Source organism: Oryctolagus cuniculus, chromosome 1 (genome assembly GCF_964237555.1).
Source record: "Oryctolagus cuniculus chromosome 1, mOryCun1.1, whole genome shotgun sequence".
NCBI lineage: Eukaryota > Metazoa > Chordata > Mammalia > Lagomorpha > Leporidae > Oryctolagus > Oryctolagus cuniculus.
The window spans coordinates 110,509,068-110,766,647 of NC_091432.1; the positions used below are offsets into that span (position 1 = coordinate 110,509,068).

At 43.7% G+C, this 257,580-nt stretch overlaps 3 protein-coding genes, 2 long non-coding RNA genes and 1 pseudogene across 13 annotated transcripts; 3 read left to right on the forward strand and 3 right to left on the reverse strand.

Moving 5' to 3' along the window:
• The first annotated feature begins 7,152 nt into the window (after positions 1-7,152).
• Positions 7,153-9,412, forward strand: LOC138850722 (steroidogenic acute regulatory protein, mitochondrial-like). The gene is made up of 3 exons (XM_070079225.1): positions 7,153-7,682; positions 8,593-8,686; positions 9,391-9,412. Exons 1-2 carry the CDS (start codon positions 7,153-7,155, stop codon positions 8,663-8,665), a joined length of 603 nt encoding a protein of 200 aa, XP_069935326.1. The 3' UTR covers positions 8,666-8,686; positions 9,391-9,412.
• Positions 9,413-10,973: 1,561 nt separating this feature from the next.
• On the reverse strand, positions 10,974-23,214 carry LOC103345405 (set1/Ash2 histone methyltransferase complex subunit ASH2). 4 transcript variants are annotated; one of them, XM_070079249.1, is made up of 5 exons: positions 22,993-23,214; positions 22,170-22,311; positions 16,174-16,266; positions 13,101-13,160; positions 10,974-13,006 (listed from the first exon to the last, which is right to left on the reverse strand). In XM_070079249.1, exons 2-5 carry the CDS (start codon positions 22,203-22,205, stop codon positions 12,899-12,901), a joined length of 297 nt encoding a protein of 98 aa, XP_069935350.1. In that variant the 5' UTR covers positions 22,206-22,311; positions 22,993-23,214; the 3' UTR covers positions 10,974-12,898. The 4 variants fall into 4 exon arrangements, with proteins under 4 accessions (XP_069935350.1, XP_069935345.1, XP_069935341.1 ...); XM_070079244.1 differs by having other exon boundaries at positions 22,170-22,396; XM_070079240.1 differs by having other exon boundaries at positions 22,170-22,401.
• A 144-nt stretch (positions 23,215-23,358) lies between these two features.
• Positions 23,359-235,580, forward strand: LOC103345403 (potassium channel subfamily U member 1). 6 transcript variants are annotated; one of them, XR_011390870.1, is made up of 28 exons: positions 23,360-23,581; positions 65,522-65,824; positions 71,226-71,345; positions 101,286-101,347; positions 102,305-102,395; positions 104,575-104,686; positions 105,636-105,711; positions 107,292-107,367; positions 109,379-109,549; positions 110,772-110,863; positions 113,162-113,272; positions 129,075-129,180; positions 130,624-130,706; positions 131,826-131,895; positions 132,332-132,484; positions 132,708-132,820; positions 133,145-133,216; positions 136,761-136,850; positions 136,989-137,086; positions 160,671-160,788; positions 199,916-200,012; positions 203,481-203,705; positions 205,437-205,617; positions 215,132-215,206; positions 218,962-219,101; positions 228,364-228,558; positions 230,089-230,904; positions 233,164-233,301. XR_011390870.1 is itself a non-coding variant. In XM_070079202.1 (28 exons), the coding sequence occupies exons 2-28, from the start codon at positions 65,630-65,632 to the stop codon at positions 233,360-233,362; spliced, it is 3,234 nt and encodes a 1,077-aa protein (XP_069935303.1). In that variant the 5' UTR covers positions 23,360-23,581; positions 65,522-65,629; the 3' UTR covers positions 233,363-235,580. The 6 variants fall into 6 exon arrangements, 4 of the variants coding, with proteins under 4 accessions (XP_069935317.1, XP_069935303.1, XP_069935311.1 ...); XR_011390871.1 differs by having other exon boundaries at positions 230,089-230,888; XM_070079202.1 differs by having other exon boundaries at positions 230,089-230,199; positions 233,162-235,580.
• LOC100357698 (10 kDa heat shock protein, mitochondrial pseudogene) lies at positions 124,514-125,260 on the forward strand (annotated as a pseudogene).
• On the reverse strand, positions 193,337-213,893 carry LOC138850729 (uncharacterized). Its single transcript, XR_011390880.1, has 2 exons — positions 213,530-213,893; positions 193,337-193,986 (listed from the first exon to the last, which is right to left on the reverse strand). It is a non-coding gene; the product is annotated as an uncharacterized lncRNA (long non-coding RNA).
• LOC138850726 (uncharacterized) lies at positions 221,013-240,822 on the reverse strand. The gene is made up of 4 exons (XR_011390879.1): positions 240,724-240,822; positions 235,009-235,139; positions 225,011-225,157; positions 221,013-221,601 (listed from the first exon to the last, which is right to left on the reverse strand). It is a non-coding gene; the product is annotated as an uncharacterized lncRNA (long non-coding RNA).
• Positions 240,823-257,580: the final 16,758 nt, after the last annotated feature.

The following is a 257,580-nucleotide window of genomic DNA, read 5'->3' on the forward strand; positions in this document are numbered from 1 at the left end:
AGCGCTGGTGTGTTGAGTCTGCCGCTGGTGTCCCGAACTGTGGGCTCCCATGCTCTCCACCCAGGTCTGTGAATCACTCATTCCGGAAGAGTTTCTTCTGCTGTTTCTTCCCCTACTCTTCCTTGAACCTGCAGTATCTCCACTTTTATTAAACTGTCTCTCCCCGGACTATCAGTGTGCTCCCTTCCTATTCTGCCATCTTGCCTCCTCCATTTTTAAAATTTTTTTAATATGACAGGCGGAGTTAAATAGAGAGAAAGGTCTTCCTTCCGTTGGCTCACCCCCAATGGCCACCATGGCCAGCACACTGCGCCGATCCAAAGCCAGGAGCCAGGTACCTCTTCCTGGTCTCCCATGTGGGTGCAGGGCCCAAGCACGTGGGCCATCCTCTACTGCACTCCTGGGCCACAGCAGAGAGCTGGACTGTAAGAGGAGCAACCAGGACTAGAACCCGGTGCCCATGTGGGATGCCGTCACCGCAGGCAGAGGATTAACCTAGTGAGCCATGTCGTCAGCCCCCATCAGCCCCAAGTTCTAACAGCTGCATGTGGTTATGTAACCACCATCACAATCCTGATAGAGAATCTTGTGTTTAAAAAAAAATGTATTTGCTTATTTGAAAGGCAATTACAGAGAGAGTTACAGAGAGAAAGAGAGACCCAGACAGAGACAGAGAGATTGTCCATCCACTTGCTCACTCCCCAGATGACCTCAGTGGCCAGGCATGGGCCAGGCTGAAGCTGCTCTCCCAGGGACTGCAGGTGGCAGTTTAGTCCCTATGCCACAGTGCCAGCCCTGAGAATAATTTTATCACCTCTACCCTTTGACATGGAATTCCTCCCTTCTAGATCCTCAGTCCTTTGAAGCCACTATTAAGTGTTCTTCACCTAGTTAGGTTGACAACCAACTCAAAATTTTCTTAAAATGGTGTGGAGGGGCTGGTGCTCTGGTGCAGTAGGAAAAAGCCACCACCTGCGGTGCCAGCATCCCATCTGGATGCCGGTTCAAGTCCCGGTTGCTCCACTTCTGATCCAGCTCCCTTGCTAATGCACCTGGGATAGCAGCAGAATATGGACCCAAGTGCTTGGGGCCCTGCACCCACATAGGAGACCCGGAAGAAGCTCCTGGCTCCTGACTTTGGATCAGCCCAGTTCCAGCCATTGCAGCCATTTGGGGAGTGAACCAGCAGATGAAAGACACCTCTCTCTCTAACTCTTTCATGTAAATAAATAAAATAAATCTTTAAAAAAAAAAAAAAAACAGTGTGAAGACTGCATAGAAGATCTGAAAGGTTAAGTTCGGCTTACTCGCCCCATCCGCTCTTCCGGTTCAGGCGATCACAAAAGACCAAAAGCTTCTGCACTCCCTGCGAAAGTCCCTGGGCAAGGAGATCTGAAGTCCGGCTTGCCTGTCTGAAGTGGGGGAGAAAGAGGAAAGCAAGGGCCTCCAGCGCAGCAGAGGAGTAGCTCACCCACTGCCCTGAAGTCTGGTGCAGGACTTCAGATGACAGGAGAGGCGACGGCAGCCCCAGGTTTCACAGGTTAAGCAACAATGCTAAGAGCCCGACTCTGCTGCCAGACGTATGTGTCCTGCTTCCTTCACTTGGCGCTCTCTCTCGCTCTCTCTCTCTCTCTCTCTCTCATATTTGAAAGGCAGAGTTACAGAGAGGCAGAGGCAGAGAGATAGAAGTTTCCATCCACTGGTTCACTCCCCATATGGCCACAACAGCTGGAGCTGGGCTGATCTGAAGCCATGAGCCAGGAGCTTTTTCCCAGTCTCCCAGCTCTGGCTGTTGCAGACACTTGGGGAGTGAACCACTGGAGAGAAGATCTGTGTGTGTGTGTGTGTGTGCGCGCGTCTATAGCTTTTTTTTTTTTAAAGATAGACATTTCCACTAGATTGCCTCTTTTTTTTAAAAGATTTTTATTTATTTATTTATTTGAAAGTCAGAGTCACACACACACACACACACACACACACACAGAGGTCTTCCATCCGATGGTTCACTCTCCAACTGGCCGCAATGGCCAGAGCAGTGCCGATCCAAAGCCAAGAGCCAGGAGCTTCTTCTGAGTCTCCCACGCAGGTGCAGGGGCCCAAGGACTGGAGCCATCTTCTACTGCTTTCCCAGGCTATAGCAGAGAGCTGGATCAGAAGTGGAGCAGCTGGGACTTGAATTGGCGACCATATGGGATGCCGGTGCTTCAGGCCAGGGCATTAACCCGCTGTGCCACAGCACTGGCACCTGTCTATAACTTTTTCAAATAAATAAATACATCATTAAAAAAAAAAAAAAGGCAGAGCCACATACAGAAAACTTGCAGAACCAGAGGAAGTCCCCCTGCTTACTGCTCAGAGGGACAGCAAGAGTTAATGTGCAGCCTGGATAGGATGAAGAGGAAGAAAGCCTTGGCCCTTGGGGAGGTCACCGTGCACCCCTCCTTGAGTCAGTGACAGCCTGTGACATCAGCAGCCGTGTTAGGCCTCAGCGCCCGTCTCCTGCACCGCCTCCTCCCTTCTCAGAATGGCTGTAATTCTTCACGGGAGGCAACAGCAGGGCCTTGAATGTTATCTGTGCGGCCCGTGGTGTAGTCCCGGCCCCCTCCCCTGAGCAGGCACGGAGGGCACACGTGTGCAGCCCAGAACACGTGGACTGCGCAGACAGGTAGGGGAGCCCCCCCCCGGGCAGCTGGCACCATGTCTGCCCACGCGGTCTCTGCACAGGGCCTGGGCGCAGGCTGGGAACCAGCGGCGGGCACTGAGGCCTGTCTTCCCTGGGCTGCACGGCTGCCTCCCTGGTTGATCCAACCGAGAAGGGGCGAGAGTCCCCATGGGGGTGGGTTGGAGGGGAAGTGGAAACAGGGCTGCCTCACCAGAGACAGGCAGATGGGGACAGGTGTTGCAGGGCAGCATGTTAAGCAGCTGCTTGGGTCCCACCTGCTCTGCCTCCAATTCAGCTCCCTGCGGATGCACCTGGGAGGCAGCGGAAGCTGGCCCAAACATCTGGGCCGCCTACATGGGAGACCTGGATGAAGCTCCGGACTCCTGGCTTTGGCCTGGTCTAGCCCTGGCTGTTGCAGCCATTTGGGAAGTGACCAGCAGATGGAACCCCACCTGCACCCCAAGAGAGACGTGGAGGAACTCAAGCTGTGGTATCCTCCAAGTACTGCGGGTGGCAGTCAGGAGAACAAGCTGTTCCTAAAGATGCGGGTGGCCAAGGAGAAGCAGGGCCTGCAGCGGGCCTGAGTAGCAGCCAGGGGAGACCCTGCGCCTGCTCTGCTCTGTGCACCTGGCTCTAGGGAGACCCTTGCCCCTTTCACATTTAGGGCAGGGAGATAGGAGCACCAGGCCCTGCTATTGCCCCCAGGAGTGGTGACAGGAGACAGCCATGTGTCACCCAGGAGCAAATCTGGGTGATCTTTTAGGTTTCCAATCTTCTTGCCAGGTGAGTCTGACTTAAGAACAGCCTCTAGGTCACCCTTGAGGAGAAAAGATTTTTATCGAAGACCAGAACATCACAGGCTTAGTGACCGTCTCCCTCTCTCTGCCTGGAACAGCCACGCTGCCTCAGTGGCCTCACTGAGACCTGGCACAGGTCCCCCGTAGTACACAGCCGGGGGTGAGCACCCTCTCTGCCCTGCTTTCTGCACGTGCCAAGCCCCCACAGCACAGCTTGGTCCAGCACAAAACCCCTCAGAGGAGAACTAACGTGAGCACGGCTTTGGTGCCCGCTGTCCGTATCACTGAATCAAGTAAATGAATGAACCACTGAGCACACATGGTGACCAAGGGGCTGCAGGGGGAACCACAGAGGGACCCAAGGCCAGAGGACTTGTGTTAGCGTCCTGCCAGTTGTGCGACCTTGAACAGTCATTTCTGCTCCGTGGACTTGAGGTTCGTCGTTTGTAAGAACAGGAGCCAGAGAGCTCCTCCCAGCTCGGCTCACGGGGCTTTCCTGCAGGCCCCCTGGCTCACTGTCGGGGCAGCGTTTCTCACCTGCACTGCAATCACCTGGCAGTTTTTCTTTTCAATGCAAGTTTCTCAGAGCCTCAATGCTAGACCTGTGACAGCTGCAGTTTCTAAAACGCACACTGCAAATTTCTGGGGGCCGCATGCTGGCTCCACGGCAGCCGCGGCCAGTTTGCTGCGCTGGGTCTGGCGGGCCTTGCTCCGCTCCTTTCTACCCTCCCCTAACCCACAAGCAGCCCGAGCAGCGAGCAGCGGCATGTGGCAATCGCTCATCTCCTTGACCCCTTCCTCTGCTTGCTGAGTGATGGCTTTGTTATCTCCTTGTGATGAAGCATAGCCTTCAGCTGGGGGCATTTAAGATGCAGCGCACACAGCCCAGGCCACAGCTGCAGGACCTGGGGGTGGACCTTGAAGAGTTCATAAGGATGAAGCAGCCGCCCTCGAGAGAGCAGAGGCAGTGGCGGCGGCGGCGGCGGCGGCACGGTCACACGGTCACACAGTCACACCTGCCAGCAAACAATGCTGCTAGTGACGTTCAAGCTGTGTGCTGGGAGCTCCTACAGACACATGCGCAACATGAAGGGTGAGATCCCTGGGGTGGGGACCCAGCTCCCCAACTGTACAGCTTAGTCGGGGAAGGGATGGATAGGGTGTCAGGCCAGCCAGGTTCTCATCCCAGGTGGGTGGAACCTAGGCAACTCTCTTCCCTTCAGACCGTCTTCGGTAGAAGGAGAAGTTAGTCTTGACTTTTTTTTCCCCCTTAAGATTTATTTACTTATTTACTTGAAAGGCAGAGTTACAGAAAGAGGGAGAGAGATCAATGTTCCATCTGCTGGTTCACCCCCCAGGTGGCTGCAATGACCAGGGTTGGGCCAAACCGAAGCTGGGACTCCTTCCAGATTTCCCTCATGGGTGTGGGGGGCCTGAGCACTCGAGTCACTTTCTGCTGCCTTTCAGGACCATTAGCAGGGAGCGGGATCAGAAACAGAGCAAGTGGGCTTTGAACCGGCGCTCATGGGATGCCTGCATCACAGGCAGTGGCTGCACTGGCTGCGCCCCAATGCTGGCCCCAGGGGAGACTTACCCTTGTGCAGTCAGGAAGAGACAGAAACCAGGCACTCCACACCCAGCTTAGTTCTGCTGCTGCCATGGAAGGGTGCACAGAGCAACCTGGATGAGTCTGTCCCAGGGGTGCTGGGTTGAACCAGCCACCGCTGAGCCAGAAGCCACGCTTGAAGACCCACAGGTGGCAGCAGGCACTACAATGCTGGCCCCATCTTTCTTAAGACTTCTTTATTCGAAAGGCAGAGTGACACAGATCTTCTGTCTGCTGGTTCAATCCCCAAATGGTCTCAACAGCTGGGGCTGTGTCTGCCCAAAGCCAGGAGCCCAGAAGTCCACCCGGGTCTCCCACATTAGTGTTAGGGACTCAAATACTGGAGCCATCATCTGCTCCCTCCCAGGTGCATTAGCAGGGAGCAGGATGGGAAGCTGAGTAGCCACAACTTGAACTGCGCTCCGATATGGGATGAGGGCAATGGCTCAACCCACAGCCCCACCATGCCAGCCCGCGGGGATGGGTTTCTTTTACTCGCTTTTTGCAGCAGGCTCTGTCTGGTTGCTGGAATGACACTGCCACGCCCTCCAGGGACAGAAACTCCAGCAGGGTCTGGCACAGACGCTGCGGGCAGGATCAGGCTTGATCGCCCCAGACAAAGGCTGTGCACCACTAGGGCCCTGCAGGCAGCCTGCTGAAGCCTAACAGGCCCTGAATTGGGAGCCGGGGACCTGGCATTCCTAGGTCTCCTAGGAATCTGTGTCCCTAGGCAATTGGTGATTCCAGGCCGGTTCTCTCTCTGTAACCCTCGGTGGCAATAATGGCTTCTCTGCCTCCCCGCAGGGCTGAGGCAACAGGCAGTGCTGGCCATTGGTCAGGAGCTGAACTGGAGGGCACTGGGGGGCCCCACCTCCAACACACAGATCAGCCAGGTGCGGCGTCGGAGCTCTCTGCTTGGTAAGTGCTTGGGGCCATTGGAGGGGGTGGACACTCTGGCTCTCCTGCCCTTTGTCATTTAATTTTGCAAGTCCCTTCCCATCTGGGAGTCCCTGCCCTGTCTACCTTCACCGGCAGGCTCAGCCCTATGGCTTTGGTCTTGGCTCTCCAGAGTCATGATCAGGTTCAGAGATCAGAGCGGTGACAATTGGGGGCAGGCCAGGGGCGTGGGAGGACGCTGTAGCTCTCCTTGGCTGTACATCCAGGTTCTTGGCTGGTAGAGACTCTACAGTGACCAGGAGCTGGCCTACATCCAGCAGGGTGAGGAGGCCCTGCAGAAGGCCCTGGGCATCCTCGGCAACCAGGGCTGGAAGGAGGAGAACCGGCAGGTAGGGAAGGCGTGGGCAGAAAGCTGCCGGTCCCCAGTGTGCCCTCGCTGTGCACAGGGCCAGTGGGGCTGCTGTGCTCCTGGGACTGCCGGCCTTGCTCGGCCTCCACTGGGCAGCAGGTGGCTTAGAGGACTCCCCTTGTCCACAGAGGCCCTTGGTTACTCCACCCCACCCCCACGAGACATCTTGGCAACTCTTCAAGAAATCCTGTTTGCATCCTTTGCTAACATACCAAGGATGAGGAGCCTTCAAAGTGAATGGAAAAACGCCCCTTATGAAAAAGCCACAGGTGGATTGCAAAATTCTTTGCACCAACACATACATCTTTTGATTCCATTTCCCCACAAGCTTGCTGAAGTCTCCTCTCACACGGCATACATTCGGCAGGTGGCGCGAGGGGGACTCTGTGAGTCAGAGCCCTCATCACGCTACGTTAGAACACGCACAGAGCTGCGCGCTTGGTCTGTGCTGTTGTGCCGGCCTCGCGGCTGAGCTTGTGGGACTGGACGGGAACACACAGGCGGCCCAGCGCCCTCCTGGGCTCTCTGCTCCTGGGAGCTGCAGCCTCACCAGACGCAGTGGTTCTGCCACCACAGACCTTAGTGGCTTTATCCTCAGCCAAAAGCTCAAGTGCTCCATTGCCCCAAAGTTCAGGTAAAATTTCTCTTAAGTTTGCAGAGCAGAGGAGTTAACAGACTACAGTTTGGGAGTCAAGAGACCTGGGATGTGGGCCCAGCACTGCTCTCAGCCTGGGATCCTCACTGACCTCTTCTGGCCTCATGTCCTGGTGTGAAGTGAGGCATGGAACAAAATCAAACCTCTACCATCTCAAAGAAATACCTGGTTGTAGACCAGCTGTCTCTCCCTCTCTTCATCCTGAAGTCAGGGCAGGGTCCTCTCAGGTGGTCCAGCGCGGGCCACCAACATTCACCCAGAAAAAAGGGTCTGAGGCGGGTGGGCAGGTTCCCCTCACTGGTCCTGTGCAGCCACGGCTACCTGCCTATCGTCATCAGCTGGAGCTCCTGTGTCCTCTTCCCTTCCCTCTGGTGCCTGGTCCTGCCCGTGAGACCTTGGCTAGCAGTGTCGTTGTCCCTGACAGGCGAACGGGGACAAGGTGCTGAGCAAAGTGGTGCTTGTGGCTCCCAGGTCCTGCAGAAGATTGGGAAGGACACGGTCATCACACACGTGCTGGCCGCAGAGGCAGCAGGGAACCTCGTGGGGCCCCGTGACTTTGTGAGCGTGTGCTGTGCCAGGCGCCGGGGCTCCATCTGCATGCTGGCTGGCACGGCCACACACTTCGGGGAGATGCCCGAGCAGAAAGGCGTCACCAGGTAATGCTGGCAGCAGGTTTTAAACCCCACCCCACCCACCTGTAACTCTAACACGGGCTGGTGGGCACGCACCAAGTGTGCAACAGTCTCCACCCTCAGCTGCTGCTACTGCTGCTGCTTTTTAAGACTTATTTATTTGAAAGGCAGAGTTACAGAGAGGCAGAGGCAGAGAGAGAGAGACAGAGAGCGAAGTCTTCCACCCACTGGTTCACTCCCACAATGGCTGGAGCTGTGCTGATCCAGAGCCAGGAGCCAGGAGCCTCCTCCTGGTCTCCTACACGGGTGTAGGGTCCCAAGGACTTGGGCCATCTTCCACTGCTTTCCTAGGCCACAGCAGCTGGATTGGAAGTGGAGCAGGCAGGACTTGTACTGGCGCCCATATGGGATGACGGCACTGCAAGCAGCAGCTTTACCTGCTAGGCCAGCGCCAGCTCCTGCCCTGTTTCTTAAGAGAATCTCATTTTCCAAAGTCAGAGCGTGCCAGACAAGATGACCTCACTTTGATAACCAACCAGTTTGTCCTGAGCCTCCCAGAAAGTTCAAGAACCTTAAGCATTTCCTGAAGCAAAGGGCAGGGCTGATGTTCAGGCCGCATGCTGAGGGCAGTGGTACTGATGATCAAAATGTTAAATAATCTTCGCCACCGAGAAGGGGCCTGGGTACCACCCTGGATCCATCCATCCCCAACCTCCCTGTGACCCAGCAACCGAAGGGCCCGAGGGGACTCCAGGCTCCACTCCTGGCTGCAGCCACATTTATTCTGAGCTGGTCACCATGACAACTGTGAAATACTTCCCTTACCTGATGTAACTTAGGGAGTGGACAAGGTGTGCCAAGAATGTGGGTAACTTGATTCCTGGTGAGGCATCTCTGAGCTGCCCTCCTGACCTGCCTTCTCTTCGTTTGCCAGAGCCGAGCAGGGTCCCACTTGCATGGTGTTTCATCCCCTGGCCGGAAGTCCCTCCAAGACCAAACTCACTTGACTGCTCAGTATGGACCTCAAGGTGAGGGGCATGGGAAGTGGCTCAGGGGTCGGTCTGGTGAGAAAAAATAGGCTCTTCCCCCACTCACAGGGAACACCACCACAGGCCGTTGGGTGGGAAAGGAACGTGAGTGATGGCCTAGTTGCTGTTCTACAAATGGCTTGCAATGGTTCCCTCTTACCTCTCAAATCAAATTTCAACTCTGTAGCTACCATTTTAGAAAGAAAGAAACTTGGTGTGAGAAAGGTCATGTGACCTGCTCAAGGTCTTGGTGCTGGGAAGACAGGGCTGGACTGTGTCTTGAAAGCAAATCCTTGGCTGGCGCGCCGTGGCTCACTAGGCTAATCCTCCGCCTGCGGCACTGGCACCTTGGTTTCTAGTCCCGGTCGGGGCACTGGTTCTGTCCCAGTTGCTCTTCTTCCTGGGAGTGCAGTGGAGGATGGCCCAAGTGCTTGGGCCCTGTATCCGAATGGGAGACCAGGAGAGGCACCTGGCTCCTGGCTTCGGATCGGTGCAGCGCGCCAGCCGCAACGCACCGGCCGTAGCAGCCATTTGGGAGGTAAACCAATGGAAAAAGGAAGACCTTTCTGTCTCTCTAACTCTGCCTGTAAAAAAAAAAAAAAGGGCAGCCAATCCTGTCGTGACATGCAGTCAGTCCTCTGGCCAGGCAGTCCATGTTTGTGATAGGGCACGGTGTTAAGAGTGCCAACTTCTATCTTCTGCAGGGGTGGCTGCCAAAGACCATCATCAACCAGGTCCTATCTCAGACCCAGGTGGACTTTGCCAACCACCTGCGCAAGCACCTGGAGTCCAGCTCTGCCTCTAAAGCCAGGTGTTGAAGACCAGCTCACTGCTCCCAGCTGTGCCACACCTCATGGCTTGCGCACGCACCAGAGACCCCTGCTGCCAGGCAGCAGGCCCGTCCAGGATCTCAGCTGATGGCAGTGGGACGATAGTGTGTAGAGATGACAGAGGGATTCAGACTGGTCCAAGTTTAGTAGCAAGAAAAATCAGGGATGGGCCTCTGAGGTGGAGGAAGCCTTATGATTTCATTCAACCACAAGCTGTGAATGAGGGCCAAGGTTACTAAAATATTTGTAAAACTTTTTTCCCCTGGGTACTTACCTGATAGTATCTTAAAAATGCTAGTGGCTGATATGGGTGTGGTGATGCTAGGGACAGGGGCTGAGCACTCCTGCTTTATGGGCTCATGAGTTCCCATTCCCTGGCAGGGAGCAGCAACCCTCTACTCTCCCATCACACGCATATAGCCAACCCCTAAGAACGAGCAACTACCCAGTTCTGTGTATTTCAGGTGTTTCCCACAGAAAAACACAAAACTATTTACCAAGCTGGTTTCTCCTTCTCCACAAGCACTTAGAATAAAGAATCAACTAACACAAAGCTTCAGTCTGCACCTGTTCTAAAACTTTTTGTAAGAGAAAACTCTGAGATTTCAATTTCATGTCAGAGAAGTCCTGGGCAAAGATTTCTAAATAGTTAAACTAAATCCCCCCCACCCCGGTTCATTAAAAGAAGAGAAACTACTGGGGATTTATATCATTCAATAAATTAGAACCTGTTATCAGACTTTCCATTAAAAACTTAAGTTCTTACAGAACTCTGTAATGAGCTAAATAATTGGCTTTGAAAGATGCAGATTATCACTGAGGATTTTCATGTACCTAATTAGAAAGCATAGGGGGTGCGTGGCACAGTGGTCACACTGCCCCTTCAGAAGCCCACGTCTGTCCTGGCTGGGACTCGAGTCCTGGTTACCGGCTTCCTGATGTGCACCCTGGGAGACAGCAGTCGACGGCTCCAGTACTTGGTCCCTGCCACTCGCATGGGAGATCTGGAGCTCTGGCTCCGGGCTTGGTCTGGCCTAACCACAGCTATTGTGGGCATTCGGGGACTGAAAAACAGATGGAAGATCTGTCTGCCTTTCAAACAAAATGAAAATACATAAACCTTTTATTTTTTTAAAGGTAGTACCAAATATGGGAGTAGAATTCCATAGCTGCCAACTTGGCTTAGGACTTCTTTGCTTGCAAAGGCTCAGATATTTCTATTTTGAGAGGAAGTGGCTGGTTGGAGGGGCAAAGGGAGACAGCAAATTCCCCGGTCCAGGACTCGGGGACATCATGCTTGAAGTAGGTAAACTGGAACGGGATTACTTTGTTGAAATACATAAACAAGATGGGAATCATTGTTACCACCTAAAGCTTTTCCAGCTTTGTTTTGTTAGCAGTGGCTTCTGTACTCTTTGGACAGAGAGCTCTAGCTTATTTATTGAACGAAATAGCAGTGGTGGAAACACTGGTATTTATTGAGGTACTACAATTTTACAAGTGATAGAAGTATTTATCATAACTTATTCTTGTTTATTAGTTTCCTTTTGGTATGGACAGAATTGTTTATTCAAAAGTTTCAGGGGGAGACAGGTTGGCTACAAAGAAGTTTTTAAAATGACTGTCCACTACCAACTGAGAGAAAATGGCTACTTGTTTACCGCGATGTGAAAGCAGCAGATACTCTCATTTCAAGAGAAAAACAGGATAATAAATAAAGAGGCTTCCAACAAACACGAAGGTTTTGAGTTGGATTCTCATTGGCTGCCTTCAAACCACGTATTATGTCTCTGTGGTGTCTGGGGAGAGATTTTCCCAGCTGCTATTTTTCACTGGAATAAAACAAGGTGTCACTGATGACCAGACTATGTCGAGAGTAGGTATTCTTTGAACCCTTCGGATAAACCTGCTTAGCAAACGCTCACACTCTTTTCAAGTATTAACCAGAAAATCTTTTCTGTGACCTCCAAGTTATGAAGGCCAGCTATGCTGAGACGGAGTGGGTACGGAAAGGAACGCCATTTTCCTGGGAGTCCCTCCTGCTGCGATGACCTAAAAGCCTCCCACTGAGGTGGGCCCTGTAGGACGGGCTCCCAAGTCAACAGGTGTCTAGGGAGTGACAGGCTGACTCCAGCCTACAGCTCCACCGGTCCCGTGCCCGCTTTCCTGGTAGGAGACACGGAATGGGCAAATCCGAGTCTAAGGAACTCAGCAGGGGACAAATGTATCAAGTCAGCATGACCAGAAGATACCAACACTCACTTGAAATTTGGGTAACTTTTTAGACTGGGAACTCAGACATCCATCAGTCACGTGGGTAACACACGCGGACACTGCAGGAACCCAGCGCTGACTTGCGTCAGTCACGAGCAGCAGTGTCGCTGAGGCAGGCCTGGGGGGGCCACATTTTGCCATGAGATGGGCGTGTTTAAAAGGGGAGCTGGCGAAGCTCCAAAGGGACCCAAGTGGGGGATCATTCTCACATCCCAGCATTTAGTGGTCTGAACGCTGCCCTTCAGTCGTGGGCTATTAGAAAGGAAGACAGGCAGGCGGGGAGACACCCTGCACGCAGCAATGCCTTGGCTGGGAGAGGGGCGGGGCGAGAGCGTTGGTCCTTTAAACCCTCCTGAGGCCGCAGCTTTGGCTGGAGAAGAGGCTAAGGGGGAGGGCCTGAGATTCCGGCCCGAGACGCGTCTCTCCCTTCCAGTGCCGCTCCCCTTCCTCACACCGCCTCGAGCTCCAAGGAATCCGAGGGCTGCACAAACTCGAGAACAAGTTTGTTGGGGAAGGGTTTCTGTTAAAGTGGAAGCGAGTCCCTGTCACAATTACAGCTCTGGAGACCTAGTCGTGTCAGAGGTCCCAGTGTTCACAATTAATAGCAAAACCAAACTCGCGCAGAGAGGTGACAGTCCTCAGACTGCTCCGGAAGGTACAGCCACCGATTTCAGCTGTCCTCGGAAGCAGGCCCTCCCCCGAGGAGAAGTCAGGTGGGGTGGAGTGGAGTCAATGCCCATGGAAGACGCGTCTTCAGATAACTTAGCTACTCGGACGAGATTGTGCACGCCTTGGAAAATCCAGTGAGGGAACGAGTCCCTGCGGGCGGGGGATGTGGCACAGCACCAGTCCCACAGGGAGCGTACGGGGTCCTGGGGTCAGCGGCTGTCGGTGTATGGCACACAGAGGAAGAGCAGTCACTGGAAGCGGGGGACGGGATGCGTGAGGGCAGGGGGTGTCCCGCAGGCCCACCCAGCCTTCCGCCTTGCTGAAGGGTGAGGCCGTGTTCGGCGGCAGCTTGCGGGAACACTGGGCACAGGTAAAAAGCAAAAACCAAAGCCCCAGTCTTCTCCCCAAGAAAGTCCACGTCCGAAAACAGAGGGGCCGGTCAGGGTTCCCACGGGGGACTCCGCCTGCCGTCCACTTGTGTCTCCACGTGATACAAGACGTCGGCCAGGGTGTGCTCTACCACAGCGCCCCAGCCCATGTCACTCATCTGTAGGAGGAACGGGAAACGGGGTCAGCAAAACCACAGCGAGAACCCAAGACACGGAGGGTGCAGTGCAGGCGGGCATGGCAACGCTACTCACGGGGCGGCAAGCGAGGTCTTTGGGAGGATACTTGAAGCACAGCCCGAAGTTACTGGAGACCTGGGATAAATTCAATCCAAGGAGACATGAAAAAAAAAAAAAACAGATATGGAAAAAGTTAAGCTGACACTGAATCTTCATTTGCAGTGACACTCAAGACATAACTAGAACGAAGTATACACCACTGCTAACAGTGGTCCACGTCCTCGGGTCCAGTGGGAACTGGGCAAATAAAACATGCCTGTGCTGATCTCCTTCTGGAAGCCAAAGATTTCCTGACATTGCCTTCCTCAGTGGCGGCTGCTGACTAAAACCACTAAGAAATCCTCAGGCATTGACTTTTCTTTTATTTATTTATTTATTTATTTGACAGGCAGAGTGGACAGTGAGAGAAAGAGACAGAAAGGTTTTCCTTTGCCATTGGTTCACCCTCCAATGGCCGCTGTGGCCGGCATGCTGTGGCCGGCACGCTGTGGCCGGCGTACCGCGCTGATCCGATGGCAGGAGCCAGGTGCTTCTCCTGGTCTCCCATGGGGTGCAGGGCCCAAGGACTTGGGCCATCCTCCACTGCACTCCCTGGCCACAGCAGAGAGCTGGCCTAGAAGAGGGGCAACCGGGACAGGATCCAGCGCCCCGACCGGGACTAGAACCCGGTGTGCCGGTGCTGCAAGGCGGAGGATTAGCCTAGTGAGCCGCGGCGCTGGCCAGCATTGACTTTTCAATCAGCTTTAGAAACAAATGAACAAAGAAACCCAAATAGGCCCTCATGAGAATCTTCTTCTTCAATCTGGATGATACTAAAAAAAAGAAAGATCAGTGTAAGCAACAGTTAGGTTACAGTGACACACAGCCCCATACTGATGAATGTGGGGTCTTCAAAAAGTTCATGGAAAAAGTATATTATGAAATAGTTATACATGGAGCTCAAATTTTTAACAAAAATTAAATTTTGTCCTTTCCTTTTTTTTTTTTTTTTTTTTTTAAGATTTGAAAGTCAAAGTTACAGAGAGGTAGAGACAGAGACCTCTTTCATTTGCTGGTTCATTCCCTAGATGGCCAAAATGGCCAGGACTGGGCCAGGCAGAAGTCAGGAGCCAGGAGCTTCTTTCAGGTCTCCTACAGGGGTGGCAGAGGCCCAAGCACTTGGGCCATCTTCTGCTGGTCTTCCTAGGGCATCAGCAGGGAGCTGGATGGAAGTAGAGCAGCCGGGACAGGAACTGCTGCCCGTATGGGCTCTGTATTCTTCATACAGAATACTACCCCCCAGTGAATTCAAAGGAAAGCTGTGGTGCATACTAACCGCATGAACTCTGCCCATGCAAACACCTTGCTCAAAGCCCTATGTGTTCTCAGGCCAAACCGAAACATGTGCCCACGTCTCTCTGGGGCTCTTCCAACGCTCTCAGCCAGCCTCTCCTGCAACCCCACCCCTTCCTTCTGCGTGATGCCCGAGTCACAGGATGAACACAGGATACGTACCATGCAGCTCTTGTACAGTGAGATGGCTGGGAAGTAAACCCCCTCAAAAATATCTTTGTAAGCCACACCTTGATTGGCACCATTTTTATAAAATATTATTTGAAACAAAAACCATGGTTCTACTTCAGAATTTAAAAAACAGAACAAACAAGACAGAGACCTCACTTGGAGAACACTGCACACTGCCCCCACGACACTGGGAATAATGCATTCAAAGAACAACACAGTGGAGATCTTATGGCCAATGATATCTCAAATGTACAGTAACACTTTAGATTTTTCAAAGTAATTCCACATGTGCTATTCCAGTTAGCTTTGGGTTTCTACTTGCTTTCTGGCTTCCTGTACCACATACGCTAACGAGTTCTACGTTCTCGTAGTTCATAAACGGTAGCTGGCCTTCCATGAACCCCTTGGAACTACACTTGTTTAAGTTTTCTCATTTATTCCTTCCTCTTGCATTGGGTTTGTTTGTTTGTTTGTTTATTTATTTATTTATTATTTGAAAGGCAGAGAAACAGATTTTTTCATCTGCTGGTTCACTCCCTAAATGCCTGTAACAGCTGGGCTGGACCACGAGCCAAGAACCCCATCCAAGGTGGCAGGGACCCAAGTGAGGGAGCTGACCGCTAGGGTGCTCATTAGCAGGAAGCTGGATTGGAAACGGAACCGTGACTCAAACCAGGCACTGATATGGCATGCAGGTGTCCCAAGTGGTGACTTACGTGCTGTGCCAAATGCCCACCACAGTTCTTAAAAACAACACATTTATTTATTTGAGTGGCAGAGGGAGAGAGATCAATCCCAACCAAATGTGGCTGGGCTGAAGCCATGAGATGGGAACTCAGTCCAAGTCCCCCCAGTTATTTGCGCCATCATCACTGCTGCCTCCCGGGGTCTGCCTTAGCTGGAATTTGAGTGAGGAGCTAGAGCAGGTTACCGAACCCAGATATCCTGACACGGGTGCAGGCATCTAAGCCAGAAGGCTGAACCTGCCCCAGGGTCCGACGCCTGCTTTTCTACTTTCAAGTTCTCTCAATCTCATAAATATCTACTTGTAGGGGCTTCAGAAAGGCCCCTTTCCCTTCCCAACAGAAGCTATCTTCTCCCTGGTTTTACTTCTTGGCCATGTCATCCCTTCAGCATATTTTTTCCTAAAAACAACTGGAATTCCAGTTTACTTCCACACTCTCCTCCATTCCGGTCCCAGGGGGCTTTATGGTATTTTCAAGGACAAATGTTTTCAGCTCAGGACTTTCTTCCTCCTCCCCACTCCCTTTTCACTTTAGGCGCTGTGCCTGGAGCAGATGGACTGGCCCATCTCTTCTTGTGTAAGACCCCGTGCACACAAGCTCCCAGTGACCCTACGAGGGGGAGCAAAGTGCTGATGGGAGCTGGGTAGCCCCTGGGTACCCCAGCAGCTCCCCCACCTCCTGGAGACGTCCTTCTCAGGTGGTCTGTAGCCTTTTTCTAAGTGCCGCCCCGTAACTGTGGTGTGACAGAGACCCCTCCACTCGCACGGGGTCTCACTTCCCTCTCTTTATACCCAGGGAGTGGACCCCAGCCTGCTGCAGTTTTCATGACCATGACTTACCTCACTATGGCGAGTCTGCTTTAGGCTCTTCTCTGCTTTATCCATGAAGTCCTTCTCCTCAAAATACAGATAACTCTTGAACTTGATCAAAGCCTTGAAAATCAAGAAGGGGGCAGGGGAAAGGCACACTGAGAAACCAGTTCATCTTCACGGAGAAGGGGCAAGCTGGCCCCAAAAGCACTGAGCCTCGGGCTGTGTGACACACATCAAACTGGTTTGCAGTCTATGCTGCTGGATTCTGAACTATTACGTGCTTCTTAAAACACCACGCTCATTAAACACTTTCAAAAAAGGTCCTTAGAGAGAAAATACACATGCCCTCTCATCATGACAAAGATTCTCACAAAAGTGGCTAGATTAATTGAATTTTCAGTATCTGCAGTGAAAGAAATGACAAGCCTATGGAGCTGGGCCAATCCAAAGCCAGGAGCCTGGGACTTCTGGGTCTCCCACGCCGGTGCAGGGGCCCAAGGACTTACGCCATCTTCTACTGCTTTCCCAGACCAAGCAGAGAGCTGGATCAGAAGAGGAGCATCCAGGACATGAACTGGCACCCACATGGGATGCCAGCAGAGGCTTAGCCCACTACGCCACAGTGCTAGCCCCTAAAATCCCTTATTCTACAAAAACATTTTGAGGCTTTTCTTTCCTCCTAGTTTCTAGTAGTCTCTGATTCAACACTTTCATACTGATGGGCCCCCGAGAGTCTAACTATTCACTCCCAGATAAATACACTGCATTTATTCTTTAAAATTTAATTTCTTATCATATACATTAAGCATGGAAATAAAATATACAAGTATATATAGAAATATTTATATACACATTTATGTAATATATAAAAATGCATAATATAATATATATATAAAATATATATTTACAATGAAGAGTATCTCCCTCCCTCTCCCACCATCTCACCCAAGTTTCCCTTGCAAAAAATAATCAAAAAGTATCTTGGAATCCTTCCAAAGAACCTAAACATATATTAATATCTTAAAAATTAGGGGCTGGCATTGTGGTGTAGTGGGTTGAGCTACTGCCTGCGGGCACCGGCATCCCATATGGGTGCAGGTAGTGTCCCGGCTGCTGCTCTTCCAATCCAGCTTCCTGCAAATTGCCTGGGAAACAGCAGAAGATGGCCCAAGTGCTTGGCCCCCTGCACCCATATGTGGGAGACCCAGAAGAAGCTCCTGGATTTGGTCTGGCCCAGCCCAGGCTTTGTGGCCATTTGGAGTAAACCAGTGGATGGAAAAACTCTCTCTCTAACTCTGCCTTTCAAGTACATGAAATAAATCTCAAAAAATAAATAAATAGATAAAAAAATTAGGGGCTCGCATCATGGCACAGCAAGTTAAGCTGCTGCTGTGATGCCAGCTTTCCACATGGGAACACTAGTTCAAGTCTTGGCTGCTCCACTTCTGATCCGGCTTTCTGATGGCCCACGTGCTTGGGCCCCTGTTATCCATGTGGGAGACTTGGATGGAGTTCTCGGCTCCTGGCTTAGGTCTGGTGCAGCCCCAACTGAGGCAGCCATTTGGAGAGTGAACCAGCAGGTGGAAAATCTCTCTTTGTTGTCACTCTGCCTTTCAAATGAATAAATGAATCTTAAACCACATACACAAAAACATACCAGTTAAACACATAAACAAGCCACATAAACAGCAACATACAGAAACTTTGTTTAGCACCTTTAAGGTTTATTTTTATTTATTTGAAAGGCAGAGAGAAAGAGAGAGGGAGAGAGAAATGGACAGGGATAATGGAGGGATCTTCCATCCAACGGTTCACTTCCCAAGCAGAGGCAATGGCTGGGGCTGGGCCAGGCTGAAACCTGGAGCCTGGAACTCCATCCACATCTCCCATGTGGGTAGCAGAAGCCCAAGTACTTTACCCTTCACTTGCTGCCTCCCAGGTGTGATGGCAGGAAGCTGGATCAGCAGCAGAGCAGTGGGAACTGGAACAGGCGCTACCTGCGCCACAGGTGTGAACACGTGTGGCAGGCATGGAAGGGCTCCAAGTGGCAGGTGGTGAGATGAGAGTCAACTGTGTGGTGCATGCACTGAAGTGAGATCTCAGTCTGCCTGTTATCAGAATAAACGCAGAGGACCTCCACTATCCAAAACTTGCTCTAGAGCTACAATGATCAAGACACTGTGGTACTGGCATAAAGGACACACACATCAATGGAACCAGGAGCCCAGAATAAATCTCTACTTAAGACAGTTATTTGCTTTTCACTTAAAGGCACCAAAGAAATCCAGCAGAGAAAGGAGAGTTTAACAAATGGCACTGGAATAATTGGATATTCATATGGAAAAAATTAACTTGGAACTCCACATTGACACAGAAAATTAAATCAAGGTGGAACAGAGACCTAACTGTAAAAGCTACAACCACGATGTCTTCAAAATAAACCATAAAATATGGGAGAATATGGCTTGAGGGTACCCAAAGGTTTTTTAATTCACAGAAAGAAATATATCTATAAAAGAAAAATCTGCTAAGTTAGACTCCATAAAAATTAAAGCTTCAGTTTATCAGAAGATACTACTAATAAAACAGACAAGTCAGAGACTAGGAGAAAAATACCATATCTAATTACCCCATGGTCTACTGACTTCATTTCTGTATATTGACTCAAAAGAAATGAAAACATGTTTACATTTAATTCTCAGCCTTGTAAACAGAATGAAAATAAATGAAAAATAAAAAAAGAGACTTGTACAAGAATGCTTATAGCATCTCTATGTTTTTTAAAAAAGATTTATTTACCTATCTGAGAGGCAGAGTTACAGAAAGGGAGAGCCAGAGAAGTCCTCTACTGGCCCACTCCCCAAATGGCTGCAACAGTCAGAGCTGAGCCGATCTGAAGCCAGGAGCCAGGTGACTCTTCCCAGTCTCCCATGTGGGTGCAGGGGCCCAAGCACCTGGGCCATCCTCCACTGCTTTCCCAGATCATAGCAGAGAGCTGATCAGAAGAGGAACAGCTGGGACTTGAACCTGTTGCCCAAATAGGATACTAGCACTGCAGGCAGCGGCTTCTAAGCCACAGCACCGGGCCTGATGAATGGGTTTTCTAGATAACTAAGCTGTGTGTAGAGATGAGAAAACAAGTAAGGGATGAGGGAGACAAACCTGCATAGGCAACTTTGTCTGGAACAGAGGATTTGTCCAGAAAAGGATAAAAATAAAGCTTGAAAAGCAGCAATCACAAGAGGACCTTACATGCTAGACAGAACTGGACATTTTCTGTAGGAGCTAAAGGGATAAATATCTGGTGGGATGGGTCTGATGGGAGAAGAGATAAGAAAAAGTGAATATGTAAAGAGGCTTTTGAAGCTCCAGGGGACCTCAGAGTGACAGCACTAAAAATGCAAAGAAGGGAAGTGGTAAATCTTGTTCAGGGATATGAGAGCCAAGAGGTGCAGGAGTGAAAGGTGTTCCAACCCCTCACCACTGGCTGTAGCCTCAGGAGGGAATCTACCAGGCAAGTCTGGAGACAAAGACCTGCCTGTCTTAAGGCAGAGAGGAAGAAGCCAGTGGAGGAGGGGGCACTGAGTAAGGCAGCAATGGCCAACTCAATGCACGAGAACAGCCACTGTGGCAACCATGCCAGGGCCGGGGAAGCGCAAGGAGAGCTTTGCAAAAGAGAAAGGAACAGGGAAAAGACCTTCAGGATAAACAGGCCCAGCAGGGAGAGAAGAAATAAATAAATAAAGGCAGGCTGGGGGCCGGTGCTGTGGCACAGCAGGTTAAAGTCCCATCCTGCAGTACCGGCATCCCATATGGGCACAGGTTGGAGTCCCAGCTGTACCACTTTTCTGATCCAGCTCCCTGCTGATGTACCTAGGAAAGCAGTAGAAGATGGCCCAAGTCCTTGGGCCCCTGCACCCACGAGGGAGACCCAGAAGAAGCTTTGGCTCCTGGCTTTAGACTGGCCCAGCTCCGGCCCATTGTGGCAATTTGGGGAGTGAACCAGTGGATGGAAGACCTCTCTCTCGCTCTGTCTCTACTTCTATTTGTAACTCTGTCAAATAAAATAAATAAATCCCCCCCCTTTTTTTTTTGACAGGCAGAGTGGACAGTGAGAGAGAGAGAGATGGAGAGAAAGGTCTTCCTTTTTGCCGTTGGTTCACCCTCCAATGGCCGCCACAGCCGGCGCACCGTGCTGATCCGGTGGCAGGAGCCAGGTGCTTCTCCTGGTCTCCCATGGGGTGCAGGGCCCAAGGACTTGGGCCATCCTCCACTGCACTCCCTGGCCACAGGAGAGATGGCCTGGAAGAGGGGCAACCGGGACAGAATCTGGTGCCCCGACCGGGACTAGCACCCGGTGTGCCGGCACAGCAAGGCGGAGGATTAGCCTAGTGAGCTGCGGTGCAGGCTTAAAATAAATCTTAAAAAAAAAAAAAAAAAAAAGACAGGTTAATCTCAGACTCAACTGAAACGAGCTTAGGGAATCCTCGAAGAGAAGTTTCCCAAGTAAGTGCTTTCAGCCCATGGCCACCACACAAGGAAGCAAGAAGCATCCAACGCATCGTTAACACTAAGTTCCCTTACCTTTGCCTCTGCTAGAACCTCTGGAGTTACACAGCTGGGATAAACTCACTCAGAGAGGGCAAAGCCTTGTGGGGAAGACAGGTAGATGCGCAGAATTCAACTACAACTGGGTGTGCAGAACAAGCAGCTCCTGTCGTCTACCTCAGCCCTAAAAGACAATCAGCCCCTCCCACCTGGCTGGGCTTCAGGTGTCACTTCTCAAGTTAAGGGACACATGGGTCTCCCCAAAGCTACCAAAACTCTTGAGCTGAGTTGGACTCTTCCCCGAATTCCTCCCAGTTCTCTCCAGTCAAGTCTCTCTCCTAGGCTCCATCCAAGCAAATTCCTGCACATCTTTTTACCAAGACCAATTCTTTCTTCTCCATTTCTCAGTATTCTCTTTCTTTAAAAACAAATCCTCTATCTAGCGTGACCAGACACATGCTAATTGGGATATCAGCATTTCTAAGACCCACTTCAACTTTTAAAAGGGAGGTATTTCTTCATTGCCCTGCTGAGGGACCCTCTTATTTGTTAGTTTAATCAGACCCTGAAGAACACTGCAGGCCTTTCCAGCTAGCTGTGGACCACGTCCCCAGGACAAGGAACAAGGCCTTTGTTTTCAGGATCTTAATTCACTGGAAGAGGTACCTGAGGGAAACAGTCTTTGCCGAGACAGCTAAAGCAAACCTTTTCTCCTGCGAGATCTATGGAGGGAACGGAAACAGCTCCTGACCCAGCGCCCCACTCACCGAACGCGGGTTAGGACACGGTTAATACTGTGCGTGTGAAGAGTTAAAATTGTATATGTACAGGTGTCAAAAGTTAAGCTTAAGCTTACAGGTTTAAATCTTCTTAGTGCAGCTGTAAAAATAGAACAGTGAAGTAGCACCTTGACAGTAGGGACTCCATTTTGGAGCACTTGAGACTGCATTCTGGGAAAGCAACCCCCCCACCGTGAGACTCTGGTCCGAAACTATGATCTCAAATAGTCGGACAATAGCAGTGCACTACATCACCCTTGGCAACGCACAAAAACCCCCTAGCATGATTGCTCAAGCTTAAAAGTAGAAAGGTTGCACCTGGGTTACCTGGGCTAATAATGAAGATGTGATTTGTCTATGTCTTAAGATCATAATTGCGGATTGTAAGACTTTAGCAACCGCTTAGCAACCGTGTATTCTCTTCCCCTTCCCGGTTTTGCGGTTTTTGCCTTTATAAACCCTAACCTTTGGTTATTCGGGGCTGTTCTGCTCATGATGATCAGACAGCCCCAGCATGCTGGATAATCAATAAAGCTTCCCCTTGCTGTTTGCATAAGAGATGTCTCTTGGTGACGTTTTTCGGGCGGTCGACTCTAACACGTGTATTTTGCCTGCACGCTCTTCGACGGGTGCACACGCTGAGATTCACTCTACGGAGATTCTTACAAGACGACAAAATAAAAAGAGAGCACTCACGAAGCGTCGATGCCGGAGGTCTCCGCCGTGAGCCATTTCGTACAGATGCCACACTGCAGCTCCACGTCCCCCAGCTGCCGGCGTTCTCGTCCACCGAGCCCGCCTGCATGTCCATCACCTCCGACGTGTCCCCGGCGCCGTCCTGTGCCCACAGAGCAAGCCGAGAACCAAAGTGGCGCACTTGGCTGTGCTGCTGCTGCCTCCCTTAACATTCTTGAAGACAAATCCTACTCTGCCGGCAGACATCCAAAAGAGAAACACTTACTAGTGTATCCTTCCCATTCGCGGACTCCGTCTCTAAACCGCCGCTTATACCCGCCAAGCTGGCATCCCGAGACAACGAAGACACACAAGCAAGGCTTGTCAGGGCAGACAGACCTCACACAAAATAACCAATGCACGGAGCGCCGCAACAGCTTTTTCTGCCGGGCTACGGTCTGGGCACCATGGACCGGGTGTCCAAGGAGATCGCGAGCCCGCGGCAGCGGGGACGCCTCCGGGCTCCGGCGCTCAGGTCTGCACGAGCTAGCGCCGGACCTGGAAGAGGTGCACAGGACGCAGCGCCCCGGGTCTCAGAGGGGCCGCTCCTTCTCCCAGGGTGGCGCCCGAGACTCCTGCTACCGAGAGCGACGTGCAAGCCTCCTCCCGAGGCGCCAGCACCTTGGCTCTCGCGCGGCCTCGGACGCGGTCGGAGGAGGCAGGACGAGCCGGGGCGTAGGCCGCAGGCCTAGGTTCGGTTCGGAGGGGCGGGCGGGAGCCGCGGGATTCCAAGGGGGGCGGGCGTCCCCTCGCGCGTCCTCCTCGGGGCCGCGGGACGCCTTACCCACTCTCAGCTTCTCCCGAGCTGGGCTCCGCCGCGGGAGCAGCCGACGTCCCCTCTCCAGCCGGAGCGGCTGCTACTGGTGCCGCCGGCTTCGTCTCTCCGTCTTCTGCAGCTGCTGCATTTGCAGCCGCTCCCGGGCCGGGCCCGGCACCTGCTCCCGGGCTGGGTCCAGTTCCCGCCGCCGCCATGCCTGCGGCCTTCCGGACTTCTCGCGAGAACACACCCTCCGTCTCGCGCAAGTTGCGGCCCGGCGCCGTAGTCTTCAAACGGCCAAGGCCCGGGGTGGGGGCCTCCGCCTGTCTGAGGAGTACGCGCTCGGGGCCCGCCCGCTTTAAGGCCGGGAGGGCGGGGCTGCGGTGACCGCCGGTTGCGCCCGTTGAGGGCGGAGCGGGCTTGACTGTCAGTTACTTCTCCGCGTCGGGAACAGACGCTGCGAGTTTCTGTGGCTAAGAGTGGCAGTCACGGCGCGGACGAAGGGCCGTGGCCCCGGTCCCCTCCCTGACCTGTAGGGAACGTCTTCCAGAGAGACCGGTGCTCGCTGTGTCCGTTTGGTCGGCTGCCAACGAGCGCGTTTACACGGTCCGCAGAGGTGAAGACACGCCGCGCAGATGAGGGCGGGCCGGGGCGTGGCCAAGAAAAAGCCGGGGAGGGGAAGGGGGAGAGGAGGAAGGAAAAGGATGTGGAAGGGGAGGAGTGGGGGGAGAGTTGGAGGAGGGGTGGGAGGGGAGAGGAGGAGGAGGGGTGGTAAGGGGAAGGAGGAGGGGGAGGAGGGGGAGTAAGAGGAGGAGGAGGAGGGGTGGGAGGGGGAGGGAGAGGGAGGGTAAGCTTGGGAAAGGGATGCCAAGGGCAAGGGCTGACAGCGAGCTCAGGTGCACAGTAGCTGGTCACTGCGTAGCTATGAGCTCAGGACTCCGGAATCCACACCCGTGGGACCGCTGGGCCAGGACGGGTCCCCCGGAGATCGAGCCCGTTTCCTCAAGAGTGGCCCACGGATGCACCCACAGGTCTGCTCCAGCCCTCGTCCGCGGTCACGTGGAATGTGAGTCTCCAGGGCTGCGGACACAACCCTTGGAAAGGCCCGGCTATTTTGATTTTTCTTTTCTTTTCTTTGATTTATGTATTTGAAAGGCTGTGTGAGAGAGGGGAGTCGGTGCATCTTCTCTCCGCTGGGTCACTCCCCCAGTGGCTGTAACAAGCTGGGAGCCTGCGGCGGCACCAGGGTCTCCTCCTGAGGTGGTGCTTGGCTGCTCTCCCAGGCGGATCAGCCAGGATCCAGCCAGTGCCCCGGTGAAGGCTGCGGCTTAACCTGCTGTGCCACGACGCCGCCCCAGTCCCGGGTCCTTTGACAGACTTAAAGGAAAGCTCAGTGAATTACCAGCTGGTGATTTGAAGCCTGGTAGTGATGAATGTTGATGCCTGAAGAAGAGACAGGATGCTTGCACAGGCCAGCTCCCCCCGAGTATTAACTGCACTGGTGGTTTTAACTTGCTCATCAGGGAGTCTGGGCTACACTTACTGGTTTGCTTCTGGTAAACAAGGTTTTGTAGCAGGTCGTGGACTAGGACTGGGCCCCTGCTACTGGGCCCGGCCGATTAGTAGGTTGCTGGATTCCCTCTAGCTCTGACCAATTAAGTAGTTAAATTATAACCGATTGGGCCAGCGCTGTGGCGCATTGGGTTAAAACCCTGGCCTGAAGTGCCGGCATCCCATATGGATGCAGGTTTGAGTCCTGGCTGCTCCTCTTCCAGTCCAGCTCTCTGCTATGGCCTAGGATAGCAATAGAAATGGCCCAGTTCTTGGGCCCCTGCACCTGCGTGGGAGACTCCGAAGATGCTCCTGGCTCCTGGCTTCAGATCAGCACAACTCTGGCCATTGCGGTCATCTGGGGAGTGCACTAGTGGATGGAAGACCTCTCTCTCTGTTTCTACCTCTCTTTCTGTCTTTCAAATAAATAAAATAAATCTTTTAAAAAATTATAATCGATTGATTGACTAGGCTGAAGCCAGCTAAGGTGTTTTTTATGCCTCACTTCCATCTTGAATGAGTGCTGTCATCACATTGTGGGTTGGAGGTCTCAGAACCAGCTCTCATTCTGCACATAAAGTCTGTAAACTCTGTGTGACATAATTCCCTGAAGAATTTCACTTTCTAACTTGTGTATTCAAGAGGCCTGGCAAAGATCTTCCCATCCTGTTGGAAGCCGCCACTCGCCTGGCTCCTAGCTTTCTTCTGCTTTCCTACCTGCTGCACTGCCCACCTGCTCCGCCTCACGTCCATATCCGTTACATCAGAGCCCACGTAAAGTCACTGTCTCTCCTGCAAAAGCTTTTTTCACGCAGTTTTCGTGCCAGCACGTGGGATCCGGCGGTCCTCAGTTACTAACTAAAATGGTTTCTTGTGGACCCATGGGGCGCACAATCCCATTTGGCCATTCAGGGAGTGGACTGTGGGGTCGATCTCTTTCTCTTCCTCTCTTTTATGCTGCCTTTCAAATCAATCTTTTTAAAGACTTATTTATTTGAAAGGTAGACTTAGATACGGAGATCTTCCGTCCACTGTTTCACTCCCACAGATGGCTGCAATGGCCAGAGCTGGGCCACGCTGAAGCCAGGAACCAGGAGCTTCATCTGGGTCTCTATGTGGGTGCAGGGTCCCCAGCACGCAGGCCATCTTCTGCTGCCAGGCAGGCACCTTAGCAGGGAGCCAGGTCAGACGTGGAGCAGCCAGGACTCCGAATCAGAGCCCATTTGGGATCTGGCATCTCAGATACAGACTTAATCTGCTGCACCACATCGACCCTAATAAAGTAAATCTTCTAAAAAACATGTTCAAAAGCAAACCAATGCCCCACTTCTTGGTCAGTTTGTTTTTTGCCTATCTACTTATTTTTTTAGGATTTATTTATTTATTTGAAAGGCAGATTTACAGAGATGCAAAAGAGAGAGAGAGAGAGAGAAGCCTTCTAGGGGCCAGTGCTGTGGTGCAGTGGGTTAATGCCCTGGCCTGAAGCGCCGGCATCCCATATGGGCACAGGTTCAAGACCTGGCTGCTCCACTTCCGATCCAGCTCTCTGCTATGGTCTGGGAAAGCAGTAGAAGATGGCCCAAGTCCTTGGGCCCCTGCACCCACGTGGGAGACCCAGAAGAAGCTCTTGGCTCCTGGCTTTGGATTGGCACAGCTCCGGTTGTTGCGGCCGTCTGGAGAGTGAACCATAGGATGAAAGGCCTCTCTCTCTCTCTCTGCCTCTCATCTCTTTGTGTAACTCTGACTTTCAAATAAATAAATATAAATAAATATTTAAATAAAAACCATCACTCTCATTTAAAAAAAGAAAGAGGAGCCTTCCATCTGCTGATTCACTCCCCAAATGGCCGCAACAGCAAGAGTTGCACCGATCTGAAGCCAGGATCCAGGAGGTCCTTCTGGGTTTCCCATGCAGGTGCAGGGGCCCAAGGAGCTGGGCCATCTTCTACTGCTTTCCCAGGCCACAGCAGAGAGCTGGATTGGAAGAGGAGCAGCCGGGACTTGAACTGGTGCCCTTATGGGATGCTGGCACTTCTGGCAGCAGCTTTACCCACTACACCACAGCACTGTCCTGCCTCTATTTCTTTTCTTGAGCTATCTTCTCTGTCTTGAACAACACATGTTTTTTTTTTTTTTTTTTTTTAAAAAAAAAAAAAAAAAAGAAGAAGGCAAAAACAGTATTATAGCTGCTGTCTCATCCCATAGGATTTAATTATTTTGGATGAAGTTAATAAATATAAGAAACAATTTTTTTTTAGCTGATGGATCTACTTGAGAAGAATAAAAGGAACATTAAAAACACCCCCGCAGCAGGTGTTTAGGCCAGCATGGTCCCACCGTGGAGTGCTGGCCAGCCGACAAGTTGGGATCAGCAACACTGTTGTGCTGATCCTGTGCCTCTGCCTGGGATGGCTCATCCTCAACCTCGGAGGACAGGAAGGAAGCTGCCGCGCTCCAGGTGAAGAATCAAGATCTAGAGTGCACAGGAGGCAGAAGAGTTGTGGGTCGAAGGCCCTAGTGGAGATGAATGGGACATCCTGTTAACAGACAGTCGCTCGTGATTGAATGGCATTGCCAGCTGGCTCTCAGCCATAGCAGAGTGGTGATGCCATGCAGTTCCTCTGGGGTTTGAGGTCCCCCAGCCTCGGGCTGGAGGAGTGGAGGTGCCAGAGCACACGCTGCAAAGTACTCCCACAGAAAACTCTCCCCTACCAGTGGGATGCAATGGCCCCTCCCACTGCCGAAGGTTGATCTGCTTCAGCTGCCATCTTGGAGAAAAGGGGGAAGAAGTCGTGCTGCGTCCCCCCTCCCAGTCAGATTAGTGTAATCGGTGAGTGAATCAGAGTGTGGCAAAGTTCATCAGGCCTGAAGGGCATTTGATTAAGGAGCTGACCTTGGGGATCACCTTTTTTTTTTTTTTTTTTTTTTTTTTTTTTGGACAGGCAGAGTTAGGCAGTGAGAGAGAGAGACAGAGAGAAAGGTCTTCCTTCTGTTGGTTCACCACAAAAATGGCTACTATGGCCGGCACACTGCGCCAATTCGAAGCCAGGTGCTTCTCCTGGTCTCCCATGCGGGTGCAGGGCGCAAGGACTTGGGCCATCCTCCACTGCCTTCCCGGGCCACAGCAGAAAGCTGGACTGGAAGAGGAGCAACCGGGACAGAATACGGTGCCCTGACTGAGACTAGAACCTGGGGTGCCCATGCCACAGGCAGAGGGTTAGCCAGGTGAGCCGCGGTGCTGGCCAGGGATCACCTTTGTGATGCTGTGGGTAAAGAAAGCCACTAATAGGGCACATGTGGGCACCTGTTCATGCCCTAGTTGCTCCACTTCCCATCTAGCTCCCTGCTAAGGGCCTAGAAAAGCAGTGGAAAGTGGCCAGAGTGCTTGGGCTCCTGCTACCTGCGTGGGAGACCTGGATGGAGATCCTGGCTCCTGGCTTTGGCCTGGCTCAGCCCTGTCTGCTACGGACATCTGGGCGAGTGAGCCAGCAGTAACCATATACTTTTTCCAAATCGCCAAGAATAAATTTCAAATGTTCTCACTGGGGGTCATTGTATTCTGTTTTCTTTCAAGAATTTTTCCATCCTCTCTCTCTTTCTACCTACCTAGCTATCTCTCTACCTCACATGCTTATATCTATGTGTATTTTTTTAAGATTTATTTATTTTATTTGAAAGGCAGAATTACAGAGAGGCAGAAAGAGGTCTTCCATCCACTGGTTCACTCCCTAGATGGCCTCAAAGGCCAGAGCTGCACCAGTCTGAAGCTAGGAGCCACGAGCTTCCTCTAGGTCTCCCATGTGGGTGCAGGGGCCCAAGGACTTGGACCATCCTCCACTGCTTCCCCAGACCACAGCAGAGAGCAGGATCAGAAATGGGGCAGCCAGGACTCGAACCAGCACCCATATGGGATGCCGGTGCTTCAGGTGAGGACTTTAACCTGCTGCGCCATATCTCAGGTATTATGAGTTGAGATGCACTAACCATGAGAGTACAGATAACTCTTTCATATGCTGATTTCATTCCCTTTGGGTAAATGTCCAGGAATGGATGGCTGGATCATATAATATATCTATTTTCTGCTTTATGAGGTATCTCCATACTGTGTTCAACAATGGCTGTACTAGTTTACATTCCCACCAACAGTTGATTAGGGTACCTTTTTCCCCATATCCTAGCCAGCATTTATTGTTTGTTGATTTCTGAATGAGAGCTATTCTAACTGGAATTAGGTGAAACCTCATTGTGGCTTTGATTTGCATTTCCCTGATGGTTGGTGATCCTGAGCATTTCCTCATGTGTCTTTTGGCCATTTGAATTTCCTCTTTCGAAAATGCCTGTTCAAGTCCTTTGCCCATTTCTTAACTGGATTGTTTATTTTGTTTTGTTGAGTTTCTTGAGCTCTTTAAAGATTCTGGGGAGAATGATGTGGATATATTAGGAAATAGCTACTTTCTGGCTTCACCAAGCCAAAAGCATGAGATTTTCTTGGTTCTTCACTGGTGGCAATCCTGCAGGTAGAAACTACTAAATCTTGGGGGTCCCTAAGACTATGGCTCTGGATTTTTCTTATTCTTTGCTAGTCCATTCTTGGTTTCCACCATCTTGTCAAAATAACCTTTTAAGTATTTCTACCACTTTATTGCTACAGCAGCTACTGCTTCAAGTGAGTAGATCTCGGTTGTGCCTCTCTGGACTTGTGGATATTTCTAAATTTCAGGTGAAAATTTTTGTGAAACCTGAACTCTTTGATAGGTTCAAAAATAATTAATTATAAGGAATTTTCCCTCCTTTTCCCCCTTTGTGATAAGAACAAAAGCCCAAACTTTACATGTTAGGGCTGAACATAAAGTCTTGTCTCTGTGGAAAAGTTAATGTGTTTTCACTCATTTGTGGAAACTAAGATGCTTATCCTACAGAAGAGATTGGAATAGTGGTCACCTGAGATTGGAAAAGGGTCAGGGGATGGAAACAGGATAGATAAGGGGCTCCAGAACCCAGTTAGACAAGAGGAATTAATTCTATTGTTCTGTAACCTAGGAAGATAACCACAGTCTACAGCAACCTGTGACTGTGAGAAGTGAGAAGTTTGCCAGTGCATACAAATGGTTACTATTTGAGGAGCTGGAAATGCTAATTACCCTGACTTGATTACTACATATAACAATCTATGATACTGTGCCCCACAAATATGTGCAAAGAGTATGCATATTTATAATGTGGCAATAAAAACAGCTGATGTCATAAAAAGGTGAATAGAAGACTGTGTTTGAAGAAAAGAGCAATAACATAAATGCTCTCAAATGGAATTTCTGTTATTTATTGGATATTTATCTGAACACATATTTATAGAGATACCATATATTTAGTATACAAAGTGAAAATGCTTTACTATGAACTTGTAATTAGATGATATTAAGGAAATTAAGTGTTGCTCCCCCTCTTCGTGGAGGAACGACACAGGACCCTGCGCTGTTCTTTTGCCTGCTCGGCCCTCCCCGGGTTTGCTGCTGGTTCTTCCCGGGTTGGCTACCGTCCCTTCCACCTCCATGGAAGGGCGGTTCCCCCTGCCACTTTCCCCACTTCTGCGGGGGAGCGGCACACTGCCGGCCGGCTCTCTCGGGGGCTGCACAGGTGTTATTCGGATAGATGTTCCCCTTAGATGTTCCTGGTGCATGTTGTCTCTCTCCTCCTTTATAGTCCTCTTCCACCAATCCCAACTCTGCTACCCACACGCCGAGTACGCTGCTCTCCTCCAATCAGGAGCAGGTCCTACAGTTTATTGGTTGAATTGGAGGCAGCTGTGTAGAAGCTGTTTCCTCCTCTCCCAGCGCCATATTGTGGGAGAGCAGATGCACAGAATAAGTCTTAATTCCAGTAACTTAGTCTAGTCCGAGTTGCTCCCAGTTGCTCCCCACAATTAAGGATAGTAAGGAAATACTGTTGTATTTTTATACTGTAATAGTTTCAGTTGTTGTATTTGAGACTGCTAATATTGTTAGAAATGCATACTGAGAAGGACAAAATATCATGGCACCTATAATTTACTTTAGAAACCTAGAACTAAAGAAAGTAGATATGGAGAAATATAAATTAAATTATCAAATCCAAATAATATATATAAATGCATGAGCATTAGACCAGAGTACCTAATTTTCTAAATTTTAAAACTTTTTCATAATAAAACTTGAAAATAAATAAAAATGAACTTAACATGCAATGTTACTGGGTATTTACAGGTGCATATGGGACCATTTAAGGTACAATGCATGACACATGAAAGGTGCTCTGTAAGTGCTGCACAGTATTATCTCCAAACTGAGAATGCTGTATTCTAGGGCGAGGATTGTGTATTCACTTAGAATAAATAATGTAGTCCTCTGGAATTAGTTTCACTTCACCTACTACTCATCAGTTTAGAGTAATGAAGGGTAAATCAATGTTGCTTGTCAAATGCATGCTATTAGCATGAATGCAGCATATGTTAATGCTGTTACAGGTCAGTGATGACACCTAGAACACCATCCCAGCTGTGACTTTCCTTGCATTTGGTGGACATCCACTTGGTGATTGATGTTTTTTGAGGGATTGGCAAATCAGCAAAATTTCTATTTTCCGTGCTTCAGAGAAAGTTTCAGTCCATGAAGATATGTACTAAGTAGGCTAACATGTCTTCAGTATATAAATAATTTGCAAATATGTCTTCTTCACACTCCATTAAACTATTTGAAAATTCTGCATCCTGTGGCCATGCATTACTTTCAGAATCAATGAGAATCTAAAAATCATCTCACATAAATCCCTTCTTTCAAAGACGATGAAACTGAAGCTCACAGAAATAAAAGGACTGTCCAGACCAGAAAATAGGACTCATAGCTTTCACTTCCATGTCTGCATAGGTAACATCTACCAAGGATGCTTCATGTAAATTTTTAAATGGACGTCAACTCATCACTTCAAAATTACTTTGTACTTTCTCTCAGATAATTTGGGCTCAAACATAAATTTATGAATTACTTACCATATACCAAGCCATAAAGATGTTACGAGAAATGAATAGTTTCTTGCCCTTAGCCAGCTTACAGGATTCAATGATAAACATGTATACTGCAGGATGCGGAGACTTCAAAAAAGAAAAGAAGACCATAGGTGTCATAGACAAAATGGAATTGATCTGAATCATGAAGGTAACAAGTCTGAATTTACTGGAAGACTTTGGAGTGGCAGGAAATAGCACGAGCAGTGGAACTGAAATATGAAAGGGCTTGATACCCTTATGGCCGTGTGTCAGGATCGTCAGACAACTTCAAAAAAGTACTGATGTCCAGCTCACACTTGCAGACCAAATTATATCTGGTATCTGAGGGTGGCTGCCAGCTTGGGAATGTCAGGAGCACTTGGCTGATCCCTACATGCAAAGGCAAGCACCAGTGAATTCAGATGGGGTTACCATGACAAGTAATGAATTAGGCCAATAGTCACCTGCATCACGCTAATCAGGTGCAGGATAAGATCTTGAAGATTAAATGACTTTCTTATTTCTAGTCAAGTAGTTCCAATCAGAAGACAACAATTTTATCTGATGACTCAAGAACATAGGTTTTGCTGAAACTATTAAGTATAGTTATTAAGACCATTCGTAACTCTAGGTGATAAAGTAAACACCAGAATCAGGGTAAGAAACTCAGACTTAAAATAATGAATTTCTCCATGATTATCTTCCACTGGAAGATGAGCATATTTCAAAACATCCATGGAAAATAGAACAAAAGACTATTTTGCTGTGAAATGTTGAACCCCAAATTTTAGAAGACAATAGGTCATGTAAAATGGGTATTAAGCAAAAGCAATGAATGGATTTCAAGATTTTTACACCAAAATATACTTGTCTTTTAATTCTGCTTTTTGCATGAACTCTTTGTAATACTTTCACGTTTACTGATACCCATGTTAAAGAAAACCCAACGTGAGACATTTTCAACTTACCTGGATTTACCAAATTCTCACATTACAATTCTAACCTAAGAGTTTCCAGCATTGTTTTAATTAGATCATTGCCTTCCTCATTCATTCAGTAAACATTTATTTCCCATCTGCTGTGTTCCAGGCACTGTCCTGGGCTCTGAGTGGGAAGACTGCTCAAGTTTCTGCACTCCCAGTGTCCAGATGATTTCTTTCTTTCAGTTCAGCTCTGCATTCTAACTCCAACTTCTAATTCTTTAAATAATCCGAACAATAGCAGATTTTGAGTTTGATTAAAATATGCAGTCCTTTTTCTGCTCCAACTCTTTGGTAAGAATTACCCCAATTCTATGCCACTCCCAGTTCAAAGATCTCCAACACTTCCCTCAGTGTTTATAGCAGGGAAGCTCCTGTCATTTTTGAATCCTCCTGTCCATTCCTGCCTTTCTGAAGAGCTCTCCTGTGCAGCCCCTGTTGCATATATAAAGATGCCCTTGTTGTATTACGATGGAAACTAAACTCCCTTACACTCACTGCGGCCGTGCCTGCTGCCGTCTGTCTGCCTCTGAGGCAGGAACATTGGTGCACCTGGTTGTTGATGAATCTTCCACATACCTGGTTCAATGTCTTTGCTCATCCTGTTACCCCCACCTGAGGGCCCCCATACTTTTTGTCTCTTCCAATCTTCAGCAGTGAGTTTTCTTGGAATGTCTCTCATCTCATAGTTTTCATCTCAACTTCAAAAGTAAATGGTTTTCTGAGGGATGGAGGCTTTATGCCAATAAAGGTGTTGTGTTATCTGTGGCTGTGGAAGTAATGAGCACACATAGGCAGCATAGAATGAAAGCAAGACCTCTGGATGTAGTAGTTCATAGACCTTGGTTTAAATCCAACAGCAAACATCATCAAAATTATGTGTCTTTTCTCTTTTTTTTTTTTTTTTTTATTTGACAGGTAGAGATATAGACAGAGAGAGAAACAGAGAAAAAGGTCTTCCTTCCATTGGTTCACTCCTCAAATGGCCACCACGACCAGCGCTACACCGATCTGAAGCCAGGAGCCAGGTGCTTCTTCCTGGTCACCCATGTGGGGTGCAGGGGCCCAAGCATCTGGGTCATCCTCCACTGCCCTCGTGGGCCACAGCAGAGAGATGGAAGAGGAGCAATCGGGACTAGAACCAGCATCCATATGGGATGCCGGCACCGCAGGCGGAGGTTGAGCCAAGTGAGCCACAGCGCCTGTCTGCTTCTTTGCTCTAAAATCAGAGCTCTAGATCTCATCTTTCAGTCACCTAAGAATAAAACTAAACTACGAGCCCTCTAACAAAAATCTCTGAGGCTGTTAACTTGACAACAGTGGAACACATTAGTGAGGAGATTCACTAAATAATTCAGTAGGTAGAGAAAAAGAAATAAATGGATTTTAAGTGCTAGAAAGGAGGAGTTGAGGTGGTTATTCTTGTTAAGCATGGATAATTGGCATCATGCATAGAACAGAATGGGCTGTGTCTAACACAATTAGTAGAAAAAATCCAGTTTTTTATGTTAGAACAATGTCTCATTTAAGTTCAGTACAGGTATAGAATATTGGTGTGATTCAAAGTTCATGTCTTCTTTCTGCTTCAGATTGGTAGAGTCAGTTACTACTGAAATACTGGTATTTTCTGGAAATGCACTGCCTTAAGTGAAAAAGTTCCTTATAAAGAGTTGTTTTGTGTTCAGAAATGTAAATATACACATGTTCTAACATATAATAATCACTTAATAGTAATATATGTATCATCCTTATTAAGTGAGAAGTATTTGCTCATTGATTAATTCTTAGATTCCAAAAGTCATTTCTTGGATTTTGATTATTTTGGGAAAATTTCAAGAGTAGGGAGAATTAATCTAACAAATATTATATTAGGGAACTGCTTGACTGATTTGCAACCCTCAAATATATTTAACTGTTAATTCCCACTACCTCAGATTATGATAATATTTGGATATTAGATCTTTAAAGAAATAATTAAGACAAAATGGGAGGATAGGGGTAACATGATACAAATAGTTTTCCTATGAGAAGAGAGGATTAAGACACAGATACACAAAGGGGAAGGACCACATGAAGACAGCAGAATGGTGACCATCTCTAAACCATGCACAAGGATATCAGAAATAATCAAACTTCCCAACACCTCGATACTGACTTCTGACCTTAGAATTTTGAGAATATAAATTTCTGTCGCAACTGTATAGTCTATTATTACTTTCTTAATTAGCCCTTGGAAACAGATATGCAGGGACTATTGCATACTGTATGTATGTATATACAGTTCTTTAATTATGTCCTATAGCTAATATCCCATACTACAGATTAGGAAACTGGGCTTAGAACAATTAAGTAAATTGACTTCCTTGTTTATAGCATTGTAAATCCTGGAAATGTCATTGATTCTTTTGGATATGTCATTGAATCTTTAGGATCAGGGTCCAGACCAAGATGAGGTCAGTTATGCTCTTGCCTCATACTCAGAATTGAAGAAGAATGAATTTATTCAGCAATAAAGATTAATGACTTATGGAAATATTATTTGAATTCAACTTATGTTGAGATAATTGTAGATTGCCCCACATTTCTAAGAAATAATGCATAGCAATTACATGCAACCTATTCATTTTCCCCTAAGAATGACACCTCCCCAAATCACCACACACTGTTATTCCAGAATATTGACACTGATAGAGTCAAGATGTATAACATTTGCATCAACACAAGGGTGAGTTCTGACTCCTTTTTATAGCCATACTCATTTCTACTCCCTTACCCCTACTCCAACTATTTAGCCATGGAAACCAATAATAATTATACAGAGACTCATGCAGCTTGCTTGCCTGTTAATAGGATTTTTACCATTATATTCTTTAGGAAGATCCTGTGATGTGGACATACCAATTTGCTTACCAATTTTTTTTTCATTAAAGGATTTGTAGATAATTCAGATTGAGGCTTTTAGAATAAAGTTTTTATAAACTAAGTATTGTTGCTAAGAACATATACTGGTGGAAGGATAATCTTTTCAATAAGAGATGCTTAACTTCACATATATTTATGCAAAACTTCACATATATATTTAAAACACTGAAATTAGATCCCTACCTCTATATATACAAAAAGCAACTCAAGATGGGTTTAGTACATAACTGTAACACCTGAAACTATGAAATTTCTAAAAGAAAACATAGGAGAAACACTTCAAAACACTGGTGTAAGCAGTGGCTTCTTAGATAAGACTTCAAAAGCACAGACAGCAAAAACAAAACCAGACAAATGGAATTGCATCAAACTCCAAAGCTTCTGCAAAGCAAAGAAAATAATAGAATGAAGAGACATTTGACAGAGTGGAAGAAAATATCTGCAAGCTACTTATCTGACAAAAGGTTAATATCAATAATATATCAGGAACTCAAAAACTCAGTACCAAAAAGCAATCAATCCAGTGAACAAATGAACAAAGACCTCAAAAGAGGAAATATAAATGTCCAGCAAATATATGAAAAGACAATATCACTAGTCACCGGGGAAAAGCAAATCAAACTAGACTGGAAATATCACACCACCCCTGTTAGAAAGACTAGTATCAAAAGTTACAAATGCTAGCACAGATATGGGAAAAGGGGAACTCTACACTGCTGGTGGAATGTAAAATAGTAAGCCTCTCTGGAAAACAGTATGAAAATTTCTTTAAAAACTAGAAACAGAACTGCCACGTGATCAAGCATTACTGGATATCTATCCAAAAGGCACGAACTCATGTAATCAAAAGGGATGCCTGCTGCACCATGTTTGTCACAGCACCATTCACAATAGCAAGGAATCAACCGAGCTGGGAGCTGGATTAGAAGTGACCCTGTGAATTGCTTTTGGTAGTATGAACATTTGATGATATTAATCTTTCCAATCCACGAGTAAGGAAGACTTTCTCCACTTTTTGTGTCTTCTATTTCTTTCTTTAATGCTTTATAATTTTCGTTGTAGAGGTCTTTCAGCTCCTTGGTTAAACTTATCCCAAAATATTCAAATTTTTTGTAACTATTCTGAATGGGACTGATCATGTAAGTTCTTCATTAGTCTTGGCATTGTCTTTGTATACAAATGCTATTTGTTTTTGTGTGTTGATTTTATACCCTTCAGCTTTACCAAACTCTCATGAGTTCCAAAACACTATGAATGGAATCTTTCTCCTATATCTAGGATCATGTCATCTGCAATCAGGGATAATTTAACTCCCTGCTTTCCAATTTGCATCCCTTTAATTTATTTATTTTTATTTATTTATTTATTTATTTATTGACAGGCAGAGTGGACAGTGAGAGGGAGAGACAGAGAGAAAGGTCTTCCTTTACCTTTGGTTCACCCCCCAGTGGCCGCTGCAGCCGGCGCACCACACTGATCCGATGGCAGGAGCCAGGTGCTTCTCCTGGTCTCCCATGGGTGCAGGGCCCAAGGACTTGAGCCATCCTCCACTGCACTCCCTGGCCATAGCAGAGAGCTGGCCTGGAAGAGGGGCAACCGGGACTAGAACCTGGTGTGCTGGCGCCGCAAGGCGGAGGATTAGCCTATTGAGCCACGGTGCCGGCTTGATTTATTTTTCTTGACTAATGGCTCTGGCTAACTCTTTCAGAACTATAGTAAATATCAATGGTGAGAGTGGGAATCCTTGTCTGGTTCTGGATCTTATTCAATATGCTGCCAACTTTTCCCCATTCAATATGATGCTGTCTCTGTATTTGTCATAAATTGCCTTGATTGTGTTGAGGAATGTTCTTTCTATACCCAATTTGATTAAGGTTTTTGTCATGAAAGGATACTGTGCTTTATCAAATGCTTTCTCTGCATCTATTGATAATCATATGGCTTTTGGTCTTCTGCTTGTTAAGGTGGTTAATCACATTTATTGATTTTCAGATGTTGAACCATGCCTGCAGGCCAGGGATAAATCCCAGTTGGTCCCGGTGAATAATCTTTCTGATGTGTTGCTAAGTTCATGGTATTTTATTGAGGATTTTGGCATCTATGCTCATCAAGAATATTATCCTGTAATTCTCTGTTATACCTCTTTCTGGTTTTGAAACTAAGGTGACACTGGTCTTATAGAAGGAGTTTGGGAGGATTCTCTCCCTTTCAATTGTTTTGAATAGTTGGAGAAGGATCAGAATTAGTTCTAAAAGTCTGGTAGAATTTAGCACTGAAGCTATCCAGACCTGGGCTTTTTACAAAGGTCTTTAATATTCATTATCCATTTGATTATTGGTATGTTTAGGTTTTCAGTGTCATTGTGCCTCAATTTTGGTTCACTGTAAATGTCCAGAAATCTATCCATTTCTTCTAGATTTTGCAGTTTGTTGGCATATAGCTATTTGTGGTACTTCCTGATGAATCTTGCTATGGCTGTGGTATCTGTTGTTACATCTTCTTTTTCATCTCTGATTTTATTTATTTGGTTCTTCTCCCTGTTTTGTTTGTTAGTTTTGGTTAGTTGGGCTCATGGTATATCAATTTTGTTTATTTTTTAAAAAACAGCTCTTCATTTCACTGATCTTTTGTATTTTTGTTTCAATTTTATTTATTCTCTAATTTTAATTCTTTCCTCCTACTAATTAGAGGTTTGGTTTGCTTTGGATTTCTAGGTCCTTGACATGCATTGTTAGATAATTTATTTGAAGTTTTTGCTATATCCCATAAGTTTTTATATGTTGTATTGTTTTCTTCATTCATTTCTAGCAATTTTTTTTTTGACAGGCAGAGTGGACAGTGAGAGAGAGAGACAGAGAGAAAGGTTTTGCCGTCGGTTCACTCTCCAATGGCCGCTGTGGCCAGCACGCTGCTGCCAGCACACCACGCCGATCCAAAGCCAGGAGCCAGGTGCTTCTCCTGGTCTCCCATGGGGTGCAGGGCCCAAGCACTTGGGCCATCCTCCACTGCAGTCCCTGGCCACAGCAGAGGGCTGGCCTGGAAGAGGGGCAACCAGGACAGAATCCGGTGCCCCGACCGGGACTAGAACCCGGTGTGCCGGCGCCGCAGGTGGAGGATTAGCCTATTGAGCCACGGCACTGGCCTTCTAGCAATTTTTTAATTTCACTTTTGATTTTTTTTCATTAAAGAGCACTGTTCATTCAAGTTCATTCATGTCAGTTACATATCATTTTAGTTACAATAGTTCTAGTTATCTTGAAATCTGGTATTGTGATGCCTCTAGTTTTGTTCTTTTTGTTTAGGATTTCCTTAACCATTTGAGGTCTCTTATGTTTTCAAACGAATTTTATGATTTTTTTTCTAGTTCTGTGAATACTGGCAATGGTATTTGGATTGGGATTTCATTACACCTGTAAATTACATTAGATAGTCTCCATGTGTTTGCATATTTTCCGGACTTTCTTAAGTTGCTAATTTCCAGCTTCATTTTGTTTGTCAGAAAAGGAACACGTATGATTTGAATTTTTTTTAATTTGTTGAGACTTGCTTTATAGCCTAGTATATAGTCTATCTTAGAGAAAGTTCCATGTACTGATGAAAAGAATGTGTATTCTGAAGCTGTGGGATGAAATGTTCTGTAAACGCCAATTAGAGCCATTTGCTCCACAATGTAGTTAAGCTCTGTTGTTTCTTTGTTGATTTTTTTTTTGTTTACTTCATATGTCCATTAATGAATCTGGGATGTTGAAGCCCCCATTATTATTGTCTTGGAGCCTGTCTCCCTTTAAATTCATTAACATTTGTTTGACATAGCCAGGCACCCTGGCATTAGGTGCCTATACATTTGCTATAGTCATTGCTTCCTGTTGAATTGACACTTTAATCATTATATAATGCCTTTTTGAGTCTTTTGACAGTTTTCTTTATAAACGTAATTTTTTATTTATTTGAAAGGCAGAGTTACAGAAAGAGTTAGTATGAAAGAGAGAGTGAGATCTTCCTTCTCTGCTGGTTCACTCCCCAAATGGCTACAGTGGCCAGGGCTGAGCCAGACTAAAGCCAGGAGCAAAGAGCCAGGAGCTTCTTCCAGGTTTCCCATGTGGGTGCAGGAACCCAAGGACTTGGCCATCTCCCTCTGCTTTCCCAGGCACATTAGCAGGACGCTGGATCAGAAGTGGAGCATTCAGGACTTAAATCAGCACCCATATGAGATGCTGGTGTCACAGGCAGCAGTAGCGTTACCTACTACATTACAGTGCCTTGCCCTCTTTTAAAGAGTTTATTTATTTATTTATTTATTGGTTAGAGTCTTATTTTGTCTGATGTTAGGAGGTCTACTCCTGTTCATTTTTGCTTTGTGTTAGCATGGGATATCTTTTCTATTCTTCCACATTTAGTCTATGTGTATCTTTGTTGGTGAGGTGTGTCTCTTCTATACAACACATAGATGAGTCTTGGTTTTTAATCCATTCAGCCAATATGTATCTTTTAATTGGAGAATTTAGGGATTTACATTCAAGGTTCTTATTGATAAGTGATGACTTGGTCCTGCCATTTTTCTATACATATTCCTAGTGTCTGTTTTGGATTTCCTTTGTACTTTTACAGATTTTCTACCTTCATATTCTCTTATGAGGATGAATGCCTTTCTCTGTTTCTGGGTGTATCACTTCCTTAATCTTTGATTCATTTGGAGTTCATTTTTAAATACATGATGGGGGGTTTTAATCTTATGCATATGGATATCTAATTTTCCTAGTGCCATTTATTGAAATGGATTTCCTTAGTCTACTGTATGATTTAGCACCTTTGTCAAAAATCAGTTATCTATAGACATGTGGTTTCATTTTTGAGGTATCTATTGTGTTCCACTAGTCTGTATGTTTGTTTTCATGTCAGTTATTTATCATTTTAGTTACAATAGTTCTATAGTGTAACTTGAAATCTGGTATTGTGATGCCTCCAGTTTTGTTCTTTTTGTTATGGATTGCCTTAACTATTTGAGGTCACTTGTGTTTTCAAATGAATTTTATGATTGTTTTTTCTGTGAATACTGGCATTGATATTTGGATTGGGATTTCATTACATCTGTAAATTACATTAGATAGTCTGTATATTTAATATTAAGTTTCTCAATCCAGAATCATGAGAAGTCTTTCTAATTTTTTTTGTTAGGCCCTTTAATTAGCATTTTGTAATTTTTATTGTAAAAGTCTTCCACATCTTTGCTTAAATTTATTTCAAGTTACTTTATTTTTCTTGTAGATATTGTGACTGGGATTCCTGTTATAATTATTCCTCAGCAAGTTCATTAATGATGTGTAAAATATTGTGATTTTTGTGTGTTTATTTTGTATCCTGCTACTTTGTTGAATTTATCAGTTCTAATAGCCTCTTGGTGGAATATGTCGGTTTCTCTATAGATATAATCATATCATCTGCAAACAGTAATAGCTTGACTTCTTCCTTCCCTACTTACATACCTTTTCTTTCTTTTTATTGCTGAATTGCTCCAGCTAAAACTTCCTACACTACATTGAGTAAGAGCAGTGACAGTGGACATACTTGGCTGGTTCCAGATCTCAGAATAAATATTTTCAACTTTTTCCCATTCAATATGATGCTGTCTGTAGGTCTGTCATATGCAGTCTATTATATTGAGCTATGTTCTTTCTATACCTAATTTTTTCAAGGTTTTAGTCATAGATGAATGTTGGATTTTATCAAATACTTTTTCTGCATCTATTAAGATGATCATATGATTTTTATCCTGATGTGATGCTTATATTTATTGGTTTCATATCTTGAACCATCACTGCACACCTGGGATAAATACTACTTGATTATAATGTATGATTTGTCATATGCTGTCAGATTTGATTTGCCAGTATTTTTGCTGAGAATTTTAGCAATTATGATCATGAGTGATATTGATCTATAGTTTTGTTACTTTTGTTGTTCTTTTATATGGGAATTTAGGTAATGTAGGCCTCAAAGAATAAGTTTAGAGGAGTTGTCATTTTGAATTTTTTTAATGGTTTGGAAAAATCGGTGTTAGTTCTCCCTACTAGACCTAGAATTCTCTTTGTTGGGAGATTTTAAAATTGTATTGGTTATTTATTTTTATTTGTATAAAAGGCAGAGACAGAGACAGAAAGAGAAAATCTTCTAGTCACTGGGCCACTCCCCATGTATATCCAACAGCCAGTGCTGGATAGGGCTGAAGCCAGGAGCCCAAACTCAATCCAGGTCTCTCATGTGACTCACAGGTACTCAACTACTTAAGCCACTACCTGATGCCTCCAGGGCATTAATAGGAAGTTACACTGAAAGCCAAGTCAGGGCTCAAATCCAGCCACCCCAATATGCTTGGGCATCCCAAGCAACATCTTAATCACTGTAAGCACCCATTCTATTGAGACTTAATTACGCATTCAGTATCGGTATCAATTACTAATCTCTTCAGATTCTCTGTGCCCCCTCAGTTCAATTTTGGTAGGTGCCCCAAAATTTACCCATTTCTCTTAGGTTTTCCAATTTTTTGGTGAGCCATTGTTCATAGTGGTCCCTAATGATTACTTATTTTTCTGTGCTCTGTTTTCATCTCTGGTTTTACTTATTTAAGTCTTCTCTATATTTTTCTTGTTTAGCTAAAGGTTTATTGATTTTATTTCTTTTCAAAGAACCAATTGTTCAAGTCCTTGATCCTTTATATTATTTGCTTAGTTTCTATTCATTTATTTCTATCCTGGCACTTGGTATTTATTTCCTTCTACTAACTTTGGGTTTGCTTTGTTCTTGCTTTCCAAGGTCCTTCAGATGCATTGTTAAGTAGTATATTTCATTCTATTTTTATATGTACACTTAGCTATAAACTCCCCTCTTGGTTCTTTTGCTATATCCCATACATTTGAGTATATTGTAGTTCCAGTTCCATTTATTTCAAATAATTTTTTTAAATTTCCTTTTAATTTTTTCAATTATCCATTGTTCATTCAGGAGCACATTGTTCAATCTCCATGTATTTCTGTAACTTTTAGCATTTCTTTTCTTGTTGATTTCTAGCTTTATCATATTGTGGTCACAAAAGAAACATATCATTTTGATATTTTTTAATTTGCTAAAATTTACTAACGTGGTCCAGCAAGTTAAGTCACAGGTATCTTATGTGGGCACCAGTTCAAGTCCCAGCTGCTCCCCTTCCAATCCAGCTCCCTGCTGATGCACCTGAGAGTAACAGGTGTTGGCCCAAATGATTGGGCCCCTGCCACTCACATAGGAGACCTAGATGAAGTTCTTGGCTCTTGGCTTTCACCTGCCCCAGCTCCAACCATTGCAGCCATTTGGGGAGTAAACCAGTAGATGGAAGGTGTCTCTTTCTCTCTCTCTCTTTCCCTTTCACCCTCTCTCTCTCTCTCTTCCTCTGTCTCTGAAACTCTGTCTTCTAAATAAATAAATATTTTTTTAAAAATCTAAAAGAATTGCTGTGTGGCCAAATGCATGATTTATCTTAGAGAATATTCCGTGTGCATATGAAAAGAATGTACATTCTTCAGTTGTTGGATGGAGTGTTTGGTGAATTTCTGTCCAATCTGTTTGGGCTGCAATGTAGTTTAAATCTGGTGTCTCTTTGTTGGTTTCATTGTATTCAAGAGTGACATAGGGGCAGGGGAGTGAGGGTTTCTATCCATTGGTTCACTGTCAAAATGTGTGTACAGTGGCCAGAACTGGGCGGAGCCAAAGCCAGGAGCAGGGAACTCATTTCAGACCTCCCATGTGGATGTCAGGAACACAACTGCATGAGCCATCATCATAAGATTCTGCACTGATAGCAAACTGGAGTCAGTCATTAGAGCCAGAAATTGAGTCCAAGTGATCTGCTACAGACACAGGCATCTTGATTGGCTTCTATCAATTAGACCAAACTATCTTTATTGATTTCTTGGTCTGGATAATCTGTCCATTCATGAAAATAAGGTATTAAATTATTGTGTTAAGATCTATCTCGCCTTTTAGATCAAATACTGTTTGTTTTAACAAAATTGGGTATACTGGCACTGTGTGCATATATATTTACTGCTGTCATATTTATTGTTATATTGATTCTCTGAAACTTCTTATAATTTTTGTGAAAACATATTTAGTCTGATATAATGTAGCTAATCCTTGATTCTGATTTCTGTTAATGTAGAATATCTTTATCGATCATTTTAAGTTCAGCCCATATCTTCCTTGATGAAGCAAATTTATTTGTGGGCTTCATATTAAGTGTTTAGCTGTTCAGCTAAGCTGTATGTTTAAATAGGGAATTTAGTTCATTTTCATTATATTATTATTTATTAACAGTGACCTAAATCTGTCATCATTTTTAAAAAGTGTATTTTTTTTTATTTTAGATATCTTCTGTTCCTTTTTGGATTATTTCCATAATTTCACATTTTAATGATAGTAGTTATCTTTCAAAATTTGTATCTGTAGGACTCCCTTAAGCATCTTTGAAAAGCTTCCCTGGTGGTGAAAAATTCCTTCAATATTTTTGTTATTTTTAGAATGTATTTCTCCTTTGTTTATGAAACATAGCTTTGCTGGGTAACATATTCTTTTTTTTAACTTTTATTTAATGAATATAAATTTCCAAAGTACAGCTTATGGATTACAATGGCTTCCCCCCCATAACATCCCTCCCACCCGCAACCCTCACCTTTCCCACTCCCTCTCCCCTTCCATTCACATCAAGATTCATTTTCGATGCTCTTTATATTACAGAAGATCAGTTTAGCATACATTAAGTAAAGATTTCAACAGTTTGCTCCCACACAGCAACATAAAGTGAAAAATAATAGATGATTTTTTAAATGATGATGAAATCAGATCAGACCTATTGTCATGTTTAATCCCAGTGAGAGTCAAGTTGGGAATTGATAATTTTTTTTTTTACAGAAGATCAGTTTAGTATACATTAAGTAAAGATTTCAACCGTTTGCACCCCCATAGAAACACAAAGTGAAATATACTGTTTGAGTACTCGTTATAGCATTAAGCCTCAATGTACAGCACATTAAGGACAGAGATCCTACATGAGGAGTAAGTGCACAGTGACTCCTGTTGTTGACTTTATCAATTGACACTCCTGTCTATGGCATCAGTAATCTCCCTATGCACCAGTCATGAGTTTCCAAGGCTATGGAAGCCCCTTGAGTTCTCCGACTCTTATCTTGTTTAGACAAGGTCATAGTCAAAGTGGAGGTTCTCTCCTCCCTTCAGAGAAAGGTACCTCCTTCTTTGAAGACTTGTTCTTTTCACTGGGATCTCACTCACAGAGATCTTTTTGCCAGAGTGTCTTGGCTTTCCATGCCTGAAATACTCTCATGGGCTTTTCAGCCAGATCCGAATGCCTTTAGGGCTGATTCTGAGGCCACAGTGCTGTTTAGGACATCTGCCATTCTATGAGCCTGCTGTGTATCTCGTTTCCCATGTTGGATCACTCTCCCCTTTATTCTATCGGTTAGTATTAGCAGGCACTAGACTTGTTTATGTGATCCCTTTGACTCTTAGTCCTTTCATTATGATCAATTGTGAACTGAAATTGATCACTTGGACTAGTGAGATGGCATTGGTACATGCCACCTTGATGGGATTGAATTGGAGTCCCCTGGTATGTTTCTAACTCTACCATTTGGGGCAAGTCAGCTTGAGCATGTCCCAATTGCACATCTCTTCCCTCTCTTATTCCCACTCTTATATTTAACAGGGATCACATTTCAGTTAAATTTCAACACTTAAGAATAACTGTGTATTAATTACAGAATTAAACCAGTAGTATTAAGTAGAACAGACAAAAAAACTACTAAGAGGGATAATGTATTAAGTTGTTCATTAACAGTCAGGGCTATGCTGATCAAGTCACCGTTTTTCATAGTGTCCATTTCACTTCAACAGGTTTCCTTTTTGGTGTTCAGTCAGTTGTCACCGATCAGGGAGAACATATGGTATTTGTCCCTTTGGGACTGGCTTATTTCACTCAGCATGATGTGTTCCAGATTCCTCCATTTTGTTGCAAATAACTGGATTTCATTTTTTTTACTGCAGTATAGTATTCTAAAGAGTACATATCCCATAATTTCTTTATCCAGGCTACCGTTGATGGGCATTTAGGTTGGTTCCAGATCTTGGCTATTGTGAATTGTGCTGCAATAAACATTAATGTGCAGACTGCTTTTTTGTTTGCCAATTTAAATTCCTTTGGGTACATTCCAAGGAGTGGGATGGCTGGGTCGAACGGTAGGGTTATCTTCAGGTTTCTGAGGAATCTCCAGACTGACTTCCACAGTGGCTTGACCAGTTTGCATTCCCACCAACAGTGGGTTAGTGTCCCCTTTTCCTCACATCCTCGCCAGCATCTGTTGTTGGTAGATTTCTGAATGTGAGCCATTCTAACCGGAGTGAGGTGAAACCTCATTGTGGTTTTGATTTGCATTTCCCTGATTGCTAGTGACCTTGAACATTTTTTCATGTGTCTGTTGGCCATTTGGATTTCCGTTTTTGAAAAATGTCTATTGAGGTCCTTGGCCCATCTCTTAAGTGGGTTGTTTGTTTTGTTTTTGTGGAGTTTCTTGATCTCTTTGTAGATTCTGGTTATTAACCCTTTATCTGTTGCATAGTTTGCAAATATTTTTTCCCATTCTGTCGGTTGTCTCTTCACTCTCCTGACTGTTTCTTTTGCAGTACAGAAACTTCTCAATTTGATGCAATCCCAATAGTTGATTTTGGCTTTGACTGCCTGTTCCTCCCGGGTCTTTTCCAGAAACTCTTTGCCTGTGCCAATATCTTGAAGGGTTTCCCCAATGTTCTCTAATAACTTGATGGTGTCAGGTCGTAGATTTAGGTCTTTAATCCACGTTGAGTGGATTTTTGTGTAAGGTGTAAGGTAGGGGTCTTGCTTCATGCTTCTGCATGTGGAAATCCAGTTTTCCCAGCACCATTTATTGAATAGACTGTCCTTGCTGCAGGAATTGGTTTTAGATCCTTGATCAAATATAAGTTGGCTGTAGATGTCTGGGTTGATTTCTGGTGGGGTAACATATTCTTAATGGGAGTTTATCTTCTTTCAGAGCTTGGAATATATCATTTTATTCCTTTCTGGTTTGTAAGATTTCTCTTGAAAAGTCTGGTGTTATTCTTTCTTTAAAAAAAGATATTTATTTATTTGAGAGGTAGATTTACAGACAGTGAGAAGGAGACACGAGAGAGAGAGGTGTCTTCTATCCATTGGTTCACTCCCCAACTGGCTGCAATGCCCAGAACTGCACCCATCTGAAGCCAGGAGCCAGGAGCTTTATCCAGGTCTCCCACAGAAGTACAGAGGCCCATGCACTTAGACCATCTTCTGCTGCTTTCCCAGGCCGTAGCAGAGAGCTGGATTGGAAAAGGAGCAGCTGGGACTCAAACTGGTGCCCGTATAGAATTCACAAAATGAAAGATTCATGACAGTGATTATAACGTGGGGAAGGAAGAGTATATTGTTATGTGCATGACATACATCAATAAAGCAGCATTTATAACGATACACTACATCTCACTGAGATATTTCAAATGGATCTTCAAGTTTGGATATTCTTGAATCTGCATGATCCAATCTGCTGTGAAGGCTTTCCAATGCATTTTTGATGGAACTTGCTGAGTTGTCCATTTCTTCTTTTTTTAACTTTTATTTAATGAATATAAATTTCCAAAGTACAGAATATTGATTAGAATGGCTTCCCCCCCCATAACGTCCCTCCAACCCACAACCCTCCCCTTATTCACTCCCTCTCCCCTTCCATTCACATCAAGATTCATTTTCGATTCTCTTTATATACAGAAGATCAGTTTAGCATACATTAAGTAAAGATTTCAACAGTTTGCTCCCACACAGAAACATAAAGTGAAAAATACTGTTTGAGTACTAGTTATAGCATTAAATCTCAATGTACAGCACACTAAGGACAAAGATCCTACATGAGGAGTAAGTGCACAGTGATTCCTGTTGTTGACTTAACAAATTGACACTCTTGTTTATGGCATCAGTAATCACCCTAGGCTCTTGTCATGAGCTGCCAAGGCTATGGAAGCCCCCTGAGTTCACTGACTCTGATCATTTTTAGACAAGGCCATGGTCAAAGTGGAAGTTGTCTCCTCCCTTCAGAGAAAGGTACCTCCTTCTTTGATGACCCATTCTTTCCACTGGGATCTCACTCGTGGAGATCTTTCATTTAGGTTTTTTTTCCCCCAGAGTGTCTAGGCTTTCCATGCCTCAAATACTCTCATGGGCATTTCAGCCGGATCCGCATGCCTTAAGGGCTGATTATGAGGCCAGAGTGCTCTTAGGACATTTGCCATTCTATGGGTCTGCTGTGTATCTCACTTCCCATGTTGGATCATTCTCTCCCTTTTTGATTCTATCAGCTAGTATTTGCAGACACTATTCTTGTTTATGTGATCCCTTTGGTTCTTAGTCCTATCATTACGATCAATTGTGAATAGAAATTGATCACTGGGACTAGTGAGATGGCATTGGTACATGCCACCTCGATGGGATTGAATTCGAATCCCCTGGTATGTTTCTAACTCTACCATTTGAGGTAAGTCAGCTTGAGCATGTCCCGAATTGCACATCTCTTCCCTCTCTTATTCCCACTCATATTTAACAGCAAACACTTTTCAGTTAAGCTTCAGCACTTAAGAAGAATTGTGTATTGATTACAGTATTCAACCAAAAGTATTAAGTAGAACAAACAAAAAAAATACTAAGAGGGATAACATATTAAGCTGCTCATCAACAGTCAGGGTGAGGGCTGATCAAGTCACCGTTTCTCATAGTGTTCATTTCACTTTAACAGGTTTCCTTTTTGGTGCTCAGTTAGTTGTCACCTATCAAGGAGAACAAGTGGTATTTGTCCCTTTGGGATTGGCTTATTTCACTCAGCATAAGGTTTTCCAAATTCCTAACAGGGATCACTTTTCAGTTGAAATTTAAACACCTAAGAATAATTGTGTGTTAATTACAGAGTCCAACCAATGGTACTAGAACCAAAAAAAATACTAAAATGAGTTGTCCATTTCTAATGCTTCTGCTTGGTTTTCTATCAGGATCTCAGCATCTTTGCAAAATTTCTCATTCAGATCATGCATGACTTTTGGATCTTTTAAGCTGTTCTTCTCTGGTCTTTTTATCTCTGAGATCATTATTGTTCTTTTGAATCCTCTAGCGGGCATTTCATCAGTCTCTTTTTTTGGAATCTCTCACCAGAAAGTCCTTGAGTTCCTTTGGAGGCATTGTGTTACCTTGTTTTTCCATATTTCTTATAATCCTATGTTGACATCTGCATATATAGTGGATCATTTGTCTTTCTGCTCTTTTATAGGCTTGCTTTTGTGGTACTCTGCTTTCTTTTTTTTTTTTTTTAATTTTTGACAGGCAGAGTGGACAGTGAGAGAGAGAGACAGAGAGAAAGGTCTTCCTTTGCCGTTGGTTCACCCTCCAATGGCCGCCGCTGCAGCCGGCGCACCGCGCTGATCCGATGGCAGGAGCCAGGATCCAGGTGCTTTTCCTGGTCTCCCATGGGGTGCAGGGCCCAAGCACCTGGGCCATCCTCCACTGCACTCCCTGGCCACAGCAGAGGGCTGGCCTGGAAGAGGGGCAACCGGGACAGAATCCGGCGCCCCAACCGGGACTAGAACCCGGTGTGCCGGCGCCGCAAGGTGGAGGATTAGCCTATTGAGCCACGGCGCCGGCTTGTACTCTGCTTTCTTTGAGCCATGATTTGAGATGTCAGTTTGGTGGGCAAGGTTGGCTTTGGTTTCACTTTGGACTTTTTTTGCAGTCTATCAGTTCTTTGACTTCATCAATGCCTGAATTAGTGAAGTTGGAGAAACATGCTATTTCCAGTGCTCACACAGAAGTGGAGACATTCTAGTGGCCCCAATGATCGTGGTGCACATATGGATGTCCATTGTGAGGCCACTCGAGTCATGGAAGGGGTCACACCTGGACAAGAATGGCTCTTTCTTCTGGCACAGCTGGGATGTGCTATCCTGTTAGAGGCATCCACCTAGACTGGAAAGCCCATTAGAAGGGGGGTTCTTATAGCAGGAGCAGGGTGGGCACAGAAGCAGTTTTCCTGATGGGGAGAGGGCTTTAAGGAATCTCAGTTTCTATTCTTAGTCTCAGCAGAAATACAGGCTCACAAGCAGCTGGTTGCAGGGGTGGTAGAAGGTGAGAGCAGAGCACTCACCTGCTGCTCACCCTCAGTCCTCAGTAGGTCAGTGGAAAAGCAGTTAACCAATGGGAAAGTGGTAAGCACAGTCGCCACACTAGTAGTCAGAACGTGTTTCCAGTTCTCTGTAGAAGCAGCTGAAAAGCCATCAGCCATGGTGGAATGACTATACAAGATTGCAGCTCTCCCTCTCAGCACTGATATGGGGGAGACTAGACAGGGAGATTAGATAAGAATAAATGAGCCAGAAGACGCTTCTAATTTCTGCCTCCCGTCCTGCACTGTAACTCCACCCCTTCCTGTCAATCCAGGATACTGACTTTGCTATAATGCACCTGTGTCTCATCTGGGACCAGAAAGGAGAATAGCCATGATGGCCATGAGGAAGTCAAGCTCCACGTGGGGCAGGCATGAAACTCCCAGAAAGCCTCATGCACACCTTATCTCTGTGGGGGCAGGGACATGGAATAAGTTGAGATATACATGCCCCTAACAGCACCATTTCTCAGCCTCTCACAGAGACTGTGAAAAAGTGAGCAGCCAGAAAAACATGGGTGAGCGAGGCTGGCACTCTGGAGGCACCAGCTCTTGGTTCCCAACATATGCAAGCAGAAAGCAACAAGCCAAGGAGGAAGTGGGGTGCTAGATTGTAGTTCATTGACTGAGCACCTGCTCCCAAACGTCAGCAGATGCGGCCAAAAAACCGAAAGCCTAGGAGAAAGAGTCTGTGAGGTTGCAATTCTCTCTCTAGGCTTTCTCCTCCAGCAGAGGCTGGGGGTGGTCTCTCCCTTCACAGGATGACCCAGAGTGAAGGCAGCCTGGGCTCTGGAGTTGGGTGAGAAAATAGGGGTCCCTTTTTGGAGCAAAGCTACTGTGCAGACTCCAGGAAGCTCTCACAAGGAAGGTGCACCCCTATGACAACCACAGAACACTGATGGCAGGCATCCACCGTGATGGAGTCGGTTGGGACTTCCCTGTCATCCCCTCCTGTATGCTGAAGGGTCTCCCTGGCTACTGAGTAGGGGCTGCAGGTGCTGATGCACTTTCCTCCTCTTTCCATGCTGCCGGCCCAGAGTGCCAGTCTCTCCCTTGCTGCGTTCCACGACTCTCCCGCGGGCATTCACCTCAAAATGCAGCTGCCCACCTGCTTCTTTTCTGTGTAGGAGAAACATGAGTGTAGGACGGCTCCATCTTTGCTCTCTGTCTCATGTCCCAGGGCTTTCACTGTATTCTTAGGAGAAATGATGAAAAGTATTTGTAATCTAATCTTCCCAGGGGCAGGCGTCCCTAAACTAATGCAAAACAAACTCTATGGTGAACAAAATATCAAAACTTTAAATAAAGAAGGGACCTCAAGCCACAATAGCATAGATATGTAATCAACCCAGATGTCGACCATCTGATAACGGAACAAAGAAAATGTGACATATACATACACGATGGACTACTACTCAGCCATAAAAAGGAATGAATTCTTGTCTTTCGCAATAAAATGAATGCAATTGGAGACCATTATGCTTAGTGAAAAAAAAACAGCCCCAGAAAGACAAATAATATATTTTTCTGATTTGTAGTAGCTAATATATAGAGTAAAACATGTAATATATATAATGAGTGAAATAGACATCTTCAGATTTGCTTGAGACTTTGGATTTCACCCTCCTCGTTGGCCTCCTGATTCTCAGGGGCAAAACAAGGGATAATGAAGACCAAAGGACAGTTGGCGTTTCACATCAGCTGGGGTCTCTGGTTTGTACAGGATTCTGCCATACCCAGCAGAAACCACATTCCCAGCAGAGCAACCTGGGATCCAGTCTGGGGTTTCCGGTCACCTTCCCTTCTGAGTTTGCCTTTCGTCTGGAATCCAAGCCCATTGCTATGTGGTCAAAGCTACAGATGTCAAGCAGGCAGGCTCCACAGAGCCAACGCACATAGATTTTCAGTTCCCCAGAACACAAGTCTCCTCCTATTAGTAAGAAATAGGAGCCTCTCTCTATGGCCAAAACAACTTTCTGAAAAGCACACACATCTGTCCAGAGGAAGAGGGCGTTTTACTTAAGATATTCTCTGCTGATCACATAAAATATCAAATATGTGTATTTTTAATGTAAAATAGATTCTTGAAAGCCAACAACCCTACTTTTTTTGGAATCCTATAGTTTGTTAGCATACTGAACACATCTTTCTCTTTTTTAAGTTTTATTTATTTGAAAGAAACAATTCTATATAGAGAGAATGAGAGCAAGAGAGAAAGAGAGGCCGGCGCCATGGCTTAATAGGCTAATCCTCCACCTGTGGCGCCAGTACCCGAGTTCTAGTCCCGCTTGGGAGGCCGGATTCTGTCCCGGTGGCTCCTCTTTCAGTCCAGCTCTCTGCTGTGGCCTGGGAAGGCAGTGGAGAATGGCCCAAGTGCTTGGGCCCCTGCACCCGCATGGGAGACCATGAGGAAGCACCTGGCTCCTGGCTTCGGATCAGCGCAGCGCGCCAGCCTTAGCAGCCATGTGGGGGGTGAACCAACAGAAGGAAGACCTTTCTCTCTGTCTCTTTCTCTCTCTCTCACTAACTCTGCCTGTCCAAAAAAAAAAAAAAAAAAAAAAAGAGAGAGAGAGAGAGAGAAGGAAAGAGAGAGAGGAAAGAGAATCTTCTATCCACTTGTTCACACCCTAAATGGTCACAAGAGACCAGACTGGGCCTGGCTGAAGCCAGGAGCCTGGAACTCTATCCAGGTCTCCCAGGTAGGTGGCAGGGTCCAAGTACATGGAATCATCTTCTGTTGCTGTCTCAGGAGCATTAACAGAAAGTTGGTTTGGAAGTACAGAGCTGAGACTTGAACCAGCGCTCATGTGGGACACAGTACAGCGGGCAGCAAGCTGAACCCTCTGTGCCACACTGCCAGCCCCAGGTTACTATAATTTTGCAATGAGTTTTGAAATCTGTGTGAGACCTACTATATTTTCTTCTTTTTCAAGATTGCTTTGTCTATTCAACTTCCCTTAAAATTCTTTATGAATTTTAGGTGGATTTTTTGCATATTTTCAAAAATATCTTTATGATTTTGACTGAAATTATACTGAAACTGTAGAACACTTTGGATAATATTGACATGTTCCTGATATTAAGTCTTTTGCTCTGTAAACAGATTGTCTTTATATGTGCACTTTAAATTTCTTTTGGCAATGTTTGTTGTTTCCTGCATACAAGTATTTCACTGCACTGGTTAAATTCATTCTTAAATATTTTATTCTTTTGGATGTCACTGTGAGTGTAATTGTTTTCTAATTTCCTTTTGTGAGTTGTTCCTTATTAGTATAGAAATGCAACCGACTTTGTATCCTATAACTTTGCTGAATTTATTAGGTCTATTTTTTTTATCTCGTGCTCTCTAGGTATAGGATCATATCATTTTAGTCAAGACAATTTTGTTTCTTCTTCTCCACCTCTGATGACCTATCTTTCTTTCTTTTTATTATCTTTTTCTTAATCTGATTTTTTTTTTTTTGGCTAGGATTCCAGGACTATGTTAAATGGAAGTGGCAGAAGTGAGCATTTTGTCTTATTGTCAACAAAAGAGGCAAATTTTTCAAATGTTCACCATTAAAATATGATGTTATCTGTGGGATTTTCAGATATTGATTTTTTATATTGAGGTGGTTTTCTTCTATTGCTAGTTTGTTGAATGTTCTTATTATGGAAAGGTGTTGGATTTTGTCAGATGCTTTTTCTGCATCATTGATATCATGCAGAGCTTTTCTTCTTTCTGTTAATGTGGTATATCACATTCATTGATTTTGCATTGGCCCAATCTTGCATTAAAGGTATAAATCTCTCATGGCCACCAGCATATACTTTTGTATGCTATTGAATTTAAATGGTTAGCTCAAGTTATTCAGGTCGATATTCATAAATGATATTGCCATATATTTTTTTCATATAGTATCTGCCTGGTTTTGGTGTCAGGACAATACTGCCTCTGAAGGAGCTAGGAGTTGTTCACATCTCTTAAATTTTTTGGAAGAACTTGAGAAGGAGTTTATTCATTATTTTAGGGGTGGTAACCTTTTTTCTGCCAAGGGTCATTTGGATATTTATAATATTATCTGTGAGACAAAAACACTGATCAACTTAAAAGTTAGCGTGCTATGGGTGTATTGAATATCAAGTCCTGCCTGTAGTTGCCTTGGCAGAGCCAGACCAAATGACTGTTGGCCTCATTGGTCCCTTGGGCCGGGTGTCCTCTGCCCAGCTAAATGTTTGGTGGCGTTCACCAGCGAAGCATCTGGTCCTCGACAATCCTGATGGTGAAGCTTCCGAACAGTGACTGAATGTATTCACCAGCCATCACTCTATTCCGATTGCGCATTCATGTTTCAGTCTCGGTAGGTTGTGTGCTTCCAGGAAGTTGTCTGTTTTATTTAGATTGCCAAATTTGTTGGTGGACAATCATCTCTGTATCTTTCCTGTAATTAATTATTATTCTGTAAAAGCCAGTAGTAAAGACCCACCTTCGATTTCTGACTCTAGTCATTTGACTAGATCAAGACTTATGAATTGTGTGGTCTGTTCCAAGGAGGACCTTTAAGAAAAACAAACCAAGCCTCATGATTCATGGATCTTTCTCTGTTGTTCTACTGTACTCTATGTTATTCATCTGTATTCTGGGCTTCATCATGTCCTTCCTTCTGTTGGCTTTCTGTTTAATTCTTCTTTTCCTATTTCTTTAAGTTACAAAGGTGAGCTATTAATTTGATACATTTGTTCAGTACATGTTTATAGTTATAAGTTTGGTTTTATTTTCCTTTTCAAAAATATTATTTGAGACACAAAGAAACAGAGATGGGGAGAGAGACACACACAGAGAAACAGAGGGAGCAGACCTTCTATCCATTAGTTCACTCCCCAGATGGCCACAACAGCAGCCAGGACTGGGCCAGGCTGCCACATGAGTGTCAGGAACCCGAGAACTTGGGCTATCTTCTGGTGCATTAGCAGAAAGCTGGACCGGAAGTGGAGCAGCCAGGACTAGAATTAGCACACTGAAGTGGGATGCCAGCAACATAAGCAGTAGCTTAAGCTGTTGAGACACAACACTAGCCCCAGAATTCCACTGTTAACCTTGACTTTGCTGCCTACTGCAAATTTTAATACATTGCATTTTTATTCTCACATATTTCAAAATATTCTCTAATTTCCTTGCCATTTCTTCTTTTACCTACTCATTGTCTAATTTTCCAGCTTTTCTCTTCCTATTGATCTCTACTTTCATTCTGTTGTGATTAGAAAGGACACATTTTATGATTTCAATCTTTTTAGCTATGTTAAGACTTGTTTTGTGGCCTAAAATACAGTCTGCCCTGGAAAATATTCCATGTGCCTTTGAGGAAAAAATTGTGTAGTTTGGGGCAGTAAGTTTAGCCTCCACTAGTAGTGCTGGTATTCCATATGGTCACCAGTTTGTTCCAATCCAGCTCTCTGCTGTGGCCTGGGAAAGCAGTAGAAGATGGCCCAAGTCCTTGGGCCTCTGCACCCATGTAGGAGTCCCGGAGGAAACTCCTGGCTCCTGGCTTCGGATCGGTTCAGCTCCAGCCATTGCAGCCATTTGTGGAGTATACCAGAGGATGGAAGACCTTTCTCTCTGGCTCTCCCTCTCTATCTGCAAGTCTACCTCTCAAATTAATAGACAAATATTTTTTAAAATGTGTATTTTGCCTTTGTAAGAGTAGGGTCGACTGCAATATATGTTAGATCCAATTGGTCTACAGTGCTGTGCAGGGTCCTTACTTCCTTTGCAATATTTTGTGTAGTCATTTTGTGATACTTTTGCTTCCTTTACTACCTTTGACATATTTGCCTTGAGTTTTCAACTGCAGTTGAGAAACAGTAAATGGAAAATTCCAGAAATAAGCAATTCATATATTTTAAATTGTGTGTTTCTGTGAGTAGCAAGATGTAATCTTGTGTCGTCCAACTCATTCCACACAGACATGAATCATTCCATTGTGCAGCATATCAACACCGTATACAGCACCCTCCCATTAGTCATTAGCTGCCTCAGTTATTAGATCAACTACCATGGTTTTGCAGTGTTTGTTTCTAAGAAATATTTATCTTGCAGCCAGTGCTGTGGCATAATGGGCTAAGCCTCCACCCATGGCTCTGGCATCCCATGTGAGCTCTGGTTCAAGTTCCAGCTCCTCCACTTCAAATCCAGCTCTCTGCTGTGGCCTGGGAAAGCAGTAGAAGATGGCCCAAGGCCTTGGGCCCTCTGCACCTGCATAGGAGACCAGGAAGAAGCACCTGGCTCCTGGCTTTGGATCAGCCTAGCTCTAGCCATTGTGGTCATTTCAAGAGTGAATCGGAGGATGGAAGACTCTCTCTCTCTCTCTCTCCCTCCCTCCCTCCCTCCCCCTCTCTCTCTCTCTTCTCTCCTTCTGTCCCTCTCTCCCTCTCTCCCTCTTTGTAACCCTGCCTCTCAAATAAATAAATAAATCTTTTTTTTAAAAGAAATACTTATCTGACTTACTAATGGCTCCAAATAGAAATAGTAGCGTTGCTAGAAATGTGAATATACCAAAAAAAAGCTGTAAAGTGCTTCCTGCAATTAAGTGAAAAGGTGAAATTTCTTAATAAGAAAAAAATACATTTTTTAAGGCTGCTAAGATCTGTACTTTTGCCAAATAATTATAACCCATAGGCTGGCTTACAAACATCTTTACCACTCTCCAGCAAAAATAACACCTTGGAGGTGAAAAGTCTCACCTCCTTCTGTTGAGACAATCCCTTCTGGGACCTGTGGTATCAGTGTGCATATCACTGTGTTATGAAACCATTTCTATATATCTGATTGGCCATCACGGTAAAAAGCAATTAAGAAGTAGCTAGTAAAATATGGACAGCTTGCCTCTCTTTCAGTCCTATACCCAGTCAAGATATTAAACAAACATCATTGAAACTTCAGAGAAAGTAGTCACTTCATATCAGTTACTCAGTTTCTTGGGTCTGCGCTTTTAACTAACTGATCATCTTCCTCCAGATTCACAGACTTAATCCCACGATGCCTTGTACCCTGCTTATCTTGGTACCACTTGCCCTCTCACCCCTTACTGCTCAGGAGTCATCACCATCTGGTGCATTGCCCTGCCTCTCTGCCCTTGCAAAGATTCAGCTCTGCCCTTTGGACCTCCTCACTTAGAAACAGCAAATCCTACTCCAGTTCTTTGTGACTGGCCTTTATTGTGACGTTCCCCTGCCCAAAGGACTCTATTTCTCCAAAATCCTCCTGTTCAGAGGCCTCCTTCCTCCTTCTGTCACTCCCCCACACTGCAAAGCCAGGAGGCAGTGTGAGTAAGAGTGCTCTCCTTGTCTCTCTCGCCTCTTTCATGTTCCTCCTGCTACAATACCCCGGCTCTGCGGGTACCCAGGCCACACCACAGGCGCCACATCTGTTCATCGCTGCCATCCACAGATGGCTTCCTTTTCCCACTTCTTAACTAACGAGGTGATTCCTGCAGCCTCTGCTCAACCTCTGTTACTAGAATAGTGACTGACATTTTTAAGAAAATTGCCTGCCTGAAGCTGGGTTAAAATAAGTATGTGGCTACTTCATACTTGATAAAGTTATACCCTGATAGTTCATTCAGATTCCCAACTTCCCTACTATTACTTATGGAGTAATATGTCCCCGCCTCAGTAACATGCAATGCTTTCTTATTACATATTACATACTTACATAAGCTCTGTTTTATGATTTTCTACTCTCTAACTGGGATGCATTTGCCTGGTCTTTTGGCCTACCCCAACCTGTCTTCAGTTATATGACTTCATAACCTTGTCATAACTGGTAGGGCCACTTCCTTTTCCCCTTTTGTGCTTTTCATAGGAAGTCTGTTGTGAGGAACACTCCAGTTCAAATTGTTGGGGCACTTGCAATGGAGCATAACATTGGAATATATTGTGAATGAAAAAGAAACCCACATTTCACTACATAAAAATGGGAACGTCTGTATGTTAGACAACATCAGAAAGAAACTAGGGCACTAGGTTTGCACAGTGTTTAGCAGTATTGAGGAGGGCGATTAAGACATTGCAAGTCTCTCATGACATTGGGTCATATCCCAGGACCAGTGCCCAACTGCCTAACTGTCACAGAATGCTCAGGGGGAGGGAAGGGGTGCTCAGCTCCATCTTGCATTTCGAATGTCTAGGAGCCAGCCTGGATGGGAGAACCTGAGCCTTGAGTACAGTCAGGATTCAAATGTGTCCATTGACGCAGTGGAGAGAAAACAGAAAACAGAGGAGCATGGGTGGAAGAGAGTGTCAGAGCCTAGAGCCTGCTGGGAAGGCTGCCATCAAGACAGGAATGAAGCTGCCCCTGCCCTCACCTGCCACAGCGTCCCTCTACTCTGCCGTCTGAGAAGAGACCACTGGCAGGAAGCTAGAGAAGGAACTCTCGTCCCTAAGAACCTGATGACCTGGTGTGCAAAGCCATTTCTAAAAGGTTTCCAAAGGCCCCAAGGCATCCACTGGCAAAGCAGGTGGTGAGAAGAGCTGTGCGTTGGTTCAGGAATGTGGAGCGCGGCTCAGGAATGTGGAGAACAGCATCAAAGTGGTCAAGGTCAATGAGTCGGAGGCATGGCCATCAGGGAAAGGTGTCTGATCTTGCGAGTTCATTCTTTCCCCTACTAAGTTCCTAGACAATAGCAGGGCAACGGGGGCCCCAGAAATGCCTAATCAAGGAGGGAGAGACTTTGCATGTTGTGGAAGTACTGAACATGTGTAATTGAGGGCAGGTAAGATCAGGACACTTGTGGGTTACAAAGAAAGAGCTAATATCCTTATACAAAAGATGTTCTTAACACTGAAACCAAGAAAGGATTGGCTTTCCAAAAGAATATCAATAGATAGTTTGTGAGTTTTGACTTATAAATGTTCATGTACAAACATTCAATTTTTAAATGAAAGAAGAAATAAAAATGATATAGTACATTAAAATAACAGCTAAGCCAATATACAAAATAAGATAAACATGATAAGGTAGGTTAAATGGAGTAGGCCTGAAAATCCCAGTGGGAATGAAAACAACATGAGCTTTCTAAAAAGATACTTGGCAATAAAAATGGAACATTTAAAAATGCTCCTTTTTTTTTTTTTTTTTGACAGGCAGAGTGGACAGTGAGAGAGAGAGACAGAGAGAAAGGTCTTCCTTTGCCGTTGTTCACCCTCCAATGGCTGCCGCGGCCGGCGCGCTGCGGCCGGCGCACCGCGCTGATCCGATGGCAGGAGCCAGGAGCCAGGTGCTTTTCCTGGTCTCCCATGGGGTGCAGGGCCCAAGCACCTGGGCCATCCTCCACTGCACTCCCTGGCCACAGCAGAGAGCTGGCCTGGAAGAGGGGCAACCGGGACAGAATCCGGCGCCCCAACCGGGACTAGAACCCGGTGTGCCGGCGCCGCTAGGCAGAGGATTAGCCTAGTGAGCCGCGGCGCCGGCCCAAAATGCTCCTTTTTTTGACATAGTTATTTCACTTTTAGGAATCGGCCCAAGGAAGTCACTAGAGATAGAAACGTATTTACCAAGAGGCGTATTGCAGCATCTCCGTAATAAAAACATTGAAAACAACCTAAATACATAGGAAGTGGCTAAATAATTAAGATAATATAATAAGCATTACACAGTCATTAAAGCAATGTTCTAAAGAATCTTAGTGACATGGAAACTATTCAGTGTCTAATGTTCAATGGAAAGAAAAAGAACAGATGCAACCCTGTAAAGTATGATTACCTACAAGACATAAAATCACTGAACTGTACCTCAGGCACTGCTCTGGCTTCTCACAATCATTTTATGGATGAAGAAATTAAGGTTCAGAAAAGAAATTAAGGATTGAAGAGGATAAACGGCTTCCCTAAAGTCACAGAGTTAGTTAAGAGCAGAACAAGGACTGGGACTCCAGCGGCTCAGCTCCCTGCCCAGTGTGCATGGACCGGGCACGTCTCTTTACAGCACACATTTGCAGGGGCTGCTAGGATCCTACCTGTGTCACAGCTTCTCCTCTCCTTGCTGCTCCCCTCTCTTCCCCTCCCTTCTACCCCCACCTCAGTACCACCCTTCTCAACTCATTATGATTCAAGGTCAAACTGCCTTATCTCTACGTCCTCATCTGACTGACAGGTACAGGAAATTCTTTATTTAACCACTTTGCATCCTCTCTTCTTCATCTACTTTTGCTCTTCTTATCTGCACCATGTCATTAACACTGTAAGAAATATATTCAGGAGGGAACTGTCCCTAGGGCTTCTCAGATTTGCAAATTCAAAAATACTGCTGTTGCATATCCCTTTCTCCATAAAATGCCATAAAGTATAGCTTAAAATTTAAGTGACCTCCTTAGACAATATTAATGATTCTATAAATTCAGCACTAAAGGCTCTAACACAGCTATTAAAATAAATTCTGGCAGAAGCAATTGCCGCAATAGTCCCGCGGATTGCTTACTCTTGTGTTTCTGTGCAGTGCCTGACAATTCGGGATGGAAGTCACCATTGGACTCCTTGTTTTCTTTTCTGAGAAATACACCTTGAGGAGCCACTTAACTTTTCTTCCAGACTTAGGTGTCCAGTTTGCTTTTCAGGCTACAGTAACAAAACGTGTGCTTTGATGTGTGTTTTTTTTTTGTTTGTTTGTTTTTTGTTTTTAAATTCTGCCATGAGCAGTGCTGAGCAGGAAATGGAATGGAGGTACAGAGGCAGGTGCTGAGAAGCCAGGTAGATCCACCTCCTAAGACACATGACATCTAAGCCCGTAACGGGACCCTAAATGTGGATTCATGAGCTCTGAAAAGCTACCAGTTATGAGCTATCACCAGATAACTGACATTTGAAATTTTCCCACAAATGCCATTGTTTTTGTTTTCTTATGGATTTGATTCTCAGTAAAACACTTCATTATCTAGAGATATTTCTAAAAAGTCTGCCTCCTCTCCCTCCAGTTAGCTTGGGGAGATATTTTGTATTCCTGATCCCATCACTCGCACAGTGTCCAACATATAACAACCACTCAGAAAAAGCCACAGATTCAGTGGCATGAAGAGACTCTAGTCTCTGTGTGGTATGAGGGCACCTTAAGGTCCTGTGGAACCAAACCTCCAGCTTCCTGCACTGCCCTGAAGCAAATGGTTTGCTCTATTATAGAAGATGGAAGCATGCCATGATCTATCAGGCCTCTTCGTCAGTGAAAATAGATTAAGTCGTTTAGACGCACTGAGTACAGTGAATGAAAGGGAGCTATTTCATTATAAGGGTAAAGCAATGGAATGCAATTCCACTGCCCCTTAAATCAAATACAACACCCCCACTACTTGCATTCTCTTCTTCCCTAGCAAATCCTTGTTCACTTTAGACCTGATAGCATATGTACACGTACGTGTTCTGGTCTTACCGTGCTCAGACCCTGAAAAGATCTGGGATGTGATCCTGTGTGCTGAAAACCTAGATTCTTATCTGGTGACTAGGGATGAATTCCCTTCGAATTGTTACATATATATCTATCCGAGACTTTGAGCCAATCGATTGGTTTTTATTTGATCTTGAATATCTTTCTGCTGTAAATGAACTTTGATTAAAGGGAGATTTTTAAAGCTGTTTTTCCTAGGACTGTGATAGAGCTCCCCAGCTGTTAAGGACTCTTTGAGTCTATTAGATAAATCTCAATTAGATTTTCACATGATATAGACCAGAGTGCCTTTCCACCATTCCCACAGGCAACCACAAACAAGTCCGTGCCATTTTACCTCCTAAGTATCTCCCAGATACATCCACACTCCTTCAATTTCCATGCCACCATATTTCCTGTGTGGGGCTTTGACTACTGTTTCCATTCTGGTCCTCCCCCAACCTCAAATCTCTTCTGCCCACTGCAGAAATCTAGAAAATGTGAATCTGGTGTCAAGTCTTGACACAAAATGCTTCCAAGACTCCCCGGTGTTGTTAAGAGAAGAATCAAATGCATAGGATAAAATCCCATGACCCATAGGACATGTAAGGTCCACTCCTGCACATGTGCTAAGATCACAGCTCTGCCCTCTTCCACTGTCTGCTTCTTGCCCTCGTTGAATCCAGGGTCAGAAAGTCAGCACCGTGTGTAATTCCCCCGACTCTCAACTAGAAAGGACTCCTGCAATGAAGACTGAAAGAAGCAAGCTCCATGTAAGAATAAGTTTATTGCCGTGACCTACATACAGGATTCCAGAATGGGGTGGACAGACAGAGAATCTGGGCAGAAGTTGTAGGAAGACTTTTGCTGGCAGGGTGGCACAAGGCAAGATTTCACACACTGATGAAGCAGTGGAGAGCAGAGGCAGGTGCTTGTGTTGCAGCTCTCCTTAGGAGTTAGCCCCACAGGTGTCCCGCTGGTCTTTCTGACTCTACCAGTAAGGCTTGTGATAGTGCTTCAACTTTGTGGTGGTGCCAGCTAGGCTGGCAGGTGGTCAGTGTCCCATTGAGAGAGGGAAAGGAGAGAGAGAGAGAGAAGGGAGGGAGAACCTGGTCAAAATATAGATGTGAAACTTGAAGTATTACTATGGTTTGCTGTCACACATTGCGTTGCATTCAAACCCTCCAGGTTGAATTTTCTATGACCTATGGGGTGTGGGGCAGGGTTGTATTTTTTTGTGTCCTGGGTGATTGTAATATGCAGAGTTGAGAACAATTTCTCTGAGGTAGTTTGGGTCAGGTTACCTTGTCTTGAATTTTTATTGTGATTTCATTTTAAAGCAATACAAAATTACGTATTTTGGAGGTACAACATGTGGTTTTGATGCATTTAAACATATCTTGATGATCATATAAGGGAAATCAGTATATTTTTTACACTTTACACATTTATCATCTCTCAGTCATGAGAATATTCAGCACCCATCCTGAACTGTACAGTGCATTATTGTGCAGTAGAACCCCAGAATCCAACTGTTACACTGCACCTACTGACCAGTCCTCCTCCCTGCCCCTCCCCTGGCTAGCCATCATTCTGCTCTCCAATTGTGGGAGGGTCAACCTTAGGTTTGCATTTTCAGTTCTCATTGAAATATCTGATTTCCCAACCCTTGGGGCATTCAGATCTGGCTAAAAGGCCCATGAGAGTCGCACAGGCATGGAAAGCCAAGACACTGTGGCAAAAACAACCTGAATGAAAGATCTCGATGAACAGACCCCAGCAGAAAAAACAGGCCATCAAAGAAGGTGGCACCTTTCTCTGAAGGCAGGAAGGAAGCTCCACTGTGATATGGCCTTGACTAAACAAGTTCAGAGTTGGTGAACTCAAGGGGTTTCCATAACCTCGACAGCTCATGGCAAGAGCCCCGGATGGTTACTGACATCATAAATAAGAGTGTCAATTGTTAAATCAACAATGGGAGTCACTGTGGACCTGCTCCCCATGTAGGATCTCTGTCCTTAATGTGTTTTACTATGAGAGTTAACGATAACACTACTAGTCGAACAGTACTCTATACCTTGTGCGGTTGTGTGGGTGCAGTCTGTTGAAATCTTTGCTTAGTATATACTAAGTTGATCTTCTGTATATAAAGATAATTGAAAATGAATCTTGATGAAGAGTAGGATGGGAGAGGGAGTGGGAGATGGGAGGGCTGCGGGAGGGAGGGAAGTTGACGGGGGAAAGCCACAACAATGCAAAAGTTGCACTTTGTAAATTCACATTTATTAAATAAAAAAAGAAATATCTGATTTCCATTCCCAGCACTTGTATGCATTTGCAGTTTCACACTTGATCATTTGCTTGCAAGCTCTTTGGGAGCAATGACTCTGTCCCAGAAGGTAAGGGCCTGGCACAGCAGAGTAGCTTCTCAGGAGTCATAAGTAAATGAAGGAAGAAAAAGCCAGACTTGCAGATGGCTTATTTAAAGCATTTACTATCAAATGTGCATATTTATTAAAAGATGGTAAAATCTATTTTTTAAAATTTCTATAATTGTACCACTATAGGGTAACAGGTAATTTTGAATCATAACTTCTTGCAGTTTTCATTTCCTAAGAATGTATTTTTTTAAATATTATGAAGGTAATATTGTCCATTTAACATTGCTGCCTTTAACAAAAAATAAACTTAATTCTATTTTCCATACTGTGAATGTCAGGTTAATAATCCACCAATGAATGACTTCACACTTTTTTTTTTTTCATTAAATAAAGAATCAATCTTGTTGAAATACTTTCTTCCAAGTTCTGACCAATCTCTAAGGATAGATTTATTTATTTACTCACTTAAGAGACAGAAGGAGAGCTAAATAGAGATCAGAGACAGAGACACAGAGAGAGAAAGAGAGCGAGCTCCCATCTACCAATTAACTCTCGGAATGCCCAAAACAGCCAGGGCTGGGCCAGATCAAGACTGGAGTAGGAACCCAATCCAGGTCTCCCATGTAGGTACAGAGAAACCAACTCCTTGAGCTGTCACCTGTTGCCTTCCAGGGTGTGTATTTTGCAGGAAGCTAGAATCAGGAGCAAAGCGAGGACTGGATGGCACTTGGATATGGGATGTGGGCCTTTCAGTCAGCATCTTAACCACTAGACCAAGTATCTGTCCTCCACCCATGCCTTTTAATTTCTTAAATTTACTTGAGAGACAGGGACAGAACTCCCACCCACCAGTTCACCCCCCAAATGGCCCAGACTGGGTCAGGAGCCAGGAATGCAACCCAAGTCTCCAGTGTGGGTGGCAAGAACACAATTACTTGAGCCATCACTGCTGTCTCTCCAGGTCCACATTAGCAGGAAGCTTGAATCAGGAGCAGGATCCAGGAACTCAACGCAGATACTCGGGTATTTAACATGTTGATGCTGGGCTATGTGCTTGCTCTCATAGTTTCCAAGAAGAGCTACCTAAATGTGAATTATTGAGTCAAGAGAATGAATATTTTGATCCTTTTGCAACACTTACATTTGCAAAAGCAGATATGAATTTTCGCACTGCTTTTAAATATTGACTTTTTTCTTTATGATGAATGGTCACGTGGGTCTGCAGTTGTCTAGTACAAATTAGTACCTCTTATCACTTTTGTGAGTTATGAATAAGGGGTATCAAAGTCTGTATCAATTATAGCAAAATACAGTGCTTAGCTTTATTATGTTCATAGACTCAAAATAATTTAATTTCTGTTTCCCTATCACACGAGATAAATGGTACTGGCTTTTCTCCTGATATTTCGTCTCTTTTCTTTAGACATTTATATGTGAATCTCTATTTCTTATACAGAATCAGACCTTGAAATCAAGAGGAGACGTGGCTTTGAGGAAAGACCCTTTCTTAGGAATCAAAGGGTCAAGACTTGTATTCCTGATTCACTCTGCAATCTAAGACAAGTTTATTCGCATCCTGAGTGCATTAGGCATTAAAATATGTACCACCCAGGACTGTTATTGTAAAGGAGTTGGAAAGTGATTAGATGCCAGAGGAATCACTTCTGCTACCGGCTCCCCTTTGCACATTTTTTTGCTCCTGCATTTCCTGGGCATTTCTCATCTAGGATAACTTTCTCTGTCTCCATCCTGGAAATTCTACCTGGTCTATTCACTGTCTCCTCCTTAAAAGCAGTATCTGGTCTCCTGTCTCTCCTTAGGGCAGACACTCCCAAGGTGTAATTAGGCACTAAATGCCTCTCTAGTTTCTGACTGCTTTCTGTGTGTTTGCCCTCACTGCACAGCCGTCTCCTCCACCACATGCATTGTTTTAAAATGTCAACAGGTTCTGCAAGATGCTGCAGAAGAAACAAGAGCAGATCTGCCACTCCCAGCCAACCGATTTGTTGATTTATCGTTCCTAGGCACCACCCCTGCTTTAAAAGGACCCGGCACTGCCAAGAACTCGAGTTCCTGGACCGGTTGCTGTGGGATGGTGACATCACAGAGCAGGCTGACAATTCCGTCTCACGATGTTTCTCACGAAGCAGCAAGAAGCAAGTGGGGAGCCCTTGGGGAAGATGTCCTGCACCTCTGAGATCCAAGCAGCCTTCATTCTCACCCCCTTCGTTACCTTCTTCACCGGCCTCATCATCTTATTCATCTTCAGGCTCATCTGGAGCATCTTTAGAAAATGGCAAACCATCAATGGAACAGGAATTATCTTGGTCAGTCTCCCTATTCCGGACCCTTCTGTGTGAGACCAGAGGCGGGTTTGGCACATGTTTGTGTTTGGCTGATGACTTAGGCTGCACTGTTTTTATTGGGGGGGGGGGGGGGGAACAGAGCCACCTGTGGCCTGGTACCTTGAAAGGGTGGCCTATAGGACCACCGGCCACCATGCCATCATGTTCTGGTCCAGGGCTGGGCCTCCCCTCCCCGCACTGCTGGAGAAGCAATGTCTCATGATGATGATGCCTGCAAACTGGAAACTGTGTTGGCTGTTCCGAAAAAGTCCATAAACATTATGTTTATGCCGCTCCTTTGCATGTTAAAAAGGATCGCATGGATGCTACCAGGGAGGCAAAAGGGATACAAGATACTGATGTCAACCCCACTTGTGCAAATCAGTCATACATGAAGCTTTTGGGCTGCTGTATGAGTGCACTGACTCCTATGATGTGCGAACACAACAAACCAAGCCACCCAGAACTACAGCCAGGAACTCCCCCATCTCCCACACCCCTGCACAAACCCAGGAACTCCCCCATCTCCCACACCCCTGCACGAGCCCAGGAACTCCCCCATCTCCCACACCCCTGCACGAGCCCAGGAACTCACCCATCTCCCACACCCCCGCACGAGCCCAGGAACTCCCCCATCTCCCACACCCCTGCACGAGCCCAGGAACTCCCCCATCTCCCACACCCCTGCACGAGCCCAGGAACTCACCCATCTCCCACACCCCCGCACGAGCCCAGGAACTCACCCATCTCCCACACCCCCGCACGAGCCCAGGAACTCCCCCATCTCCCACACCCCTGCACTAACCAGGAACTCCCCCATCTCCCACACCCCTGCATTAACCAGGAACTCCCCCATCTCCCACACCCCCGCACAAGCCCAGGAACTCACCCATCTCCCACACCCTGCACGAGCCCAGGAACTCCCCCATCTCCCACACCCTGCACGAGCCCAGGAACTCACCCATCTCCCACACCCCTGCACTAGCCCAGGAACTCCCCCATCTCCCACACCCTGCACGAGCCCAGGAACTCCCCCATCTCCCACACCCATGCACGAGCCCAGGAACTCCCCCATCTCCCACACCCCTGCACTAACCAGGAACTCCCCCATCTCCCACACCCCTGCATTAACCAGGAACTCCCCCATCTCCCACACCCCCGCACAAGCCCAGGAACTCCCCCATCTCCCACACCCCCGCACGAGCCCAGGAACTCCCCCATCTTCCACACCCCCGCACAAGCCCAGGAACTCCCCCATCTCCCACACCCTGTACGAGCCCAGGAACTCCCATCTCCCACACCCCTGCACGAGCCCAGGAACTCACCCATCTCCCACACCCTGCACGAGCCCAGGAACTCCCCCATCTCCCACACCCTGCACTAGCCCAGGAACTCCCCCATCTCCCACACCCCTGCACTAGCCCAGGAACTCCCCCATCTCCCACACCCCCGCACTAACCAGGAACTCCCCCATCTCCCACACCCCTGCACAAACCCAGGAACTCACCCATCTCCCACACCCCTGCATTAACCAGGAACTCCCCCATCTCCCACACCCCCGCACAAGCCCAGGAACTCCCCCATCTCCCACACCCTGCACGAGCCCAGGAACTCCCATCTCCCACACCCCTGCACGAGCCCAGGAACTCACCCATCTCCCACACCCTGCACGAGCCCAGGAACTCAACCATCTTCCACACCCCCGCACGAGCCCAGGAACTCCCCCATCTCCCACACCCTGTACGAGCCCAGGAACTCCCATCTCCCACACCCCTGCACGAGCCCAGGAACTCCCCCATCTCCCACACCCTGCACGAGCCCAGGAACTCACCCATCTCCCACACCCCTGCACTAGCCCAGGAACTCCCCCATCTCCCACACCCTGCACGAGCCCAGGAACTCACCCATCTCCCACACCCCTGCACAAGCCCAGGAACTCACCCATCTCCCACACCCCTGCACGAGCCCAGGAACTCACCCATCTCCCACACCCCTGCATGAGCCCAGGAACTCCCATCTCCCACACCCTGCACTAGCCCAGGAACTCACCCATCTCCCACACCCCTGCACTAGCCCTCCAGCCCCCAAAGCAGACGCCTGAGAGAAAACTCTCGAAGGCTACAGTGACAGTTCTGTCCCCAGGGGTCACAGGCACTGTGACTTACTAGGCCCTGTGCAGTTGGCTTGCATTTCTGTTTCTCAAACTTTGATTTGTTGTCTGATTGAGCACAGTAATTTGCATAATGGAACATATTTTATTCACTCGCTGTAATTAACATTGAGAATTTGCTTAAATCATCCTTCTTAATGCCAAAAATTGAGATTAAAGTACACAATGCATAGTAGCTTGGTAGAATGTTAAGGTTATATGGAATTTAGGTTTCTGTATGGGAAAAGTATCCAGTGTTGAAGCTCATGGCTTTTGTTGCTAAATAAGTTCATTCTATCAATGGTTACTTCTACATTAAAGACTTGTAAAAAAAATTAGAGGACAAATTCTGGGATCTGGATAATGGGTCTGGTGGATCTGCCTCCTGGTTTCTACCTTTTTAGAAAATAATTTTTTTAGTTTTTTTTTAATTTAAGATATACAAATTCCATGCATTTCATTTATACAGATTTAGGAATGTAGTGGGTGTTTTTTTTTTTTAAATTAATTTATTTATTTGAAAGGCAGAGGCAGAGAGAGAGAGAGAGAGAGAGAGAGAGAGAAACAGAGGTCTTCAACAGATGGAGCTGCGTGAATCCAAAGCCAGGAGCTAGGAGCTTCTTCCAGGTCTCCCACGTGGGTGCAGAGGCCCAAGGACTTGAGCCATCTTCCACTGCTGTCCCAGGCCATAGCAGAGAGCTGGATCAGAAGTGGAGCAGCCGGGTCTTGAACTGGCGCCCATACAGAATGTCGATACTGCAGACCAGGGTTTAACCCACTGTGCCACAGTGCCAGCTCCAGGAACCTAGTGTTTTAATGAACAATTAAATTTATAGAAGCTTCACTTCTCTTTATTCCTCTGTTGCAGGAAATGTCCCTTCTTACTATGTTCTCTTATATGATGGCAACAATGTGGGAGCACATTTGTCAATTCACATTTCCTCTGTTCTCCTTTTCTTATGAGTGTAATCATTTCTATGCTCCAGTCCAGATGCACTTTCAATTTCAAATATCAAACAAATGGTACAAAATGTTAAATGGTACCTGAGCAACCAGAACTACACTGTTCTGCCCTTGAACCGGGAGGATTTGATAAAAACCGAGTGGCTTTTCAATAATGCGTTACATTTAATTAAGTTGACAGTGTTCTGTTTTTCTCCAAGTCACAACCCTAGGTACTGTGAAAAGTTCTTTTAAAAATTCTTTGGAGAGTTATGATTTCTCCCTAAGTATGCATTTTATGGAATTTGCTGCATCCAAAAGGGTGATTTTTATTATATCTTTTTTTTTTTTTTTGACAGGCAGAGTGGACAGTGAGAGAGAGAGACAGAGAGAAAGGTCTTCCTTTTGCTGTTGGTTCACCCTCCAATGGCTGCCGCGGCCAGCGTGCTGCAGCCAGCGCACTGCGCTGATCCAATGCAGGAGCCAGGTGCTTCTCCTGGTCTCCCATGGGGTGCAGGGCCCAAGGACTTGGGCCATCCTCCACTGCCCTCCTGGGCCACAGCAGAAAGCTGGCCTGGAAGAGGGGCAACCGGGACAGAATCCGGTGCCCCCACCGGGACTAGAACCCGGGGTGCCGGCGCCGCAAGGCAGAGGATTAGCCTAGTGAGCCGCGGCACCGGCCGATTTTTATTATATCTTAGCGTCAATTTGTTTCTCTGCAGAAGGTACCTCCAATTCTATAATGAAATTTTAAATGTATGCCCCATATTAACGTCATATTGAATTATTATATTTTATTTTTTTAAAAGACAGAGTTACATAGAGAGGTACAGACAGACAGAGAGAGGTCTTCCATCTGCTAATTCACTCCCCAGAAGGCTGCAATGGCCAGAGCTGAAGCAATCTGAAGCCAGGAACCAGGAGCTTCTTCTGGGTCTCCCACATGGGTTCAGGGGCCAAGGATTTGGGCCACCTTCCATTGCTTTTTCAGTAGCATTAGTAGGGAGCTGGAATGGAAGTGGAGCAGCCAGACTCGAACCAGTGCCCATATGGGATGTCAGCGCTGCAGTCCAGGGCTTTAACCTGCTGTCCACAGCTCCAGCTCCTAAAGATTTATTTATATGTTGATTTATTTTTTATTTATTTGAAAGGCAGCGTGGGGGGGTGGGTCTTCCATCTGGTGATTCACTCCCCAAATATGTAACAGCCAGGGGTTGTCTGGCTGAAGCCGGGCATCTGGAACTCTATCTAAGACTCCCACATGGGTGGAAGAGCCCAGGTATTTGGGGCAGCCTCCACTTGCCTTCCTAAACATATTAGCAGGGAGCTGGGCTCAAAGGGGAACAGAGAGGCCTCGCACCAGCATTGCACATGGGACACCAGCGTCCCAGCAGCAGCTTAACCTACTGCACCACCATGGTGGCTCCTGAACACTGTTTGCATCAGTCCTCAGACAATGCAGTTGAGGCATGGCATGTCTCAGAGGACAGGTCATAGGTCAAGATGTGAACTCTGCCACGAGCCTTTTAATGAAACTTCCCTTCCCTCCCTGTAGACTATGTTGAGTAAAACAGGAAGTGATTTTGAAACCCTGGCCCCCCATGAGATGACCTTCTCTGCTAGTCAGAGACTCAAGTGAGCTTGGCATGGCCATTTCTCATTAGCGTCCTTCTTGGTGGCCACGCTGGTGGACTTGGAGAAGGAAGTTCAATCCCAAGCCCTTTCTCATGGCCAGATCCCGCTCTCCACCTTGGTTTCCTTAATAATGTAAAAAATGACTGAATCATTCCCATTTCATCTACTGCACAGGATTATCATAAATTTCAAATGTAGCAGTGTCAGGAAGAATTATAACTTCAGGAGAATCTGATTCCAGATAAGGAAGAGAAATTACTGAAACTTTCCTTCTCCCTCCTTTCTTGGCAAAGCCGATACTCAAATAATCATCTAAAATCAATGTGTGTGTAATCTTGAAGGGAGTGTAGAAACACTCCCAGAGCAGGAAGAAGGGTGCTGCCTCCAGGGTTCACTCAGGTCAGGTTGAAGGGTCTGGGACTGAACAGGGCGAGCATTGCCAAACTCCGGATGCAAAAGCTGTGCCAAAAACAAGCAAAATGCAAGCCCACTACAACTCAGCCCATGAAACACTGAGTAGGCACCTCAGGCTTCCCCGGGCTGGTGAGACAGTGGGATTTCGCCCTGATTCAGAGGTCCCATCAACAGAAATACAAGAGATCGTGTTCTGTGAGATGCGTAGCGCTCACTCTGCCAATTCCTTTCTCTTGCTTGCAGGAACTCTTCTCACCAGGCAGCATGGGCCATAACCCGTTAAGAAGGCTTTATTCTTATGGACTAGTCCGTGATCACATAAAAATGCTGCTTTCGGCACAGACCTTTTTGGGGAAAGTGTTGGTAAGTCCATTCATTGTTTACTAACCAGCTTCAGCCAGGGGCGTGATCACCATCGGTGAGTGTAAAATCGTCCAACCCATAAACGCTGGTGTTCACTGGCAGTCTTCTCGAAGGTGCCACTATCTCACAGCCATGCCTCCTCTTGGCCACTACCGCTGTCTATCCTCCGTTCGCCATGGTTTTCCTCCATAGTAGATACAGTTGCTTGGCATTATTTGCTGTATTTATTGTCAGCCTCTAGGGGCTGGCACTGTGGTGCAGCGGGCTTAGCCTGTAGCCTGTGACTGACACTAGCATCCCATATTGTCAGCCTCTCTGATGGGAGGAACCTTGATGAGAGTAAAAAAGCATAGCTTTTGTAAATGCATACTTTTTGTTAACACAATGATACTAAAAGTATATTGTAGGCCAGCGTTGTGGCTCAATAGGCTAATCCACCACCTGCGGTGCCAGCACCCCAGGTTCTAGTCCCTGTTGGGGCGCCGGATTCTGTCCCGGTTGCCCCTCTTCCAGGCCAGCTCTCTGCTGTGGCCCGGGAGTGCAGTGGAGGATGGCCCAAGTCCTTGGGCCCTGCACTCCATGGGAGACCAGGATAAGTACCTGGCTCCTGCCATCAGATCAGCGCAGTGCGGGAGTTCAGTGGAGGATGGCCCGGGTCCTTGGGCCCTGCACCCGCATGGGAGACCAGGAGGAAGCACCTGGCTCCTGGCTTCAGATCAGCGCCGTGGATGTGACCTGTTGCACAAAGACCTGGTGGCTCTGACTACACCAGGAGTTTCTCTGTTAGGATCACCACAAATGCTCAAATGCTTGGCCCTAAGAGCCATGCTGGGCAGGTCCTAAGGGTCACTGGAGTGAGACTTGTGGCACCACGCTATGGGCATTGCACATCGGGACCCAGTGGGGAAGGAGTGATCACTGATTCCTTACCAACAAAACCTTCTTCAATGAACAAAAATGTGTCCCTGCCACCTGTGAGAGCTGGTAACCATCTGGTCGGAATAGCAGGAGGGTGGAGGAAATTCGAGATTAGAAAAAAAGACTCTGGCATTGAAAGGAGTGGCTGAGATGGGCAGGGATGTCAATCAAGTGTTTAGAAAAGAATGGGCAGGCCAGCGCCGCAGCTCACTAGGCTAATCCTCCACCTGCGTAGCCGGCACACCGGGTTCTAGTCCCGGCCGGGGCGCCGGTTTCTGTCCCGGTTGCCCCTCTTCCAGTCCAGCTCTCTGCTGTGGCCCAGGAGTGCAGTGGAGGATGGCCCAAGTGCTTGGGCCCTGCACCCGCATGGGAGACCAGAAGGAGGCACCTGGCTCCTGGCTTTGGATCAGCATGGCGCGCCGGCTGCAGGGGCCATTGGAGGGTGAATCAATGGAAAAGGAAGACCTTTCTCTCTGTCTCTCTCTCTCACTGTCCACTCTGCCTGTCAAAAAAAAAAAAAAAAAAAAAAAGAACGGGCAGAGAAGGAGATGGCTTACAGATTTCATCTTTTCCTCCATCTTCCCTCCTTCCTTTGTCATTTCCCTGCTTCTCTCAGCCAACCGTTGTCATCAGCCTCACGTCGGGCGGAAGTCAGACAGTGAAAAATACTGGAGGTTCTTGGGCTGGTGGAACTTAATTCCTAGCGGGGCTGGTGGTGGCACACACACACGTGCACCTACACACACATAAACAAGCTAAATTCGGGTGATGGGTCTGCTAGTTTTGGTGGTTTGGGATGTTGAGCCCATTTGACTGGACGATTGTACACGAAAGTTCTGAAACTGCGGAGGATCTGGCACACGGAGTTATTGAAGGGGGAGAGGACAGGGCCCTAGGCAGAGAGAACAGACCAGAGGAGAAGAGAACTCGGGTTGCTGGCGGGTTCAAAAGGAGGCTCCTGGGCTGCAGACCAGGGGCGGGTTGGGAGAGGACGTCTTGGAAGGGACTGGAGAAATGCGCCCGCCTTGGGTTTCACGGAGGGAGCCAGAGGACTCACATGCACTCACATGGGATCCTCCATTGTAATGCAGCCTCTGAGATTCTCCCCACGTGCCTGGCAGGGCCAAACTGTGTTAACATTCAGGAGGCTCGAAAGGCTGAAAATAAAGTGATCCTCAAGGACATATCAAGCAAATGACAATCCAATTTAAATATGTAAGTTTGAACTCAGGGCAAAAAAAACATTAAGCGAAGCCGAGTAACGTGGATGAGTTTTATGTGGCTTCTGTCACCAAGTGCAGCAGCGGGCACAGATCAAACAACAGGCCAGGATCCACCTGGAGGAGAGAGCAGGGTGGGTCCCTTCTGAGGCTCTGGCGCAGAACCCTCTCCATGCCCTCTCCTGGCTTGGTGGGTTTGCTGGGGATCTTTACCACGCCTTGGCTTGGAAATGCAGCCCTCTGATGTCTGCCTTGGTGTCCACCAGTGCTGTCCCTGTGTGTACCTCGTCCCCTGTGAGAGGTCACCTCCAGTCCTACTATGAGTAAACCCACGCTCGTGACCCCATCTGAGCTCAGATCCCTCTGCAAAGACCCGGTTCCCAAGCAAAGTCATATTCTGAGGGACTGCGGGTTAGGACGTCAGCATGTCTTTTTTGGAAGGGAACAGCAATTATTACCTTTGTAATAATAAAGGTAGCAGACTGCAATAAAGACATGACATTGTGAAAAACCACCATACCAAAAATACAGCCCTAAGGCAATTGATAGATGATAAAGGATAAATTTAAAAAACCATGCTGGGAGTAGCAGATTTTAGTTCACCTGTCTGGTATTGGGATATTCTAAATAGAGTATTAGTAATTATTATAAGTATAAAGAAGACCCCAGTAACTTAGTTAATAACAGAGAGTGAATTAAAAGAATCATATTACATATGTTTAAAACAGAAATCAACCTTAGAAAGTGTCTGCTATTTATAAAAATTTGGCAAATATTATTAGGCCACAGTAAATAATCACAATTATAACACATACCTGAAAACTGTAGTAAATAATAAATAAACTTAGAGGGAAAAGAACAAAAATATGGATATAACAGCTTAAAGATGTTTAGATTTCTCTCTCACACATGACTCATGGTCAGAGAGATCAAGATAAATTGCAGAATATTTATAATAAAAATAATGAAAATATCACATATCCCTTAAGAGGGAGGTTTTTCTAACTTAAATGCAAAGCATTAAAAAGTTATTTTCTAAAGCAAAAATTAATAAGTAAATAAATTATATATTAACCTCAAGAAGTTAGACAAAAAGAACAGATGAAATGTAAGTAGAGATTTCCGGCAAGATGGCGGAATAGGAAGGGAGCACACTGATAGTCTGGGGAGAGATAGTTTAATAAAAGTGGAGATACTGCAGGTTCAAGGAAGAGTAGGGGAGGAAACAGCAGAAGAAACTCTTCCGGAACGCGTGACTCACAGCGGACCTGCGTGGAGAGCATGGGAGCCCACAGTTCGGGACATCAGCGGCAGACTCAGCACACCAGCGCTGGAACGCGAGGTGAGCCGAACCTCAATAGCCTGAGACACCGGCAGGCAAGCGGAGAGAGGAGATTAGAGGGAACGACCCCCGGGGGGGAAATGTTCACCAGGCTAACTGGAAGAGAGAGAGAAAAAAAAAAGGTGACTGGTACGGACACGGGTTTCTCTCTCTCCGCTCACCTCTCAAGGGCGAGCAAGACAAAGAGCAGGCGCCATCTTGGACATACATCATAAGCAGAGCGACCTCAGGTCTGCACCGGCCCTGAGCCTAGCAGAAAAACCTGACTCTGGGCGGGGCGAATTAACAGGAGATTAGGACCTAGTAAATTTGTGGTGCTACTGAACTGAGACTGTGAAAGAAGAGACGGTGGGGGAGAGAACTCACGGAATTCACGTGAGCACTCTCCAGAGACGCTACAATTCCGTAACTTTGGCAACCCAGTGGGAGGCTGAAGGAGAATTTGAGCCCACTCTGAGGGCCGAACAGATTCCCTGTGGGGGTCTTGGGAAAGAGCTTCCGATCTCTGGCTCCTGTGGGTATATCATTTGCCTGCTAACTACCTCCAACTTCATTCAGCTGTGCGGAATTACTTCCCTTTTGAATCAAAAAAAAAAAAAAAAAAGAAAGAAAGAGAGAGAGAGAGAGGTTTACCACACCTAACCTGGGAGTGTCACCTTTGGCACACCAAACAGAGCTCTCAGGCCACACCCATCTCAAGCCCTAAGGCTCCATCAAAAACAGATAGTCCACTTAATCTAGAGTCATAGTATAACAAGAAAAAGCACCACAGTGAAGAAACCAAATATCTCCAATATGCCAAATAACAAACGCAAAAACCGAGGTAATAAAAACAAGGAAGTCACCATGACGCCCTCAAATGAAAAAGACACCCCAATTCAAGATTATGAAGATGATGACATAGAAGAAATGCAAGAAGCAGATCTCAAAAAATTGATAAGAACATTAAGAAGTTCTCAAAAACAAATTCTGGAACTACACAAATCCTTAATGGACAAGATAGAAAATCTCTCTCGTGAAAATGAAATATTAAGGAGAAATCAAAATGAAATGAAACAACTAGTACAACAGGAAACTGTGATAGTGACTGAAGTGAAGAATTCAATAGATCAAATGAAAAACACAATAGAGAGCCTTACAAACAGAATGGGTGAAGCAGAAGAGAGAATATCGGACTTATAAGACAGAGAACAGGAAAGGATACAGTCAGACCAAAGAAAAGAAGAGGAAATTAGAAATCTAAAACATATTGTCGGGAATCTTCAGGATACTATTAAAAAACCCAACATTCAGATTCTAGGAGTTCCTGAAGGCATGGAGAGGGAGAAAGGATTAGAAGACCTTTTTAGTGAGATATTAGCAGAAAATTTCCCAGGTTTGGAGAAGGACAGAGAAATCCTAGTACAGGAAGCTCACAGAACCCCTAATAAACGCGACCAAAAGAGATCCTCACCACGACACGTTGTAATTAAACTCTCCACAGTGAATCATAAAGAAAAGATCCTAAAATGTGCAAGAGAGAAACGTCAGATTACTCTCAGAGGATCTCCAATCAGACTCACAGCTGACTTCTCATCAGAAACTCTAAAAGCTAGGAGGGAATGGCGAGATATAGCTCAGGTACTAAGAGAGAACAACTGCCAGCCCAGAATATTATATCCTGCAAAGCTATCATTTGTGAATGAAGGTGAAATAAAGACTTTTCATAACAAACAGAAATTGAAAGAATTTGTTGCCACTCGTCCAGCCCTGCAAAAGATGCTTAAAGATGTGTTACACACAGAAACACAGAAACACGGTCATCAATATGAAAGAAGATAAAGGAAGGAAACCTCACAGCAAAAGATCACAGGGAATTCAAAGCATATATTAGAACTTATCTTTGGCAAATGGCAGGGCAAAGTTACCACTTATCATTAGTCACTTTGAACGTGAATGGCCTGAACTGTCCAGTTAAAAGACACCGATTGGTTGATTGGGTTAAGGAACAAAACCCATCTATTTGCTGCTTACAAGAAACACATCTTTCCAACAAAGATCCATACAGACTGAAAGTGAAAGGCTGGAAAAAGATATACCATGCCAACAGAAATGAAAAAAGAGCAGGCGTAGCCATCTTAATATCGGACAACATAAACTTTACCACAAAAACTGTTAAGAGAGACAAAGAGGGACACTATATCATGATTAAGGGATCAATTCAACAGGAAGATATAACAATTATCAATGTATATGCACCTAACTACAGGGCACCAGTTTATCTAAAAGATTTGTTAAGGGACTCAAAGGGAGACTTAGAACCCAATACAGTAGTACTGGGGGACTTCAATACTCCACTCTCAGAAATAGACAGATCATCCGGTCAGAAGATCAACAAGGATACAGTAGATTTAAATGACACTATAACCCAAATGGATCTAACAGATATATACAGAACTTTCAATCCTACAGCTAAAGATTTTACATTCTTCTCAGCAGTACATGGAAGCTTCTCTAGGATTGACCACATACTAGGCCATAAAGCAAGTCTCAGCAAATTCAAAAGAATTAGAATCATACCATGCAGCTTCTCAGACCATAAAGGAATGAAGTTGGAAATTAGCAACTCAGGAATCCCTAGAGCATACGCAAACACATGGAGATTGAACAACATGCTCCTGAATGAACACTGAGTCATTCAAGAAATCAAAAGAGAAATCAAAAACTTTCTGGAAGTAAATGAGGATAACAGCACAACATACCAAAACTTATGGGACACAGCAAAAGCAGTGTTAAGAGGAAAGTTTATATCAATAGGTGCCTACATCAAGAAATTGGAAAGGCACCAAATAGATGAGCTTTCAATTCACCTCAAGGATCTAGAAAACCTACAGCAAACCAGACCCAAATCTAGTAGAAGAAGAGAAATAATTAAAATCAGAGAAGAAATCAACAGGATTGAATCAAGAAAAACATTACAAAAAATCAGCCAAACGAAGAGCTGGTTTTTTGAAAAAATAAACAAAATTGACACCCCATTGGCCCAACTAACTAAAAAAAGAAGAGAAAAGACCCAAATCAATAAAATCAGAGATGAAAAAGGAAATGTAACAACAGACACCACAGAAATAAAAAGAATCATCAGAAATTACTACAAGGACTTGTATGCCAGCAAACAGGGAAACCTATCAGAAATGGATAGATTCCTGGACACATGCAACCTGCCTAAATTGAACCAGGAAGACATCAAAAACCTAAACAGACCCATAACTGAGACAGAAATTGAAACAGTAATAAAGGCCCTCCCAACAAAGAAAAGCCCAGGACCAGATGGATTCACTGCTGAATTCTATCAGACGTTTAAAGAAGAACTAACTCCAATTCTTCTCAAACTATTCAGAACAATCAAAGAAGAGGGAATCCTCCCAAATTCTTTCTATGAAGCCAGCATCACCTTAATTCCTAAGCCAGAGAAAGATGCAGCACTGAAAGAGAATTACAGACCAATATCCCTGATGAACATAGATGCAAAAATCCTCAATAAAATTCTCGCCAATAGAATGCAACAACACATCAGAAAGATCATCCACCCAGACCAAGTGGGATTTATCCCTGGTATGCAGGGATGTTTTAATGTGCGCAAGACAATCAATGTGATACACCACATTAACAGACTGCAGAAGAAAAACCATATGATTATCTCAATAGATGCCGAGAAAGCATTTGATAAAATACAACACCCGTTCATGATGAAAACTCTAAGCAAACTGGGTTTGGAAGGAACATTCCTCAATACAATCAAAGCAATCTATGAAAAACCCACAGCCAACATCCTATTGAATGGGGAAAAGTTGAAAGCATTTCCACTGAGATCTGTAACCAGACAGGGATGCCCACTCTCACCACTGCTATTCAATATAGTTCTGGAGGTTCTAGCCAGAGCTATTAGGCAAGAAAAAGAAATTAAAGGGATACAAATTGGGAAGGAAGAACTCAAACTATCCCTCTTTGCAGATGACATGATTCTGTATTTAGGGGACCCAAAGAACTCTACTAAGAGACTATTGGAACTCATAGACGAGTTTGGCAAAGTAGCAGGGTATAAAATCAATGCACAAAAATCAACAGCCTTTGTATACACAGACAATGCCATGGCTGAGGAAGAACTTCTAAGATCAATCCCATTCACAATAGCTACAAAAACAATCAAATACCTTGGAATAAACTTAACCAAAGACGTTAAAGATCTCTACGATGAAAATTACAAAACCTTAAAGAAAGAAATAGAAGAGGATACCAAGAAATGGAAAAATCTTCCATGCTCATGGATTGGAAGAATCAATATCATCAAAATGTCCATTCTCCCAAAAGCAATTTACAGATTCAATGCAATACCAATCAAGATACCGAAGACCTTCTTCTCAGATCTGGAAAAAATGGTGCTGAAATTTATATGGAGGCACAAGAGACCTCGAATAGCTAAAGCAATCTTGTACAACAAAAACAAAGCCGGAGGCATCACAATACCAGATTTCAGGACATACTACAGGGCAGTTGTAATTAAAACAGCATGGTACTGGTACAGAAACAGATGGATAGACCAATGGAACAGAATTGAAACACCAGAAATCAACCCAAACATCTACAGCCAACTTATATTTGATCAAGGATCTAAAACTAATTCCTGGAGCAAGGACAGTCTATTCAATAAATGGTGCTGGGAAAATTGGATTACCACATGCAGAATCATGAAGCAAGACCCCTACCTTACACCTTACACAAAAATCCACTCAACATGGATTAAAGACCTAAATCTACGACCTGACACCATCAAGTTATTAGAGAACATTGGAGAAACCCTTCAAGATATTGGCACAGGCAAAGAATTTCTGGAAAAGACCCGGGAGGAACAGGCAGTCAAAGCCAAAATCAACTATTGGGATTGCATCAAATTGAGAAGTTTCTGTATTGCAAAAGAAACAGTCAGGAGAGTGAAAAGACAACCGACAGAATGGGAAAAAATATTTGCAAACTATGCAACAGATAAAGGGTTAATAACCAGAATCTACAAAGAGATCAAGAAACTCCACAAAAACAAAACCAACAACCCACTTAAGAGATGGGCCAAGGACCTCAATAGACATTTTTCAAAAGAGGAAATCCAAATGGCCAACAGGCACATGAAAAAATGTTCAAGGTCATTAGCAATCAGGGAAATGCAAATCAAAACCACAATGAGGTTTCACCTCACCCCGGTTAGAATGGCTCACATGCAGAAATCTACCAACAACAGATGCTGGCGAGGATGTGGGGAAAAAGGGACACTAACCCACTGTTGGTGGGAATGCAAACTGGTCAAGCCACTATGGAAGTCAGTCTGGAGATTCCTCAGAAACCTGAAGATAACCCTACCGTTCGACCCAGCCATCCCACTCCTTGGAATTTACCCAAAGGAATTTAAATTGGCAAACAAAAAAGAGGTCTGCACCCTAATGTTTATTGCAGCTCAATTCACAATAGCTAAGACCTGGAACCAACCTAAATGCCCATCAACGGTAGACTGGATAAAGAAATTATGGGATATGTACTCTTTAGAATACTATACCGCAGTAAGAAACAACGAAATCCAGTCATTTGCAACAAAATGGAGGAATCTGGAACACATCATGCTGAGTGAAATAAGCCAGTCCCAAAGGGACAAATATCATATGTTCTCCCTGATCGGTGACAACTGACTGAACACCAAAAAGGAAACCTGTTGGAGTGAGGTGGACACTATGGGAAACGGTGGCTTGATCAGCATAGCCCTGACTGTTAATGAACAACTTAATACATTATCCCTCTTGGTAGTTTTTTTATCTGTTCTACTTAATATGACTGGTTTAGATCTGTAATTGATGCACAGTTATTCTTAAGTGTTGAAAATTAACTGAAATGTGATCCCTGTTGAACATGGTGGTGGGAATGGGAGAGGGAAGAGATGTATAATTTGGGACATGCTCAGGCTGACTTGCCCCAAGTGGTGGAGTTGGAAGCATACCAGGGGATTCCAATTCAGTCCCATCAAGGTAGCATGTACCCATGCCATCTCACTGTTCCAGGTGATCAGTTTCAGTTCACAGTTGGTCATGGTGGAGGGACTGGGAGTCAAAGGGAGCACATAGACAAGTCTAGTACCTGCTAACGCTAACCGATTGAGTAAATAAAGGGGAGAGTGATCCAACATGGGAAGTGAGATACTCAGCAGACTCATAGAATGGCAGATGTCCTAAATAGCACTCTGGCCTCAGAATCAGCCCTAAAGGCATTCGGATCTGGCTGAAAAGCTCATGAGAGTATTTCAGGCATGGAAAGCCAAGACACTCTGGCAAAAGATCTCTGCGAGTGAGATCCCAGTGGAAAGAACAGGTCTTCAAAGAAGGAGGTACGTTTCTCTGAAGGGAGGAGAGAACCTCCACTTTGACTATGACCTTGTCTAAACAAGATAAGAGTCGGAGAACTCAGAGGGCTTCCATAGCCTTGGAAACTCATGACTGGAGCATAGGGAGATTACTGATGCCATAGACAGGAGTGTCAATTGGTAAAGTCAACAACAGGAGTCACTGTGCACTTACTCCTCATGTAGGATCTCTATCCTTAATGTGCTGTACATTGAGATTTAATGCTATAATGAGTACTCAAACAATATATTTCACTTTGTGTTTCTATGGGGGTGCAAACTGTTGAAATCCTTACTTAATGCATACTAAACTGATCCTCTGTAAAAAAAAAAAAAAAAGAAATGATCAATTCCCAACTTGACTCTCACTGGGATTAAACATGACAATAGGTCTGCTCTGATTTCATCATCATTTAAAAAAAAATCATATATTATTTTTCTCTTTATGTTTCTGTGTGGGAGCAAACTGTTAAAATCCATACTTGATGTATACTAAGGTGATCTTCTGTATATTAAGATAATCGAAAATGAATCTTCATGTGAATGGAAGGGGAGAGGGAGTGGGAAAGGGGAGGGTTGTGGGTGGGAGGGATGGTATGGGGGGGAAGCAATTGTAATCCATTAAAAAAAAAAGAAATGTAAGTAGAATAAATTAAAGGCTAAATGAAAAATCAATGAATTACAAAATGGCTGATTATTTGACACAGACAATGAAAGAACTCAGTAGATAGTCTAAAAAAGGGGAAAAACACAAATACATGAAAAAAGGCATTAAAAATGAGAAAGTAACTGCAGATTAAAAAGGAAATTGAGAAATACATATGCAAGTCTAGGGGCCAAGACTATCCAGAAAAGAAACTTAAGCAGACCAAATGTATAGAAAACATAAAGCTATCGAAGACCTATTATCGGGGCTGGCACTGTGGTGCAGTGGATTAAGGTCCAGACCTACAGCGCTGGCATCCCATTTGGATGCCGGTTCAAGTCCCAGCTGCTCCAATTCCAATCCAGCTCCCTGCTAAGGTGCCTGGGAAAGAAGTAGAAGGTGGCTCAAGTGCTTGGGCCTCTGCACCCACGTGGGAGACCTAGAAGAAGCTCCTGGCTCCTGGCTTCGGATCAGTGCAGCTCCGGCCGTTGCAGCCATTTGGGGAGTGAACAAGCAGATAGAAGACCCCCCACCTCTCTCGTCTCTACTTCTCCCTGTAACTCTGTCTTTCAAATAAATAAATATTTTAAAAAAGAAGACCTATTGGGGCCAGAGCTGTGGTGCTGCAGGTTAAAGCCCTGGCCTGAAGCGCCGGCATCCCATATGGGCGCCGGTTTGAGTCCTGGCTGCTCCTCTTCTGATCCAGCTCTCTGCTATGGTCTGGGAAAGCAGTAGAAGATGGCCCAGGTCCTTGAGCCCCTGCACCCACATGGGAGACCCGGAAGAAGCTCCTGACTCCTGGCTTTGGATCGGCACAGCTCCGGCCATTGCAGCCATCTGGGGAGTGAACCAGTGGATGGAAGACCTCTCTCTCTGGCTCTACCTCTCTCTGTAACTCTGGCTTTCAAATAAATAAAAATAAATCTTAAAAAAAAGACCTATTATCATCCTCCTATCTACCCTTCTTCCCCCACCTTGTGGCAGATTTGTGTTATTTCAAGATGCAGTCTACATAACCTTCAAGAAGTAGATATCTCTAAGTAAACACTTCCAAGGCATAGAAAAATGAAAGAAACAAAGCCTAAGTGCTTCTTTTCAATGAATGTGCTGTGTCTATATTAAAACCTCCAAAGGTAACAAAGAAAAAAAAGAGAGAGATAATCTACAGACTGGTCCTTAACTCTTTGAGGATACACGGTCAACCATTTAGCCTAAGAAGAAAGAGAACGATGTGGCCGGCATCGTGGCTCAACAGGCTAATCCTCTGCCTTGCGGCGCCAGCACACCAGGTCCTAGTCCCGGTCGGGGCACTGGATTCTGTCCTGGTAGCCCCTCTTCCAGGCCAGCTCTCTGCTATGGCCTGGGAGTGCAGTGGAGGATGGCCCAAGTCCTTGGGCCCTGCACCCCATGGGAGACCAGGAGAAGCACCTGGCTCCTGCCTTTGGATCAGCACAGCGCGCCGGCCATGGTGGCCATTGGAGGGTGAACTAACGGCAAAAGGAAGACCTTTCTCTCTGTCTCTCTCTCTCTCTCACTGTCCACTCTGCCTGTCAAAAAAAAAGAAAAAAGAAAAAAAGGAGAACGATGAGGAAGAGGAGGAAGAGGGAGGGAGTGGGGGTGGAAAGCAACGAAAAGAAGAAAGAGAAGAGCAAGAAAATAAGAAAAAGGAGAAGCCCAACAGTTGGGGGGGGGGTTCCCTTCAAAGTAGGGTGGCTTCTAGAAACCTCAGAGCGAACAGGACAAGGTCTGTATCAGCACAGTAGTGTCTGTGGGCTGGTGCTTTGTTGTCTCCCAAGGAATGTTTGCATGCCAACCACTGGTGGGGGACATTTTATTTTGAACTCCCTTCTGAATATGGTGCTGTTCCTAAACAATCGTGCTATTGTCTTTGGGGACCTCTCTGGATATTGTTAACTGTGTAGCTGACCATGTTACTCTGCTGCTTCATGGCCAGAAAAAATCCAGCAACAGACAAGGGCTTCTCTTTAGCACATAGATCTCTTTTTTAGGCATTGTGTGAGGTCCAAATTCTATCTTTCTGTCTTCTCTGGCTTTGGTTTTTCCAGATAATCTAGCATCGTTTGTCTATGGATTGTGCCTTAAATGATTTCTGTAAATACATAACACTTGGTGTATGCTGAATTCTCTGGGCAGATAAACAACATCTCAACTACAACAGTTGCTCATCTTCATAGACAGAGCAGCTGTATGAACAAAGGAACCATCAGAATGCATCTAGAAATGAGAAAAAATATTTCAGAAACAACACTAGGAAAGTTGACCAAATAAAAACTCATTTTTGTGTTTTTGCTCATTTTCCTTAAGTAATGCAGCTTCTAAGGAAAAGAGAATAACATAAAATGTAGTGGCAAAGAGCAGTCTCTTTATATTACATCTATCATGCATATTAAAATCAACTTCTCCTCAATCTTGAGATGAATTTTATCTTCATCTGTGTTTGCTTTCCATTTCTTCCAGTCTTCCAAATTCTTGTTTTCTGAATACATCACCAGTATCAGTAATTTATTTAAGCATATACAAGAGCAATCCAAAAGATGCATGGGAAATGGAATTAGAAGATATGCTCATTTCAATGCAAAGACAATGTCATTCATGCATGTGAAGGGTCATGGAAAATGTGTGCTATGAAAAAGGTGCTCATGGACTTCAAAATTTTTGTACCAGCATAAACTTATTTTTTTAAGATTTATTTATTTGAAAAGCAGAGTATCAGAGAGATAGAGATAGAGATAGATAGAGAGAGAGAGAGGGCTCTTCCATCTGCTGATTCATTCCCCCAAATGTCTGCAACTGCCAGGACTAGTACATTTCAAACTCAGGACCCCAAAGCTCCATTCAGGTCTCCCACTTGTGTGACAAGGATCAAGTACCTGGGCCATCTTCTGCTGCCTTCCCAGGGGGCATTAGCAGGGAAATGGATTGGAATGCCAGAGTCGCATGGCTTAGCCCTCTATACCACAATGCCAGCCTCTAACTTATCTTTTTTTTTACTGTAATGTAATTATTTTTAACTTTAATTTAATGAATATAGATTTCCAAAGTACAGCTTATGGACTACATTGGCTCACCACCCCCCATGACATCCCTCCAACCCACAACCTTCCCCTTTCCCACTCTCTCTCCCCTTCCATTCATATCAAGATTCATTTTCAATTTTCTATATATACAGAAGATGAGTTTAGTATACATTAAGTAAAGATTTCAACAGTTTGCACCCCCATAGAAACACAAAGTGAAATATACTGTTTGAGTACTAGTTATAGCATTAAATCTCAATGTATAGCACATTAAGGACAGAGATCCTACATGAGGAGTAAGTGCACAGTGACTCCTGTTGTTGACTTTACAAATTGACACTCCTGTCTATGGCATCAGTAATCTCCCTATGCTCCAGTCATGAGTTTCCAAGGCTATGGAAGCCCTCTGAGTTCTCCGATTCTTATCTTGTTTAGACAAGGTCATAGTCAAAGTGGAGGTTCTCTCCTCCCTTCAGAGAAAGGTACCTCCCTCTTTGAAGACCTGTTCTTTCCACTGGGATCTCACTCACAGAGATCTTTCATTTAGGTCTGTTTTTTTTTTTTTTTTTTTTTTTGCCAGAGTGTCTTGGCTTTCCATGCCTGAAATACTCTCATGGGCTTTTCAGCTGGATCCGAATGCCTTTAGGGCTGATACTGAGGCCAGAGTGCTGTTTAGGACATCTGCCATTCTATGAGCCTGCTGTGTATCTCGCTTCAAATGTTGGATCGCTCTCCCCTTTATTTGTTCTATCGGTTAGTATTAGCAGGTACTAGACTTGTTTATGTGCTCCCTTTGACTCTTAGTCCTTTCATTATGATCAATTGTGAACTGAAATTGATCACTTGGACTAGTGGGATGGCATTGGTACATGCCACCTTGATGGGATTGAATTGGAGTCCCCTGGTATGTTTCTAACTCTACCAATTGGGGCAAGTCAGCTTGAGCATGTCCCAAATTGCACATCTCTTCCCTCTCTTATTCCCACTCTTATATTTAACAGGGATCACATTTCAGTTAAATTTCAACACTTAAGAATAACTGTGTATTAATTACAGAATTAAACCAATAGTATTAAGTAGAACAGACAAAAAAATACTAAGAGGGATAATGTATTAAGTTGTTCATTAACAGTCAGGGCTATGCTGATCAAGTCACCGTTTTTCATAGTGTCCATTTCACTTCAACAGGTTTCCTTTTTGGTGTTCAGTCAGTTGTCACCAATCAGGGAGAACATATGATATTTGTCCCTTTGGGACTGGCTTATTTCACTCAGCATGATGTGTTCCAGATTCCTCCATTTTGTTGCAAATGAATGGGTTTCATTGTTTCTTACTGCGGTATAATATTCTAAAGAGTACATATCCCATAATTTCTTTATCCAGTCTACCGTTGATGGGCATTTAGGTTGGTTCCAGATCTTGGCTATTGTGAATTGTGCTGCAATAAACATTAGGGTGCAGACCTCTTTTTTGTTTGCCAATTTAAATTCCTTTGGGTAAATTCCAAGGAGTGGGATGGCTGGGTCAAATGGTAGGGTTATCTTCAGGTTTCTGAGGAATCTCCAGACTGACTTCCATAGTGGGTTGACCAGTTTGCATTCCCACCAACAGTGGGTTAGTGTCCCCTTTTCCTCACATCCTCTCCAGCATCTGTTGTTGGTAGATTTCTGAATGTGAGCCATTCTAACCAGGGTAAGGTGAAACCTCATTGTGGTTTTGATTTGCATTTCCCTGATTGCTAGTGATCTTGAACATTTTTTCATGTGCCTGTTGGCCATTTGGATTTCCTCTTTTGAAAAATATCTATTGAGGTCCTTGGCCCATCTCTTAAGTGGGTTGTTTGTTTTGATCTTGTGGAGTTTCTTGATTTCTTTGTAGATTCTGGTTATCAACCCTTTATCAGTTGCATAGTTTGCAAATATTTTTTCCCATTCTGTCGGTTGCCTCTTCACTCTGCTGACTGTTTCTTTTGCAATACAGAAACTTCTCAATTTGATGCAATCCCAATAGTTGATTTTGGCTTTGACTGCCTGTGCCTCCCGGGTCTTTTCCAGAAACTCTTTGCCTGTGCCAATATCTTGAAGGGTTTCTCCAATGTTCTCTAATAACTTGATGGTGTCAGGTCGTAGATTTAGGTCTTTAATCCATGTTGAGTGAATTTTTGTGTAAGGTGTAAGGTAGGGGTCTTGCTTCATGCTTCTGCACGTGGAAATCCAGTTTTCCCAGCACCATTTATTGAATAGACTGTCCTTGCTCCAGGAATTAGTTTTAGATCCTTGATCAAATATAAGTTGGCTGTAGATGTTTGGGTTGATTTCTGGTGTTTCAATTCTGTTCCATTGGTCTATCCATCTGTTTCTGTACCAGTACCATGCTGTTTTGATTACAACTGCCCTGTAGTATGTCCTGAAATCTGGTATTGTGATGCCTCCGGCTTTGTTTTTGTTGTACAAGATTGCTTTAGCTATTCGAGGTCTCTTGTGCCTCCATATGAATTTCAGCATCATTTTTTCTAGATCAGAGAAGAATGTCTTTGGTATCTTGATTGGGATTGCATTGAATCTATAAATTGCTTTTGGGAGAATGGACATTTTGATGATATTGATTCTTCCAATCCATGAGCATGGAAGATTTTTCCATTTCTTGGTATCCTCTTCTATTTCTTTCTTTAAGGTTTTGTAATTTTCATCGTAGAGATCTTTAACGTCCTTGGTTAAGTTTATTCCAAGGCATTTGATTGTTTTTGTAGCTATTGTGAATGGGATTGATCTTAGTAGTTCTTTCTCAGCCGTGGCATTGTCTGTGTATACAAAGGCTGTTGATTTTTGTGCATTGATTTTGTATCCTGCCACTTTGCCAAACTCCTCTATGAGTTCCAGTAGTCTCTTAGTAGAGTTCTTTGGATCCTCTCTGTAAAGAATCATATCGTCTGCAAAGAGGGATAATTTGACTTTTCCTTCTCAATTTGTATTCCTTTAATTTCTTTTTCTTTTCTGATGGCTCTGGCTAAAACTTCCAGAACTATGTTAAATAGCAGTGGTGAGAGTGGGCATCCCTGTCTGGTTCCAGATCTCAGTGGAAATGCTTTCAACTTTTCCCCATTCAATAGGATGCTGGCCGTGGGTTTTTCATAGATTGCTTTGATTATATTGAGGACTGTTCCTTCTATACCCAATTTCATCATGAAAGGGTGTTGAATTTTATCAAATGCTTTCTCTGCATTTATTGAGACAATCATATGGTTTTTCTTCTGCAGTCTGTTAATGTGGTGAATCACATTGATTGATTTGCGAATGTTGAACCATCCCTGCATACCAGGGATAAATCCCACTTGGTCTGGGTGGATGATCTTTCTGATGTGTTGTTGTATTCTATTGGCGAGAATTTTATTGAGGATTTTTGCATCTATGTTCATCAGGGATATTGGTCTATAATTTTCTTTCAGTGCTGCATCTTTCTCTGGCTTAGGAATTAAGGTGATGCTGGCTTCATAGAAAGAATTTGTGAGGGTTCCATCTTTTTCAATTGTTCTGAATAGTTTGAGAAGAAATGGAGTTAGTTTTCCATTAAATGTCTGGTAGAATTCAGCAGTGAATCCATCTGGTCCTGGGCTTTTCTTTGTTGGGAGGGCCTTTATTACTGTTTCAATTTCTGTCTCAGTTATGGGTCTATTTAGGTTTTCGATGTCTTCATGGTTCAATTTTGGTAGATTGCATGTGTCCAGGAATCTATCCATTTCTCATAGGTTTTCCTGTTTGCTGGCATACAGGTCCTTGTAGTAATTTCTGATGATTCTTTTTATTTCTGTGGTGTCTGTTGTTATGTTTCCTTTTTCATCTCTGATTTTATTGATTTGGGTCTTTTCTCTTCTTTTTTAGTTAGTTGGGCCAATGGGGTGTCAATTTTGTTGATTTTTTCAATAAACCAGCTCTTCGCCTGGCTGATTTTTTGTAATTTTTTTTTTTGATTCAATCCTGTTAATTTCTTCTCTGGTTTTAATTATTTCTCTTCTCCTACTAGATTTGGGTTTGGTTTGCTGCAGTTTTTCTAGGTCCTTGAGATGCGCTGAAAGCTCATTTATTTGGTACCTTTCCAATTTCTTGATATAGGCACCTATTGCTATAAACTTGCCTCTCAATACTGCTTTTGTCGTATCCCATAAGTTTTGATATGTTGTGTTGTTATCCTCATTTACTTCCAGAAAATTTTTGATTTCTCTTTTGATTTCTTGAATGACTCAGTGTTCATTCAGGAGCATGTTGTTCAGTCTCCATGTGTTTGCATACTTTCTAGGGTTTCCTGAGTTGCTAATTTCCAGCTTCATTCCACTGTGGTCTGAGAAGCTGCATGGTATGATTCTAATTCTTTTAAATTTGCTGAGACTTGCTTTATGGCCTAGTATGTGATCAATCCTAGAGAAGGTTCCATGTACTGCTGAGAAGAATGTGAAGTCTGTAGATGTAGGGTTGAAAGTTCTGTAGATATCTGTTAGATCCATTTGGGCAATAGTGTCAATTAAATCTGCTGTTTCCTTGTTGATCTTCTGTCCGGATGATCTGTCTATTTCTGAGAGTGGAGTATTGAAGTGCCCCAGTACTATTTTATTGGAATCTAAGTCTCCCTTTAAGTCCCTTAACATATCTTTTAAATAGACCGGTGCCCTGTAATTAGGTGCATATACATTTATAATAGTTACATCTTCCTGCTGAATTGAACCCTAAATCATTATATAGTGCCCCTCTTTGTCTCTCTTAACAGTTTTTGTATTAAAGTTTATTTTGTCTGATATTAATATGGCTACACCTGTTTTTTTTGTTGTTTTTTTTTTTTTTTTGGTTTCTGTTGGCATGGAATATCTTTTTCCAACCTTTCACTTTCAGTCTGCATGCCTCTTTGTTAGAGAGATGTGTTTCTTGTAGGCAGCAAATGGTTGGGTTTTGTTGCTTAAGCCAATCAGCCAATCGGTGTCTTTTAACTAAGAGTTACGTCCATTAACGTTTAATGTGACTATTGATACATAGTGACTTTGCCCTGCCATTTTCCCGGAGATATTTTCTAGTATATGCTTTGAGCTTCCCATGCTCTTTTACTGGTTGTTTTCTTCCTTTACCTTCTTTCATATTGATGGCCGTGTTTCTGTGTTTCTGAGTGTAGCACATCTTTAAGTATCTTTTGCAGGGCCGGACAAGTGGTGGCAAAGTCTTTAGATTTCTGTTTGCTATGAAAGGTCTTTATTTCACATTCATTCACAAATGAGAGCTTGGCAGGATATAATATTCTGGGCTGGCAATTTTTCTCTCTTAGCACTTGTGCTATGTCTCGCCATTCCCTCCTAGCCTATAGTGTTTCTGATGAGAAGTCTGCTATGAGTCTAATTGGAGATCCTCTGAGAGTAATCTGACGTTTCTCTCTTGCACATTTTAGGATCTTTTCTTTATGTTTCACTGTGGTGAGTTTAATTACAACGTGTCATGGTGAGGATCTCTTTTGGTCATGTTTACTGGGGGTTCTATGAGCTTCCTGTACTAGGATGTCTCTGTCCTTCTCCAATCTCAGAAAGTTCTCTGCTAGTATCTCACTAAAAAGTCCTTCTAATCCTTTCTCTCTCTCCATGCCTTCAGGAACTCCTAGAACTCGAATGTTGGTTTTTTTAATGGTATCCTGTAGATTCCCAACAATCCTTTTTAGATTTCTAATTTCCTCTTCTTTTCTTTGGTTTGACTGTATGTTTTCCTGTGCTATGTCTTCTAAGTCCAATATTCTCTCTTCTGTTTCACTGACTCTGTTTTTTAGACTTTCTAATGTGTTTGTCATTTGATTGAAGAACCTTAAAAATCAAACTAAGATGGAGTGACTTAAGCTAACACTATTAAAAACAAGAAGCCACCTTTGCCCCAAATAAAATTAAAGTTTAAAAATTATAGGCCTAAACTTTTTTCCCCAAAGCTAAAATTAGGTGCAGCTATAAAAATAAGGGACCTTATGCTTAGCTAGCTGCGACACTTGTGCCTGGCTGTGCTAAGACCTAACCCAGTTTGTATACCTCCTGATACTCAAATAACGGTGTGGGAAGCGGGACGCTGCTCTCCCTCCAGGGGAACGAAGGGAGCGAGACGTCGTCTCCCTCAGGGTGAACAAGATGACGCTGACAGGGAAAGGAACTGCTAAAGAAGTAAATAACAAAATGGCGACGGGGTGCATGCCTCCCATGTGATCCCGTAGCTGATTGGATAGAGGACGCATGCCTTTCACATGATCAGCTCACGGATTGGACTGCTGTGTGCATGGACACTATAGTGCTTTTGATTGGTTGCTGCGGGCATATAAACCGTGTGGCTCTGTGCTGGGGGTGCTCTCTGGACTCCCAAGTCCAGGAGGCCCATCTGCGCAGACGCCAAATAAATCCTCTTGCTTTTGCATCAGCTAGTCTGGACTCTGAGTCTTTGGGGTGTGACTCTCGACGTGTTAGCATCCTCACTCAGAGGGTCTAACATGATCTATTGAGCTCTTCATTTCATTTTGATTTCTCTTCACTATCACACTTTCCTGTTCTACTAGTTTCTGCGTTTCATTTTGATTCTTCCTTAAAATTTCATTTTCACGAGAGAGATTTTCAATCCTGTCCAATAAGGATTTCTGTAGTTCAAGGATTTGCTTTTGAAAACTTCTAAATGTTCTTATCATAAATTTTTTGAAATCCGTATCTCGCATTTCTTCTATCTCATCATCTTCATAATCTTGGCTTGGGGTGTTTTGTTTATTTGGAGGCATCATAGTGTCATCGTTGATCTTGTTTCCTCGATTTTTGTGTTTGTTGTTTGGCATTGTTAATTCTTCTTCCCTCACTGTGAGTTTTTTTGTTTGTTTTTTATACTATTTCTGTGTTAAGTGGAGCCTTGGGGGCTTGAGATGAGTGTGGCCTGAGAGCTCTGCTTGGTTCTTCTGGGTTACGGGTGTGCAAAGGTGACACCCTCAGGTTATGCGTGGTAAATCTCTCTCTTTTTATTTATTTATTTATTTATTTATTTATTTATTTATTTTTATTTTACTTTATTTTTTATTCAGGAGGTAAGTAATACTGCATGGCTGAGCAGAATTGATGGTATTTAGCTTCTGATCTCTGGCTTCTACCCAAAGAGTCTGTGCTGGCTCAGTTTCTGCTGCGGACTCCCACTGGGTTGCCTAGGCTACTGAATTGTAGCCTTAGCTCTCCCCTTTTGTTATGCATATCCCGAGTGGGGCCTGCTCTTTGTCTCTTGCTCGCCTTTGCAAGGTTGGCGGAGAGAGAAACTTGTTTGTACCAGTACCCCCCACCCTTTTTTTTTCCTTCTCTCCTGTAGTCAGTCTGGTGAACTTTCCCGCCTAAAGCCTGCTTCCCTCTAGATTCTGTCCGCCATTTCCCCGCCAATGTCTCCGGTTACTGAGCTCACCTCCCCTTCCAGCGCTGATGTGTGGACTCGGAGCCCTGGGCGTCCCTGCTCTTCCCGCTGGTGTCTGTGTGACATCCACTCCCCTTCCCTCACTGGCACGCAGACCCTGCAGCCACCCGCGGCTCAGATTCCGCGCAGTGGGCGACCTTGCTCTCCCAGTAGGTCCTCCGAGTCACAGCCACTAGATCCGGAAGAGTTTCCTCTGCAATTTTTTCCTGATCCTTTTTCTGAGGCTACCGTAACTCCACCTTTATTAAACTAAATTTTCCCGGACTATCGGTGCGCGCCCTCACTATCCGGCCATCTTGGCTACGCCCTACTGTAATGTCTAACTTATCTTTTAATCCCTGTTTCCATGAACTTTTGCAGTCAGTCTCCTCGTATATGAGAAGGAACTTTACTTCAGATATCCTTTTCATGCTAATAAAGACTAGACTATAGGAACTAGACTATAGGCACTGTGTTCACACTGACTTTTCCAGATGATTGTGTTGTTTATCTTTTACACATTGATCATTTCTGGATAATTGCACTGTCTTTTAGGCACATGGAATAATATTCAACTACAAGCTCCAAAGGGTGCATGATGAAAATTAAATTTCGCCCTTACCCCATCACCAAAGGCAAACAGAATTCCTTTCTTTAAGACTGTAAGTTCTCTGCAACATTGCCAGATTTCTTTTCCTTAGGTACTTAGGCCTCTTAAAACAGCTCTTCTTCTCCCACAGATGGATCTACAAAACACAGATTTTTGAAATAATATTGTTCATTACCCCTTGTGGCCATTCTTTGTGGGAAGTAAGAAAGTGATGGGCTATTGCAGCCAGTGGGGGTAACTTTGGATCTGAATCCAGGTTAGACCACTTATCCCGGGTGTGTACATGGGGACACACCCCAGAGGAAGGGGAGTGGGATAGAAGTCGAAAGACTTCTGAGGGTTCTGCAGGTGCCAGCAAGTCTCCAACATTCGTAGGTGTTGTTTTCTGAACGTGATCTGCCTGGGGATTCCTCACACCAGTTTATCTGTTTTACACATGGGAGGTATTAGCATCACCTCCTTTCAATAAATGAGAAAACTGAGACACACAGAGGGTAGAATACAGAAATTATAAAATGATAGTGAAAATACAGTATACATTTCAGTGGATAAATAATATACAAGAGAGTTAGCATACTAAATTAATTACATGACTGAAGTATAAAATAAACCTATGCTTAGCATACTTATTGTATATAGGTATCACTATTAAAAACTATAAATAGGACATCTCAGTGCTTACATCCTATAAACATAAACAGGCTAGTATTTATGTTAAACCCTGTGCCATTCTAACAATAAGAGATATATCCATAAAATATACATTTATTGGGGCTGCACTGTGGTGTAGCAGGTGGGGCCGCTGCCTGCAGTGCCGGCATCCATATGGGTGCCGGTTCAAGTCCCAGCTGCTCCACTTCTGATCCAGCTCTCTGCTGAGAAAAGCAGTGGAAAGATGGCCCAAGTCCTTGGGCCCCTGCACCCACTTGGGAGACCTGGAGGAAACTCCTGGCTCCTGGCTTCAGATTGGCACAGCTGCAGTCATTGCAGCCAATTGGGAAGTGAACCAGCAGATGGAAGACCTCTCTCTCTCTCTCTCTGCTTCTCCTTCTCTCTGTATGTAACTCTGACTTTCAAATAAATAAATAAATCTTTAAAATATATATATGTATATTTATTGAAAGCCTTAATCTCATTTGATGAATTACCCATATAATTTTACATATGGCTGAAAATTATCTATTTATAAAAATGTGTTTATGTTGCTTTAATCAATTGCTGCTTAGTAACCATTATAATGGTTATTCAATCTGGGAGAAATTTGTAAAATAATATTTAAAGACAAGTATCAGGAAGTTTAGACTTCCTTTTAGTTTCTTGCACCTGTATTGAGATTTCAAGCCTGTTCCCACGTTTCTCCATTTAATGGCCATTTGTCACAGGTGTGTTCAGCAGTAATTATTAAATCCCTGTGACACTGTATGATGATCACAAAGACAAGTTTTTCTGATTGTCCTAGTGTAATTGTGAATGCATTCTCTTTCATTCTTTGAAGTTTATGTGGTTGGACAATAAATAGCACAAGGGTACTTCAAAAAGTTTGTGGAAAGTTAGAATCAAAACAAGTTTATTTTGCTGCAAAAACTTTTGAAATTCATGCATAATTTTTTTTTCATAATACACATTTTCCATGAACACTTTTGAGGACTCTTCCCGTAGCACTCGTTCTTTGTTTTTCAAAGCCACATGACATTTTCCCAGGGAAAGGAGCCACGGAGAAAACACAGCTTTGGAGTTCTCCTGGACTGACCCCACAACTAAGCCCCACTTTGGTTATTAAGACTTGCTTCTCTCTCAGGTCACATCCTTTTTCCAGACCCTGATCTCCCTTTTCATTTTGCTTAGCCTTTGTATATAATGCATTAGTCTCACAAGAAAACTATATCTATATACCAACTCTAAATAGTCATACGCACATATATGCCTAAATGGGTATGTGCAGAATTTATACATACATATACATATTCACGTATACTTATATGCATGTATAATGTCATCATTTTTAGCATTGATTTCAGTATCCTGGTTTTCTCCACTTGTCACATTTAATTTCTTCTTTTCCCACTCTCCAGTTTTAATGAATGATAGTGCTGTACCACATGCCATACCACCACCAGTTCAGCTTGAGATTTTTCTAACAAATCTTCAATGATATTAAAACCACTTCCTTTCTTATCAAACGGAGGTCCACCCTGAGATAGGGAAGAAGGCTGAATGGGCCCTTCCAGGGTTTTTGGAAGAGAGTCCCAAAGGACACGTTTGCTTTTTGCAAGAGTCAGAGAGTGGAGGGCAAGCTCTACCCCCAAGGAAGAAGGGATGCATGAGCAACACACTCAGTCCTTGTAAAAGCTTGCCCTTGAAAAGAACATCCTTGGGGCCGGCGCCGTGGCTCACTTGGTTAATCCTCCGCCTGCGGTGCCGGCATCCCTTATGGGCACCGAGTTCTAGTCCCGGTTGCTCCTCTTCCAGTCCAGCTCTCTGCTGTGGCCTGGGAGGGTAGTGGAGGATAGGCCGAGCGTTTGGTCCCTGCACCTGCAGGGGAGACCAGGAAGAAGCTCCTGGTTTCTGGCTTTGGATCGGCCCAGCGCCAGCTGTAGCGGCCATTTGGGGGGTGAACCAACAGAAGGAAAACCCTTTCTCTCTCTCACTGTCTAACTCTGTCAAATAAAAAAAAATCCTTAAAGCACAGGTGTTGTCAGCACGGCAGTGTCTCACGTTGATTCTTACAACTTTAGATCCCTCCATACTCCCTGTCCCACAAGCACTGGGCCTGGGCCATCTCCTGCACTCTGTACTTTCTCCTGCTCCAGGGTCCCGGCTGCCAAAAGTCTCCAGCAGCTCGAGTCCCGACAGCCACATCCACGTGGACACTTTCTCCAGGCATCCGTGCTTGTACACTTCAAGGAAGACAGGGCACAGGCACTGTGGAAATGGCCACCCTTGAGAACAGATGCCTGAGACCCCCGGACTCGTCCACATGTGCAGGTCATCAGTGTGTCCCACAGAGTTGTGTCCCACAACTGCCTGTTTCTTCTCGAATGGCCTCCTGTCCATGGCCTTCTGGCCTGGGACGTGGGAGATGCCCCCTTCCTTCATCAGGATGGTGAACTTGCTGATCCCTGCATATTTAACCACAGTGCTTGTTTTCACTGCTCTGCTGGGGCAGCCTTGGTGAGCTGCCTTCCTTGGCTCCAGCTTGTGCTTCTCCTGGGGGTAATAGTCCTTGTCACCCCCCTGGTTCAGGATGACCAAGGCCCCACCTCACCTGACCAGCAAGGAAGCAGTTACTGCGCTGCACCTGCTCCGTGCCTCATCCGCCACCTTCTCACAGACTTCACCTTCAGAACAGCCATCCAGGCTGGCCTAATGTTTCCACCTTCATGAGCTGAAATTGATCTATAAAACTCTTTCTTCAGAGCTTTTCCTTAGCCGTTTCTCACAGCCTCATAGAATTTGACAAGTACCATTCTTATTTTTAATAAGAATGCCTAATTCATCTTCTAAATTGTTTTACATTTTAACATTGATTTCTTGCTTGATTCATGATCTGCATCTTAGAGGAACGTTGAATACTTGTGTGGGTTTTTTTTTTTCTTTCTCTTTGGAGGAGGGCACTTATGTGGGGACAGAATGACCATTCTTTCTCCTTCATTAGGAATTTGTGGTTCAAAAACAGCTCTGCTTTTATGATTTCTACTTTATTGAATTTATGAAGAAATTCTGTGTTGCCTAATATGTGATCAGTGTCTATTACAATTTGATGGCTATGTATTCTGTGTTGATATATAAGCAGTACTAACTGTTATATGTGTGTCCTATGTCTGCATTATTTGATGAATGATTGAAAGGGACATGCCAAAAATCTTCATTTATGATTTTTTTAGCGCATCTTGCATTTCCCCAAGACTTTGAATACTATATTCTTATATAATAGCAATTGCTGCACATAGTTGCTGTAATATCTCCTCTGTTGCTACTTCCTTTTGCAAATAGGAATTATCAGTTCTGTTGCTGTGAGTGCTGCTTTGTGCTGGAATATTTGAGAATATAATATTAGCATAGGGAGCATAGGCTCTCTCACTTCCATTTTATTAGTGCTTGCTTGGGAGGCCTTTGCCCACTCTTTTTCAAGCTGTCACACTTCCTGGTGCTTTCCTTGTGTGTCTCTTGTAAATATCATGTAGCTGAATTCCATCCTTGTATTGATTTAACAATACGTTAATTTGTTACTCACCAAGGGGATTTAATCATTCTTCCCTCTGGTCATCCAGTTTATTGGTATTTATAATATTTAGAGATTGAATTTGCTGAATGATAGCATAGCTAAATATCAGTAGATTAGATAAAGAAATAAATGGGGCATCTGGTAGCAAAGAAACAGAGAATGGTTATTGGCTGCACCACTGAGCTCTATTATGATCTCACTTATTTTACTTTTTTTTTTTTTTGACAGGCAGAGTTAGACAGTGAGAGACAGTGAGAGACAGAGAGAAAGGTCTTCCTTCCATTGGTTCACCCCCCAAATGGCCACTACGGCCGGTGCTGCGCCAATCCAAAGCCAGGAGCCAGGTGCTTCTCCTGGTCTCCCATGTGGATGCAGGGCCCAAGGACTTGGGCCATCCTCCCCTGCCCTCCCAGGCCACAGTAGAGAGCTGGACTGGAAGAGGAGCAACCAGAACAGAATCCAGCGCCCCAACCGGGACTAGAACATGGGGTGCCAGTGCCGCAGGCGGAGGATTAGCCTAGTGAGCCGCGGCGCCAGCCCGTGATCTCCCTTATTTTACTGCAGAGGTAGAATTGTGTGGGATTGTGAAACTTGAGAGATGAGTTCAAAAATTGAATAGTACATAGAATCTTCTCAGGGCACCACAAGCACTTACCATTTACTGATATTTACATTTCTAGTTTATATTACTTTTGTATGCTTTTTTGGCATCTTCTGACATGGATAGTCCTATTTGTAATAGAATACCACAGACATTAGATAAATGACATATAGCCTATATTTCTCTGTGTGTCTCTGAATGCTTATATATATTATAATACATAATAGTTAATGTATTACTTATTAATAATTACTAATTAATATAGTAATATCAATATTACTGATATTATATAAATAATATACAATATGCTGATCTTTAATAATATTATACAAAATATATGACATATTGATTATTAATATTATATAATGTTAAAATTATGATTTATACTATATTATATTGCTTATTATTGATATATTATATTATATATATATATATATCATCCCGAGCTTTAGTATGGTTTTCCTGCATGCCACTCCTCCCTCCCAGAAATTGTTGAACTGATTTGAAAATTCAACTATGGATTGTTATTGTGTGTGTGTGCATGTGTGCGTGTGTGTGTTAATAAGGGTGGAGTGAAGGTTTAGCATTATGCATATTATAAGATTTGCTTTAAAGTTTCAAAATAAACTAAACCTTAATTTTCCCAGTTTCATTATGTACCTCTTGTTCTTATACAAAGTATTTTATCTTTCTGAATTTTTTCTTGTGTGTGGTTTTTTTTTTCTTTTCTTGAGGACTTCTGCTTATTTGCAATGAGAAGCAAGAGTATTGTTCTTTCTGGACCCTTGAAAGCTCAAAAAATTAATTCCTTGCTCTTACAAGAAAATAACACTTTGGTTAGATTTAGAATTCTTGGTTTGCCATCCTTTTTCCTCAAATATTCTGAGAGGTGTTCCAATGTCTTATAGCACGCAAAGTCACAAGTTGCCTACTAAGCTATCACCTAGGTACTTCAGCACCTTCTCTCCTCTGAGTTGTGATGGGGGCCAGGACTCAGGAACTCTCTCCAGTCAGCTCGCCAACAGGGGGAGCAAGAGGAGTCGGGGAAACCAGAGAAGTTCTCTCCTTCCATGCTGTCTCATAGGCCTCACCTGCTTGGGGGCTACTTGTTATAGTAGCTGTGCCTGGTGCCTTACCAGCAGTGAAGGGTCCCCTCCTCCTGGACCCCAGCTCCAAAGGACCCCCTCCCTTTTATGCTGACACATTCTGATCATCCTACCTCTTTCTGTTGGTCCCCAGTTCTCTGTAGGTACAACCTCTGTGTTAATGCCAGTGTCCCCTTCTTGGCTTTCTGGTCTTCCAATCCTACTTACCAAACTTCTATAATTAAATTCTCTCTTACAATAACTGGTGTGGTTTATGCTTTCAGGACTAGATCCTGATTTACGCAGATTAGAAATGAGAATTATGAAATCAGTCTTATTATCTTTAGTTTGTAGATAACCATTTATAAAGTATTTTCCAATACAGAAGAGAGCAGGATGTCTTACTCATTGGTCCTTTTCAACATGGGGGTCCCATCTATCTTTAATTCAAGAAAGTTTTATTGCTTTTTTTGCTATTTTCTTTAGTTATTAAATGTTGTATTGTGAAAATGTTGTTTTATGTTTCCTTAATGAGATGTTCACTTGTTGGTCACTTTCCCTCCAGCCCCAAGACTCTCAACCTTGTTCCCCTCTTGTCCCTCTGATCTTGAGCTGCCTGGATTGGTCATTGTGACCCCTCCCAGATGTCAACAGAAGCACCTGTAGTCATTTGGAAACGAGTGACCTCCTATTCTGTGTTATCTCATTCATGAGAGGTCCTTCCATGCTCTCTGGCTGATCCTCCTTTTTTCTTATGCCTCTCTTATCACTGGCAGTTTTCCAACATCTACTAACATCCACAACCAAGATTTAGACCTGCGGGGGTGGGGAACACCTGTCCCCTGGGCCATATAGGGGTTGTGAGATCACTTGATCTGGCCTTGCTAAAGCAACTGCTGGTGGGACTCAAAATTCAGTACATCTATAGCAATCTAATTCTTAAGTTGATAATTGTGTATGGCCTGGAAAAGATGCTACATGTATCCACACAGCCCTTGGTGGAAAAGGGGTTTCCTATGCCTGCCACAGTGTCCTTTTTAGCTGCATGGGTCATTGTTTTCTGGGGACACACCCAACTATCCACTAACTCAATGGGAATTTTTTAAGTTTGTGGAAATCAAAGTCTGAATTGACTGTGTTTCTCCCCTCAAAGGCAACCACGAGGGATAAAGTTGTGGTCACCAACCCTGCGAACAAGGCTTCCTCTGGGTGGGATCCCAGTCTTCAGCTGATGCGTCTCTGCCTACCTTCCAAGGTGCTTCTGAGAAGCAGAAGTGCTGCTGCTAACGCAGGGGTCCTTCCTCAGGAACTCCAGCCTCGGAGGTGCTCCTCTAAGCTGCTCCTCCAATCCACAGCCTCTACAGCGCTAGGGCAAGAACTTCCACCCCTGCAGCCTAAGGAACCTTTGCAGATCTTCTCCGAATTATCTCCCGCATCTCTCTAACTCCCTAAACTGTGCTCACAGGGGAAGAGCTCTGAACGTCCTCTGTTGATTTATTGTACATTTGCTGTGAGTTCTTACTCCTTGATGATTTTCTATGGGGTTGTGTATGAGGTTGGGACTCTTTTGAGTTTCAATAAAACTAAACTTTTCTTCTTTATTTTTCCTTTGTTCTTCATTTCCTTGGTTTGGAGGGTGAACACCTGGCACACTAGCCCCTTGCCAGAAGTCCACCAATACATGATGTATATTTGAACTTCTTATGGGACTTAGAAAGAGAGAAAAAAACACATTTTGTAAAGAGAAGGAAAAAAGATTTCATGAAAAGCAGTTAATAATTATCAATACAATGGTATTAAACAAAGAAACCAGAAATGACTGACAGGTATTTAATTACCTAAAGGTAACCTCAACAGTCATGGAGACTGCCTGCAAATGCAAGGAGGCTTTGGTTGGACGGTTTTCTGATGACATTCTGCAAGCCCCGCTTATCTTTCAGACCAGATACATGGACGTTTTGAGAGCACTCATTTTCTTCTTCCCACTTGTAGCATTTTCACTCCTGTCCAAATTCTCTCTACCAGGGTGGACCAGTTTGGAGTGTTTCTTCCACAATATCATAGGCATTCAAGTTTAGGGTCTTTATCCAACAGTCCCCATTTTCTTGCATGTTAAACATTCAATAAATGTTGAGAGAGTTCCAAGAGAAGGAAGAAAACCAAATTCTGAAGTTGGAGGGAGTTAAAATTACATAAGCAAAATGGGTACATGTTTCCTTTATAGCATTCTCGTAAGGTCCAGTAGATCTTTCTTGGACAATGACTGAATAAATCTCTACACATACACAGGGGCATGAAAAGAGAAAGCACAATTCCTCTTCCCTGACCTGTGCAGTAACAGTGTACACAGTACATAAAAAAATCTCTTGCATATCAATAAAATGGATTTGTACACCTGTCCATGTTTTTGTGCTTCTAGGTGATCCTCGTCTTTGTACTAAGCATCGGGTCTCTTATAATCTATTTCATCGATTCCACCGAGTGAGTACAAACCCAAATCTCCCCTCCCTACCCTCTCAGTCACTTGCTGAACTAACTTCAAATTTTCTCCTCTGGGGTAATGCTTAATACATGCACACACACACACACATAAACTAAAAAAGAATGGTAAGGGTTCAGCTCCTCCATTAAACACTCAATTCCACTTTGCAATGAAAGCACATGTTTCTCCTGTGTGCTGCCATCTTCCATATCTAAGGGTTGGGGGAGTGGGGCAGTGGGTGCAGATCTGCTCTAGGGCCTCTGGTGGCTCCAAGCCCCCAAAAGTCATCTCTGCACCTGAACTCATTATGAAGCCATTAACATCTTTGGGTTCCTCGGGTATCGAATCAGAAGTTCCATAGTGGCTCCATCTCGTAGGTTCCCAATGATGTGGGATGATTTTTTGAGAAAGCAAATGCTAGCTCACACCTGAGATAAAGAACCAGATCATTGTCTGCTCCGATTGAAGACACTCCCTCCTTAAAGTGCCAGGTTAAGGCAGGTTTTCATTTCGTTTTGTTTTGTTTTGACAATCCTCAATCTAATTAAACTGTACTGTCTGTCCTTTGATAATTATATTGGACTCAGAGTCAAAGTGAAAAAGTGCAGAAGCTAAACCTTCCAGACAGCACAAATCATCTTGTAAACCAAGGAGAGCCACATAATCTCTCTGGCTCCAATTCCTGCTGATAAAATTGAAACAGAACCAATAAATCTTACAAAAGTAATGGTTGGTAATTTTCCTATTATTTTTAGTTCCATAGACTGTTGAATCATTTTGTTCATCTATAATTCTACTCCCAAGGGAAAAGTAATTTCCTTGAGATCTGAACGTGTGTGGATTGACCCTTCATGGAAAATGAATAGAAAATCCCTGCTCTATCCCCTCTGCTTGCTGTTACATGGACATAGCTTTCCCAATATGCATCTTTACAAGTGCCCTTGTCTCTTTTCCAGCCCTGTTGGAAGATGTTCTTCATACCAAGACAAAACCATCCCTGTTGATTTGATTTTCAATGCTTTCTTCAGTTTCTATTTCGGGTTGAGAGTAAGTACCTGTTGGAAGTGGGGATGAACACCCAACACAGTACAACTGGAGATCTGTGTGTTCCTTACTTACAAGGTCTCACTAAGTTTTCCGGTTATAAAGATGAAAGATCCATGCCCTAAATTGTTAAATAGACGATAAGATCTAAAAATTCCATCCATTCCGAAGTTGGAATTATAAACAAGGTAAAAAAATTACAATACAAATGAAAATGATTTCTTTGTTAAATGCCATCACCCTATCATAATGTCTTTCTTATTGGTTGCCATCTACTACTGAGACACCTTTATTAATAATTACCAGCTGGCAGAACCAAATAACAAGTTCCTCAAGATGAGATGTCATTTTCTCCATTAATGGCATATGCACTGTATAATTGTATAAAATGCTTTTGTATTTTTCTTCATTTTTGTAACATTCACTTATTAAATAGTTCTTTAATTCCACAGGCACTTATTAAGCACTGGTGCTAGACCTACATTTCAATGTGTTTACCGGTTCCATGTTTGTGGGAGACTGTACTCACATAGTGTACATCCACACCCACCTACCCCACACATGAGGCTAAAAAACTTTGTGGAAAAATGAAACTGAAATGCAAAAAAATTTGAAATCCATCCACAGGGTTTTCTTTTATTTGTTTGTTTTGTAAATATTTATTTAGCTGGCGCTGCGGCTCACTAGGCTAATCCTCCGCTTTGCAGTGCCGGCACACCGGGTTCTAGTCCCAGTCAGGGCGCCAGATTCTGTCCCGGTTGCCCCTCTTCCAGGCCAGCTCACTGCTGTGGCCAGGGAGTGCGGTGGAGGATGGCCCAAGTGCTTGGGCCCTGCACCCCATGGGAGACCAGGATAAGTACCTGGCTCCTGGCTTCGGATCAGCACGGTGCGCCGGCTGCAGCGCACTGGCGGCGGCCGTTGGAGGGTGAACCAATGGCAAAAGGAAGACCTTTCTCTCAGTCTCCCTCTCTCTCTCACTGTCCACTCTGCCTGTCAAAAAAATATTTATTTATTTATTTGAAAGTCAGAGTTACACAGAGAAAAGAGAGGCAGAGAGAGAGAGAGAGAGGTCTTCCATCCAATGGTTCACTCCCCAGGTGGCCCAGATGATCTGAAGCCAGGAGCCAGGAGCTTTTTCTGGGTCTCCCACCCAGGTGCAGGGGCCCAGGGACTGGGGCCATCCTCCACTGCTTTCCCAGGCCACAGCAGAGAGCGGGATTGGAAGAGGAGTAGCTGAGACTAGAACTGACGCCCACATGGGATGCTGACGCTTCAGGCCAGGGTGTTAACCTGCTGCACCACAGCACTGGCCCCAGTAGTGTTTTCAAAATAAACATTTTCCATAAGCTTTTTGAAGGACCTCTCTGTATGCATGTATATTAAAACATGTTTATATATACATGTATATATAGATTTATCTTTTTAATATAAGTGTATTATGACACAAGCGTATCTCAATAAGTTCACGTGAAATAGGATTACAACATAAGTTTGTTTTGGTGCACAAAATCTTGAAGTCCATGTATTTGAGTGTCTTCAAGAGTTAATAAAACTTATTATGGAAAAGCTATGCATGAATTTTCAAATTTTTTGTACTAATAGACTTACCTTTGAGTTCCATTTTTCCATGAATCTTTTGAAGCACCATGGAATATGTGCCTATGACTGTCCTTTACTGCTTACCCAGAACACACTCATCATCACAACCTGCTTCTAGCAGCAGATTCTCCCTTCTGGAAATGCGTGCTTAACCTAAGTAGGACAGCTCATAAACACAGGCCAGGCCAGCCAAGCTTCCCGAAAACTACACCTTTTCCATTGGAGAACGTCCTAAATTATGTGTCTTTGTTGCTCACAAATAAGGGGATTTGTGTATATAATTATTGTACATAATTGGCCAGCAGGAAGGTCTAGGGGAAACTGAGAGATTCAACATCTAGTAAGTAATATGACTATGTATTCATTTGTTGAGTGCCTAGTAAAAGTACAATCTTTTGTACTGCATATGCATATGCCTTGGTAGATCTATGTAAATATGTGTGCATTTATATAAAAGTAAAATAGACTGAGATAAAAACTTCAATGGATGAATGCAATGTGGCTGAATCATGCTATCTCTTGTGTTCACTTGAGAAAGCTTTGTGGCTAATGGAAGCTTGAATGTTCCATTTCCATTTCATAGTTTTTTGCAGCTGATGACAAGATCAAGTTCTGGCTGGAGATGAATTCCATTGTAGACATTTTTACCATCCCACCAACTTTTATTTCTTATTATTTGAAGATCAATTGGCTAGGTGAGTGTGCTGTGGGTGTCTGTGGTAATATCTATTTTAAAATCTCAACTTTCCTTTATTAGTGTCTGTCCTTCATTTTGCTTTAATACTTGACTGTCATATGAAAAAAATCGCTCACCCTGTTTGTGTAGTTTTGTAATATATTTGCAGAAACCATGTTTTCACTCTCAAGACCCAGCCCTATTCCTGGTATACAGTAGGTGCCCAACAGTTGTTGATGGGATATCTGTACACATAATTTGAGAGGCAAATCTCCCACAAGCCATTCCCTTAGAGGCATTTTTATGCTGGGATCCCATAAGGGCTGAGAGAGATGAGAAGCCACCCTTGATCTTTCAAAACTCATCATCATGGCATGTCCAGTTGAACATGCTGCGACATGTTTGAGAATCATGCAATCAGCTGTTTTGTCTTCAAGGCTGATGCATTGCCAGCGCATGGATACTGTGCAGCCTTGATCAGTTTTTTTGTGATTTGAGGTTATCATTAATTATCTAAAAATAAACACCAGTTCTATACCTTGCCTTATTACCAAATCATCTAAAGTAAAACATCTCACAAAGATGAAGAAACATGCCATGGGGAGTGCATGATCATGAGCTCAAGTGATGATTTATGGAGAATATGTTAAGTTAAATAGAGCAAGATGAATAGTGCTTATTTTATGTGAGGGGTGCATCTACATGCTTTGTGTTTAATCTGCTACTCCATGAGGTAGGTACTGGTAAAATTCTTTTACATAAGAGGAGCTGTGAAGTTTAGGAGATCATCTTAGTTGGCAAGAACCCTGGTCAGGATTGGAACTATGGCTCAGGCTCTTGAACCTGTGACATTATATTTGAACATGAAGGGAAAAGTGGAACGTGAGCAGCCCTAGTCGGGCTACGATTCAGGCAATGCCATAGAGTGACTGTCTTTTTGCAGCTTTCTCCTTTCTGTTGCCTTGTAGGTTTAAGGTTCCTACGAGCATTGCGGCTACTAGAACTTCCTCAAATCTTGCAAATTCTACAAGTCATCAAGACCAGGTAAACATTAACCATGCCAGACATACTTCTTACTGACTAGTTTGGATTACAAAATGAAAATGTGAACTCAATCTTCAACTCAACACAATTTACAACAGAATTTCAATCAAGTAGTGATATCTCTTTACTCTCAAGCTATGACTCATTTACTTTCTCCCATTACATTGCGTTGCATGCACACTGGATGAAAACTTTGCAATTCTCTTAGTTTGTTTATTCTTTTCTGAAAAATTTTTATTTATTTTATTTTGAAAGGTAGAGTAACAGAGAGAGAGGGAAAGACATAGAGAGAGAGATCTTCCATCCACTCGTCCCTCCTCAGATGGGTACAGGAATCAGAAACTCCATCCAAGTCCCCCACATGGGTAGCAGGAACTCAAGCACTTGGGCCATCATCCGCTGCCTTCCCAAGCACATTAACAACAATCTGGATTGGAAGCAGAGTAGTTGGACTTAAAGCAGCACTCCAATACAGATGCAGACATCCCAAAGAGCGGCTTAACCCACTGCAGCACAATGCCCACCTGTAGTCTTTGCTTTTGAAAGCTACAATATGTAAGCCCATTTAGGTCTTTATTCTGTGTCCCTGCACCACATACACGTGTGCACACATGCACACACACACACAGTGAAATCATTTCAGATTTGTTTTTCACAGTTGTTTTTTGAATCATGCCCACCATGGTTAGGTAAACCTTTCTTAGGTTTAGGAATATAAGGCAGTTTCTCTGAGTGTGAGCATTGTCCATTAGCCTCAGTGAGTTATTGCTAACAGAAATAGGGCCACCTACATATCTGCCCAAAACAACAAAAATCCAAACTAGCTTTTAACTACAATACTTCTAAAGTTTTAAGTTGAGTCAGCCGTCCCTTAGAATTCCCATGCTTCTTCATTCTTCCTAGAAATACCACACAGTGTTGTTCAGGCGCATTTCACTGCTAGGTGATTGAACATTACAGACAGTTTGGAATGGGCAAGGCTGTTCTTGTGTGACAGGTTGTGCTGCCTGAAAGCCACAGGGATTCCAACTAAACTCTATGCACTACTTAGAAGGGGAGCCTCTGTGCATGCCTCTCTTCCCCACGACCTTTGAATGAATGCCACGGTGTGAGTGACTCCACTGCTCTGTGATCAACCCTAAATTCCATTTTGCCAGCCCACTCCCAGGACTCCCGACATAAGGCATTTTGAGCTATTACTTTAGACAATGTAGCAATCTATTAAGTTTACCTTTCACTGATCCATGCACAGTATATTTTTAAAGGCTAGGCTAACAGATGTCACGGCAAAATCCAAATCTTGAAAGAAGTGTTATGTGGCCTGGGGTGTTTGTATTCTGTGCTTCTCAGACTCTAACGTGCACAGAGATCAAACAGAGGGTCTCATGACTTTGCGGATGCATAGACTGGGCCAGGACCTGGACTGTGTGCTTCTTCATTCGCTCCCAGGTAATGCCATCATGGCTTCTGGTCCACGAACCTCATCTCAAGTAGCAACATCCCAGGATGAGCTGCTTGTGCTGCTGTGGAACTTGACCTGTCACAGGAGACCCACCAGTTCTTTGTCTCTTTTTCTCTAGTAATTCAGTAAAGTTTTCCAAAGTGATGGCTATAGTTCTCAGCAGCTGGTTCACGGCGGCAGGATTCATTCACCTGGTAAGCATCTAGTCACAGTGCCTAATGCCCTTTCTTTGAACAGTGGAGGGGAACCTGGTGAGTCCCTGTCTCCATCCTTGTAACCCATAATCTTCCAAAGTGTGTGTCTCCCATCAACAAAGTGTCTGAAACTAGCCACGACCCCTCTCAGTACTCAGGCAGGAGACATTGTCCTGAATAAGTACCACAGTAGCCACGGCAGATGCCTGGATTTTTCAGCCCTGGCTCTGGAGTCGCTGGCAGCCCAGTGACCGTCAGTGCCCACTGTGGAGCCCTGTGGCTATCACCTAAGACTACAGGAGAGAGTGGGGGGGCTCGTCCTAGCTGCAAACATAGCAGGTGCTCCTGGGTTAGATACTGTCCTTCAAGCTCCTGGAAGCAGACTGTTGACTTCTCAGAGGTATTCACTATTAGCCATGGGAGTTGGGCCTACAACACACAAGCTCTGTCCTCTCGGGGAGTCGGGATTACAGGAACCCATATTCTCAACCTCACACTTAAGAAAGAAAGAATCACTTTTGAAAATGGTGCTTTACTTTTAAAAAGTGATCGGGTAGCTGAGCCAACAACATGATTGCTAATCTCCATTCCAGTTTTCAACAACAAAGTGAAGCACCTATTTCCCCCAGACATCTTCAGCACCTGATCATCTTTTGTGCTAAATAGAAATAGAAAACAACTAGGAAACATGTAAGCTATGAGGAAGAAAAGTCAAAAGGTGGAAAGATGAAAAATTAATTGCATATAAGTATGTATTATATATAAAATATTACATGCACTAGGGTACTTCAAAAAGTTCACAGAAAATGGAATTAAAACATAAGTTTACTTTCGTATCCAATAAATTTTGAAACCCATGCATATGGGGGGTCTTCAGAAAGTCTTTGTACCAAAATGATCTCTTAATTGCATCTTCTATGAGCTTTTTGGAGAAACCTCTTATTTAACATAATAATATGATATAAAATAATAAATATCATAAAATACGCATTGTGATATTATATTAATATTTTACAGCAAATGTATCTATATGCTTATACACCATAAATAAAAGTGCCTAAGTTACTCTTTATTTTAAATACAAAAAGATAATTGATGAATTTAGGTTCCTTAAAATGTGAAGACTGAAAGAGAAAATCAGAAGAAAATATTTTTGTTGTTTTTCTTTGAAAAGATTTTTTAAAAATTCATTTGAAAGGCAGAATGACTGAGAGAGAAGCACAAACAGACACAGAAAGAGATCTTCCATCCAATGGTTCACCCCCAAATGACTGCGAAGTCTGGGCCTGTGCTAAGTCAAAGCCAAAAGCCCGGAACTCCACCTGAGTCTCCCACATGGGTGGCAGGGGCCCAAATACTTGGACCGTCTTCCATCCCAGGCATATTAGCAGGGAGCTCAATCAGAAGCAGAGCAACCAGGACTTGAACTGGCAATCCAATGTCCACATTGCAAGCAGTAGCATTGCAAGCAGTAGTCCAATTTGCTGTGCTACAGTGTCAGCCCCCAGAGGATTTTTACCTTAATCATTAAGTAGATTTTGCAGCGGAGGAGGAAGTGACCTGGGAAACTTGTTGATTTTCCTTAGACACTAGCACTCAGAAGCACAAGCTCAATGAAATGAAGTGTTCCTCTACCTGCTGCCTTCCTTAATGAAACTCCTGAAACAGCTTGAGAATGAGAATGCGTAGTAATTGCTCAGTCTGAGAGCCCGTGGAGTCTGCTGACTGCAGGTGTGATGATGTGCACAAGACACACGGAGAGCCGTCCCTACCAAGTATTCCAAATGCTGCACTCCAGCCACACAGCCCTCAGACCACAGCCATAATCCCAACTAAGGAATCCACAGCTTCATAGTCACTGTCCACAGTCTGTGAACCCTTTGCAGCCTGAGAATCATTTATGTCCTTGGGGTGGAATGGAGTGAAATCAGCCCAATGTTTTGACTATTCCTGAAAACCTTCCCTTAGATATCATTCAGTGATCATTCCTGAGTCTTCTTTCTCTGGACAGGTGGAAAATTCCGGTGACCCATGGCTCAAAGGTAGAAATTCACAGAATATATCATACTTTGAATCCATTTACCTGGTCATGGCGACAACCTCAACAGCTGGCTTTGGCGATGTGGTGGCCAAGACTTTCTTAGGACAGACCTTCATCATGTTCTTCATTCTGGGGAGTTTGGTGAATAATATTTTTAACATTTTTTGAATATAGCTGCATAAACCAAAAAACATTTTTGCTAATGGTGAGAAATAAAGCCATACAGGTCAATATTGCATTATTCAGAGCAGGTGTCATATGAAAATGCAAAAGTGCCTAGGTCCCATAATTTCAGAATTGCATTCCCTGAAGCCTGTAATGTCAGTGCATGGTTGCAAGAGTTAAATGATGGTGGACAAAGAGAGCTGATTTTCCCTTACTGGCTTCTGCATAGATTTGTGCAACCCTGCCTACCTTCATCTTTGACCAAGCACAATACAGTCTTTCTTCATTTAAGATTTGATCTGAAGGAAGTTCTGTCCCTCCCAGCCCAAATGAGTAAGCCCTCAGCACACCAGCATTTAATTTCAAATGAGTGAACAACTTGGCTTGGTTCAGGAGTGTAGCAAAGGCAAAGGAAGCATTCTTTCCTTTTAGTGACCTTCAATTCAATTCCCTAACTTAACAAAATTCTTCACTCCACCTCTCTGATAATCCCTATTGATGTCAATCATTACCTCATTTGTCAATATTTATTTGTGCATTTATTTATCATCTACTTGCAATGTAGAGAGGGAGTGTGTGTGTGTCAGAGAGAAACAGATACACAGAGAGAGAGAGAGAAAGAAAGAGAAAGAGAAAATGAAATATTTTCTATCTACAGATTCACTCCCCAAATGCCCAGAATAGCCAGGGCTGGGCCAGGCTTAAGCTAAGAGCCAGAAATTCCATCTGGAACTCCCATGTAGGTAGCAGGGCCCCAAGCACTGGAGCCATCATCTATCTGCTCCACTACATTAACAGGAAACTATATCAGAAATACAGTATTCTGGACTCTAATCATCACTCCAATATAAGATGTGGAGGTTCCAAGTGTTGGCTTAATCTGTGGAGCCACAATACCCATGTGTTTAACTATTCCCAAGGGCTCAAAATAGAATGAAGTCAGAGTGAGGAGGGAATCTAGATATGATGATGGGCAGAACCAGTGGGAAAGTTGCCTTATGGCTTGGCTTTCATTGTTGAATACAGAGGAGAATTTTCTTATATTTTAACCAAATCTCTCTTAGCATGTAGTTCATCGTAATGACCCTTGTAGACAAAAGAACATTGTATGTACCTTCTTTCTCCTTAATAGTCTTGGACTTTTCAGGGAATCTGTCCAAATAATGAAACCAAAGGTTTTATTTTCTGATCGTTTTAGATACTATCTGCCAACTATGTCCCTGAAATGGTGGAACTTCTTGCTAACACGAGGAACTACACCAGGTCCTATGGCGTGGTCAAAGGGAAGAAGTATGTAGCCTTTCAGTTATAATTTCCGCAGTTTGAGATATTCTGTTAAGTCCTGTACCCCACGGTAGACATGTGTTGCCTGGTCTAGTGATGGAACCAAAGCTGACAACGTGAGTGTATTTCAAAAAGTTTGTGGAAAGTGGATAGTAAGTTACATTTATTTGGTGCAAAAATATTTTGAAATCCATTCATACAAAGGATCTTCAAAAAGCTCTTGTAAAATGCATGTTATGAAAAATTATGCATGGATTTTAAAATTTTTGCATCAAATAAACATCTTTTCATTCCACAATCTGCAAAGTTTAAAATTCACTCATATTGGCAAGGTCCTCCCTCAACAAAGAGGACAGTGCAAGAATAAATGCCAAGTGAATGTATTTGCTACTACATACAAACTACTAGGCAAATGCTCAGAAGAGCAGTAAATGAACCACCATGACAGAAAAGTTGTAATTTACTGCCAATAAATGTTAATTATGCATCCCTCATCACTACTCTGGTATCATTACTTATTTTCTTACTCATTTTATCATATGGTTAACTAATGGCTGACTTTACACAATGGATCAAATTAAAGCCAACTTTCACATTTTATTTATTTTTTAAAAATATTTATTTATTTATTTATTTGAAAGTCAGAGAGAGAGAGAGAGGAAGAGACAGACAGAGAAAGAGGGAAATCATCCATCTGTTGGTACACTCTCATAATGACTACAATGGCCAGGGCTGGACCAAGTAATAGCCAGGAGCCAGGAGCTTCTTCCAGGTCTCCTATGTGGGTGCAGGGCCCAAGCACGTGGGCCATCTTCTACTGCTTTCCCAGGCCATAGCAGAGAGCTGGATTGGAAGTGAGCAACTGGGAATCAAACCAGTGCCCATAAGGGATGCCAGAGCCACAGGCAACAGGTTTACTTATTATGCCACAATGCCACCCCTCAAGTTTAATATTTTAAATAATTCAATTCAATTATCTTAGCCAAAATCCCACCCCACCCCCCAACTGTCGAGGGCTCGCTGTGTGCTGAGTTTCCTGAAGGGAGGAGCAGTTTCCACCCTCCCTCCTGCAGCACTTCCAGGGGCATTGACATTGTTCAAGCATTCTTTCCCAGGAGGGAAATGAAACTGGAGGTGCCTGTATCTCGTGTTTATGTGGATTCTCATCACTTCAGCTGCCATAACTCTTTTTCACATTTAAGAAGAGAATGGATTGGAGGTCTTAAATTCAATGTGTGTATATTTTTATTCAGTTCCTGTCTGCTGTAGGCAAGAGATACAAAAAAGATAACTCTCTTGGGGGAAGGAGGCTATCTCTTAATGCAGTTAAGTGAAAACCACTCTTGGCCAAGGAGTACAAAGATGAAAGAATAAAACATAATGAAATTAATGAGACCATAAATAATGAGAAGCAGTGAAACAAACTAGATAAGCCAAAATCAAATCCCATTTGCGTCAGGAAAGGCATAGGAGACTCATGCTGAATCAACCACTAAAGTAGGGGAAATTTATGGTTAATGTAGGTTAAAATTATGGTTTCTGTTTTCTTACACGGCTAATGGGAAGAAGAAGCGTAGCTTTTTTAAATATATTAAAGTAAAAAAAAATCAGCAGCTCTTTTTCATCACAAACACCATGTGCATAGGTTTCTGCACCTGTCCTACTTATCTCTCCATTGCACTCACTTTTCTACAACTACTAGATACTTTTAGGCATAAAATTATAAACCAAAACAACCTTAGAATGTGGTGCTACCTCAGCCACAATATTTAGTTATGGAGAAAGTTAATGAGCCATTTGAGCATCAGCTCTCTACCAAGAGGAGGAAAAACTCAGTTAATTAGGAATGAAGTGAAAGGTCATTACACAGAAACATCTTCAAAAAGTTTGTGGAACATATGGATGATGAAAACACTATGCATGGATTTCAAATTTTTTTGCTCCCAGATAAACTTACGTTTCTCATTCCAATTTCCATGAACTTTTTGAACCACTCTCATAAGCTAGAACTAACTGAGAAAAAAATTTAGCAGTAATGATAGTTACTCTTGTGCTCCTGGAACGCTGTGTGAAACTCAGAAGTCTGGGGCATGCTCAACTTCAAATGGTCTAGAAGACTACAGAAGTCCAACACTCCTTTTGCACATTGGCAATGCAGTCCCTAATGTTTTTGTCTTTAGAATCTGGGTGATTCAAATGCCAGATTTATTCCAAACTAACTCTAAGTGAATTGTCCATGAGTAAACCTTGACGGGAAGATGCTACAGCTCCTCACGGGTGCCCTCCCCTGTCCTTGCTGCCCAGGTACATCGTGGTCTGTGGAAACATCACTGTGGACAGTGTGACGGCTTTCCTGAGGAACTTCCTCCACCATAAGTCGGGGGAAATCAACACGGATATTGTCTTCCTGGGAGAGTAAGTGTGTCCATGCAGCTTGTGAGTTCTGTGTCGGCGCCGAAAATGCGTGTGGATGTGTTTTAGCGGAGTAAAATGATCTTGGTCTTACTCAAAGAAAATTCAGAAAGGAATAACAAAAAGAAGAAAAAGAAAAGCAATCTCATGACTAGAGTAATATGTTGGAATATATCCTGCCCGATGTGTTTCTGCATGTATGCTAATATTAAGGGACTGCTAGTTGGCATTTAGTTACCCTACACTTAATATCATCATCATACACAATGATAATTTGGGACACAAGTCTGATGCACTTTCTAATTTTTTAACCTCTTAATTCTCAGAAGGTGAAGTTCAGATCCACACAGAGAAGATCGTTCTTGAAGGTGTTTTCCTTCTCAGCAGTTTACCCTGCCACTAGCAGTCCAGGCTACATTGCTGGTCAAACACTGGGGAATACAAATTTAAGGCAAAAAGAATTTTTACTGCTATTTAAATATAAAAAGTTGTTTCTTATTGCTTTATTTTACAGTTATGATCTTGGTTCCTAGTGAGATGGAACAATTTTATACTTTTTGACAGTTCTCTTCCTTTCATGAAATTTCTCTTTATTTTTTTATCCTCTTTCTTTCCTGTGCTTGAATATTTCGATATTAAGCCGTTTCCTCCATAGGTTGTATGTATTTTGCCTTCTAATTTTGTTTATGCTTTTGTCTTAATGCAGAAGCAGTTGATTCGCACATGCACCAATCCACCCACTCTTTCCTTTTGGTTCCTTGCTTTTTTGCCATTCTTAGGCCTCTCTGTTCTAAAATGAAGTGCCTATTTCTCTAGCATTTCTGAAAGGTTATATTGTAATCTTTAATACTTAAGCTCACTGATACTTGATTTTGTAGGATGTGTTTAGAGTTAATCCCTTTGTTTTTCTCAAATGATTAATCAGTTATCCAAACAATTCACTGAATTTTTTACAAGGGGTCCTCACAATCTTCACAATTTCATGGAAAATGCATATTCCAAAAAAAATTATACATGAATTCAAAACTTTTTACAACAAACTAAGCTTATGTTTTTAATTCCATTTTCCACAACTTTTTGAAGAACCCTCATAAGTCAGCTGGATTTACAATATTTTGATCTTATGGGATTGTATGTGGGATCACATATGACGTGCCCAATACATTGTCACATGGATTCTCATAAATGTGAGCTCCAACAGCATTGTCAACCACTTTATGGTGCTGCTAATGTTTCCGTACTATGGCACTGCCTATCTTTTCAGGAAATTCTGCATTTTTTCTGAGAAATGGAACTAAAGCTTAAGTTTATTTGAGAGCAAAATAATCGAAATCCATACACACAAGGAATCTCCAAAAAGTTCATGGAAATGTATATTATGAAAAAATTATGCATGATTTTTTCTTTGTACTTAAAAATCTTTATTACTCTATAATCACATGGGCAATTCTGTTCTACACTTAATTTTTTTTACTTTTTTCATATAGAAACCTTTATTTAAGGTATACAAACTTCATGCATTTCATATATGCAAATTTAGGAACATAGTGATTCTCCCCACCCTACCGTCCCTCCTGCCCACACTCCCACACGTCTTTCTCTTCCCTCACCCATTCCTATTCTTATTTTTTACTAAGATCTATCTTCAATTAACTTTATATTCATAAGATTAACCCTACATTAAGTAAAGAATTAAACAAATATAAAGAAAAAACTGTTCCTCAACAAGGAGGCAGGGGCTATTCAAAATCATCACATCTCAAAGTGTCAATTTCATTCTATTAACCATTCTTAGTTACCACAGATCAGGGAGAACATATGGTACTTGTCCTTTTGGGACTGGCTTATTTCACTAAGTATAATGGTTTCCAGTTGCATCCATTTTGTTGGAAATGACAGGATTTCTTTTTTTACCACTGTGTAGTATTCCATGGTGTACATATATCATAATTTGCTCTTCCACTCTTCTGTTGATGGACACCTGGGTTGATTCCATATCTTAACTATTGTGAGTTGAGCTGCAATAAACATGGGGGTACAGATAACTCTTCCAGATGCTGATTTTATTTCTCTGGGGTAAATTCCCAGGAGTGGAATGGCTGAGTCATATGGTAGGTCTTAGTGGGTGTAATATTCATCCACACTGCCTCAAGAACCACACAAAGGTTCCATGCAGTCCTCAGTGTTAGCACAGACCCTGCTGCAGTGACCCACCCGAGGTATGTGGAGCCGCCCACTGCAACTGCCCAGAGACCCAGCCACACCTTGCTTCCTTCCACACAGCCACAGTGTTCACATAGTCCCAGCACCCAAGGCTCCTGCAGTCATGGGGCACCGACGATCTGCTCCGCCTTGCCGGCCTGTCCTGTCTAGAGAGGCGAAGATGCTCCCAGAGCAAGTTACCTGTGGGTACTCTCCCCAGGCTGTTTGAGTCCCAGAGCCTGCCATGTGTGGGGAGGCTGGGGACACTTCACAGACCTACACAAGTGCTCAGCCCCCATCAATCCTCCTAGCCGGACTCAAGTGTCTCCTTTCTGCTGGTTGCTGGGCGCATGGACCCAAGCTGTCACAGCTGTTACGTATGTCCAAAATGGCGCCCACCCTCTCTCGGCCAGTCGCAGGGCACCATTGTCAGAGGGACAGGGAGAGAGAAACGTGCCTCTGTTTTTCCTCTAGATTGGTAGCTACTCTGTCCCTGACAGGACTCCAGGCTCGATTCACAGCAGGCTCACCCTGCAGCTGTATCATCAGTGGCTTGGGCTGCTACAGTCTGGTCTCATCTCACTCTCCAAAGCTGGTGGTGAGGCTCTCGGCTGCTGGGGTCCTGTGTTGTGTCTGTGCTCATGCTGCACACCCACACCCTCCACGTAGAGCCACAGCATCCTTCCTCCTGCCACAGCTCCTTGAAACAGCCAAATGGGCATTCTCTTGGTAATCCTGTTCTCCCTTAGCCTTGTGTATACTCCCATCAGTCCCATCCACTTTGTTTCATAAATACTAATTCTACTTCTACCCCATTTTCCCACTACCACAGCCTTATTTTAAGTTAAATTGCTGAAAAGACCACTTTATTGGTTTGTGCTTCTTGCTCCGAGATTTATTCTCATCCTTCAGTACTCAAGAGACGTCCGCATCCATCCTTGATTTCCTTCTATCTTCTTACTCCGCTTTGTTTCCTTTCAAGCAATTGTTACAACCTATAACTACAGTTGATTTCCCTTTGAATACAACTCTCAACATTTTCTTCTTTTGCTATATACTCATGCTACTCCTCTCCTTGAGTCCTGGTTTGCTAGTGACTTGAGATGATAAGTAGAATGCAGATGATGCCACACTTTGCCACTTTCAGGCTAGGCTTTAGAGGAATGACAATTTCAACTTTCATGTGGAGTCCTGAGTTGTCATGAAGAGAAGACCCAGCCAGCTTTCAGCTCCCCCAGTCACACGGTTGCAACAGCAGTCAAATGGGCAGTCATTCGGGGTATCCCTGCTCCCAGACAAGCCCTTAGTTTAATACGGAGCAGAAGAAATCACATGGCTGTACATTTCCTCAAAATTGTTCAATACTTAATGATTGCCTCAAGTGATGTCTTTTATATATTAAATATATCATGTATCCTATTTATTGCATTAAAATTAATGATTCTAACTTCTCCAAAAAGTAAATAATCCAACAGAACAAGAGTTCAATGAAAAACTTTTAAAAGATGCATGTGGGTTATTGAAGTACAGAGAAATAAACTAGAAATTCTATTTATTAAGTTTTAAAATAGCAAGGAAATAATTAAGCACCATGTTTAAACTTGCTATAGAAAATTAAATACAATTATAATGCACATTTAAATGCAAGGTTATAAAGTGAACAGCTGTGTAATCACCCCTCAAATTAAGAAATATTCCAATGCCAGCATATAAACAAAACCTTCCTCAGTTGCAAGCCTATATTTATTCCTTAGAAGTAAGCTCAGCTCTGGCTTTTTATCTTATACATTTTAAATTGCTTTTTCTCTTTTGCTTATTTAGAATATTAATTTTTCAATTATAGACTTACCTAAATGGGATATAAATTATTTCCAGCCATGTGATGCTTGGAAAACCCACTGACGCTGCAGCTGTCTGCAGCTGCCTTGTTTCCATCGCTCTGCACTATGACATTCCACGACGTGGGTACACCGCCATTTTCCTCAGTCCACTCCGGGGTGGTGGCACTTCCCCACACGCACTGCAGCTATGGACAGGATGCTATGTAAATTCCTTTAGATGTATCCATGCACTGGGAGTAAAAGTTCAAGATAATCAAGGTCAAATGTCTTCCTGCAATCAGATGGTCAGTTGTCCCAAATGGTTTGACCACCTGTGCTTCCACAGCAGCTGTGAGAGTTTTTATTGCCCTGCTTATACGCTTGCACTTGGAAATGTAGCTGCATTCTACCTAACACTCACAATAGCATTTTTTAAAAATTTAAGCCATCCTTGTAGATAGTGTTTTATAAAATAGCAGTGTCTTACTGTTGTTTGAATTTACATTTTTCTGCAAATTCTCCTATGCATTTTACTCTATTTATAAGCAATTTGAATTTTCTCATAAAATAAGTATTAAATTATCTTGTCCATTTTTATCCTGAATGATTAATCTCTTCCTTATTTCTGTAAGATGATGCATGAAATGAACCTATATTGGCTATATACAAATTCTAATTAAAGTTCAAAATCTACAAATTCAATTTTTATACCAATTTCATTGAGTTATTCTCATATTTGACCATTTTTCTCAGCTTACTTCTTGCATATTTGGTCTTCCTTCCCATTGTAACTAGTTTCCTTCTTACCAAATAGCAAAGCCTTTACATTTTCTTAAAGACAGATTTGTTATCATTTTAATGTAAAGATATCTTCATTTTCCTTATATTCTTGAAAAATAATTTCACTGAGATAGTTATAAGCTGGGAGTTGTTTCCTTAAGGACCATGAATATGAATGTATTGGTCCAGTTAGTTCTGACTATAGCTGTTGCTATTAAGAAGATAGTTGAACTATGAACTCTGGTGGACTTAGTATGAAAGTGTTTTGTGTACTTACTGTGATGTGCATATGGGTTTTTAAAATTTTTTAAGGTAAACAAATTTCATGTATTTTATATATACAGATTTAAGAGCATAATGATACTTCCACCCTATCCCCTTCCCACGCATGCTCCCATACTCCCACCTCCTTCCTTTCTTATTCTTTTTAAAAAATTTTTACAATGATCCACTTTCAATATATTTTATACTCATAATATTAACCTCACACTAAGTAAAGAATTCAACAAATAAGTAAAGAATTCAACAAATAGTAAGAAGGAAAAAAAAAAACACTTCTCCTCAACAGTAGACAAAGGCTGTAATCAATCATTGAATCTCAAATGTCAATTTTGCTCATATACATTACATTTTGTATGTTATTAGTTACCACAGATCAGGGAAAACATATGGTATTTGTCCTTTGAGACAGGCCTATTTCACTAAGTATGATGGTTTCCAGTTGCATTCCTTTTTTTTTCCTAAAGGACAGGATTTCATTATTTTTATGGCCGATTAGTATTCTGTAGTGTATATACATGACATTTTCTTTATCCAGTCATCAGTTAATGGACATAAGGGTTGATTCCATATCTTAGCTATTGTTAATTGAGTTTCAATAAGCATTGGGGTACAGATAACTCATTCATATGCTGACTTCATTTCATGTAGGTAAATTGCCAGGAGTGGGAGTGCTGGGTCTTATGTAAGACCTATTTTCAGCTTTCTGAAGTATCTCCATACTGTCTTCCACAATGGCTGTGTTAGTTTACATTCCCACCAACAGAGGATTAAGGTATCATTTTCCTCATGTCTTCATTAGTAGCATTTATTGTTTTTTGATTTCTTTATGAGAGCCATTCTAATGGGGTGAGGTGAGACCTACTTGTGGTTTTGATTTGCATTTCCCTGATGGCTAGTGATCCTGAGCATTTTTGCTTTGCTTTGATTGCCTGTGCTTCTAGGATCTTTTCCAAGAAGTTTTTGCCTATGCCAATGTCTTGCAGAGTATCCCCAGTGTTATACTCCAGCAATTTGGTGGTATCATGTCATAGACTTATATCCTTGATCCAATTTTAGTTAATTTTTGTGTAAGTTGTAGCATACAGGTCTTGTTTCATATTTCTGTACCCAGAAATCCAGTTAACCAACACTGTTTGTTGAAGAGACTGTCCATTCTCCAGGGGTTGATTTTAGCTCCTTTGTCAAAGATTAGTTGGTTGTAGATGTGTGGATTGATTTCTGGAGTTTCTATTTTTTTCCACTGGTCACATGCCTATTTTTGTGCCAGTACCAGGCTGTTTTGATTATAACTGATTGTAGTATGCCTTGAAATCTGGTATTGTGATGTTTCATGCGTTGTTTTTGTTGTTCAAGATTGCTTTAGCTATTTGGGGTATCTTATGTTTCCATATGAATTTTAGCATCATTTTTTTCTAGATATGGAAAGAATGTTGTTAGTATTTGGATTGGAAGCACATTGAATCTGAAACTGCTTTTGGTAGTATGCACATTTTGATTATTTTAATTCTTCTAATTCATGAACATGGAAGATTTCTCCATTTTGGGAGGTCTTTTTCTATTTCTTTAATTTTTGCATTTTTCATCATTGAGATATTTCAACTTCTTAGTTAAATGGATTCAAAGGTATTTAAATGTTTTGCAGCTATTGTGATTGGGACTGATCTTTGAGTTCTTTCTCAGTCATGGCATTGTCTGTGTATATTGAACCATCCCTGCATACCAGAGATAAATTCCAGTTAATTCAGGTGAATCCTCTTTCTGATGTGTGTTGGATTCCATTAGCTAGTATTTTTGTTGAGGATTTTTGCGCCTATGTTCATCAGTGATATTTGTCTATAATTCTCTTTGTTTTATCTTGTGCTGGTTTTGGAATTACAGTGATGCTGGCTTTATAGAAGGAAATTGGGAGGATTCCCTTCCTTTGAATTGCTTTCAATAGTTTGAAAACAAATAGAATTAGTTCAACTTGAAAAGGCTGGTAGAATTCAGTGATGTCTCCATATGGTCCTGGGCTTTTTCTTTGTTGGGAGGATCTTAACTACTGATTAAATCCCCATGTTGGTCAGGTTTTCTATACCTTCATGACTCAGTTTTGGTAGATTGTATGTGTCCAGGAATCTATCCATTTCTTCTAGATTTTCCAATTGGTTGGCATACTGTTTGTAATAATTCCTAATGATTCTTTTTATTTCTGTGGTGTCCATTGTTACATCTTCTTTTTCAACTCCGATTTTTTTTAACTTTTATTTAATGAATATAAAGTTCCAAAGTACAGCTTATGGATTACAATGGCTTCCCCCCCATAACGTCCCTCCCACCTGCAACCCTTCCCTTTCCCACTCCCTCCCCCCTTCCATTCACATCAAGATTCATTTTCAATTCTCTTTATATACAGAAGATCAGTTTAGCATACATTAAGTAAAGATTTCAACAGTTTGCTCCCACACAGAAACATAAAGTGAAAAATACTGTTTGAGTACTAGTTATAGCATTAAATCTCAATGTACATCACACTAAGGACAGAGATCATACATGAGGAGTAAGTGCACAGTGACTCCTGTTGTTGACTTAACAAATTGACACTCTTGTTTATGGCCTCAGTAATCACCCTAGGCTCTTGTCATGAGATGCCAAGGCTATGGAAGTCTTTTGAGTTCACCGACTCTGATCATATTTAGACAAGGCCATGGTCAAAGTGGAAGTTCTCTCCTCCCTTCAGAGAAAGGTACCTCCTTCTTTGATGACCTGTTCTTTCCACTGGGAGCTCACACGCGGAGATCTTTCATTTAGGTCATTTTTTTCCCCCCAGAGTGTCTTGGCTTTCCATGCCTGAAATACTCTCATGGGCTTTTCAGCCGGATCTGCATGCCTTAAGGGCTGATTCTGAGGCCAGAGTGCTGTTTAGGACATCTGCCATTCTATGGGTCTGCTGTGTATCTCGCTTCCCATGTTGGATCGTTCTCTCCCTTTTTTATTCTATCAGCTAGTGTTTGCAGACACTTGTCGCTCCCCCTCTTCGTGGAGGAACAACACAGGACCCTGCGCTGGTCTTTTGTTTGCTTGGCCCTTCCCGGGTTTGCTGCTGGTTCTTCCCGGGTTGGCTGCCGTCCCTCCACCTCCGTGGAGTGGCGGGCCCCCCTGCCACTTTCCCCACTTCCGCGGGGGAGCGGCACACCGCCGGCCAGCTCTCTCGGGGGCTGCTCAGATGTTCCTTCAGATAGATGTTCCTGGTGCATGCCGTCTCTCTCCTCCTTTATAGTCCTCTTCCACCAATCCCAACTCTGCTACCAACACGCCGAGTACACTGCTCTCCTCCAATCAGGAGCAGGATCAGCTCCTGCAGGTCATTCAAGTTGGCGAGAGGCAGCTGCATAGAAGTTGTTTACTCCTCTCCCAGCGCCATATTCTGGGAGAGCAGATGCATAGAATAAGTCTTAATTCCAGTAACTTAGTCTAGTCCGAGTTGCTCCCCACAGACACTAGTCTTGTTTATGTGCTCCCTTTGGCTCTTAGTCCTATCATTATGATCAATTGTGAACAGACATTGGTCACTGGGACTAGTGAGATGGCATTGGTACATGCCACCTTGATGGGATTGAATTGGAATCCCCTGGTATGTTTCTAACTCTACCATTTGAGGTAAGTCAGCTTGAGCACGTGCAGAATCATGAAGCAAGACCCCTACCTTTCACCTTACACAAAAACTCACTCAACATGAATTAAAGACTTAAATCTATGACCCGACACCATCAAATTACTAGAGAGCATTGGAAAAACCCTGCAAGATATAGGTACTGGCAAAGACTTCTTGGAAAATATCCCAGAAGCACAGGCAGTCAAAACCAAAATTAACATTTGGGATTGCATCAAATTGAGAAGTTTCTGTATTGCAAAAGAAACAGTCAGCAGAGTGAAGAGGCAACCGACAGAATGGGAAAAAATATTTGCAAACTATGCAACTGATAAAGGGTTGATAACCAGAATCTACAAAGAAATCAAGAAACTCCACAACATCAAAACAAACAACCCACTTAAGAGATGGGCCAAGGACCTCAATAGACATTTTTCAAAAGCGGAAATCCAAATGGCCAACAGACACATAAAAAATGTTCAAGATCACTAGCAATCAGGGAAATGCGAATCAAAACCACAATGAGGTTTCACCTCACCCCGGTTAGAATGGCTCACATACAGAAATCTACCAACAACAGATGCTGGAGAGGATGTGGGGAAAAAGGGACACTAACCCGTTGTTGGTGGGAATGCAAACTGGTTAAGCCACTATGGAAGTCAGTCTGGAGATTCCTCAGAAACCTGAATATAACCCTACCATTCAACCCAGCCATCCCACACCTTGGAATTTACCCAAAGGAAATTAAATTGGCAAACAAAAAAGCTGACTGCACCTTAATGTTTATTGCAGCTCAATTCACAATAGCTAAGACCTGGAACCAACCCAAATGCCCATCAACAGTAGACTGGATAAAGAAATTATGGGACATGTACTCTATAGAATACTATATAGCAGTCAAAAACAATGAAGCCCGATCATTTGCAACAAGATGGAGGAATTTGGAAAACATCATGCTGAGTGAATTAAGCCAGTCCCAAAGGGACAAATATCATATGTTCTCCCTGATCGGCGACAACTAACTGAGCAACAAAGGGGGAACTTGTTGAAGTGAAATTGGCACTATGAGAAACAGTGACTTGATCAGCTCTTGTCCTGACTGTTGATGTACAATGTAATACTTTATCCATTATAGTATTTTTTTTTGTTCTAGTACTATTGGTTAAACTCTGTAATTAACACACAATAATTGGTATTTTCTGATGTTAAGAAAAATATCCCTTTTGGGCTAGTACTTTTGTGTATCAGGTTAAGATGCTGTCTGCAATGCCAGCATCTCATATGGGCACCAGTTTGAGTCCCTACTGCTCCACTTCCAATACAGCTCCCTGCTAATGCACCTGGCAAAGCAGCAGAGGATGGTCTAATTCCTTGGGCTCCTGTCACCCTTGTGGGAGACCTGAATTAAGCTCCTGGCCCCTGGCTTTAGCCTGGCTCAGCTTTGGCTATTAGTAGCCATTTGGGGACTGAATCACTCAATGGAAGATTTCTCTCTCTCTCTCTCTCTCTCTCTCTCTCTCTCTCTCCCTCTCTCTCCCTCTCTCTCCCTCTCTCTCCCTCTCTCTCCCTCTCTTTCCCTCTCCCTTCTCCCCCCTTCTCCCTCTCCCTCTCTTTCTCTGACTTTCAAATAAATAATCTTTTTTAAAAATCATCTTTTTAATATATTTTCTAGTTATTTACTATTGGTATAGATAACACACAATTCACTTTTGCATATAAATCTTATATTAATCTACATACATTCCTCTATTTTTTTCTGCAGTAGTATTACGGGACTCTGAATAAATAATCACATCATTTGATATGAAGACAGCTTTTTTCTTTTCTCCAACCCTTATTGTGAAATTTGTATTTTTTTCTTACTGTACTTGTTGAAGCATCAGATAAGAGTTTTTTAAAATAAAAAAGAAATCTTTTATGATAAAATTATATGTTTACTTCATTTTTAAATATTTTATCATCAAAGATTCTTTTTTATTTTAAAGATGTTCTTTATTATGCTAAAGAATTATCTTGTACCCTAATATACCATGAAATATATTTATTCAATATAAAGCCACCACTTTCAGTGCCAGCATCCCATATGAACGCTGGTTCAAGTCCTGGCTGCTCCACTTCTGATCCAGCTCTCTGCTATGGCCTGGGAAAGCAGTAGAAGATGGCCCAAGTGGTTGGGCCCCTGAACTCATGTGGAAGGCCTGGAAGAAGCTCCTGGCTCCTGGCTGCAGATTGGTGCAGCTCAGGCCATTGCCATCATCTGGGCAGTGAACCAGTGGATGGAGGACCTCTCTCTCTCTCTCTCTCTCTCTCTCTCTCTCCCTCCTTCCCTCTCTCTGCCTCTCTGTAACTCTGCCTTTCAAATAAATAAATCTTTTTAAAAATAAATAAAAATTAAGAAATATTTTTAACAGTTTGTCTCTGCATGACTAAAAAATTTTGGACTCTTAATATATTAATATATTGTATTACATTAATATTTTTGGAATCATGGTTATCTTGATTTTCTTCTATTTGCTGAGCACTATTACATATTATATGACTTTGAAATATTTCCCATAAAATGAAATTATTTGCTTGTTGCAAACATGTAAACAATCTAGGACTAGTGGTACTATAAATTTTGTTTGATCTTTTTTTTTAATAGTCAACAATTATATAAAAAAATTCAGCATCGCTAATCATCAAACTGAAACCACAAGTACAAATGCAGATCACGAAGAGGTATTACCTCACCCTAGTTAGAATGTTAGTTAGCAAATGCTTTTCACGTGTCCCGAGGGTCAGGCTGCGGGTCTCTCCTTGGAGCGGCGCGAGAGCGGAGCGAAAGCTGCGGCGCTGGGGCCATGGCAGGACAGGCATTTAGGAAGTTTCTTCCGCTCTTTGACTGGGTCTTGGTGGAGAGGAGCGCCGCGGAAACAGTAACCAAAGGAGGCATTATGCTCCCTGAAAAATCTCAAGGAAAAGTATTGCAAGCAATGGTAGTAGCTGTTGGATCAGGCTCTAAAGGAAAGGGTGGAGAGATTCAACCAGTTAGTGTGAAAGTTGGAGATAAAGTTCTTCTTCCAGAATATGAAGGCACGAAAGTAGTTCTAGACGACAAGGATTATTTTCTATTTAGAGATGGTGACATCCTTGGAAAATATGTAGATTGAAATCTCTGAAACAGCATCACATGAAGCTTCCCATTCCATTGAAGTTCTGAAATCTTTTCATCACGTAAATAATTTCCATGTCTCTTTTATAATAAACTAATGCTATCTAAAACAAAAAAAAAAAGAATGTTAGTTAGCAAATGGACAAAAGATAACAAAAGTCGGTGAGGATATGGAGAAAGGGGGATGTTTATGCGTTGTTGATAGGAATATAAATTATTGTAGCTATTTCATAAAATAGTAGGATTGTTTCTCAAAAAAGTTAAAATGGAATTACATGATTCAGCCATCCCAATGCTTGGTATTTATCCAAAATAAATGAAATTAGTATACTGATGATGTGTTGGCATTCCTACATGTTTACTGCAGTATTATTGACAATGCCAAGATATAAAATCAACCAAGATGCCATCAAAAACTAAATAAAGATGTGATATCCATACATAATAGAATTCTTTTTTTTAACTTTTATTTAATGAATATAAAGTTCCAAAGTACAGCTTATGGATTACAATGGCTTCCCCCCCATAACGTCCCTCCCACCCGCAACCCTCCCCTTTCCCACTCCCTCCCCCCTTCCATTCACATCAAGATTCATTTTCAATTCTCTTTATATACAGAAGATCAGTTTAGTATACATTAAGTAAAGATTTCAACAGTTTGCACCCACATAGAAACACAAAGTGAAAAATACTGTTTGAGTACTAGTTATAGCATTAAATCACAATGTACATCACACTAAGGACAAAGATCCTACATGAGGAGTAAGTGCACAGTGACTCCTGTTGTTGACTTAACAAATTGACACTCTTGTTTATGGCCTCAGTAATCACCCTAGGCTCTTGTCATGAGTTGCCAAGGCAATGGAAGCCCCCTGAGTTCACTGACTCTGATCATATTTAGACAAGGCCATGGTCAAAGTGGAAGTTCTCTCCTCCCTTCAGAGAAAGGTACCTCCTTCTTTGATGACCTGTTCTTTCCACTGGGAGCTCACACGCGGAGATCTTTCATTTAGGTCATTTTTTTTCCCCCCCAGAGTGTCTTGGCTTTCCATGCCCGAAATACTCTCATGGGCTTTTCAGCCGGATCTGAATGCCTTAAGGGCTGATTCTGAGGCCAGAGTGCTGTTTAGGACATCTGCCATTCTATGAGTCTGCTGTGTATCTCACATCCCATGTTGGATCGTTCTCTCCCTTTTTTATTCTATCAGCTAGTATTTGCAGACACTAGTCTTGTTTATGTGATCCCTTTGTCTCTTAGTCCTATCATTATGATCAATTGTGAACAGACATTGGTCACTGGGACTAGTGAGATGGCATTGGTACATGCCACCTTGATGGGATTGAATTGGAATCCCCTGGTATGTTTCTAACTCTACCATTTGAGTTAGGTCAGCTTGAGCATGTCCCAAATTATACATCTCTTCCCTCTCTTATTCCCACTCTTATATTTAACAGCGATCACTTTTCAGTTAAGTTTCAGCACTTAAGAATAACTTTGTATTGATTACAGTATTCAACCAAAAGTATTAAGTAGAACAAATAAAAAAAATACTAAGAGGGATAACGTATTAAATTGTTCATCAACAGTCAGGGCAAGGGCTGATTAAGTCACCATTTCTCATAGTGTTCATTTCACTTTAACAGGTTTCCTTTTTGGTGCTCAGTTAGTTGTCACCAATCAGGGAGAACATATGATATTTGTCCCTTTGGGACTGGCTTATTTCACTCAGCATAATGTTTTCCAAATTCCTAACAGGGATCACTTTTCAGTTAAAATTTAAACACCTAAGAATAATTGTGTGTTAATTACAGAGTTCAACCAATAGTACTAGAACAAAAAAAAATACTATAATGGATAAAGTATTACATTGTACATCAACAGTCAGGACAAGAGCTGATCAAGTCACTGTTTCCCATAGTGCCAATTTCACTTCAACAAGTTCCCCCTTTGTTGCTCAGTTAGTTGTCGCCGATCAGGGAGAACATATGATATTTGTCCCTTTGGGACTGGCTTAATTCACTCAGCATGATGTTTTCCAAATTCCTCCATCTTGTTGCAAATGATCGGGCTTCATTGTTTTTGACTGCTATATAGTATTCTATAGAGTACATGTCCCATAATTTCTTTATCCAGTCTACTGTTGATGGGCATTTGGGTTGGTTCCAGGTCTTAGCTATTGTGAATTGAGCTGCAATAAACATTAAGGTGCAGACAGATTTTTTGTTTGCCAATTTCATTCTATTCAGTCTTTGAAGTCCTGCCATTCGTGTTAAATGATACTTCATCACAGTTGGATAGAAGCAATATGTTTCAAGAGATCTATTTTCCCACAAGGTGATGATGATATATTGTGTTCTTGAAAAATGTTAAGCAGATGTTATACACTGCCACCACAAAAATGGTGACTGTATGAAGTATTGTGCTTGTTGGACTTAATCATCCACAAAACCATAATGTTCTACATAATAAAAGTCACATAACATTATCTGTTATTTTAAAAAATAAGGTTTCTAAGTACATACATTTTGTTTGATGTGTGCGTGTGTGTGTGTGTGTGTGTGTGTGTGTTTCCTTTGATTTAGTTTTGGTTCTAAGCCAACCTTCAATTTCTTTCTTTCATCCTTCCACAATCAGTTCTGGTAAAATCTCTTTAGCAATCTGTCTATTTTGCCTGTTTTCAAAGCTGTTGGTACATGATTGTTTGTTGTCTACTTCATGTTCCACATTTATTTTTCCTGGAAGCATTAAATCCTCTCCATTCAATCTAAGTCATTTTTGTCTCCTTTTTTATCTCCATCAATTTTACCGATTTTGCTTGTTATGTTATTTTTCAAAGAACCAGCTTTTGATCTTGTTTATTTTCTCTATTCTTTTATTTCTCTATTTCATTTTATCCCACCCTTGTTTTTATTATCTATTTCCTTCTTATTTCTTTGGGTTTATTCAAATATTAGTGTCTAAAGCTATCAGTCTCACCCAAAACACTGCCATTGTGGTATCCAAAGTCATATTTAATATTTTAAAAATATTTTGTTCCTAAGAACAATTATAAGAATTATTTTAATTTCTTCTTAGCCCACAATATTTTAAGTGTCTAATTTTTATAATTTCTAAATATGAGGGATATTTTTATTTATCTTTTGGTTATTAACTTCTAATTTTATTATACTGTATTCAAATATCATCATATGGACAATATATTTTATAAAGTGTTGAAACTTTCCTTCTTGGTTAATTAATTATCAGCTTGGTAAATATTCTTGGGTTACTGAAAATAACTAATCTTTCTGAATGTTGGTTGAAGAATTTATAAATGTGAAACTTACATGCTTGATTTTTCTGTTTATTAATAATCGAGACATACTGAAATTCTTCTTCATAGTGGTAGATGCATCCATTTCTCCCTCTAGTTTTGCCATTTTTACCTCATGTATTTTATTATAGTAGTTGTTTTAAAATGCTATGTATTTTCAATTAGCTCTCTTTTTTTACTATGTAGTGAACTTCTTCACCCATAATATTGCATTTTTTAATTAGCATTCACTTGTTTCTTCATGGGAATTTGACTGAAAGAGCCTGAACTAAATGCCTAGCATTAGAGTTAGGTTAATGGCATCAATATCACCTAACCACCTGGATTTCTTTTTTTAAATTTATTTATTTATTTGAAAGTCAGTGTTACACAGAGAGAGAAGGAGAGGCAGAGAGAGAGAGAGAGAGAGAGAGAGGTCTTTCATCCACTGGTCCACTCCCCAGATGGCTGCAACAGCTGGATTTGCTATGCCACAGGGCTGGCCCCACCACTTGGATTAATATTGGAGGACAGATGTTTCCCAAAAGCATGGGTATTTAGAGCAGAGCCTCTTATGAAAAGCACCAATGACGTATAGCAACCTCTGAATGCGAGTCGGCATTCTCTTCTCCTTTTCGCCCAGGTCCCCTCCTTCTTTGGAGCTGGAGAAGATATTTAAGTGCAATTTGGCCTACACGAGTTTTATCTGCGGATCTGCACTGAAGTGGGAGGATCTGAGGCGGGTCGCGGTAAGGCCTCGATCTTACCCTCCTCGCAGGTTCCTGGAGCTGCAGCACTTAACGGTGCTAAATACATGGCTCTGTTGCAAGGGTATTGCTCCAGACTCCTTAATTGGGGGAAAATATTGACTTCATGCACTTCAGAAACTGATCAGAAAGGAAGTGCAGTAATTAACCTCCAAATCCTCATGGTAACTATCACGCACACCTCCACGTTTCCCCCACGTGTATTTAAATTATTCATGTCATTGAGTTCTCTGTTTATCTAGGGCAATTTTGTTTTCTCAGCATAAGAGACATGCAAAGTTATGGATAGAAAAACTGTGTTTGGTCATTCCCCCCCATCAGTGTCTCTTCGTAAACACACTAGCGTGCCTTCTGATGGCAGAAACATGAAGGAGAATAGCAGGAATCCTATGAAGATTGGAACTAAAAATAACGAGCCACAACCAACTCTCTGGAGACAGGTTTCGTTCAAGATCAAAGACAACTTCCTGTCATGTTCTAAGTTTTGCAGAATCAATAAACCCAGAAGTTTTAGTTTAAAGCAGAGATCCATAGAGTCAATATAATGAATTGAAGGAGGAAAAAAAATGACAGATCCAGCACAGTCTTTCTCTTTCTTGCTATTCAGTACTATAAGATCGTTCAATAACTTCCTAGGCACCTTAAGATTCAAAATCCACATTTTTGAATGACTGCTTGCCTTGGGCTAAGCAGACTCCCACTTGTTTTATGCATTACTGAGCTGAAAGACAAATAAATATACAGGAAGTTTCTTTAAAAGGTTTTATTGCTCATTACTAGACATAAAATGATTGTGATAGGAGGAAAAGCATGACTTGGTCTTTACCTATTTAAAAATAATCTTTCTTTTTTTTTTTTTGACAGGCAGAGTGGACAGTGAGAGAGAGAGAGAGAGACAGAGAGAAAGGTCTTCCTTTGCCGTTGGTTCACCCTCCAACGGCCGGTGCGCTGCAGCTGGTGCACCACGCTGATCCGAAGGCAGGAGCCAGGCGCTTATCCTGGTCTCCCATGGGGTGCAGGGCCCAAGCACCCGGGCCATCCTCCACTGCACTCCCTGGCCACAGCAGAGAGCTGGCCTGGAAGAGGGGCAACCGGGACAGAATCCGGCGCCCCAACCGGGACTAGAACCTGGTGCACTGGTGCCTCTAGGCGGAGGATTAGCCAGTTGAGCCACGGCGCCGGCCTAAAAATAATCTTAACATCTACATTAGGGACACGGTGCCCTGGTCCATCAGCTGTAGTCCTCACAGGCCTTGCAACACTAACAGAACTGATACTGGTGTAAGAATACCACAACTGCTTCTCAAAAGCATTCCCATTCTTGTTGGCAATTCAGTGACCAAAACCTTCAGAGAACCCAAATGGAATGCTAGAGCATTGCCCATGTAATTAACAAGATGGCTTCTGTTTCGTCTTGAAGAGCAGGTGGAATCTGCGGAAGCCTGCCTGATCATAGCCAACCCTTTGTGCAGTGACTCGCATGCTGAAGACACTTCAAACATCTTGAGGTAAGAAGCTGCACTGTGTTTCCAGAGTTTCCACTTCTTCTACTTCTTCTGAAATAAAGCCAAGTGAGAAAATGCCATCTACGGCAGAACGAGTTTCATCATATTTCGTAATTCTGCTTCCTATTTGCCTCAGGCCCCCTCCGCCTAGGCAAGCAGCTGCAAAGCCCCCTGACTGCATACGTGCTCCTCTGTGTGTGCACCGGAGGTTTCAGTCGATAGCACAAGGTGTCTTCAAAAAGTGCATGGACAATGTGCATTTTAATTCCATTTTTTTCCATGGTGTGCCTCATAGCTGTCTGAATTTTTAAAAAAGCAATTGCACCAATAACTGGGTGCTATTCAGACAGGAGCAGTCAAATAATTAAGATCTTCTCCTCCTCAAAAATCAAGATGACATTTGGGAACTCTGTTAGCACAAATTATTTATTGGGATTGTTTTTCAGTAGTGCTAGGGAAATTTCAGTCAAGGTTCAGTATGCTGGATATTCAAGAGTGCCAGAGTTAGTATCATCACCTTTAACTGTGATTGGGAATTTGACTTGTGGCAAAGTCAATGACGATTGTGATGGCAGAGGTGTTGTGCACAATCCAGATGAACGTCTGTCTTCCAGAACACAAATGCACATACTGAAAGTGGTTCTACAAACAGCAAGGAACAGCCAAACATGTGTAGTGCCGTGCCTAACACAGTAAATATGAGGGAGATAGTAGTCCCTTGGTTTCTAAATGAAGAAGTTGAATTACGCAGTCTGTGAGCTACTTCAAGCTACACACAGCAATTAAACTTCCATTGTTTCCTGTAATTGTGTTTGGGTTTGAGGGCTAAAACATGTGAATCTGTTTATTCCTTCCCAAGAACTGGCCCCAGAAGACCACGATCTTTTAATATCAACATCTGACTTTTCAGTAGATCTCATTTACTAACTCAGTAAAACAGTACCACTCTGCAGCGTATGTTATTCAACTGCATATTTTTAGAAAACAGCATAGGAATGAACTGTATAATATGTTAAGTTTTCTTACATTACACACACACCAATTTAACTTGGAATTGAATTATATTACAAAGAGACTTGGCTTCATGTGCATTGCTAACAAGTGCATTTGCAATTTTTGAAGGGTACGCTGCATCAAGAACTATTACCCCAAGACCAGAGTCATCATACAAATACTTCAATCCCATAACAAGGTATTATAACATATTAAAGTTTTCAGGCTCTTCCTTTTTTAGTCTATAAAATGCTGTAAACCTTATTACTATGTAATGAGTCTACAAATGAAAAGTTTTTGCCAATTGCAGATGAAATTTGGAGTCTCATTAAGATTGTTCATCACTTGGAGTATAAATTGGAGACAGAATTAGTGGTCTAAGCCATCTGACCTGATTTTTCAACTCCAGCTTTTTATATTTTTATTTTTTTAATTGGAAAGGTTGGCCACTAATCACTTTCAAATGTTGCATTTGTTCTTATCACCTCCATTGTTCTGGGTACCAGTTTTGTGCCCAACAGTAAAATATAAGTGATTTCAAGTAAATTAAATGAAAGAAAAATACCCCCCTCTAAACGAGCTTTCTTAAGGTATGTGTACGCTGAGTGATTGACCTACTTTCTCCCACAAAACAGGTCTACTTGCCAAAGATTCCCAGCTGGAACTGGAGTACTGGAGACAATATCATCTGCTTTGCTGAATTAAAGCTGGGATTCATTGCCCAAGGCTGCTTGGTGCCAGGCTTGTGCACCTTTCTAACATCTCTATTTATTGAGCAAGACAAAAAGGTAACCTTGTCAATTGATTTTGAATCTTGACTCCAACCTAATGTCAAGACCAGGTATAGAAAAAAGAACTTAAGGACAGCAAGTGGTCCCCCAAGAAATGAGATTTGGCTCCTGCTTGAACTGCCAAGGAGACTAATTTGCCACTTCACATAATGTAGAACTTCATTGAGAGCATCCTGTATCCACACAAACATGCTATGTGTGGCGTGATTCTGTATTCCAGATCATTCCTAAGCAGCCCTGGGAGAAACATTTCTTGAATGGTCTGAAGAACAAAGTTCTAACTCAACATCTCTCCGATGATTTTGCTGGAATGAGTTTTCCTGAAGTTTCCCGGTAAGTTGATGGGAAATTCTGTCCTTGTTCTTTCATTCCACACTGGTCATCCAGGGCTCACCATCGAGTGGACTCCATTATAAACACTGAAGATGAAACAGTGAGTAGCTCAGAGTCTTTGTGGCGCAGCTTCTTCCCCGCCCCACTGGCACTCTGGCTGGCAGTTGTTTCAGGTGGATTCACGTGCAAGTGAAGACTCCTTATTTGAGAGTTCCTTCTCCCTCCTCCACACTCTGGTATTCTCCCTGGCATGGCCACATTCTGGTGAACTAGCTCTCTGCTTCTTCCTCTCTTCTCACACCTTCTTCTTGTCTTTCTTCCTAGGCTCTGCTTCGTGAAGATGAACCTCATGCTCATAGCCATCGAACACAAATCTGTCTTTCACGGTGGTTGCTGGTACCAATAAGGCTTCTCATCTCTTCAGTTATTTTTTGAGGAGACTCTTTATCATTAAGACTTTCCCAAAGATTCAGCCATTGCTGGGCTCTTTGCCATGTGTTGAGAGCCAGCCACACAGACACGGGGCTCCCACCACTGTGGTGCGCTCAGGGCTGTTTCTAAGACTGGGGTTGGAATGGTTCATCTGAGGGGGTAAACACCATGCCATTATTCCAGTGACCCTGCCCCAGTTTTCTCTCATGAGCATGGGAGAGAAGAAATGGTCCCCTTCTCAGATCTGCTCTTCTTAACAATATGACCAGATCGTGTAAGTCTTGGCCCTAAAATAAATAAAACTATGAAATAAAATAGCCTCAGATAAGCTGTAAAATTTTGCAAAATTGAGATTCCCTTGGGCCACTGGACAAAGTCTGCTATTGATAGAGTGGAGAAAGGGTTAGAGGTGACCTTATCTGTACACCAGTGTGTCCAGAGAATGCATAAGTCATAATATGATAAGTACGAGAAGTCATGTCATAAAAAAGAAAATCTGTGTCAAAAAACCTACATATACATAAAAGGAAGGAAATGGAGCAAAAGAACAAGAATTAGCTACAACAATACTTGTGCAGAGACAAAAGATGCTGAAAAATAAGAAAAAGTGAAGACTAGATGGGATGGGGAGCAAGAAATGCTATTATGTTGGTTCATGTGTGTTCTTTAGTAGAAAACTAACTCAAGCTAGAAACTGACATCCACAGCCTAGATTCTGATCTGGAATTATGATTTGCTAGCCCCGTGGCTTTGGAGAAGTGCTCATCATTTATAGAATGAGGAAGTCACGTAGATTAATCTCTAAGATCCCTTCCACCTGAAAGACTGGCATCACTGAGAATCCTAGAATTGTAGTGAAAAGTTAAAAATTCTGCAATATTAAATGATATCAGATGGGCCATGAAGGAATGATTTTATAGAAAATGATTTTATATGAAATTTATATGGAAAGAATAAAAGTCCTATCTCCCTAGAGAAGACCTAGACAAAAAGCTGGGCAGAAAAAAATCAGTAGGATACTGCAGAAAATCGTTAAGGAGGGAATAGCAAGTAGTGTTATTTGGCTCATGAAATTCTATTTAACAATCCTGCCATGCTCAAGAAAATCTCACAGTCTAAACCTGTGCATATTGTCATCCACACAAACAGACTCTCTTCTGGAAACAGTTCATGTACAATGGGTAGGCTTACAATCATAAGCCAGAAAGTTTGGGTTTCAGACTGATCTAGCTCTTGATCAAGTTTCAGTAACTTCTTTGACCATCAACAACCTGTGCTATGCACCTAATTTTTTTGCAAACTTTTAAAAAGACATATAAGTTCTAAAACCCCATTTCTGGCCTGGCAAAAACCTGTTTCTAAAGGTGGGGCCTAAGGATTTGTTAAGTCTCCATAATATATATTTAGTTTGTTCACTGGCATTTGGAAACTACTGGATCACATGTTCTTAATATCTTTCCAGGTCTAACACACCAGATTTCTGTAAATTTTATTAAAATGACGTTAGGATATGATAGACCAGAAACATAAACATTTATTAAGCAACTAATTTTCACATATGTTCAAGAGGACTTGGTGCTGTTTACCACAGAGCACCCATCCCTCCCAATCAAAGAGGGACAAATTCCAACACAGATTTAACTTCAATTTCTCATTGAAAAGTCACATTTTTAAAAGAGACTGGTTTAGCAAAGACACTGACTGCAGTTTCTCAGAAGACTGCTACTTCATGGACAAGATTGCTATAGGTACTCTCCAGGCATAGATTCTTTAATCCCACACAACACTATGACATGGGTACAGTTACTAGTCCCATTTTATGGAGACAGAAGCTGAGGCCCAGAGAGATCAAGTAATTTTCTCAAGTTCACAGGATTCCCCAAATGGCAGAGCTAGGATGTGAACTCAGTCCATCTCTGGGAGATATATTTCTGATCACCATGTTACTAAGCAACCACAATCATTGTCAATGTGTGGAAGCCTGGACATGTTCCCTAATCGATACACTTGAAAAGACCAAGACTTGCAGAAGTACAGGGTAATCATAAAGAATCATCTTGGGCAATTATGCATCACCTGCTAAGGGATGCCACTGCAGCTGACCTCCATGGGAGAGCGTTCTGAGTTTGTCCCAGTGGCAGACCATTTCTCCAGGAGAGTGCCTGGCTGAGCTTTAGGAAGGAGACTGTCAAATAGTAATGCCAGATCAGCATAATCCTCAGAAGACTCTCATATCACCTCTCAGTGCAACCAGATATGTTGTTGTTACAATATCTCATAGCCACGTATTTGACATAAGTTCTAAGAACACCTCCCCGCCCACCCACATGCACACATCTTTAAAGCAGAAAAGGAGATATGTAAGACACAATTAGGTATATGCTTGCTAGTTAGTAAACATCAACCAATGATATTTAGGGGGTCAAAAATCCACACTCTTTCCCTTTTCAATACAAATCCAAACATTCCACTCATTCATATCAGTCAGTAAACACTCAGAAAATGCCACCCATTGTCTCAGGTAATAATACACCTGAACATAGCTGTTCAGCTCCCTTTAACTCTTGGCATAGGGCTGAAGAGTTTTCATTGTGCAAGCCCTTTTATTTCTGTAAAGATTTATTAACATTTGCAAATGTCTTTGGAGTATCCTAACAACAGAGTAAGTTAAAAATTGCCAGAATTAGGACTTACCCTCATTCCAATGTGAACATAAAAAGGGAGTGACATTTAGAGGGAAGAAGTACGTTCATCGTGCCCTAAAGCAAACCAGAAAATGAGGTTATGACACCTGACCCTAACGGAGGTCTGAACAAAAGGAAATAAAGAGGAGAGACCTTGATAAACAAGGAGAAATGTAGGTTACTCAAAAACCCATAGTGGAGTTCTGCATCAAAGAATATCATGGGTAGAAATTTGTAATACAGCCTTTTCAAGCACAGAATCCATAATAAAACAGAAAAGCAAAATGTTCAATTAATGTAGAAATAGAAAGAAATTGCATGGCTGCTGCTCTCAAAAATCTTGCAGTCTACAGGAGCACAATGAAAGCCAAAAGCAATGTTCACCTTCAAAAACTATATAAGTAAACAAAATACACTTTTGGAACCATCTGGTTAATTAGCTATAATTTAATTTGAAATGGCAGGTGACCACAAGACCTAGAACAGTGTGGTCCTGGACTACTCATCATGTGATAGCCTAAATTAGCAAGGCGGGATTCACCTGGATTGATTGGACCATCTTAGATTCACGACACAACCAGGCAGGAATGGCCCCTCCCCTCAGCTGCATATGCAGCTCAGCAGTCAAGTCCTTTCCGACAGCAATCAAACAAAGGACCAAATATAGTCAGATTCACATTTTCCACTGTGTTTGACAGTAAAAGGAGATTGAATTCTATTAACTCAGCTACTTAGAGAACCCCACTGGTGATGACAGAGTGAAATACCAAATCTTGTCACAGATATTAGAGGGGGAAATGACTATTTTTATTTTCCATTTCCAGTGGCTTGATACTCAATCCCCCTGTACAAGTTAGGCTGCGCAAGAATACATTAGGGTTCTTTATTGCTGAATCTCCAAAAGAAGTCAAAAGGTAATTTTTTGATTACTTTATGGGGAAGGGGAAGCACTAAAGCAAATAGAACTTAATGGGAGGCAGACTGAGCCAGCACCACGCATCCTTAGTGTTAAGTCTCACATAAGTCATTCTTGATTTGTTTTCATTGTCCAGAGCCTCCTTTTACTGTCTCAGCTGTCACAGTGATGTGAATACTCCTGAGCTAATTGCAAAATGTGGCTGCAGAAATAGGAGCCGACAGCACCTCACAGGTAATTGCACTTTATGTCTTGCTGCCCTTAGTCCAGCTACTAGGATCTAGCCAAGGAAAGAGAGGAGAATACCATCTCGCTAAAGACAATGCCCAGCTGAATTTGGCTAAGATGTGGCAGACATTTCAAGACTGGAGAATCAGTGGTTTAGTGCTGGAAGAAAACCTACTAGTTGTCTTAATTCACCTCCCTTAAAGGCCAGGCAAATTAATTCCAAAAGAGATTGTTATGTTATCCAAAGTCACCGAGCCCATGGTTTTCAACCTTTCACTTCTTCATCACACACTGGTTTTCCCAGCATAAGACTAGAAGTTCAGCCTGTCTGTGACTGCTGGGTTACCAGTGAGGGTATCAGTTTAGGACCATTCCTTGAGTACCCTGTTCACTAATGGATGATAAGGAGTTTAAAGTTTGCTCATTCTGACACAGTGAGGAGAGAATGCAATTTTTTCTATTTTTCTCTACTTGACTCCATGGCTTACAACAACCCTTCCTATAATAGTGGGAAAAGAAAAATTAATCTGCAGCATTTATGATCACTCAGTTCAAAACTTAATCTCTTCCACGTGCATTCAGATTCTTTGAGGTAAATCTCAGTGGTTTAGAACTTACACAATAAATTCAACGTTTGATTTCCTTATCATATCTATTCTTATCTCAAGGGTCCTTAGCCTCTCCTTCTGCCCAGAATGCTATTGAAATGCAACGTGGGCATTCTTGCAGTTGGCAGCAAGTCCTCCCTGCTCCCTCCTGAGAACAGATGCTCCTCATCCCCTTTAGTCTGCTATCGCCACCTTCTGTGATCTACACATTGACACTCAGTGACTCTGTTCTTCATAGCTTTAGGTCACCTTCTGTCATGTGTTAATGAAATCCAGCATCCCTGACACACAGCCTTGTAGGCTTGAGACCTGCAAAACCTTCCTTTTCTGTACCACCAGTCTTTTCACTCCTTGTTATTTGTGTTCTGCTGTTGGGGACCCAGGGCCTTTCTTGTAACACCTGTGTTGAGATATAACTAAAATGCCATAGAATAAATACTGCATCCATTGGATGTCTATAATTCAATGAGTTTTAGTACATGAGTGGAATTGTGTGATGATCACTACAATCAATTCTAGAATGTTTTTCCCACCTCAAAATAAAAACCCATACCCAATGGCAGTCATTCCACATTCTCCCCTGTTCACACACCTGGAAACCACTGGTCTGTCTGTCTATCAATGTGACTTTTCTGGTAATTTATGAACAGACCTTTTATGTATGGCTTCTTTCATTCAGCCACACTGTAGCATGTATCAGTATCTTATTTCTTACAGCTGAATATGCTCCACTTTCTAAATGTATGCCACTTTGTTTACCCACCCATCTGATGATGGATATTCGGACTGTTTCCATACCACTTTTTGGACATTTTGTATAATGCTGTTATGATGATTGGTGCACACATATTCTGGTCATTTTCTGCTTTCAGCTTTTCATTTGTGGATAGATCCAGAAGTATAATTAAGTAAAATGTTAATTATGTTTTTCACTTGTTAGGAAACCACTATGTTCTTTTGCCCAGTTGCTATACCACCTCACATTCCTACCAACAACGCACAAATGTTACAGTTTCTCCACATTCTCACCAGCACTTGTTACTTTGCATTTTTTATATGAATAATCATTCTAATGGATATAAAGTGGTATCCCATTGTGGTTTTGATTTGAACTTCCCTAATATTTAAAGACGTTTAACATCTTTTCCTGAGACTATTACTGACCATTTACATATAATCCTTGAAGAAATGCCCACTTAGAACCTGTCTTTCAATTAGATTATTTTCTTTATATTCTTAAAATGTAGAAAGACTTTATGTATTCTAAATGCAGATCCCTTAAGAAATATATGGTTGACAAATATTTTCTTCTATTTCATGGTTTATCTTCATTTTTTAATTTATTTTGAAGTGCAAACTAATTTTAATTTTGATAAAGTCCAAGTATATCTTTTATTCTTTGGTCATTTGTGCTTTTGTGGAATATCTAAGAAGAGTTTGACCATCATAAGATCATGAGATTTACTCCAGTATTTTCTTCTAAGATTCTTATATGCTTGGCTCTGACATGTAGATCTATAATTTATTGTGGTTGATTATTTTATATGGTATCAAAAAGGAATTTAATGTCATTTATTTTCAGTGTGAATATCTAGTTGCCCCAGAATCATTTGTTCAAAATTATATTCTTTCTCCAACTGAATTATTCTTGTCACTTTTGGCAAAAAATAGTGGTCTAGGAGTTAGCATTTGGCATAGTGGTTACGCTGCTACGTGAGATCCTTGCATTCTATATCAAAGTGCCTGAGTTTGAGTCTGGGCTTGGTTTCCATTCCAGCTTCTTGCTAATGCACATGGAGGTGGGCAGCAGGAGATGACTCCAATACCTGGGTCCTGGCACTCATGTGGAAGACCTAGGCAGAGTTCCCTGTCCCTGTCTAGCATAGCCCAACCCCAGCTGAGGACATCTGAGGAATGAACCAGCGGCTGGGAGATCTCCATTTCTCTTTCTCTTTGTCTCCTCCTGTCAAATAAATAACACATTCAAATAAAAAACCACTTGATTATAAATGTGTAGGTTTATTTCTGGAGTCTCAATTCTATTCTGTTAATTTATATGTCTAGCCTTCTGCCAGAGGCCTACTCTCTTGATGACTAGTTTTGCAGTAAGTTTTTTGACACTGGGAAATATAAAACAAATTCAATTGATTTTTATCTATTGATCTTGTATTATGCAACCTTGCTGAATCTGTATTAGTTCTGGTAGTTCTTTGATTGCCTTCCATTCCACTTGTTACCTAATTGCCCTGGCAGAAGCTCCAGCAACTTGCTGAATAGAAATAAGGAAGCTTACATTCTTACTTTGTTCCTGACCTCAAGGGGAAATCATTCAGTCTTTCACCATTAGGGGTAATGAGTTTTTCTTAGATGCCTTTTATCATGGGGAGGAAGTTCTATTCTGTTCCTAAATTCTTGATTTTTTTTCTCTTGAAGGGGTTTTGATTTTTGCCTTTTTCTTTGTGTGTGTGTATGCTTGCATTTTGAGATAATGATGATTGCTTGTTTTATATTGCATTAATATGACATATTATATTAATTAATTTTCAAATGCCAAGTAAACCTTGTGCTTCTGAGACTTTTTTTTACTTAATCTGTTATCAAGTTTATTGCCTGCAAAATAGTGTATGCATAGCTATTGCTTTATATTCCTTTTGGTTTTGTCAAGTTATTAGTAATATTCCTTCTTTAATTAATGAGTGTTCCCTCTTTTTTCTTGTGGCCAGGCTTGCTAAGAAGTTTGTAAATTCTGTTGTTCCTTTTCAAAGAAACAACATTTTTTTCTAACTCTACTGTTTATTTATTCATATTTATTTTTAATTAGTTTGTTTATAATTTAACTTTTATAGTTTCCTACTTTCTGCTTGATTTGAGTTTACCTGCCTTTCTTTTACTATATATTTTTCACTAATTTTCTTGATGATTCACCTACAGTTTTCTATTTTTTTATCTTTTATTTAATGAATATAAATTTCCAAAGTACGACTTATGGATTACAATGCCTTCCCCCCAATACCGTCCTTCCCACCCACAACCCTCCCCTTTCCCACTCCCTCTCCCCTTCCATTCACATCAAGATTCATTTTCGATTATCTTAATATACAGAAGATCAGCTTAGTATACATTAAGTAAGGATTTCAACAGTTTGCTCCCACACAGAAACATAAAGTGAAAAATAATAGATGATTTTTTTTAAATGATGATGAAATCAGATCAGACCTATTGTCATGTTTAATTCCAGTGAGAGTCAAGTTGGGAATTGATAATTTTTTTTGATTTGGTTTTTTTTTTTTTTTTACAGAAGATCAGTTTAGTATACATTAAGTAAAGATTTCAACCGTTTGCACCCCCATAGAAACACAAAGTGAAATATACTGTTTGAGTACTCATTATAGCATTAAATCTGAATGTACAGCACATTAAGGACAGAGATCCTACATGAGGAGTAAGTGCACAGTGACTCCTGTTGTTGACTTTACAAATTGACACTCCTGTTTATGGCATCAGTAATCTCCCTATGCACCAGTCATGAGTTTCCAAGGCTATGGAAGCCCCTTGAGTTCTCCGACTCTTATCTTGTTTAGACAAGGTCATAGTCAAAGTGGAGGTTCTCTCCTCCCTTCAGAGAAAGGTACCTCCTTCTTTGAAGACCTGTTCTTTCCACTGGGATCACACTCACAGAGATCTTTTTGCCAGAGTGTCTTGGCTTTCCATGCCTGAAATACTCTCATGGGCTTTTCAGCCAGATCCGAGTGCCTTTAGGGCTGATTCTGAGGCCAGAGTGCTATTTAGGACATCCTAAATAGCCATTCTCATAGCCATTCTATGAGTCTGCTGAGTATCTCACTTCCCATGTTGGATCACTCTCCCCTTTATTTTTTCTATCGGTTAGTGTTAGCAGGTACTAGACTTGTTTATGTGATCCCTTTGACTCTTAGTCCTTTCATTATGATCAATTGTGAACTGAAATTGATCACTTGGACTAGTGAGATGGCATTGGTGCATGCCACCTTGATGGGATTGAATTGGAGTCCCCTGGTATGTTTCTAACTCTACCAATTGGGGCAAGTCAGCTTGAGCATGTCCCAAATTATACATCTCTTCCCTCTCTTATTCCCACTCTTATGTTTAACAGGGATCACATTTCAGTTAATTTTCAACACTTAAGAATAACTGTGTGATAATTACAGAATTAAACCAATAGTATTAAGTAGAACAGACAAAAAAAACTAAGAGGGATAATGTATTAAGTTGTCCATTAACAGTCAGGGCTATGCTGATCAAGTCACCATTTCTCATAGTGTCCATTTCACTTCAGGAGGTTTCCTTTTTGGTGTTCAGTCAGTTGTCACCAATCAGGGAGAATATATGGTATTTGTCCCTTTGGGACTGGCTTTCTTCACTCACCATGATGTGTTCCAGATTCCTCCATTTTGTTGCAAATGACTGGATTTCGTTGTTTCTTACTGCGGTATAGTATTCTAAAGAATACATATCCCATAATTTCTTTATCCAGTCTACTGTTGATGGGCATTTAGGTTGCTTCCAGATCTTGGCTATTGTGAATTGTGCTGCAATAAACATTAGGGTGCAGACCGCTTTTTTGTTTGTCAATTTAAACTCCTTTGGGTAAATTCCAAGGAGTGGGATGGCTGGGTCGAACGGTAGGGTTATCTTCAGGTTTCTGAGGAATCTCCAGACTGACTTCCATAGTGCTTGACCAGTTTGCATTCCCACCAACAGTGGGTTAGTGTCCCTTTTTCCCCACAACCTCGCCAGCATCTGTTGTTGGTAGATTTCTGCATGTGAGCCATTCTAACTGGGGTAAGGTGGAACCTCATTGTGGTTTTGATTTGCATTTCCCTGATTGCTAGCGACCTTGAACATTTTTTCATGTGCCTGTTGGCCATTTGGATTTCCTCTTTTGAAAAATGTCTATTGAGGTCCTTGGCCCATCTCTTAAGTGGGTTGTTGGTTTTGTTTTTGTGGAGTTTCTTGATTTCTTTGTAGATTCTGGTTATCAACCCTTTATCTGTTGCATAGTTTGCAAATATTTTTTCCCATTCTGTCGGTTGCCTCTTCACTCTGCTGACTGTTTCTTTTGCAGTACAGAAACTTCTCAATTTGATGCAATCCCAATAGTTGATTTTGGCTTTGACTGCCTGTGCCTCCCGGGTCTTTTCCAGAAATTCTTGGCCTGTGCCAATATCTTGAAGGGTTTCTCCAATGTTCTCTAATAACTTAATGGTGTCAGGACGTAGATTTAGGTCTTTAATCCACGTTGAGTGGATTTTTGTGTAAGGTGTAAGGTAGGGGTCTTGCTTCATGCTTCTGCACGTGGAAATCCAGTTTTCCCAGCACCATTTATTGAATAGACTGTCCTTGCTCCAGGAATTGGTTTTAGATCCTTGGTCAAATATAAGTTGGCTGTAGATGTTTGGGTTGATTTCTGGTATTTCAATTCTGTTCCATTGGTCTATCCATCTGTTTCTGTACCGGTATCATGCTGTTTTGATTACAACTGCCCTGTAGTATGTCCTGAAATCTGGTATTGTGATGCCTCCGGCTTTGTTTTTGTTGTACAAGATTGCTTTAGCTATTCGAGGTCTCTTGTGCCTCCATATGAATTTCAGCATCATTTTTTCTAGATCAGAGAAGAATGTCTTTGGTATCTTGATTGGGATTGCATTGAATCTATAAATTGCTTTTGGGAGAATGGACATTTTGATGATGTTGATTCTTCCAATCCATGAGCATGGAAGATTTTTCCATTTCTTGGTATCCTCTTCTATTTCTTTCTTTAAGATTTTGTAATTCTCATCGTAGAGATCTTTAACGTCCTTGGTTAAGTTTATTCCAAGGTATTTGATTGTTTTTGTAGCTATTGTGAATGGGATTGATCTTCGCAGTTCTTTCTCAGCCATGGCATTGCTTGTGTATACAAAGGCTGTTGATTTTTGTGCATTGATTTTATATCCTGCCACTTTGCCAAACTCCTCTATGAGTTCCAATAGTCTCTTAGTAGAGTTCTTTGGATCCTCTAAGTACAGAATCATATTGTCTGCAAAGAGGGATAGTTTGACTTCTTCCTTCTCGATTTGTATTCCTTTGATTTCTTTTTCTTGTCTGATGGCTCTGGCTAAAACTTCCAGAACTATATTAAATAGCAGTGGTGAGAGTGGGCATCCCTGCCTGGTGCCAGATTTCAGTGGAAATGCTTCCAACTTTTCCCCATTCAATAGGATGCTGGCTGTGGGTTTTTTATAAATTGCTTTGATTATATTGAGGAATGTTCTTTCTATACCCAATTTGCTTAGAGTTTTCATCATGAAAGGGTGTTGAATTTTATCAAATGCTTTCTCTGCATCAATTGAGATAATCATATGGTTTTTCTTCTGCAGTCTGTTAATGTGGTGAATCACATTGATTGATTTGCGAATGTTGAACCATCCCTGCATACCAGGGATGAATCCCACTTGCTCTGGGTGGGTGATTTTCCTGATGTGTTGTTGTACTCTATTGGCCAGAATTTTATTGAGGATTTTTGCGTCTATGTTCATCAGGGATATTGGTCTGTAATTTTCTTTCAGTGCTGCATCTTTCTCTGGCTTAGGGATTAAGGTGATGCTGGCTTCATAGAAAGAATTTGGGAGGATTCCCTCTTTTTTGATTGTTCTGAATATTTTGAGAAGAAATGGGATTAGTTCTTCTTTAAATGTCTGGTAGAATTCAGCAGTGAATCCATCTGGTCCTGGGCTTTTCTTTGTTGGGAGGGCCTTTATTACTGTTTCAATTTCTGTTTCAGTTATGGGTCTATTTAGGTTTTCTATGTCTTCATGGTTCAATTTTGGTAGATTGCATGTGTCCAGGAATCTATCCATTTCTGATAGGTTTTCCTGTTTGCTGGCATACAGGTCCTTGTAGTAATTTCTGATGATTCTTTTTATTTCTGTGGTGTCTGTTGTTACGTTTCCTTTTTCATCTCTGATTTTATTGATTTGGGTCTTTTCTCTTCTTTTTTTAGTTAGTTGGGCCAATGGGGTGTCAATTTTGTTTATTTTTTCAAAAAACCAGCTTCTCGCTTAGCTGATTTTTTGTAGTGTTTTTTTGGATTCAATCCTGTTAATTTCTTCTCTGGTTTTAATTATTTCTCTTCTCCTACTAGATTTGGGTTTGGTTTGCTGCAGTTTTTCTAGGTACTTGAGATGCGCTGAAAGCTCATTTATTTGGTATCTTTCCAATTTCTTGATAGAGGCACCTATTGCTATAAATTTGCCTCTCAATACTGCTTTTGCTGTATCCCATAAGTTTTGATATGTTGTGTTGTTGTCTTCATTTACTTCCAGAAAATTTTTGATTTCTCTTTTGATTTCTTGAATGACCCAGTGTTCTTTCAGGAGCATGTTGTTCAGTCTCCATGTGTTTGCATACTTTCTGGGTTTTCCTGAGTTGCTAATTTCCAGCTTCATTCCGCTGTGGTCTGAGAAGCTGCATGGTATTATTCTAATTCTTTTAAATTTGCTGAGACTTGCTTTATGGCCTAGTATGTGATCAATCCTAGAGAAGGTTCCATGCACTGCTGAGAAGAATGTGAAGTCTGTAGATGTAGGGTTGAAAGTTCTGTAGATATCTGTTAGATCCATTTGGGCAATAGTGTCAATTAAATCTGCTGTTTCCTTGTTGATCTTCTGTCCGGATGATCTGTTTATTTCTGAGAGTGGAGTATTGAAGTCCCCCAGTACTATTGTATTGGAATCTAAATCTCTCTTTAAGTCCCTTAACATATCTTTTAAATAGACCGGTGCCCTGTAATTAGGTGCATATACATTTATAATAGTTACATCTTCCTGTTGAATTGAACCCTTAATCATTATATAGTGTCCCTCTTTGTCTCTCTTAACAGTTTTTGTATTAAAGTTTATTTTGTCTGATATTAATATGGCTACACCTGCTTTTTTTTTGGTTTCTGTTGGCATGGAATATCTTTTTCCAACCTTTCACTTTCAGTCTGCATGCCTCTTTGTTAGAGAGATGTGTTTCTTGTAGGCAGCAAATAGTTGGGTTTTGTTCTGTGAGCCAGTCAGCCAATCGGTGTCTTTTAACTGAAGAATTCAGACCATTAATGTTCAATGTGACTATTGATACGTAGTGACTTTGCCCTGCCATTTTCCCTGAAATATTTTCTAGTATATGCTTTGAGCTTCCCATGCTCTTTTACTGGTAGGTATTCTTCCTTTCCCTTCTTTCATATTGATGGCCGTGTTTCTGTGTTTCTGAGTGTAGCACATCTTTAAGTATCTTTTGCAGGGCCGGACGAGTGGCCACAAAGTCTTTCAATTTCTGTTTTCTATGAAAGGTCTTTATTTCACCTTCATTCACAAATGAGAGCTTGGCAGGATATAATATTCTGGGCTGGCAATTTTTCTCTCTTAGCACCTGTGCTATGTCTCGCCATTCCCTCCTAGCCTGTAGTGTTTCTGATGAGAAGTCAGCTGTGAGTCTGATTGGAGATCCTCTGAGAGTATTCTGACGTTTCTCTCTTGCACATTTTAGGATCTTTTCTTTATGTTTCACTGTGGTAAGTTTAATTACCACGTGTCGTGGTGAGGATCTCTTTTGGTCATGTTTATTGGGGGTTCTATGAGCTTCCTGTACTAGGATGTCTCTGTCCTTCTCCAAACCTGGAAAGTTCTCTGCTAGTATCTCACTAAAAAGGCCTTCTAATCCTTTCTCTCTCTCCATGCCTTCAGGAACTCCTAGAACTTGAATGTTGGTTTTTTTAATAGTATCCTGTAGATTCCCAACAATATTTTTTAGATTTCTAATTTCCTCTTCTTTTCTTTGGTTTGACTGTATGTTTTCCTGTGCTCTATCTTCTAAGTCCGATATTCTCTCTTCTGCTTCACCCATTCTGTTTTTAAGGCTTTCTAATGTGTTTGTCATTTGATCTATTGAGCTCTTCATTTCATTTTGATTTCTCTTCACTATCACACTTTCCTGTTCTACTAGTTTCTGTGTTTCATTTTGATTCTTCCTTAAAATTTCATTTTCATGAGAGAGATTTTCAATCCTTTCCAATAAGGATTTCTGTAGTTCAAGGATTTGCTTTTGAAAACTTCTAAATGTTCTTATCATTAATTTTTTGAAATCCGTATCTTGCATTTCTTCTATCTCATCATCTTCATAATCTTGGCTTTGGGTGTTTTGTTTATTTGGAGGCATCATAGTGTCATCGTTGATCTTGTTCCCTCGATTTCTGTGTTTGTTACTTGGCATAGTTAATTCTTCTTGCGTCACTGTGCGTTGTTTTTTTTTTATTATTATTTTATACTATGTCCGTGTTAAGTGGACTGCCTGCTGTTGAGGAGCCTTGGAGGCCTGAGATGGGTGCGGGCTGAGAGCTCTGCTTGGTTCTTCCTGGTTAAGGGTGTGCAAAGGTGACACGCTCAGGTTATGCGTGGTAAATCTCTCTTTTTATTTATTTATTTATTTAATTTATTCAGGGGGTAAGTAACACCGCTCGGCAGGCCTGTACAGAATTGATGGTATTTAGCATCCAGTTTCTGGCTTCTACCCCCAGAGTCCGTTTAGGCTCCTCTGGACTCCCACTGGGTTGCCTAGGCTACTGAATTGTAGTGACTCAGTTCCTTAGCTCTCCGCTTTTCATATGTAAATCCAGAGAGGGGGCCTGCTCTTTGTCTCTTGGGAATTCTTCAAGCCTTGCAGCCCTGCAACCTTTGCAAGGTTAGGGGGAAGAGAAACCCCGAAGCTTTTTTTTTTCCTTCTTTCCGGTAGTGAGTTTGCTGCACTTTCCGGCCCCCCTCTAGATTCTGACCCCCGTCTCCCCACCAATGTCTCGGGATATTGAGCTCACCTCCCCTTCCAGCGCCGATGTGTGGACTCGGAGCCCTGGACGTCCCAAGTCTCCCCGCTGTTGTCTGTGTGGCATGCACTCCCCTTCAAGCACTGGTGCGCAGACCCTGCGGCTTCCGCGGCTCGGTCCCGCGGCTCGGCTTCCGCGCGGTGGGCGACCTTGTTTTCCCAGTAGGTCCTCCGATTCCCAGCCACTAGATCCAGAAGAGTTTCCTCTGCAATATTTTCCTGGTTCTTTTTTCTGAGGCTACCGTAACTCCCCTTTTATTAAACTAAATTTTCCCGGACTATCGGTGCGCGCCCTCACTATTCCGCCATCTTGGCTCCGCCCCCAGTTTTCTATTGACATCATAATCTTTAACATCTAGTTTGAATTAATAGCAAATTAATTTCAATACCATACTAAAATACTGTTCTTATGTAGTCCTGTTCTCACCTTTTATGCTGTTACTGTCACAAATTATATGTTCATATATGTGTGTCCATCAACATAGAGCTATAATTATTGCTCTATACATTCATCTTTTAATCAGATAGAATAAACCAGCTAAAAAGAAACAAAATTATGGATTCTCTTAAATGTTGTTAATGTAGTCTTTATTTGAACAACAGAGATGCAGAGAGACAGTCCCCATCTGCTGGGTCACTCCTCAAACACCTACACTGACTGAAGTTGGGCTGGATTGGGGCTGCAGTCAGGACTCAGAAACTCGATTCAGGTCCCCCATGTGAGTGGCAGGAGCCCAGTGACTTGAGTTATCACTGCTGCCTCCCAGGCTCAGCATAGGAAGGAAACTGGAGTCAGGAGCCGGAGCCAGGAACTGAACTGGGGCACTTCAGTGTGGGACCCAGAAGTCTTAACTACTAAGCCGAAGTGTGTATATATATATATGTATTTTTTTCTGTTGTATTTATCCACATAAATATACGTTAGCCAGTATTTGTTTTTTCTTCATGTGGGTCTGAGTGACTGCCTTATGACCTTTAATTTCAACCTCATGAACTCCCAACAGTATATTATTTGCTTGTTTGCTAGCAAAAACTCTCTAAGTTCTCGATGATCTGAAAATGTCTCTAATCTATCCTTCATGTGTGGAGGACTATCACGCTAGCTATTGAATTCCTTATTAACAGTTATTTTTCATTCAACACTATAACTATTCTGTTCCATTTTTCTCTGGCTTCTATTGATTCTGATGACAAATCAACTGTAAGTCTTATTGAGGACCCTGTGTATACAGTGAGTCACTTCTCTCTTGCTGCTTTGAAGATTGTCTTTGGATTATACCAGTATTGTTATGAAGTGTGTGGACTGCTGGATCCCTTGGTATTTCACCTACTTTCAGGTTTGTGCCATTCGTAGTTGTGTAGGTTAGTATTCCATCTAATTTAAGGAAGTTTTGGGCAATTATTTCCTAAAATATTCTTTCCACGCCCTTCTTTTTCTCCTCTCCTTCTGGGACGTTCATTTTATCTCTGTCAGTACCTTTGATTATACACCAGTGATCCCAGTCATCTGTTAGACTCTGCTCACTTTATTTTTTCTTCTCTGAGATATTATATTATATTATTATTATATTATATTATACATTATATAATATATATTTATTATATTATTATATATTTTATATTTATATTATGTATTATGTATTAATATATATTTATGTATTATATATTTATTGTATATATTATATTATATTTCAGTTCTCTGATACTTTCTTCTGCACGGTCAAATCTGCTCTTGAGTTGCTATAGCGGGTTTTTTATTTCATGTACAATACTTTTAACCTCCAAGATTTCTATTGTTCCTGTTTATAGTTTATAACAGACACCCCATTGTATATTTTCTATTTTGTTAGACATCATTCTCTTGGTCTCTTTAGTATGTTTTTTAAACACAGTTTCCTTTTGATCTTTGAACATATTTTAGATAGTTGACTTAGAGTCTCTACCAGTAAGTTTGATCTCTGAGTTTCATTAGGGACAGTATCTATTATATCTTTTTTCCTTTTTATGAGTTACACTTACTTTCCTCCTTATTTCTTTGCCTTATAACATTTTGTCGAAAAACAGACATTGTAAATATTAGAATGTGGCATTTATGGAAATCAGATTCCTCCACCTCCTCCCCAGGGTGCTCTTTGCTATTACCACTCATTGTAGTTATATCGGTTTGATTAATGATTTTCTGACTAATCTCATGAAGTCTGAATCTTTGTAATTTGTGGCTACTGGATAGTCCATTAGTTTCATAGTCAACTTACAACTGGATAGTGATCATATTAAATAGCTGGAGCCAGTGTTTCTCAGTTTTTTCAAGGATTTCTGTGTTTGTGTTAAGGCATTTCCTCAGTATCCAAGCAAGCTATACAACTGTGCTTTAGCCTTCACTTCCTACCTGCACAAAACTTTAAGATCAGTCAAATGAGAACGTTTACGGCCTGCTCAGGCTTCCTAAGCTTTCACACAGCTGTGTGCAGTTCTGGGCATGTGCATCACCGTGTAGATCTCAGGAATATTCCAGAGCTTTGCAAAGTTCCTGTAGACATCCCATTCTTCAGTTTTCCCTGTAAGTCTGCACTTAGTCCATCAATTGCACTGTTAGCCATTGCCCGAGGTGGCTGTGATATTAAAACATCGCATTATACTCCTGGAGAGAGGCTTTTCATAGTGGTTAAGTTCAAGTGGGATTGAAAAAGACAAGTCAGGGCCGGCGCTGTGGCATAGCAGGTAAAGCCGCCTGCAGTGCCAGCATCCCATATGGACGTCAGTTTGAGCCCCAGCTGCTCCACTTCACATCCAGCTCTCTGCTATGGCCTGAGAAAGCAGTAGAAAATAGCTCAATTGCTTGGGCCCCTGCACCTGTGTGGGAGACCCAGAAGAAGCTCCTGGCTCCTGGTTTTGAATCAGTCCAGCTCTGGCCATTGTAGCCATTTGGGGAGTGTCGTGGTTGGGGGACCTTTCTCTCTGTCTTTCCCTCTCTCTGTCTATAACTCTGCCTCTCAAATAAATAAATGAATCTTAAAAAAAAAGAAAAAGGAAAAGACAAGTCACTCAAATAGTGTCATTCAGGGAGCCACAAGACAAGTCCAGTGATGACTTTTTTCAAAGGAATCTTGGAGCGAATTGCAGTTCTGCTCTGCACAAATGTACATGCTCCCTCTAGTGCTGAGAAGATGCGATAGTTTTCAGTGACTGATTAGTTGGTGAGCTGGATATGGGACTAGTGTGATTTAACACGGCATTGACATTGCTGTTCTTACTAAAATGTATTCATTTTTCTTGGTTAAATAGCTCCTGAGTTGCTGCTGGTTAGATTTCAGAGTCTCCCCCAAAATAATAATTCTATGAATTTAAGCTAGTTTTCTCTTTTTACGTAAGGACAAACATTCTGAGGTCTTTCCTACACCAATTCTTCTTGGTATCTTGTCCTTATTTTATTTAATGTTTCTATTTTATTTATTTTCATTTCTTTTTTTTAAAGATTTATTTATTTATTTGAAAGTCAGAGCTACACAGAGAGAAGAGGCAGAGAGAGAGAGAGATCTTCCATCCGCTGGTTCACTTCCCAAGTGGCTGCAATGGCCGGAGCTGTGCTGATCCAAAGCCAGGAGCCAGGAGCTTCTTCTGGGTCTCCCACGTGGGTGTAGGGGCTCAAGGACCTAGGCCATCCTCCGCTGTCCTCCCAGGCCATAGCAGAGAGTTGGACCGGAATAGAGTAGCCGGGTCTCAAACCGGCGCCCATATGGGATGCCGGCACTTCAGGCCAGGGTGTTAACCTGCTGCACCACAGCACCAACCCTTGTCCTTATTTTTTAAGATCATTTTTTCTGAGTACAGAATTATTGGCTGACACTTTATTTCCGCACTCCATATGTCACCTCACTGTATTCTGGTCCCCATTTTTTCTAATGAAAATCTTATTGGCTTTCATTTGTAAATTATGTTTCTTTTTTCTCTTTATCCAAGAATTTCTTCTTGTCTTTGCTTTCTGAATTGTTACTATAATGTTTCTGGGTCTGGATTTCTTTGCATTTATTCTACTTGGAATTCATTGAGATCTTTGATATGTAAAGTTATTAGGTTGAATAATAGCCCCTGAAGATACCTGTATCCTAACCCTTGGAATATGTGAATGTTATCTTATATGGCAAAAGGAATGGTGCAGCTATGATTAAATTAAGGCCCTTGAAATGGGATCGTCCTGGATTTTCCAGGTGGGGACCATATGCTATCACCAGAGTCTTTATAAAGGAGAGGCAGAGAGCAACGTAACTATATACACAAATGATATCCATAACCAAAAAAACTATACACATGTTACGACAGTGTAGGATAACAGTCAGAGACAGGAAATGCTATGCCTTTCTCTGAGTGTGGAAGAAGCGACCTCAAGCCAAGGAACACAGCGAGCCTTTAAAACTGCAAAATTCAAGGAAAATGATTCTTCCTCATAGCAATCCACCAATATGCTGATGTTAGCTCAGTGAAAACCATTTCAAGCCTCTGACCTCCCAAACTGTAAGAGAATAAAGAAATACTGTTTTAAACAGCCACGTTTGTGGTTAGTTTGTTACAACGTCCACAGGAAAATAACACGTGCAGATGAGGCTTGCAGTTGGCCACCTTTCGTTGTGTCAGAGAAAGAAGACAGGGTAGGAGCATACTCCAGTCCCTCTTCAAGTATGTCAAACAATGGCCCTGCCCTTGGCACCTCATTTTCTCATTTAACTTTAGTAACTTCTGTAAAGTCATTTTTCTCCAAATACAATCACACTAAGGGGTAGAGCCATAACAAACCAGATTGGGGGCAGAGAGTACACAATGAAGATCACAGCTGTCACACGTTCAGGTTCTGGGTACACATGAGTTGGTGGGGGGGATGCATTCAATCCATTCACCTTTCTAATGAATAAGTAACTTCATTTAATGTGTTTTTCAACCCCAGAATTCTATTTAGCATTTTATCTGCCTACTGATATTATCTCTTTGAAGAGAGGCTGTCACCACGCCTTTCTTCTTTAATCAGACTTTGCACCTTTGAACACTTTTACAGTGGCTGCTCTGAGGATGTTATCTGCTAAGTCTTGTAAGAAAAGAGCGCAGATTGGCGCAGTCTCACACAGGGCACCAAAGGTACAGAAAAAGCAGGTGCCGAGCAGAGAGGAGACGGGACGAACTCACAGCCAGACCGAATTTATTTGGACAGCCACTGGGATGACAGTGGGTTTTCAGTGGTCTCTTCCCCGATCTCTCTGCTACGCTCTGTGCCTCTGTTGTCACCGCTCCCAGCTCTTAGGCTACAGGAACCAGCCACTGATGACTGTTTTTGACAATCTTCTGAGACGTCTGTCGCTCCCCAGTCATGCCTAATGATATTTGTGCCGCTTGGCAGGAGAGATTTTTTGAGACCAATTTGGAGGTTTGTTCTGACACTGAACGGGCGCTTAGTCACTGTCTCTTTGCCTTGTTCACTGTAACAAGTTCTGGCCTAGGTTTACCTCGTCATCCTCATGGGACTACCAGCCTTCACTGAATTGCTTGCCAAAAAATCACCACTGTTGTCAAGAACACTGCTGGCCTTGATTTCTCCACCCTCTGTTCCAAATAAAGCCATTAGGCAGAGCTTCAGAATGATCTTTTTTTTTTTTAATTTATTTGTTTATTTGAAAGGCAGAGTTACAGAGAGGCAGAGGCAGAGGCACAGAGAGGTCAGTCTTCCATCTGCTGGTTCACTCTCCAGATGGCTGCAATGGCGAAAGCTACACTGATCTGAAATAGTAGCCACGAGCTTCCCTCAGGTCTTCCATGCAGGTGCAGGGGCCCAAGGACTTGGGCCATCTTCTACTGCTTTCCCAGGCCACAGCAGAGAGCTGGACAGAATGATCTTCTTAAGGCCAGCCTCTCCTGCTAGGCAAACTGTCTCCAAGCCACTGCTCCTATACAAGGGGTGGGTGGGTCAGTGGCCAATCTCCCTGAACGTGACACAGCTGTTTTTTGCAGCATGCACTGGCCATGGTGGAAGTTTCTAGCCTTTTTTCTTTGTCTCCCCCCACCGTGGAATCAGCTTCAGGAACCTGTGCAGGAGGGAGGGAGATCAGCGTTTAGACTGTGTTAACTTGTGGTGCCTGGACAGAGCCTCCCCTTTGCATAAGGACTGTGTGGAGGGAGGACACCTTCTCTGCTGTGCTAACCCAGAATTGAGCCTCTGCCATGTGGACTTTTGGGAGGAAGGGGTGAGAAATGCCTCACAGGGACAGCCACATACACCTGGACTGGGAGCTGCAGGGAGAGAGAGCCTGTGTCCTGGAGCTCGCTCGTCCAGGGCGCAGCTGGAGCTGAAGAAGTAGAAGCAGTCGGTAGCGTGCACTGCTCTTCCTAAGGGTCAGCGAATTCGTGTTCTCAGTGAACGTGCAGGGTCTGCTCCGTGGCTGTAGGATCGTCTCCAGAGGGTGTCAGTGCCTCATGGGGATTGGCATGTCTGCTGCTTTTGCCGATCCACTGAGGAACAGACACACAGACGCTCTCGGGCAGCCACTCCGCACACACAGCCGAGGTCTCTGCTGTGAGCCTTCCCTGGCATTCGCAGGATCTTCCCAGCTCCTCTGGGGAGAGCAGGACAATGGTAGGTGTGGCAAGAAGCTGCGCCTACTGCCTGTGGGGTTCTCAGCTCAATGCTTCAGTCTGAAGACCAGTGTTTCTTAAAGGATCTTCAAAATCCCAGGTTGGGGATTCCAAAGCTAACCCCTGACACTTCAGTATTGTGTAAAAATGGGAGTCCTCTTGAGACCATGGATGAGGCTGACGAAATAAAAGCAAAGTCCCACGAAGAGGGGTGTCAGCAAGAAGAGGGTAACGCACCAAAAAGTACCATCCCACTACACCTACCACGGTACCCCCTGGAGATCAGCCTGGTTCTGCGCAGTGGCCATTTCCCAGTGAACGCTGTCCAAGCCCCGCATTCTGCCGATACATGACGCAAATGCACCGGAGCAGCTGTCAGTCATCCAGCAAAGACCAAAGTATAAAAATGAGTCGCCATCTTCTATTATTCTGTAAGTGTGGTTTTATCAATAAGTGTGATCAAATAAGTATTTACAGCAGGAAGTTGATTTAGAATAAAAATAAAAGCTCTGCCTTCTTATTTGTGGAGATATACTCATTTCTATGACCGGTATTTTATAGTAACTGGGAAACAACTCAGCGAGGCTTTCAATTCACAATCTGATTTCTCCGCTTCAACCCAGTTATCACACTCCGGAGAATCTTTTCATTCCTCTCGAGATGGAATCATTGCCTCTTCCTGATGCATCCCGATCCTTAATCGTCACTGCCAAGTCTAGGCTGCCCTATCAGTGCAGCTGAGGTTCTTAAACAGGCCATGCAGTGGAGGATGGCCCAAGTGCTTGGTCCCTGCACCTGCATGGGAGACCAGGAGGAAGCACCTGGCTCCTGCCTTCGGATCAGTGCAGCACACCGGCCGTGGCGGCCATTTGGGGGGGGGGGGTGAACCAACTGAAGGAAGACCTTTCTCTCTGTCTCTCTCACTAACTCTGCCTGTCAAAATTAAATAAATAAATAAAAATAAACAGGCCATGAACGAGTCCGCTGTCGCTGACACCGATCTGCCAGACGATGGCAGCAGAGTGCCACAGAATGCTTAGAGTCAGGCGACCAGGGCGCAGACTGGAGTGTGAATCTAAGTTTCTGGAGCTTTTTCCAGCCAAGCAACATCCTTATACGAGGGGGCTGCTTGGCCCTAAAGACATAAAGGTCACAATAAGATTTTGAAAACCCACTAAAGTACTAGCTTTAAAAGAGGGCTTAGGAACTTTTCGACAAATGACGAGGTAGAAAACTTCCTGACTTTGAATTAGTTCACGGTGTCAGAAACAAAGGAAGGGGATCCCCTGTCTGCTCCCTCAAATAATTCAATCTTTGTTGGTCTCCTTACTTTTCTTCATCTCGCCAATTTCTCCCTCCTGAGCGCATCCGATGGGAGTGGAGAAGACTCGAATCGCGATCCCAGCCGTTTCAATGCTTAGTCCTGGTGTAGAAGGTTGTGTTCTTTTGGGCTCTCAGTGTAATTGTCTCCAAAATGGAAAGCCTTCATCATCTTGGAAACCTTTTCCACTTCTGATGCTCCAGGATGTCTACTCCCTCGTTCTTTGATTGCTTCCATTTTCTCTAAAGAAGAGCTTCCCTTGTGGTTGTCCATTTAAGTTCACCACCTGATATGACAGAGAGATTTCAAGGTGGTTGAGGACGTGGGTTCCAGACTGGCCACTTCCTAGCAGTTTGACTTTAAGCAAATTAGGTTCTCAATGTGCTTCAGATTTCTCTGAGATATCAATAATAATCTTGCAGATAGCAGAGGGTTGAAAAAGACTTAGTACATAAAGAATTAACAATATTATAACAAAAAGCATGAAGGATAGTGCCTGGCAAATCGTTGTGTTTTCCATATATGTTAATCATCCTATTACCCATGGGAGCAGAGACTCAAAGAATCTCATTATTTCTTTTCCCGTCAATGAACTGCAGATAAAGCAGGAATTGGAAGAGACGTTCTAGCAAATTATTAACCCATTTTGATCCATTGCCCGACAGCTTTCGGGTTCAAAGCATGAACTCAGATATGGCTAGTGTTCAGAGTAGGAGGGGCAGCTTGTTTTTTTCCTGCATTTTTATTTCCATTGGGATTGGAGCTAAGTTACTGGCAAGAAGGGTCCCCATCCAAACTACACTGTGCAGCTCACTGCTACCTCTTGTTGCCTACAATATTAGAGCAATGCTCCCAACCAGGGCGAGAAGGAGCAAGAGAAGTCTCTGTACATCCAGGAGAGGAAACAGCCAACTTGAAAATGGCCCTTGGGAAAGGGGTGTCCAAATCCTCCTCAGCCCCACCCCGAGGAGTCTTCATTGCAATGCCACCACTCTGCAGGAGAGCACACCTGGAGGACAGCAGCATTCTGAAGAGGGTATTGCACAGAGAGAGTCAAAGGGGTCAGGGACAGGAAGCAAGGAGAAGCCATGGTTTCAGTATGTCTCTAAACACGCAGTTACTCTGCTTCACAATTTTCTTTAGGCGTAACCTGGGTCCATTTTTCATAAACACCCATTAACCCCTTTGCAAAACAAGTCACTCAGCCAATGCCCCCTAACGAAGAGAATTCCAAACCTGCAAGGTTGAAGCATATGACAGTACATCAAATACTTCATGGGAAACTGAAATTTAACCATTCTTTGGTGCAAAAAAAATTTAGAAATCCCATGTATAGTGTTTTGCTGTTATTGTTTTTCATTGTCTACAAGCCCTTGAACTCTTTTTAAGACCCCTTGTCACTACTCTGATGAGCCTACCAGCTCATCTTCCCCACTTGGGCTCCCTAAGCAGCAGTGAAGTCTGTTCACAGCCCTGCTTCTGTCCCAGTGGCCTTTGTTTGGAAAGAAAGTAAAGGATGTTCCCACACAACTCTTCTTCTCTAACTCCAGGATCAAAGACCACACTTGTGTCAAATTCCAATAAAAGGGAAGGAACTTGGTTGTAAGTCCACAAAGGCCATGTACATAGATAGGCCTGGTACTCCCGTATTTGTGGCAGTTGCACTCATCCTTCTAACCCTGCAGCTGACTGTGACTGTCCATTATCTCCAGTCCATAGCACCATTTCCACCTTGGCTCCATCCTTGCTCCTTACCCCAGTGACCACCACAGCTCCCTACCTAGTTTCCCTGGCTCTGATATCTTCTCATACCAAGCTGTGCTATTTTTCATAGCTCTCCTAATTTTTGAATTTCAGCTTGTGAATGGATATATAACCAATGAATAGATGGACAGATGGTCACCCTACTTTTGCAAGACCAAAGCATGGGCTTTAGCTGTTGCCCTGTTGCCTTTTCAGCTCCTGAAAGTAGTGGTTCTTAGCCAGAATTTGTGTTCAGGTGCGCTATGATGACTGGTAAATTACTAAATTTTCTAAATCATTTAAACAATTCTGCTATTCGGTGAATACAGCAGATTCAGGATTATCTAAATAATGTAGGTGTTATTTTCATGCATTCAAACCATAATAGGATTTCTTGAGGGAGATGGAAAAAAAGTAGAGTCATTTCTATCCATATGGAAATCATATATGAGGCTTGCCAGAATAAGTGATCCCATCATGTATGCCCTGAATGTAGGCTTGTAGTTGTCAAGAGAATCACTTCTTGAGAGAAAGAGAACCACACTATTGGCCATGTACAGAGGAACTTTAGCCCTTCCTGGTCTCATGTGCCATGTCTTTTTGGGTACCTAACCCTTTATCCAGAACTATTCTCTAGGTTCTCTCTAGGGAGGTCATAGTAAGCCATGGCAACATATAGACAGTCTAGCTAGAGTGTTAGACAAAAATCCATTCCACTTTTCCTTGCCTAAAACTTGAAAACATAATTACTTGCATACTGTCAGCTATGAAATAAGTAAAAAGATAACTAAAGTGACCAAAGTGTCTTAGACTGATTCAGAGAAGGTTGCTTATCTACCATGTTGAGGAAAGGACTTTGCCTTCCTATATATTGTTTGTTTTCCCCCATAAATATTTGAAGCAGCATTGACATTGGCAGGAAAGGTGACAATAGACTCAGAGCTTCTGCTGCTAAAGACTGGAGATAATCAATAGCCACAGTCAACTGTAGGATTAGAACAACAGACACGAGGATGGGAGTACTGGATACCTGTGTATGGTTTGTGCCCTGTCTTGCAACCTGGTAGAAAAAAGCATGTCATTGTTCCTTTATGGAAGGTCATGAGAATTACAGAACTGAGAGTTGAAAGGAACTGAAAGATATTCTTTGAGCCATTTCTTTTTAGATCGACGGGTAATCCATACCTCGCCAGAAGCTTCATCAATTCCTGCAAAGGCTTCTCTTTCCAACTTTAACATAGAGGCACACACTTCCATAATTATGAAAACTTCCAAAATTATAAAAAATATTACTATGTTTTCAGAGGAGGTTTTACTAAGAATGATACCAGGGGGACGGTGAACGCTTTAGCAAAAATGTTGAAAGATTCACACAAAGCACTCGCCCACTTACTTATCCTTGCTCCCCCTTTTGTTAATAGCTGGCAATTGTTGTTGGCTAGAGAAATGTTGTTAGGCTTTGAGAAAAGCAGAGACTTCCCGAAAGTTCTATGGTTCCTCAGCCCGTTCGGGCATGTCATCTTCTGCATCCTATAGCTCAGCTTCTATCACGTGTGCTAAATCGGCTAGCCTTAAAAGACTGACAGTTGGTAACACTACCAGTCCTCGCTCAGATTCTACCTCAGAGGTGCTCTTCCCAAGCCATTTCCTCCAGGGCAAAATGTAACCGCAAAATAAGGAAGCATCAATCAAGCCGAAAACCCCCGTCAGGACTCCATGTGTAAGTGAAGGCTTCTGGGGATTACAGGCAGGGAGCAGTCTTATCCCAAACCTGGCTCTCAGCGCACCTGTGTGATGCAATGACTGCCGGTTTAAGCCGAAAAATCGCACTCCAAAGAATGTGCCTCTTCTCCCACAAGTGTGTTTTGACTCTGTGGATTAGAATGATCCAGAAAGAATTACATCAAAAGAAGAGGGATACCAAGCCGTTTCTGTGGCTTCTGATGCCTGCCATTGTTCCAAATGAGGGGATAGCTGTGTTTAAAGGCTCGTCTCACATGGGCACTCCACCCATTCTGACGAGTCTAAGTGCAGAGTGGTGTTCTTGTGGAGACAGGGGGGAAAGGTCATGTCTCTTTTCTCCACTTGGGTGGGCAGGGGACTTTGTCCATCTCCTTGGTAACTTCTTCTCAGATCGCCTTTCCATCTATGACCACCTAGCAGTCAGGTTCAAGCCGGCTTACAGTGTAGGCACTTTAAAGAGTGAACCACAGCATTTCACCTGCAAGGCATTACTTAGAAGATGACTTCTTTGAAATCACAATACCCATACCAATTCTTTAAAAATTCTATTTATTTACTTACATCAGAGACAGAGACAGAGACTGACAGAGAGAGAGAGAGAGGGAAGGAGGGAGAGAATGAGTGCTCTCATCTACTGGCTCGCTCCACAAATGCTTGTAACAGCCATGAGTGAGGCTATAGGCAGAAACCAAGAGCTGGGAATTCATTCCAGGCCTCCCACAGGAGGCAGGGACCTAATTACTCGAGCCATCACCACTGCCTCCTAGGGTCTGCATTAGCAGGAAGTTGGAGTCAAGAGCTGGAGTCAGGAATCAACCCTAGACACTCCAGAGAAGGATGAGGGCATCTTAGCTCCTACGCCCATTCCCACAATGCTATTGTTTATTGATTAACAACATCCCAGAGTGTTGAAAAAGCTTCCTGGGTTGATTTTGGATGCCAGGCTAAGAATGGCATCATAGAGGACAACATATGGGTGCATGAAGACTCTTGCAAATGATTCTTGTGTCACTTTTTTTCCACCTTAAAGCAGCTTCACATTGTTCATGTAACCTGCTGATCTCAAACATGCCTGCATTTGCCTTTGTAATCACCCTTCAAAGGCATGGCATTGTGCCCATTCTTCAGAAGAGAAAGTTACTTGCTATTACGTTATTTCTGATCTAGAAATTCCCAAAACTTTTGACAGCCATCCTTTGTAAGATCCTAATTTCTTCAAAAGCAAAAGGAAGCCTTGGAAGGAAAGTAAAGGCACGAGTGGCCATGTCCAAGAGGAACGAATTGCAGTGAGCAGCCTCCAAGAAGTGAGAGGAGCCTCATGGACTGATGCTTTGCAAAAGTGCCACGTGGCTCTAGACCCTGTTAGAGGAGCGAGGGCTCCTCAGGTGCTGTTTTCCTGGGTGACGTGGGAAGGGTGCTAGGACAAAAAGGTTCCACAGTGGTTCAGCAGGAAGTTATTTTAAGCATACCCTTTGGAACTGAAATCCTCACTTACTCTAATTCTGTAAAAAGACACTGGAGAGCTTGCTGCAATTCATCATCTTAGGAGTCGTCTATAGCTAAGGGTCCCCAGCCTTCCCCTCTTCAAGGGGCTAGAAATGTTTCAGTCACTGGGGAATTGTCCCAAATCCTTTGTGAAGAGCTATCATGCCGACTCACTAAGGTTGCAATCATATTGCAGGTACAGGAAAAATGGTCATGGAAAACAACTTAAAGGACATTTCTTCCACTTCAGCAATGCAGCGTCCTGTATCAAAGGGGCACTCAAACATCATTAGCTGGAGCAGCCTGGCCACCAGGTAAGAGCCTCAGAGGACCTGGATCCCTATGGTTTCCTGAGAATCACTTGGCAATAAAACTTAGACCAGAATATTTGCTTTCTCAGCTCCCATACTGACCAATGGAATTGCTCCTCACCAAACTGAATGCCTGTGTACTTGCCCCTGTATCATTAAGCTAAGGAAATATACCATCTCATCACCACTCAGATCATCTATACTCATAATAACCAAATGCTGTATACCCAATTTTTTCTCAATCTTGCAGGTGCCTTAGAAATGTAGCTTAGGACTGGTTTCAGCTCTTCCTAAATGGCTTTTCTATTCCCTATTGCAACTAAATTGGTGATGACATTGCCTGAGTTTTTCCATCTGCAAAATACAGTCAATGAATTACTCCTCCTCTGTTTTTTTTTTCCTTCAGCTCTTTACTACATTAAAATCTCTATTAGGTTTTTAGATGGAGAATGATCAGTTTAGTTGATTTTAAACAGTCAATCCAAAATTTCTATAACTCCAAACTTAATAGCTGTATAATATATTGGCAACATTTCAGTTTAGTAGGTATAATATACAAGGAAGAACTGTAGTGATTAAGAATAGTGATTGTCTAAAGGTAAATATTATATTACCGGTAAAGCATAACCATTATGTTCTGACACTGCATACTGTAATGCATACTTTGTAGATGTTTTTTATAATGATTGAATGAGAAGAGTTGTTTAAAGTACTCTACAGTACAGCCATTTATGGAAAACAGTATGAACGTTCCTCAAAACATTCAAAATAAAACACACAAGATCCAGCAATCCCGCTTCTGAGTATTTATCCAAAGGAAATGAAGTCAGCACCTCAAATATTTCTGCACTGCCATGTTCAGTGAAGTCCTAGTCACCATCGACAAGTTATAGAAGCAACCTCAGTGCCAGAGAAAAGATGAATTGTTAAGAAAATGTGATACACACACACACACACACACACACAAACACAGGACTACTATTCACCCTTTTCAAAGAAGGAAATTCTGCCACTTGCAAATGAACCTGAAGAACATTCTACTAAGTGAAGTAAGCCAGACACAGAAAGACAAATTACATGAGCTCACTCATATGCAGAATCTCAAAGAGAACACATAGAAACACATAGCAGAGTGGTGGTTGTGAGACGTTCGGAAGTGAGGACAACAGGGAGCTGTCATCAAAGGGGTACAAAAAAGTACACTGTCTACTACCTGCTCCCTAGGAAGCACTTATTAAATGTTCCTTACTATTGTAATTGTCAATTCTTATATCCGGGAAAGCGTATGAAATGGGGCTGAGTAACTATAGAGCTGTCCAAGGATATGGGTTGTCAAATAATTCTTTACTTGATCTTGATTTTTACATAACTTAACCTCTTTCCCTTAATACATGAAGAATTGTGCTTCCATTGAACTGAGGATTCTGGACTACTGGGTCTGGTTAATGGAGATTCTACTGTACCTTCCCCACAAGCAGGGCAGGTGTCAAATGTCTGAGCCACCAAGGGTGCCAGCAGTTTGTGCATGAACTCTCTAAGAGGAGAGGTAGCTTCTGCCCTTCCTTGCCTGTCCAAGGTGTAATGAAATGTGGTGAGATGATACTGCTTGCTTACAGGAGAAGACAAAGAACTGGTTGAAAAAAAGGGAACTCACTAATTTCTCTGATTCTGATTGTTCCTCACTATTTTCAACAACTAAATAGCCACAGACTAGAAATAGAAGTGCAGATATTTTTTGTTTGCCTTTGAGCATAGTTGGCAAACAGGTTTGCACTGGGTACCCTCTGTGTGCTAAGTAGGCATTGTGTGTGATGCTTTTGTAGACATAGAAAGAGTGTTTCAACCCCCATGCAATCTAGTTGGGTAAACAAGGAGAATTCGTAAAAGTGAATCAAAGGCCAAATGAAGCAACATTCCTTCAACTGCTGCCATGATGGTTTTGGAAGAAAGTCAGAGGGGGACGAAGTCAACAAGAACTGATAGACTGTTCCAGAAAGCCCTCAGGAGATGGGATTTGGAAAGAGAGACAGTGGGAGTCTCAACTTCTGTGAATGACGTGACAAGGACAAGACACAAATGCAAGGTAGTGCCTTCTGTGTACCAGCTGGCCAGCCTGAGGGACGATGCCGTGAGAAGCAGCCCCTCGGATTTCTCAGGCGTGCACACTCCTGACTATTAGCATTGGACATGCATATGTCTCTTGTGCTGATGCAAAGTTGTTAGGAAAATGGGGTTCAGGTTTGAAGTCATTTTGCGGGTCTATGAAGCCAGCGTATGTGACAGCACATGAAATGCTCCAGTCAGGTTTGCTCTTTCCTACTCTTGCCCATGTTGTCCTCTCTGTGGTAATAAAACTTGGCAAGCCACAGATAATCAAAAGCCCCAGAAAACTCTGACATGTAATTCTCATCACTTAGTTTTATTGGTTTCCCTCACTATTCTTTAGGCCAGCTGTAAAAACAAACAATTTAACTAACTGATTTTTTCCCACTGTCTTTACTTCTCCCATTGTTCACGATAAGCAAGGAAATGGACTAAAAAGAGGATTGATCCAAGCAGGCCTGCCCACCTGCACACCTCATCCATCAGTCCTATATTGGGTTGAGGAATCCCTGGGTATGCTTTCAAAGCCCTAGAGAGGGCCAGAAATAGTGATAGGAATCTGGGCAGATCGTCTCTACAGCTGAGGATTAATTCACTCTCACTTCTTAATTCCAAAGCAGATGTGTTGCTCTGGAATTGAACCATACTGCTCCAAAGGACTACTCAGGGCCACACTGCTGAGTATCTTACATGGTGGGATAGTAGCACCCTCTTATAGGCGATTTTGCCTTCTACAGTTTTAACTGCAGTCAACCACATTTCAAAAATATTCACTGGAAAACTCAGAAATAAACAATTTACGTGGTATTTTTAAAAAAAAACTCATAAGATATTGGTACAGTTGTTCTATTTTGGGATTATTGTTAATCTCAATGTGTCTAATTTATAAATTAAACTTTATCATAGGTAGGTATGCATAGGAAAAAAACACAGCATATACAAAGGCATGATGATTGATTTTATGTCAACTTGAATGGATTAAAGGATACCTAGAAGCCTAAAATTCATGACTTTGTGTGTGTCTCTGAGGTTATTTCCAAGTGAGATTATCATGTGAGTCCGAGTGAACCAGGTGGGACGATCCAGCAGTGACATGGGCGGATGCCATCAATTGGCTAGGCATCTGGAGAGACTAAATACAAAAGATGAATTGATTTCTCACTCTGAGAGCTGGGATATGCTTGATTCCCATCTTAGAGGTCAGCTGCTGGCCTTTGAACTCCAGGACATTTACATAGCCCCCTTGTTGACACTCCAGCTTTTGGCTTTGAACTGAGGTTCAAACCCTTGGCTTCTCTGGTTTCCAGGCCCTTGGAATTACACCAGGTGGTACTATTGTTATTCCAGCATCATCCTGAGGTGGGACTTGTAGGTGCCGTAGTCACATGAACTAAACTCTCGAATAAGTCCTCCTTCATAACACTATATACACATGCTATTGATTCTGTATCTCTAGAGAACTCTAATACTGCAGGAGTTGGTAATACCCTTGATTTCAAACTTCTACTTGTGGTCTTCTAACATTTTATGCATGGCCTGGGGGTGACTACTGTGTGCGCTTCGATAGATAAGTACCATTTGAGAGTGAATTTCTGTGTCTTTTTTTCAATGGAGTTGCTTGGCTCTGTTGATTTAAGTACAATGCTAGTGGATCAATGACAGATCTTGGTCCCATTTAGTACAATAGAATAGATGGTTTTTGGTGTTTGTTTGGTCTTGTTTGTTTTGTGGAACAAGGATAACTCTAGCTAGCAAATTGACAAACACATATTGGTAATAACTATGCAAAATAGAATGGTCAGCTTAATAGAGACAAGCAGGCATTATTTTGGGGAAAAACATAAAATATGTAGTATCTGCTTTTTTGATCCATTTTTGATGTTAATAGTATTACATTCATATACCAAAACCAGCATAATATTATTTATAGCTTTGTTGATAGCACATTCTATGCTTTTAAAGATGTCACCAGTGGGTTTTCCAGTAAGTTCAGAAACAACTATCTTCTCTTGCTAGTGCTGAAACACCATAGGCAGCCCTAAGTTATACAAAAGCTGTAGTCCAATATTTCATTGTCTCCCTGGTGTCTTTCTTTTCCCATAGGATAAGCAATGTTATATATAGCAGTTCAGCTCTCAGACTAGCAAACAGAAGACTATTTAATAGATTGTAGTTAAATATATATTTGTTGATGAATGAATCAATAAATAAATAGTAGCTCCATCCACTTGAGTTCTGTGTCCTTAAATCAGGGGAGCATGTACTATAAGAGAGAGACAGTAAGTATTTCCTCCTCCTTGGCAGGGAGATAAAGGTAGAGCTATTCAACTGTTATGATGAATAAAAATGCACCTCATCCATTCCCAGAGTCCCCTTGGCCCAGCTACCAATTTCCCTTCCATGGCCATACTACTCTGGATAAGCCTAGGGAGATCTGTTTATTTTACCTTTTCTGCTATCACCTACTCTCCATATTGTCTCTATCAAAACTCACTACTTTGGTAGTTATATTTTAATTAGAGAGTGAAAAGATACAGATAGGGCTAACTCAGATTATGTTGGACTGACCAACACCACACTAAATCACTGTCTTTATAAACTCAAGTAGATACTGACAGATACCTAGTTAGTGATACCAAGAGAAGCAAAAGTTTCCAACCCGTATATATTAGACCTGGATCAGTCAAGGAAACCATTAGAACTTTTGCTTTTATTTATTTGATGGACAGAGAAAAATATATGGAATCAGAGCTCCTATCTGCTGGTTTATTCCCAAAATGTCCACCATGATCAGAATGAGACCAGGCCAAAGCCAGAAAATGGGAACTCACCAAAGACCTCCTATGTATGTAGCAGGGATCTAACTATTTGAGCCATCACCAGTGCCTCCCAGGGTCAGCACTGTTGAGACACTGAAGTCAGAAAGCAGAATCAGAAATCCAAACCCAGCACTCTGAGGTTGGAGGAATATGTCCTAACTGGCACTTCAGTTGCTAGACAAAATACCCACCCACAAACCATCTTTGATAGAAAGGCTTGTCTCCAATTTAAAAAAAAAATTATTTACTTTACATATTCGAGAGACATAGAGATTGAAAAGAGATCTTCCATCTGCTGGTTCACTTCCCAAAGAGCCACAGTGGCTGGGGCTGGACCAGACCAAAGTCAGGAGCCTGGAACTCCGTCCACGTCTCTCACATGGGTGGCAGGGTCCCAAGCACTTGGTCCATCTTCTGCTGCTTTCCCAGGCTCATCAGCAGAGAGGTGGGAGAGAAGTGTGCAGTTGGAACTCAAACCAGAGCTCATATGAGATACCAGCAGCGTGAGCAGTGGCTTAACCTACTGTGCCACAGCACCAGTCTCCAAATAATACTCTTATGTGTATATACCACAGTTTTTCTTTATCTCATCACTGACAGTCACCTAGATTTACTCCCTACCTTAGCTAGGGAACAGTGCACCAATAAATATACAAGCACAGATATCTCTTTAATATAATTATTTCATTTCTTCTGGATCATATGGTAGATCTTCTCTCAGTTTTTCTGAGGAATTTCCATAGTGTTCTACATAATTTACCACTCCACTAATACTATATAAAGAATTCCTTTTTTCTCCACTCCCTTATCACTATGTTATTGTCTTTTTGATAATAGCTATACTTTTTTTAACAGCAGAATTGAGTCTTTATTTTATTTTTTAAAAGATTTTATTTATTTAAGCGGTAAAGTTACAGAGAGAGGGAGGGACAGAGAGACAGGTCTTCCATCCACTAGTTCCCTCCCCAAATGGCCACAACAACTGGAGTTTAGCCTATTGAAAGCCAGGAGCTACTTCTGGGTCTTCCATGTCGGTGCAGGGGCCCAAACACTTGGGCCAACTTCTACTGCTTTCCCAGGTCATAGCAGAGAGCTGGATCAGAAGTGGAGCAGCCGGGACAGGAATCGGTGTTCATATGGGTTACTGGCACCACAGGCTAAGGCTTAGCCCACTCTGCCATAGCGCCAGCCCCAATAATAGCCATTCTAATTGAGGTGCATTGGTACATCATTGTAGTTTTGATTTGCATTTCCCTGAATGGCCAGTGATATTTTCATATATTTATCAGTCATTTACATTTCTTCTTTCAAAAATTGTCTATTCATATTAATTGCTTATTTAAAAAAAAAGACACGAAAGAGTTACAGAGGGAGAGGGAGGCGATGAGAGAGAGAGAAAGCTTTTTCTTCGGCTGGTTCACTCCCAAGCTCTTCCATGTGCTGGGAGGTCAGTGTTTTACCAGCTATGCCACAGTGCCAGTGCCACTTGCCTGTTTTTATGAGATTATTTGTATTGTCAATTTCTTTGTGTCTCATATATTTTTTGACAGATGAATGGTTAAGCATAGAGTTTTCTATTTGGGTATAACATAGCCCATACCTAGTAAACCAAAAGCCTCCTTTGTTTTTTTATTCACGTATGCCTGTTGTGTGTACCCTTACCGTAGCATTTTAATCATGCTCATTAAGTGAATCCACATTCACTCTACTGCTGCACAGCCAGCATTTCACTTCCAGAATTCCCTTTCTCCCCGAATCCAAACAGCACCATGTTCCCAGCCCTGCGGTGTCCTGGCTGAGATCCCTGAACCTGCACCGATGCTGTCATTAGCTAATGGCGTTCTTTGGGTCCACCACCATCTCTAGCAGAGGTGCCATCTGCCGTGATGTGTATCAAGCCCTTCCTTCATCGAGTCTCAGTACCATGGTCCAAGAAAACAGTAGGACAAAATGACATGCCCGTTCACTACATAGTTACAGGGAGAGGGCGGGGCAGAGTTAGAGTCATGCAGACAAGTTGATGAGCACTATCTAATCCCAGTGAGCCTGAGTTTTGAAGCCGGGAAAGCAATAGGGCGGCAGCTTTTATACAATAAGCTTAAGGAGTGTAAGGGACTGAGCAGGTGCTCTCTTTTGGTCCTCTCACTGTCTCTTCTTTAGTTCTTATTTTGCATCTGCAGGCAAACATCAGATCCCTGAGAATCATTGTGCCACAATCCTAGCAAAGCAACCATACGGGTAGAACTAATTCATCTGGTATGTGTTGACTAAGTTACCTCTCTATATGAACAAACAGTATTTTATTATTATTGCTTACAATGGCAGACAAAATAGTTTCAGGCTTCATCAAAGCATCTAGTGCCATAGACAAGTCTCTCTTCCTTGCCCTTCTCTTCCCACCCTGCCTCGCTTTCCAAGCCGTAGTAAAGGAGGCACAAGGGCTCTCTTTCACCCTCTTTGTGAGTCCATGGGCAGGTCTTAAAAAAATGAAGTCAAATTCTCCCAGGAATTGTGGGTGTGGAAATGTCCATTGATTTGTCTGGGTGAGAAGGTGGGGACGCATTCCTTATAGCTTGGGAATAAAAATTAGAGTGGGATGGCTGATCATCTGCTGGGCGATACATTTATTCCCATCGAGTAATTAGTGGCAGCATCTTTTCCTCCTTCATACCGTGGATCATCTTCTACAAGGCAGGGGTGAGGCCTTGTCATCGGCTTAGGGTTGCATATGAAAGACCAACCACATAAACAAGGTAGAGAGCATGGGTAGCTTAGTCACTGTTTCCAGGTAAAACTATTCAAGGCCTAGGAGCATGACTTGCATAGTTTCCAGGGAAAACAAATGTGAAGTAGACAAACGCCCAGGGTTTCCATTCCCTGTTCTCTGCTCTCCCTCCGACACCTTGCCATCCTCTTTCTCAGGGGCGCACCATGGCCAGCTCCTCACTGTCCCCCCTGCCTCTTAAGAGGCACTCCTCAGGCTTACTGGTCCCCGTCATTATCTCTTATATGAAACTTCTTTTGCATTCTCATAGCCCCCTGTGCTTAAAGGAAGGGCCAGGAAACCAGCGTTCCTGGCAGGCAGAGGCCAAGCTGCTTCTGTTCTCGGAGAGCCGGGAGCTGGGTCCACCTGCTCCATGGGAGGGGAGTCCGGCGGCTGTTTCGCCATCCCCTGAGCCACCCTGCTGCCTGGTGGAAATAGCAGTGAAATTTCTCAGTAAGTCCTGTCTTTCCGACTCACACTGGGGGTGTGAGGGCAAAAGCACGAAGTTAGCACCACCATCCTAACAAACAGCAAGCTGCTTTGTGGCGACTCTGCTGGTTCAGTCAGATGGTGAGACAGTCCTGTCTCCTGGGTCGTCCTGATAAATGCTGACGTTTCTCGATGTTCCACTTCTCCCACCATAGCCCTGGGGCTGGGTGGCCTCACCCTGTGTCACTTTTTCCTGCAGCCTAAACGAACACATCCCAGCATGCTCTAGGTGTCGGAGGTGTGGTTTTAGGCGTGGACAGGATGTCACCTAAAAATTACACGCCCACTTCAACTCAGGGCTGAAGTTCCGCAGGTAGGAGTTTTCCCCTTAGCTGAGGCCCCTGAGCCAGGGTGAAAGAAATACCCCTGGAAGGGCTTGTGCTTTATAGTTCTGTTTTTGATTTGAGACCTGGAGTTTCTTCCACACCCAGGGTGGCAGTCAGTTGGAGCACAGTGCTGCCCCCACAGGACACACAGCAGCAGGACTTGCAGGTGGTGGGTCTTAGCGTCTGCTCTGTGGAGCCGAGTGTCTGGCAAGAGCCTATGTGTGCAGGGAGCCCCAGCCTCTTTGTCTCTCTCAGAGGTTGTGGTTCTAATGTCACTGCCAGGTTCACCCAGACGTGTTGTTGCCTCTCTCTGCTTTACTGCGTCCTCTCTAGGAAGCCAGGTATTATTACAGCTCATCTGCAGTTAGGGGACCTGTGGCTAATTCAAAGGCAAGTTCAAGAACAAGTCCTGAAGGAATTTGTTAGTGTAGGAGGGGCCAACACTGAGAAGCTGCCATTCTCTGGCTCAACCTGCCCCTAAAATACTCAGCTTAGATAACAGAAGACATTTTTAACATGTACTTTTTCACACTGCTAATGTATAGATTGCAGGTAAGTTACTTTTTGGAAGAAGACTTTGATATGGTTGTGTAAGAATCAGGAAACTAGGTCGACTATATTTGTTTATGTGTGTATGTACACATGAGGGTACTTGAAAAGTTCATGGAAAATGAGCTTAAAAGAAGTTTATTTTGGGCCGGCTCCATGGCTCACTAGGCTAATCCTCCACCTGCGGCACCAGTACCCTGGGTTCTAGTCCCAGTTGGGGCGCCGGTTCTGTCCTGGTTGCTCCTCTTCCAGTCCAGCTCTCTGCTGTGGCCCGGGAAGGCAGTGGAGGATGGCCCACGTGCTTGGGCCCTGCACCCACAGGGGAGACCAGGAGGAAGCACCTGGCTCCTGGCTTTGGATCGGCACAGTGCACCAACCATGGAGGCCATTTTGGGGGTGAACCAATGGAAGGAAGACCTTTCTCTCTGTCTCTCTCTCTCACTGTCTAACTCCGCCTGTCAAAAAAAAAAACTTATTTTGATGCAAAATATTTTGAAACCTGATCATACAAGGAGTCTTGAAAGGTTTATGGAAAATGCATATCGTGAACAGACTATGCAATGATCTCAAATTCTTTAAATTTCATTTTCCATGGGGTTTTTAAGCACTTTCACATATGAAGTACATGCACATATATGATTTACATCATACAGTTATAATGTACCAGTACATACAAATATTGAAGATATATATATAACATCTCTACACAGGAAGATCTGTGCAAGGCAAAAATGACAAGTCACAAAGTTTATAGACTTTGATCAAAAAGCATCTTAACCCAGTGCTGTGGCTTCTTAATGGAAACAGTGTCAATGGTCTTCCAACATAAAAATTCCATTTCTTATTTGTGTTCTGTAATTAGATTAATATTACTTTTGAATGTCATGGCAAGTATGGAGCACACTAAAATTTCTAGTTCATAAAATAATATTGTTTGAAAAATATCTTTATACAGATGAGCTGTTTGCTTCGAGTGACATATTCTGTTTGATTTTATAGTCAATCAAACCTGGCACTTGGATTGTACACTGCATGCCGATAATTTGAGATACACTAAGGCCTTTCTAAATATAGCCAGTTTTAGCTTTTGCCCAAAGCACAGGGATTCAGCCACCGGGACCTTTGGCAACAGTTTCCTTTTATTCACTAGACCTGGTTCAGTCCTCTGCACCAGCATTGGAAGGCAGTTGTAAAGGACTCAGAGATGGCTCAGAGGTGGGAAGGATCAGCAGGCCCAGGCTGGGTCTCTGCATGGCTCTGAGCTGAGTCGTCCCCAAACAAACCACAGCACCTCCTTCCACACAGTGCCCAGACTCCACCCAAAGCAACCGGGCTCCAGCCGGCATCCATTAGGTCCACCCAGGACAAGCTCTGGAGAGGGGAGAAAACTCATCAAGCACAGTGGCACACGGCTCTGACCTTTTCATTCAGATTCTGTATGGGTATCTTACGTCTGATCTGCAGGGATTTGGGCAAAAGCAAACGAGAGCTGCCCTGGGCGAGTTCTACATTCCTTGGTTTTCCAAAGTCAAAGACCTGAAGCCTGGAAATCTTTAGGGCTACTTAAGACCAGAAAGACAATCACAGAAGAACCATGTTTTTCCAACTATCTACCCTCTATCAAGCCCAATGACAGCCCTCTTTCCAGAGGTCTTTCCCGCTCTACCATCCTGCCTTGGACTCTTCCTTCTTAGGAGGATGGGGATGGGAGAATGGGCCCTCGTGAAGCCGCCTAATGAAGCCAGCTTTTGCTCTTGCTCCAGTTGTCTTGCAGCCCCCCTGATCCGTGGAGATGCCTCAATTCTCCTCTTTGTCCTCCTCACCCTCCTTCACTTGGCTGCCGCAGCCATAGAACTGGGCCATAATACCTTGCTAAGACAAGAAAGAACCGAAGCATACAGAAAAGTGGTCTGTGTGTGTGCAGCATACACAGATAAAACCGTTGGGGGGGGGATCAAATTAAAAGATGTCTAATTTGGTGGAAAGAATTTTGGAATCTGTACAGTATTACCCATGGATTTTTTTGACGACCTCCACATAGGTATGGGTATAGAAATGTGTGTGGACAAAGGCTTCTTCAAATAGGATTTCAACTCCTCTCTGGCTAGCTTGTTTTCCTACTGAGAAGCACAGCCCAGAGTAGCCGCTGAAGAGGAAGGAAGCCAAGCCAGGAAGGGAGGAAAGAAAAGAGACGGAGAAGCAGAATGAGCAACTGGATTCCAGAACAATCTCACATTATAACAAAACTCCACTCAAGCAGTTTCACCAGATTTACCCCTGTTTAGGGCCCTTAAAAAACACACTGAAAGGCAGGAAAAACAAAACAACAAAACAGTGAGCTTCACAGGGGCTGTAAACTACTTCTGCTACCCAGATAGGGTTAGTCACTCAATTGAGGAAGCTGTGGGGAAGGTTTCTCTTAACTGCAGTCCGTTCTCACATTCCCTCTGTTGTACTCCTAAGAACATCTTTAATCTCTGCACTCCTCCCACCTTTGATCCCAACCCCAACTCGAGCCTCCCTCCTCTCTCCCTAGAAGTCTTCTCTTCTTGGGCAGTTTGTTCCTGGAAGAGCATTACACCTGCTCTCCCCAAAGCTAACCTTGTCCCTTCCTATCCATTCTAGCATCACAGTTTGAGTGATATAGAAAAAACTGGAAATTTGACAGTATTGCCTCCCATCTGTTTTTAAGGGTTTTCAATGCCCTTAGAAATAAATCAAAATCTATAACAATGCCCCTCACAAAAATTCAAAAATTCAAAGATTCAAATTCAACCTATGTTGAATTCTTTCACCTCTCCCCATATGCACTGTTTTTCTTTCCCTGCCTCAGGTCTATGCACATATCTAGACCACGCCTCCCTCTTCGCACCTTTGCCTAGTAAATTCTTATCACACTCCAAGGATGCTCTGAAACTCAATTATAAATACCCTGGATTACCATGATACAAAGGGCTTCATATTCTAGTAACATCAAAAAAAATCCAACTTCTCATTTTAAGTAATGAAGTCCTTTCAAACAAAAATATGCCTCTCATATGGCATCCTAAAGTTGATTTAGCAATAAAATGCAAATATTTTAGTTAATGTCTGATCCAAATATGAGAAAGCCTTTTCAAATAAAGACAAGGTAATTTCTAATAAGGAATTACAGATCCAAAAACCTACAAGGGAGAAAGTGATGCTGGCCTTCAGATGAAGTAGAACCAGAATTGGAGGTTCACAGCCATTCTCTCAGCTGCACCGTGTGTCTGGGTACCGAGAGTCACTGCAGTGGCTGCACCTTCTGCACACAGGCTGCCTTACCTCTGGGTGAAGGAGTGGCTGCTCCCTTCCTAACGTCACATCTCAGTTCACAAGTTAGGTATCCTACTTCCTTACCTCAGGAAGACAGTATCTGGTTGGTCCAACTCAAATCCGATTTCTCAAACTTACCCAATCATATCTAGGGACTGTGGTCCTTGGAAATGAACTTGACCATAGGGTGGATGAAGCAGATCTCAGAGAAGTAAAGACATGCATATATGGGCTTGGTAGGCACCCCCAAAGGATTCACTTCAAATAAACACAAGAAACATAATTGTAGTGAGTACCTTATGAATATATATTGCCCTATTTACTCCTACAAAGCATGCAGTGATATGGGAACACTGGTGATACCCATTAAACAGTAAAACCAACTTCAAGGAGCACGTGTCTGATATGCAAGCAAAATGACCTACCAATTAATTGCATAATGGATCAAATAAATTAATGCGGTGCCCATTGCCTTCTAATGTTTATGAGCACCTTGGATGTGCATCGCACTTTCATGGGTTCATTAATCAGAAAGTTGCACTGAGGGGTGGGCCACATACTGTGCTAGAGATCAGAAAATTAGGGAAATTCATGTGGAAGGCTTCCTGCAGGAGGCAGGTCTTGAGCTATATTTGCAGCGCCAAATGCTTCAACAGCCGCATACGTGACTCATTGTTGTAACAAAAAATTAATACAAAGAGAAGCGTGCTTGAGTGAAAGAAAGTGCAGGCTGGCTGTTCTTGGAGGAGATGTACCTGGCAACCGGTAAACCATCAGGACTTCTCTCAAGTCGCTCTCCCCGGTCTCGCGGAAGGGCCTACCTGGAGTGGTCCCCATAAAGATTGGTTTATGGCTTGGCTATTTCTTACATTTTAATAACGCTTGGAATTCAGATGTTATTCACTGCAGCCGCCAATCAAATATCCACGTAAAAGCAAGGCAAACATAACAGTAAATGCTAAGCACTCCAGCGCCCCGCGACTCTGGCAGGATGCACTGCAGGCTTTATGCTTGTGTGAGAGTGAGAGTGCACACACAGAAGCTTGGGAAAAGGTCACTGGTATTTTTGGAGCAATAAATAAAGTATGGAAGATTTGCATTTTGGCTGTATAACACACAGGACTGGATTAGAGGCAGAGAATACTCTGCTGACTTGTGTTATTAGCTTCCTTTAAACATGTTACATTGTTGCTTATAGAATTTCATTTACTCGGATTGGCAGCTTGATAAATACGTCTATTGGCGATGATTTGGATTGCTCTGGGCATTAATATCATTAAAACCTGTCACAAGGAAATGTCTGAAAGATGACTTACTGTAAAGATTGCAGCATGAAATAAATCATCCAGTGGTATTTGTTACCATTTATGGCCTCTTGGAGCTGAGTCAATCCCTTTTTTTGTTGCATTATTTTTCAAGTTTTGATAGCCTTACATTATATATTGCTGTCAGAAATGAACAGATGGGGTGTCGAATATGAGCTCTCTGAATAATTCCCACCCTCCAGTTATTGGTATGAAGGACAAGTGCAAAACTGTGTGTTCTCAAGCAAAAGGGGAGAGAGAAAGAGGTGGGGACACTGCCATGGAGAGAAGGGATCCCTTTTGTCAGATGGCGTAGGCCAACTCCACCAGCTGGTTGGAATCCCTGACTGGCATCCAGCTCTGGGTTTCAAGCAAGAGCGAGGTGGCTGCGTTTGACTCCAGTGAGCCAACAAATAGAGGTTTCCAGTGCATTTTCTCTGAGCGCCTCCTGCTGGGACAGCTCCACACTGGGAGGTGAATGTTCATATTCATTTCTTCTTAAAAAGCTGAAAAGCTTGGGAAACAAAACAGAAACAGTAGAACTTGAAGACAGACATGGAGAAGGTTTCACGTTCTTTGAGGGAGTGACTCATGTGCAAGGATCCTATTTGGAGGTGAGAAGGTGACACAAAGGATTCTCCACAAAGTGCACTGCTTCACGGAGTCAATATATGAGAAATCAAAGGAACCCCCACACAGGCATTCCACATGGCACCTGCTGAGTCCTGGCTGCACCACTTTGGATCCAGCTCCCTGTGGATGCACCTGCGAAAGCAGCAGAGGATGCCCAAGTGCCTGGGCCCTTGCGCCCATGGTGGGAGATCTGGATGAAGCCCCTGGCTCCTGTCTTTGGCTTAGTCAAGCCCTAGCTGTTGCAGTCATTTGGGGAGTAAACCAGCAGGTGGAAGTGCTCATTCTCTCTCTCTCCCCGCCCCCCCCCCCGTAATTTTGTCTTTCAAATAAGTAAGTCTAAAAAAAGAGAGCCCCTGGTCCTCACGGAGGAGGCAGAAACAGCTCTCTACGATTTTGTGTACACTGGAGTGCAGAGCACCCTGGGAGGTCCCCAGACCCTTCGGCTTGGGCGAGCTGGCTATCCCGTTGTCACAGGAGCCCCTCCCAGAACCCTGAGGCTTTGCTACCATCGGACACAAAGCTAACTCACTAAGAAGAGGGGAGGCATGTGTGACTTGTCCTGGCTCACCTCCCCTGCTTATCGCTACATCTGCTCTGTGTAGTTCTGCAAGGCACCAGCAGACTGCAGATGATGAGATACTAGATGCCCAGTCTGGGAGTCTGCTATCCCAGCTCATGCTCACCACCTTGAGACTTAGAGTGAGTCATTCACTCTCTGATCATCATCAAATGTAAGACTGCCATCTGTGGGCCAGCACCATGGCTCATTTGGCTAATCCTCCGCCTGCGGTGCTGGCTTCCCATATGGGCACCGGGTTCTAGTCCCAGCTGCTCCTCTTCCAGTCCAGCTCTCTGCTGTGGCCCAGGAAGGCAGTGGAGAATGGCCCAAGAGCTTGGGCCCCTGCACCCGCATGGGAGACTGGAATTACCCGGCTCCTGGCTTCGGATCAGTGTAGCTCCAGCCGTAGCGGCCATTTGGGAGGGTGAACCAACGGAAGGAAGACCTTTCTCTCTGTCTCTCTCACTGTCTATAACTCTATCTGTCTAATAAAAAAAAAAAGACTGCCATCTGCCTCTCTCCTCATGACACTGCTGTTACAGTGAACTCACACAGCACACATGCACACACAAACGCATTTTAACATTCAGTGGCTCCAACTTCTGTCCAAGGTGAGCATTTGAATCGCCATGTTGCTACCAGATTCTTGCCTTCTCTCCTGCAAAGCTCTACATTTCTGTTTCCTGATCTCTGCTACTCAGCTCCTCATCCCCAGATCCCTAAATCTTGAACCCATTCTCCACCTACTTTTTTTAAAAAATATTTTATTTATTTGAAAGACAGAGTAACAGTCAAGGACAGAAAGACAGAGATGTTTCCATCCGCTGGTTCTCTCCCCAAATGGCTGTAATGGCCTGCCCAAAGCCAGGGGTCTGGAACTCCACCCAGGTCTCCCATGTGGGTAGCAGGGGTTCAAGCAGTGGGGCCATCTACTGCTGCTTTCCCAGGTGCATTAGCAGGGAGCCGCTTTGGAAGGGGAGCAGACAGGACTGCCAGCCCCTCCACCATCTTTTGGAGAGGCCTGTAGACAATTACCTGAGCTTCAGCATGGCCATCCCCATCACCAGACCCTCTCTCCCCTGCTGTGCCTCTGAGGCCCTTGACCTCATCACTCCTTTCACACCCCCTCCATTCATGGGTGCATGAATGGATTCTGTGGCTGTGCAGCAGTCACACCTGAAGCAGGTGGGACACGAGCAAGGTCTCATGGTGGGCCAAGCTCATGGGTGTGCTGTATTTCACGTGAGACCTCACCCTTTGGTGGTACAGAGAGTTTTTGCCCTTAACAAAGGGAGAGTATAGAAAAGAGGGGATTTCCGAGTGCTGATGCGTTGGCAAAGGCAGTCAATCAGTTGTGGTTGAAGAGTCAGAATTTCTGGATTCTGTATTTCTGAGAAATAAGAGTACCTGCCTGCAGGGGCTGGCACTGTGGAGCAGTGGGTTAACTCCCTGGCCTGAAGCGCCAGCATCGCACATGGGTGCCGGTTCAAGACCCAGCTGTTCCACTTCCCATCCAGCTCTCTGCTGTGGCCTGGGAGAGCAGTAGAGGATGGCCCGGATCCTTGGGCCCCTGCACCTGCGTGGGAGATCTGGAGGAAGCTCCCGGCTCCTGGCTTTGGATAGGCACAACTCCGGCCGTTGCGGGCAGTTGGGGAGTGAACCATCGGATGGAAGACCTCTCTGTCTCTCTTTGCCTCGCCTCTCTCTGTGTAACTCTGACTTTCAAATGAATAAATAAATCTTAAAAAAAAAAGAGTACCTGCCTGCAACCCCCTGGGGCTTCACCCCTGCCTCCACCTCCTGGCCATCAGCAAAACTGGCAAGGCTGGGAGCCCATAGTTTAACTGATACATGCATGTGTAACTCCTAAATATCTCATCTTTCTGTAAGGTATTTCTTTTCGGCCTTCCTCTTTCCCTGTTTTCCTTCCTCATCTTTTATTTTATTTACTTATTTTTAAAGGTCTACCTGATTACTTGAGAGGTAAAAGAGAGGAGGGGGGAGGGAGAGAGAGAGAGAGGAGAGAGAGAAACCTCCCATCTGCTGGTTCACTCCCCAAATGGCCACAACGGCCAGAGCCTCATTGGGTCACCCACGTGAGCTCAGGGTCCCAAGTACTTGGGCCGTCTTCCACTGCTTTCTCAGGCATGTTAGCAGGGAGCTGGATCAGAAGGGGAGCAGCCAAGACTCGAAGAGGCACCCATTTGGGATGTCAGCACTGCAGGTGGTGGCTTAACCCCCTATACCACTGTGGCATCCCCCTCCTTGTCTTTTGATCTTTCCCAGAGATTCATGGAATGAGTACCAAAGTTCTTAGCCTTCTTTTCTGAATGTGTCTTGTGGTCTGTGTTCCCTCAAAGTAGTTCCAGAAAATCTCAGGTGGGGCTTAGACTCACAGGTGAAGCAAGAGTGACCTACCTTTTCTGTCCTCTGGACACCCGTGGGGACCTGCCTGCAGCGTCTCGTGCCCAGTCCCAGCTGAGAAAGCTCTGATGCTCACTACTGTCCCCATCAGTCATGGCCTGTCACATCTTAAAGAGAGGTCTAACACTCAGCGGGAAGCCTGGGTTTCTTATTAACCGGCAACCTTGCATTTTCCCAAGGCTAAATCCCCTATCTGTAAAATCAGCGAGATGAGACGCCATCATCTGGAGCTCCTGCAAGCTAGAAGCCCTCACTGGCTCTCTGCTCTCTTCAAGCTGCCACATCCTGACACAGCTTGGAGCAATGTCTTGCCCTTGACAGAGAGAAAGGAATCTGCTGATAACCACCAAATCACACTCTCTGAGCAGCTCCACGATAATTCCTCACATGGAGCTTATAAATCCTCTTTGTCTTAGCTCTCATCAAAAAGTTATCACAAATTCACTGAAACCATGAAACCATTCAATAAACTCTCTTAAAAGAAGGGGTATGGTGTGTGTGTGTGTGTGTGTGGTAGTTGCATGTGCATGTGGTGTGTGTACATGTGTGTGAAGTTTGTGTATGTATGCATGTGCACATGTGGTACGTGAATGCATGCATCCACGTAAAAATGTGTAGGATTTGCAGGTGGCATGTGTGTGTGTAGTATTAATTTGCATGTGCTGCCCCTGCAGGCAGGTACTCTTATTTTTCAGAAATACAGAATCCAGAAATTCTGACTCTTCAACCACAACTGATTGACTGCCTTTGCCAACACATCAGCACTCGGAAATCCCCTCTTTTCTATACTCTCCCTTGGTTAAGGGCAAAAAGTGTCTGTACCACCAAAGGGTGAGGTCTCACATGAAATGTACATGGGTGTATGAATGTACGTGCTCATGTGGTATATGTGTATGGGGTGTATATGTATGTGTGTATGTGCATATATGTGGTGTTATTTTGTGCATGTGCATGTGGTGCATGTTTGTATGTGTGCATGTGTGTGGTGTTGGATTGTGCATGTAGTATGTGCACATATGTGGAGTGCATGTACAGATATGCGTACGTGCAGTACATATATGTGTGTATGCATACATGTGTGAGGCATTTGTATTGTGTGTATATGTATTGTGCTTGTGCATGTAGTGTGTGTGCATGTGTGTGATACACTGCTTGTGCATGGGGTCAGGAAGAGCTGCCAGTTTGACCCATGGTGACCAGCCATCACATACCTTCAAAGTTATGTCTAATTACTGCCACGCACTTCTTTATTATCAATCTCACAACTCCAGCCCATAAAATAACTTAATCATTTTCAGAATTTGCATGACTAATGGAGTGAGTTCTGATGGAATAAGGATAGGTTTCATAATTAGGTTTTGCCCAGCACTTGTGCAAACCAGTCTATTTAATTTGGTCAGCTCCTGAGTTTTAATGAGGACACTGAGAGGGGCTGGAGCCTCTGGCAGCATTCACTTCATATTTTAATTATGCACAGTAATCCTGACAATTACACACATGTCATAAATCACATCATAATGACCCGTGAAGAAAGTGCATTTAATTACTGAAAGGGGAGTTCTCAGGTTAAACAGGTGGACAGGCTATGCCAGAATGTGAACACATTTGAAAGCTGAGCTCCCGATCCTGGTATAGAAGAAGCTGTATGTGACCCCTGTTCTACTGTGACCAAGGAATTCACTTTTGTGAATTCACTTTTGTGAATTCACTTTTGTGAACCTTCTGCCAGGTTTTAGTTTCATCAAGCCAAGAGCTTTGAAGTCATCACTCCTGACCTCACAACAAGGACAAAACTGAACAAAATAAAAGTGAAATGCCTCCTTTGTTTCATCAAAGAACTACAATGTCAGGGCAGCCCACAGCAATGGAAGCATGCCTACCAGGGAGCAAGCCACTGGAGCTGTAGTCTGGATGCAGCGCTTACGTGGTGCTGTGGATGAGTTACTGAAGGCTCAGTGTGGACTAGAGGTTGAGGAATGGCAAACACCAGGAGGCTGCAGAAGGGGAGGAACCTCCCCAGCACACACTGTTGCAGGCTTGACCTCCCAATATCTCACATTAAGGAGTCAAGAAAAGAAGAGTAAGCTTGTGAAATACAGCTGTGCAAAGGCTTCCTAGCCTTGGGAAAAGACTTTCCCAGTGCCTCACCTCTAGAGCTGGGGAGGAGGAATAGCTGAAATTTAACACACATTTTGGAGATCACAGTCAAGACACAGGCCCATCCAAAAACTGAAATTTAATCATGAAAGTGGATAATATGCTCCTCTCTTACTTACTACCACACCTAAAGGGTTCCAGTATGACAAAAGTGAATTACAGTTAGAAGAGGTACAAGGCAGAGACTACTCGGAGTCCTTAGGAAGTACCCAAGACAGTAGAGGAGGTGAAAACAATGGCACTAGAGGGATTTGTAGCCCCTGGAAACTACAGCTGTAAACAAGCAAATATAATGCAACACCTAGCCAGATTAACACCTGTTTGCTTCTGTTTCTATAATCCAATACATTATATCCCATTGTGAACTGAGGTTGCAAAGCATGCTAAAAGGTAAAAACAAATGAACAAACACTGTCTCAAGAGATATAACAAGGATTAGAAGCAGACTCAGAAATGGCACCTACATGAAATTGTCAGCCAGAGAATGTGAAGTAAGCATGACTGACATGTTACAGACTCTGGAAGAAAAGGTAGACAACATGGAAGAACAAATGTACAATGTAAGCATTGAGATGGCAACAGTACAAAGGAATCAAAAGAAATACTGGGAATCAGACACTGTAACATAAATTTAAAAAAAAAAAATCTTGACAAGTTCCCCAGTGGACTAGACAGGGCCAAAGAGAGAATAAGTGAGCTTGAAGATGGGTCATCAGAAATTTTCCATGTGATATAAAAAAAGAGGCAAAACTTAAGGATCAGAACAATACCAAAGAAATTTCCAAATGTGACTATATACATAACTGGAATATTAGGAAATTTAAAAAAAAAGAGTAGATCAGAAGAAATACTTGAGGTCATATTAGGTTAGAACTTTCCAAAATTAATAATGTCAAACCACAGGTGCAGAAAGCTCAAAGAACAAATAGAATAAATACTAAGATTTCTACAACTGTGATTATATTCAAACTGCTGAAAAACAGACAAAGAGAAAATCATAAAAAAAAAAGAGGGAAAAAGTCCACCCCTTCTGTAGAGGACCAAGATTAGGAATTAGGGTCTTTGTATCAGGAGCCATGAGCTTCTGTTTCAAGTGTAGACCAAAAGGAAATACCAACCTAAAATTCAATATGCATTGAAGAGGAGGAACCCAGAGTTTCTCAGAGAATCAAAAACAGAGCATCCATCACCTGCCCAAAAAAGGTTAGAAGGTCTTCAGGTAGACATAGATAAGAAACTCAGATCTACATAAAGAAAGAAAGAGCTACAGAGTAGAAGTAAGCAAATATAAAATGAAGTATTTTGTAGTTCTTTTTTTAATTGATCTAAAATATAACAGTTAAAATTGTGGAGCATGCACTTGGGTCATTGTGTGAGACCACCACAGGTGGTGGGTTTGTCCACTATGCCACAGTGCCAGCTCCAGGGATTTTTCTATACACAAGATGTGTCATAGGCAAATAGTTACATTTTCCTATCTGGATGCCTGTGTGTGTGTATGTGTGTATGTGTGTGTGTGTGCATGTTAGAATTTTCAGTACACTGGTGAGTAGAAGCAGTGAGAGTTCACATGATTGTCTTGTGAATAATCATAGAAAGAAAGCTTTCAGTGTTTGATCAGGATATATGATTTTAACAGAGATTTTTCACAGATTCCTTAATAGACTGAAATAGCTAACTTCTACTCCTAGTTTCTGCACTATTTTTATCACAAAAGGTTGTTGGACTCTTTTTCAACCATTTTTTTGCATGTATTGAGATGACCACATAAATTTTCTTTTTTAGACTTTTACTTGCCTATTTGAAAGAGTCAGATAAAGGAGACAGACACAGAGAGACAGAGTGGTTCCATCTGCTGGTTCAGTAACAGTTGGGGCTGGGCCAGGATGAAGCCAGGAGCTTCATCTGGGTCTCTCACACATGTGGCAGGTGCCCTATTACTTGAGCCATCTTCTGCTGTTTTTCCTAGGCACATGAGCAGGGATCTGTATCAGAAGTGGAACGGTTGAGTCTGAAACCAGCGCCCATATGGGATACCAGCATCATAGCTGGGAGGTTAACCTGCTGCAGCAGAACATCAGACCTGAGTTTTCTTCTTTAACCTATTTATAGTCTCTATTGTATTGATAGTTTTTGTATATTGAACCAGCCTTGAATTCCAGGGATGTATACCACATGGCCATGGGATATAATCTTTTTTACATGTTTCTGCATGCAATTTCTCACTATATTATGGAGAATTTTTGCTTTGATATTCAGAAGATACACTGTTTTTTAGTAATCATGTCTTGTGATTTATTGGTCTTGTATTGGCATCTCGGAAGGTGGCCTTAGAATTAGAATAGAATTAATTGAGAAGTATTTTGTTATATTTTTATAAGAATTTTTGAAGGATTTGCTTTAATTATTTTTATATTTGTTAGAATTCACCAGTGAAGGCCTCTGAGCCTGGGCTTTTGGCAAGAGAAGTCTGTTGATTATTAATTAAATCTCTTGTAGTCTCATTACCTTTTCAGATTCTGTATTTCTTCTTGAATCAGTTTCAGTAGTTCATTTATTACTGGCCATTTTACATTTCACCTACATTATTTAATTTGTTAGTAACTGTTTATAGTATTCCTTTATGGCCATTTCTTTTCTGTATATTTAGAATATACTCTCTTTCTAGATTTTAGTACTTTGAATCATCTTTTTTTTCTTGATTTGTCTAGCTAAAGGTTAACACATTTTACTGATCTTTTCAACAAAGCAAATTTTGCTATATTGATATTTATATTTTTGAATTCTCTTTTCCATTTATTTTTGCTTCCTTCTGTTGCTTTGTTTTTATTTTACTCTTCTTTTCATGGTTGTGACATGTGAAAGGTAGGTTATTGACTTATTTCTTTTTTTGCAATGTTAGCAGTTACATCTACACATTTTTCTCTGATAAGTTCTTTTGCTCCATTACATAAGGTTTAATATGTTGTGTTTTCAGTTTCATTGATGACAACAACATTATTTTTCTTGTGATTTCTCCTTTCACCCATTTGTTGTTTATATAGATGAGTTGCTTCTTATAGCTTTCAAGATTATCTCCTTGGTCCTCCACAGAATGATTATGACACATCTAAGTGTTAATTCCTTTGAGATCACCCTACTTGATGTCTGTTGATCTCCTAGGATGTGCAAATTAATATTTCCATCAAATTTGTGAATTTTTTGGCTATTTTCTATACAAATACTTCCCTGCCACTCTGGAGTTCCCACTCTGATGATGTCCCACAGCTTCAAGAAGCACTGTTCATATATCTTCATTATTTGTTCTTTCTGTTCCTCAGTCTGGATAATCTCCATTGACTTACATCCAAGTTCATTGATTCTTTCTTCTGCTGAGAACCACTGCTGAGCCCCTCTAAGTAAAGTTTTCTTGTCTTTTCTTTTTTTTTAAAAAAAAGATTTACTTATTTGAAAGGAAGGGCATCTGAGACAGAGAGAGAGGGAGAGAGAGATCTTCCACCTGCAGGCTACTCCACAAATGGCTGCCACAGCCAGGGCTGGGTCAGGCCAAAGCCAGAAGCCTGAAACTCCATCTGGTGTTCTCACTTGGATGGTGGGGGCCCAGGTCCTTGAACCATCATCCTCTGTCTTCCTAGGTACATTAGCAGGAAGCTGAATCAGAAATAGGTCAGCTAGGACTCAATACTGCATCCAATCTGGGATGTAAGCATTGCAAGTGATGGCTTAGCCTCTTTGCTACAATGCCAGTCCGGTATTTTTTTAAGCTTTTAAACTTCAGAATTTCCATTTTTTTCTTATATTATGTTTCTTCACTGATATTCTGTGTTTCCTGATATATTCTCAATTTTCTTTAGGTCATTAAACATGGTTTCCCTAAGTTCTCCACTTTTGTATTTTATTATTTTTTTAAAGATTGATTTTATTTTATTTGAAAGGCAGAGTTACAGAGTGAGGGGGTGGGACAGAGAGAGAGAGCTTAGCACAGCCTGCTCACTCCCCAGATGACTGCAACGGCCTGAGCTTGGCCAAGCTGGAGCCAGGAGCCAGGAACTCCATCTGGGTCTCTCACATGTATGGCAGAGACCCAAGCACTTAGGTCATCTCTGGTTGCTCCCCTAGGTGCACTAGCAGGGAGCTGGATCTGAAATGGAACAGTCAGAACTCAAACTTCGTCTCACAAGGGATGCCAGCATCGCAGGTGGAGGCCCAACATGCTGCAGCACATGCCAGCCCCTCAATAGTGCTTTAAACATGTTTATAACAGCTGTTCTAAAATCTTTGCCTAATAATCCCAATGACTGGACTTTCTCAAGGAGACTTTCTATTGACTGCTTCCTTCTTTTTTTGAATTTTATTTTATTTTTAACTGCTTTTTTTCCTGGGTGTGGGACATACTTCCTTTGTCTTCAGGTCTCATCATTTCCTCTTGCAAGGCAGACATTTTTAACAATACGATGTGGCAACGCTGAAAACCATTTCCCTCTTTCAACCCAGATTTACCAGTCTCTGTGTCATCCCTGCTGTTTGTTTGACTAGTAACTTTCCAGAACTAATTTTCTAAAGTCCTTATCCCTTGTTTTGTGTTCACATTTAAATTTTTACTCACTCAGGTTTATAGTCAGCTAACGAGATTTCCGTAAATAATTTAAACCAGAAAGTTTCTTGGCTTTGCCAAAGGGCTCTGTGTACATGTTGGGGAATTCCTTCACGACTCTGGTTGATATCTGTGCCCTGGCCTCCATTTCCTGTTTGTGCAGTCTCAAGGACAGATTAGGAAAGGAACTGAAGCTATATCAGGCCTTTTCTGGTCAGGTGCACAGCTTGCATGTATACATGGATTTATTCATTCATTTATTTATTTTAGATATCAGAGTGACTTTTTCAACCATTTTTAAAAATTTTTTAAAGATTTTATTTATTTTTATTTGAGAGGTAGAGCTACAGACAGTGAGAGGAAGAGACAGAGAGAAAAGTCTTCCTTCTATTGGTTCACTCCCCAAATGACCGCAATGGCTGGAGCTGCACCAATCCGAAGCCAGAAGCCAGGAGCTTCTTCCCAGTCTCCCAAGTGGGTGCAGGGGCCCAAGGCCCTGGGCCTTCTTCTACTGCTCTCCCAGGCCATAGCAGAGAGCTGGATTAGAAGAGGAGCAGCCTGGACTGGAACCAGAGCCCATATGGGATGCTGGTGCCACAGGTGGAGGATTAACTTACTGCGCCACAGCGCTGGCCCCAAACAGTTTTAAGGATTCCTATAGACTTCTTTATTCATCAGATTTTTCTTCCCAAGGATTTTGGTCAGTCTCTAGTTTTCTGCACTGTTACCACTGCCTCAGGCATCTGCAATTTTAAAACAGTTGTTGCTGATCACTTTCAAACAGTCTTTGGGGAGAACAACTGTTCTTTCAGTCAATAATACAAGCCTTGTGAGGGATAGCTCCACAGAGCTGCTAGAAAGCTCAAGTATTGGCATTTTCTGTAAATATAGATTTTTTAAAAAAATTATTTGTTTGAGGGGTAGAGTTAGAGAGAGAGAGAGAGAGAGAGAGAGATCTTCCATCTACTGGTTCACCCCCCTAAATGGCCACAACCAAAAACCAGGGGCCAGGAGTTTCTTCCGGGTCTCCCACGGGGGTGCAGAGACCCAAGCACGTGGGCCATCTTCTACTGCCTTACTAGGCCATAAAAGAGAGCTGGATTGGAAGAAGAGCAGCCAGGACACAACCCAGCACCCACATGGGATGCCGGCACGGAGATTTAATCTACTATGCCACAGCACTGGCCCCTGTGAATATAGATTTTAAAAGAGGAAATTTCACATATTAAGCTACTTTTTTCTTATATTTTGAATATCAACAAAATTTGTAAAAAGTATTTTCTCTATTGTTATAGAAGTACCTGAATAATACCAATTTAGCTTCTTGGTCTCAAGGTTTAAAATATTTACTATCTAACCCTTCATAGGAAAAAAAAAGAAACAGAAGTTGTCAACCTTATTCCAGATAGTTCAGTATTACATCACATAGAAACAATAAATTTACAATAATTTGGCGAAGGTATTCATTCTCATCTCAAACTATGACTCAATGTTTTGAGTTTAGATGAAAAGGTGTGTTGAGAGAAGGCAAGAGTAGAGTTGAATAAAGAGCATTCACACAAAAAACAGTAGATTCTCAAGTATCTAATCTCAATTTCCCATTGAAACCAAAAAATAATGTCAAAGATAAAAGAAATCGAGGAGTCAAACAAAATGATCATTAAGATGGAAAAACTGTGGTGTGGTCGCAGTTAGATTTTGCCCCAGGGTTCTGAAAGAAAGAGTGGCAGTTCTTCTGGGACCTTCAGATGGGAAAGGCTGGGAGAGGTCATGGAACATGCCATCTCTTTACCATTTCACAGAGTGACAAGAGCTCAGACCTAACTGGGAATCTATTTCCATGGAGGTTTTGATATGGAAAAGAGATGATAAGAAATCATTTTACTTGTAAAATATTCAAGAAACCAATCACCAGGAAGGCAGATATTTATATTGAGATAGTTCTATACAGTTCTATGCCAGTATCACGCATTCTCTGTAAACCAGAGTGGCTTACCAGAACACCTTGACAATGAGCAAGGTTAGACCTTTGATTAGGGTCTCCAGGCCAGTAAAGAGGGAAATGCATGCACTTCTGCTGGACCAAGGGGTAGCCTTGTCCCTTCTGTGAGACACAGCAAGAAGAATCCAGGTCAAAATGCAGGTACCAGCACATGCAGTGGTCCCATGGTACAGCCAGGCTAGACATATGAAGGAGATTTGCTTCCAGATCTTGTGGGTTCAATGGTGATTGTTTAATGGTGACTTAAATTCTAGGAAAACTTCCCAGCCTCTCTGAGTGAGTGTGTGTGTGTGTGTTGACTTCAAACTACAGGTGAACAGCACAGGAGGAATATTCTTCTCCTTTGCCCCCTTTGGGCTCAGCCACCTTGAGTTGGGAGTGCAGAGCCAGCGAGGAGTCCCCCTGCATCCTGAGCTAACTCTCCCTACAGCTCCCCTCCTCAGCGCGGCAGAGTCCCGCTCTTACCTTGCATCCCTGGTGACAGCCTAACTTTAGCCACATCTTCTTGTGGCAGAACTCCAATCACCACTCTCCCCCGCCGCCCACCAGGGACCCCTCATTCTAACTTTTCATCTTTAATCAAGACACGCCACTTTTTAAAACTCACCGCCGTATAACGCACGGAGCAGAAGGAGGGCTCTGGGTCGTGAGTGATCCCAGGTGAGCTCTACCTCCACACTCCCCATTGCTTCCCGACAGGTCACTGGTGCTACGTAAAAGGCTAGAACTCTCAGGACGCCTTTCTTCATCAGGCTCCCGCCACTGATGGCTTCCAGATGCGAGGACATTTTAAAAGGCTTGTGGCCCTCAACACCACATCATTAGATCTTTCCAATGTTTCCAAAAAATCCTTAATCACTAGCCCACTGTGCTGTCTCCATTTCACCATTCAGCCCCTGGGATCTCCGGGCGGGGTGGGGGAGGGGCTCAGAGATATGGTTCACAGGACGTTGAAGATAGCTTCCTATTTCTGGGGGAAAATCCATAGCTTCCATGTACCCTGGAATTATCTTAACTTCCTCTGCACAATTTCTACCTTTGGATTAGATCCCCACCCACCCCACCACTCTCTCCCATACACAAAAACACAGACGCACCCCAGCACCAGCACCATGTCCAAGGGTGCTATTTTTTTCTAGTCCTGATTCATTTGGGGCGTTGGGGGCGGGGCGGGTATTATTGCTAGTAATTTTCCAGGCAAGCCTCACACTCGAGTGCATAAGGAAAGAATTTACGTCATGTTGACCTCTGACCTGGCTCAATCCCAGAAAGCCTCGGGAAGTGTGTCGAGACCATGAACAGTGAGGTCGGCCTCAGATATTTCACAGCCTTACTCACCTACAAAGAAAAAGGAAAAAAAAAATCTTTTGCCAGAGATTTGCTTTCCTTTCAAGAATGCATTTCAGGATTGGAAGTGTCAGAGTACCTGTCTTAATTGTTCATTTCCTAGCCTACTGGACTGTGGGGAGCAAACCGGACTAGACTGTTACTGGAATTAAGACTTATTCTATGCATCTGCTCTCCCACAATATGGCGCTGGGAGAGAAGAAAACAGCTTCTACACAGGTGCCTCCAGTTCAACCAATAAACTGTAGGACTCGCTCCTGATTGGAGGAGAGCAGCGTACTCGGCGTGTGGGCAGCCGAGTTGGGATTGGCGGAGGAGGACTATAAAGGAGGAGAGAGACGGCATGCACCGGGAACATCTATGGGGAACATCTAAGGGAACCCGTGCAGCCCCCGAGAGAGCCGGCCGGCGGTGTGCCGCTCCCCTGCGGAAGTGGGGAATGTGGCCAGGGGGAACTGCCCTTCCACGGAGGTGGAAGGGATAGTAGCCAACCCGGGAAGAACCAGCAGCAAACCCGGGGAGGGCCGAGCAGACGAAAGAACAGCGCAGGGTCCTGTGTCGTTCCTCCACGAAGAGGGGGAGCGACATAATGGTGCCGTGACTCGGATAGGAAACTTAGGACGGATATGAAACTTAGGAGGGAAGAAACGGGAAGAACTAGGGAAAATATCGGAGAGAGAAACTAGCAAACAGCCTAGGGAAAAGCCGGACGAAAAAGGAGCCGGAAGAAGCTATTGAAAGCCTAGGCATAGACTCGAAACAGCCTAGGGAAAAGCCGGACGAAAAAGGAGCCGGAAGAAGCTATTGAAAGCTTAGGCATAGACTCGGATACGGACTACGGGGGGAAGCTGGGAGAAATCTCTAAGGTCGAAAGCGAAAGTGAAAGCTAGAACAAACAGACTCGGACGCGGACTGTGGGGAGAGGCCAGGAGAAATGAGGGAGGAATATCGTTGGAGGAAAGTTTGGGGAAACATACCGGGTAGAGAAAAATGTTAGGGAAATTGAAGCCGTGGGGGGCAGGCCAAGGCGGACACGAAAGCCACTTTGGGATTCTCAAGTTAGCCCGGGAATAGGGGGCGAAAAGTTGAAACCAGAAGCTGAGACGCAAGCCAGATTGGGATCCGTCTGATTAGCCCGGGGAGCAAAGGACGGGAAGCCAAATCGTGGGGCGGAGACGTACGCTGGGTTGAATTCGCCAGGCTAGCCCGGGGAACTTAGATTGAATGCTAGTGGTGGACACGTAAGCTACGCTGTGTTACTCGCGGAAGCCGCCGCGTGCAGAGAGAGCACGGGGCGTGAATAGATAGGGAACGGGGCTGGCGAGGCTTTGGTTCAGACGCGAAAGGGTTAAGCGTGGAGACCGCGGAGCGCGCGAAGCCGAGCCCCGCAAAGCCGGGAAGCTGTGCAGATGAGAGAGGCGCGCGGGCTGAAGCGGTGCAGAGCTGGGAACCCGCCGGCGGGGCGAGGTGCCGGAAAGCCGCAGGGATAAGAGAAACAGAAGTTTGGAAGTGGAGTGAGAGAAATGGGAATGTTGACAGATAGAAGTAAAATGGGAGAAATAGGAATGCCCGGAGATAGAGAAATAGAGAAAAATAAGGCCTCCCCTCAACATGGCAACGAGAAAGTTTGGATTCGGTCTGCCTGATTAAGTGAGGCGATGAGCACGATGAGCACCTGCGGCGGCTAGCAGCTTATGCGCCGCAGGTCACCGAAGACAGGCACGAATTAACATCAGTAAAGCTTCCCCACAATGCAACAATTAGGAGGCTTGGATTCGGTCTGCCTGATTTAAGGCGGTAAGCGCCAGCAAGCAGCTCGACCAGAGTATGAGCTGCAGGTCACCGAAGATAGGCACAAACCAACACTAATAAGTCTCCCCCACAATACGGCAATGAGAAGGCTTGGATTCGGTTTGCCTGATAGGTTTTGTAAACACCTGCAGGCAGTTCTAGCAGAGCAGAGTATGCGCTGCAGGGCACCGAACACAGGCACGCATCAGCGCCTAAAAACCTCCTCACAACATGGCGAAGAGAGGACCCGGATTCGGTTTGCCTGATAGGACTTGTAAGAGCCTGTGGCAACTCTAGCAAGTAGAGCAGAGTGTGTGCCGCGGGACACCGAAGACAGGCGCGTATCAACGCCAAAAATAAAAAGAAAGGGGGATCTGTGGGGAGCAAACCGGACTAGACTGTTACTGGAATTAAGACTTATTCTATGCATCTGCTCTCCCACAATATGGCGCTGGGAGAGAAGAAAACAGCTTCTACACAGGTGCCTCCAGTTCAACCAATAAACTGTAGGACTCGCTCCTGATTGGAGGAGAGCAGCGTACTCGGCGTGTGGGCAGCCGAGTTGGGATTGGCGGAGGAGGACTATAAAGGAGGAGAGAGACGGCATGCACCGGGAACATCTATGGGGAACATCTAAGGGAACCCGTGCAGCCCCCGAGAGAGCCGGCCGGCGGTGTGCCGCTCCCCTGCGGAAGTGGGGAATGTGGCCAGGGGGAACTGCCCTTCCACGGAGGTGGAAGGGATAGTAGCCAACCCGGGAAGAACCAGCAGCAAACCCGGGGAGGGCCGAGCAGACGAAAGAACAGCGCAGGGTCCTGTGTCATTCCTCCACGAAGAGGGGGAGCGACACTGGACAAAGAAAAAAAATCTGTGGCGAGACATATTTGTTCATTAGACCAACCTGTATGTTTGCTAAGCCATTTGATATTTAGAAAGTGTTGGGGAGTGTGGGAAAGAGCACCTCAAAACACATCCTTATGCCGAACAGATTGGTGGGGGAAATTGCCCCCAGCAGATATACACTTGCCCTGAGCCCCAGGCTCTCCGCCCAGGGCACAGACGCTGGCCTTTATTAACCGTACCTGCCGCCCTGGGTCATGTCTCATTTGTCCTCACACTGTAGAAAATCCCAAATGCAAGGTCCAGAGAACAGAAAGGGATGTAAATGAGGGTCCATCTGGGGAATGGGTGAGAAAGAGGGAAATTGTCTTTTTATCTTTCCCTTGATCTTCTGTCTGCTAACAATTTAAGCTCTGAGAAACCTACACGCATGTTTTCACAGAAAATGCTCTGCCGAAAAGCTGTCAGTTTGTACTTATCAGAAACAAAGCAAAGCTTAACAGAGACACGTTCCAATGTGAGCTAAGGCGTGTGTTTATCTAATAGAAACACCATCCTTTTCTTGGCTTCACCTGGGCTGGGGCCACTCTGACCTTGGGTCTAACTTCTAAGCAACAAAGTACAAAAAAAAGTCTTTGTGGAGACTTGAAATTATAAACATTGAAAACAGAGGCCACGGATTTGATGGAATCCATCTGTAATGCAGTGTTTAACAGGCAAACAGAACACTGTTCGCCGCTGATTTGGTTTACGTTAGAGCAGTTTACATTTTCCTATGTGGACTCAAATAAGATTACCCTGAATCTAAGGATACTCTGAATTTTCACACACCTCTGTTTTAAAACATCATTTGCCGATGCAATTTTTAATTCACATTTTGCTATGCAATACAATCTTTGCCATCAAAATTTACAGTTTCTAGATGGTCTCATGATGACTCTGCAAATGCAAAAAAATCAGGAGAGTCCAGGAACCACGAGGGAGTTGGAAAATAAAATTTACTGGCCGACGCCGCGGCTCAAAAGGCTAATCCTCCACCTGCAGTGCCGGCACACAGGGTTCTACTCCCCGTTGGGGCACCAGATTCTGTCCTGGTTGCCCCTCTTCCAGTCCAGCTCTCTGCTGTGGCCCGGGAAGGCAGTGGAGGATGGCCCAAGTGCTTGGGCCCTGCACCCGCATGGGAGACCAGGAGGAAGCACCTGGCTCCTGGCTTCGGATCGGCGCAGTGCACTGGCCACAGCACACCACCTGCAGCAGCCACTGGGGGGTGAACCAATGGAAGGAAAACCTTTCTCTCTGTCTCTCTCTCTCACTGTCCACTCTGCCTGTCAAAAAAAAAATCTACCAAAGCTCTGTTGTCCTCAAACACTCAGGGCTATGGCCTCTCTGCCACCGACCGTGAGCAAAACCCACTACTAATTGAGCAGAAGGTCCTGTGGGCATAGCATTTTCCAGTGCTCTCCTCTTTCTCCCACCCCCTTCCTCCTGCCCTGGCAGCTTTTCAAATTGGCAGGGAGAAGTATCCCCATTTTGGCACAAAAGCGGCCAGTTTTTAGCCCTCGGAGTCTCATGTCCCCGGAAACCCCAATCCCAAACAAGCCAGAACAATGGGTCACTGTGGCTAGCAGGTAGCACATTGCTTATTTCCTTGTCCCAAATGGATTCCCAAGGTTTTTCCAGATGGCAACCAAGAGGGCATGGTGCTTTAGAGGTAACCTGGCTGCTGTCCACATCCAAACTGTAAAGTCATTGAATGTGGAATTAAAACATGTTTATTTTGGTGGAAAAAATGTTTAGAAATCCAGAGGCTGGAGGCACAGTGGGTTAAGCCACTGCCTGTGATGCCAGCATCCCATACAGGCACTGCTTCATGTCCCAGTTGCACCATTTCTGATTCAACTCCCCTAGGGTTAGGAAAGCAGCAGAGGATAGTCCAGGTACTTGGGCCCCACACCTATGTGGGAGATTCAGATGAAGCTCCTGGCTCCTGGCTTTAGCCTGGCTCAGCCCCGGTCATTGTGGCCATTTGAGGAGTGAACCAGTGGATAGAAGCTCACTTGCTCTCTCTCTCTGTCTCTCTCTCTCTCTCTCTCCCTTTCTGACTCTGCATTTCAAATAAATAAATAAATCTCCTTTTTTTGACAGGCAGAGTTAGACAGTGAGAGAGAGAGAGAGAGACAGAGAGAAAGTCTTCCTTCCATTGGTTCACCCCACAAATGGTCGCTACGGCCGGCACACCGTGTTGATCCGAAGCCAGGAGCCAGGTGCTTCCTCCTGGTCTCCCATGCAAGTGCAGGGCCCAAGAACCTGGGCCATCCTCCACTGCCTTCCCGGGCCACAGCAGAGAGCTAGATTGGAAGAGGAGCAACCGGGACAGAATCTGACGCCCCAACCAGAACTAGAACCTGGGGTGCCGGTGCCGCAGGCAGAGGATTAGCCAAGTGAGCCATGGTGCTGGCCTAAATAAACAAATCTTAAAAAAAAATTACACATGGATTTCAAAAATATCTGCACCAAAATAAATTTATCTTTTCATTCTCCTTTTCCACAAAGTTTTTCTTTAAAGATTTTATTTATTATTTATTTGAAATGCTGAGTTAAAGTGAGAGAAGGAGAGCAGACATAGAGATAGAGAGATATAGTTAGAGAAAGAGAGAGAGAGAGAGATCTTCCATCTGCTGGTTCTAACAAACAGCATTGGGCCAGACCAAAGCCAGGAGCCAAAGTTTCTTCCAGGTCTCCCATGTGGCTGGCAGGGTCCTAAGTGCTTGGGCCCTCTTCCGCTGTTTTCCCAGGCACGTTAGCAGGGAGCTGGATAGAAAGTGGAGCACCTGGGTTGCAAGCTGGCACTCATATGGGATGCCAGTGTCGCAGGTGGCGGTGTTACCCACTCTGTCACAACACCACCTCCCTCCCCAACTTTTTGCAATAGCTTCATACACCATGTCCCAAGAGATATGATGGCAGGCTTTCTCCATCTTACCCAGTAAAGGAGAATCTTCAGAGATGTCTGGTGGAGCTGACGCATGGCAGCACAGAGCCTGGTGCCCGCTTCCCACTCCTGGTAACACGGGTAGAGGCCAGAGGCCTTTCCAACAGGCAAAGGGCTCCGTGCCCTCCTCCAGGATTCTTCCATGGCCACTTGGCCCTGAATATTTCTTGGAGATCACAGGATCTTTCTCAGCTTGCTCAGATGCTGGTTCCTGGAGGAAAAAAATATTATACAATGGTGTCTGCTTAATTAAACTTTAAGTTTCTCTACAAGGTAAAAATAAAGCCTTGTAATGAAAAAAATGACAAGCAGATTAAACCCATAAAATGATGTCATGATGTGGCCAGGAAGATTAGACTAAGATTCTAATATCTGACTGTGGTATGTGTGCAGGCTTACAGGTGTGTGTATGTGAGTGTGTGAGTGTGTGTGTGTGTGTGTGTGAGAGAGAGAGAGAGAGAGAGAGAGAGAGAAATATCATGGAGCAGGAAAGAGTGGGAGGCACTGATACACAATCCACCCTTATACACCCAAGTTAGGTGATTTTTCCTTGTCTCCATATCACAATAAGTGGTTGTCAAAAGATACAATAAATATTTTCAAGACAATTATGAACTATAAAGCCTTATTATTCTATACAAAATCAATGGAGAGAAGGCAGCTGTTGCCTTCAAGATGCAAAATTCTCAGCACCATTGAAGACTTCCTAGGCTTGAAGAGTTCCTGTCCACCTTTTGGTAGCCACTGGACACTTTTATGAGATTGCTGCAGTGGGTTTTCCAATGACTGAACCAAGCAGGTCACTGAAACTCCTGGACAAACACATCCTCCTCTCTGCCCAAAACTTGGTCAGAAACTTGGCCTTCTCCTTGTGCCAAGATTTTATGAAACTTGTTATTTTTGTGTAACTCATGTCCTGAAGCAAAAAAAAAAGCATTAATAGCTCTGTATTCAGGACAGAAAACTCTCTGCTCGGAATTTACAAGCTTCCTGTGGAATTTTAAGGAGATTTCCGGAGGTCCGAAGCCAGGATTTATTAACACAACTGAAAACGAGGCCCTTAAAAGCAACAAAAGGAACTGCAGATTACTGAGTAGACTTTCTAACAGGCACTGGGAGTAGTAAAGGGTCTCATCCATTGGCAGGTGATTTTCAAGGATTATCTGAGTCAACCCTGGGAAACCATGCTCTGACCTGGTCCCGTGAAACCTACTCTGCCCTCTTAGTTTTCCTGCATGGTTGGCTTTCTCAGGTGCCACCATGGGAAACTAAAGACACATGGCCCATCGCTTGCATTTTCCTAAGTGATAGGCTTTAGGCAGGCTGAGTTGCTATGAGCAAGGAAGAACAAATGTTCATTCAGTATTGTTCCAGAAAACAGGGAAGAGAGAGCGTGCCTGCCTAGCTGGGAAAAGTTCAACCGTGTGCTCACAAGACATTGGCTGCACACACTCTGAAGCAGCTCAAAGCAAGAAGAGAAGAAAGCTGGAGACACTGCAATCCACAAATGGACAGCTGACAAAGCTCTTCTCATCTGGCCTGTTCATTTCTTTTTTTTTTTAAATTTATTTAATGAGCATAAATTTCCAAAGTACAGCTTATGGACCACAATAGCCTCCCCCCCCCCACCGTGTCTTCCCTCCCATCCACAACGCTCCCCTCTCCCACTCCCTCTCCCCTTCCCCTTAACATCACAATTAATTTTCAATTATCTTTATATACAGAAGATCAATTTAGCGTATGTTAAGTAAAGATTACCACATTTTTGCTCCCACACAGAAACATAAAGTGTAAAATACTATTTGAGTACTAGTTATAGCATTAATTAGACACCTAAGAGTAATTGTGTATTAATTACAGAGCTCAACCAATAGTTTTAAGTAGAATATAAAATGCATCTTTTGCATTGTTGTGGCTTCCCCCCGACCTCCCTCCCTCCCGTGGCCCTCCCCTCACCCACTTCTTCTCCCCTCCCCCCCCCTTCATCACATTTCATTTTCGGTTACCTTCATATACCGAAGATCAATTTAGTATATAATAAGCAGGGATTTCAACAGGTTGCACTCACACAACCGAACCAGGTATAGGGTATTGTTCGACTAGTAGTGTTGTTTTTGAGTTTCATAGATAAACATATTAAGGACAGAGATCCTGCGAGGGGAGCATGAACCCAGTGACTCCCGTTGTTGATTTAACAATTGGCACTCTTATTTATGACGTCAGCAATCACCCGAGACTCTTGCTATGAGCTGTCTAGGCTATGGAAGCCCCTTGAGTTCACCAACTCTGAATTTGTTTAGTCAAGGCCATATCACAGTGGAGGTTCCTTCCTCCCTTCAGAGAAAGGCGCCTCTCTCCTTGATGGCCTGATCCTTCTGCTGGAGTGTTGTTCACCAGGATCCTTCATTTAGATTGTTTTTTGCCACCGTGTCATGGCTTTCCATCTGGCCTGTTCATTTCTAAAGATGGAAGCTGGACACTGGCCCTGAGGACATTTCAAGGTCCAATACCGGCGGGACGCTCACAGGCAGAAGTACCACACGGTTGCCTGGGCAGGAAGCCGCTTGTCTTGTAACCAGGGAACAACTTCACCTTCATCCCCAGCATGCTCTGCTCTGGACCAGCCTGGAAACTCCCACACACTCCTTGCCAGCCTCCTACCCATAGCCAACACATCCAAGAGACCCGTGGTCAGGGTATGGCTTTTCTTTTTCAACCTGGATGGTGCTGCATGGCTCCTTTTCCTCCAACAGCATCAGCCTTGATGTTCTATTCCTTGAGTCCTCAATCTAGGGCTGCTAGCGCTGAACCTTCTCACAGATGATTTCTTAGTCTCTTTGGGAAGGTATATTTTTGCAGGGAGCATGTCATTCGCAAAGCATATGGAAGTAGGGAGCTTTTCAAGGGGTGATCTAAATTGCATGAGGTTCCTCTTTGGCAAGGACACCAGATGGATGCCTTTATGATGAAGTGGGTCTCCCCCAGCCTTCTCTTTCATGCAGGTCTCCAACAGGTGTTTCATCTAAGGCATAGCTGTTTTCCATAACATTAGAATGAAGAAAGATGTTGTCTGTGACAGCTTGTATACATAGATCATGCTTTCATTATGATACAAGAGTGTACAGTGATTGATTTGCTATTCGGAGTCAAGTGATGAAAATGTGCTTGAGAGACGATCACCTTCCAGTTGCCAAAGGGGCACTCAGTTATCACACACCAAGGACTCTTCATTCTTCTTGGGGGTATGGAGAGTGGAGAAGGAGCAGGAGTGGGGGGAACATGCAGAAGGAAGTGGCAGGAAGGGGAGGAGGAACAGTAGCTGTGGCCTGGGTGCTGAGGGAGGAGAGCAGACGGCCACCCCCTTGAAGCCAGACAGCAATTTCCCAATGATTTTCAAACTGTCCACAAAAGACAATCACCACCAACTTTGGGTTCATAGTATTAACATCAGTTCTGTGGGACCGATGTCTAGGAAGCTACTTACTTATGCAGACAAACAGGGCTCTATGAACAAACAAAACAGCCAGGTCCCCAGATCCTGATAAAGTTGAAACCATGCTCCGACTGGGGGTGTGCGCCCTGTTGAGCCCCATCCCCTGGGCTTGGCACACAGCCATTACCTTGGTCCTGACTAGTGCCATTGAGAGCCAGGGGTACTCTAGAATTCGAGGTTGGGACTCATGATTAATGGGTACTTAAAATACCCTGTGGCATGTTAATCAGCGTGAACAAGGCATTTCAGTCAAACTGACCTCAAGGCAGATGTTACAACATCCTGCAGCTAGTTAAAGGACTAGAATCCACTAAATCCACTAAATTTATAGGCAGGTCGTGAGTGCAGAAGATAAAGGATTCTATCAAGGCCTGGGCCCATGCTGGGAGGAAATCACCTTCTTGGCTTTTCCAAGTCCTTCTCCACCTACTCTGGCTTCTCTGCCTCCGTGTCCTCTCTGACCCATTAGTTTAGGTCCGACACTTGCACCTTACTTTGAGTCATTTCTTTCTTCTGAAAAAAATACGACATTAAGATAGCCACGTAGAAGTGAGGTTGACCGAGGAACTCAACATTGCTTATCATTGTGTAGGAATGAGTATTCAGATCAGGTGTTGAGTAACAAGGTGTTTTAACTCACGGGGGAACCCCTGATCTTTCAACATGAGGAGCAATAGGATGTATTTCTCCCAGGAGAGAGCTGTCATGAGCTGCCAAGGCTGAATACGCATGAAGGGAGACATAGCACAAGATGCTCCAAAAAGAGTTCTGGGAGATAGTGACAGATATTTTAAAATATGTAAACAAACAAATACAATAAGCAAGCATATGCAAATAAGTAAAGCTTCTGTGGCCAGATACATTTCTGGCACACTGGATTGTACAATTCTTAGAAGATGTCTTGATTGCAAGACTTTTCAGAACCTTTCATGCCCTAAAGCACCGTGTGAACCTCCACATGGAGCCATTTCCCCCACAACTTTATTGGACTAAAGAAAACATTTCCTCAGGACTTCTCCAGTTACTAACACGCCTTGGAAGATGTTTTTGGGGGGAAAGGTTAGAAGGTGCATTTATTCTATGGCAGTCTCCATGAAATCTTGGCAGCTTAGCACCACGAAGGTTGTTTCTCATTCACGCTACACGGCACAGGTCAAACAGGCACAGAAGCATGCAGGTTCCCAGGCTGGGAGACAGGCTGAGGAGTCACAGGGGGCCCCTCTTTGCCTCCACCAGCACTGGAATCATATTTCACTGAACCAAATTGGTCACGTGGTTCCATCTAATTATCTGTTTAGTCAGGAAGGAAAGAACTGGCTATTGTGAGAACTGCTAACCTCAACTTCAGCATTATATTGAACTGCTGGCTTTACAATTTGTTAGCTCTTTGACTTGTATCATTAAAAGTATCTGGCAGAGACAAATGCTCACCCAATATTTCAATTGCTTCTCATGTTCCCCAACCTTCTTAAAGTTAGCAGGAGCCACACAACGAGCTCCGCCCAATGAGATATGAGCAGCAATGCTATATGTCACTTTGAGCCAATGGCAATTCAACGTCTGGGCTTGACTGTCCAGTTGCTCTCTCAACCCCGCCTAATGACATAGGAGGACACCTGGCTCAGGTGTTATGGCCAGAAGATGGTAGAAGCACCAGGTAGTGTGTGCAGTTGATGCTTGTTCACCCACGTGAAATACAAGGGGAATTCAAAAAGTTCATGGAAAAAAGTGGAATTGAAAGATAAGTTTATTTTGGATCAAACAAATTTAGAAATCCATGCATAGTTTTTTCATAATATGCATTTTCCATGAACTCTTTGAAGATCCCTGAATACAGTGTGGGTGAGCTGCGTTAGACACCCTGAGATTCTGCAGTTGCTTTGGCCACCTCCGCCTGGATTCTCTGCATGTATCTATGGCATTTCTAATCCTGAACTTTCTTGGATTCTGAAGGATCTCCCATGTCGCCCCCAAATCAAACGTGCATTCCTTAGGATTTGCATGACTTCTTTTTGAAAGATCATCCAATGATTTTTTGTGATTGACTATATTGCAAAACAGCCTTGTGCCTAACAGCAGTGTGGGGTGACCACATGGAGGGCTTTGCCAAGACCTAGATGAGGACTGGAGCAAAGGCTATGCAAACACAGGTCTGTGATGGGAGCTGTGAAGAATGCAAAGTGCATTTAGTAAGTAAGGATGTTCCAACAGGGACTCCAAGGCAAAGCATATGTAAGGAAGAAGTGTGTGTGTATGGGGGGGGGGTTAGGCTAAGTACAGAGATGTCATCCATGATTACTCTCTCACTGCCTGGTCAGTTCTCTATGGAGGTATCCAAAACTTGCTCATGATTTCCACCCTAGAATCCCGCCAGCAGCAAAGTTAAGAGCAGACGCAAGTACATCCAAGGCACATATGTTCTAAGTTAAAAAGAGAGGCCAGTATGGGTTTATCTCAAAGTGCTAAGACTCTTCAACCACAATGCAGTCTGCCCATTCAGACTCATTTATTCCTGAGTCTCACAGGCCGGAAGTCATTCTCCTGTTGTTCTCCACCGTGGGCCTGAGGCTCTGATGAGTTCCCCATCTTGGCTTTGCTACACCGGAGCCCCCTGTTCTCAGACAAACTCTGCATTCTCTCTGCCTAGGACTTTCCTGTGTGATGTGGACCAGGACTCTGAGCAGCTCGACAGCAGCGGCATGTTCCACTGGTGCAAAGCCACCCCTCTGAGCAAGATGATTTTGGTAGGTGATGTCTCACCAAAGCTCACAACAACATAAAGCACCTCTTGGGTTAAATTATGCATTTCAGCTAGTCAGGAGCACCTGCCATTTCTCTTTGTCAACTGTGAATTTGGAAGGAAAAACTCTTAGCTCCCCAGCTGGATGAATGATGTACAATACGTGTAGCATTTGACAGAGACTTTGTGAGCAACATTGCAGGGGTTTAAAAGGCAAAGAGATGTCCTCAGCTGCTTCCTCCCTCCCTTACCCCGTTAGCCGACTCAGTTTGCAAAGCCATGCCCTCCTGAAACTTTGCTAGTAAATCTAATGGATGTAAAAGCACCCGGGAACCTTACTGTTTCCAAGGGCTTTCTAGTCTTTGCTTTAAAGTAAATGCACATTTCCCTAATTTATTGGCTTTAAAATTTGGATTTCTTCTTGTAGTTAAAGCTGGCTTTTCCGTAAAGCTCTATTTATATTTAATGCATCAACCAAGAATGTGTTTCCTAAGTGCTCCCAGCCTCATACAACATGGGTATGTCCTGTCCCTGCCTCTCCTCTCGAGGGGATAAACTAACTCAGCTCTCTGAAATGGCAGCAACAGGGATTTCAAAAGCCTGGGCTCCTAATCCAGGCTCCGACACCTGTTTTCTGGATCCCTATGCATGCTCTTTGCCCGATTTAAAAACTCAAGTATAATCTCAGTGGTTTTCTTTGCAAGCAGTAGCTGGTAAATGCAACTAATAACAATGACTGCTTTCATGTTGGGTGAACCCTATGTAATTTTCTCATCTCTGGCTAACTGTAGATAATAATGATGATTAATAATACTCATCATCATTTCTCACTTTGCAAAAGTAGTTTATGTTTTTCTATAACACACACATGCACACACACACACACACACACACCGTTTGGCTCTGTGCCAGTGTCCTGACAGAATGTGATCCAGTTTCTTTGCAGAATGATGATCAATCATTGGATCAGAAGCACAAAACTGTCAGAGCTGTCATATCAATGGGAAAACTATTAGGGTTACTGAAATTCACCATTTTAGCAACTCTGTCTTATGCTAAAGTACACAAAATAAATATCTGTTGATCAGAAAGCCACACAGGGGAGGCAAAGCTTCAGAAAGATTGGGAAGTTGGGTGCATAAGGAGGCATCCAAAAGGCCAAGAAATGGCACCAGCAGATGTTTTGTGAGACCATATTTATCAGGCAGAGACACAGGACTCTATCATAGATGTTTCCCCTATGATGCTTGATGTGAGATATACCTCAGGACAGCAGCTGACTCATGAAGTTAAGTAATAGCTTCTGGTTTTAGAAATGCTAAGAGTTTGGAAACACATCCCCGTGGGAGGAACGTCTACATTGCAAAATTCAGAGAGCCTTTGAACTTGATTTTGTCTGCAGAAGGGTCAAGTGGAAACAGTTGATTTAAGTTACTTTGAACAAATAGCACATCCTCCTCTGCTCCCAAAAGGTACCATCTCTTTTAATTGGGAGGCAATTTTGTGCCAGTTTCTTGGAGAAATTGCCTCTCTAGCTGTGCCCATCAGTGCATTCTGCCATAGATCTTGTTTTTAATTGTTTAGCTCTACTCAGAAGAACAGTTGTTGGATTTCAGGCGTGTTACATTAAATACCATTAGGGGCTTCATTATTCAAGTTAAAGCTAATCGGATTAGCTAGAGACAATTCTTTAATAGATCTGGTTAAGGTTCATATCACTGTCTGGGAAAGCTCTCTAGACAAGTATCTTTATTCCCGCTCACAAGGAGATCCCCTGGCTTAGCAAGCGAATATTTCCCAGGATATGCTTAATTTGATCAACTTTAATTGTTGAGATGTCAGACGTTACTTATTTATCCTGCTAGTTGTGCCAATCCCTGTTTTGTAGAAGCATGTTATGTATCCTACCCATGAACTGGCATACAGAAGCCCCAGAGACCCACAGTGGTATTCTCAGACTTTATGTCCCTGGCAATGCAGGAGATGCTGATGCTTACTTGCAAGATTTAAGTCCATTTCACGTTTTCTCTACCAGCTTCCAGGAGTTCTCCTTTGAAAAGCTAGGAATTCAGTAAGATTCAGACTTGATTAAGTTATTGAACAGCCGCTAATGAGTTGAACATAGTTATCCAGGTCTCAAAACTCCCCAAGGACACTAAAATCTGCAGAAGCACAAGTCCCTATCTAAAAGGGTGCAATATTGGCTTACACTCTTTGTGCATTCCCCTGGATACATTACATCATGTCTAGATTACTTATAATACCTATTAGGATGTAAGTTCAGTGGAAATAGATGTTACGCTATATCAGGGAACAGTGGCAAAGGGAGAAAAGTCTATATGTATTTAGAACAGACACGATGTCAGTTTTCACTTATTTTCAATCCTCTGTTGCTTCAATCTGTAAATGTAGAATCCAAGAATATGATGGGTTCTGTGTACAATATTTTCAATTTATTATTTCCTTTTCACAATAAATTAAGTTTTTGTAACCTTTTAAAACATAACAACGTGAAAGTGAGAGAGGTTAAATAATTTGCTCAGTCATAAAAGAAGGATAGAACAAAAATACAAAATCAAATCTTCCCAGTGCAACTTGGGTGCTCTTTTTTACTACATCCTAATGGCATTGGTCCATTCCCCGAAGGAATCAGACATGGTTTTACAATAAGTTTCCTACAGGAAAATCATTCTTAAGTTATATTTATTATTTTTATGAACCCTGTGAATATGGGGGAACCCTAATCTAAATATTTCATATATATAGCTTGCAGCTTAGAAATACAAGGGAGATGTATTAGTATTGAGATGCTTAGTATGAGACATATTCAAATGTTTTGGATCAATGGAATTGTTATAGCCTTCTTATTTCTTTTGTATAGCATACACAGTGAATTTCCTTGACTGAAGAGTCTATTCAATCAGTTCAGTGGATCAGGTTGAACCATATTAGGTTTCCATTTTTGACCCAAAAAAAGGGCATTTTATTGCAGTTCAAAGTAATGCATGGAAACCCACTGAATACTGCAACACATTGCATAACTTAATATAATTTTAGGACCGGCCAGAAAAACTATGTTTAGCAATAGAATTTATAATGTCTTAGTTTTTTAGTGAATCTTGCAAGGCTAAAATAAGTCATGAAAATCAAACATTTTTCCCATATGGCTCAATGATTTCACACCCTGAGTCATGATGTTGATCCAGGCTACTAGAAAATAAAAAGGAAATAAAAGACAAAGCCAAAAAGTTAAAAGCAAAAGATGGTGGAACAACTTAAAAAGATCAAAGTTATGATTGTACCACTTACACCGCTTATGCATAAGTTCTTTTTTTATAAGCAATTTGCAAAATTCTGTTATGAAAATACTGCTGTGGAGACACCTTGAAGAGGTGGGGGTGGGAAAGAGAGTTATGCAGGGGCTGTCATCTCCTGTACCAAAGTGACCATGTTCTAACACGCTTATCCTTAGAAACACACGGATGAGTCAAAGCACGAGTTTCGGAACCACATTGTCGCCTGTGTCTTTGGAGACACCCATTCGGCTTTGATGGGGCTTCAGAACTTTGTGATGCCTTTGCGAGCGAGCAACTACACCCGGAGGGAGCTGAAGGACATTGTGTTCATCGGGTCTCTGGATTACATGCAGAGAGAGTGGCGCTTTCTCCAGAACTTTCCCCAGATATATGTTATGCCTGTAAGTCTCCCCCACAGAACTGTGAATATTTATAATGCTAATGATACTACCCCTACTAGCACTGATGATAATAATAACAGCTTGCCATTCCGTAGTACATATTGAGGATCAGAAACTGTTCTGGATATTTTATAAATCTACCCAGATAGACAGATAGGGAGATATGCATGAATTCATGTAATCCTCAAATAACCCAACAGGGTAGGTATTAAAGACTTGGAACTTCAAGCACGGAGAAAATACGTTGTCCAAGATTACAGGGCAACTGTAGGAGCTAAATCTAAGCGGTATGGGTCCTGCGTTTGTATTCACACCACCATGTTTTGGGGGCTTTATGCTCTGTATTTCTGAGTCTGAATCTCACTTACTGGTCAAACCAAATGCCTCCGCTCACTAATGTTCACATCTTTTCTGGCAACATCTTATACAGAACACACGTCACCACATATTCTCTGTCAGATGTATGAAGAGATGGGCTTTGGTTGACCTTTTTGAGAAATGCACCTGCTGTGGTTTTCATGGCCCCTCCAAAATGCAAGTCGAAACTTAGTTGTCATGGTAACAGGGTTGCAAGGCAGGGCCTGCATGAGGTGATTATGTCACGGGACCTTGCCCTCACGAGTGGGTCAGTGCCCTTGTCACAGGAGAGGGGTGAGTTATCACAGGAGGGGGTCCCTGAGGAGAAGGGGAGGTTGTCCCCACCATCTCCTGCACATGCTCTCCCATCACGTGATGCCTTGGCCTTGTTAGCTTGCAGCAAGAAGGCCTTTGGTAGATGTGGCCTTCAACTTCAGACAACCTAACCTCTGCAACTGTGAGAAATAAATCAGATTTCTGAATTACAAATTGTCCAGTCTGTGCTATGATGTGATAAGTGACAGAAAAGATACTAAGATGGGAGCTTTCTATACACACGCAGCATTGCAATTGCAGTTATATTTTTCCTGGGCTCTCATGGACCTGTGGCCCAGTCTGTGCCTCCATTTCCCCGGATGGAAAGTCCATGATGTGCACAGTGAAATCCATGGGAGCATTTGCCTTTTCATGAGATCATATGGGCAGTGATGGGTCAGGAGTGCTTCTCAAACCTCACACGTGATCCTCTCAAGGAGCAAATCACAGTTGCTTTTTTAAAAGCCACCATAAAGTCCCCTTTTAGTATTCTTGGTGCTTTAGCCAATAAAAAGGAAGGAAGGAAAATGGCCAGAAGCCAGCAAATGTTAGGAATTGCTCAGGCCTCCAAGCAACCTGAAGGTGAGACCAGAACTCTCCCTGTTTCTTCAACAAACAAAAGACACAACTGCCACAGTGCCTGTTAACTCAGAGAAGACAAGTTGGCTGGGTTGCTGGTAAGGGAGTGAGGATGCAACACTTTTCTTTAGACCTCTTTTCTGCAAGTTTTTCTCCTCGCCACTGTCAGCCAGACTCAGTTTCTCTGCTCCCACTTGAGTCATCTAAACAGATCTGTGCTCCTCACTGCTCATCCTCCTTGGTCTCCTCCTACCTTGCTCTCAGGAAAGGGTCTGGGAGAAGCACTGGCTCTAAGATATTAGCAAATGATAAGGTTAACCAAGTCAGACACCAGCTAAGTAAAGTTAGAAAAATCAAGCCAGGGAAGGCTGGAGAGTCTTTGGCTCAAAAAAAGTCGCAATGTTCAGCCACCACCCCTGAGCCATGAAACAAAATCCCCCAGCTGACAAACCCCTCCCCTGCCCGTTTTTCTCTCCTTAGGGATCTGCACTCTACATTGAGGACCTGCACGTGGCCAACATTGAGTACTGCTCCATGTGCGCCATCCTATCCCCCCCCTCCAAGCCATCCCATAGCCAGACGCTGGTAGACACGGAGACCATCATGGCCACCCTCAACATCAGATCCCTGCGCATTGGCTCCTGTGCCCACACCACGTCAGGTCAGATCAACACCCCTGGCAGGAAGACGCCAGGCAGCATGGAAGCAGGAAAGGATAGCTTTTCTAGAAAGTACTTTACCTGTGGGGGAGAAAGAGGATGAGCCTCATGTCCTTTACGAGCCCAGATGGCTCTTGACAATCCTGTAACAGGGCTATAATGCTGTAAGTGCCCATAGTTAGTACTCTGGAATTCTAAGTCAAATGCGAAACCACACCCTTCCTGTAAATGGAGCTGCACATCATATTGTCTTCCTATTTTAGAAAACACAGTTGCAGAATTCTAAGTGCTATTATTTCTATTGTTACTCATCAAATATAGGTGAGCACAGTGCGTTATCATGAATAAGAGGTATTATTAATCAATTCTCATTGCATCTTACAGATGTTTAAGTTATAGTTCTTAGTTTCATGAGAGGATGAACTATAATTCTCATTTACTCTTCAAGGCACTTTCAAAGTATGTATTTTAGAAGATTGCCTCTAAGGTCCCTTGTAACTTCAACAGACTAAACAGGTCATATTTTATTTTCTGATTAGAAAGAAATGGTGAAAGAGAAGTAGCAATCTCTTTAGAATGGGGGCCACCCTGTCTCTCTCTCCTCTGGATTCCCTGCAGCATGTAGCACAATCACTATCACTTAGTAGATGCTTAACAAGCAGCTATTGACTTGAAGTAAATGAACCACTGAGCTGGACTCCAGTGGGGAACACCGGCCACAAAATATGCCCGAGGGTAATTCTTACTACCAAATTGCATTTTTTATTCCCCTCCGAATGGGAAAAGGCTTATATATTAGTCTGTTTCTAAAAATTGACTACCAATCACCTAACCTAATGTGAAAGTACAATTAGTGGAGAATTTTCTGTATATAAACAGATTTTCAATTCCCAAAACCCAAAGTGAGCAGGATTGGAATCCCTCGGGTCTCTCCAGTTCCCTGGAGGATGACAGATCTTCTATATCAAGGTCAGGTGCGACCTTGGTCCGCAGGCTGCATTGCTGCTGACCACAGCTGTGCCACTCTGCATGCACTTGGAGAGTTCAGAATGAAAGGCTGTCTGTGATTGTGGTGGTGGACAGAAACATTCATGTGTCAAGTCAGGAAACCCAGAGAACTCTCTGTGACTCCCAGATGCTGTTGCCAGGCAGGAAATACAAGGCCCTTGGGACAAAGGAATAAAGGCATAATCTAATCTCTGGTAGGTAAACTAAGCCAGCTGCTGGATTAGACACACCCCCACTAAGCAACCAAACCCAGCTCAGTATCTAGGGTGTCACGGTGTTCTGCAAAGCAGACCAGATAACAAGACTCTTCATGGATGACAAAGTGCTGTGCAAAGCCAGTCTGAGGAGGTGTGAGTCCGCCTTTTCTGAAAAATCGGAGGATCCACAAACATGCTGTTGTGTTTTGCCACACGTATCCTTAGCTTGGCAAGAAGGGCCACTGCCCAGATTCGTGCACGATTTATGTGTGCGTGCACTTACGTGCAGGCTTGCAACTTGCCATAATTGGACAGAGAGGAAGTATCCACTTTAAAGGGAAAATCATCCCTGTACAAATGAAAATGTGCACACAAAAATCCTGGGATGAACTGACAGCACCACAAGCTATGGAGTTAATGGTGCGTGTGAGCAGTCCTTCCCACCACTATTATTTTTTATACCTCACCTCCTGTATAGGCTAGAGAGACAGAAACCTATGATTCTAATTCTAGTTTCCTTTGTATCTAACACTTTTCAGCATTCCTTCATTTAACGGAAATGTGTTGGTTTTGTGTAGTGTGTCAGGTACTCTGGCACAGGCCAGTAAAGTTCCATGAAAGGTGCAATTGACTGGTTTGGTTGAAGGAGAGAGAGGAGGGGTAGGGTGGGGTGGGGGTGGGGGTGCTGGAAAGGGGAAAGAGGAAAGAATGGAATGTCAAAGTATTGGAGTCAACACGAAGCAAAGAGATGATTTTGCCCAAGGACCGAAGGCACGGTTGAGAGAACAATGTACTGTGTAGACCTGGTGCCATTTTCTGGTGGATGGGATCATACCTTTGTGAGTGAAAGGAATATAGGTCCACAGAGGCTTGGATAACCTCTGCTCCCGGTGAAGGTCACCATGTCTGCCTAACCAGTACGAAGCCATTAGTAAAGTCTTATTTTGAGTATATTTCAAGGAGACATATGAACAGCGAAGGGCCATCGCGCATACATTGCAGCAATTACAATGGCAACAGAGGAATGTATCTTGGGTTTGTAAACAGAAATCCCACTCTGCAGAGAAGCCCGTCCGGCCCTCTTCATCCTTCTTCCCACTTGCTGTCAATACTCCTCTTTCACCCCACCTGAGAGACAGAAATGCGTATACCTCCCAAGAACTGAAAGTATAAAGGGTTGTGGAATTCTTCTTCCAGGAGCTGGAAAACATCTTCCACACTGAGCATCCAAAGAAGACTAGCTGGTAGGCAGTCTTCTTCCCCTTTCTGTACATCAGTGGTTCTCAACTGGGGCGATTTTGCCACCTGAGGTCCTTTGATTATCTTGTCGTTTGACACAGGTAAGGGGACGGTAGCCATTTCTAGCAGGTAGATGTGAGAGACACTGCTAAACTTCTTACCATGGCCAGGACAGCTCCACACAGTACAGACACGGGGTGGGTGTTTATTCTAATGATTAAGACTCCAGTGTTCTGCATTGGATTCCCTGGGCTTGATCACTGGCCCCAGCTGCCAATTCTAGCTTCCCCCCAGTGCAGACCCTGGGAGACAGCAGGGATGGCTCAATTAATTGGGTCCCTGCTACCCCCACATCGGAGATGTGAATTCAGTTTTCAGCCCAGCCGTGGCCACTGTGGGCATTTGGGGAATGAACCCATGGTCAGGATTCGCTCCCTCTTGCGCTCGTTCACTCTCTCTCTCTTTCTCTCTCTCCCTCCCTCCTTCAAAAAGGAAAACCATGTCAATAGTACCAGGATTGAGACTTTGCCCTGGTGTATCCGGTGAGAACCCTGGGGGATCAGCGGGCTTTGCACATCTTCATAGCCGTTATAAACTTTCATACAAAGTCAAGCTGAAACCACCACGGCTGTTCCACACAGATTCACGAGGGAGCTTGGGAGATGGGGACAGCGGAGTGCAGACGCTCCAAAGGACCAGTAAGAACACCAGGCCTCCTGGACATCTCCCCAGGAAACTTCAGGTTTTCAGTAATGCTCTAATTACTGCCCTGTCATGTCACCTGGAGAGCAGGTTGGCAAACCTAGGTGCCGAACTAAATAATCTGTGGCATAATCTAAACATATAATGGTAATTAAGTCTGACAACTTAATATGCTACTGAAATTTAAATGTACAGGAGTAATCTACAATTAAGCAATCTTTTGTAATAGCACCCTGCCAGGCTGGAAGATTCCAGGTATAATACTGTGTGCTATTAGGTAGCAAAAATATTGACATTAGTAAAATGTGCCCAGGCTATGATCTGACACACACTTAAATTAACCATTGCTCTACAAGAGAAGAATGGAGTAACAGGCAGAAATGCAGTTGCTATCCCTCAATGGGTAACAGAAACAGATACGTAGTGCAGCTCCTTCAGCTAGTGCTGAAATATCTGTACTCAGTTAAAACACTGACTATGAAAATTGGATTTTCCAGGTTCTTTCTAGAAAGGAAACTGGAACCCAGAAAAGGGAAGGGTCAAAAGTGGATTTCCTTGTAGAGGGATTTCTCCATCGAGGGAAACTGATGTCAATCTTTTACTGAATATGTCAGATCTTGTAGCAGGTGCTCCAAATAGTTTGTGGAAAATGGAATTAAATGACAAGCTTAGAGGACAGACATTTGGCATAACATTAGTTGCCACTCAGATAGACAGAATGCTATACTCCCAATTTCAGCTTCTGTGGGGAGCAATCCGGACTAGACTGAGTTACTGGAATTAAGACTTATTCTATGCATCTGCTCCCCCACAATATGGCGCTGGGAGAGAAGTAAACAGCTTCCGCACAGCTGCCTCCAGTTCAACTGATAAACTGTAGGACTTGCTCCTGATTGGAGGAGAGCAGCGTACTCGGCGTGTGGGCAGCCGAGTTGGGATTGGCGGAGGAGGACTATAAAGGAGGAGAGAGACGGCATGCACAAGGAACATCTATGGGGAACATCTAAGGGAACCCGTGCAGCCCCCGAGAAAGCCGGCCGGTGGTGTGCCGCTCCCCTGCGGAAGTGGGGAATGTGGCCAGGGGGAACTGCCCTTCCACGGAGGTGGAAGGGATAGTAGCCAACCCGGGAAGAACCAGCAGCAAACCCGGGGAGGGCCGAGCAGACGAAAGAACAGCGCAGGGTCCTGTGTCGTTCCTCCACGAAGAGGGGGAGCGACAAGCTTCCTGCTAAACATATATAAGGGCAGCAGGTAATGCCTCAAGTGGTTGGGTCCCTGTCCCCAGTGTAGGAGACCTGCACTGATTTCTTACCTCTGACTTCAACCAAGCTCAGATATGAACTGTTGTGAGCACTTTGGAAGTGAATCAGAATTAATTATTTAAAAAAAAACATAAGCTTATTTTGCTGCAAAACAAGTTTGAAATTTATGCAATTTTTTCAAAATGCACATTTTCATGAAATTTTGAAAGACCCTCATGTGCGTAACTTTTTAATTTTTACACCAAAATAAATGTATCTTTTATTCCAATTTCCATGAACCTTTTAAAGTACCCTCATAAGTATATATGTAAAATAAATATTTAAAATGCATATCTATATAATATAAAATATTAAAATACATTAAAATATAAAATATATTTGTTAGGAAAAGAGTTGCAGATTGGTGCCTCCTCACACGGGGCACCATAAATGTTAGGAAAAGTGCAGAATAGAGAGGAAGCAATGTACAAACTAACAGCCAGACATAATTTATTCAGAGAAAATAAATTCTTAGAGGTGGGTGACCAACTGCCCGCCTGCACACTGATGGAGCTCATGGCAGAAGGCCCCAACCCCCAGAGCCTGGGCCTTTTTATATGTTAGGAGATCTAGGGCTGGGGGTGGGGATTGGGAGCAGCAGGTGGAGGGGAATTCCTGGACCTGGGTGAGGCTTGGGAACCTGGAAAAGCATGCAGGCAACAGAGTGTGAGACCCAACTGAGATTCAAGGGCAAGGAATACATTCCAATGTTTATCTACCTTTTGGGCAATGAGAAAGAATGGCTGAGGTTTATGTCCTTATTCCATCAACATTAAACTACATTTGGAATGTAAAATATTTGAAATATATTAAAATATAAAATATACATATATTTAGAAAATAAATATATTTTATAAAATATATGTATGCATTTTAAATATTTATTTTATTTATTTGAAAGCAGAGTTACAGAGAGAGAGAGAGAGAGTCATCCATCTGCTAGTTCACTCCCCAAATGGCCACAACCAGGAGCCAAGAGTTTCTGTGGCTGTAAGGGCCCCAAGCACTTGGGCCATTCTCTGCTGCTTTCCTGGGTGCATTAGCAGAGAACTGAATCAGAAGTGGAGCAGCAGGGACTTGAAATGGCACCCGTATGGGATACTGGCATTGCAATTGGTGGCTTAACCCACTCACTACATCATAACACCCCCCCTCCCACGCACACACACATACACATTTTAAAAGGGCTATAAAGCAAAGGCATGGACTTTGAATGTGGTATTAGTCAGGGTGTGAAACCCCATCCATCATTTAAAAGGTATGTTGACCTTGAAGTGAAGCTGCAATTTCTTGTATTCAAAGGTAATCTAACTACACGTAATTCACAGAGCTGACGTGACAGCCACAGAACTGCAGGTCAACAGAGAGTTTGGATTTTCTGCTACATTCTTCTCTGTACACTGGCTCTGTCCTGCCTTGGTTCCCTTATCCAATTCCCTGTGCTTGGATGGTTCGGTCTCATCTCCCAGGACTTCTTTCCAAGATCTGAGAAACTTCCCTTTCAATCTTATCTCAAATCACTTGCCCTTCCTCAGTCCTTAGCCCCTAAAGCAGAGGTGGGAAGCATTTCTTCTGCCAAGGGTCATTTGAATATTTATAACATCACTAGGCTCACTAGGCTAATCCTCCGCCTTGCGGTGCCAGCACACCGGGTTCTAGTCCCGGTCGGGCACTGGATTCTGTCCCGGTTGCCCCTCTTCCAGGCCAGTTCTCTGCTGTGGCCTGGGAGGGCAGTGGAGGATGGCCCAAGTCCTTGGGCCCTGCACCCCATGGGAGACCAGGAGAAGTACCTGGCTCCTGCCATCGGATCAGCACGGTGCGCCAGCCGCAGAGCACTGGCTGCAGTGGCCATTGGAGGGTGAACCAACGGCAAAGGAAGACCTTTTTGTCTGTCTCTCTCTCTTACTGTCCACTCTGCCTGTCAAAAAATTTAAAAAAAAAATAAAAAATGAATATTTGTAACATCATTCGTGTTATACATACAGAATCATCAACTTAAGAATCAGCTTGCTCTACGTTTACTAAATTTCAAGTCTCACCTGAGGCTGCCTTGGCAGAATGAGAACAAAGGATCTTGCAGGTCCTACACTGCCTGCAGGCCAGCTGTTCCCCACCCTACCTAAAGTTTATGAATTTCTTGGATACTTATCACTATCTGGAAATATTTTTTCTTTGCACCTTGTGACATATGGATGGGCAGGCGCTGTCCACAATCCTAGGGTGGAGCAGGTGCTTTTTAAATGTCTGTGGAAAGGAGGAAAGGGGCAGGGAAGTAGGGAAAGAGGGAAGGAGTGAGGAAGAGAGGGAAGATGGTTGGAGGGAACACAAGCAGGTAAGGCATCTTGCGGAGTTCAGGGGATGAAGTAGAATCTCAGTTCTCCCTAACTTCCTGCAGTATGGGAATCTGAGTCTTTAAAGGGAAAAAAGTCCAAGTGCGGGGTTTACTGATGAGCCATATATCTAGGCAACCCGGTGTCTCTCCTTGTTAAAGAGCTGTGCAACTCTGCTCGGCCCTCTGGGCTTCTGCTTCCTCGTTGAAATCTGAAGGTTTTACCAAATCCTGGAGCAACTGCTGGCTCTAACCATAAACCAAATGTGCTGGGCTCTCCACATGGAGCTTCGGGTCTCAGGTTTTTGGTGGATATTGGAAATATACTCAACTCTACTCAGCACTAACAAGTGGCTCTTTTACTGAACACAAGGCTACTTCAAAAATCTCATGGGAAAATGGGATTAAAATATGTTTATTTTGGTGCAAAAATATTATTGAAATCCATGCATAGATTGTTTTTTAATACACATTGTCCATGAACTCTTTGAAGTACCTTTGCATTTCTTGGGGAGACAGGAGAGGTGTTATATCTTGCAATGCACAGCACTCCTTCTGGAAAAAAGAATCCACCTTTGAGTTCCTCTCACCCCATCTCTGGACTCTTCTGTCATCCTGCCTTTATCTACTGCTGGAGAGGCTTCCCAACATCGCTTACCTCCATTCACTTCCCTTCCTAATCTCCCTTCCCCTACCAATTACCTGGCTTAGCAAACAAAGGACACTCTCCTTTTCTTCCAAAGCAACATAGTCTTAGTTGCTAGTAGACTTTGAACTTTCATGATATTTTTGCCCTGTTACACAACATCCTCTGCAAAATCTAAGAGTAATCAACAGTTTAAAAGCATAACTTACACTGAGACAATGACTTTTAAGGGCACCCTGGTTTCCCACTCCCCTCCTCCCTCCACATTTTTAGTGTTGCAACAAGGAGACCCAAACCCTGTTGCCAGGCTTTTTTAAGAAGCTGTTCCACACGCAGGTCACTGCATGACAAACCCCTGTTTAAGGCCAGGGTTGTGCCTCAGCTCTCACGTGGGTGAAAGCAAGAGGAAGAATCATCTATAAACTGAGCTCAGGGACCTCCCATTCCAGTCTTTCCAAGGGTACAAGGCACTCCAGACAGAAGTCAGCTTACCAAGTGCAGGAGGAAGCCAGTTCTCAGGAGACACACACACACACACACACACAAAAGGCATAAGCAGTCCTTGCAGCCAGAGAGGATCCCCAAGGTCAGACAGATAACACCGGAACCGGAAGCCAGCTACAGTGCCTTCAAAAGCACTTCCGGAGCACTGCCGCCGATTCAGTCAGTTTCCCAAGAGTTCTGTAAGCAAATTGATGCAATATGAGATGCCGTCAGACAGAGCAGTTACTCAGTGCTACCGCTCCTCCAGGAATAACCAACTCTTAGTGCTGATGTCAGCAAGTGGCCACTGAGAGAGCTCGGCTGGCGTTGCTCGTCACATGAAGTGCCGTTTAGCGAACATGTGTGCACACACACTCACTCCCACCCCACTCCCTGCCACTTCACCAAAGGAGCTTCTGAGGAGGTTCAAATACTGTCAGCCCTCTGTATCCATGGGTTTCACAATCACAGAGTCAACCAACTACCACCAAAAATAGTGGGGGAAAAACTTACCTCTGCACTGAACATGCACAATTTTTTTCCTTGTCGTTATCAACTGTTTATACAGTATCTCCAGTGAGTTAGGTGTTATAAGAAACCTGGAGATGATTTAAACTGTGTTGGAGGATGTGTATCAGATGCCAATACTACACCTTTCCTGCAAGGGACTTGAGCATCATTGGATTTTGAGATCCACAAGGATCCTGTAAATAACCCCAACAAGGACGAAGGCATGACCAGCATACATTTTTTTTTCTAAATATAAAAAAGATTTTGGGATTTGGGCATGAAAGAACAGTGCTAAAATAAAGCAACACCACTTTGACTATGACCATGTCTAAACAAGATAAGAGTCGGAGAACTCAAGGGGCTTCCATAGCCTTGGAAACTCATGACTGGTGCATAGGGAGATTACTGATGCCATAAACAGGAGTGTCAATTTGTAAAGTCAACAACAGGAGTCACTGTGCACTTACTCCTCATGTAGGATCTCTGTCCTTAATGTGCTGTACACTGAGGCTTAATGCTATAACGAGTACTCAAACAGTATATTTCACTTTGTGTTTCTATGGGGGTGCAAACGATTGAAATCTTTACTTAATGTATACTAAACTGATCTTCTGTAAAAAAAAAAAAAAAGAAATTATCAATTCCCAACTTGACTCTCACTGGGATTAAACATGACAATAGGTCTGATCTGATTTCATCATCATTTAAAAAAAATCATCTATTATTTTTCACTTTATGTTTCTGTGTGGGAGCAAACTGTTGAAATCCTTACTTAAGGTATACTAAGCTGATCTTCTGTACATTAAGATAATCGAAAATGAATCTTGATGTGAATGGAAGGGGAGAGGGAGTGGGAAAGGGGAGGGTTGTGGGTGGGAGGGACGGTATGGGGGGGGAAGCCATTGTAACCCATGAGTCGTACTTTGGAAATTTATATTCATTAAATAAAAGATAAAAAAAATAAATAAAATAAAATAAAATAAAATAAAATAAAATAAAGCAACAAGTTACGTGCTCTTCTACCTCCTTGTCAAGTTCCGCAAGCCAATGTGCGTGTATTTCTCATCTCTTTTCTCCTTGATTTTTGTGTTTTGCCTACAGAGCGAGTGGCAACTGACTTAAATGAAAACTACGGGAAAACAAAATACCGAAGAATTCCCATCCTCACTGAACTCAGTAAGTCATGTTTCAAGAGCAAAATTCAAGGGAGAAATCTTTTTGAAGTATAGTTCATGTCAGGTTCTTTCTAGAATCCAAAGGATAGAAGAACAAGAATGGCCAGCGCCGCGGTTCAATAGGCTAATCCTCCACCGGCGCCGGCACACCAGGTTCTAGTCCTGGTTGGGGTGCCGGATCCTGTCCCGGTTGCCCCTCTTCCAGGCCGGCTCTCTGCTGTGGCCCAGGAGGGCAGTGGAGGATGGCCCAAGTGCTTGGGCCCTGCACCCCATGGGAGACCAGGAGAAGCACCTGGCTCCTGCCTTCGGATCAGCGCAGTGCACCGGCTGCAGGGCGTCGGCCGTGGTGGCCATTGGAGGGTGAACCAACGGCAAAGGAAGACCTTTCTCTCTGTCTCTCTCTCACTGTCCACTCTGTCTGTAAAATAAATAAATAAATAAATAAATAAATAAAAGAATGGAGCCCAGAGAGCTCTAGGTCATTGCTGGATCTTATCCTGCTGCTCTGGGCATCAGGCATCTACTTCCCCGTTACCAGGAGAGGCAGGGAGACCAGCAGCTGGCTCAGTCTTGGGCAGCAGGAGGGGACTTGGATCTGAAGATTGACAGATAGGATCTCCCCATCCTGATTTATCTAACCTATCATGGGACTCTCAGCCAAGCCTCCTCCTCCTCCTTTCCTGCAGCAGTGCCAGAGCCAAGACCAGGAAGAGAGCCAGGAAGGCTGCAAAGCTTGGAGGGCAGGCTTTGAGGAGGTGCTGGCTCTGGAGGGCTTTACATCCTGAGTTCTAGGTGTCTCCCTTGCATTGTCTCAATCCCAGCCCTGAGTGGTGCCCTTCTAAAATGGAAATACCCCCCAAGAGGAATAACAGAACAAGCTGTTCTCTTTTGGCAACCGCTATGAACATGTAACTTCCCCAGACTGCATCGGCTCTAGGAGCTGGAAGTTCTGTAGGGAAATACAGGGAAAGCTGCCCGTATGCACGAGGGGGGATGTTGGAGGCTCATTAAGGGCCCATGGGGATTCATTACTGCCACTAATTGAGGAGAAAGGAGAAGACACCACAGAACAGCATTGCATTGCCTTTTTTTTTTTTTTTTTTTTTTAGCATAGACTAAACAACTCAAACATGATCTCCAAAGCTAGTCCTGGGTGTGTGATTTTACTTGATGCTGTAATAGAGAAAAATGCTTCATGGACATTTTATGATTTAGAACATATAATCTGAGTGGGACGTATATCAAACTAGATGAAGAGATAGCTCAGTCCTGGGAATGAATGATGGACACTTGGAGAGGAATCCGCAGATCCCAGCACCGCAGGAGCTGGGGGTGGCAGTGTAGCAGGTGGGACCACAGGTTGTTGCTCTGGGTCCTGAGGCAGAGGCTCCTCAGATTCACCTTGGAACCTCTCAGACCCTGGATCCTGGTCACAGCCTCCCAACCTTGTAGCTTCCAGCTTCAGATTTTATTTATACGTACTTTTTTTCCTTCCATTTCAGGCCATGTCTAGCTCCTAAGGTGCATATATACACTCAGTATGTTAAGTAGAAGAAAACTGTTCATTAGAATGGTTAGGAGGAGATCAGCTAACTGCCTCCTGGCCCAGAGGAACATCTGGTCACTCTCTTGGGGCTTCCAGGCTTAGTTCAACCAAAGACTTTTTGGCCGCAGGCAGCCTTTGTCAAATTTGCCTGACAGTTCACCTGCCAATTAGCTCAACTACTTCTTGTTTGACTGACTGGACAGGGTCATACTGACATGGCAGCTGCAAGCCTGCCTGCCAGCACTTTGGAACAGAACATACCAGGGCCTGCAGGAAAATGACTGGAAAAGCAGAGGCCACTGGTGTAGGATGACACAGCAAGATTCGGACAGAGTTTCATGAATGTTGAAGGTTGGTGACGCACAGATAGGAAAGTGGGAGTGCATAGGAGAGGTGGGTTGGAATTAGTCACATCTTGTTCATTTTTTATAAATCATATAGCTGTCCTTGGAAGAAAATGATTCATTAATACCACTAGTCTGTCACTTCCCCCACATTTATTAAGGAACAATTTAAGGGATTGGGGAATAATCCATTCTTAGTGAAAACGCCTTCTGAGCTGTATGTCCAGTGGATTTGTTTTGATCTATAGTATCAAGAACTGCAATGTCAAGATCTGTGAGCTGTTGACTTCTTTATTCTACTTCAAAATCAAGTAGTTAACCTCAAGTCTCGTGGATGCTGGCCAGAAGACAGAAGCCCCCCGGGTCAGAGAGAAAAAAAAAAACAACTTTTTTATGACCCATAGTAACAGCATCCTCAATTTGGTGCTAGTTGCTCAAGTGCTGCTTCCCAGAGGCTGACATGAAGAAGGGCTAAGAGACAGCTTGCCCAGAGTTTACAGAAATGGAACTGAGTTTCGGAAAGGAGAATCTTCTGTAACAGGCAATCAGCACGCATTCTCGTAGCTCTGAAGGGGAGCAAGGCAGACAGCATCTCTATCTTTCAGTGCTGTTCTCTATTGGACACATATTTTTGAAGCTATAGTCCAGGGAGGCAGGCAGCCAGTGCCTCCCATCTCACTCCCCACAATGACCAGTTGTGTTCATTTGCAGAGCCCACCTACTGGAGTGAAAGTTGTAGCCTGGAGCCAGATAGATAAGACAAATGGAAAACTTGGCTCTCTCTGCACTGGCCCAGTTAGGATGATCCTGTAAACCCTTGCTACTCAAAGTGTGGACCATGAGTCAGCAGCATCAGGCAAGTGGGCTCTCAGGCCCCAGACTAAGCCGAATGAGTCAGAATTTGCCTGGTAACAATATCCCCAGGTGATTGACAGAACCACTCTCACTCACTCTGGGCTCAGATAACTCTAAGCATCAAGTGGCTAACATAGTATGGCATGATATTGCAGGGAAAGATTATAAGTAGGATGACCATAGATTCCTATTTGTGCCTATTGTCCTAGTATAGTTATTGAGAGTACCCCCCTTCAACTCTCAAAAGTGTCCTTTTTTTAAGATTTATGTATTTATTTGAAAGTCAGAGTTACACAGAGAGAGAATGAGAGCCAGAGCCAGAGAGAGAGAGAGAGAGAGAGGTCTTCCATCTGCTGGTTCACTCCCCAAATGGCTGCAATGGCCAGAGCTGCACCGATCTAAAGCAAGGAGTGAAGTGCTTATTCCTGGTCTCCCATGTGGGTGCAGGGGCCCAAGCCCTTGGGCCATTTCCCACTGCTTTCCCAGGCCATAGCAGAGAGCTGGATCAGAAGTGGAGCAACGAGGACTCGAACTGGTGCCCATATGGGATAACCGCACTGCAGGTGGGAGCTTTACTCATTGTGCCATAGCAGCAGCCTCAAAAGTGTTCTGTTCTGAAAGATAAACTATACAATCAGTCTATAATCATGGAGAATGTATACTTTAAAAAAGCTGTGCATAAATTTCAAAAAGCTTCGGCACCAAAATAAACTCACCTTTTCATTTGGTTTTCCCACAAACTGTATGAAGCGTCTTCACATAGAAGGGACAGTCAGAACACTTGTCTGTGGAAACTTGAGCCTGTGGCAGGAGAATGTCCCTGTGATGATGAAGGGACACCAGGTGCATGCATGTCTTTAGGGAAGGAAGATTCTTGGAAAAGAAAAAAAATGTCCTAAAATAGGGGTAGATCCCATAGAGACCCGAAGGAGACACCTCTGGCCTTCCTTTTGTGAATGTCTCTGTATTCTCAAGACTCCATGTCTTTCCTCTTTGCTTTCTGGCTTGCAGAAAATCCTTCCAACATCCACTTTATCGAACAGCTTGGCGGACTGGAGGGGAGCCTCAAGGAAACCAACCTGCATCTCAGCACTTCCTTCTCCACAGGCACCGTGTTTTCTGGCAACTTCCTCGATTCCCTCCTGGCCACCGTAAGTGTGGCTAAGGCCAAGATTTTCCAAACCAAGTCCTGGGTAAAGGGGTGAGTGGTTGGGTTAGAGCTGGGTACAAGATGAGAACACCTCGCCTGTCTAAGTTCTCTTTGACTTTCAAAAATAAACCTCATTCGTGCACATCATTTCATCTGCATGCCCAGCTGGGTGGTGAGAGAAGTAGAGATTTCACGTTTTCTGGATTAAAACCTTGAGATCCCTGGAGCCAGTGCTGTTGAAGCCAGGAGAAAAGAGAGCTGGCCCTTCAGCCTCAAGTGTGCATTGGCAGAGTGGGCCCTTGGCGTTGGAGCCTAGAGGATATGCACTCTCTGCTGCCTGGAGTCACCCAGCAGCTTCTGCTGAAACTGGCCATAAAGGAACCCTGGGGTCCACAGCAAAGTCAAATCTCCCTCCAGCTTGCCCCTCTAATGTGGAACATTTTGGACTTCATGGTTGCTCTTTTGTTTTCAGAACCTTGAGCCACTAAGCAGACTTCTTGCATTCACTACAGAATTCCCATGAGGAGAAGTAACTCATCCTCCTACAGATATCTATTGAACCCCTGCTCTGCACAAGTGCCGTGGATACAGTGGTGACAAACAGACCTCTCCACCAGGTGGAGTTTGCACCAAGGGGAGGAGATCGACAGGAACACGCTGACTAACATCCAGTCACAGGGCTAAGGAAATGTGCGATGGGAAACACAGGGCTGGGTCAAGCTGTTGCTGGTTTCAACACACGACCAGGAGAAGCAACCTGTGAGTGAAGCTCAGGGTCAGAGGGCGAGGTAGGCCATGCAGACCCCTTAGAGAAGAAATACCCAAGAGGCTGCGAGGCAGCAGCAAACCCAGGGTGTTGAAAGAATCTGGATTTGCCTACACCCGAATAATCCACATGTAACCATTTGTGAATGACCACAAGAATTCCTGAAAGAAAATCCATGTGAACCAACACATCTCCTTCTCTTCCTACCCAGATTTTTCAAAGGAAGGGTTGCAAAATGGTGGAATATGAATATGCAGGTATTTATATTCACAAAGGTCTGAGCACAAGCTGGTGAATTTGCTGTCTTCTGGAACCCCATGTAGAAAAGACCTCATTCCTACACGGTATGGGTGCCTTGGGCACAGTGTACACACTAAGGGGAGTGTGGCTGGGCACATGCATCCAGCTTGTGGCCTCAATTCCATTTATATGTTCAGGTGGCTCTGCAGCTCTGGGCTGTGTCTCTGTAAGCCATGGGGGAGGGGTCCCGTAGACTCCACTGAGCTGTCAGACACACAGCTCTACTTCAGGGAGAGTTGACGTTAAACGAGTTGGTAGACTACAGACTTCCTAAAGGGTTAAACAGCACGCAGCCTTGGCCACACCAGAAAGCGATGCACTAGAGGGAGTCAAGTCAGGTTACTTGGCAGAGAAGGTGGCTGCATCACTGTCATTGATAGGTCAATTAGCTGGCCTGGAATCAGCGATGAGTTTCAGGCAGAAGGTGACTTGTGGTGATCTTAATCTGTCTACAGGATACAGTTGAGATGGGTTTAAGGCCCGGCTCTCTTCAGTGGCAGGCAGCTTCATGCCTTAAATTAAACTTGAGACTTAATTAAACCACACCTGCCTGGACAGGCAGGAACAAAACCGCAGATTCCATTTTGGAGTTGGTGGGAAGGGCAGTGTCTTGGTCTGTTCAATGTTGCCATAGCTGAGACTGGGAATTTTGCAAACAACAGGAGATTGTTTGGCTCATCCTCCTGCAGGCTTGAATGTCCCAGGGCATAGCACCAGGACTACTCAGCGTCTGCAGGCTTGAATGTCCCAGGGTATGGCACCAGGGCTGCTCAGCATCTGGGAAGGGCCTGGTGGTGCTCATCCTATGGCAGAAGGCGAGAAGGCAAGGGAGAGACACAGAAAGGAGAGAGTCAATATTGCACTAGCCTTTCACTCAGGACCCCGCTCCTGTGATAACTCACCCACTCCCAAGATACGGGCATTCATTCATTCAGAAAGGGCCTGCCCTCAGAACCTACCCTCTTCCAGTTCCCATCTCTCAACACCGTGGCACTGGGGGTTAGGTTTTTCAACACAAACTTTGAGAAAGGGACACATTCTTTATTTTTTTTTTAATTTATTTATTTGAGAGTCAGGGTTACACAGAGAGAGAAGAGGCAGGGAGAGAGAGAGAGAGAGAGAGAGAGAGAGAAGTCTTCCATCTGCTGGTTCACTCCCCAGTTGGCCACAATGGCTGGAGCTGTGCCAATCCGAAGCCAGGAGCCAGGAGCTTCTTCCGGGTCTCCCATGCGGGTGCAGGGGCCCAAGGACTTGGGCCATCTTCTACTGCTTTCCCGAGCCATAACAGAGAGCTGGATCAGAAGTGGAGCAGCCAGGACTAGAACCGGCACCAGTATGGGATGCCGGCACTTCAGGGCAGGGCATTAACCTGTTGCACCACAGCACCAGCCCCAAGAGGGACACCTTCAAACCAGTCAGGCAGGGCAGAGGAACACTGAAAGAGTAGAAATAAAAACAAATGAACACACTATATAAACCAGCATGGGAAACACAAGCTTAGTAATAAGAGTCCTGAACTAGGTGTCTGCTGAGTGGGATCTTGGCCTTGGGCGGTCAGAGCAGGGCTGTGTATTGTATTAATGGCCTCTGCTCAGTGGAAGAGGGGCTTTTTTGCTAAAAAACAAAAATGAGCTACATAAAGTCTCAAGAGTCTGTTCTGAGCCCCTCTCGTGACATCTGTTGGGTGAAAACAAGACCACGTAGTGTGGACTGATAGAGGGGTTGTTCCATGAGGTTATAACCCCCAGTGGACCAACAGCTTGCCCTTAATAAACCCTGATAAGGGGCTGATTTAGGCGCAGCACTTGGTCCACTGAATCAGGGCTGAGAATGGCAACCCAGTGTCAGGGAACACAGCAGCCTCTAAGTGAAGGGGCCTGCCTGAACCCGTAAGTCTCTCCCTGACCCAGTGGCCTTCTGTTCCAGCTGTTGAATTGCTAATGAGGAGGAATTCAGCAAAATGCACACAGGTTAATGCTACTGAAAGGAGGAGCAGAACCAGGCCATTGCAAAGAACCAGTGAACGCTGCCCACTGCTGTTCTCCCTTCCCCTGGGCCTATCTTACAGGTTCTCTTTGAGCCTTCTAAGCATGGGGGCTTCCTGTCATACCATCTATATGGAAAGAGAGAACCCAAGGTCAGGCCTGAGCCTCCAATTCCATTATCTGTCTCTTCCATTTGTTCTTGGCTGTCCCCCGGTCTTCACTCCTGGAAATAGCCCTACCTGAGAACATTGATCATTTTCTACCACAACCCCTGGAGTCCCTGGGGTGGCTCCAGGATATGTTCACAAACACTAAGTTCTCTTCTCCATGCACGCTGAACCTTGCCAAGGGTTGGGAGGAAGGCAAAGACCTCCACTTCTCCATGAAGTTAGGGTGGCAGTAACGGCCCCCCCAGCTATGATCTCCTCTATCACAGGCTCACAGCAGGCGTCACTGGAGACCACAGTTGAGTCTCCCAATACAGACCTCCAGGTAACTTAGTCCACCAATTTCTGTTGTTGAGATAGTATCAGTAACAGTAGTAGTAATATCTGCCATCGAAGAAATACAACAGTGCCAGCACTTACCTTGTGCCAAGGACATTGCCAAGAGAGCTACCAACATTGCCTTGTTTAATTCTCCTCTCCACCCAGTTAGGAGAACATTTCTCATCAGCTTCTTTTACAAATATACTGAGGCCTAGGAGGGCAAAACACCTGCCAAAAGTCACACCACTTACAGATCACAAGTTGGTTTTCAGACGCAACCGTAAGGGATTCCAGAGACAGACGTCAGGACCGCCAGTCATTTGTCTTCCCCAGACACCTATGTCTGTGATCCCCAACCTCCTTCCCACACAGCACTTTTCCAACACAGAGAACCCACGGCTCAGAGTGCTCGGGGCTGCTGAGGACGGAGAGGAGACAGGATGTGCCCAGCACACAGTGCTCCTCCTCCTCCAACATCCCTCGTCTTGATCCAAGCAACTCTTCTTGCATCTGTGTCCTATATGAGGCACCCTCAGGAAATTGGATTGGAAGAAATTTTTCCATTGTGAAGATTTTGAAAATGGCTTCCCTGGAAGTTAGAATCTAAAACCAGGAGAGAGATGTGACATAAGCAGCATCCTATTGCCCTCTGTTCTGAGACAGGTTGCTGACCTCAACTCAGAACTCCCTTGGGGAGGTGGGAGCCAGTCATTCCATCCCATTCTGCCTGCCTTTCACCCTCCGATAGGGCTCCCCAGTGAGCATCCTCCAGCGTTGGCTCTTGTGACTACAGCTCAAGGCAACACAACAGGAGCTCCATGTCCTGTTGCTGCACAGCGTGGGGTTGGGACTGGACTCCAAATGCTCGTTCCCCTGTGCCCACACTACACAGAAGAGCAAGGCTGGGATCAGAGGTGTGCAGAGCAGGCTCCCTCAAGGAAAGGGGCTAACGCTGCACCCACCTTGACTTCCATCCTGGGGAACACTATTCCCAATATTTATGGGCTGTCTTCCTTCCCAGGCGAGCTCAGAAGACCTAGTGCTCTGTCACCTTTCCCTCCCCATCGCCCCTAACAAACTCCATGGAGAACGAACATGCGAGTCCCAGAGTCAGGGAGTCAGCAAAGCACACAGCAGGGCGCTTTGAACTTGTCAGTGCTTAGACACACTGAGATGTTGTTTTACATTTTCATGCAATTTTTAAAATTTTGTCAATGGGGTAGATCCATGATATTTTTTAATGTAAAATGATAGATTTTCCCTCCAAATATCCTGGTACAGCAAACATCAGACTAATTTCCAATATCCCCCCCCCCCCCGTGTACCTCTGTAGACTCCCCTCCCCCACTCCCAGTGGGAGAAATATGCCTGTGAGGTATAATTTAGACTCACTTTTACTCCTCTGGCAGTTCAATGGCATAAAAATTAAAATACGAGGCAGACGGGCCCCGTGAAAGACTCCCATTTGGCTTTACAACAAGAGCTTCAGAAACAATCAGGAACTTAGGGAGTGTGTTCCTTTCCTTGGGAGAAAACTGAGACCTGCCGTGTAACGGGACGTTCTCTAGGTCACTCTGCTGGGCAGTTCACTCTGAACTGGAAGTATTTCCCCAAAAATGTTTGCTCTTAGGGCCTTTTGAGATGCTTAGAAATAAAAGGCAATAGGTGTCTAGGATATTAGCAACCATACTATTAGGCAATGCTCTTTGTCAGAAACCAGAACTCAAGCTTTATCCTAGTGAAAACATTGTGCCTGCAACATTCTCTAACATTGAAAGTCCAAATCCTAGTGAGTGCAACATTAGAAACACTGTCCAAATGTACAAGTCTGGAAACATTTCAAGCACATTTCCACTTGCAGCTTTTCTTGAGAGAGAGAAGAAGAAGAAGAAGAAGAAGAAGAAGAAGAAGAAGAAGAAGAAGAAGAAGAAGAAGAAGAAGAGGAAGAGGAAGAGGAAGAGGAAGAGGAAGAGGAAGAGGAAGAGGAAGAGGAAGAGGAAGAGGAAGAGGAAGAGGAAGAAGAAGAGAGGAGGGGAAAGAAAAGAAAGAAAGGCTGAGAAAGGTCAATGCCAAAGGACCCCAAATAATAAGACCAGGAGATGAGCTCACAGAACAAGGGTGACACACAAATCCCATTATTTTCTTCCACATAGAATCACAATCCTTTTGATGTCAAAACTGAAGAAATGATATATCCCAAAGCTAAGCCTCTCAGTTAAATATGTAAAGCACATGTTTGCCCAGAACCATTGACATCAGGATAACCCTAGAATTTGCGCCTTTTCTTTAATCAGTGGAGAATTATTCTAACCGTATTATGTTTGATCACTCTATATGATGGCCACATGTTCTTAAACGGATTGTGGCTCACCCTGGATTTGCATCCTCTGGTCCCACTGGATGGCAGGCTGATTCCATACACACCCCCCTGGATGGTTTTGGGCTGGAACAAAGAAGCAGCAGCATAGGGTGGAGGAATCACTCAGGAGATGCAAAAGGATGTAGGTCATCTTTTAATCTGAAAAATAGTATAGGCGTTCTTTTTATTGTCTCTTAATTCACATAAATTATATAAGAGCACTTTAAAAAGTTGGTGAAAGATGGAATTGAAAAGATAAGTTTATTTTGGTGCCCTAATTTTAAAGCCCATGCATTTTTTGTCATAAAAAAATTCTAAGTAAACATGTATTAGGAAAAAGATCATGCATGGATTTCAAAAATTTTTTGAACCAAAACAAACTTATGTTTTAAATCCATTTTCTATGAAGTTTTGAAAGTATTCTCATATTATTTCATAGATCCACTTGTCCCATTGCCTCTGTGTTTAAGCAGCATTTGTGTATTTGTTAGAAACCACCTGCCTGTTGCAGTCCGTATTCTTACAGATCCTGCTTGCTAAAGCGCTAGTGAGGGCTTGAATGTTAAGGAGACAAAGTCCATCTTCAGAGCAAGCACATGGTTTTTTTTTTGTTGTTGTTGTTGTTTTTGTTTTTGTTTTTGTTTTTGTTTTTTGACAGAGTGGACAGTGAGAGAGAGAGACAGAGAGAAAGGTCTTCCTTTTGCCGTTGGTTTACCCTCCAATGGCCGCCGTGCCTGTGTGCTGTGGCTGGTGCACCGCGCTGATCTGAAGGCAGGAGCCAGGTGCTTATCCTGGTCTCCCATGGGGTGCAGGGGCCAAGCACTTGGGCCATCCTCCACTGCACTCCCTGGCCACAGCAGAGAGCTGGCCTGGAAGAGGGGCAACTGGGACAGAATCCGTCACCCCAACTGGGACTAGTACCCGGTGTGCCGGTGCCACAAGGTGGAGGATTAGCCTATTGAGCCGCGGCGCCGGCCGGAGTGAGCACATGGTTTTAAGGAAGCACTGTCTTGTCTGTTCTGAGGATTATCAGGGTACGAATAACCACGTGTGCTTTATAAAAAATCATATTTATTTTCATTTTATTTGAAAGAGCAACAGACAGGGAGGTGGGGAGGCCTTCCATCTGTTGATTCACTCCCCAAAATGCTTGTACCAACCAGGGCTGGGCAAGGCCAAAGCTAAGAGCCTGGAACTCAATCGCACATGGATGACAGGGACCCAGGGTGTGTGTTAGCGGGAATCTGAATCAGAAGTAGAGTAGCAAGGACTTGAACCAGGTGCAAGAGTCCCAAGTAGAGACCTAAGCTGCTGTGCTGCATACCTGCCCTGTGGTGCTTCTCAATTCCTACTTTATTCTTCTATCCATATTCTTGGATCCAAAAATCCAAGCTCCCAGAAATATGCACTTATTAAAATCATTCCAGATGACCTAGCTGCAAGAGAATCATGATAAAGGGATAGAATTTGGTGCGGTGTGCAAAAGATACCTGGGCATTACTGTGTCAATGGATAAAATTGTTCCCAAGATAAATATATATGAATTGCCCAGAGGTACTCCGGTTGGAAGGCACAGTCCGATATTCAAACCCAAGTGTGATCCAGATGAACAACTCACTCCAGCAGAAAACAGAATGAAGTAGACTAAAAGCCAGTGGCCAGGGGATCACAAAGAAAAGAAAATTTCCTGCTGATGAGGAGGCCCATGGAAGCCACCAGGTCAATGAGGGATCAACCAGCTGTTCCTAAGCAAAAGCATAACGGAGTAAAAGTCTCGCTTGAGCAGTCCCAGGTAGACCAGCTGCTCTGCAAGGGAACGGCTCATGCAAGAGGTGAGCTTGGAAAGGGAGGTTGTGTCAGGTCATGAGGCTTAGAAGGCCACAGCAAGGAAGCTGGCTCGGTTCTATAGCAACTGATGGTGCTAAACCTATGAGGAGGTAGAGGGCATGATACGATTTGCATTTCTAGAGAATCGCTCTGGAGATATCACCAACAGTGAATTGCAAATGAAAAGAAAAACGAGGGGAAAACCTAGTAAAGAGATCCCTATAATAGTCGAGGCTCTATAAGATGAGTACCTGAGTTTGAAAGTAGACAAAAGGAAGGATAAGTTTCTAGAATAGTAACAATCGATGACATTTCCACTCCTTACTATAAGAAAATATTTTTTCTACAGGCAACCAATGCATAAACATAGGTATTAGATCCATTTTCATTAGTTTAACTAAAATATTCAAGAGAAACTCCTTGAGAATGAAAGAGTTCATTTCAGATCACGGCTGGGAGATTGCCATTCAGGATCAGGTGCCCCATTTTTGGACAAACCGAACCCCCACCCCCCCACCCCGGCCCTCCTCTTAGTCTCCATAATTAGACTGAGTCTCCATTCTTAGCCAATCAACCATCAGCATGAAGGCATCTGCATGACTTTTGGGGAGATAAGTCCCACTGTACCCATACAACATAGAATTTCTCATTTCAACTAGAGTAAAAGTCTAATTTAGATAAGGCAGAGAGTGGAAAATTTTAAGTACCATATATTTAATAGTTCTGAGATAAAGCAATGGGTGTGTTTCACTGGCATTTGCATGTGTGTGAATGCCCAGTCTGTACTGATTGTGATACAAACCCTGGGGAAAGGGAGTTGGTGAAAACAGGTAAGATTATCCAATGCGAAGCTTGTTTCACAATAAGAATTAGGCCTGTTGCCTTCTGGTTTCTTTTTGGTGTCAAAGATTCTAAGACTCCATTCATTTATTTATTCAGCACTCACAATTTCTGAAATACACAATAAGAACTAGGGGAAATCCAATTATTAATAAGACCTCAGTCAATACCTGTCCTCAAATTGGTCACAATCAAAAATGAATACATAAATTAATCACACCCAAAATACTCAAGTAGAGATGACAATAAAATCCATTGTCCCACAAGGCAAAGATCTATAGGAAGTCTCACTAAACATATGTGTTTCTATATATTGATGGTTATTAGGGTATTGTATTTGAAAGAGCATATTGATGGTTATTAGGGTACCTGTGGCCCAGCGTACTTCTCTGGTCATGTTTGGAAGACAGGGATCCTTGGTGTCAGAATCATTACACACTTTCCTCTTGTTGTACAGTATAAGCACCAAAAGACCAGGAACTGTGTCTGCAGTGCTGTGTTCTGCACTTTGCCTAACCCAGAACCCTACCCAAACTGCCAACTTGTATTTGATTTTGATAACGATAATAAGCAGCAGTGTTCTGTCCCATCAGGTTCATTTCCAACAGTGGTGCCCACTCAATGTCCAAACTTCTGCACCTCCACCATTCACACATTGGCTCTTCGGACCATGAACCCAGCTTCTCCTTGCTTTCCAGGCCTTCTACAACTACCACATCCTGGAATTACTTCAGATGCTGGTGACAGGAGGGATATGTTCTCAGCTGGAGCAACACTTGGATAAAGATAAGCTCTCTGAGCTGCCCGAAAGTTGCACCACATTCTTCTCTGGAAGATCGCGGTGTAAGCTGGGGCTTCTGTCCTTAGACCAAACCATTTTATCAGATATTAAAGTGAGTCTACTCTTATCATAATGCAGTTTCCCATCCCTCCCCTGAGTTTCTGAAAACAGTCCAAACTATCTGGGTTCTTAGACGGCCTATAGCACAGAAATAATAATTAATAATGTATAGAGTATTTTATAGTTCACTATATTATGTTCATAGAATGCTACAATTCACCCATACATTTTCACAGTTTATGTTCACTTTTTACAACAACCCCACGAGGTAAATAGAGCAGTTGTTATTATCCCTATCTTTCTGCAGTAAGCATCAGAGAGGCTCAATAATATGGTTTCAATGTAGTCCCCAAATTTCATGTGCTAGAAACTTAATCCTCAATGCAATAGTTTTGAAAGCCGGGATCTTCAAGAGATAATTTGGTCATGAGGATTCAGTTCTGTTGAATGGATTAGTGTTGTTATCTTGGAAGTGGATTAGTTATTACTGGAGTTGATTCAGGATTAATGATGAGTTTGGGCCCCTTCTCTCTCTCTCTCTCTCTCTCTCTCTCTCTCTCTCTCTCTCTCATGCTTTTCTTGCCCTTCTGCCTTGATATAACAAGACCATTTAACCTTGGACTTGTCAGCCTCCAAAACTGTAAGAAATAGTTCTCTGTTTTGTATACATTACCCACTCTCAAGCATTCTGTTATAGCAGTATAACAAAGACACTCAATGACTTTGTACCTTGATAAATACATTTATAATGATTGCAATGCTAATATTTATTGGCTATTTTCCTTGTGCCTGTCTAGTTTTTCTCACTTGGTCTAGCTAAAGACTTAAAGGGCAGGCACTGTTACTGATGGCATTTAACAGATCAAGAATCTGAAACCCAGAGAAGCAGGGACCCACTTGAGGCCACATTGTTAACCAGTTTCAGAGCAGGGGTCCATTTACTGAAGTCTGACATGAGGCCTTCTCACTTTCCCCATATCTGAAATGTTAGAGAAATCTGACCAGGTCAGCTGAAATTAGGCAAAAGGATTCTGTGCTTGGCTCAAAGTGTCTGACTGGGCTAACCAGTAGAAAACGCTTGAGTTTTGTTAGCCCATAGAGCTGGGGTACAGTATATTATAGTAATGGAGAAGACAGCAATTTTGAGAAATTGCACTAGAACATCTAGGCATTTGGGAATCTGAGTAGAATCTAAACTGGAATGAGTAACTTCTTTGTCAGCGTGGCTTCCAGTTGAGCCTCGTTTGACATTGCACCCAGCTGTTGTATGTATTGTTGGCAGAAGGTCTTCACAAGGAAACAAACTTTGTTGGTCCATAGCAACAATATCAGAAGCCCCCTCACAAAGAGCCCACTCTTCTAGGTCTCTGTGCCCAGTGCGTGTCTTAACACGTGCTGCCCATACAAAGGGCAAGTCCTATGTTACTTCCCCAATGACATGGCCACATTGAAGCCTTTAGGAAACGGTTTTGAAGCCTCCCAAATGTCTACCTCCCAGAAAGGCCAATGACACTCAGGTAAGTGCTTGTTATTGCTGGACCTAAGTACCCAGCAGACATTGGTTTTTCTCTTCTCTCCACAGCCTAGAGAAACCTTTGGACAACTATTCTGTGGCACATTAGATAATCTGGGAATCCTGTGTGTTGGTTTATATCGTCTGATAGAGGAAGAGGAACGGAACCCGGAAAACAAAAGGGGAGTATGCCAGTTTGGAAATTCACTCACGCAAGCACAGCAACCAGAATTACCTTATTCATTGTGAAAGAGAAGTCCGGAGCCTGGGGTACACAGTTGCAAGGAAGGGTACAAATGAAATTAATAATGATACAGGGTGTAAACAAGAACCCCAATGCCAAAGGCAGTAGAGTCTCTGTCCCCTGTGAAAACTGAAATGTAGACCTAGACTTTAAATCCAAATTCTTTTGTAACTTTCCCTTCATCCATGCCCGTGCAACCTTCTGAAGCTGAAAGCCACTGTCAACATCATTAGAAAGTCTTCCTTGCATTCTGCTGGATTTGTTGGACTTGGCTGGACCATGGGGTGCATTTTTTTCCTAGCCACTGCACTTTGTGCCTATAAATCATGTGAGTGATATGTGACAGCAGCGAGGAAGACAGAGGAAATGAAGAAGATGGTGGGAGGAGAAGAGAAGGGGCAGTCAAGAGACACACGGGTCCAAGCTAAGAATCTCACAGTGGAGATGGACAGCATTTAGCAGAAAAGGAGAAATTAAAATTGATAGAGTGGAAATGGACTGATGGAACTTGTTCCAGGAGAAAGGAGAAGGAAGCCAAATTACTCAAAGTGAAGTGGTCTTGAATAGGAGAAAAACACTTTTCTGCTCATAAAAGGAGACAAGGGTGCGAAGAAAAGATGCTAAGGTAGCTACGGCTCTAGGTGAGGGATGTGCTTGTGTGAGTTTTTATTTAGCACTAGGATTTCTCCGCACTTAGCCATTGCTCAGAGAGAGATGGAAGAAATATCACAAGGAGTTGAGAGAAAGCTAAAAGTTTAGATCAAGTGTTAAAAGGAGTGGAAGAGAAGGCTTACTGGGGATTTGTGAAGCAAGGCTAGACAGTAAAGTGAAGGATCAAGGATTGGAAATCCTGATGAAGTTAAAGAGTTAGATGAACTCAGAGTAAGGCAACAAGAGAGGAAGAACATTGGGAAGCTGTGGTCAAAGAGTGATTGACTGGAGCTTAAGATGGTTGAGGCGGTACAGTGTCAGTAAATTTTGACATCCAGGACATGGCCAGGCAACCTGTTTGGGGATAAAGACCACTGGGTAGTTGACATCATAGAGACGTGTCTTGATGGTAGGCCCATAAACTGCAGAGATATTGCAGGTGCATAAGCTGACAGTGGCACTGGAGTCTGAAAGAACGTGGACCCCAAGTTCCAAATTACCCAAATAAACATGGAGCCTATAAATGACACAGAAGAATCAGGAGGGAGTTTATGGCTTTACAGAACTCACCGTGAAGACAGTGGGGGAGAAGTGATGTTCTGGAAGCAACACCAGGAAGCATGAGTAATCAATATTCTCTCTCTCTCTCTCTCTCTCTCTCTCTCTCTCTCCCCATATTTATATATATATGTATGTATGTGTGTGTGTGTATATTATATATATATATATATATATTGCTATCCCTCTCACTCTCCATTTCTCTCTTGCTCTCTCTCCCTCTCTCCCTAAACTTTATACTCTGTCCTTTGCCCCCACTACCTCTGGAAAGCCTGCAGAACATGATCATTGGGAGAATATGCAATTTAAATGAGGGTACTTCAACAGGTTCGTGGAAAATATAATTTTAAAAAATAGATTTATTTTGGTACAACAATTTGGAAATCCATGCCTTTTTTTCCAAATACCCATCTTCCATGAGCTTTATTAAGACCTCTGATACATGAGAAGATCTCAGTAAAGTACCATTTCTGCTTTAAAGAGAATATGTGATTATAGTGAATCTTGTTTTTAATACAGTAGTTACAGAGGACAGAGTGGGCAAGACAAAAGTGGGTAGATTATTCAGTGTAGGAAGGTCAGTCTTGCACTGAGATCCATGTTTTAAAAAGAAGAGGTGGTCTCATGGGGCAGGAGTGAAGAAACACAGGGTGAAAATCATGCAAGATTAGTCTCTGCCAATGTTCTGAAATGGTCACTGGGGTGTTAATTAATTTAACTCACATGTATTGAGACTGTGCTGTATACTTATGATGTTAAGGCACCTGGTTTCTTTACATTCTTTCCATGCAGGTCCAATCCCTGGGTGTTATTTAAGATTCATTGACTTTCACTTCTGAAAGTGGTGGCAAAAAAAAAAAAAAAAAAAAAAAAAAAAAAAAAAAAAAACTCTTCTTTATTGGTGAGGCTCCAATCTTTTTTTTTTTTTAAGATTTATTTATTTATTTATTTGAAAATCAGAGTTACACAGAGAAAGAAGGAGAGGCAGAGAGAGATCTTCCATCCTCTGGTTTGCTCCCCAATTGGCCACAATGGCCAGAGCTGTGCAGATCTGAAGCCAGGAGCCAGAAACTTCTTTCAGATCTTCATGTGGGTTCAGGGGCCTAAGGACCTGGGCCATCTTCTACTGCTTCCCTAGGCCATAGCAGAGAGCTGGATCTGAAGTGGAGCAGCTGGGTCTCGAGCTGGCACCCGTATGGGATGCTGGCACTGCAGGTGGCAGCTTTACCCACTACGCCACAGCACCAGCCTGTAGCCTGCAAAGTTGGTGGCCTATGTATTAGGTGAGCTTACAGTTGAGCTAAGAATAGAATATCTAGAATACATGTAATCTTCCAGTTTGACAGAGCATGGCTAAGTGACCAATATTGTGCCCATTCAATTCATGTGTACTAAAAACAGGTACTGCAGTCTTATCCTGTCCTTCCATTACACCAATGAGGGCAGAAAGGCTCAAATAAGGGAGATGTCACAACTAGTGTCTGGATGCAGGCAGAGAGGAAAAGCAGCCTGCTAATTCCCGCTCTAGGGCCTCTCCTCACCCACGGTGCCAGAGAGATTCACTATTTATGGAGAACCCACGGGCGTTCCCTGTTTCAGCCCAGCAGAATGACCTCTTGGTGTTGCCAGCACCTGTGGCCACCCAAGCCCAGCTTCAGCAGCTCACAGTTCATCTCTGGCTTTTCTTACAGGTTCGTGATTACCCGGCCAGCCAATGAGTTTAAGTTGCTACCCACAGACCTTGTGTTCTGTGCTATCCCTTTCAGCACAGCCTGTTATAAAAAGGACAGCAGTTCTTCAAGTGCCCCATATGAGATTACAAACATCATGCCAGTGACCTCGGAGACAAACATGGAGATAAGCTGTACCCCCACCGTCGACCTAGATTAGATGACAAGACATGGCACGACAATTGTTCTCACCAGACCATTTTTTGGAGCTGAAAACTTCTTCCTGTTGGGTTTAGTAGAAACAAAATATTCCGGAGAAAGGGCTAGCCCTCTGCATATTCAAAATCCGCAAATCGCCCTGCTGTACACATATTGACCAATCAGCTTAACTCTCAACTTCTCAGTATTTTAGAGTAAAACTTATCCCACAAAACGATCTCATTTCCCATAAAGCAGAGCAATTTCAAGGAGAAATAATTTATTTTGCAGTAGAGGACTCGATATCAAAAGGCTTGCTAAATAAATGTTAAGGTATATGTAATGTTTAAGCATTCATATTGTCAGTTTTTACAAATAAAATTGGCAGAGTACCCCTAAATTCATGTGTCAAGCAATCCCATAATCCCAAAAGGAAACCCTTCATCTGCAGATGGAAGCCTTTTCAGAATTTATTTATTCAAGAAGCGGAGAGAGAGAGAGAGAGAGAGACTGCCTGCCTGAGCTCCCATTCGTTGCTTCACTCTCCAAGTGCCCACAACAGCTGAGATTGCAAGCAGGAGCCTATAATTAAATATGGGCTTGTGGCTGAGAGGCCAAACTATTTGAACCATCACCTGCTGCCTCCAAAAGTGTGCATTAGCAGAAACTGGAATTGAGAGTGGAGCCAGGACTTGAACCTTGGCAACATCTTACTTATCATCTTACCTGCGAGGTCAAATGCTTACCACCATTCCACACAAGTCATCACACCAGATCCTTTGACAATGTGGTAGATACGTAGCTTATAATAATTGTTCATAGAAGAGCAAATTAGCTCACAATGTGTGGCCTAGTATTTGAGATGTTTTTTGATGCTTTCAAAACTGGGTGACAACTACAGATTCCATCCCAATAAAAATTCATATGTGCATATATCCCATACTATTCATCATCTAAATTGGATAGAGGCCATGAGTCATCCTACAGTCTACAGTCATCTTCCCAAATACTTGCTATTAACTTAAAATAACCTTAAGCTGATCACAAAAAGAATGTAGGGTAGAGGAAGCAGGATGCCTGAGTACTTGCTTTGGATATCTCAATAAAGACTTTTTTACCTTGGGCAAGTTCTTCAATTTCTCTCAGCTACTTTCTTCATTCATTTTACTGTTTAAAAAAGAAGAAAGTTGAACTAAAATATTTTAAACATTAACTTCCATCTTCATTTGTTTTAAAGACCTTATTTGAGGCCAGCGCCACGGCTCAAAAGGCTAATCCTCCACCTGCAGCGCTGGCACACCAGGTTCTAGTCCCTGTCAGGGCACTGGATTCTGTCCCAGTTGCCCCTCTTCCTGTCCACCTCTCTGCTGTGGCCCGGGAGGGCAGTAGAGGATGGCCCAAGTGCTTGGGCCCTGCACCCGCATGGGAGACCAGGAGAAGCACCTGGCTCCTGGCTTTGGATCTGTGCAGTGCGCTGGCCATAGCAGCCATTTGTGGGGTGAACCAATGGAAAAAGGAAGACCTTTCTCTGTCTCTCTCTCTCTCTCTCTCACTGTCCACTCTGCCTGTCAAAAAAAAAAAAAAAGACCTTATTTGAAATGAAGACAAAGAAAGACAGAGAGAGAGAATTACTTTGGTCTTCATTTACTCAACACACTGATTCATTACCTCTGTGTATCAGGCACTCTGCCGGAGGTGGAGCACAGACCAAGACAAAGTTGCTCTCCATGGAACAGGCTCTCTAAAGTGAGCCGGTAGAAGCACACAGGCCAGTGTGGGCAAAACCAGAGGTTGAGTTGCTGGAGGTGACATTGGAGAGAAAGGCAGGATCTGGTTAACAGTGACTCTTAGAGGCACAGGAAACACGCTACACATTATGCACAATGAGGAGCTCGTCAGCGATTTTAAATAATGGAGTGGAAGATGAGATCTCTGCTCCCAAAACTCACTCTGGCAGTATGGTTTCCGCAGCAGGGTTAACAACCCAGATGGATTTCCTCCTGCTCCAGATGCTCAGAAATGTTAGGTACACCACGACAAAATAATGTGTGAACACAGAGCAGTTCATAAAAGAAAACGTCCAGCCAGAAGCAAGGGAGAAGTCCAGGGCAGAACAGGTGTCTGAGAGATGTACTTAGGGATATGCAGGGCATTGAGTCAGTGGTTGGACTTAGAAGTGACAGGAAGTGGATACAGACAGAGACCCTGCTGAACCATCAGCAGGGAAAAACCAGCCCAGCTGTGAAAGAGCAACAGACAGACTCCTGTCACCGGCCCAAGAAAGAAGCAAGAACAGTTATCTTTGCTCAGGAACCCGGGTCCGGAGGACACCTGCCATGAGCATCAGAAGCCCCCAAGTTCAGACTGTGTGTAGAAGTACTGCTCAGATGTGTGCCACATTGGCTGCAGCTGCAAACTGGAGCGGCAATGGTGGAAAGCTGGTTCTGAAGCAGGTGCACTCTGGAGGCGAGTGCTGGGAAGACACAGATAGCACTCAGCAGTAGCAGTTGTTATGTCTTGGGGCACACGGGACTCCATAAAGACAAAAGTGAGTTGGAAACTTTTTTTTTAAAATGGACAATAAGGGCCGGCGCCGCGGCTCACTAGGCTAATCCTCCGCCTAGCGGCGCCGGCACACCGGGTTCTAGTCCCGGTCGGGGCGCCGGATTCTGTCCCGGTTGCCCCTCTTCCAGGCCAGCCCTCTGCTATGGCCCGGGAGTGCAGTGGAGGATGGCCCAGGTGCTTGGGCCCTGCACCCCATGGGAGACCAGGAAAAGCACCTGGATCCTGGCTCCTGCCATCGGATCTGTGCGGTGCGCCGGCCGCAGCGCGCCGGCCGCGGCAGCCATTGGAGGGTGAACCAACGGCAAAAGGAAGACCTTTCTCTCTGTCTCTCTCTCACTGTCCACTCTGCCTGTCAAAAAATAAAAAATAAAAAAAAAAAATGGACAATAAGACCACAATAAAAAAGTTGGAAATGACATGAGGAAATAATCCTTCTAAGTGAAAGTCAGGAGACAAATCAAACAAGAGGTTAGCATGACCCTGGTCTTCTGACACTAGAACAATCTGAAAAAGACCATAAAATTGATATGTTGAATGCAATGAAAATGGTTAAAAATATGATTAGAGGTCGTAACAAGAGTGTACAGTGAAAAAAATAAGCAGGCAGAGTAGAAACAGAATCAAAGCTTTCAAAAACAATTTAATTAAAAATTCAATGTATGACTTAAGGAATAAATTACATTTGGATAAATCTGAAGAATTTATCTAAAATGAAAGGTGAAGAAATAAACAAATCAAAAACCTAAAAGTTGCATGAGAAAAGAATGAAAAAGTCCAATGTATAAAATATTCAATTTCCATAAGGAGATAGAAAAAGGAATATGAAAAAAATCTTAAAAATTTCAGAATTAATAAAGAGAAAGACTCCTGAGATTTAAAAGTCCAATGAGTCATCAGCAAGAAAATAAAAATAAATTTACATATGGGCAAGTTCATTGCCACACCTAGACAGAAAAGCAGATTTCTAATAAAACGATTATCACTGAGAAATCACGGAGAAAAAAGAAATAATGGGTCAATGAAACAAAAATGCTGAGGGAAACATAACAGAAGACATGAACATGGATACAGTATGGTATCCAAATTACATTCAAGAGGGAGGGCAAAATGAGGTCAGTTTTAGAACTATCTTTTGAGAGCAAAGTCCGAGAACATATCATTTAGAGACCTTTACTGAAAAAACTAGTAAAGGATATACTTCAGTAGGAAAAGAATAACTTCAAAAGATGGGGAAATGTATAAGAAACAGTCATTAGAAAAGAACTGGAAAATATTATAAATAGATAGCATAATAGATAAATAGATAAATAGAAAATATTATAAATAATAAGAATAGTAATAATTTGTAAATTGTTAAAATATTAAAATTTGCATATTAAAAATAAATAATGAGGAATAGGACAGAAACATCATCAAATAAAATTATTCTAAGATTGTATACTTCAGGAGCACAGAAATGATGATTAACTTTAGCATTTTTAAAATCTATGATGAATATAAAAATTTTGGAGAATAAATTCCCAAGGAAAATGGAAGAATACAGACTTTAAAGTCAGTTTAGAGAAACTATTGAGTCATGAGACACAAAATTGGCATCCAAAAATATTGACCCAATTCATGAGAAGTCTGGATTTTTTTTAGAAAAGCAAACTAAAGAACAATATATAGAAAACAAGTTTTAAATGTAATTATAAATGCAAATATGTATTAAATAAAAATAAATGGTTCCATCCTACAAGGTAAAGGATAGAAATTTGGGGATTACACTTAAAAGCATTATATGCTGTTTATTGCAGAACATAAAATGATTCAGAAAATGTGAAACTGGAAATAAATATACTAGAAAAATATTTACCAAAAGAAGTGGCATTGTTAGTATCAGGCAATATATCCTTTAAATTAAAAATCAATGCTGAGGAAAATTATTTAGTTAATAGTCATAATAATACTAATCTTCAACTAGCTAACAATGTAACCATTCTGAAGTGTACAGATCCAATATGACTTTAACAATCTCAAAAAGGAAATCTGACAAAATTACAAAGAGTAAAGGAGCAATTCACAATCAGAAGGAAGGATTTTTAACACAGAAACTAGCAAACCAAGCAGGAAAAAATTAGTGCTACACAGAATAACATGAACTGCAGCTTCCTGATCTAGTGAAAGAGATGCACAGCTCCAGATAAGGACAGCCAGACCACGAATCCAACACACGGAAAATGCACGTTCTTTTCCAGCAGGTACATGATTCAGTTCCCAACACAGCCATCCTCAAAGCCAGTCCCCACGAATCAGTGATGCCATACAGTCCCACTACAGTGAAATGAAAGCTTAGCAATGTATTTTGAAATAAACAGTAACAAAACTTAGTCAATCCTGTAAGGCCAATCTAAAATTTCATACACGTATTACAAACTTGTGAGTTCTAATAAATCCACTCAAAATGAATTAGATATCTAAGGGCAAAACCTCAGACTTGAAAAGTCCTAGAAGAGAATATAGGGAAAGAACGTCAAGACATTGGACTGGGCAGTGATTTGTAGGTATGACACAGATCACAGGCCACAGAAGCAAAAACAGACAAATGGGACACCAAATGTAAGAGCTGCTACACAGCAAATGAAGCAAACAGCAGAATGAAAATGCAATACACAAAATGTTAGAAAATGTTTGCAGTCTGTGTATCTGATAAAGGGTTAGTACCCAGAATAAATAAAGAACTCCTACAACTCAACAATAAAAAACCCAAACAATACAATTTAAAACTAGCCAAAAAAAGATTTAATAGACATTTTCCAAAATGATACACAAATGGCCATTAAGCAAATGAAAAGGCAGCAAACTCAGCTAATCATCAAAGCAATGCAACTCCAAACCAAAAAATATCACCTCACACCCACAGGAATGGCCAGTCTCAGGGAGACAAAATAGCAAGCGTTGGTAGGGATGTGGGGGAATTGGCAGCCTTCTACATTTTCATTGGACTATAAAAGGGTGTAGCCACTAGGGAAAACAGTGTGCATTTACTGCCTTCAATTTTAAAAAATTAAAATAGGGAATCTTATCGAATGGTACAACATGAGTGACTCATTAGGACATTTTGCCCAAAAGACAAATGCTGCATAATTCGACATGTATAAGTTACCTAAAGCTGTCAAACTCTAAAACGCAGAGTGCAGTGGTAACTGCCAGTGGTTGGACATAAGGGTTTAAGGGGAATTGTTGCATGGATATAGAGTTTCAGTTTTGCAAGCTGCAAAAGTCCCTGGGACCTGTTACACAACATTAGCATTATGGTACTATATACTTAAATTATCTAAGATGGTAAATTGTATGTTGTGTGCATGTGTGAGTGACCATAATTTTAAAAATTGTAGTACACATATAAATCAGGAGAGAAACAAATTTTACCTTTACATGAATACATGGGAATAGATGAATGATTAAAAACTAAATAACTAAAAATTCAATGTTCAATTTAGTAAATTAGACAAAGAACAGGAGGGTACATTTGATATGGGAGATCTTGGCAGGGAGTTAATAGGTGAGCTGGAGTCCTTGCCAGTCCTCCAATGCTGAGGCCCACAGCTGCAGACCAGCTCTCTTCATCTCCCTTGCCTTCAAGAGGAGTGTCTCTGAAGCATTTCGGCTTGTGAGAAAGTGGGAGGTCCCAGGCGTACCCAGCAGGTGATAAAGGGCCACTGCTCTCTTGCATTGCCCTACCCTACATGTGTGAAAAGGCCATGGAAAATGGAATGAAAAGATAAGTTCATTTGGATGCCAAAACGTTTAAAATCCATGCATAGCTTTTTTTTTATGAAATGTATTTTTCGTGAACTCTTTGAAGCCCCCTTGGCTTTTTGAAAGAGCCCCCCATACAATGCTGGATACCACCAGGCGCCGGGCTCCCAGCCTTTCTCCCTCCGCTGAAGGTATCTTTGCCCTGTCTCTGGACTGCAAATCAGCCTGAAACTGAAACTGACTCACGGACTCCTGGGAGTGGAGCTGCTTTCCCTGAATGCATGACATCATTTTTTTTCCTCCAGTAACTCACATCTTGATGGCCAGCATTGTCTCAATGAGCTTCTTTTTTGGGGGATGTAGTGCGGGGTGAGGGTAGGGGGTGGATTGCAGATCCAGGGCAGGAACTACCCTGTATGCCAACCCCAGGCTGAATGAAGCTCTCGTAAAGAACACAGTATCACCCACCAGTGAGGAAGACCACAAGTACCGCTGACCCACCGGGAACCTGAACACCCAGTGGTCACACCCTCCTTATCCTCCACACCTTTGAACTGTGCGAGTCACTGTCTTAACTCCTCAGGGAGCCTGGTAATTAAGCAAGAGCTGCCTGGCCCCTTGCCCTCTCTGTTGCGATCAATGTCTCCTTTCTTCCAACATGCCCCAGTGGGTGACTTTCTGTGTCGGGTGAGTGGGCCCAGTTTGGAGGTTATAGTGCAGCCCCTCCAACTAGTTTGGGGGTTTTTCTATAACATTTTCTTGCCTTCCTGCCCCTAACATATTAACCAGTTGTCCACAATCATTTCTTTCTTTTTGTTCCCATACTGATTCACAACTTCAGCCACCGCAATTTAGCCATAAACCCCCATTATTCTACTAACAATGGTTTTGTGCAAGGCCATCGGTTGCATTTACATCACTCCATATAGGTGAAGAGTTCATGGTGAGCTGCCTTGATGCCTTCACAGCATTCCATAGTTGTTCTGCCGCTTCGTACTGAAACATTGTCTTCCCTGTGTGTCTGCACCCACCAGTCTTCTACAGTGCATTTTACTTTGACTACGCCATCCCACACACCTTAGGCTCTCTTTTCTGTGACACAAGTAAGGGTCAGCATTACTCAGAGCGTGGTTATCAGTCTTTTTCTCTTGACTCTTGTTGATCACTTGGTATTCAGATAATTGAGGAGACCTGGAGAACATGTAACAGAAATTCAAAAGTCAGGGTCACTTGCCTCTGGTCATTGTTGTCATGCAAGAGTGGAGGCCCTGTGCTGCCAGGTTTTTAAGACAAAGAGTTTTGCCTTTTCTGTTAAGACATTGTACTTTTACTTTTTGCTATATGGCTACGAGAGAGTAGCTGGAGCAAACCAACCCTCCTTCAACAACAACAAAAGAATGAGAAATGGATGCCAAAAAGTCCTCAGTGGCCTGTTTGAAGTAATCAGAGAGCGGGAAAGGCAGTAAGAACTTGAAAGGGCAGGATCCAAGCGAAAAGCAAAACTTTGAGGTGAGTTCACCATTCTCTGCTGCTTTCCCCTCAAGGCACTTGCCAATTAGTAAGTGGTACTGGGCCAGAGATCAAGCTGCATTTTAAAGCACAGAGTTTTCAGAAGTCTCATGAGGCTAGGAGGAAAAAAAAATGGAGTTGAGGGCTATGAGGATAGCCAGGTATTGATGGGATCAGATTTTTGGAGCAAAGAGAACTGGAAGACATTGAGCAGGAGTTTCTGTGCTTTTTTCCATGAAGAATGCATTTACTGCCAATATTTTCAGCATGAGAGGTTGAGCAGCTCTGAATAAAGGATCAGTTAAGAAGCCAGAAAGCTAAGCAGAGCTTTTGCCAGGCTCATGGCGCTAGGGAGATGAACATTGGTATTCAAGACCTGGCCTGGCAAATGGGCCCAGACGAACAACCTTGCTCTCAGTCGAACCCCTGGAAATACTCTTCCTTCAGATTACTTCACACTACAAATAGAATAGTTCTCACAAAGTTTGAAATCCAGCTTCAATACCTCTTTTTCTTGATTACATGAAGATGCATAATCCCTACTATAGTTATCTACAGGTAAAATCCAAATCCTCTCTACTGGAAATTAATATTACCCAGAGTTTCTGTACTCTTTACACATAATATCAACCACTCAATAGACATGGCTGCAGTCAATTTTACTTTTTCCTCTTGCAACTTAAATTAACTTCCAGATAGGCCAGCTAAGCTTTGTTTCTTCCTTGTTTCTTTCTTGACAATGCTGACTATCTCTTTTATTCTTGTTTACCTTCAGGAAATGAATAAGTAAACAACAATGAATGATTGAAACTATTGAAAGCCAAGAGAAACGGATGATAGGGATACCCCATTAATGATCTATCTAGTTATAACAACTAAGACCAGATGTAAATGAACAAAGATTTCCATGCCTAAGATATTGGATGACAAGATGGAGAAATTTACCAAAGTGATTTCTCAAAGAAATTATTCTAAAAAATATCAGAAGTAACATTGTAAGTGTAAGAAAGAGAAAAAATAAGGCATAGAGAAGAACAAAGGGAAATACATATAACTATATATGAGAGACATGGGACATGGTGATAGTATCTAACATTTAATTGACATCCTAGAAAAATAAGAGACAGAGAGAGAGCAAGAGAAGATGAGACAAAAGAATATATTTGTGAATATTCTGACCAATAATTTTTCTAAACTGGGGCTGGCGCTATGGTGTAGCAGGTAAAGCCACTGCCTGCAGTGCCGGCATCCCATATGGGCACTGGTCCTAGTCTCAGCTGCTCCACTTCCAATCCAGCTCTCTGCTGTGGCCTGGGAAAGCAGTAGAAGATGCCCCAAGTCCTTGGGCCCCTGCACCCACATGGGAAACCTGGAAGAAGCTCCTAGCTCCTGGCTTCAGATCAGCACAACTCCAGCCACTGCGGCCAATTGAGGAGTTAAGCGGCAGATGGAAGACCTCTCTCTCTCTCTCTCTCTCTCTCTCTCTCCCTATGCCTCTCTGTAACTCTGCCTTTCAAATAAATAAATAAATCTTAAAAAGAAGACATTATGACACACACATTTATCACACACAGGATTTGCCACATTCAGATTTGTACTGAAATAAATATTAAACATGAGACCAAGCCTCCAGTGAATGACCCTAATGTAAAGGCAAAGACTTAACATCTCACCTGCCCCTCAGCCCAACCTGTACTTAGGATTAACCACTTATCAAAAGGAATTCATTGAATTGAGGGAGTGGTACAGCTGGCCTTAATAAAGTTCTATTCACTAAACTTGAGAACTCATTTGCTTCTGCAATAGATAGGATGCTATTAGCCAGTATTGTCTGGAAGAGGTTTTGTTTTGTTTTGTTTTGTTGTGTTGTGTTTTGTTTTGTTTTGTTTTGTTTTGTTTTTTGAGGGAATTGCAGTGCCAGGCAGGGAAATTCCAGGTCTGGGGCAGAGAGTATCTACTGAAGCCTGCTTGTCCATTATAAAAAATTCCCTAAACAGCACAGCATTGCTGCCCTATCAAAGGAAGGTTATGAGCATCATTGACCAATCAGGAATCTGGATGTGAGCTGTACATGCACTGCTTAGCCCCAATTTCAATCTACAAGAAACTCCAGTCCTCAGGGATCCTGGAGATTAAGCAATAGCTGCCCTGCTCCTTGTAAATAAACGCCTACTTGCTTCTCCCACTCCGATTCAGTGATTGGCTTTCTCTGTAGAGGGTGATCAGACCCAGGTTTGTGGCTTCTACAGCAACTCCTCCAACTAGTTTAGGGGTTGTTATGCAACTGTGAACACAAAAATATAACATCAAAGAACAGCAAATATAATAAAAAAAAAGAACAGCAAATATAATGATAAATATACGGATAAGTACAAATTTATATTGGCCATTTAAAAATATTAATATCATAGTAATACTAATATGGTATTTAAAATTAAAAACATGGGAGTTGCCAACTGGAGTTAAAGATCTCTAAGGTTCATGTAGTGCAGGAAAATGGTTGAAAATACTAGTTCATAGTAACTTCATTAAGTGAAATGTGCACATTATGAACCCAGTAAACATTAAGAAGTTATGCAAATAATAGATAATAAGCTATGAAAAAGCAACATAAAAAACTTAATGGATCAAAAAAAAGGCAAACACTGTGGAAGACAGTATGGAGATTACTAAGAAATCTGAATATAGACCTACCATATGACCCAGGCATCCTGCTCCTTGGATTTACCCAAGGTAAATGAAATCAGCACATGAAAGAGTTATCTATACCCCAATATGTGTGTATTGAAAAATAGATCTTAGGGCCGGCGCCGTGGCTCAATAGGCTAATCCTCTGCCTGCAGCGCTGGCACACCGGGTTCTAGTCCCAATAGGGGCACCAGAGAAATGTCTTCCAAATGGCTGCAACAGCCAGAGCTGAGCCGACCCAATCCAAGGAGCCAGGAGCTTCTTCTGGGTCTCCCACATGGGTGCTTGGGATATCTTCCACTTCCCTCCCAGGACATTAGCAGAGAGCTGGATCAGAAGAGGAGCAGCTAGGACACAAACAGGTGCCTGTATCAGATGCTGGTGCCTCCAGTGGAAGCTCAACCTGCTACACCACAGTGCCAGCCCTTGATGATGAATTTTCTCTTGCTTTCTTTTTTTCTCTTACTTTTTTTGTTTTGAGTCTCACAATTCTTGGTGGAATGCCAGGCATTATGCATAGAACTGTACAGGTTGACAAGTCATATTTGTGTTCGAAGTTGGCACATATCTTGTTCTTGATGGTGATAGTTGGGGTTCAACCAATAATTGAACTGATTTTGCATTTTATTATTGCTGTTGTTACATTCAAGTCCCACATATCTCAAAGTCCTCTAGCACCAGCTTTAGCAGCCTTGTGGTCATTGATGAACATAGAATGTTTAAGAGATTTTTTCAATTTTTCTACTCCATCCTTAGCTTTCTGTAGGCCCTGCATGCCTGCACCACAGATAATTTTCTGCATTATCTTGTTCCTCCCTAAGCACCAGAATGTTACTACTTGCTATGGCGTGCAAGATTTATGGAAGAAACAGGGGCTCTTGAACCTCCTGACCAGCTCAATATTAGTCAGGCTCTGTGGTTGTGCTTCATCATTAGGGTTTTCTCTGCTTGCCCTCCCTCCCAAGACGGTCACATTGTGCCGTGTACTTGTAGGGGAATCGTTGGCAGGCAAGCTTTTCTTGCCAATTCCCCAGTTGGAGCTAGACTTTGCTTTGTATCAGTGAAGGATTATCCAACTCAGTAGGTGTCCCGCCCCTCCCCACAGCCCCTGGCAATCACCATGTTGTTATCTGCTCTTACATGTTTGAGTACTTTACATAGTTCATATAGGTAGTGTCAGCAGTATTGACTCCTCCATGACTGGATTAGTCCACAGAATAATATGCCCTTGGGGTTCATCTTTCTTGCCATATTTAGCAGGGCTTTCTTCTTTTTTAAGGCTAACTAAGGATTCCATTTTATGTTTTTCCTTTATTCATTCTCCTGTCCGTGGATATTTAGATTGGCTATTGTGAATAATAGTACATATAGTACATTGAACATGGGAGTACAAGTATCTCTTTGAGATTTCTTTAGATATATGCTTAGAGGTAGAACTGCTAGAGCATATGGCACCTCTAGTTTTTTGAAGAATTTCCACACTGCTTTCCATACAAGGTACATCCCATAGTCCGTAACTGTTCCAGGTTTTCTATGTCCTTCCAACACCGGCTATATTCTGCTTTTTGTTTTCATCATAACCATCCTAATAGTTATGAAGTGATTCACCGCTGTGATTTTGATCTGAATCTCCTTGGTGTTAATTATGGTGAGCATCTTTTCATATACATGTTGGATGAAGACACTTGTCTGTCTTCTTAGATGCCACTTAATTCTTTTTCCTCAAGACTATCTTGGCTATCTGAAATCCTTTTTACTTCCAAGTGAATTATAGGAATTTTCTCCTATTTTGTAAAAAATGCCGTTGATAATTTGCTACAAATTGCATTGACGCTGTACATTAGTCTGAGTAGCAGGGACACTAACAATACTAATTCTTGCAACCCGTGAACATGAGGTGTCTTTCTTTTTATTTGCATCTTCTTTAATTTCTTTTGTCAATGGTTGCAATTTTGTGTATAAGACTTTCACTGCTTTGGCTCAGTAGATTACTCCAAGCATTTTAGTTCTTCCGATACTATTGTAAGTGAGAGTATTTTCTTTTCAGATTAATTGTTATTAGTTAATATGAATAAAATTGGATTTTGTTTGTTGATTTTATATTTTACAATGTCACTGAATTCTTTGTCTTAACACACGTTTCTTTGTGGATTCTTTAGAATTCTCCAATATTAAGATCATATTATCTGCAAGCAGAGATAACTTTAGTACTTTCTTTCCAACTTGTGTGAATTTTGTTTCTTTTTCTTGTTTATTGGTCTGACTTGGACTTTTAATACAATGTTGAGTATAACTGATAGAAGTGAGCATCCTCTGTTCCAGATCTTATAAGAAACATTTCAGTCTTTGATCATTAAGTGTAGTGTTACCTATTCATTTTTTATATAGCCATTTTATATTTGGGTAATTTTGTTTTATTCTTACCTTTTTGAGAGTTTTTAAATTTATAATAAAGTGTTAAATTTTATCAAATGTTTTTTCTGCATCTGTTGAGATGATTGTGTGATTTTTATAATTTATTTTGGGAATGTGGTGAATCTCAGCAATTGACTTACGTATGCTGAACCATTCTTGCACCCCAGTTATAAATATCACTTGGTTATGGTATAGATTTTAACATACTGTTGAATTTCCTTTACTGGCATTTGTTGAATATCATTAGGGACATTGGCTTGTAATTATCTTTTCTTGTAGCACCTTTGGCTTTGGTGTTAGGGTGAAAATGGCTTCATGAAATAAGTTTGCAAGTGTTCTGTTCTCTTCCATTCTTTGGAAGTAATTGAGAAGAAGTGGTGTTAGCTCTTTAATGTATTAGTATTAACTGTATATTAATGTATTAGCTGCTATTAGTTGATTAATGGTATAACTCACTAGTAATGATATCTGGTTTTTTTTTTCCTTCTTTGTTGGAAGGTTTTTGATTACTGCTTCATTCTCCAGGCCAGTTATAAATCTGGTCATGTTTCTATTTCTTCATGATTCAGGGCTGGTAGTCTGTTTCTAGGAATTCCTCCATTTCTTCTAGCTTATCTGCTCCATATCAGTTTTTAAAGATTTATTTATTTATTTGAAAGTCAGAGTTACACAGAGACAGAAGGAGAGGCAGAAAGAGAGAAAGAGAGAGTGAGAGAGAGAGAGAGAGAGAGAGAAGCCTTAGCCCTTCAAGATCCAGCTCACGTTCTCCCAGGCGCCTGCACTTGGGGAACAAAGGGCAATAGCAGAGAAGAAGTCCCAGCATCCTACGAAACTGTGAAAATGAACCCAAATGGAGACGAAGAAAGTTAAAAGTCTATTAGTCTTGCTCAAATAGGGTTGCTTTTCATGTTTTATCTTATTTTTCTGAATTAGCAAATACAGCTCCATGACAGAAGATTCCAAAGGTCACAGGTGCTGAGCTGCGCACCCTCCTCCTTGGCCTCCCGGCCCCAGCCAGGACCAGCGGCCTCCTCACTCTGCACGGGTCCTCCCAGGGTGAGTCTCCAAAACTGAGCAGACACAGTCAATTTCTTCTCTCCCCTTTTACAAAAATAGCAGACGATGGAGCTGGTTCATTCTGTATGTAGGATCTTTCTTATCTCCTCTTTGTAGCTGGGTACTTTCCCGTTCTGTGGCCGCCGCAGAATTCAGCCAACAAGGCCCCGTGGGTGTGTTGCTTCTAACTTTTAGGTAGCACAAATAATGCCACCATAGTAATCTCATGTGTGCGTAGCTGTCATTTCACACATGCACGATTCTGGCATTTCTGGTAAAAGGCAAATAACTTTTGTAATTTTGACAGCTATGGTCAAGTTGATCTACACAAAGTTCTGCTACTTGATGCTTCCATCATCATCAATACTTGAGAGCACCTGTGTGCTCTCCCACGCACCAACATTAGATATCATCAACTTATACTTCTTTGCCCATCTTACAGGTAAAATACGGTATCTCAAGGTAGTTCATCTCATACTATCACGAGAGAATTGGAACATCTTTTCATTTATTTATGTATTTGATTTATTTTTATTTATTTGAAAGGGAGAATAGCACAGAGAGATGAATAAACACATGCTTGTGCACACATACACACACACACACACACACACACAGACCTTCCATCCACTGGTTCATTCCCCAGATGGCTGCAATGGCAGGGGCTGGGTCAGACCGAAGCCAGGAGCCAGGAACTCCATCCAGGGCTCCCACATGAGTGGCAGGGGCCCAAGCTCTCAGGCCATCTTCTGCGTCTTTCCCAGATGCATTAGCAGGGAGCTGGATCAGAAGCGGAGGAGCCACGACTGGAACGGTTGCTCCACTGTGGGATGCTGGTGTTGCTGTGCCACAGTGCTGGTCCCTTTGCATTTATTTAAAAGCCACTGATCTTCCTTTTCCTGTGAACTTCAAGTTCATGGCCAAGTCAGTTTTCTATTGACTTGTGCAGGGGGCGTCTCATAAAGTTCACAGAAAATGCATGCTATGACAAATCTATGGGTTTCAAAAAACTTTTGCATCAAAATAAGCTCATCTTTTACTTCCATATTCCATGAACTTTTTGAAGCCCTCTTGTAGGCTGCCTTCTCGGTGTGTGCACCAAGGAATTTGCTCCAGGGCCTCTCCAACTCCCTGGGAAGGATTTTGGGGTCCCTGCTCTGCAGACTGGAGTCTCAGCCCTTTGTTGCCTGCACTGTCCCTCCAGCATCAGGACACCGGCTTAACCAAGCAGCGACAATGGTGGAATTGAGCCAGACATCCGAGAGGAAAAGAGCACATCAATGTGGTGCCCCCCCCAAATGCACAGCTGAGCTGGGCACAGCCTTGGGGGTGCCCCAGGGCTTGGCACAGGTTGTGTAGACTTTTCTCCCTGCAGGCTGTTTGGGGCCAGCAAAGCTGTGACATTCACCTCTGCTTGTCTGCTTTCTCGTCTCCAATCACTTGGAAGCTGGCTGTTGGCACGGACTAAGAGCAAGCAGTGGAGAGGAGGAACAAGCAGGGACATGCGGAGCCTTCTTCTGCAAGTGTGTTGGCTGAATCACCCCGTTTAGGCCTCCAAGTAATTCTGTTATCCCCACTTTTCAGACATGGAGACTGAGGACCAGAGAGATTGAATATCTTGCCCAAGGTCCTACAGGCAGTGCATGGAGAAACCAGGATCCAACCTGGCGTGGGAATGCAGGGTCTGGCTCCAGAGCTAGTTCTCTTTCTCATGCTGTGAATTACCTCATCTGCAGCCAGGTGAATACCTTTGTCTTCTGTGCTCAGGATAGGAAATGATCCAGTAATGACACACAGGGTCCATCCTGTGTGCAAACTCGGCTTTGTGGGGGCTGCTGCCTGGAGCACACTGGGTTGAAAAGACTCAGGTCTGGCTACAGGTGGTTGATGAATAGCGCCTGTGGTTTGGAGCAGGTGCACTTCCTCATTGCTGGTGCTGACCTGTCGCAGGGAGATGCTTCCATCCTGCCAGCCCCAGCATTCCTGGCAGTCTGAGCTCCCTCTATCCCATGTTCCTCTCTCTAGAACGCCTTTGCTTCTCTGCTCCCCAACACACAGCCTCTCTCCTGCCACCAATGGCCCTCCTCCCACCTCCCATGTGAAACAGGTTACGGCCGCCTTCCAACCTGGCTTGTCACCCTCTCTGCCCTGGGAGGTGTGTGCAGCTCTTACAAAATAATCACGGATGGATCCCAACACCTCTGGAGGTGGGCCGGGGGAGCAGGTGGAGGATCCATCCTGCCCTCTGTCTCCTTCTGAGTGTAGCATGTAGCCTGGGTGGCGCCTGGGGTACCCAGCAGAACAGCCAAGCAGAGGAAGGGTGCACGGGCACCGTGTTCTTTAGGTGGCTCACATCTTTGTGTTTGCCAACTCTCGTGGGAGTGGGTGTGGGGTTTTCTGCAGCACCGCTTTGGGGGACAATAATCTCTTAAAACCTGTGGGGACAGAGACCAAGCTAAGAAAACCTTCACAATGTAGTTACTTAGTGACCTGAATGAGATAGCCAATACTAAATGGTTAGAGCAAGAACTCAATAAATATTTGATGGCTACAAATAGTAACAATAGCAATAATAACCCCACTATTGATTAATATGTCTTAACTCTACGGGTGCTGTTTGTTTCCTGCGTTCTTCAGTGTTTGTCCTTTGACTGCCAATGTTAATACACAATTTGTATCAGTTGGCTTTGGCTGTGTAACAAACAACAAGGAGATTTAGGGGCTTAAAACAGTAATGCTGCACACTTCAGATGGGCGCACTTTATGGCATATATCTCAATAGAAGTGTTTTTTTTTTTAACAATCAAACAGGAACTCCCCCTTTTGTTTAACAAATTAGCAATTAAAATATAATGTTCCATGGAGCCCTAGGGCACCCTGAGGCCTTTTGAGAGAGTCTGGGTTCCCAATAGTGCTAGGCTATTACTGCTTCCTCCAGCTGCTTCCTCTCACTGGTGTGCAGAGGGCATCTAAGACACCATGTGACAACAGGGCCTTGAGGGTGCGGCTGTGCTAGAACCCAGCAGTTCCCTCTTAAACTAAGTTCCAAGGAAGTAGTCAGAGATGTAGGGCAAGACCCTTCTGCAAATGAGTTCAGCCCAATACTATCTGAGACAGCAAAATAGAAAAACAATGTAAACATCCGCCCACAGGGGGTTGTTTCAATACATGGATGCCGTGTGTTAGGGCACATGTGGCTAATAAAAAAAAAATAGTGCAACAGAGGCTGGCAGTGGCACGCCATTGAGATGATGCTTGAGAAGCCCGCACCCCCTGTGGAGTGCCTGCGTTTGAGTCCTGGCTCTGCTCCGGTTCCAGCTTCCTGCTAATCTGCACCCTGGGAGGCAGCAGGGCATGGCTCAGGTACTCGGGTCCCTGCCACTCCTGTTGGAGACTCGGATTGTGTTCTGGGATCCTGGCTTTGGCCTGGCCCAGCCCAGGCTGTTGCAGGCATTTGGAGAGTGAACCAGCAGAGAGAAGATCTCTCTTGCCTTTCAAATAAATAAAAATAAATTTAAATAGCTTTTTTTTAAAGTGTATTTTGGTGCCAAAAAGTTTTGAAATGTATACAATTTTCTCATCATATATATCTGTGAGTACCCTAAACAGGCTAATAAACATGTTTGTCTCTTGTTAATCTGTTTTATTTTTATGATTTTATTTATTTATTTGAGAGGTAGAGTTACAGAGAGAGGGAGAGACAGAAAGAGGGAGAGACAGAGAGAAAGGTCTTCCATCTGCTGGTTCACTCCCCAAATGGCCGCAATGGCCGATCTGAAGCCAGGAGCCAGGAGCTTATTCCAGGTTTCCCACATGGGTGCAGGGGCCCAAGGACTTGGGCCATCTTCTACTGCTTTCCCAGGCCATAGCAGAGAGCTGGATCAGAAGAGGAGCAGCTAGGACAGGAGCTGGTGCCAACTTAACCCACTATGCCAGGGTGCTGGCTCTCTCTCTCGCTCTCTCTTTCGACCCACTCCAGCTAAGAACCTAATGGAGGTTATTATTTCTCCCCTGAGGTTATTATTTCTCCCCTGAATGAATGTCTGTGTGATACTGTGGAATATGCATCTGGGCTTCATCGCCAGTTCCTGGAGTGCACCCGTAAAGCCCTTGGGATCCCAGGTGGCGAGGTCTTGCATACACTGAGATCCCTGGTTGCTGGGCCCTGGGTAGCTTCAGAATACAGCTGATCCCAGAAGGACCAGGCGGGGCTGGGAGGAGTGTAGGGTTGGGACTTCCAGCACAGCCCTGACCTTGAGGGAAGGGAGAGGAGCTGAGGGGATGAGGATAACCAGTGGCTGACAAAGTAGCCAACCAGGTCTGTGTCGTGAGCCCCCCGCCCCGAAGCCCCCTGGATTGGGGGGCTTCCAGATGCCTGTGCGTGTGGGTGGGTGTTCCTGGTGTGGGAGGCCCCATTCTGGCTCCATGCCTCTTCTATCCATCTCTCTGTTCTGATCTGCGTCTACTCAAGCAGCCACTATAATAAATGGTGAACACAGGTAAAATGGCTCCCTGAGTTCTGTGAGTTGCTGTAGAAAATTCAAGGGGCTGGCGTTGTGCACAGTGGGCAAAGGCACCCTCTGTGACACCAGCATACTACCTTGACACTGGTTCAAAACCTGGCTACTCCACCTCCGATTCTGCTCTCTGCTAATGGCATGGGAAAAGCGTGGAAGACGGGTCAAGTGCTTGGGCCCCTGCACTCACCTGGGAAGACCCAGAAGGAGCTCCTGGCTCCTTTCTTTGGCCTGGCCCAGCCATGGCTGTTGCAGCCATCTGGGGAGTGAACCAGCAGATGGAAGATCTCTCTGTGACTCTGGCTTTCAAATAAATAAAAAATGAAGATAAAAAAAAAGAAACTCCATCAGAATCAAGGAGGGGGTACGGGAACCCCAGTTTATCATCCACCTGTTGGAAGTGAGGGTGGCAACCTTGTACGTGTGACTCAGCGGAGGTGGGGGTGTGGACTTTGCGATGACTGCAGAGGCCTAAGCCAGCCACGACGCTACCCAGGCTTGAAGACACCTGCCGCTGGTTCCCAGGTAACAGGACCTTCCAGCGAACTTCAGCTGTGGCCACAAACCTCAGCCGCCACAGGCAATGAAACAGCTACTGCACCTTGAAGAGTGAGCTTTCTCCCTGAGTGCCAATAACCCCCCATAAGGGAGTGAGTATGGGAATGGAATGTGCCTCCTTAATCAATAATCGATAATCGATAATCAATAATCAAATGTTAGCTATTACCAAGGTTCTTTGATTTTCAGTGAGGTCCTCTTGGTTTTCAATGTGACTGAAAATCTAAATACAGATTTGGCCCCGATTCAATGCACACATCACCTCGTAAGAAAAGTGCAAAACCTGGGACCAAGTGCAGGCTTCTGGACTGGCCAGCTCAGCAGCTGATGGGTCGTTCCCAGGTTCCAGTTCTCAGGTTGACCGGGAATGAACTTCGTCTTTTCAACAAGACGCTAGTCCTTCCAGTTCACGGGGGGAGGGGGCATCTTGGGGACTGGGCCCTCGCTGTAGGATCTGATGTAGGCGTCTCTGGGTAGACAGGGTCAGGACGGAATGAAATTGGGCAACATCCCGCTGATGTCCGGGGGAGAGCGGATTGCTTGGTGTGGGAGAAAGCACCCCTCCCCCACCAGGTGTCCCCAGCATTGCATTGAGCAAAGTAGAAAACACACTTTGGTTTTTCTAACAGCTCAGAGCACAAAGGATACAAATATTTGTTGTTTTCTTCCCATCAGAATTGACTTACAGTAGGTCGGCACCTGTGGGTGAGACAAGGAATACAGAATGTGGACCTCAGCATGATGTGTTCCCAGAGTGCTCTACAAAGCATGGATCACTTTATTAGTTGAAAAACTGAACAAAATTGTTAGTAATGATTTAAAAGTAAGAATTTCTTTGGCTTCTAGTTTTGTGAGTTGGCATTTGGGGCTGGGTTCGTCCAAGCTCGGGGTCAGCTGACTGGGCTCCTGTCCGTGTCCACACCCGGACGCCCGCCCATGGACGTCAGCTGGGCTCACAGGTGTCTGTCAGCAGGTCGCAGGCTAGTCAGCAGCTCGTCACATGCCAGCTCGGGGCTCCAAGAGCAGCAAAGGCCTCTTGAGGGTTAAGCTTGGAGGCCACGCGGCACATTTCATGGGTCAAAGCAAGGCAGGTTCAAAGCTCAGGGTCAAAGGCCGGTGGGATCGATGACTTTACCTCTTGATGGGCAGAGCTGCAAAGTCCCCAGGTGCTTTCTGCAATGTGCCCCAAAGTAAACCCCAAGAGCCACTTATTGGCAGACACTGAAGCCACGCTCTGTGCTCAATGCCAATCTGCTGGCAGTGTGGGAGAGAGACGTGCGTCTCACCAGAACACCGGCTCACACATTCAGAGTGAGCTGGAAATCTTTGCAGGGGCACATGCAATCCCACCAGCATCACACTGGAAACCGCTGGGCAGCTTCCCGCTGTCGCCCCAGCAGGGACACCTCGCAGAAGCACAGCGCAGCTCCATGGCCACAGAGTCGAGGCCCGGCACACCTGCCTCCTTCCTGCCTAACTTAGGCAGTCACTCACACGCTCTCCACATGAGCCGTGTTGTCATTTCAGGACCAGCCCACAAAGGGAGCCACACGGGTCACCTTTGGAGCCTGTTCTCCCTGAGCACAACTCTCTTGAGGCTCATCTGAGCACTTGTGCGTGCCAGCCCTGTGTTCTGCTTGTGGCTGAGCAGTGTCCAATGGCCCGGATGGACAGAGAGGCCCCTTGTGTCTCCAGCTACTCTGAACATTCTTGGACAGGTTTGGGGCGAGCCTGGGTTTTCATTTCTCTGGGATACATGTGGAGGAGTGTGACTGCTGGGTCACACAAAGGTGGCGTGTTTAATTTTATTTTTTTTAAAGATTTATATATTTGTTTGAGAGTTAGAGTTACAGACAGTGAGAGGGAGAGACAGAGAGAAAGGTCTTCCATCTGCTGGTTCACTCTCTAAATGGCCGCAACGGCTGGAGCTGGGCCGATTCGAAGCCAGGAGCCAGGAGCTTCTTCTAGGTCTCCCATTCGGGTGCAGGGGCCCAAGGACTTGGGCCATCTTCCACTGCTTTCTCGGGCCACAGCAGAGAGCTGGATCACAAGAGGAGGAGCCGGGACTTGAACCAGCGCTGCGGGCAGAGGATTAACCTACTGCACCACAGTGCCGGCCCCGCACGTTCAGTTTTATAAAGGAAGGCCAAACTGGCTTCCAGCATGGCTGGCATTTAAAATTCCACTTTAACATCAGAATTATATTGCAACTATATTTAATAATATTTGCAAACATCTCTCCAACTAAATATTTAACTTGTAAAGAAACTGCCTTTTGTTTACCTTTTAATTTAAAAAAAAGTTAGTGGTGGGTGTTGATGCAGTGGTTAATGCACTATGCAGGACACCTGTATTCCCTATCAGAGTGTCTGGGTTCAAGTCCTGGCTCCATTTCCTTTTCTTTCTCTTTTTAAGATGTATTTATTTATTTGAAGGACATGGGGGGAAAGAGAGAGAGAGAGAGAGAGAGAGAGAGAGAGAGAGAGAGAGAATCTTCCATCTGCTGGTTCAATCCCCAAAACAACCAAGGCTGGACCAAGATGAAGTGAAGCCGGGAACTGGGAACTCCATCCACGTGGGTGCAGGGCTTGAGTATTAGGCCCTCTTCCACTGCTTTCCCAGGAGCGTTAGCAGGGAGCTGGGCCAGAAGTGGAGCAGCCTGGTCTCAAACAGGTACTCATGTGGGATGCCAGTGTCACAGGCGGTGGCTTAACCCCCTGCACCCCAAAGCCAGCCCTCTGGCTCCGCCTCTGAGTCCAGCTTCCTACTAATGTGCATCCCGGGAGGCAGCAGGGGAGGGCTCAGGTGTCAGAGTCCCTTGCAGCCGAGTGGGAGACCCAGAGTAAGTTCTAGCCTCCTGGCTTCAGTTTGTCCCAGCCCCACTTGTGGATATTTTGGGAGCGAATGAGAGCAAATGCGCACTCTCTCTCTCTGTCTCAAGTAAATGAAATTTAATTTTAAAAATGTAAATAATAATAATTAAAAAATCAGTATCAACCCCAAAATTGCTGAAAACCCCAAAAGGAAATAGCACAGGGATGCAGGGAATAGAAGACGTTCTACAGCACCGAGAGTGCATGGAGAGAAACGCACTTGGGCAGAAAGGAGGAAATCACATATTTAGGTATTCTGCCCGAAAACAGAACTCAAGCTTTTGGAGCCTTAGCTTGCACACAGAGAGCTCGGCTGCAAACGATGATCTGATGCCTTCCGCTAAGCTCCTCTCTGCGTGCATGGTGTTGTTTCAGAGCTGAGGAAGCCACACGGTCTGCTGGATTAGCTCATATTGAAAGGTGTTCACTTTAATGGCTGCACAGCCACCCTAGTGATGGGTACGGAAAGCCTTCTGTGCCGTGAGCATGGGCGTTTCCATCTCTTGGGGCTGGGCCTGCTGACCATGGAGCCCCCAGAGATGCATGGAATGCATGCACCTGAACTTGCCCTTCACGGACCCACGCCGCTCCTCCCTTGCCCCTCACACACCAAGGCTCAGGAACAGACGTTGCTGTGGCTGAACGCAGCCCCTACAAGAATAGGGCCAGGGTCCGGACCCTGCCCCTGTAAAACAGGGCATTGCAGGCGTGATCAGGATGTCACTCGGTGTCGGGTCTCCCCCGTGCCAGACCTCATCGCAGTGGGGAGACGGACCCTGCCACCATCAGCACAGCCCCCCACAGGCCAAAGAAGCGGGGGCAGCAGCAGAGAGGAGCAGTGGACGGGGCGACTCCTGGGGCCTCAGCCTCACCTCCAGGCCGGCCGGCTTCAACCATGGCTCCTATGTTCCATGCACCTCCTCCTCCCCACCCCACCCTGGGTCTCCTCCTCTTGGGCTCCCAGACCCCAGCACCCAGAGTGCAGGCTGCATCTGACCAGCGTGGAGCACAGCCGGCTGGCCCCTGGTCTCTGCAGCCTGTGCCCCGGCTCCCAGATCTGCTGTGCCCCCTGCCTCAGCCTCCAGGGAGGTTCTCAGGAGGGTCGCCTCACCTCCCCCAGCCCCCTCTGCCACCCGGCCCATTTAGTCCTCAGGCCGCCATGTTCGTCCCCATCAAATGTGATGTTGTCAGCCCTGGCCGACGGCATTTAGCAGGGTGAAAGTTAATGGCGGATGCGAGGCATGAGAGGGAAAATCTTTTCCAGTCCTTGACACACGCGCTGTCATTACGAATGGGCCATTAGCTGTGGTGCCCAGAAGGGCATTGCAGACCCCGGGCTGGCCTCTCTGCAGGAGGTCACTGGCTCCCAGAGACACCAGGGCCCATCTTCCTGAGGGGCAGGAGAGGCACTTCCTGAGTCATTCCTTTATCTATGAAACCCTGGGCCCAGGCTGGAGGGAGTGGCTCCCTTCTGGGAGGATTCTGTGAGTGTGAGTGAAGGGGCAGGCGTGTGTGCCTCTGGGACACACCGATTCTACACAGCCACTTTGACAACGGCTATTTCTGTGGGCATGGGACGCATCCAGAAAAAAAAAAAAAAAAGCCCAAATGTGTCCAGTGTTTTATATCTGGGTGAGAGGATAATTCATGAATTAAAGTTCTTTTTCCACTCATCTGTATTTTCTGAATTTTCTACAATGTCTGAAAATGAACTTGGGGGCAGGCACTGTGGTGTGGTGGGTGGGGCCGCCGCCTGCGGTGTTGGCATCCCATGTGGGCGCCGGTTCAGGTCCCGGATGCTCCACTTGGGATCCGACTCTCTGCTGTGGCCTGGAGAAGCGGTGGAGGATGGCCCGGGTCCTTGGGCCCCTGCACCCATGTGGGAAGACCTGGAGGAAGCTCCTGGCTCCTGCACCCCTCCCCAAAAAAAAAAGAAAAGAAAAAAGAAAATGAACCAATAAGGTTCATTCAAAGAAAGTAAGGACTGAGATTGGATTCTTAGATTCTAAGTGAAAAAAACGGGGTGGCGGGTCTGGAATGGCCCCCGGCACCAGATATGGGAGCCAGTGGTTGAGGTGTTAATTGTGGGGGTGGGAGGTGTGTGGGTGGCAGCTTAGCCTCTCTCCCCTGACCTCTGTGAAGCTCATGTCCTAGGGTGATGCCCAACCCCCTACCCCGGCACTCAAAGTATTTCAGGGGCATTCAGTACCAAAAGCAGGAGAGGCCCAGGCAAAGGGAGCCCAGCCGGTCACCCTCAGAGCCATGTCAGGGGTGCTGGCACGAGCCTGGCGTGTTCAAGGGGTTGTGCAGGGAGGATC

Coding starts and splice junctions, on each gene's coding strand:
- LOC138850722 (XM_070079225.1), top strand. CDS start 7,153: ATGGAACAAAATCAAACCTCTACCATCTCAAAGAAATACCTGGTTGTA. Junction 7,683..8,592: donor GAGCAGAAAGGCGTCACCAG/GTAATGCTGGCA, acceptor TTCGTTTGCCAG/AGCCGAGCAGGGTCCCACTT.
- LOC103345405 (XM_070079249.1), bottom strand. CDS start 22,205: ATGGCTCACGGCGGAGACCTCCGGCATCGACGCTTC. Junction 13,161..16,173: donor AGCAGACTCGCCATAGTGAG/GTAAGTCATGGT, acceptor AATTTATCCCAG/GTCTCCAGTAACTTCGGGCT. Junction 13,007..13,100: donor AAGACCTCGCTTGCCGCCCC/GTGAGTAGCGTT, acceptor TTCCTCCTACAG/ATGAGTGACATGGGCTGGGG.
- LOC103345403 (XM_070079202.1), top strand. CDS start 65,630: ATGTTTCTCACGAAGCAGCAAGAAGCAAGTGGGGAGCCCTTGGGGAAG. Junction 131,896..132,331: donor TACTTCAATCCCATAACAAG/GTATTATAACAT, acceptor CCCACAAAACAG/GTCTACTTGCCAAAGATTCC. Junction 219,102..228,363: donor TCGATTCCCTCCTGGCCACC/GTAAGTGTGGCT, acceptor CTTGCTTTCCAG/GCCTTCTACAACTACCACAT.